The 288358-nt window shown below is 41.5% G+C and overlaps 1 protein-coding gene across 3 annotated transcripts; it reads left to right on the top strand.

The window, feature by feature from the left end:
* The first annotated feature begins 100350 nt into the window (after positions 1-100350).
* On the top strand, positions 100351-254096 carry LOC148028263 (SH3 domain-containing protein 3-like). 3 transcript variants are annotated; one of them, XM_087690050.1, is made up of 11 exons: positions 100351-100369; positions 100484-100681; positions 100763-100894; positions 100985-101054; positions 101140-101288; positions 174897-174998; positions 251505-251693; positions 251783-251845; positions 251924-252103; positions 252286-252360; positions 253567-254096. In XM_087690050.1, the coding sequence occupies exons 2-11, from the start codon at positions 100622-100624 to the stop codon at positions 253681-253683; spliced, it is 1137 nt and encodes a 378-aa protein (XP_087546176.1). In that variant the 5' UTR covers positions 100351-100369; positions 100484-100621; the 3' UTR covers positions 253684-254096. The 3 variants fall into 3 exon arrangements, with proteins under 3 accessions (XP_087546176.1, XP_087546177.1, XP_087546175.1); XM_087690049.1 differs by lacking the exon at positions 100351-100369 and having other exon boundaries at positions 100434-100681; XM_087690051.1 differs by lacking the exons at positions 100351-100369; positions 252286-252360 and having other exon boundaries at positions 100433-100681.
* Positions 254097-288358: the final 34262 nt, after the last annotated feature.

Here is a 288358-nt window from a genome sequence, read left to right as displayed (position 1 = left end):
GACTAGATGCAATTTGAATGCAATGTATACATGTTTTGTGGTGTAGCCTTTTGGCCCTTGTTGGCTAGATTGGCCCATTGAGGTTCTGGGGTCTATGTTTGTCTTTGTTTGGGTATGGGCATTTGGTTTTGTTGTTTTGCAAGTGAGAATCTATGCTTGTTCAGAGCCATTACTACACTATGATCTAATTTGGAGGACCTGTCTCACAGCGTGTGTTTTCTCTCCAGCCTACTTGGGGAAGGTGCGAAGGGGGCCGTTATGCTAAATACCATACATAATTTGAAAGACTGTTTGTAGCCAAGTTTTGAACTGCTTGCTCTAGATTTCAGCCCAATGATAGATCTATGATGTGCTTTCGGCTTTATACAGTCTCTAGGTCAGTTTTTCAGGGGTTAGATGTGTCAAATTTGTATTCTGTTCACCTATCCAATTTTGAGAGCCGATTCTTAGGAGTCCCATTATCAAAATCGGATGTCCCACTTTGGGTTGGTCCAATCGGCCAATCAGACGGTTTGAGTCCGAGTGGTCCGATTTTTGTGCATCCAATTATCTGAGCATCTGAATTAGACAAGTCCCATGTGTCAAATTGAATGAGTTTTTAGGTTATCGGAGTCCACAAATCAAATCATCCGATTCTAGGAATTGGACTATCTGAGTCCAATTCTGGGAATTGGACTCTAGTAACAATGTTTGATTCCTACGAGTGAGTTTCCAAGGATGTTGAAAATACTCTCGATTCTAATGATTTTGATTATGAGGGGTCACACAAACCTCCAAAATGTAAGAATAGACCCTAATGAAGGATTTTATATGCTTGGAATAGCAAATAAACTCCAAAATACAAATCAACAAACAAATCAAACCTCTTGTCCTATTATGACAGCAAAAACCCTAATGCATGATTTCATTTTTTTCTTTGTTTTTTCCTACCATAATGCACCCAAATCACAAAGCAAAACACCTACACTACTCCAACCTACTTTTCCAAATCCAAAAAAACAAAAAACTTACCTCCTAAGGAGATTGAACACCTCTTCAAGCTCCCTTACTTCCTACCTATCTACCTCAAGCACCGGTTCAGGGAAAACCCTACTTCAATGCTCTATTCGAAGTATGCAAGCATTCAAGGCTTGAATCTGTTGATCCCAATCGTAATATAAGGGTGAAGAATTGTATATCTGATCTAATATTCACATCATCTAGTTTCTTTAGCTAAAGCTAGAGGAGTCCATTGTCCTGACATAAACATAACTTGGAAAATCAACACTGCCCTTGCTGAAAGCCATGACTATCTGTACATTGTCGATAGCAAGATGAACAAGCTGTGAGTCGTACTTGATTATGTTGCAAAGTGTCTGCTTTTTAAACGCACATCCTAAGATTGATTCTATACTTGCATCCTTTGCATTCGGCAATACATAAAACATCATTGGCCTGCTTTCACACTCGATAAAGACTGCAATCTTACACTTTCCCAGGAGTACATATGATCGACCCCCAAATGGGCTGAGTTTAGCATTAGTGGGCTGTAATTGTGGTTTGCCGATTTGAGTCCAATGATCATGAGTCAAGATATTAAATTCAGCACCCTCATCAGTCAATGCATCAATGGCATGTGTTTACTTGGCAGTGATAGTCATGCACAGGTAAGCAAGAGCTACAACTTCCTCATCTTTATCTTCAATTTCCATGATAGTGGCCACTTGAGGGTTAGGTTGTCTATGCAAGCTCCTAGCCATCATGCAGACTGGTACTAAGGGGATGTCACTAGGATTACCAATTGCTTTAGTGGCTTGCTCGTACTCCTCATCATCTGAGAAAGGAAGATCAATCATGGCTAAAGCACATGCATCCAATCTCACTCATCCTCAAGACGAGGGATATAGCTGGTCATCAGTGGCTCGTAAGATTTCCTAATCTGTGTCTCGCCCTTCAACATGGTGGAGATGGAATTTAGGTTGACTAGTGTGGTCTTCCATGTATCCATCTCTACTCTTACTGCCTCTATTTGATTTCCTAAGAAGATCAACCTGTTGCCCTAGTTTTATATGATTCATACATGATCCGTACATTGTGCATCTAGGGCCGGCCTAATAGGATGTCATAGTCTGCTCCCTTCATGACTATAAAGTCAACAGAGAATTGGATTCATGCAATCTTCAAGGGCCAGTTCTTTAACGCTCCAAATGGCCGCACTTTCATTCAATTGGTGGCCAGGGTGACATTGAACCTAGCATTCTCAATAGGAGGGTTACCCCAATCCTGGAGTGCTATATGGCACAGCACACTAACTCTTGCTCCCATCTACGATTCTCTTTCTCATGGTGTCTCCCAAAGATAGGACTGGTAAGCTTACATGCCTTTCGATGCCTTCCCAAAAAGCATTGGTGTGCAAGGACTTGGGCATCGAGTGCAGCATCACACTGGGTATCTGAGTTAGCCCATCATGATCATGTAGATCAGTTGCCCCTTGCTCCATTGGTCCTTCAACCCATTGCTTCAGTTCTTGTCACATCATTAGATGCTACCTAAGCAAATATCCTAGGCCTAGAGTCATCGGGGTGGTCACTAGCATGGTGAGGAGGTCGTTGACTGCTTGCCTCTCTCCTAATTTTACATTTCTCGGCCAACGCCCCTGATTGGTTTGGAAGCCTATAGTGTGTAGGCTCTATATAAGTGGCACTACTTGTGGTATAGCCACATCCCTCAACTTTGATCATAGAGGCGAGGCTAGTGTGCTGATGCTTGAGAGATCATCGATCTCACCCTCCAATAATGGGTTCAGCATCCTTCAAGTGCTCTTGGGCTTCACCCACTCAATCTTTTCCATGGCCTCAAGTTGGTGCTTTGGGTTGGGGTACTCCCTGACCTTTGCACTCCCCTTTTTGGCCATATTTGGAGCTTACATTTCTACCTCTGCATCTGTCACCTTTTTTCTGGCACGCAACATCGTGGTACTCTCAGTTTTTAGTGTGACCTTTGCATCATCTTTCTTTCTCCTTCGCCTACGACTTTTCTTTTCAATTGAGGTTGCATCTAAGTTGCTAGGTCTAGACAATGATATATCGACCTGCTTTGTCTGAGCGCGGGTCATGACATGCAAGGTGATGGGTGTGTCCTCTCCGTTAAATGTCTCAACTCCAAATAACCCGAATGATATTGATGGCTTGTTTGCCACACTAGAGGGTGGCCTTTGTCTAGGGCATTCAGCAAACATGTGAGTGATTCCACACTCTCGGCATCTAAGATTGACCTTTTCTTGATTAGTCTATTCCCGTTGGGGCAATGTGAGGAGATATGTCGCGGGTGTCCATAAGTCCAAGACTAGTTCTTGGGTCTACCCTCCAAAATCCTGTGCCTCTACCTCTACCTAATGCCATCACCAGTACATGTCGATAATCCATAAGGACTGCATTGCCCTCTTCGTCATACGATACATAGGGGTGCACATAAGGCTCTTCATTATTCGACTCCTCCACATAGTGGACTGGAGCGTCGCTCGGTGGATGGGTTATGTAGGCTCTAGGTGATTGAGGTATGCCTATGGGATTTATCTCCATTTTAGTAATGGTCGGTTTGACGTCATTAGAATGTTTTGTGGCCTATTCGCTAGGTAAGGCTATAAGTATGGATGTGAGTACGGAAGTCTCCTCAGTAGTCTCTGCAATGCACGACATCATGATCGAACCTTTCATAATTGGCATGCAAGGTCGGGACCTCAGGTCCTAACACTCAGCTGGTAGGTGGTTTCCACCACAATACACGCATTTGACATGAGGACGTGTTGGTCATCTTATCATTTCTTGTATTTTGGCTAGCTTTGTCTTCATCTCTACTAGCTCTGACTTTGTCCATGCCCTTTCCTTTATCCTAAGTGCTTGGGCCTCTAATCTTTCACTTGACATTGAAATTCTCTTAGGGTTTCTAACATTTGTCTCCTCTCGAGTCAAGCTCTTGGAGCTTCTCTCTTTGAGATGGTCGTCCACTCTGATTGCCTTGTCAAAGACCCTAGCTAGCGCAGCTCACTGCAAGCTTGAATTGTCTACCAAGCCCTTGTAGAGTTCCTCACTCCTTATCCCATTGATGAAGACTATGGAGACCGCTCTTTCAATGGGTCACTCACCAATGGGGATCCTCTTGAAGAGACTCTACATGTGGGTGACTTATGTCCTCCTGGTCTTTCTGCTTGATGTTCATCAACCGCATTAGAAGGTTGTTAGAGTACCTAGGCTCAGAGAATCTCTTAATGAAGAGACTCTTGAGGTTGTTGAGGTCAGTCCGCTCGGTAGTATCTAGACTCATGTACCAAGTCCTACCCTTATCTCATAAGCATACACTGAAAGCTTGCAAGCACTGATCAGTAAGATCAATGAGGCCATTGGCCTCATAAACTTGCTCAAATTGCTCTACAAAGCTATATGGATCATCGTTTGGCTAGTACTTGTCTAGTTGCTTAGCCACAATAGGGATTCTTGATTAGCTCTTATAGCCCTGGTTGCCGTCGCAGTGGCACACTGCTCTGCTGACAAGTTATCTAGCAATCGCTTCGTAAGAAGCTTGCTCAATGTGAGGTCACCTTCTAGCGCTCTTTTCCTCTCTGTGTCTTGTCCTATCCTATTTCTGCTTGCTAGGGCTAGCAAATCTCACACATTTCCATATTCTGTCGCAAGCTTCTAGCTTGTTGTTCTTGATTGTAGGCCGTTATGCCTTGTAAAGCTTCTCGTGCTTGTCTCCTCTTCTCTTCGAGGGCTGTCACACAAGGAAAGTGTAGGTGCAATGTAATTCATTTTATGAGAGTACCAAGCACCATCCTGAGTAAATTAAATTCTAACAGCCACAGGTGAAGGGATAAGGCAACTTGAAGGAAATAGGCAAAGAGAGTCTTGGCAAGATGCCCAGTCATGTAAAAAAGGTGATTGGTGTCCAAGGGATTTAGGGATCCATCCAACACAATATTCAATTTCAAGGACAGATCTGCCCATCCCCATTCTCCAAGCAGGATCCGTCCAACATCATCATCAATTTCAAAGGATAGATCCCCTTACTGTCAATGTCAACAAAGGACCATGCCCAACACCATCTTCAATTTCAAGGGTCAATCCATCCGACACCAGGGCTTATATATAAACTCAAAAAGCCATTTTGCTACACCCATCCCACCTTCCAACTACTACCCATCAATGCCATGGGACTGGCATTAGGCTAGGAGGAGAGTAATGTTAATTGCAACATAAGAAAAAGCAGAAAAAGTAAAAAAGTGTATGTTGGGATGACCTAAAAGAGATGTCCCAAAAGGAAATCAGACACAACGGAAGAAGCAGTAAGGGAAATGGTTGAAAGCCCAAGGGTGGTCTTAAAAGCTAAGTCAAAGGCAAAAGCGCATTTTTAAATGTAAGGCACCCCTAAAACTGTTTGTAAAAGAATGCTAGGCTCCCTCCTGTGCAAATTGTAAAGGTCAATGGGTGGTAGGAAGGAAGCTAGGAAGATAGGAGGACAATGGGAAAAAGGGCATAGGCCGGCCATGTAAAAAGGGGATGACCACCCAAGGGGGATTTTGGGTCTTTCCTTCTTCCAGCTTGCTCTCCACTTGTTGAGGAGCTTCCCAAGGCTTAGTTGAGCCTTATTGAGTACTTATTGAGCTAAGGAGCAACCATTTTTTCCATTTTTGAGTGGATATAGAGCATGTTGTATAAGTCATGGGGAGTTATGATAGCTTGATAGCACTGCCATATCTTGGCCATAACTTTTGCATAGGGTATTAGGTTTAGGCGTTCTATAGCTAGAAATGAAGAGCATAACAAGAGCTATAACTTTGGGCTTTAATAGAGTTGATTCTATGTAGTTTTTTGTCCTCTATTTCATATAGAACAAAACTATTCTGGTTTGGACAACAAACAATAAATTTCATAATGCATATTTGATGCTTCGACGATACTATTTTGATACCCGAATGGTATGGTTATGCTTCTAGAACTGATTTTAGCTTGAAATAGCTCAGATTTCATTGTCATTTCAATGTTGTAATAATAAGAAAATAAGAATTTATCAGTGAAAAGCTTATGCCTAATGCTTATTGATGCTTTTCTGCAATCATTTTATCACTCTCTAAGCAGGTTCACTACAATGTTGTAAGTGGAAATCAGACTACATATGAGCTTTGGACACAAATTAAGAATCTTTATGACAAGCAAAGTCCTACATCTCAAATATATTGGCTGAAAAATTGCTGGACCTTCGCATGAAGAAAGGGGCTTCCATGTTTGCACACTTGAATGAGTCTCACTCCATCATCAATCATTTAACTTCACAGGAGATTGAGCTCAAGGATACTTTGAACTTTATTTCTACTTGATACTCTACTTGAATAATGGGATACTTCCTATACGGCTCTTTGTGCTAAGGATGGGCTAAAATTGTAGGATGTTGAGGTATCCTTTTGATAGAAGAGGTGAACAAAAAGAATGTGGATGCTTCTTTATGTCCCATGCACTAGCTGTGAGAGGCCAGTAGGATGGAAATGGTTGTGGTAGAGACTCTAATAGGTCTCAATCTAGGATACATGGATAGTCTCACGGTAAGTCTCATGGCTGTAAGTCTAGTGTCACTTGTCATTATTGTGAAAATAGAGGTCATACTCGGCTATGGTGCCATAAAATGTGCGAAGACAAGCACAAGGAAAAGGGAAAGGGTAAAGTGCAAGACAAAAATGATGATCCCAACATCATGCCTAGCAAGTCTAGTGTCAAGGTTGAGGAGATTAATGTGGTGCAGAGCCTGATGTATTTGATTATCTTCTCTTGGTAGATGCTTCATAGCTGAATAATGCTTTGTCAGGATATACTTAGTGATGGTTGATAGATTCAGGGGGTTTTCTTTCATGTGACTCCTCATCATAGAGAATGGTTTCACTCCTATCGCAATATGATTAGATCTATCTATTTGGGTAATGACCTAGCATTAGTGATTGTTGGTATTGGTGATGTCCAACTACTTTTTGTTTTAGGTAGCATATTCACTCTTCATGATGTACATCATGTACCAACTCTCACGAAGAGCCTTATCTCTACTGGTACCTTGGATGATATAGGTTATGTTGTCTCTTTTGGTGATTCCTCATGGAATATTTTCCAAGGGAATCTTGTTATTGCATGTGATGCTAAGTCGACTATCTTGGAGACTCCCATACCCACAGCCTTACGGTCAACTCTACCTTGTGAACAAGCCATCGAACTTCTTTGGAAGGGGAGCCCCATAGATTCATGGGGATGGTAGAGATGCAGATGCTCATATCTTGATTGCATTATGTGTGAAAGTTACCATGATCCCACATATTCACTCATGTAGAGAGCTAAAGAGCCTTGGGATTACACTTGTACATTTCCATCCAAGAAGAAATGAGGCTTGGGTTCACTTACTTACATAAGCAATTGGAGAGTGAACATATGGATGAAGGTGACTTTATGGAAAATTTTATCGCTTTTGCAAATTATTCTCAATGGTCTTCTTAATTCTTATAAAAATTTTATATCTACTTTGCATATGATGATGGTCATTTGATATGTTAACTTTTGTTTTACTATAAGGATAACAAATTTGGGAAAATAGGCCCATTTTACATGGTGCAGATCAAGCTTTTGTGGCTAGTCAATTTTTTTTTAAAAAAAGCTACCTTTTCTTCTAGTAAGAAAAAATCTATGAGTATTATTCAAACAAAAAAAGTTGATAGGGAGAGAAAAAAAAGAAATAAAAATCTATTGCAAGTATTGTAAGGCAAGAGATCATGTTATTAAGGACTATCCTAAAATGACTGCAAAAGAGGCTAGTATGATTGTTGCATGTATCTCTCCTTTGAATTAAAAATGTGAAAATGTTGCGTCGGACAAAGAGTGGGCATTTAGTGCACAATGTAGTCATAACCCTTTTTAACATGGTTCTTGTATGTCTATTTTAAATTCAAATCTGTGGTACTTTAATAGAGGTGACACTAAACATATCATTTCACAATGTAGATTGTTCAATTTGCTTTATTCTGCCTCTTGGATAGTGTTGCTACGTGTTTCAATAACTCCTCTTATCTTGTTAAAGCAGTTGGAAAATTTATGTTGATTACTACTAATGGGAATACTTTCACACTTTTAGATTCGTTGTATATACCAATGATAAGAAAGAATTTACTATCAATTTTTGCACCTGTCGAGATTGGCATGGTTATCAAATCTATGAATGACATATGTATTGTTTGCGATCTCTCATATGATGATACTATTTTTGCATTTGGCTCACTATGTCATGGACTATACAAGCTCAATAATTATGGTAAAAGTGTGGAATATATGGCATATGTAGATGTAGATTCGTGGCTTGTTTAAATGCAAAACTTTGGCATATATGTTTTGACCATCTTATTTTTGCTACTTCATTGCACTTTTGTAGAAATATGATATGATGTATTCATTAGTTTACTCTTGAGGCACCTATGAAACACATTTGTCAGGGATGCATATTTGGTAATATACAGTGTGTATCCTTTTCAAAAGATAGTTCAATGAGAGCTATTTGCAAGCTGCACCTTGTATACAATAATGTTTATGGTCTCTTACAAGCACAGTCTTTTGGCAATTACTTATACTTTGTAACTTTTATTAATGGGTACTCCATGCATGCACCAGTGCATCTCTTGAAAGCTAAGTCTAAAGTGTTTTGTGCTTCAAACAAGTTGTGTGCATGATTGCTATTTTTTAAGGATCTAAAGTGGGCACTCTTCATTTTCAATGAGGGAGAGAGTACACATGAAAAGAGTTTTATGCATTAATGGATAAACATGGGATAAAACACCAATATATAGTGTCATATACACCATAAAAGAATGGTATAGTTGGGAGAAAGAATAGATCTCTCGTGGAGATAGTAGGATGTATGATAAAAAAGTCAAGCTTTGACATAGCTTCTAGTCAAGGTTGCTATGTATGCAACTTATGTACTAAATAGGTGTCCCACCAAAGCATTGTAGTTTGTCACTCCATATGAGGCTTAACATGGCAAAAATCCATCTATTTCTCATTTGCATGTTTTTGGTTGCCTAGCTTATGAATTAGTACTAGTACAACAAAAATTTGGATGACAAGGCTATGTATCCTTGTTGGTTATAGTAGTAAAAGCAACAGTTGCAGGTTATATCACCCAAAAACTAAGTGTATTTGGTCACTCGTGATATTGTCTTTGTGAAACTTGTTGTGTACTACTTTTGATGCATATACGAATGATGTGATTGTTGATGAGAGACTAAATATTAAGAAGTTGACTATGTTAAAATGATTTGTGTAAACATTGCAAATAGTAAATTGGATGCACCTTTGTCTAGTCATACTCATTCTGGATCTCATAGTTTCTCTTATGCATCATATTGTATGCATTCATTTTTTTAAGTATGTGTGTTGAGGATGCACTGATTTCTAATGAAGAGGCCCAAAATTCAAAATTGGATGTGTGGTATGCAATTTAATAATGCTATTGTTAAACATGGAAAATTAGTTATGAGCTAACTTGACTTCTAGCTAAAAGCCCATTGGTACTAAGTGGTTTTAGAAGTTGCCAAACCTATGCTCCAACTTGTAGGAACAGGTTATGCTCAATGAAAGGGCATTGCCTTCAATGAAACCTTTCCTCCCACTTGCCATATGACAACAATTCATAACATTTGTGCATTAGCTACTCCTAATGGTTGGTATATACATTAGTTGGATATTAAAAGTGAACTTTTTAATGGTGATTTTCATGAGGGTTTGTGTTTTTCTATCTCATGGTTTTGTTCAAAAGGTATAGGAACTCTCCCGCTCTATCCACATAACTATGGTCAAATGAACTTACAGCTATCATCCTTCTCTATTCACCTCCTTTGCAAACCATATAATACTCCATATTCTTCATGATTATTGCACTATTCATTCTTCCTACCTCTCATGAAATCCTAAACCCACACATCTCTTACCTCACCCTCATGGAAACCTATATGTAGTATCTCTCTCTCTAAAAAATTTAAATTAGATTTCATATATATATATATATATATATATATATATATATATATATATATATATATATATATATATATATATATGCACTACTCTAGCATCTCCCACATTCGCCATCACTGCTGAATGCAACGGCCTGGTCTATTTGTTACCTCCATCACATGATTAGTGGCCTATTGTGCTCCTAATCGGACCCATTGTTGGCCCAGTCAACCACACACTGATGTGCACACACACACACACACACACACACACACACACACACACACACACACACACACACACACACACACACACACACACACACACACACACACACACACACACACACACACACACACACACACACACACACACACACACACACACACACACACACACACACACACACACAGAGGGAGAGAGAGGGAGAGAGAGAGAGAGAGAGAGAGAGAGAGAGAGAGAGAGAGAGAGAGAGAGAGAGAGAGAGAGGCATTTGGTGTCACCTATTCCATTAGATGCCTCCTCCTAGTGCCAACACTACTGCCTCCCACTGCCCAATGCTACACCTCTATTACTTAAAGGGGTAGCAACTCGCCTCTCAAGGATGGAGATTAGGGGGGGGGAGAGAGAGATATACATACATACATACATACATATATATATATATATATATATATATATATATATATAGAGAGAGAGAGAGAGAGAGAGAGAGAGAGAGGGGACGCCTCATGCCTAGAAAGAGTGGCATGTGGAGAGGAACACATGGCAAAGGAGAAGAGAGGTTTGGGGGGACTTGACTACTCCATACCATGTGTCCTCCTCCCCAAACCTTCTCTTAATAATAGTAAAGAAGTGTCGAGTCTCCTCCCGGTGCTTTGCATTGGGGTTGGTACACACTAGCTTATGTTTGGCACTTCACACCAAACTTTGAAGTACCACTGTTGTTCTCTTTGTGATTTGCACTGAAGCTGAAAGCACTTCTCTATAAATATAGTAATATATTTAAATATTTTTTCATTATGATTTTAGCATGCATCTAAAATTAAACTAAGAATGCTGTTCAAATTCTTCCTTATATAAATATGAAGCACCTAGATTATGTACCAATTCAAATTCTTAAATTCTTTTAACAAATTATATTATTCAAAGTCTTAAATTATTTTCATTCCAAAGGCATGTAAGTGCCTAGATCATGTTGTTCAAATTACTCATCCTCCGCACTTAGATTCTTGACACGCTTCGCACCAGTGTTTAAAAGCATGTTGTGGGAGCTTTCACTCAACTGTTGAGACCCTCATACCGCTTATTATTCAAGCGTTCCAAGCTGAGCACTAATGGCTACCTCTCACATAGCCGACGCGCAATGCCTACCTTACGGGTGTAGTGAACTTACCTTGATGCCGTTCGAGTGACCTCCTCTCCCGCGCACTCCGGTAGCTCCACGATCCAAGTGCAAGCTTCAAGCAAGCTCCATCCTCAAGCTCCACACTCCAAGCTCCATGTCCGCAAGCAAGAGAAGAGAATAGAAGAAAAGAGAAGAAGAGAGGAGAAGATGGAGAGCTTCTCCTCCTCGGTCCCTCACCCTCACACACTCACTCCCTCACACTCTCACACTCCCTCTCTCAAGCACAAGCTCAAGCAAGCAAGAAGAAGAAGAAGAAGAAGAAGAGGAGAGCTACTTTTTGCCACACACAAGAATGAGCTTCTCATTCACTTTTCAACTTTATATACAAAACCCTAAATCCCTTTTGGGCGGTCATCCCCTTTTCCCTTTTTTACATGGCTGACCGTAGCCTAGGCCCTTTTTCCCATTGTCCTTCTATCTTCCTAGCTTTCTTTCCACCGCCCATCTACATTTACAAATTGCACGGGTGAGAGCCCGGCGCTCCTTGGATTAAACCATGATGCGCTTGCGCTCTTTTACAAAAGTTTTGACTTGCGTTTTTCCTTGTGCGCCTTTTCTCCCTCATTTAGGACTCTTCTCCTTGTGCGTCTTTGTCTTCCGTTTCTCTTTCCCTTGGCCTTTGTCTTTGTCTTCTGCTTTAGCTTTTCCGGATTTTTCACCTTCGTTCGTTTGAGGGTTAACATTACCCCCCTCCTAGACGAGTGCCAGTCCCATGGCACTCACCGTTGTAGGTAGCAGGCTGTAGCATGCACCGAAGACGTGGGTGACAAGGACGCCTGTGGTTTCCGTGGAGAAGTGTTAGTGGTGGTGTGGAAGAGGGTCCTGGGGGCATGTTGGTGGCCAAGGTGGCTGGGGGAAGGTTGTTGGAGTTGGTGGTAGGGCTATTCTGTGTTGGGGATTGCATTGATGGCCAGCACAAGTGTTGGTTTGTTGGGGATTCTGTACATGACAATTATTTGCGAGCTTGTCGGATGGTAAGAGATAAGCATTCGGAGTTGGGTGTTGATGGAGAGTGAACGACGCCTTCGTTGAAGTCTTTAACACCTGCAATTGAAAACCTCGCATGTGGTCTCTCCCCAAGGGGTAGTACTAGTCTTCTTATCGTGCACAAGCCATATTTTGATTAGTTTGGGAGACAGGTCAAACTCTAAGCAAGCTGAGAGTATTGTCCTGCACTCGAGGACCCAAACTGTGTATATACTTTGGTGCAGTATTATGTGAGTGCGCGTGCATACTTAGATATTACATAGTTAGAAGACCGTGGGCTAGTTTCTCGTAACAATGTGTGGATGTAGCAAAGTTGTCCATGTTGAGAAGAAGTACACGTGAAGGTATATGAGACATCCTTTGCATTGTGACTGCACGACGTAGCATAATTGAATACATGGACACCGCACTTTCGGTATAGCTAGAAGCTATTGGACTTGCATGATGAGGACGGTGTACATGTCATGGCCAATCGTGCGGTGCTTACCACCATTGATTGCAATGGTATTAAGGCAGAGTGCAAGAGAGAATTATGCAAGTGGGTCAGGGTGACAGGTCTAACCATAGGCGAGACAAGCTCCCTAGGTATGTCCTGCCCTTAATGTGCCCTGAAAAATTGTGAGTGATGCTAAAGGGCTAGGGGACTAGGGACGGAGCTAGTCGATCAAGGTCACTGGACGTACCTAATTTGAGGACCCCTAGGTGCTGTGCTGTGATCGTGGGTGCTTGTTATCTTTTCATTCGTTTCTTTTCTATCTTTCTTTCTTTCTTTCTTTTCTTTTCTTTTCTTTGCCTTTTTTTTTTTGACATGCCTGAGTACAACCATTACAATATGTTGAGGCTATCAGCCTTTCAATGGGTTGGAAAATGTTAAGCTTCGAAGGCTCAGAAAATGGATAGTACAATGATGATTGTGCCCTAGCCTCGTTGTTAGTGAAAGGGGGAGATACACTTGAGATATTGCAAACCTCCTTGTGGCGCATGCGATGTTGGTACAATTAAGGTAACGACTGCCGTGAGCCAACTATAGAGCTTGACCCAGAAAGGGGGCATGACCCAGGAATGCATTTTGGGCCATGCAATGTGGGTGGTTGGCAAGGGTGATTTGTGATTTCGGCAGCGTGGCTTTGCCGCAGCTCCTTGGAGGGTCGATGGTCTTGCGGTGATCGGGCATTGAACACTTTCGCCCAAAGATTTTTCTCATCTTGTATCCACTTGTCGCATCATGAGAGTACATGCATGGCATATGCCGCAACTATAATAAACCGGTGCAATGCAAGGAGACATCACTGATCTGAATTCTATGGTGTTGACTCAGACAGTTATCACTCGCGCTTGATTAGCTTTTTCTTTTGCTAAAGGCGTGAAATATATTAAACGCAAATATGAAAAGTTCATACAAGTCGGGAACACGTCAACACTTAACAAGTCGAGAACACTTAACCATTTAAAAACAAAAAGTTATGGCCAGTTATCATTTGATAAGCCCTTTATGCATCTTGGGCTACTCGATTTGTACGAGGCGGGGCGAGTCTGGGTGGTCGGGTGATTGGGGCTCTGCTGGTGTGGGGCTCCTGTGGGGTTGAGCAAGGAACATGTCGGCCGAGACATGAATGGTGTAGTCCCGGGCCGCTACCGTTTCCAGAATGTCTTTAAACAATTCATTGAATTCTTCCCTTTCTCGAGCTACCCTTTCTGCCCTTGAGCATCTGGGGCCCGGGCATGAGCTGGGGGTTCGTGCCACTAGTGCTGCCACCTGTTGCGTGTTTTGAGTCTTGGCTTTCTTGACTGGAGGATTCTTCGGCCTTCGCCCTGGACAGTGGCGCTTAGGGCCTCGCTTCTTGGCGTACCTCTTGATGGTGGGCACATAGCGTTCCGGTGGAGGGGCGCGTGCCACGTGCTCCCGTCATCTGTGAAGAGCGTCTTTGCATGCCAGATGTCCATGGTTCTCCATGTGTTCCGTCTGGAAGCTTGCAAGATGCAATCCAAGGGTTAGACCTTGATACATGATACAACTGTTCGCATGGAAGGGATTTTAGTGTGGTTTATCAAGCGCATATGACAAGAAGGGGAGGGGTGAGGCATGCAGTGTTTTGTCGTAAAGGGATGGCCCCCATGATGATGTTTGTTTTGCCATTAGCCAATATTGGCTTATGCTAAGTTGTGTGGGCTGGTTGTCATGGAGTGGGATAGGGTACATCCTCAGAAGGATAGACCAAAAAGGGAAGAAGGTGTATAGAAAGGGGCTGCACCCTGTCTACACCATCAGTGTTGTTGGTCAAGGCTTCCTATGGCAATAATGTGGGTTGCATGCCCTTCACTTGGAGGTGGGGATGGTCACACGGCTTTTAAATGGGTGATGAGAGGAGGACTTGAGGAGCTTAGCCTGTCAGACCCAACTCTTCTCCCTACGCTTGACTATCATTACTTGTGTGTGTTGATATTGTTTATACACGGTGACACAAAAATCAGTGTTTACTTATATACATACTTATGAATGTCACTTCATGAGGATAAGAACCAATTGTAGAACTCGGGGTTGTACTGGAGCATGGCACATGCATCCAGCACTCATGGCAGCTTACTTAGTACCAATAGATATTTTTCCACATCAAGCAGCATGGACCCTTGTCCGAGTCTACTGGCAACATGTAACTCCTCCTCTGTGAGAACCTTATCAAACAGAGGGTTTTCTTGTCTAGGTGGTTCAGCCAAGCCCCTACCCCGAATGGCAGTCAGCACTCGTAGGGAAGTTGGTGCCACATAGATTGGGTCTCTTTGAGACCGCCATTTGGCTAACCGCTCCTTAGAGACTGTCATGATCTGAGCCCCTAGTTCGGCCATTGCAACGTGGCGTTCACACCAACGCTGTTCAAATTGACTTCGGCCCTCTGTTAATCACTTTAGTTGCTCTATGTCTATGAGATTCAGTCGGCAGAGCACTTCAGTGAACGTGACGGTAAAGCGCAGTTTGTTAGCCTCCTCGTCAAGGATGAGTTACATCCATTCATGTAAAAGCCTGTTATAGTGCTAGTCAAGATGTTCTTGCTCTTCCCAAGATAAGGGGAATGGCAAGTATTCTTCAAGCTGCTCCTTAGGGCATGCGCCCATGTCCGCAAGGACGTAGATACGTGTGAACACTTTGAGCTTAGCATCCAACTCAGTTAAGCATTCCGCGACACTTCTATGTTCAGCGAGGGCTTGCTCGGTTGCCATCTCATGCAAGATTCTAGGAGTTTGTCTAGGCTTTAGCATAGCTGGGGTTCAGGCCTGTACGAGCAAGATTGGTCGATGCTAGGATTGCTCATGCTCTTGGGGTTTCCATGTTTCTCTAGAGGCTTCGTTGTTGCGTTATGGTTCTTCTTGGATGAGACTAGTGTGAGTTCGTCACCTTGTTGTGACCGTGTTGTATCCAATCTTGATTGGTCGATGTGGGTTGTATTGTCAATGGATTGAGCGTTGGAAGCAACTGTTGATGGCAACCGTTGCTTTAAGTTTTTAGAGCACACAGATGTGTCTGAGGTTTCACCACTATTAGGGGAGACATTTATGGGTTCATTGGTGGACAGACTCGATGCTTCATTCATGAGCTTTCCAGCATTCTTCGTCCCAATGTTCTTGGGGTCCGCAACTACCTGCAACAGTTGTTGTTTTCGCTGTTTTCTCCTCTTTTTCTTGGTCAGCGCAGGTGCATCCAATGGCCCAAGACCCTGGGCTAGGTCGACTGCTGATGTGCTTGGTTGGGCCTCAGCATTCTCCTTCTCTAGAGTATCCTTACGGGACATAGTTGCGGCCTGCAGAACAACCTCGCTAGGTTGTGAGAGCACAATTGCCTCCCTTTTCGGAGAGTCTAGCTCTTCAGCCAACTCCCTTGAGTTTAACTCCTCCAGCCTAGGCTTTAGGTACTTTGAAAGTGTTGAAGTTGCCGAGGGGGTTGGTTGCGACACCTCCTCTATAGGTAGACTACTAAGGACACGTTATGCGAGGGGCATTGTCACGACCAAGGGCTGTGACTGCTGTGATCCTTGATTAGAAGTAGGAGCGGCTAGTCCAGTGGGCTAGTAGTACTTGGTGGATTGTGGTGTCAAGTCCTTAGGTCGATTGGAAGTGGTCATGCCTTTTGTTGCCCTTAGAGCATTCACTTGAGTATCAGTTGAGCTAGTCACGGTGGGTTGCACAGGCATGTCCTTGGGCCGAGAGCTACAGATGGCGTCATGTCCCATCTCTTGGATATTTGGAAGCTTAGATGGAGATGGAGATTGGGATTGAGCAGCCGCCCTTGACGACTCCTGTTGTGCTTCTTGTGTCCGTTTGGCAACAGAGGGTGTAGGAGATCTAGGACTCTTAGGTGGACTTGGCACTGGCTGAATGATTTGCTCGAGGCTATTAGACGATTGTGCCATTTGCTTTGTTGAGCGATCAGCCTTGCCTTGAGCAATGTTGTGCCTATGATGCTTGCTCTCCCCTTAGGAAATCAAAGGCTCCTTGGGCACTAATGATTTTTGTGCATGCTCAATGGCTACATCTGATGTCCCTTGTCAAACACACTAGGCTGAGGATCTACTTTTTGATAGGCCATGTTTGGTTTCTTGATTTCAGTAGTGAGGGGCTCGATCACTCCAATATTTTTGGTTCGAAACTTGGCCTTTCATTTAGTTTTCCTCCTATGCCTCTTTGCTTTGGACATAATTTGGGCTTCTGATAGAGGTGGCTTAGCAGGGAGTTTGGGTGCCCAAATCCAATGATTGCCTGCATAATACCCTTGAGCACGAAGCAACGCCTTGGATATCCATCGCGGTATTGTATTGGCCTTCCATCGTTGCCTGCGTCTATAAGGCTTGGGCTTCTTTTGGGGTCTTCTACGATATTTGTAAGTCCAGAGCCCATCTTTGGCATTGTCTCTTGACCTCTTTTCACGTTTGGCCTCACTCACTGGTTCTTGTTGTTCGACCTGTGCTTGTATCAGTTTTTCCAGCAAGTCCTTGCTCTCGTTCGTAGGCTTGACTTTTACGTCAGCACCTTGGTTGCCTTTCCCACGAGGTTTGATGAGGTCACCCTTGCTAAAGGTTGTGACTATCCTCACACCCGGTAGTGTCAGGTGTATCCTCTGTGCTACATAGTCAGCCTCACACTTGGTCGCCCTTTTGAAGGGTCTACCTAGGAGGGTTTCTTTCCCGCAGCTAGCACTATTTGGAGGAGGAACATGAAATAGGATAAGCAAGCTTTCCATTTCAATTGTCAAAAGGATTTTGCACTTCCCTATGAGTGCTTGTGGGTGTCCCCCATAAGGGCTAAGAGTTGCACTAGTCGGAGTGAGCTCTGGTTGGCCTAGTAGGGTCCATGATTCATAGGTCAAGATGTTAAAATCTGCTCCTTCATCAATCAGAGCATCAATAGTATGCTCTCTTTTCGCGGTGAGTTTGACCCTAAGATAAGCAGGTGGTACTATGTCTTCATCTTCCGGGTCTTGGCTCATAAACTTAAGCCTTCTGTGACATATGCCCTTGAGTCCCCACTTGCATGACCAGACGTGGATTCTCCACCAATGTCTTGGGTTTTCTATGCAGTGTTGCTCAAGGTACATCTCTCGTCAAGAGTGTCATGTCTAGACATCTTGGCATTTGTAGCTTGCTGATGTTGCATTTCGCCCTGACTAGACGTGGTCTGAACATAATGTCTTTGTGTTCTCGTGGTGTGGCTTTTTTGCCCTTGATGGCTAGATTGGCCCATTGATGTTCCAGGGTCTCTGTTTCTCTCTGTTTGGGTATGGGCTTTTGGTTGCTCTTTTGCAAGTGAGGATCCATGCTCATATAGAGCCCTTACTACACTAGGGTCCAATTTGGAGGACTTATCACGGCGCGTGTTTTCTCTCCAACCTACTTGGGGGAGGTGCGGAGGGGGCAGAGCCCCCTCTGCGGGGGTCCGAGGGGGCAGTACCCCCCGGCCCACAGGGCCGTTATGGTAGACGCCATATGCAATTTGGAGGACCGTTTATAGCCAAATTTTGAACTACGTGCTCTAAATTTTAGCCCAGTGAGGGTCTGTGATGTGCCTTTAGCTCTATGCGGTCTTTGGGGTCAATCTTGGGGTCAGAATTCGTGTTCTAGATCCCTGTCCGATTTTGATAGTTTTCTGTCCGATTCTCAGATGTTCAATTTTTAGGAGTTCGATTTTGGGTTGGTCTGATCGGCCTAGTAGTCCAATTTTGGTTAGGCCTGATTTTGGAAATCGGATCGGACAACGTGGTCCGATTGTAGCTGGTTCGATTTCGGACTGTTCCGAGTGTCCAAGTGTCCGAGTCGAACGGGTTGGTCCGAATGTGAGTGGTCCGAGTGCCACGTGGCACGTCCGATCAGGCTGGTCCGATTCTGGGAATCGGACCAGACTGGTTCGACTCACTCTCAATCGGACGGTCCGATTCTGGAAGTCGAACGGTTCGACTCCAGAACTCGCGTGGTCCGATTCTGGGAATGGGACCACTGCGAGTTTGTCCGACTGCGTCGGCGGCGGGCTCGATTTCCACGCGTTTGAGCCGCGATTCTGGCCGGTTTGACCCCTCCTTACTGTCTGCTGCACACAATCACCACAGACTTCTTAGATCTGATTAGAGCACTTATTGGAAAACACCAGACTTACCTGGAGTAGCACGAATCACTGGCGCCTAGAAATCGGGGTAGCGCTTCCTCGTCCTGTGAACCAAAAGCTCTCTCTCACACACACACACACACACACACACACACACACACACACACACACACACAAGGCCAACCGAGGAAATGTGGTCTGTCCTGGTTTCCCAGGCCTCTTAAGGTCCTTTCCTAGCGTTGCAGAACCTCACAGCTAGTTCCCTGTCCCTATCTCACCCAGAAACTTGAATCTGGTCCCCTGTTTTCCTGTTTTAGCATGTTATACAGCAACAGAAAACCCTACTATTTGCTTGTTTTTTTCTTTGTTTTTTCCTATCCTAAATGCATCCAAATCACAAAATAAATACCTACACTACTCCATTCCACAACATAAATCTCAAGAAAGCAAAAAACCTACTTGCCAAGGAGATCGAATACCCTCTTCAACCCCCTCACTTCCTACCTATCTACCTTAAGCACCGGTTCGGGGAAAACCCTACTCCAATGCTCGATTCGAAGCGCGCAAGTGCTCAAGGCTTGAATCCGTTTGTCCCGGCAACGGAACCAAAATGTGGGATCTTTCACTCAACCGCCGAGACCCTCGAACCACTTATTGTTTCAAGTGTTCCAAGCCGAGCACTAATGGCTACCTCTCACATAGCCGACGCGCAATGCCTACCTTGCGGGTGTAGTGAGCTTACCTTGATGCCGTTCGAGTTACCTCCTCTCCCACGCACTCCGGTAGCTCCACGATCCAAGTGCAAGCTTCAAGCAAGCTCCATCCTCAAGCTCCACACTCCAAGCTCCATGTCCGCGAGCAAGACAAGAGAAGAGAAGAAGAGAGGAGAAGATGGAGAGCTTCTCCTCCTCGGTCCCTCATCCTCACACACTCACTTCCTCACACTCTCACACTCCCTCTCTCAAGCATAAGATCAAGCAAGCAAGAACAAGAAGAAGAAGAAGAGGAGAGCTACTTTTTGCCACACACAAGAATGAGCTTCTCATTCACTTTTCAACTTTATATACAAAACACTAAATCCCTTTTGGGCAGTCATTCCCTTTTCCCCTTTTTACATGGCCGGCCGTAGCCTAGGCCCTTTTTCCCATTGTCCTTCTATCTTCCTAGCTTCCTTTCCACTGCCCATCTACATTTACAAATTACACGGGTGAGAGCCCGGCGCTCCTTGAATTAAACCATGATGCGCTTGCGCTCTTTTACAAAAGTTTTGACTTGCGCTTTTCCTTGTGCGCATTTTCTCCCTCATTTAGGACGATTCTCCTTGTGCGTCTTTGTCTTCCATTTCTCTTTGCCTTGGCCTTTGTCTTTGTCTTCTGCTTTAGCTTTTTCGGATTTTCCACCTTCGTTTGTTTGAGGGTTAACACATGTTTCATGTGGCAAGAGGGTCCATGGGAGGTTAATATAAGGACCATAATTTTAAATACATTAGGAGCAACCACATTAAAGATTACTTGAAGGATAAACTAAGTTTTTGTGTTCACAACTCTCCTAACGAAGAGATTTCATGCACAAACACTTCTCTCTATTTGTGTTTATAGATACATGTTTATTGCGTGCTTATTAATCTACATGCTTCATGCTTAGATTCTCTCAATGTTGCATGCTAATATTCTCCCAATGTTTCACACTAAGGTTCGAAGCACTAGTGTCAATAATAGTCAAGGCACTTCACATCCTAATGCATATAAAATAGTTGATAACTCAAACCTAAATTTGTAAGTGTTATTATGCTTATTTAGCTATGTAGCAATATGGCATTTTTTCAAACTTCCATGGTGAAGAAGTCTTCGTGATTTAATGGAAATGTATAGTAGTTCATAGACCAAGCTATATTCATTGACTTAGGACTCTATAGTGTGCCATAAGGTTTCAAGGTGGACAAAAGAGTTCTAGATAGGTTCTAAGTAGTTTTTGCTTCTAGCAAATGCATGAAAGAATCATATACTTGCATTTTGCTAACATTTCAGGGGTTATGATATTTGTAGAGGGAGTAATCAAGGCTTCAATTGGGAGAAAGAGTTATTGGTTGGGGGCATTAAGTCTAGGTGGGAATGAAAAGATTAGTGTGTTGGGGAAAGAGTGTGAAATTAGATTGTTTGGGGTGGCACATCAGTTAGGGTTTTGGGCACCAGGGTATAAATTGGTGAGAAGCAACTTATATATATATATATATATATATATCTCTCTCTCTCTCTCTCTCTCTCTCTCTCTCTCTTAAGGGGTTGTAGGAAAGTAACGTTTGTTTAAGCATGGCATATGCCATGTGAATGTAGTTGTGCATGCATATGCATGTGGTATGTGTCTATCCTTTGAGGGGATATGCATATGCATTTTTTGATGCACATGTGTTGTTAGGTATGTATAGGTAGGTGCGTACATTCAAAGTGTAAATTTAGACCAAAACTATATTAATTTCTTAGGCGTATATTCATGCTTTATGCACATAATTTTTCTTTCTTTGAGTGCACTTTTCTAGGTTTTTTGGGTCTTTCTTTTTGTGGGATTTTTGGGGTTTTCAAGAGGTCGCAAGTGTGGGGGTGGGGTGGAATGGTGTGGTGGTGGGTTTCAATGTTTGTATGCCTATCATGTCACTTTGGCTTGCCCACCTGGCCACCCTATTTGCCTACCCAGCTACTCAACCTCCTCGACTACTATGCCCATGCACACCTGCTACTTATGCTCTCTCCCTACCCAAATCTATAGCTAGAGCCCATTGTTGTTGCTCATGCTTGGTGGACTGCTTGAGAGAGAGAGAGAGAGAGAGAGAGAGAGAGAGAGAGAGAGAGAGAGAGAGAGAGAGAGAGAGAGAGAGAGAGAGAGAGAGAGAGAGAGAGCTTTTTGCCATGCTAATGATTATTTCAATTGAGAGATATTCCCGATCTCATTTTGGTGTGACCTAGGAACATCTCGAGGTTGACATTAGTATGGAAGTCTAGGGAGAGGTTGGCTGACCAGGCCATGGTGGGTTGGGTTGGTGAAGATAGGTGACATGCCTAGGCCAACGACCAATGTGAGGGGCTTTCTATGTGTGAGGATGGCCAAAAAACCACGATCCTCCAAGTGGGAATTGAAGAGGCCATCCGAGGCCATGTTGGATAGCTGGGCTCAAACACCAACATGTCATTGCCATTGATGGAAATGGTGTTGCCAGTTAGGTGCCACCTTGGTGAGAGTGAGAGAGAGAGAGAGAGAGAGAGAGAGAGAGAGAGAGAGAGAGAGAGAGAGAGAGAGAGAGAGAGAGAGAGAGAGAGAGAGAGAGAGAGAGAGAGAGAGAGAGAGAGAGAGAGAGAGAGAGAGAGAGAGAGAGAGAGAGAGAGAGAGAGAGAGAGAGAGAGATTCATGGCCACGCGAAGAGAGAGATACACTCAATCTCTTCTTTTGCTGGAGAGATTCATGGCCATGCGAAGAGAGAGATACACTTGATCTCTTCTTTTGCTGGACATGTATTTATAGAGAGAGAGAGTGTGTGTGTGTCTGTGTGCATGTTCTGAGAGAAGATGCATGCTGTGAAGAGGAGAGATGGAGCGCATGGCTCGTAAGCATTCCCCTAAACCTTGACAGATAGATTTGAGAAGCAATAGTCCTGTAGTACTGACCTTTAATAAACATCATGACAATCTTGAGTTTTAGCAAACCTATAGTTGTGACCACACCAGAGCTTGTGACTTGAACTAATATGCAATCAGGTATTCAAATAGAGACCTATGACAAAGATTGCAAATCGAACACCCTTGTGATTATGACTTTGGAAAGACACCTATGATGACTTGTACCCATTAGAGAGAGAAAGTGATGCCTTGTTATACTTGATTGAGGACTTGTAGCTGCTTTTTGCAGACATGAACTAATAACTTGGCTAATGGAGGCTCTCGAGGGGAGAGAGAGAGAGACAGGGTAAAGAAGGATGGGATGCTTTGGGCCATTATTAGTAGTCCTTGCCTACAAACTCTCCAACCCCACCTCCACTAGGACTCCTTGCCCCTCCCTAGGCCAAGAGACTAGAGGTGGAGGCATATCTCTCTTTCTCTCTCTTCCTCACCCCCCCACCAAGAAGGCCAATGGGCAAGCCAAGCCTGAGAGGCTACCCATTACAACATGCCAATGTGAGGCATGATGGGAAGGCTAGATCCATTTGAGCATTAGGCAACAACACAACAATGGGTGTCATGTGATGTATGAGGGGAGGGTTTGTAGGAAAGGGAGAGGAGGCCAATCGGCCCAAGGCAGAGGCATCTCTCTCTCTCTCTCTCTCTCTCTCTCTCTCTCTCTCTCTCTCTCTCTCTCTCTCTCTCTCTGCTAGACAAGTAGGCTGGCATGCAAGCTAGGCCTAGAAGGCTATAGGTCCTAGGTGATGTACGGGGGTGGCATAAAATGCTAGGAAGGTGCCAACAAGTGCACACAAAATGTGTGTGTGTGTGTGTGTGAGGAAAAAGGAAAAGAGAGAGAGAGGAGAGAAAACATGAAGAGAAAGAGGGAGAAGAAGAGAGAGGAAAAAGAAATTGATTTTAATTTTATATTCACATTACATTTTTATTATTGATACTGAATGAGAGCATGATGCAAGGTGTGTTAGTAGTATGTGATTTTGGCTAGAGGTGGTAATGGCAATTGGATGACTGAGACACTCTCAAATGACAATGATGGACTGGGTTAAGATAACAACTCTCTCTTCCCAAGGCATGAGAGCGACTTTCCATGAGGTTGTCTAATGGGTAGGTTGGATATTTTTTTCTGCACCACTCGAGGAGGGTGAGGGAGGGGCAGGAGGTGGGGAGGTAGGACGGGAAGCCCGCTGGGTCCGACAGGACGTTCTTGCTGAGGTCGAGGTACTGGAGGTGCGAGCAGTTGGTGAGGGACGAGGGGATCCACACGGAGAGGTTGTTGAGGCTGAGGTCGAGGTGGGTGAGGGGCCGAAGGTCCCCCACGGCCATCGGGATGCCCCCCGAGAGGCTGTTGTTGGAGTGGTTGAGGAAGGTTAGGAAGGGCAGGGCCGTCAGCTCCGGCGCCACCATCCCCTGCAACTGCTTCGTGTTCAGGTCCAGCCTCGTCAAGTTTTGCGTCCCCTTCGCGCATGTCACCCCCGGCCACCCGCAGTAGCTATTGCTCTCCTCCTCCGATGATGACGCGTTCCGGCGATGACGCGTTCCACCCCGCAGGAACCCTGTAGGATCCGCCATTATCCCCCCCTTGAATGCTAGTAGCGCGGCCAGTGTGCTCTTGTCAAGCGTGGCTGCTTGACAAAACGTTGAAGCGCCGAAGGAGAAGAAGAAGAAGAAGAAGAATGTCAGGATGTAGCTCAAGGAGACGGGGTTGTAGGTCGACTCGGGAGACTGTCAGGACGGCGCCCTTTTCGCGGCGAGGGGGTGCCGGACGCGTGGCACCCCCGCGATAAAGTCTAAGGGGAGGTTGGGGGCTGCCACGTGGTAACAGCCCCCGACCTCCTCTTAACTAATAGTAGAGATCCATTATCACACAATGCTTATGTAAATAGTGGATCACATGTTGAACTTATGTAACAAAGTATATAAATTTGGGCTAAACTTTATTTAACAATGAACTCTCTTGAAACAAATTCAAACCTCTTAAAATAGTAGTTTGTCTTCGTGGATGTCCTTTAGGAACTTGAACGGTTTCATATTTTTTGGAAAGATTATGTATATTATTTGTATATATAGAACATAAAGAGGCTAGAAGAACTAGGAATAGTATGAAGGGCCAGGGCTATATAGAGATAAAAGAGAAAGTCATGAGAAACATGAGAGAGAGAGAGAGAGGACAAATTGTGAGTGTAGCCACGCATGGACTAACAAAACATCCAGTTCGTCATACTGCGTAAAGTTTGTACGCGCGGCATGAGGTCTAACGTGACATCTTGCACTGTACCGATTACCTCAGAGGCCGCCAGTTAGAGGTTTTTCACAATTGGCTTCCTCTTTCCAAACAGTGGAGGAGGTATTTCGCACCCTACGGGCCTGCGTCAGTACATGCAATCTCTCTCTCTCTCTCTCTCTGCCTGCGTTTCTCTGTGCAGCCTGTGCAGGTAAAGCAAGGGCTCGTCAAGCTGTGTTTCTCTCTCTCCTCTGCTGATCTTCAAGCTTCGTCTCGGTTGCGACCTGTTCTTCTTCCTCTTCTCCTTGTCGTCATAGCCACTGCTATGGTGTGACCAGCAAACCCTGTTGCTTCTGTGTCTTCTACTCACTGTTGTTACCTCTGTGATTTCAGGTTGCATGTGGAACATCATACCTGATACCTTGTGACAAAGCTATTCTAAACACCACACACACAGTTTGTGTGTGTGTTTTCCGAACTTGGAAGCTCACGCAAGTAAAGAAAATGCCACCACACTTTGAAAAGGGCTACTATCTTCTTATGGGCCCCCTAATGATGATGAAAGATCCATACAGATGGGCAGCCTGTCAAAGCATCACGCTCGCCAGACATCTTCTTAAGCGTCACGCTCGCCAGACATCTTCTTTTAAAGGGATGCAGGCTGCCCAAAGTATACGGCCTTGCAATCATCATAGGTTCATACTTGTCCGGTCAAGGAAGGGGGCCCTTGAAGCTGGTAAGATAGTACTTCTTACAGCGCTGCAGATCCAGGAAGGATCTCCATTTCCCACGTACATCCATACCTTCGCCTTTGAGGATACTGTAGCTCAAGTCTTCCTTATGTGTTCCTTTATATCCTTTGTAGGTTTCTTTGAAATACAGTGCATCATTGGAGATAAAAAAAGCTTGAATGGCTGCCGCATGAAATGCACCATTCAGGACTACATGGTTTGCAGGTTATGCTGATGATATGTTTTAACGTCCTTTTGTTGAATAATTACATTTGATAACAAGATGTCTCCTTGGGCAATACATTGATAGATATATCACAAGCATGTGATATGTGGCTCGGTCGTAGAAGAACAAATGGTGTTTCATTTGGTACCACTACGGCAGCATGCTGTCGTGGTAGGCTATGCTGAACGGAGGTTCGCTAAGCAGGTGCTAAACTCCTTCCAACAGATGCAAGGAAACATGATACGTACCCCTGATGAAGAATCGCGCAAACAGTCACTGCAATCGTTTTCTAATAAATATTTGATTGGAAGAAAGTTTTCATTTTAAGTACTTGGCCTTTTGACAATAACAAATATGCATTGACCTTTATAGATGCTCCTGATGATTGCAGTTCGTTTTTCTTCATCCCATCTACCGCTCGGCGCCGCTTCCATTCTATTCCTCCAACTCCTATTTATCAGAGAAGGACATGGGTGCAGGCACAGGTGGACCTGAATGCCCAGTTGGAGGAGGATGATGTGGATATTGTTCCTAGCTCTCAACATAACACATCCGGATTGGACAACAATCATACCATGATCGCTCTTCCCAAAGCAATATTCCTATTTTGCATCCATCCCAACTCTCAGGATTATATGATTGATGCCAGCCAGAAACATTCAGCCCAAGCGATATCAATCTCGATGATGTGCCCCTTCCTGTCTCTCTACTCCGCCTAGACAAATAATTGGCCCTTCCCAAGCAACTGGTGCTCAGTCTGAACAAATGTCAATGCATCCTTCCCTTGTGCATGAGACGGTTAATCCACCAGCTCCATTGAGACAAAGGAGAAATGATGCAAGCAGTCGTGTTTCTCATCATGGCTGTACACAAGTTGATGAGAACTAGCCTCCCATGAATCATCCGTCAAACACAAATGCTAGTGACCCTCCGGTCCACGATGGAATCGCACATGATGCCAATAATGCTACCTCAAATGCCTCATCAGCAGAGAGAATCACTGGGACCTTCGATCCATTGGCATATTGGCTGAATGTAAGAAGCTTATGATGAGGGAAGGTTGGATTGCGGATTAATGACGTCTATCAAAACTAGAGGGGAGCAGTGGAAATACGTTGCGAAAATGTGGGCCACTAGACACCTTTTGGTCACAGTAGAGCAAGCTTGCTTGGAATGGACAAGAATGTGGCCTAATTATCACAAATTAGTGACTGGAGTGGCACATACCTAGTGGGAAATCGAGTTAGTTCACCATGACTACCACAGAGTAAAAGCAAGTGAGCTTAGGTCTCTTACTTTTGAACATGTTGGCATCAGCATTTTGGGAGAGCGATGGATGAATCCCATTGTGGAGATGGTGTATTCATGCAACCTGATGGCCTTAGGTGCTTTAGTAGTTCTTATTACAACTCATCTATCCATTTTCTTTTCGAATATGTATGGACAGCTACTGATAGCAATCGATGTTAGTACTAGAAATGTTAGGGGGATCTTATTTCTTGTAGTTGTGAAAGAAGTTCTGTGCAAATTGCTTGCAATCCATGTGCGGAAAATATAGTGTAGCAAAACATACTTTGGGCCACTCATTGTTAATACTTGCCATTGCTTGGTGGTGGGGAATTGCAGGCTTGAATGTCAAAAACAAAAGATTGCAAGTTGCTAATATCTGTTGCAGAATCTTATAAATTGTGTGGTTCTACAGATCTCTGTTTCCCTGGTTTTTGAATGATCGTGTTTAGTGTTTGGGTTTTTGCAAAATACTTGTAGAATTGGCACTCACAAGTGGCATTGCAATGTGTCAAATAAGCTTTACAATCTTGTATTTGAGTCAAGGTTTAGACTTATAGCTGATACTATCTGAATGTTTGCAGCTTCATTCCACAATGTGGACCTGATAGGAACATGATTAATTGAGCATCTCTTTAGAGCTTTGTTTTGTACAGGAAACATATTCACATAGATGGTGTCTACGTCGCCGTGGGAGGAGTAGACATTTGTATGTGCTGTGAGGTAATGTTGTAACGATCATGCAAGTAGCATTTGTCTTTTTTGTGTTTCAGTACTGTGTTGGATTGCAACACATGTGGACTACAATGTGTTTCTCGTATGCATGATCATGATAGCGTTACTGAAAGCAATGTATATAATTTGCAGGGTACTCGTACGAGTTTATGCACATGAAGGGACAACTAGTTGTGTGGTTCTCAAGGGCAAGATGCAAAATCTAGATTTCATGGGTTCTTGGATCATGTGATTTTTTGATACAAATTCATGATAGCCTTGCTAAAACAGATGTTCTTAATTTGCAAAGATACTTCTATGAGACTAGCTATATTTGTGATCCCCTTTTCTTTCATTTTGGAGGGTTGGATTAAAGTATTTTCAAAATGAATAGTGGGTTCATTTGGTGTAGAAGATATGGGTTGAGTCTTCAAATCCTTGATAGCTGCTACTACATCCTTAAATCTACTCTTCATGAACTTGATCAGTTGTTGAAGTCCTTCATCCACTTTGTTCGATGTATTCTCAATCTTCCCCAAGGATTTGAAAAGTTGCTCATATTGATCATGCATCCCAATGTTCAACATATGCATCTCTCTTGAAAGCATATGCTCTTCAAAAGGTTCGTGAGACAAGGGATTTCCATCATTACCCAATCGTGCACTATGAGCATTACCAACGCTTACATCATCATCTTGTTAGTCATGATTGAGAGCTTCATTAGTGTTTTTTTAATCATTGATGTATTCTCTGATATCTTCTTGAATGGTCTCCATGACTTGATCTTTTCTCTTGTGTTTGGCCATTAAGGATAGGTGCTATCAAAATGATTGTGGAGAAGAAAATTGTCAATAACCTACTTAGTATTGTACCAATGCCAATGTTTTATTGATCCAAACAAAGCTTATATATCAGGGATACTCTAGATTTAGTAATATCTTAGCTTTCAAAAGGGTATATGGGTAGAATGAACTCAAACAGTGTACCCATGTCATTCTATCTAGGTGTAGTCCACTAGACCCCCTATAAGTAAATTGGCCATAACTTTTGCTCCCGATGTCCGATTACTAAAATTTTTTATTCAAATGAAAGCTTAACATTCCCTCTTCAAATCAAGCTATTAAGATCCCAAATCAGATCATGACAAAATAATAATAATAATAATAATAATAGGAACTGTGTACCTGTCTAGCGAATTCCTACAACTTGTTAATACCTTATAGGAGCCCTGTTTCACCCTGAAACGAATCTTGTATTACTTGTAGACCTTCAAAGCAATTAATAGACATGTGATTTACTGTAGGGCATCTGTAAGTATCCAATAAACACTTGCAACTAATAGGTACCTATTGGAAAGACCTGTAGATCTGCCCAAGGATGTCACAAACTGTCCTGTTCGGTACCCCTAGTCTTCAAATCCTCATCCACTCTTTCCCAAGTGGTCTTTCGCAATCCACCACCTTTGGTGAGGGATAAAATGGTAGGATGGGCACCTAAATAGACTCTAAAACTCCAGAAGGTGTACAAAGTTCCTTCCAGACCAGGTTGTGCACCCCTACGAAGTCTTAAATAGCAAAGGGAGGGTCACCTCTCTTTTGTCTTGCTATATCGTCTGGCTTCGACCTTTTTCCTCGAGCAGAATATACTTAGCAGATCTAGTATTCTATCAATCAAAGTATGATATGCATGGCGGAATCAAGATCTTGCCATTTCATGATATGCAAGAACAAAATAAAATAGGACTGAATTGAAATGGATATGGGTAAGCAATACCTATAGTAGTGACTCATTGCTATACAATTCTATTCCACTTACCCATTGATTCTTATTTTCAGCCATATTGCATTCAATCACATCAAGCAATTCAAGGTTAGGATTAACACAATTTTTCCAACAAATGGAAGGAACTAGCAATAATTGGTTATTGATTTTTATTAGGTAAGATGAAAAGAATTCGGCATGACATCATTCAGCCCTAAGTTGGTCTACATGCAATCAAATAGTAATTCTTAAATGAGATTACTCTTAACTATCCCTTTTCAACAAATGGATGGCCTAAGCAATTGGATTTTAAAGGGATTAAGAGCAAAATTAAGAAATACCTATTGTATTGTTGAAGTAGATGATTATGGAAGCTCCAATACCCGTATGAGACTTGAAATTCTTGAAGTCCCGCTTGATGTAGCCAAGAATATTCTCAAAGTACAATCCCCATGATAAATATGTAGCTCATAGTCTCCAATTTTTCTTCAAGGAAGCTCCAATATCCAAAAGCTTGATCCTTGTAGCCCAAATGTGGCTAGAAATTTGTAAGAGAGTCAATGATAAGTATCAAAAGGGGTGGATGACTTCAATCCTTGATAGAGAACTCTTCCATTGTAGCCTATAGGCTTGCATATGCTGCCCATACACTTGCAATGCCAAGAAGAAGCCCTATTCTTGCAATATTGATGCAATACCATGAATTCTTGATATAATTCCGTGCATAGAAGCTTTAGGATGCATAAAGAACCAAAAGCCATATGATAACATGGTTCAAAGATAAAAAATTCTGAGAATTCAAGTGGCTGCCTTGTTTTGACTCATTTCAAGAGTAGAAATGCTCTAATCTTGCAAGAAATCTTCAATGTAAGTTCAATGAGTGTTGAAGAAACTCAAGGATGCTTGTTAGAATAAAAGCCCTTTGATATTTTGAAGAAATTTCGGAAAAAACTCATTGCTATCCTGAATCTGCCATATCTAGGGTTTTGAAATGTCAAGAATGATCAAGGATGATCAAGGAAGTCTGAAGAAACCATGTATGCTTGCTGAAGACCTTCAATAATGATTGCTTAAGCTTGTTATGCATTGGCTTCAGCCTCACATGGCTGATTTCGTGAAGGAAGAGAGGCCGGGATTCAACACAAATTGCGTCAGCTGCTCCTGTTGTCCTGGAAGATCAAGTTCACCAAGGCTAAGTAATAGGCTACTCTACATTAAGCTCATAGCACAAGGAGTCAAGCTCTAATGTCTCCTTAGTGGGAAATGGTCATTGGAAGAATATTGAAGCAGTAGAAGCCATGGATTCTTGGAGAAAAGCTTGAGAGGAAGAAGAGAGAGAAACTGGTCCCAAAAAGTAATCAAAGTTTAACTTCTGTAACCCCAATTAGACTTCAGTTAGGGTCAAGAACCTTCAAAATGGACCTCTATTTGACCACCTCATGCTATTTCGGCCAAGAACCTCCATCTTCCTCAAGATCTTCTTGAAGAAACCTCCAAAATTAGTCCCGACTTATTGCAGAGAACTCTGATTAGTCACGGTTTGAACTGTACCAAACCCTGTGACCAAATCTTGGTACTCCAATTAACCGGTTCATGTCCCTGTGATTAAATTCTCCAAGAAAATGACTCTTCCCATGGATCAAAGTCCATGCTCTAATACTAATGTAATAAACCAGTTCTCACAGTAAATCAAATAATTAAAAATTCATGAAATACACCATTCTTACAAAGAAATATAAGAAATACACTATGTTTGCAAGGTAGCCATAGCCAAGGTAGCTAGGCTTGAAATAATATTGCCATGGAAGGTTAATAATCATAGATGTAAGATGCAACATGAATACTCACCTCATGTCAAGGTGGGACATGGTATGCATCCCATATCTTGGTGGCTAAGAACATGCACCCTCTTAGTTGGTGGGAGGAAGGAACTTCAAAGCATGTATTGCTTGAAATGGCAAAAAGATCCCTCACAAGTTACATCTCCACCTTTTATACTTAACCCTAGCCTACTCTAGACTAAGGTGACTTATGCTTTATTACATTATTATTGCATTCCAAATGTGCCACCCTCCAAAACAACTTTGAAAGCTTTGAATTCCTACTTTGGATGAGAACTAATTTTTTCCCATGTTCTTCTTCTTTGTACACAATCATGTTGCTTTTATAAAGAGAACTAGGAAAGCTTTCTAAAAATGGATCACATAAGAAATTATCAAAGCATTTTATAAAGAAAGCATATTTTTAGTTAAAATTATTAGTACTCAAGCTTAAACTTTACAAATAAAGTAAAAATTTTAATAATACACAATATCATCTATATATTTTACAATATCATATAAATGCATACTACACATTACACTTACTATATAGATCCACCAAAATTTATACTTGATAATTTTTTAAAATATTAATTCACCTAATAATCAACTCACCTTAACATAAAACACATTAGTTCTTTGCTATCTATCTATAAGCACAATGCGACAAGTATTGCATGCAAGGTTTACATATAACAAGCCACACTTATTTCACAAATAGATAATGAAAATCTATAAATAAATAACTTAAAAACCATCTTACTTTCATAGTAATTTCTAAATAGAATAGGAGCAATACACATGTGTCAACTTTGAAATACATGAAAATGATTAACTCTCAATTTTTAATAAGTTGAAAAAAAACATATTGTCTTGCATATACGAGAGAGTTTAGTTGGGATTCATTTTTATCAAATGGCATTGTAATGGAATGCAAAAGCATCAGCATAATGGGTTACGCTCATAATATCTCACATGAATTATGAACATTGTATTACACAAGAAAGAAAAGTGTGAGGTAGGTCCAAGAGAATATTAGAAAGATAAGAGTGTAAGAATATGTATGATTAAGGTTGGGAAGCACTATAAGTAAAATACAATGTGTGCAACTACATCTCGATTCGTGTGAGAGCAAAGGATTAGTGGAACCGAGAGAGAGAGAGAGAGAGAGAGAACTCGTGTATGATGTTCACCTTGAATGAAAGTTGTGTTAGGGTCATTTTCTTCGTATTTAGCAAAGCAACATAAAAGCAAGGTAGGGGAAAAATTTTTAAAAAGCAAGTCCTTATCATCAACATCATTATCATCGTCTTTCTCTGTGCCGACTGTCCTATTCTGGTCTCGTCTGCTACCATTGTCATCTTCCCACACCTACTACAACATGCACCATTGCCTCCTGTTGCCGTCCTCTATCTGACAACACCACTGGTCATCATCACCATTGTTGACTACAACGGTGTTCTTCCAGCCATCATCTAAGCTGTCTCATGGGCACCATCGTTGGCACCTCTTGCCTGGACAACACGTTGGTCTATGCGTTGTCTGTTGTTGTCTCTCGTCAGCAAGTCCTAATCATTATCATCTCATCATCACGGGCTGCTGTTGGTGACTTCATCCTGTGTCAACACGCTGGCCTGCCCCACAATAATCGACAATAGCAACATCGACCTAGGAATCGGCAACATCATCGTGGTTGCGTCCTCTCCATCGTCATGCCCCCTGTTGGCCGTTTTAATCCGCAGCAACCCACACCATCATCACGCCTCATATTGCTCGCTTTTTATCTACAGAAGCATGCTTCGCTTGCAGCAGGTATCATATCGATTTGTAGCATCATCTCTTTGTTGCAGACTTCGTGAACAACAATATCATTGTCTTCATCAACATGCTTCCGAAGTTTCCTGCATCATCGTCACCTTCATCAACATCCTTACTTCCTACAATCACCGTCCTCTCACCTACTCTGCTATAAGGATCTTTACCATTGGCTGCAGCAGTAACATTCTACAATGGCTACGACCATGATTGCACATAGAGAAGGAAGAAAGCAAAGTTACCCCCAATCCTAACCCTTTCCGTTGTGCCAGAAGGCTTTGATCTACTCAGGCAAATCCTGGCATAGCCATCACGTCCCCTCTACCTCTAGTGTAGCCTCTTTTCATCTTCTAGTCCCACATCTTCTCTTCTTCTTGCCAATAACCCTTTGCGCCTCCATCCTTATTCCAATCTCACCTTTCTCCACAACCATCTCCACCATCACCTTCCACCACATATTCACAAGAGAACGTGTTGCAATAAGAGGAGCAGCCACCACAAGAAAAAGAGTCACAAGGAAGGAGGCATAACCATTGGAAGAGAGGGAGGAAGTCATCAAGAAGGAGAAGGAGCCACTGGGCAAGAGCCAACAACTAATAGGGACACAAAAGTGCAATTTATTTTTGCCAATCTTCCTTCATTAAGTTTTTATTATTGACATCGTAATTGGGACAAGGATTGATGCATTAAAAGAGAGAGAGTGTGAAGATTTTAACAAGAGGGAGTGGCCTTAGATACATTTGGCTATCTCATATCCCTTAATGTTAAATATTTTTGGTTGGTTATTAAGGGCATTAAATTTTGGATGTTTGTGATCATCCATCAATGCATTGTGCATATGCATGTGTGCACAATGCATATGCACATGTATACAACACACAGCACACACATGCACAACATGTACACATTGCACACCACACACATGCACACTACCATGCATTGACACTGCCCTAGTGCACACACTTTGTACTCACATGTGCATGCATTTTCACAATAATGTACTTGAACACCTATTGGATCCCTCTTTCCTCTCTCCATCTCTCTCTCTCTCTCTCTCTCTCTCTCTCTCTCTCCTAACACCTACCTTATTCACAAGGTAGGGACCAAGGGGAAGAAGTAAAGAAGGAAGCTGGTACCTTACTATTTCCCTACACTGGTATACTATACTTGTGCACAATATACATGTACACTACTTCCTAATGTTTGCACCTAGGTTCACATCCCATTGTTAGAACAGTCCCACCATAGTACATAATGCACTAGTATAGCCCACTAGTACATGTGCACTACACACCCACCATGCACTAGTTTACACTAGTACATATACATGCATTCACACCACCTCCATGCATAGAAAAGGGACATATGCTAAGTATCTACACACACACACACACACACTCTCTCTCTCTCTCTCTCTCTCTCTCTCTCTCTCTCTCTCTCTCCACCCTGTATGCAAGGGGGGGTCAAGGGGAGCAAGGAAGAAGGAAGTTAACACCTTGCCATGAACCAACATATAAACCCACAACTCATTCTAGGACCACCACATAGTTAGAGACCTTGCATTAGAGCACATTGCACATGCTTCTCCATTGCATTTAGTACACCTCACTAACTTGCATAAGGCCACTATTGCACTGCACCTAACCATTCACCTAGTGCGCTACACTATGTGCTAGTACACCCATTAGTGCATAGTGCATAGTGCACATGCACTAGTGTACATGCTTTAGCATACATGTGCACCTACCTTTGGTCCATCTCTAGTACACCTGCCTAGCAGCACTCGGGCCATTCATCTTTCACTACACCATTAATTTAGCTCACTAGTTCATTATCCTTGTTTGCATTACAATTTTAGCCTCATCCTAATGCACAAGAGTGCACACAATGCACTATGCACATGCATAGAATACATGTACACACATGCACAATGCATATTCCCACAAGGCACTTGCACTTGCTCTAGTTACCGAACCTAGTACACCCTCACATACTAAATCCTATATAGTATCCCATTTAGCACCTTATCTATAACCTCACAAACCACCTAGTGCATGCATTAGCATGTACAATGCACAATATACATGTGTACAGTACATGTGTGAATGGCACACTAGCACCAACCCTTGCATTAGCCCAAACAATCAACTCACCTTGCACATATTGCACTTGCACCATCCCAATACACTACATATTGCACTAATGCACAGTGCACAATGTATAGTATATAGCACATGGCACACCATGCACAGATACACATGAGCACATGTCCATTGCACCCTTGACACGCCAAATACATACACCTAAACCTTCACCCATCCACACTCACCTCATTGCACCCCTAACCCACTAAATACATATGCCTAAACCTTCACCCATCCACACTCACCTCATTGCACCCTAGTGCACTACATTGTGCACTAACTCATCACCTTATTGCATAATGTATGATTCACATGTGCACAAAGAATGGTGTAAAATGCATGTCTACAATACACCATACCATCACATCATAGTGCACGTGCACTAGACCAGAATATTAGTGTAGTAGTGCATGATTCAAGTGCACTAACCCACTACACAATGACACCCCCACACACTTAGCTTAGAGCACTTTCCCACACCTTATGATAGCCCTTGCACACTATCTATTGCATTTAGACTAATCCATATAGACCCATTCATGTGTGCACTTTCATCCATGCACTTTCTCATCCATGTAAAAGGTACATGATCCATAAAAAGCAACACTATCCATTGCATTTAGACTAATGCATATAGACCAATTCATGTGTGCACTTACACCCATGCACTTTCTCATCCACGCAAAAGGTACATGATCCATAAAAAGCAACACTATCCATTGCATTTAGACTATTGCATATAGACCCATTCATGTGTGCACTTACACCCATGCACTTTTGCATCCACATAAAAGGTACATGATCCATAAAAAGCAACATAAACATTCACCTCAAGGGTGCACATACAACCTCATCTAGATAAGAAAATCAAAGAAATCGCAAATAACAATGAAAAGGGAGAAATCACAAAATTAAGCAACTGACTGAGGAAGACAACACAAATGAGAAAACCCAACTATCTATTCACTCCATTCAAACTTGAACGCTTAACTTATTGAATAAATCATCATAAGCCAACTGAATGAAGCAAACAACACAAATGAGAAAACCCAACTAGAGATCTACTCAATCCATTCAAACTCGAATGCTTAACTTATTGAATAAATCATCATAAGGAGTTGCAAATTGAAGTGTTGGACATTACATGTAGATTGATTAAAAAAGAAAAGCATGTTTGTGAATAGTGCACACAATACACTAAAACACAAGCTAAATTCTCAATCAGTCTCGTGAACCTTTTCTTTGTGGAATAATTGATAAACTATAAATGGAAACTTTCAAAAAACAAGGTAGGACAAAAAAACAACAAATACTAAAAGCAATAGAATCACAAAAGTTTGACCCAATAGCAGGAATGCTAGGGCTTAAATCCATGGTGTAGGTGCTTGCACTTGCAAAGTGGACATGATCTTTCAACTCCCACCACCAACCGAGATCCTAATTCTACTTGATCCCTTGATATAGAGAACATCGCTCTCCATGACCTGGTTGAAAGGTGAGAAAGATCGAAGCTTGCACGTGAGAGCTATGGCGGGAGAGCAAGAGCAAGAAAAGAGAGAGACAATAAATGGGAACTCCAACAATCACAATGTGTGACCAGGCCTTCCTTTATTCAAACTATCACTAAAAGAATGAAGAATAAAGTGACGATGACGGGCGCCCGCCACCTGCAGTGTGCAGTGGCGGTGACTGTCAATGTAGTAATACACGGGCGGCTAGGCGGCTAGGCGGAGGCGCCTTTACCCCCAACAACCTCCCACTTAAAGGCGAATCTGCCCTAGTGAGGAGTGAAAAGAAAAAAGAAAAATACAATACAACATATACACATATACAATAGGATGAGGAAAGACGTCATCTCATCTCACGCCCATCAACCTCCTGAGGAAGGCAAAGCGCTCTGTAGAGAGTCTTTTTGTGAGCAGATCTGCAGGATTCTGGTCAGTCGAGATCTTGACAAGATCAACAGACTTGTCCTCAATGACCCCACGTATGAAGTGATACCTCACCTCAATGTGTTTCTTCTTCGCATGGAAGACCGGATTCTTGGCTAACTGAATAGCACTTATAGAATCCGAATGCAGTGTAGGGGTAGCATCAATACCAAGGTCAACAACCAAACGACCCAACCAAATGGCCTCCTTCAAGCCTCAGCGGCTGCAACATATTTGGCCTCTATAGTAGAAATGGCCGTGCATTTTTGCACCCTGGACATCTAAGAAACAGCACCTCCAGCATAGGTGAATACATAGCCGGAAGTGGACTTCCTACTATCTACATGTCCTGCATAATTAGAGTCAGTGTACCCCACAACTCCTGTATCCTAGCTACCATAGCATATGCACATATCTGCAATGCCCTTCAAGTACCTCATGATACCCTTCACGGCATCCCAACGCCTCTTGCCAGGTGTAGCCATATAGTGTGCCACAACACCAACTGCAAAGGAAATATCTGGATGAGTGGCAAATATGGCATACATAAGACTGCCCACTGCGGATGCATAGGGAATCTTGGCCATCTCGGCCCTCTACTCATCTGTCTACGTACAATCAACCTGTGATACCTTCACATAAGAAGGCAATGGACAGCCAATAGGCTTTGCGTCCTACATGCGGAAGCGCTCAAGGACTTTATGAATGTACTCCCTCTGTGACAAGTAGAGGAGTCCTTGATGCTTGTCGCGTCTAATACGCATACCAAGTATGTGAGCGGCCTGTCCCAGATCTTTCATCTCAAAGCTCTTCTTGAGCTGAGCCTTAAGAGCATCTAGCTCATCATGAGCTTTCCTTGCTATCGGCATATCATCCACATAGAGTACCAAAATCAATAAAGAACCATCACGGGATTTCTTCGTGTAAAGGCATGAATCCATAGCACTCCTGTCGTAGCCCTGTGACTGCATAAAAGCATCAAACTTATGATACCAATCCCTAGGTGCCTGCTTCAAGCCATAAAGACTTTTCTTCAAATTGCACACTAGCTGCTCCCTGCCAGGTTCTGCAATGCCCTTAGGCTGCTCCATATAAATCTCATCATGCAAGTCCCCATGTAAGAAAGCCGTCTTGACATCCATCTGGCATAAATCCAAGTCAAGTTGAGCAACTAAAGCCAAGACTAAGCACAGGGTGGTCATCTTAACCACAAGAGAAAAGACCTCATCAAAGTCCACACCATGCTCCTACTTAAAACCCTTTGCTACCAATCTAGCCTTGTATGCCGGCTTAGGGTATCCAGGGGTACTTTTCAACTTATACATCCACCTACATGGCAAAGCCTTCTTGCCCTCATGCAAGGAAATGGAGCCCTGAGAGGAACACCAAGGAAAAGGGAATTCTCTTGCAAGAAAATCTATCTTGTAACATCAACAAGCTTGTTTATCATGTTTCATATGATCCCAATGAAGAAAAGAACACTAGGCACAACAAATCTTCATGCAGCATCATGTAAATCTCCCACGGTTTTTAATAGAATCAACCATATTCTTCAACATCTTCACAAAATCCATCAATAGAACAAAGAAAGCAAAGAAGTACACCATCTTTGAATGGAAATACATCACATAATATTCATCTTCAATATCTTCATAGTCTTCTCTCTCAATCTCTCATATACAATCACTCTGTTTTAGTAGAATTGGCTATCTCTGACTCTCTCTATCTCACTCCATCAATAATACATCATATCCTCACTACAATCTCTCAAAAATCACTCTCAATAATCACTCTTAGGTCATGGATACCCCTCCCAAGAGGTATGTCTGATATGAAGAGTCACCAGAGCCACTACAGTGTCTCTTCATAGCTCACTACTGTCATTTCACTCTAGTCTTCTCTTGAGTCTTCAACAGCTACTTCTTCCACTTCCTTCAGCTCTTTTGCACTTGTATTCACCTCTTTCCAAGGCTAGAAAACTTTCCCAAGCTACACTCTCATCCACCAGAACACATACAGAAGCATACAGAATAGTCTACAGAACAGTACCAGAACAGAGACAGAACAGAACAGAAGCAGAAGCTCTACAGAAGACCTACAGAAGGTTACAGAAGGTCATCAAAACCACATCACTCATTCTCAAACCATTCCAAACTCTCACAAACCATTCAATAAACTTTCACAATATCTCAATCTTCATTAATCAATACTTCATCCCTCCTTACAGAAGACAATCAGAACAAAATAGAAGGTATACAGAACCATTCAGAACCTTATCAGAACATCACAGAACCACCAACAAACATCATGAACTTCCAAAACACAATCAATATCATCCAAAACACTCTCAATCCACTTCCTAATCAACCAATCATCCCATAAAATCAACCATTCAGCTCTCAAAACAACAAAAATCAGCCAAAAAACAAGTCATTTCAACACTCAACATATCCCCACACTTAATAAGGAAGCGTCCTCGCGACCCAAGAAAAAGGGAATACAAGTTCATAGAAAAGCTCAACTTTGATCGTCAATATCTTTTCAAAAAGAATCCATCCACCACGACCCCAACTTATAACCTGTTTCTGATATAAAAATGCAAAGAAAGGAAAACTCGTTTTACATTAACACCTCTTATCAAACTAAAAATCACCACAAATTTGTAAAGGATATAAGAATTTCTTCTTCTTCATCTGCATCAGCTTCAATTCTCCATCCACGACCCCATCTCTACAAATCTCCAAAACATAGCTCGTACACGAAATCCAATAGGAAACCACCACGTTCGTTTGACATAAATGAACTCACAACACAAACACTAATACACAACACAACCATCTGAATGACTTCTTCAAAAAGAGAGTTGTTCATTAAAAGCTTTCACCATACATTGGAAAGGTATCAATGAAGATGATCCCTCTTAAAAGATTGATGTTGTCGGAATCGATCCATAGATAAGGATTCATCTACAAAGTTTTTAGGAGGATTTTGGAAAAATTGGAGACAGCACGTCCTTTCCAACAGGACCAAGTATCTGCTAGGCAAACAGAGGGCATGAAAATACAGTATCTCCAGCTGTTGGGAATCAATGCTAACATTGACATTCATGCACAACTTTGGAATAGGCTTTGAATCAGTATGAGGGTGCCTATGCATATACGCCAGGTACCAAGCAAAGTGAGCAGTTAATCTCACTGAGGGATCTGCAGACTGTGAATATTGTTGGGCAAAATGAACATAGTTTTGATAAGCTTGACTAGAAGCTGTCCATTCTCCTGGAATTACTGGCCAATTAATTTGCGGTCCTGTAAGGCAATCATCCGAACTCCATCCCCTTCTTCTGGAAATCTGATTATCAAAACCGTCACAGTCACTAACCAACTGAGGTGGTTGAGATATGGAAGTGTTAGGAGAGGGTAATGGAATAAGGGAAAGTGGATGTAGGGAAGGATAGGAAAAATCATAAAAGGAAGAAAAGGTTAAAGAAGGAGTGGCAGAAATTTGTAAGGAATCACTAAGGAACGGTGTTAACTGATAAATAGGAAATGTGGAGGGTACGTTTATGAGGGGTGAAGGACAGGGTGGAGAAGGGGAAAATACCCTATCCTCAATAAAGGAACAGTAAGTGAAAATAGGAATTTGAGGGAAAGATGAAGGTTGGAAAAGAAGTGGTAAAATAGTGGAATTAGATTGACAAAGGGAAATATATATAGCATAGCGGTGAGCCAATTGTTGGTAATAGAGGAGGGTAGGAACAGAAGGTCCCAAGAGAGATCGTCTATGATAGGCATCAAAGAAGGTAGCATCAAATGGATTATGTTTGGAAAGATAGGTTAAGAGATCCATCCTCAGTTGGTTAGTACTCTGTACAAAGGTAGGAGCTGTGTTTTGTCTTTGATTGAGGACCACCGAATCAATCATGGGCTGCCACAAACTATCCTGACAATCAGCTACTTTGGAGGAATAACTCTGGAACATATCAGCTATGCGCAACTCCAAATGATTGACATATAGAACAGCCTGTAAGACCACATCCCCCACATACCATGCCATATCTACTTCATCTGGGATTAACAAATCTCCTTGGAGATACATGTATGACATCAACATGGTGTCTGGCGTGACAGAATCTTCAAACACCATTCTGACTACCTCTATCAACAACTCAGCAGACCAAGCCCCACTCCAGCCATCCTCTGGAAAAGGTAAATCCATAGTGGAAAGCTTCATATAGAAGACCAACTTCTGTAAGTGGTAGTGGACAAAGAAAGAATGGTCTGGTAAGACATATTCCTGAAACTGTTCAAAGGTAGACCATAACAAGTCCATTCTGGACTGCAATCTTTCCACTTTATCTTGGAATAGAGGGCACAAAGTAGCCTGTCTCTGTAGGGGGGCCAAATCCTGCGGTGAAAGAGAAGGAATTAATGGAACAGGAGGGCTTGGAGGAACAGAGCGGGACTTTGCAAGCTGATCTTGCAACTGCTGAATTTGGGAGGCTTGGTTGGCCACTGTGTCATTAGCCATCTGTAAAGCTGAAAGCTTGTCATCTAAAATAGCTTGGAATTCTTTCACTTCACTGGACATCCTCTCCTTCTCTGCTGAAAGGCTAGTAACCTGTGACTGAGCCTCGAATAACTGGGTCTTCAATGAAGAAATCTCATCACTTTGAATGGCAACCAGTTGGGTTTGCTGTTCCATTTGCTTAAATAGATCTGCTAGGGTATCCTTAGCAGAAGCTAACTCAGATGTTGCCTTATGCAACTGGTCTTGAGACTGCATGAGCTCTTCATAGAAAGATGCGTACATCTGCTGAACACAGGCTGTCACGGACAACTCAATGGAACTTTGAATATCCTTGCAGAGGAAAGGAATGGCATCTCCTGAAACGAGACTGTTCAGGGAAGGAACTGGGATCTCCAAGGATCCTTCTCGATGTGCTCGGAATACGTTATTGCAAGTGAGATACACAGGGAGTTCACTGCCAGAAGTAGCAGGGATAGGTACTGAGGGAAGTACAGCAGGGGCTTTATCCGCTACCCTCTTCAAGCGTTTGCGCTGTATGACCAGGGGAGGCGGAGAATCATCATCCTCAATGTCAATCGGTGCTGACTCTTTTGAAGGTGGAGGAGGAGGTACTGGATCTGATGGAGGAGGTGGAGGCACAGTCTTCTGTAAACCTGAATAGGTCAAGAAGGCAGACAAATATGATCCATAGGTAACATTGGTAACATTACCCCTCGTGACTTTAACAAAATGCTGATCCATTTTAGTAAGGAGGTATGTGCTCCAATCAATAGCAACGCCTTTCAACACCATCCTGGAAGCTGTGAAAAGCTCTTTGGACAAATAGTGGGATGGCGTTTTGGCAGGCATGAACCTGTCCTGAAGGAACTGACACATCGTCTTCCATACGGGATCAGTAATCATAGAAAACGAAACTCCTGAAGAATTTATCACCTTCTTAACATCAAGGACTTCCCTTGTCTGCTTCTGCAACAGCTTGAGAATCTCTTCATTAGAGAAGAGCTGACGAGTGGTCACAAAAGGTTCTCCTTTGAAGGGTAAAGACAGAGCCTTCCCTAAGCCTCGAGACGTCAATGTCATAGACATTCCGTGGACTACGCCTGTCTTCTTGCTGTAAGAGGCCAGGAACTCATCACATACGGACGGATCCTCTGGAAGTAATGGAAAAGGAGTGGCCACAAAAGCAGCAAGTCCCGCCTTCGTGAGGGGCTCAAAAGTAAGTAGGGAAGAGTAATCCCTACTAACTAATGGGACGTACTGGATAGGGGGAGGAGCATGAGAAGGCGCCATTCAGATGGTTACATACACACCACAATCACAGACAATCAAAGAGAATGCCTGCAAAGCAACAGACAAAAACCAAGGATAAGAGAATTACCAATAAAACGTGACACGACCTACTAACCCCAAGCAAACCACATCCTAGAAAAAATTTGACATGACCTTGAGACAAATGCGACCGAAAGCTTCATGCGATGCATCAGACAAACACCCTGAACCCCGTATCAGGCAATTAAAAAAAAAAACTGCATACCGTACCCTTAACCGTAACTAAGACAGGAAACCAAAACCATACCATATCCGACATAAATCAAAACTAAATCTGTGATAGAACCAAGACTGGACCATGGAAAATAACACTAATGACTGCGTATACCCATCCCACGAAACGCGTCATTAAAAAGGGGAATTAAGTGCAGTGAGGGGGGAAGTAATTTAATGAAGGGTTGATTTGAATCAATGATTAAAAATGGGTGAATTTTTATTAGGTGATAAACCTTAGCAAGAAAACGGCGGTTCCTTATTATAAATTTATTTACCAATTATTAGGTTAAGCGGTACAGTTATTCGATTCCCGGACTTCGATTCCCGACTGGGTCTCTAAATGCAATTCATTGATTATAATTTAAGGTGATGTGGAGCGCTTTTTTGCCAGCGCGTGCTCATGTGACGGCTGGTTCTTTTTAATTAAAAAATTAAAGTGCCTCTTTAGCGCACGTAGCGCGTGCTAAGTAAATGGCTGGTTCATTTTAATTTTAAAAAAATGTGTATTTAGCGCGAATGCGCGTGGAAACGGTGGGTGAATTAAAGGGTTCATTTTAACAATTAATTTGTGATTAAGGGGGAAAATAAAAATAAATAAAGCACATAAAATAAATACCTGGAAGGGGTGTGTATGTAATGCAGGAATGCGCACGAAAGAGTTCCAGTAAAGGAAAAGTAAAGAGCACTGATGAAACAACAATAACAACACCTTAGCAGATGTGTTAATTTGGTTTGTGTTGGTTTTTTTTATTTTTATTGATTTTTTTTATTTTTAGTTGTGATTATTTATGTTTGAATAAAGGAAAAATGATGAAGGGAGGTGAGGGGAATTTTTTAGAATGTTTTTAGAAATTTTTAGATTTTTTTTGCAAATTTTTAAATGAATTTTCTACATTTTTTGGCAATTTAGGGGTAAATTTAGGAAATGTGGAATTTTCAGAAATTATAGGGTAGACAATTTCCAGCAGAAAAATTCCCAAAAATTGGCAAATGGCAAAAGGAATTTTTAGAAATTTTTTTGAAATTTTATTAATGGAAAATTAATGTAGTAATTAATTAAGTCACCTAAATCACATTAATCAAATAAGTCAGTTAAACATAAGTCAATTAAGTCAGGTTAGTGGGATAAGTCAGGTTAGTCTACCTAAGTCTAGTCAGGTAAGTCAGTCAGCTAGGTTAGTTAGGGTAGGTTAGTTAACCTAACTAAGGTTAGGTTAGGGTTAATGGGTGGGATTAGGTTAGTTAACCTAACTAAGGTTAGGTTAGGGTTAATGGGTGGGATTAGGGTAGTTAACCTAACTAAGGTTAGGTTAGGGTTAATGGGTGGGATTAGGGTAGTTAACCTAACTAAGGTTAGGTTAGGGTTAATGGGTGGGATTAGGGTAGTTAACCTAACTAAGGTTAAGTTAGCCTAGTTAGGTTAGTCAATTAACTAGGTAGGTTAGTGTTAACCTAGTAAGGTTAGTTAAGTAACTAGGAAGGTTAGTTTTAACCTGAGGGAGGAGGTGGAAGAGGAAGAGGAGGAGGAAGGGGAGGTGCGTCGGCGGCAGTGGCGGCTGACGGCGCTCCATGCGGCGGCAACGGCGGCGACGGCGGCACCACGCGGCGGCAACGACGGCGACACCATGCGGCGGGCAAGAGGGAGGGAGGAGGCGCTGCGGGCGGGGGGTAGCAGGTGCCGGGGGAGGAGGAGGAGATGCTGGGGGGCGGGGGAGGAGAAGGGAGTTGCTGGGGGGAGGGGTAGAAGACGAGGGAGGAGGAGGAGATGCTGGGGGGCGAGGGAGGAGACGGGAGTCGCTGGGGGGAGGGGTAGAAGACGAGGGAGGAGGAGGAGATGATGGGGGGCGGTGGAGAAGGGCAGCGCTGGGGGAGCGGGCAGAAGGGCAGCGCTGGGGGCGAGGGAGGAGGAGCAGACGCTGGGGGGGCGGTGGAGAAGGGCAGGGTAGGAGTGGCACTGGGAGGGAAGAGAAGGTGCTGGCGGGGGGGAAGATAGAACACAGGAGGAGAGAGAAAGAAAGAAAGAGAGAGAGAGAGAGAGATTCACGGGCGGTTGGGGAAGGGGTGGCAGTTGGGGGGGGAAGGGGTGGGTGCCCATGGGGGGAAGGGGTGGGGGGAAAGGGTGGGGTTATGGGCGGGGTAGGGATCCCAGGAGGATAGGGAGTGCCCGAAGGAAGGGGAAGGGTGGTAAGGGATGGGTGCGTACCCCCGTCCCGCACACGTCCGCGGGGCGGGGTAAAAAAATTTGCTGACGGGATTGAAATGGCACGGGGAAGACGGTACGGGTTACGCGGACACGACCGAGGCGCGTGGAGATTCGTAAAATCGAAAAAGGGCCCGTCCACGCGCAAAACGAGTGCGAGAAAAAACGTAAAAAGAAAGAAAAATTAATAACTCCCAATCCGGACGTCAAAACGAAATAGCGTAAAAACAAAAAGTGGGCAGGACGACAGGGGGAAAACAAGGAAAATACGGGACGGGGGTTCCGGGAGGGGTAAAGGGCGGTCACGTGCAAAAAACACAAAAAACGAACCAAAAACGCAATTTAAAAATTAATATCGAAAGATCCGTGCATCGGAATGAGGTGCAGAAAAAAGGAAAACTGTGCAGAAAGATGTGCCCGACAATCCTATCATGTCAAAACATAATCCCGACTGAGAGAAGACGCGTTTACATGGGAAAAACCCAAAAAATAAACCCAAAAATGGGATCGGAAATTAATATCGAACAAACCATTCACCAGAATGACATGCAATAAGAAGGAAAAATGTCCGCAAGGAGGAGTGGCACAGGGTGATCACGTTAAAATGCAGTTCCGGCGGAAATAGGAGGGGTTCACATGTGAAAAACTCCAAAAATACGCCCGAAAACTCATTTAAAAATTAATAAGTAAAAATCCGGAAGTCGAAAAAGGGTGGAGGAAAAAGGAAAAAGGTAGGGGAAGGCACAGGGGACACGATTGTCAAATCAAATTGGAATTCCGATGCAAACAGGGTAGGTTCACATGGAAAAATGTCAAAAATACACACGAAAAAGTCGTGAAAACCCGGAAAATTAATAACGGACAAACCATGTATCGAAATGATGCGAAATAAAAAGGAAAAATGTCAGGGGAAAAGCGCTAGTCAGGGCTATGACATCAGAGCATGATTCGGAAGCAAGAAAAGCGCGTTCACATGGAAAATCGTCTAAATTGCGTAAAATGCTTCAAAAATTAATAACTCAAAAACCGTGCACCGGAACAGGGGTAGGTAAAAAGGAAAAATGATTAGTTCAATGGAAGGAACAGGGCTATAAGGTTGGATGGGGACTTTGGTGAACATAGGATGCATTCACATGAAAAAACCTCAAAATCAGGAAATGAAGAGAAACTGGAAGGGAACAGCCCCAAGGGTGGGTGGAACATAACCGGATGGGTGGGAAGGAATCCCATTAGGGTAAAAGCAAGGCAAGGCATTCATGCATGAACAGGTTAAGGCATATGTAGAGGGGTATGCAACATAGACGCGCAGGGACACGTCCCCACACTTAAGACCTTAACGGATAGGGTTAACCGAGCAACAGGGACCTAGGACCACGCCATAGACCATCCACTAACGTTCCCACACTTAAAACATGACCATCACTAAGAAACAGAAGTTTGTAGGGTTAGAAAAACTTGGCCCGTTTCGTCAAGAATCAAGGTTGAGTGTCGATGGCACGTCCAGTGTTGTTGTCGGTGCTGGAGGGACCAAGGCATCTTCTCGGCACACGTCCGTCATGGAAGGGACCACGCCGCAGCACCCAGGGAGGTAGCTGATGGAAGGAATCGCAGGAAATTCGTCGATGATGAGGGATATTGCACTCAACTCACAGTCACTCAATTGGAATGAAAGATCAATCACTCGCCCCATGACTAATATCACTCGAGGGAAAAGGATTGAAACCCATATCTCATAGCCGGTTGAGGAATCATCAAAGGGGAATTGGTGCAAAAAGAGTATGCTAGGGTGCACGGTTGATGGTGCATTAGTGCGTCCAACCCGTCTGGCATAAGTGCAAGGAGGAAGGCAAGGGAGCCGTACAGTGCAGTGTACAGAACAGGGTGATGTGTCTTGTGATGACGGCAAAGACCCATCCCGTAGGTGCACAGGGAAACTGGAACATACCTGACTCCAAGTGTCGTAACGTCCCTCAATCTCACCTCTCGGTATTTGATTGAAGAAACTCCAGTCACACTCAACCCACCCTTTGTCTGACGCTCTGTGGATAGATACAGGAGGGCAGCCTTTTCCTGAAACCCATTGATGTCATCCTCACAGTCGCTTGTGCAAAGGTTGTATGCCTTGTGCGCATTTGTATGCCTTGTGCGCATTTGATGGTGCAATTGTGCATCCCGCCCTGTGCCGGCATACAGTGCAAGAATGAAGGCCAGGGAGCCTTATAGTGGAGTGCACAGAAATAAATTGTGCTTTGTGCATTGAGAGGCCCATCCCGTGTGTGCAACACTTCATTCACACTTCTCACCTCGCATTTGATTTGAAGGGAAAAGACTGGTCTCTCGACCCACCCTCTGTCTCACTCTCTGTTGATAATTACAGAGGGCAACCATACTCACTTCCCCATCCGGTTAGGATGAAAGCTCACATCACTCAAGGGGTTGTCGATGAAGATCGCGTCATCAGTTGTTAAAGAGGCGTACCCAGGGAGGTAGCCATCAAATCGAACATTGTGTTGGATAGGAACATGTCGTCTGCTAGAGGACAGTTGGTCACTTTGCAGAGAGACCCATGACACAGCGTACCAAGGGAGGCAGCGTCGGAATTGGATCCTAGGGATATCAATTAATGAATCCACTTTCTGGACTGCTGGGTGTTACCACCTTTTCCACATCCAGCTTCTCGCCCAAGGGTGTTTACCACCTTTTCTTGGAACGAGGCCTGATATGACAGGGAATTGCTTCCTTTTCTCTCATAACAGATTTGTTTATTTGTTTTTTTTCCTTTTTTTTGTTTTTATTTTTTTTTTCCCCCCCCTATTCCCGAGGATATTTCCACCTTTTCTCGAAGAAGAGGTCGGCATGACAGGGACCTTAGTCCTTTTCTCCCATGACCGATAGGTTTTTTTTTTTTTTGGTTGTTCTCTTTTTTTTTTCTCTCTTCCAGTTGAGCAAGGGAATGGTAGAAAAACCATGTCTCAAGACCAACCTCTGTACTGTCGCTGGTGAAAAATAAAGGATAAGAGATCAAGGCTGAAAGGGGGTTTTGAGGGGACAGAGGGTTGCATCCACTTCAGCAGGAGTGATTGAAGAACGGCTATCAGAAGTAGCATCATAAGAAGTACAGTGCCGTGCCAACGAGGGGAAGGATCAAGTGTCCGTAATTGTCAAGATCCCCAAGGAGGGAAGTACTTCTTCAGGCGATATCCATTGATCAGAAAGGGATCATCAGAGGCATCAACGTTCTGCACTTGAACAGAACCATTAGGGTTGATTGCAAGTACCTTATAGGGGCCCATCCACCGCTGCTGGAGCTTGCCAGGAAACTTGCCAAAGCGTGAATCATAAACTAGGACCAAATCACCTTCTTTGAACTCTTTGTGCTTGATGAAACTGTCATGGTAAGCCTTGCGTCGAGCTTGCGTGGCTTCCATGCACTGTAGAGCCATCCGACGAATTTCGTCCAAACATTCCAAGTGCAGGAGACGGCGTTGCAGTAAATCATCATCCCCCAAACGCTCTTTGATAGCTACTCTCAAATAGGGTAGTTCCAGTTCAACAGGAAAAACAGCTTCTGTACCATACACCAGCTGGAATGGTGTCTGTCCCGTTGCTGCTTTATGGGAGGTTCTGTACGCCCAGAGGGCCTCTGTAAGTCGATCATCCCAATCACGACGATGTGCAGCAATTGTTCTTGTCAGAACCGAGCAGAGGATGCGATTGGTGACTTCGACTTGGCCATTGGTTCTAGGGTAATAAGGAGTGGACTTGCGATGGCGGATCTTATACAACTCTGTCAACTCTTCCATGACTTTGTTAAGGAAATGAGTGTCTCTGTCACTTACCAGCTCTAAGGGACTGCCAAAACGGGTGATGATATTCTCGTACATGAACAGGGCCACGCTGTTACCATCGTCCCGCTTTAGGGCTTTAGCTTCACACCACTTTGTAACATAATCCGTACATACGAGGATGTATCGGTTCTGTTTCCTTCTGGTGGGAGGGTCGATCGGACCTACGAAGTCAATGCCCCACTTCTCAAACGGCTTCAACGGAAGGATAGGTTGCAATGACATGGCACTTGTCTTCGTGGGTTTCCCCATTCTTTGACAAGCATCACATCTTTTACAATAATCATAGGAATCTTTGTGGATGGTAGGCCACCAATATCCCGCTAGCAGAGCCTTCCTGGCTGTAGCTTCTCCTGCAAAGTGACCTCCACATGGCTCGTCGTGGCAAGCCTTCAGAACAATCCCAATCTCATCTCCTGCAACACATCTTCTGAGCACTTCATCTTTGCCTTTCTTGTACAGTGCACCACCGAGCAGGGTGTAGGGGGCTGATTCTAGCATGAGCTTCTTCCTTTCCCGACTAGAGATGCCAGGAGGGTACTGTTGGGTTGCCAGCAGATTGGCAATGTCTGCATACCAGGGAGTTACAGTTTCTACCAAGAATAGGGAAGCATCAGGAAGGTCTGGATCATCCTGCTCCTCGTCTGCAGTTTGTGGGATACGCGACAGATGATCAGCCAGAACATGGGAACGATCGGGCTTAGTAATCACCTCAAAGTCGAACTCCTGGAATAAAAGGAGCCATCTCATCAATCGTCCTTTCACATCTGCTTTGTTCATCAAGAAGGACAGGGCCTCATGATCCACATAAAATTTAAAGTGGGTGGATAGGAGGTAATGGCGAAACTTCTCCAAGGCAAACACCATTGCCAAGCACTTCAGCTCGGTCACTGTATAGTTCCGTTCCCTATCAGTGACTTATCGGCTTGCATAATAGATCGGTTGATCCAACTTTGAGGAGCCCTTTTGGCAGAGGACAGCACCTAAACCTTCAATTGATGCATCAGTGTGTACATGGAACTCTTTTGTCCAATCAGGAGGTTGCAGAATGGGTGCCTCTATCAGGCACTGCTTCAGAGTGTGGAAGGCTTTGTCACATTCTTCCGTCCAAGTAAACTTTGCATCTTTCCTCAGAAGCTTGTGCAAAGAAGTTGCCTTTGTCGCAAAATGGGCTATAAACCTTCTGTAGTAACCTACATGGCCTAGGAATCCCCTCAACTGTTTGAGGTTGGTGGGTGCTGTCAGAGCTGCAATCTTTTCAATCTTTGCAGGGTCTGTTGATATCCCTTGTGCTGAGATAATGTGGCCCAACAGGACTCCAGAAGAGACCCCAAAGATGCATTTGTCGGGGTTAAGGGAAATCCCATACTCCCGGCATCGGTCAAAGCATTGTTCCAAATGTCCCCAATGTTCACTAATCAAACTATAGACACAGAAGTCATCCAAATATACCTCAATAAAGTCATGCAGATGATTTTGAAATGCAGCCATCATGACTCGTTGGAAAGTAGCAGGGGCATTGCAGAGCCCAAATGGCATCACTCGGTAAGCATAGGTCCCCCATTCTGTGGTGAAGGTTGTTTTGGATTGGTCTTCTTCTGCGATTTGGACTTGGTTGTATCCACTGAATCCATCCAAAAGAGAATAAAGTTCACGTCCTGCCACTGTGTCCAACAGTTGGTCTGTGAAAGGGATAGGAAAATGATCCTTCTTCGTCTTGGAATTAAGCTTTCGGAAATCCACACATATTCGCAATTCGCCATTCTTCTTGGGTACAACCACGATGGGTGAAACCCATTCACTATTTGCCACTGGATAAATGAACTCGGCTTCCAGAAGCTTCAGCAGCTCCGCTTTCACCAATGTGGAATAATTCGGGTTCATTCGCCTCTGTCGTTGCCGTACTGGCTTGGCATCAGGCTCCAAGTCAATATGATGTTGACATATTGTGGGATCAATCCCCTTTAGGTCTTTGTAAGACCATGCAAACACGTCCAAATTCTCTTTCAACAAGTTGTACAAAGTTGACAACTCCTCTTCTGGGAGACTGCTACCCACCTTCAAGTGGCGTTCAGTGCCTTCTGAATCCACAAAGGTTAACTGCCTTTCACCTTCTACTTCACGAATGAAGGTCCCGCGGACTGCTTCTGGGTACAGATCCGACTCCTTCAAGGGAGTGGTGTCCTCTTCTGATGTCCCACTAGAACCAACTTCTTCTTTTGGTGGAGACTTAGGTTGCTCCTTAAGATGTTGGAATGGGATAAGAGCCGTTTCGGGTTTGGTTTCAAAATTAATTACCTCTTGGCTTGAGGACTCATCTTCTGAAGACACATCCAGGAACGTCACATAACAGGGACCCTCTGATGCCTATTGGGTTGGTGGGACTGGTGCTTGTTGGCACGGTGCATCATCATCATCTTTCTTTGGCAAGGATGGGTTAGGACGGCAGGAGCCATACGTAAAAGACGGCTTATTCTTCTTAATCCATTTCTTATAAAGGTTTTGCATATGAGAAGATCCATTTACCAGACCAAATGGTACCATCGCCATTCTGTCCCATAGCATGAGCTCATCGGCTTCTGATACTTTTGGAACTTCTTCCTCAAATGTATCCTCTTCAGGTGGGATAGACTCTTCTGGCTCACTTTCATAATCTTCTTCGTCCATATCATATCCATCCTCCTCTGTCTCTGTCTCTGCTTCTGCTTCTGCTTCTGCTTCTGTCTCTGTAGGAGCTCTGTAACAGAAGAACAGATTCTCTGGTTCCTCTCCTGCCTCTGTCTCTGCTTCAGCTTCTGCTGTGACCATGTAACAGGGAGAGCAGTACATCCATGCTTCTATCTCACTGTAATAAGTGATTTCAGAAGGCATTCCTGATTCAGGCAGGAAATATTCACCCATTGATAATGGCTTTGCATCTTTTGGAGGTCGGCTTACAGTATCCACTGTTAAGGAATGTGCCATTATTTTCTTGGGAAGGATCTGTTTGACAGCATCTTCGTCTGCTGATGTTCCATCTGTAGCCTCATTAGGGGAATCAGAAGATAATTCCAAGGAGGTGGATCCATGTCCTTTTTGAGAACCATACAGTTTCAGCACCATACACTTTATTGGGTCCTCTGCCCAAGGTCAGGTTCCTTTGAACCAATCCGTCCTTGCTCAGGCTTCAAAAAGCCATGGTCTGCCCAGTAACAGGGGATAGGATGTACCATAAGAGTTTGGCTTCACCACCAAATAGGTCAGCCAATAATCTTTTCCAGCCACTGTAGTCTTCACATATGGAAGAATGCCCAAAGGCTTGATTCTACTCTGATCCGCCAGTCTGATGAGCCATTGGGTTGGTTGCACACCTTGTAGGCCTAGATCCTTCATTGTCACATCCGTCATAATGTTCACTGATGAACCACCATCAATCAGTGCATTTGCAATGAAGCAGCCTTCTATCCACACACCAGTCTCTGGAGTACCCGGATCTAGAAAAGCATTAGCCACATCCACTTCTTTTACAGGCTCTAGAGCCTTGTTGGACTTTGTTGCTGTTGAGGGAGCAATCCTTAAGCCACGTCTTCTTGTCAGTATACTTTTGAACCTTTTCCGGCAACTGGGAGACAACATCAATAATTGTCGAAATGTGAGGTTTGGTCTAAAGGTATCTAGATCTCTGACCAGATCGTATTCCTTAATAGGATCCACTGGCTTCTCTAATCGGTTAGGGAATGGGGCAACACCCATTTTCATTTTCCCTCTTTCTTCCATCAGAGGAATTACAGGAACTTCTTCTGCCACTTATGGCACTTCCTCCTCTTCTGTCTCCTGGACCTCTGGTCCTGCCTCTGTAACTGTCTCTGTAACTCTCTGTGGCACTATAGGGCTCTGTACGGCACTATTAGGCTCTGTTCTGTTCTGTTCTTCTGGTGGAAGACTGAACTTCACTGTTCTGGCAGGAGGGTTATTTTCTTTCTGGGTAGGTGGTTCCTTCTACTTTGCACGCGTGATGGCAGCAACTTCCAATTCTACCAAATTGGAGGTAGGCTCTTGGGCCTTGACCAGACTATCAGTAGCACTGTTTTTCACTGGGGCTGGGCTTGGACAGTCTTTTGCAGTGTGGCCTTCTCCTTTGCAACGACTGCATAAGGGCTTGTAATCCACTGACCTTCGAGGATTTGGACAATTTGGTGAGATGTGTCCCTTTTCTCCACATCTGTAACATTCCACTTCTGATCTCTGACCACCGCCAGACTGTCTTCCTCTGTAACTTTGAGAGGGAAATCTTCTGGGTCCGAAATTAGGACCAAACTCTCTAGGCTTAGGTCCAATATCTTGTGTTGTCATTTTGGATTCCAACAAGTTAAATCTTGCGTCTTCTTCCTTTCTTCTCCTATCATGCATCTCCTTCAGGGAGCAAATGTCCTCTGTATGATTCTTCCACAAACAGTAGGAACAGAAGGCTCCAGGGATGGTTGGTTTCCGTGTGCATTCAGTGGCTAAATGGCCTACTTGATGACACTTACCACACCAAGTATTTGACCGCATCACATCTCGTCCTGCTCCTGCAACATTGGATATGCTAGCGGTATTCACTTTCAGCGTCTGTAGTTGCTCTATAATCACATCCATCAACTCCTTCTTAATGTTTCCAACTGAGTTGGATAAATAATCCTTCAAGCTTTCTCCTCCGGACGTACTAGCAGGAGGGTTTTGAGGAGTCTCTGTAATTATTGCATAAACGGGTTGGGCTGGTACAGAGGGGTCTCTGTTCTGGTTCTGATTCAGAGCTCCTGTTTGAACTGTTGGCTGTTGACTCCAGTTGGTAGGGTTCCACTGTTGCTGCTGATTTGGCATTGAGGAAATTGATTGAGACCATGGTTGTTGTGGTGGAACCACCATTTGAGGCATGGATTGTGGCCACTGTGGATTTGGTGCACTGTACTGTGATACTGAGGGCATCTGTTGGTAGGGATAGGGAACAGTCCCTAGAACTGCATTTGGTGGATACATCATTCCTGGCATCAGAGGAGGTAGGACTCCTCTTCCTGTATTCATCGCCAATCTAGCTTCCACTTCATCGTACAGTCTTGCACCTTCTGTTGCAGCTTGCAGGGTGGCTGGTCTTTGTAGCTCCACAAACTTACGAACTTCTGGTTGTAATCATCTGAGAAACACTCCCTTCTGAATGCCATCATCTAGATTATGGTTAGTCCATCTCTTCAGGATGGATTCCATTTGTGAGACATAGGCTTCCACTCTTTCTCCAGAGGACTAACTTAGGTTCATAAATTCCTCTCTCATCCGCTCTTCAAAACCTTCACGCCTGAATTTAGTGAGGAAGGCCAACTTCAGGTCGTCCCATGTGCCAAAAGTTCCTGCTGCTTGTCTCTCATACCACTGAAACGCCGCGCCCTTGAAAGTGGCGGGGAATATTGCTAACCAATGCTCAAGGGTTCTGGCATTGTTAGCCACACATGCTACCATAAACTCTGCTACATGAAGATCGGGGTCTTCATTGTACTCTCCCTTAAAAACTGGCAATGGGACTACATTCGCTGGTCTGTCATCAATATTTCCAGGATGGATCTGGCTTGGAAGTGGACCTCCAACAGGAGGAGGAAGGGCTTGATGTGCCATTGGGACTTCTGTAAAGAGTTCCGCAAGGGCGTCAAAGGCAGCTTCTGCTGCGAGCTCGCTCTCGGCTCTGATTCTTGCTTTCTCTCTTCTCACGTACCTCTGGACTCGTTCCAACGCTTGCCTTTTTATTGCGTCATTCATCAGGGGGTTGACTCCACTATGTTGTTAGTGCTCCACAGAGGGTTAACAGAAGGCTTCAGTCTCTAGAGGACTCTCTTGCCAACATTTCTTCTACTTCTTTCCTCTCAATGTCCCTGAATTCTGCTTTCATGCCACTACACAGAGGAAGGTATTTGGTTCTGAAGGTGTCAAAATGCATACGTCTGAGCATTGTGGTGGTGCCATCATTATAGTAATGCCAGCTTCTAATGGTTTCAATAGTGTATGTTGTGAAAAACACTCTGTCTACCAACTTCCAGTGGGTTGCTAATTGAACAAACAGAAGATTATCAGTACACCAAGCATCCCATGTATCTTGCTGTTGAGCATCCACGAACAAATTCCAACTCTTTTCCTTCTTGTCTTTGTGAACCTCTACAGACCAAGACTCCTGAAGCTTCTTCACAATCTCCCACTTGATGTTGTCTGGAAACTTCTCAATGAATGCCAAATCTTCCATGGATGTTCATTCTCTCTGTTTCTGCTCTTCAGTTTGTTCCCAAACAGTTTGCCACCAAGATGCAAGTTTCTGCTACTTCAATAGGAAGAGGAAACTGTCCACCACATAGAGCATGCATCATGATGGTGATATGTTTCCACCATTGTGGGATGAACTTCTTGTGGAAAGTGGCTTTGATTATGAGGAATTCCAACTCTTCAATGGAAGAAGGAACTTTACAAACATCCATTGAATTCTTCTCTTCTTGGCAATGCCATTTCCTTCATTTTCAGCCTCTTCTGGTGCTTGTTGATGGCAAGTTTCCCCGGCTGCGCACCAAAAACATGGAGCCCCGAGAGGAACACCAAGGAAAAGGGAATTCTCTTACAAGAAAATCTATATTGTAACATCAACAAGCTTGTTTATCATGTTTCATATGATCCCAATGAAGAAAATAACACTAGGCACAACAAATCTTCATGCAACATCATGTAAATCTCCCACGGTTTTTAATAGAATCAACCATATTCTTCAACATCTTCACAAAATCCATCAATAGAACAAAGAAAGCAAAGAAGTACACCATCTTTGAATGGAAATACATCACATAGTATTCATCTTCAATATCTTCATAGTCTTCTCTCTCAATCTCTCATATACAATCACTCTGTTTTAGTAGAATTGGCTATCTCTGACTCTCTCTATCTCACTCCATCAATAATACATCATATCCTCACTACAATCTCTCAAAAATCACTCTCAATAATCACTCTTAGGTCGTGGATACCCCTCCCAAGAGGTATGTCTGATATGAAGAGTCACCAGAGCCACTACAGTGTCTCTTCATAGCTCACTACTGTCATTTCACTCTAGTCTTCTCTTGAGTCTTCAACAGCTACTTCTTCCACTTCCTTCAGCTCTTTTGCACTTGTATTCACCTCTTTCCAAGGCTAGAAAACTTTCCCAAGCTACACTCTCATCCACCAGAACACATACAGAAGCATATAGAATAGTCTACAGAACAGTACCAGAACAAAGACAGAACAGAACAGAAGCAGAAGCTCTACAGAAGACCTACAGAAGGTTACAGAAGGTCATCAAAACCACATCACTCATTCTCAAACCATTCCAAACTCTCACAAACCATTCAATAAACTTTCACAATATCTCAATCTTCATTAATCAATACTTCATCCCTCCTTACAGAAGACAATCAGAACAAAACAGAACAAAACAGAAGGTATACAGAACCATTCAGAACCTTATCAGAACATCACAAAACCACCAACAAACATCATGAACTTCCAAAACACAATCAATATCATCCAAAACACTCTCAATCCACCTTCCTAATCAACCAATCATCCCATAAAATCAACCATTCAGCTCTCAAAAACAACAAAAATCAGCCAAAAAACAAGTCATTTCAACACTCAACAGGAAAACAAATCCCAAGTCTCATTTTTATGCAAGGAGTCTATCTCAGACTGCATAGCCCTCTCCTAGGAGTGACTGTCACCCCTATGCATAGCCTCATCATAGGTAAAAGGCTCTCCTGCCCCAAGACATAATGCATCGAGGGCTGAAATCTATCAGGTGGACGTTTGTCTCTAGTAGACCATCTCACGGGAGGCTCTACTACTTGCCCAACTGCATGTCTAACACCCTGACCATGAGCATCTGTTGCAGCTGTAAGCTATCCAACTGGCTGTGCATGAGCTCTCAGCTCCTCTTGAAATATGACCCTGTGGATCTCAACAACTCTCTCAGGCTGCCGATACATCTTGTCTTCATGGAAGACTACATCATGACTGCAGATGAGTTTCCACGCCTGCGGATCCCAGAGACGGTAATCCATCTCGCCTGCATCCCCATAACCAAGGAAAATGCATTTGATACTCTTAGGATCCAGCTTACTTCTCTTGTCCTTGGGCACATAGCAAAATGCCTCACATCCAAAGACACAGAGATGCGCATAAGAGGGAGGTTTTCTAATCCATACCTCCTCTATAACCTGGAAATCCAAACCACTAGAGGGTAATCTATTTATGACATGCACAGATATACTGACTGCCTCAACCCAAAAGCTCTATGGTAAGCCTGCATGGCTAAGCATACTGCGTACACGCTCCTAGATGATTCTATTCATCCCCTCAACCCGGTCAACTGACGCTTAATACCCCTCTCATCACATAACTACTCAAAAGCACATGAGACATACTCATCCCCATTATCTGTCCTTAGGCATTTTAGCCTATACCCAAACTGGTTCTCAACCAATGCAAGCCATCTCTGAAACACAGCCAAGACATCGGATTTCAACTTAAAGAGATAAGCCCAAACTTTTCGTGAAAATTTATCTACGAAAGTAACAAAACACTTTACACCACTCATAGACTGACAAGGCATGGGCCCACAGACATCCGAATGTACCAATGCCAAGGGCTCACTAATGCGTGGCCTACCAAACTTCTTATGCGTAGACCTAGTCTACCTGCCATAAAGACAATGCTCACATGAATCAAAACATGCATAATCAAGGGGCGGTCAGTACTGCAAACCAGAAAGCATTTTCATTCCCTTCAAAGACATATGGCCCAAACAGGCATGCCAAAGAGATACATGTGGGATAGAACCCACAGACAAAACATGATCAAAGAAAGAAGCGGATACAATCAAGGGATAGAGACTGCCAGTCTTGGCACCTCTCGCAATCACAAGTTTGCCATGAGTGATCTTTAATGCAGAGTCTCCAAAAGATACATGATAACATGCGTCATCAAGCTATCCAGCTGACATGAGACTACGTGTCAAAGTCTACCACGAGTGATCTTCCATGCAGAGTCTCCAAAAGATACATGATAACCTGCATCATCAAGCTATCCAGCTGACATGAGACTGCGTGTCAAAGCAAGTACATGACGTACATCCTACATAACAAAACTGCAGCCTAACATCACCAATCCCCACAATATCAAGAGAGCTGTCATCACCCAAGTGCACAGAACCCGAAACAATACGGTATGAAAGGAAGCACTCTTGGCAAGGTGTCACATGAAAGGATGCACTTGAGCCCAAGAGCCAACACTGTGCATACATAGAGTATATCTCTGTCATCTGCGAAGCACTAGAAGACGCTGCAAGGATATAATCATCATCAACATCCTCAGGTTGCATAACATTGATCTCTTCAATTTTACACTGGACTTTGCATGCACTATGCTGCGATCATAAGACTTATCTTGCACTTTGTCTTTCCCCTTATCTTTGCGCCTTTCATTACGAGGTTCATGGCATTGTGGCCTAATATGGCCCTTTTTCCCACAATGGTGACAAGTAACATCTGCATTCTTGCCACGGGATTTGCTACGTGACTTCCCACAAGACTTGGACTGAGATTTTTCAGAATCCCATCCATGACCACTGCCACTCCCATGCTTTCCATATCCATCATTCCTACCTCTAACTGTCATAGCATGCAACACATGAGAGGCATCCAAATTTTTACGATTAACCTCTTCCTGTAGAAGAGCACTCCCAACATCAGATAATTTCAATGTAGCAGTAGAGGCACATAATGCAGTGTGGAATACATCCCATGACTCATTAAGAGTACCAAGCAAGAAAAGAGGAGTGACATCCTCTACGAAAGTGATGTCCTGCGAAGTCAAGTTCTTGAGTATAGCATGGAACTGGCTCAAGCGAGCAGACATAGTCACGTTCTCCTTCATGCGCAAATCCATAAGCTGCTTCAGCCAATACATTTGACTCGCTGGACTTTTCTTGTCATAGAGATTCTTGATTTTATCCCACAACTACCATGCACTCTGTTCTTCCTCAAATACATTGTAATGAACATGTTCTGTGAGAGATAATACAATAGTGGACTTGCATAACTCATCAATCTCAAGCCATTCCTCATCTGGCATAGTTGCATGTGGATGTCCGCTCAACCTCAAAGGTTTCATCTGTGATTTCTGCACCAACACTTGCCAAATCTGGCTCTTCCAATAAGAGTAATTCATACCATCAAGCTTAGTGATGTTGAAAATAGCATGATCAATGGACGAACTCGCCATAATGCAGGCTAGAAGACTACAAACAGGTTAAAACTGCTTGCTGTTTACTGCAGAAAATGATCAAAAAATCACCAAAATCAAGAGAAAAATGGTGAGAAAAGTGTAATCAAAGCTGTTGCCCACCAAGTACTAGTGAAAGTACATCATTTCATAATATTTTAGCATGAAAAATCCATGTCAGTCCAGAGTTATATGCTTGTTGTAATAAATAATAGCAAGGTACTATGAGAGTCAATTGCTGACCAAATCACTGCACCAAGTCAATAAATGACAGCCAAGACATGACCAGCCATAAATGGGCATAAATCAGCACCAAACAATCATCAAGACCCTGAGCAAATACCCAAACATGTCACCAAGGAATCCGTCAGTGAGTAGGTATACCCCTTGGGCAGTAGGGCAAAGTATACATAACACTGGCAAGACCTGACACCAATAGGTGTATGCTCACAAGAGTGTGAAGCCCAAGCTCAAGTCAAAAGCAACTCCAAGATATCAGTGCATGAACCATGCAACACGTAAGTGTAAGAGATTCCAAAGTCTCAAGTATCTGCAAAATGCTCAAATAGCATAAATCTCCTCCTCAATGTCGGTCAAGCATACAAGATGCTCCCACTGGCTCAAAAGGTGGATAAACGATCTCAACAGCTCAAGCAAACCAAGTCAAAGTACCAAAGACAGGTAACCAAAACAATGCCTCAATAGCATCCAAGGTCGTAATGGAAAAAGCCAAGTCATAACGGAAAAATCCAAGTCAATGTCCAACTGCTCAAGGGAATACTCAAATGAATGTCGAGACGAGCTCAAACAACTGCCATCCAAAGCCAAAGCATAAAGCATTCACCAAGACATCATAACCCGTACTGGGTAGCCTAGATATAAACCATGTCATAAATGAAATGCCAGTTGCAAAGAAGTGACAGTCAAACCCAAATCGAGCTCTAATCTCAGCTCAAAAGCATTCTGGAGCATAAACAAGACATGTGGCATAGTCCAAATACATCATGACATCATACCGAGTAGCCGGAAGCACCTTGTGACCAATAGGCATAACCCAATTGTAGCATAAATAGCTTCAACCCTGATGTTTCCAGCAGTATATAACCTCTATAAACTGAGCAAATTAGTGCTCAATCCAAGCTCAAATCCATAGGTAAACCATAGGCATACATTCCCGTATGTATAGGCACCAACCGGGCATAATTGGGCATCAAATGCCAAGACCTATAAGCATAAAATTAAAGTAACAGGTGGCTGCCATATTTTGAATAGATCTAGGATTGTTCAAAATAGTCAATGGCTGAGCTAAATCAGCTCCAAATGCGTCTCACATAAGAGGTATAACATCCACAAGTGATCCAATATCAATAGACATCAATAGAAGCATCATATAAGCCATAGGCATACAAATACATGCTTTCTCAGACCTGAAATCTATTGCAGAATATTCTTTCATTAGAATTTGACAAATCCAACATCACCATCACGTTCGGAGCGTGCCAAAACCCCAACTTAGACTCTTACCTTGCCTGAATCGGGTTCCGAATGCCCGAGATATGAAACAAAGAGTGATTTTTGGGTTAGATTTTGAAACATGCGCAAAAAAAACGTGAGCTAGTTGGGGGGTCTGTTGTCCCACGTGTCATCAATGGGGCCCAAAGGGGGCACAAATGGGGCCCAAAGGGGGCACAAATGGGGGCCAAAGAAATCCTACACCAAGCCTCAGCAAGCCTTGATAGGCTGGAAGCAAGATCCAGGTAAAGGAAGCTCCAAGAGGTGTGAGCTATGGCTACCCACAACCTGTGAAAACCCTATTTACCTAGACTTGTGGACTGAGATAAATCTCTGAAATAATGAATCAATACCCCAATGTCAATGCCGTGATGGTGCCTCAATAGGCCGAGAAGAAGCTCGAGAAGCCATGGAGTGACGAGAGCTCAAGAGAATGAGCTCTGGCAACCGGGAAGGAGACCCAATGCGAGTGGGGAGTCGATGGGAAGCTGAGAATGCCACGAGCCAAGCTCAAGAGTCGGAAGCCATGCACTGGTACCATTTGAAAGGTGAGAAGGATCAAAGATTACACGCAAGAGCTATGGCGGGAGAGCAAGAGCAAGAAAAAAAAGAGACAAGAAATGGGAACTCCAACAGTCACAATGTGTGATCGAGCCTTCCTTTATTCAAACTGTCACTAAAAGAATAAAGAATAAAGTGAGGATTGATGGGCGCCCGCCACCTGCAGTGTGCAGTGGCGGTGACTGTCAGTGTGGTTATGCACGGGCGGCTAGGCGGAGGCGCCTTTACCCCCAACACTGATCAAACAAGTCATCCAACTAGTAACATGATTCTAAAAGTACAATGAAAAGAGCTAAGACTTCAAGGGGAGCCTCCCATGACTTCTAGGGCACCATAAATAGCTTTCAGTAGGCTATCAACTTTGATGTCTCAACTGCGATCCCCAAAGCCATGGGAGAAAATCTTTTAGAGCTACAATGGAAACGAACAAACACTCTCAACCAGTTGTTGGGCATCGACAATAGCTTGTAATCATGCAAGTGGGGATGGATAGCATCCCCAGGATACTATTGAATGCCATAGCTCTAGGATCCTTGCAAGATTCTTATTAGATCTCATGTAGCAATGCCTCTCTGACAGCACATACATGTTATAAGTAGGCATGCACATTGCTCAAACCCTCTTAACTAAAATGGGGAATACACTAGGATTAGGCAAAAATCGCATTATTTGCTAAGTAGGTTATGTTAGAAATCAATGGGTCCCTAAAGACTATCTAAACTAACTCCTTCTTTAAAAAAACTTATAGCAATCATCACCTCTATAAAACTCATACCAACCATCATTGTCCCTAAAGTCCTATTGCATGCTCAAGCCTATTATGCTAGAAATCAATGGGTCCCTAAATTGTCTAAACTAACTCCTACAAAAAAGCTCATACTAACCATCACCTCTATAAAACTAAAGAGGCAAAGAGTTAAATCTACACTTGAATTGAGAACATTGACTAAGCCATGTCAAGAATAAAAGATGCCAAAACCAATTAGGCTACTGACTAAGACACTTGTGGCCATCTATAGAAAATGACAGAAAAAAGGCCGCCACACCAATAGAAAATGGAATGGTATCATCCTTGCCATTGCTCAACCTAAGAAACCAAATCCTTAAGGAAAAATGGCAAAATCATCTACAAACTAATGACAATAGTCTCAAACAATTGTTAATCTCATATTCAAGTCTTCCCAATAACCTGTTACTTCCAATAACCCACTACATTTGAGACTCCCCAATAACCTACTACTTCCAATCCATCTGCGAATATGAGTAAGCATTCATCCTAGACTCCTAACCCTCCTAAATCCATCCCTTTTGAATTCGTGATTGGTAGTTAGTACTTCCTAATCAAGGGTGCAATTAGATAGTCAAATCCCTTAGTTGCAACTACTCCCACCAACTCAACGAATGGACAATCTTTTAGTGCTTTAACAATAATGGACACAAATCTATGGTGAAATAACTCAACTAATGCACCAATTCTAAAAGTACATTATGTGTTCTTGTCTCAACCAACATCTTCATTGATCTTGAAGCCCAAGTTGATCAAAACATTGTTTTCAAAAATGGCAAAAGAAATGGTGCAAAAGCAAAATTTATCTTTGATTAAATGCTTCAAGAAACTTGATGATACAATGACTATAGTTGTTTGTGTCTTCAATTAGGAAAATATTAGAGTGTTTCCAAAAAAAATTAAATATCCAAGTAGTACCATTGACATGAGAGAAATAAAAACACATCCGTACTCATCACCTAATTATTGTTTGAGGATCTCTTGAAGCTCGTCTCTGATGACACAATCAAAAGTCTCGTGTTGATTTCATCCTACCATACGAAACTCTGACTAAGACATTGATGTGTAAGAGCTAGAATAAAAAGCACAATGATGAGGCCCATTTAAATAGGAATGGTATATCATTTGATCTTTGATCACCAAATCCAAAAATCATCTAATAACTAGCATTGGAATAAAGAAGAGTAATTGTAATGAATGAGGCTGAGAGGAGAGAGAGAATGAGCAAAAAAGAGAGAAAGAAAAAGAAAAACAGAGACAAAGACAAGAAGAAGAGAGAGAATTCCAAGAAGAGGAGAGAGAAGGTAGGGGAAGCCATGAAAGTTAAAGGAGAAGAAGATGAAGATGAAAGGATATTTGTATTAACTGTTGATCCAAAATGGAAACCCCATACATCTTATATACTTGGTTAGTGTAGTTGGTATTTTTCCCTATTTTCCTCGAGTATTTATATCTTCCCTTCTTTATAGTAATAAAGAATTATGCATGCGACCCAATACATGTGGCCACCACTTCACTACAAGTGGTGGAAAGCGTGTGCAACTTCCTATTAAATAAGAAACTTCAATGAAATCCTTTGCTTCATAAAGCCATGATGAAGGAAGAATTAAATACTACTAATAGGTTAGGCCAAGTGGGCATGATCTCTAGCATAATTGTCTACCTTACACTCTTGGCTTGTACTCTTTACATTCTCGGCATATATGTGTATCTTCAATACAATCTAAACTTTTACATGTGGTTTATTCCAAGGCTGAGTAAACCTATACTATAGGAATACCATTCACTTGTATGAAAAATGAATAACCAAATTTTACACACACGCACACATTTATATAGACCATTTTCTCTTATATGAATAGGACCTAAATCTAAAACTTTATCACACACCAGGATTACAAGTAACAATGAGGATTTGCAAAATGACCTTTATGCATGTTAATTTGTGATTCATATCTATAGGCTACAATTATGATTTTATCCAGTGATTAAAGATACCAAGAATAGGTGGCAAATTTGTGGCAAGCAAAGATTAAGACATCCAAAGGACAAGGAAGAAAATGCATATTTATTATTCAAACCCTAACCATAGCAAGGAGAGGGAAAAACCCCCTACGATTTACCATCATGATGATCAGCATGGAATCCATCAAGGCCTATTCACTCCAAGCAACCTATTTTCAAGCAAAAAGTGCATTGACCATCCACCTCCTCGTACATAGTGATCTCTTCTCTTAAATACAAAAATATCCCCTATCCCTCCACTATGGAGATTGCCCTTTGCCACTATAATAACCTTCAATAATAAGATTATTAACCCCAGTGCAAAGAAAGCAAAAATAAAAAAATAAAAAGACACGTGGAAAAGTAGAAAAAGGCGGCCCCGGCATAAGAAATAGGAGGGGAAAAGGCCAAAAGCACAACGACAACCTTAAAAGTTCAAGGCAAGCGCAAAAGAGAAAAGTCACATTTTAAATGTAAAAGGGCACTTCAAATCCTTGTAAAAGAGTACCAAGCTCCCTCCTATGCAATTTGTAAATGTAGACAGGCATGGGTGAAGGCACAATGCAACTAGAAAGGGAATTGAAAAGAGGACCTAGGCTAAAATGGTCAAGCATGTAAAAAAGGGATGGGTGACCAAAGGGGATTGGGGTTTTGTATAAAAGGTAAAAAATGAATGAAGAAGCTCATTTTTGTGTGTGGCCAAAACTATCTCTCCTCTTCTTCTTCTTCTTCTTATTCTTGCTTGCTTGACCTTGTGCTTGAGAGAGGAAGTGTGAGGGAGTGAGTGTGTGAGGGTGAGGGACTGTGGTGGAGAAGCTCTCCAGCTTCTCCTCCTTCTTCTTCTCTTCTCTTGTCTTGTGCGCAGCAATGAAGCATGGAGCTTGGAGCTTGGGGATCGAGCTTGCTTGAGCTTGCACCTTGGATCGTGGAGCTACCGAAGTGCTTGAGGGAGGAGTCAACTCAATCGATCATGGAGGTAAGCTCATTACACTCGAAGATGTGAGAGCATGTGCGGCTATGTGAGAGGTAGCCATTACACTTGGCTTGAAACTCTTGAAATAATAAGTGGTCTGTGGGTCTTAGGGGTTAAGAAAGAAGCTCCCACATTTTGATTCCATTGTCGGGACCAAGAATTCAAGCTTTGAGTGGTTGTGCACTCAAAATTGAGCATTAAAGTAAGGTTTACCCCAAACCGATGCTTGAGATAGGTAGGAAGCAAGGGAGTTGAAGAGATATTCAATCTCCTTTCCAAGTTATTTTTTCCAATTTTTTGGATTTAGGGAAGTAGATTGCTTTAGTGTAAGTGGTTGCTTGTTGTGATTTGGATACATTTAGGTAAGAAAAAAACAAGGAAAACATAGAAATACATAGTAGGGTTTTTCCTGTAATAGCAAGCCCAAAACAAGAAAAAGAGAGCTTTAACGCATTAGGACAGCAAAGAGAGAGAAGGAAAAAGTAATAGGGCAGGAGAGAAAGGGTTTAAGAAGCCAAGAGGGCAAAGAGAGAGCTCCTTTTTGTGCACTCAATTAAGAGAGAGAGAGAGAGAGATAGAGAGAGAGAGAGAGAGAGAGAGACACACACACACACACACACACACGCACAGCTATAGAGGGCAAGAGTACAGATTTCTTCATCGATTCGCATTTGCACATCCCCGGCCCTACAAGTATGCTATGAGTGTCAACTGATGCTTGTGATCCTAGTCAGGACCTTGCTTGCAATGTTAGATAGATGCCATGAGTATTTAAGTGATTTTTCATCATTCTGGACCCTCGGCCACCACATTCAAACTAATTCCACAATCAGCCGAGTCCCACTACCACTCGGACAATTTGAGTCACAAGTCCACTCCGACAACCACAAAACCATCCAAGTCCTAGACTCGAACTTGCACAATGTCATTTAGACTCTGACAGTCCATTTGAACTCAAACATTCAAGTCTACAACTCGAAGAGTTGACCTCGGCCTCAGACAGCCAAATTTGGACACCCCAAAATAGTCCACTCAGACCCTGGATCTAATTCGACAGGCATTCACACGGACTTGAATGGCTGAGTCTGATACTCGGACACTGTCACCCAGAAAAACTACACAAAAGTGAGATTCTGGCAAATTGGACCCACCCAAGGTAAACCCAATCTAGACAACACCCCGTAGACCTCCAAATGCATGGAACAACTTAGAGGGCCATCGAACTCACGAATCGCGATCTAATGGCCCAGGAAACAACCACGGCACTGACCCTCAACCCCATGTCCCAATAGAGACCCAGACTAATTGACCAAATCTGCTATCCCTCTCAGACCACACATCTAGGATGCCATAAAGACGAGAACTAATTAGTTAGAGTGACCGTTAAACGCACAAAAGGATCAGGAAAAACCTATGTTGCATTGCGTTATTTCCATTGAATTTGCACACTGCATCAATTGAACATTTGACGTGCACTAGAAAAGTTAAAGGCCTAATTTCACACAATGCACTTTGAGGAGCACACCACTAGCATTTGAGTTCCGATAACATTCAGAATTGTTTTAAATAACAAGGAACTCACCCAAGATGATATAAGCTAAACAAACCCACTAGTAGGAGGAGACCCCCAAACATTGAACAGTGGCCAAGGACCCTAATCATCGAATACTACAAGACTTGAATCGTCAAGCCGCATAGCAACAGTGACATGCACGATTAGGGATGTAGCTCTACCCGACTTGGTCAGTTTGATCGATGCCCTAGTTGCTCAAGAAGTTAGCAATATGTTAGGAGCCAGTACCAACCCGCAAAATGACGAGCTTGACTTGGGAGAATTCCCAGTCAACATCTGGCAAGTGATGACCCGATATGACCTGCAAACTAAAATGAAGTATCGTAGTAGACTAAGCCAAGGACATCATAGCCAATTTGAGGAAGACTAGAGGTTGGTAATGAAAGCAGTGCAGGGTATGGCCAGCCGCCTACAACCAAGAGCAGCGAGCTCAAAAGCTAAGGATACACATAGAAATGTATGAGGTCCAACTTGTCTTCGCTCTCACCAATAGAACTAGGACAAGACCAAATGTTGAGAGGGAGAGAGCCTTAGAGGCTGATCTTATGCTAAACAAGCTTCTCACGAAGTAACTCTTAAACAACACAACTGTAGAGCAGAGTGAAGTAGCTCTAGCAACTACATTGGTAGTAGGACTAGGAATCACCCCAAATTCTAGAAGCCAGACCAAGATACATGTGGTTGCTAAGCAACTCGATAAGTAATAGCCTGACAATGACCCATATAGATTTATGGAGTAGTTTGAGCAAGTATGTGAAGCTAATTTCCTCTCAGACCTTGCTCAACATGCACAAGCTTTTGGACTTTGCCTAGGAGACAAAGGATGGATTTGGTACACTAGACTAGACAATGTCGAATGCAATGACTTCAATAACCTCAAGAGTCTCTTCGTCAAGATATTCTTTGAGGCGGGATACTTTGACAACCTTATTGTCAGGTTGATGAGTGTCAATCAAAAGGACAAGGAGGATATCCGAGTGACTACGTCACCCATGTGCGGAGTCTCTTTAAGAGAATCCCAACCGCTGTAGAGTAACCTAGTAAACGAGCGGTCTCCACTATTTTCGTAAGCGAGATCTGAAGTGAAGAGATTTACAAGGCCTTGGTGAGAAACTCAACCCTGCAAAGGGATGTGCTAGCCAGGGTGTTTGAATAAGCCATATGAGTGGATGACCTACTCAAGGAGAGGAGCTCGAGACCCACAACTCGAGACAACATTGTCTCTAGAACCTCAAAAAGGGCTTCGACCATTGGTGAAAGATCTAACCAGAGCACCCAAGATAAGGGAAAGAGTTTTGACTAGAGCCAGGAGTTAGCAGATGTAAAGCTAGAGTTGGCTAGGCTTCAAGAGATGATGAGAAGTCACGCATGACCTTGTATGTAATGCATGCATTGCAAAGGAAACAACCTTCCAAGCGAGTGCATGGATCTTAGATCTAGACCCTATGCCAATTCACATAGGTTTGTTCATGATGCAATGCATTGTCGATTACCGAGACGATTGCCATACTCCCAGCCATACAATCACTCTTACTATGTAGGGAATAGACCGCTACATTACGAAAGGGGAGCTCACTAGCTCTCCCAACACCCAATGATTCAAAGCTAGATGTCCCTAGGATGAATATCAACCCCACAAAGATACCTAGACCCATCATGACCCATCCACCGAGTGACGTTCCTATACATTACGTAGAGAAGTCGAATGAGAACGAAGCATATGTAAACCCATCTCATTGAACGAAGAGGGAAATCCCATCTTGATAGGTTCTTGATGCCCTGAAAGGGAGCAAGTCAATCAAGATAAGGTGGACCTGAGATGCCCTAAGTGTGGGATCACACACTTCTACGTCGAGTGTCCTAAGAAAAAATCTTACACTACTTCAGCTATCATGCCATGTGTACCATTGGGACTATTTGGAGTTGAGACACTTGATGGCAAAGCATGCTTCGAATTCCGTTGAATGTCATGACCCGAAATCAAGCCAGTATTTCATTACCCAAACCCAGCAACCTCAACGTAGCTTCAATAGGGAAGAAAAGTCGTAGAAGAAGGAATAAGAGGGTTGAGACAAAGGTTATGCTAAGATAGATAGTGCCACCACATTACCAAAGGGAAAGCAAGTCATGAACACAGAAGCAGAAACATTTGCTCCTAAGACAGCAAAAAAGGAAAGTGCCAAGGTTGGAGAATATCCCGATTCGAGGAAGCAATTAGAAGTGGTTGATAAGGTCAAGGAGTAGGTGAGAGAAGACCAAGTGCACCTAAAGGATGTGAATCATGGAAGACGAGATCGATGAGCTCTCTATTGTGAGGACACCAGTCTCACCTACTCAGTTCAAATCAGGAGACACGTCCGCACCCCACGTACCACCACATAGACAAAGCCTAGACACCACAAATCAGCAAACTACCCAAGATCATTGGCAAAAGAGTGTAAAGCCTAACAAAAAGCAGGCAGTTGGCAACTTACTCATGACATTGATATCGGCCCCTGTGACTCTACCTTTGGCAAAGCTTTGCTCAGGAAAAACCCGATGCTATGGCAAGGGTTGAAGCAGTGGGTAGAACAAGGTAACGAGGTTGGAGTGACTGACTTACCTTACCACAATGCACTAATGCACATACCAAGCTTAACCTTGAACTCAGTGCCTAAGTCTTTGCACATAAATGCCTTTTGGGAAGATATAGAGATGCATGCAGTCTTGTCTATCAACACATTAGAAAATGCTACAAGGGAATTGTAGATACGGGAGTTGGAGTCGGTGTGCTTAGCCATGCAGTCTTGCAAGCTTGGGGTAACCCACCTGTGGAGACCATAAGGTTTAATGTCATGCTGGCTAACAGGATGAAGGTCATACAATTTGGAATGCTAAAATACTAGCCCTTGAAGATAGCAAGAGTCCAATTCTCTGTGAACTTCATAGTCATGAAGGGAGTGGACTACGACATCCTGCTAGGGCAAACTCGAATGCAAATGCACAAAAGTGATAGAAGACTGGGGCAATGGTCTAATGTTCTTAGGTAACAGACTAAAAGCTGTGAGAGTCGAGATGGATACTTGGAAGACCACTCTAGTTGACCTAGATGCCATCTCTGCTATGTTGAAAGGAAACTCACAAGTCAGCAATTTCTATGGGCCACTAAGAAAGTATATTCCTTACCCCGAGGATGAGCAAAATTGGATGCATATGCTAGCCATCATCAATCTACCATTCTTAGAGGAAGAGGATGATTATAAGCAAGCTGCTAGGGCAACCAATGAGTCCCAAAAAGTCACATCATGTCAGCTGCCATTGAAGAGTAGGGTTTCACGATCAATACCACTTTGTATGATGGCCAAGAGCTTTAGCAATCAACCAACACCAATTCATTCACTACACGAGCCTCCAATGCTAGAACCCCATGTAAATGTAAGAGTAGCCACCATCACTGGGATAGAGAATGAAGATGAGGAAATGGTGGAACCTGCCTACCTACACATATCCGTGACTACCTAGAAGACACACGTCTTTGACATGCTTATTGACAAGGGAGCTGACTGTAATATCCTTACACACAACCATTGGATCCTCATTTGTCAATCCCAACTACAGCCTACTAGCGCTAAACTCAACCCATTTGAAGGGAAGTCCTACTCATCACTACTGGGAAAGTGCAAAATAACGATCTCTATCAAGATTGAAAGCCTTCCTATGATCTTCTAAGTGATGTCTAATACCAAGGCCGTTGGTAAGGAATCACTGCTAGGATGCGCATTCAAGAAACAAGCACATTGCAATGTCAACTATGAATCACAATGCATTCACCTTGCCATTGGCAATGTTCGAATAGTGACAGCTTTCAGCAAGGGCAGCATAGCTCCATCGCAGCCTATAGTGCCTGTTGAGATATCGAGCTCCACTCGTGATACGCCAGGGTGACCGTTGTGTATTTATGTCATCGACTCGTCAGTTGCAGATGCGGTTGGTACACCGCCCCTGAATAATAGCTACATGATAGCTATCCTTATCTACTCTAGTACGTGGCTCAGTTAGTATGCCACCTTAGTTAGTTGAGTTTGGTTTGAGACCCATATCTAGGGTTCTTCTATTTCTTTGTACTAGAGTTCTTTTGGCTTCCACAACTAAGAAGAGGAAAACTGTTTTCAGCCTCCACCCTTGTGTGTATTCCCCCATTGTGCAAGCAAGAAAGCTACAAGTGAGACTCCTTCCTTCTCTCCCACAATCTTGACATGGTATCAGAGCCTTGTTCGTGGTAAGGAGCTCAAGAAAGCAAGCCAAGCTCGCGGTGTTCTGGTAAGAGGAGCAGTGTTGCTTTCATTTTCTGTTTTGGGAGCAGATCTCTGCAGGTAGCACAGCCGAAAAGTGCAGGAGTGCATTGTCTCAGGTTGAGACGCCCTTCGCGGTGAAGCAAGAGGGCAGTATATGCTGCGGGGAAAGGGCTTTAGCCCTTGGCGACCTTGTTTTTTTTATTTGAGGCCATTTCGGGGTCTGTTTTGGAGGCGGAAGTTTTCTACACGCACTCAGGAAAAGGCCCAGTTTTATGCTGTGTAGCCACTGTTCTACAGGTCGGTGAATAGTTACTGTAAAAATTGGATTGTATGCTTGTGCGAAGAGACATTGGGAGTTACAGAATCATCCCTGTTGCCTGTTGATGCAAAATCGTCACTAGGAAGTGACTGTGTGGTCAAATACCACTTTCGCCAGTTTTGCAGATTTTCCCTTGTGAGGGTGAAGCTGTGATTTTTGCAGTGACAGAATTTTTTACAGTCTTCTGTAATGGCATCTGATTCTCTTTCACAGATTGTCACTGAAAAGCTTGACAAGAACAACTTCCAAGCATGGAAGTTTAGAATGACGAATTTCCTTATGGGAAAAGGATATTGGGAATTTGTTGCAGGAAATGAAGAAGAACCAGTTCTTCCTGATGTTCCCAATCAACAGCAAATGCAGGCATTTAAAGCATGGCATGAGAGAGCCAGGAAAGTTATGTATTGGCTGTCTATCAGCATTTCAGACTCTATGATTGTGCATATTCAGGATGCAAGTACACCAAAGGAGGCATGGGATACTTTGTCAAAAATGTATAGCACAAATACGCAAGCCAGGAAAATGCAGCTCAAGCAAGAGTTGCACAATGTGCAAAGAGAAAATATGAGCATCAACGACTACCACATGAAGGTGAAGAAGATTGCAGATGCACTTGCTTCCATTGGGTCACCAGTGGAAGATGATGATTTAGTTTCTGTGACCTTGAATGGTCTAGGAAAGGATTATGCACAGTTTTGGACATCCATTTCAGTTCGTGAAAGATTTCCTGATTTTGAGGAGTTGATTGCTCTTCTAATTTCTGAGGAACAGAGAAATGGTGGTGCATCTTCTTCAGGAGAAACTTCAAAAGAAGCTGTCTTCTACTCAAATGCTGGAAGAGGTAGAGGCAGAGGTAGAGGAGGCCGATTTGGAGGCCGTGGTAGAAATCAGAATATGCAGCAAACTCAAGAAAACCAGTCCTATGGAGGAGGACGTGGTAACTCTAGAGGTAGGGGGAGCCAAAGAGGTCGTGGTGGATGGCAAAGAGGTCAAAATGCAAACAGTAATGTTGAATGCTACTACTGTGGTAAAATGGGTCATATGGCTAAAGACTGCTATAAAAAGCAGAATGACATCATGAATGGAAAACTGCAACAAGGGAATTATGCATCTTCTAGCAGACAGGGTGATGACAGAAATGAGCATTTGTTCATGGTGCAGCACATGAACAATTCTGTGACAAGTGCAGAAGAAAGCAATGATGTATGGTATGTTGACTCAGGTGCATCAAACCACATGACAGGTCATGCAGAATGGATGGAGGAAGCAAGGAAAATGGAAAAACCAGGATTTGTGGAGACTGGTGATGATACTGCACATCCTATTGTGCAGATTGGAAAAATTCCCTTATCTATGCAGGATGGGAAAAAGAAATACATGTCCGATGTATTTCATGTCCCGAATATCACCAAGAATCTGGTTTCTGTCGGTCAAATGGTTGAGCAGGGCTTGCAGGTCAGATTTAATCCTCATGGATGCTTTGTTGAGGATATGAAAAATAAAGGTCGCTTGGTAGCAAAAGGAAAGAAGAAGGGCAGAATGTTTACGTTGGATGCAGACATGTCTGAATTGAGTGCAGCAATGTTTGCACATGGGACCGGTGTAGTTGCAGATATTGATATCTGGCATAAACGCATTGGTCATGTTAATGTACAGCGACTTAAATCAATGCAGGCCCAAAATATTATTGCAGGATTGCCAAAATTCAAGGTTGCAGAAATGCATAAGGTATGTGAAGCCTGTCAGTTTGGAAAACAGGCAAGGAAACCATTTCCTAGACATGTTCAAGAGAGTGAGAAGCCATTGGAATTAATCCACTCTGATGTGTGGACTACTAAAGCTGCATCTCTTGGAGGCTGTCATTATTTTGTCACTTTTATTGATGACTATAGCAGAAAAGTTTGGGTGTATTTTATGAAAAAGAAAAGTGAAGTTTTTGGGCATTTCAAAACCCTTAAAGCTATGGCTGAAAAAGAAACAAGTCTGCAAATAAAATGCCTAAGGTCAGATGGAGGGGGAGAGTACCTCTCAAATGAGTTTGCAAAGTTCTTGCAGGAGCATGGCATAAAGCAGCAATATTCATGCAGTTATACCCCACAACAAAATGGAATTGCAGAAAGGAAAAACATGCATATTGGAGAGGTATCTCGTGCCATGCTCAATGAAAAAGACTTGCTAGATTTTTATTGGGCTGAAGCAGTTGCTACAGCAGTCTACATAATGAACAGGACTCCCACTGCAGCAATACATGGAATGACTCCAGAGGAGAGGTATACTGGTAGGAAACCAGATATTTCTCATTTGAAAATTTTTTGTTGCATTGCCTATGTACATGTGCCAGATGAGCTGAGATCCAAGTTGGATCCAAAAGCTGAGAAGTGCATCTTTATTGGTTACTCTCTGCAGCAAAAAGGGTATAGATGCTATAACCCTTCTACTCGTAAGTTTACAGTGAGCAGAGATGTTGTTTTTGATGAGATGAGTAGCTGGTATAAACCAGTAAATGTGATTGATGATGTAGATGCACAAAATGGTAATGCTGCACAGAATTCACAGCAGCAGTCACAAAATATTAGTGGACCTGGAGCGTCCTCTAGCAGTGGTTCACATTCTTCACCATGGACAGGCAGATTGAGATCAGGAGAATCTTCTCAAAGCAATGCAGATAGTGGTATGCAGGTATCACGAAAAGGAAAAGAGAAGGTTGATCAGCCCATGTTTGATGTGAATGCAGGTCACTCTTATGTGGATGGTGAATCCAGTGGCTCAGAACAGAGCATTGATGATGAGTTGGGTATTCCTTCTATTGTTACACCTGGAGTAAGGAAGACCAGGGATGTTTTGAGAGCACTTGGGAGTGAACCTACTTTGCGCAGGTCTACGAGAGCTAGGTATCCTGTGGATAGGCTGAAATATGATGGATTTACAGCCATTCACTATGCATATATGGTCAAAGTGATACAGGAACCAGAACCCACATCTTTTGAGCAAGCCATGGGAAAAGAAAAATGGGAGAAAGTCATGGATGAAGAAATGGATGCCTTGGAAGCAAATGCTACATGGGAATTGGTACCTTTGCCTAAAGGTAAAAATGCAATTGGCTGTAAGTGGGTTTATAAGGTGAAGCACAATGCAGATGGTTCTGTGAACAGATACAAGGCAAGATTAGTAGTCAAGGGGTATGCACAAACATATGGCATTGACTATGAAGAAACATTCAGTCCGGTTGCAAGGATGTCAACCGTAAGAGTAGTCATTGCTATGGCTGCATCAAAGGGATGGTCTTTACATCAAATGGATGTAAAGAATGCCTTCTTGCATGGTGATTTGCAAGAAGAGGTATATATGGAGTAGCCACCAGGTTATGTGCATGCTGTTCATCCTGAGTTTGTTTGCAGGTTGAAGAAAGCCTTGTATGGCTTGAAGCAAGCACCTAGAGCATGGTCTGACAAGATAGGACAATATCTTGTCACTATTGGCTTTCAGATTTCCAAGGCAGATTTCTCACTTTATGTGAGGAAAACAGAGAAAGGTATTATGCTACTCGTCATTTATGTTGATGATTTGATTATGACAGGTGACAGTGATGAAGATATCCTTCATGTGAAAATGCTATTGAAGCAGAAGTTTGAGATGAAGGATTTGGGAGAGCTGCGTTATTTCTTGGGCATTGAGGTGATTAGATCACCAAGTGGGATACAGCTCTTGCAGAGGCAGTATGGATTGGACATGCTGTCCAAATATGGGATGACAGGCTGTAAGCCTATTTCAGTTCCTTTGGAGCAGAATGTGAAGCTGAGCACAGATGCAGGTGAGCTTCTAGAAGACCCTACTATGTACAGACGCATAGTAGGAAGTTTGATTTATATGACTATTACCAGGCCAGATTTGAGCTATGCTATTGGATTGGTAAGTCAGTTTATGTAGGCTCCAAGGAAACCACATTTGGATGCGGCTAGACGCATACTCAGGTATGTGAAGTCCACATTGCAGTATGGACTATTTTATGAGACTGGGGTTCAGATACAGTTGCATGGATACACTGATGCTGATTGGGCTGGTAGTATTTCTGATAGACGATCTACCAATGGATATGTGTTCTCTTTTGGGAGTGCTGCAGTCACTTGGAGCAGCAAGAAACAGCCTACAGTTGCCTTGTCGAGCACAGAGGCTGAGTACAGGGGTACAGCAATGGCTGCATGTGAGGTAGCTTGGTTGCATAAGCTACTTTATGATATGCATCAGTCTACAGATGGGCCAGTTGTCATTTATTGTGACAACATGAGTAGTATACACTTGGCAAATAACCCAGTCTATCATGCTAGAACAAAGCACATTGAGGTGCATTATCACTATGTGCGAGAGAGGGTTTTACTAGGTCTTATTGATCTAGTTTATGTCAGCACAGAGGATCAGGTAGCTGACATATTCACGAAGGCATTGGGCGCAGAGAAGCTGCGCAAGTTCAAAGACCTGCTTGGTGTGCAGGAATTGGGATTGAGCTCGAGGGGGAGTGTTGAGATATCGAGCTCCACTCGTGATATGCCAGGGTGACCGTTGTGTATTTATGTCACCGACTTGTCAGTTGCAGATGCGGTTGGTACACCGCCCCTGAATAATAGCTACATGATAGCTATCCTTATCTACTCTAGTTCGTGGCTTAGTTAGTATGCCACCTTAGTTAGTTGAGTTTGGTTTGAGACCCATATCTAGGGTTCTTCTATTTCTTTGTACTAGAGTTCTTTTGGCTTCCACAACTAAGAAGAGGAAAACTGTTTTCAGCCTCCACCCTTGTGTGTATTCCCCCATTGTGAAAGCAAGAAAGCTACAAGTGAGACTCCTTCCTTCTCTCCCACAATCTTGACAGTGCCACCGGAGAGGAACTAAGTACAAGGTCTAAGGAGGGGGGTCGTAGCTTGTCCCACCCTATCAAGACAAAATGGCCACAACCTAAGGAGACACACCCAACACCATTGAGAAATAGCTCAAATGGGTGCCTAAACACCAACCACAGCTACCTAGAAGCCAAACTGCATGAACTTGTAACCACAAAACATCATGCCCTGGGCCTAGGAAGCAAAGCTGGCACTATAGAAGTAGACAAACAATTAAGCTATGATGGGTGCCTAGAGACCTATTGCACACCCCCAAGGCTACTACGAAGGCAACAACTCGATTTGGTTGCCCAAAACTACGAGGGGCACACATGCCCCTCAATCCAGGCCCTCCATCCCATCTCCACAAAGCGGTGAGGGAACTAGGAATGAGAAATCCATGGACTCCAAAAGCACCAAACCCATAGAACCTCAATGAGTCTATCGACAAAGCGGCAACCAGATGGCCCTATGCCAACTCAACCTAATACTTCTAGTGTCCCAATTGCTCCACGTGTAGAAGGCAACACATCATCTAAACCACAAGACCAATACAATCCATCACACAAATGGTTGACAAACACCCCACAAAACAGCCCAAGAGGCATGCATCAAGTAGTGGAGTTATCCAACTCAACCAAAACCCAACCTCCCTGCAAAGCCATTAGACCCTCCCATAAGCAAAGATCCATCCTTACGTTGGCCTTGGTTCTAGCCGCAAATACGGGGAACGACCTCGTCGCCTGTATCTCAGATGCTTGGATACCACATTCACCACGCTAGCTAGGAGCTATGAACGAATGGACTTCGGCCTCAACTTAGGTCTCCTTAACAAGACATTAGCAATAGTAGTGCACTCCTTGCCATGCACTTGGGAGGAATATGAGTTCATGTTTGTCAAGATTCTCGAGGTAGCCGACATTAACATGATCTCTCAAGAGCAAGCTCACAAACAACAACTAATCACATCATATAACAGGAGCAAAGTCTCTACAACAAGCCAGGACTAGAAGAGCTGACAAAGCTAGTCGACTCTGACTCTTCATTTCTGCAAAAATGCTATGCTTTGCATCTCCAATGGAAACAAGAGGGTTGCCAAATCATGACCAATGCTGAGCAGAGATGGGCAATCAAAGATGTTGAGTATGACCCTACCTATGTGGCTCCTACCTTATTCAGAGTCTTGGTCATCACGTGCAAACGACCTTTAGAGGAATATGTCATAGCCCACCCCTATTTTGATCGAATCTGATCCATATTTCTAGCACGGTGAACTCCGATGACTTCCTCATCATTAATGTCGTGACCTACATTACACACGTAGGCATTAGACCTCATGGCATGGACCATCATGCCCACTTGGAGTACAACCCAAATTTCTATGATTGACTCATGACAAAGTAAAGCATAGCACACATGCACTTCATGCCTTTCACCCTTCATCCTCCAATCCTAGGAAGAATTTTCATCACTTCCCCGTGGGGGAAGGGGGTAAGCCAGAAAAGAAGACACGACGTGAACGTTAAATTGAACTTTAAAAAAGTTAAAATGACTTATAAAAGTCAATTTGTACTTCAAGAAATTTTTCATGAAATGTTGGGTGCAATTATGTGGACTGATTGAAGCAAAAATTTTCATTCTCTACTTGAGACTCCATCTTTCCATAGCATATATTCATAACCCCCTCATATTTTCACAAAAAAGTCATTTTAAGTAAACTAATAGTGAGATGTTGCATCATAGCATGAACTCACTCAAGATGGCAGTCCAACTCCCGTTCTCAAAGGGAAGAGCACAACAAGTACTAATTGGCCACTAAAATGCAAGCCTACAACTAGCTAAAGTACCACATTGTCAGCAATCTGAGAGAGCTGGTGAACAAGGAAGATGCGGTGAGACTAATAACTGACCAGTGCAATCTCCACAGATACATGGAGAAGGTTGGCTAGAAAATCGACCACGGAAGATGCACAGAATTCCTAAGAACTTTCAACGTGAGAAGAAATATTGGCACAGTGACCATCAAGCACCCCACCATTCACCTACAAAGCTAAAATAGTCCGCACCCTTTTCTCAAGCTAGAGATATAATGCTCTCATAAACAAAATAGGCATACCATTGTTGGAGAGTCTTCCAGCCAAGGCCTTGGATGAGGTAAATTGGAATGCTTACATCTTGAAGACAATGTAGGCATCGGCAAAGGTATTAGCCATAGCACCAAGGGTGGCAAAAGGGGAGTCTCTGACTACCACAGCAAAGGTACTAGCCATAGCACCAAGGGTGGCAAAGGTACTAGCCATAGCACCAAGGGTGGCAAAAGGGGAGTCTCTAACTATCACAACAAAGTCCGAGAGAAAACAACTTGCCTCCAAGGCTTCGACTATAGCCTTTGGAGGAGTGTTAACTACCATCATTCATGAAGTTTTGGAGGGAGGCACAAATAGAAGTAGCAAAGGAGACCTTGAAGTCACCACCAATCCAAGAGGAGCATTGCTCTTTCACCCCAGCCAACCCAACCATCTCACTTTCAACAAGAGAACAGGGGGAAGACGAAGTCCACAAGGAATAGCAGGACAACATGGAGAGTTGCTAATGAAAAGGAGAATGACCAACCATCTCAACAACAAGAAGCCTTGAGTAAGAGGATAGTCAGTGAGCAACAAGGCTCAAAATTGTCAAGCCAATGGGAGAGGAAAAATATCACTCTTTCTCAAAATCCCCATAAGAGGAGCTCAATTCACCTCCAAATAAAACAGAGAGATACAAAGGGTGGAGGAGGAATCGAAGAGACTAGAAGAAGAGCATAGGAAAAGGCGAGAAGAGGAGGAAGAACGATGAAGGCAGTAGGAGGAGAATGAGATTGCTCTAGTGAAAATAGAATCAAAGATTTAGCCCACAAGCTGGCCCATTTCGAGAGTGAACACCTCCGTTGTTGAAAAGCAAAGCTGCGACTGTCGAGATAGGAATGTTGGAGCAACAACATGCATTCTTGAGTACAACATTGAATGTCACACTGCCGAGTGGAGAAGAGACATTGGAACAACTACAAAGAAAACTAGAGCTAACAAGGAGGGCACCATAACATGGACTCCATACCATGGCACCCAAGTCTAGCACCGGTTTGGGAGTAGAGGAGCAACATGCTCACCTAATCTCAACTAGCTTAACCACACAGGAACTCTCCTTGTTAGGGCTTAGCCAGAACAGCAATGCAACGACCTCAACAGGAGCCACTGGAGCTGGTCCATGAAGAAGGGCTTGATTCTGAATCAAATCAACAAGAGAAAGAATGAGTGCAGGAACTAAGTCCCCCCCTTTGTGGCCATAAGTATAGTCAAAAGAGAAAAGGGCTACATGCCAAGCCATGCATTCCTTGGCAAATCTCTTAGGCTCCCTCGAAATGTAACAATTGAAGAGCATCAAGATGATGTATAGCGTGCTCCCTCCTAATGTATCTCCCAAAAAAAAAAACAAAAACAAAGAAAAGACCTACACAAAGAAAAAGGGAAGGAACAATGAGCTTTCCCATGTAATATCAAAGTACCACAAACACTACACCTAGAGGTTCTCAAGTTAGATGCATCTAGTGGCCTTGGTCGACTAGGCCGGCTCCATGCCTAATTCCCTAGCCCTTCCTATCCCCCTACTTCACACTTAGGACACATCAAGGACAGGACATACCTAGGGAGTTTGTGCTCTCACCTATGGTTAGACCTGTCTTCCTAAGTCACACCCACAACACCTCCCTTATACACAAACTAGGTCCTCAAGTGTGGGATAACACACTGTAAGCTTCCTTGAGGTCTTCTCAACCCAACTCCCACTTTCACTGGCACAGACACCCTACACTATACGGTGAGGTAGACACACCTCCAGATAATGCACTTCCTTTGTCTTTTTTAAGTACACTCAACAAATGTGATCAACCACTGATATCGGAGGCCCCCATTGCCCACTTAAATCTATCCTCGACCTCCGCAATCTCTCGTCTAATTTGTGATGCTGCTTCTCCCTACCCAATCTCCACAGAGCCCCATCATCGATCCACATGGCAACCCTTCGACCACTTGAGCCCTCATCAACAAGTGCCCGCAAGTGCCATGGGACTGGCACTCGGCTAGCAGTGGATAATGTTAACCCCAATGCAAAGAAAGCAAAAAGAAAATTAAAAAGATGTAAGGCAAAGCAAAAAAAGGTGGCCCACCTGACTGAAGAAATAGAAGGAAAAAATGCCAAAAGCGCAAGGACAACCGTAAAAGTTCAGAGGGCAAGCACAAAAGAGAAAATGTGCATTTTAAATATAAAGGCACACTCTAAATCCTTATAAAAGAGCACTAGGCTCCCTCTTGTGCAATTTATAAATGTAGATGAGCATGGGCGAAGGCAAATAGAAAGGAAATAGGAAAAGATGATCTATGCTAAAATGGTCGGGCATGTAAAAAAGGGATGGATACTCAAAGGGGATTAGGGTTAAAAGGCAAAAAGTAAATGAAGAAGCTCATTCTTTTGTGTGGCCAAAACTAGCTCTCCTCTTCTTTTTCTTCTTCTTCTTCTTGCTTGCTTGAGCTTGTGCTTGAGAGAGGGAGTGTGAGGGAGTGAGGGAGTGAGTGTGTAAGGATGAGGAACTATGGTTGAGAAGCTCTCCATCTTCTCCTCTCTTCTTCATTTCTTCTCTTCTCTTCTATTCTCTTCTCTTCTCTCACACGTGGTAATGGAGCATGGAGCTTGGAGCTTAAGGATCGAGCTTGCTTGACCTTGTACCTTGGATTGTGAAGCTATTGTGAAGCTATCAAAGTGCTTGAGGGAGGAGGCAACTTGATCGAGCATGGAAGTAAGCTCACTACATTCGTAGGTGTGAGAGCGCATGTACGATTATATGAGAGGTAGCCATTGCATTTAGCTTAAAATGCTTGAAACAATAAGCAGTCTGTGGCTCTTGGCAGTCGAGCGAGAAGCTCCCACTAATATAATAGAGAGGCTATCTTTTACTTATGTAGTAGCCTACATAAACGTGTGCATCCAATATTGATTATACGATCATTTATACATGAATTAGATTCTCAACAATGGAATATTCCTAGGAAATTATACCTTGCCTAGTTTTAAACCCACCTCCCAATCCAACAATATGAGTCATGTCACAAGACCACTAGCACTCCCCATAGGAAGTGACTATTGTGATGTTTTTAATTGCAAGTACCAAAGCTATAAAGAACATTGGATCTTTATCTCCATATCCAACTCCATTTCTTCATTTATCTATATCGAGAAACTCCTTCATCCCAACATTTCAATTCATAACCTTGTCATCTAATAGCATGGCCTGAATCATCATCTACCTGCGAAGGCTAAATGCATTTCTCACCTTCAATCACATGAGCTACACATCCATTACTCAAGTCCCTACGTTTATGTATGTGATGAGTGTGCAACATGCTACCCTCGACTACGAGTGCTAAGGGACTAAAACTAATCTAGGAGAGGATAAATGTTAACTAAATTTTAAAAGTACTAAATAGAGTAACTACTAAGAATAGTACCAAATATTAAAGACAAAAGTGTGAACAATGCTATCAAGGGTACCAAAACCTACTCAAACCATCATTTTGAAAGCTCCCACAAATAGTAGCTACCATACATATTAATTGCTCATAAAATAGTAAGTGACAATTGGCAACTAAAAATAACAAGAAGAAACTCGAGTGTGGCCCCAAAAATTTAAAATTAGTTCTTGGATATATTTAAGGTCTCTATGTCTCTTTAAATTGTATTTATTTTCATTTTTCCATTGTTGAGACTCATTCAATGTATCTTGGAGTTAGTTGCAAAATACTTGCATCACATGGAGAATGAATATTGTAAAATCCTAAGCAGTAGTAAGCTTACTTTTGTACCTACGAGCTAAACAAAAATATCCATCACACATACACATACTAAATATTCCATAAGATAGCTAGAAATTTCTTGTACATGCATTTCAGTATCTTACAAGTAGATTACAGAGGTCTAGCCACAAGATTGGATATTGTCAGTGGACTTGAGATAGGATAAGCGTGGATGCCACCCATCCAAGCAACCTATGCATATAATGTATTAAATTGAGAGCCATTTTTTTGTGTGCAAAATTTTGAGCTCTTGCTTTCATCTTCTTTCTTCTTGGTTCCAACCCAAACCCAAAGCTTGTAAGAGTGAGGAAGAGAGAGTGTGTGTAAGGGACCAAGAAGGTGTTGGGGGTGAAAGGCCACCTATGTTTAGTCGCCTACACTTACTTGTATACTATACCTGCACACTTGTACACTGTAAGTGGTGGGCGCCTATCACTGTCACTTTATTCTTTATTCTTTTAGTGGCAATAGAAAAGGGAAGACATGTCACACATTATAACTATTGAAATCCCACATACCGATCTCTCTCTTATTGCTTGAACCTCCATAGCTCTTAATCTCTTCTTGCCTGAATCTCCATAGCTCCTACTTCTGCTTATGCTTTCACTTTCAATCCACCTTTCAATCAGTATTAGAGCAAGCATTCAAGAAGCTTCATCAATCATTTTATTTAGCCCATGAAGAAGCTTCATTCCCTATTTTCATGGCAACCATTGCTTCAGTATGGCACGTAGACTCTTAACTCGCATAAGAAGTCTAGTTATCTACATGTGAGTGAGCCTTTGGCTCTTATGCATTCATATGTTTGTGACCCCATGCCCTATTAGTCATTGGTGGGCGGCCTGAAGTACTTTGTTACATTCATAGATGATTATTCACATAAGTTTTAGGCCTATCCTATCAAGCAAAAATTGGATGTTTTATGTATGTTCTAGCGCTTTCTTGCCATGGTTGAGAACCAATCTAGGTATAGAGTGAAATACCTACAATTTGACAATGGGGGTGATGTATCTAAGGCTTTTGAGTAGCTTTGTAATGAGAGGGGTAGTAAGCATGAGTTGAGCACTCCATACACCCTACCCCAAAATGGTGCTGTAGAGTACATGAACGTGACCATTCAAGAAAGAGCTCGTAGTATCCTTAGTTAGATACACTTATCGTAGCACTTTTGAGGTAAGGTAGTCACTTCTGATGTGCATCTTATTAATATATCCCCATGTATTTCTCTTGGTAGCGGGATTATAGAGAAGGTATGGTTTGGTAAACCTCCCTCATATACACACTTGTGAGTCTTTAAATGTGAGGCTTTTTGCCATATTCCCAAAAACAAGCACAATAAACTGGATCCAAAGTCTATCAAATTCATCTTTCTTGGTTATGGTGATGCATGTGAGATGTGCTATGGTCTTTGGGACCCACAAGCTCGAAAGGTTATCCATAGCCATGATATTATTTTCCATGAGAAAAAGACACATATGAGACCAAAGTAGGTGATTGAGATACACAAGATGATCTTTCAAGAGGAGCATAGCCAACCCTAGTGAGACAAGCTATTGTAATTGTTTATGTGTAATGGCCTAGTATCTACCTATTGTGTAGGATCATGATGTTGGATATAGAGAGGACATGCCATACAAGACCCCCAACCAATTTTGAGATACTCCTCTAGATTTTCGCATCCTTCTGATTCCTATGAGCCCTCTATGGATTATGTCATAGGATAGACATTGTTGAGCCACTTACCCATGAGGAGGCTATGTGTAGAGCTGGTTCTTATTCTTGGGAGAGGGCTATGCAGTCTAAGTTTGATTTTCTATAGAAGAATCATACATGGGACTTAGTTTCCTTGTTTGATGGAAAGTATGCATTGCCATGCAAGTAGGTGTACAAGTTGAAGAGTACCCATGGTCACTGTTATAGAATCTGAGATACACGCTCAACTTTCTTATATACTTAAAATATATATGGCGAATATTATGTTGGTACAAAGGGATAATAGATGAGAGAAAAGAAAGATGTAGAGAGAGAGGTAGAGAAATTGGCAACACATTAGGGACTAGAAGATGGGCCAGTCCCCCCTTGTGGAGCTATATTATTGACAAGGAGCAAGCTCCTCCATTAAACATAAGCCAGTTCTTACTTGTAGATCTTGGAAACAAGATCACGGTTCCTTGCACGATATACAACCGGCTAACACTTGCACAACTTGGAAGTTGATACCTTTTGATCCTTCTTGAGTCTCCTTCTTTCCTACACAATATGTGTAGGGCTCTCCTCTTGGCGCTTGATTTCAGCAGAGCTTCTGCAGCACATGTACCTTCTCTTCTCCTCTTGGAACTTGATTTCGGTAGAGCTTCCGCAGTACTTGCACCTTCTCTTCTCCTCTTGGAACTTGATTTCGGCAGAGCTTCTGCAGTACTTGATCCTTCTTGAGTCTCCTTCTCTCCTACACAATATGTGTAGGGCCCTCCTCTTGGCGCTTGATTTCAGCAGAGCTTTTGCAGCACATGTACCTTCTCTTCTCCTCTTGGAACTTGATTTCGGCAGAGCTTCCGCAGTACTTGCACCTTCTCTTCTCCTCTTAGAACTTGATTTCAACAAAGCTTCCACAGTACTTGATTTCAGCAGGGCTTTTGCAACACTTGCACCTTCTCTTCTCCTCTTGGATACATGCAAAGTGATGCTTCCTTCACATATCCCTTACACCCAAGGAGAGCCTCCTCTTTTATAGGCTTTCAAGAGCTTCTCTTCTTAGAGAGAGAGTTGAGTTGATCTTCATGCAAGATGTGGTTGTTCCACTCTGTAGAATTAATTTAGAGATATCTCTTTGTGCATTGTTTGGATGAAAAAACGTCCAACACGAAAGTTGTAGATCTCGCTATTTTCGATAACCCATGTGATCCATTTTTAGACATCATTTTTCTATTGCGATATATTTTAAAAATAGTTTTTCCAAAAAACAGCTTTTTAAACTATACTCTTAACTTGTGGTCCATGCAACCACCTTGAGTCATAGATAAGGAGAGTTTATTAGATTGCCTTGGGCCTCAATCTTAAGATTGAATTCCACACAAAAGCTTGTGTCATTTTAGACCTTAGAAAGAGAAAATCACTTCTCTCCTCACTTCCAGAGGATCACGTCTCTTGTCTTTCTTAGTGAGAGAATTCCCTCTCTCATCTTTCTTAATGAAAGAAAAGACCCTAAACCTTGACTTGTAGGGGAGAGGATGACCCCAAATGAATGCAATGCTCATTACACACAAGTAAACATTCCCAAGCATCCCTAGATGAACACATAAATATATATACACATTGTTAATGCACTTCCTCTTCTTAGAACTCAATCCATCTTCATTTATATGTAACTCCTTGGTTCTTGTGTACACTCTTACACTTGGAAGACACTTCTTTCCCCCCTTCATAACTTGTACTTCTTATACCAGATATCCCCGTCACAGTGCTCTCATCACCCCATTAAGTGATACACTAGGAATATCGGTCTCTAAATGGTCTCATGGCCATGCTAGATCATCATCAACACTTAAAGAAAAGTGAATCATTAATTTATTGACATGAATTTATTAAATAGAGAATGCATAATAAGCAATCAATTTAGTGACATCCCTCTGGCTTCTAAATAGTTGACCTCAATTGTAGAGGGGATACATAGTCCTTAAGAAGACCTAGAAAGTCTTGTAGTTCTCTCTCAGTCATAAACTGAGTGTCCAAAGGGGGATAATTCTTAAACTTAACTAGATACTTCCATAATACCTTACCTGACCTTAGAGTATTGTCTTGATGGTGTAAAATTCTTTCAGGCACAAGGAACTCTTACATTTCTTCCATGTCACGTAAATCTTCCTTGATTGGTTCCATTGGAGGTTTTCCAATATGGGGACGTAGCAAACTTATATGGAAAGCATTATGAATGTTCCAATGACTTGGTAGATCCAAACAAAAAGTCACATCGTTTATCTTATGTGTGATCTTGAAAGGGCCATAATAGCAATTAGAAAGCTTAACCACTTTACCCTTTTGACCTTTCTGCTTCTTCAAGCGAGCCTTCTCAAACTTAAGAAGAACATATTGTCCCAACTTGAGATCTAACTTACGACAATGCTTATCTGCTTCTTGTTTATGCTTCTCTTGTGTCCTTTGGATAGCAGCTTTTACTTGAGTGAAAGTTGTATCAATGTCTCTAACAAACGCATCTGCTACAAAGATCTTATCCTTCATAAGAAGAATGGGTGGTAAATGAGGCTTACCATAGATGATCTCAAAGGGTGCCTTACCAGTACTAGAGTGCACCGTATTATTGTATGCAAACTCTACTAAAAGCAAATACTTTTCCCATTCTCTTTGATTATCAGAGACATAGGATTTCAAAAGGTCCAAAACAATAGAATTAGCACTTTCACTCTGCCCATCCGTTTGAGGATGATAAGAGGATGAAAATTTTAACTTTGTCCCAAGGTTCTCAAAGAGAGCTTGCCAAAAAAGGCTGGTCATTCGAGGATCTCGATCACTTATAATGGACTTAGGCATGCCATGATGCTTGAAAATATGAGCAATGAATAGCTTAGCCATCTCTCTCTCTCTCTCTCTCTCTCTCTCTCTCTCTCTCTCTCTCTCTCTCTCTCTCTCTCTCTCATTCCACCATAGCTCTTGCTTCCACTCCATGCTTCCACTTTAGGGCTCACTTCAACTTAAATCAAAGCCATTGCATTGGCATTGAGAAGCTCTTCCTCTTTAGCTTACTTCAACCCAGCTTTGAAAAGCTTCAACTCTTCATTCATGGTAGCCATGGTTTCAGCCCATCAAGGTAACCATTGATGATAAGTTTTCTTCAGGCCACCTCTTGTCGGAGACCTTCCGATGGATACTTCAAGCACCATCAACAACCTTTCAACCCTTTTAGTAGCACCAGCATTGTGGTCAATAAAGGCATTAGCAAAACATGCACAAAATTTAAGTGTGAATTCCTCTTGTCTACTCTTCCTGACTCAGCCCTCGCTTCTAGTCATCTCTTGCAGCCCCCCTAAACACTATTGGGCATTAGGCAAAGGCCTAACATAAGATCCCCACATTGATATTGAGCATGTGTCATTAAATTTGAGCTTCCATACTTTAGTTCCTAATTGTCATATAGGGCAATTTGCTATAGTAACATCTCGAATAGTGTACTCTCAAAGTTTGGAGGCTCAATTTTACAAAGGTTTTTCATTGCTATTTATATCATGGATGAATGCTATTTTATTAGTGAAAGAATATGCCTATCGCTCCTTCCAGGTGCTTATCGATTATTCTGGGTGATATATCGATGCTTATGGTTCATGTTACATGCTCGGTTATGCTTTCAGATTGCCTTTGAGCTGATCTTGGAGCCTTTGAATCTTGACATTGGCTATCATTCGCTGTTATATATGGTCATTTGATGCTCTAGTGAGAGCTTTGCAAGATACTTGGGTCAAATGCTCCTAGAGCTATACTACTTGGATGTTGCATGTATGGATGCCTTTCACATTATGTTTTTTTAGCTTTGTTTGCTCATCTGGCATTCGACTATCATTCTAGTAGGAGCCACTTCTTGACATTTAGAGATTACATTAAGCTTTTGGTTACACAGTTGAGCTTGAGGGTCTTACAGTGAGACTGTTGAACTTGGTGACATGTACATGCTCTTGTCATGCTTTATGTACACAGTTGATGCTTAGTGGGCTGATCTGACATTCCTTTTGGGTCGGCACCTATCTCTGTCATGATGTTGTCAGTGTTGTATGCATCTTGGTTGGTTATTTATTGAGCTTCTATTACATTACTCAATCCAATATTGTGCCTCTAGTTGGTCTCTTTTGTTACATTGAGACCTATTCTATGCATGATGGTTATACTTATGGGATGTATCTCAATTTGATACACTAATTCTTTGACAATTCTCAGTGCCAGTCACATATTCACTCATTGCTAATTAGAGTTATTCTCTGGCAGTTGTAATTTGTCTCATATTAGTGATTGCCCCTCTTTTACATTGATCACTTATACTAATGTACTTCATCTTTAGCATGCTGTAATTGCAATTTACTGCACTGTTTATGTGAACAGTCACCTTCATTTGACACTTTTTTGCATTGAGTTTGTGGAGATTTCATTGCTTGCTCAAATCTCTTTTTTTTAGCATGATCTGGTAGTGGTTTTAGGGCTATTTGCAGTACTTTATATCACCCTCTTTTGATAGTTTGCGCACTTGTTTGCCTTCATTATGGCTGGTGGCTCGACTGATAGTACTATCTTTACTATTAACAAGTTGAATGGCACTAACTACTGCTACTAGAAGGCCCAAATTTGGTAAGTTTTAGTGTAGAAAATGTAGGTTAGGCCCTTGAAACATAAGGGTGTCATGCTCAACCTTATTGATGCAGATGATTGGGCTAAATTAGATGGGCTATATAAGTCCACCATCATATTATCCCTCTCTAAGTAGATATTCTATAGTGTTGTCTCTGATGGGCAGTTTGCATGGGAATTATGGGAAAAGATTCACAATGTCTATGACAAGCAAACCCTCGCTTCTCAAATGTATTCGTTGAAGCAACTCATGGGCCTTCACATGAAGGGGGTACTTCTATGTCAGCCCACTTAAATGAGTTTGATTCCATTATCAGTCATTTGTCTTCACATGGGATTGAATTTAAGGGTACTCTTCTTCCCTTGTTTCTCTTAATTACACTCCTTGAATCATGGGATACCTTTCACATTGCTATGTGTGCCAATATACGTAATGGGTTACAATTGCAAGATGTAGAGGGTGCACTCTTAACTAAAGAGGTTAACAAGAAGAATGTCGATGCTTTCCATACCTTTTATGCTTTGATAGAAGTTAGACAATAATGGTAGGTCGGTAATGATCATCATGGTAGAGACTCTTTGTAGTCACGCTCTCAGTCACATGGATAGTCTCACAATAACTCCCATGGCCATAAGTCATCATTGACTTGTCATTACTGTGGAAAAGCGGGGCACATTCAGCCCAATACCATAAAATGTGTGAGGGGACAAGCACAAAGAAAAGAGCAAGGGTAAAGCACATGACAAAAATGATGATCTCAGCATTATTCCTAACAAGTACAGTGTTAAGATTGAAGAGATTAATGTTGTGCAAGTTGATTTTGATGATGATTTTATAATTGCAAAGTTTTCTCTTTATAATTCATAGATGACTGATGCTTTGTCAAGATATATGCAATGGTGTTGGTTTTGATAGATTCAGATGCTTCTTTTCATGTGACTCCCTATAGAGAGCGGTTTTACTCCTCTCGAAATTTGACTAGATTTGTCTGTTTGGGTAATAACATGGCATTAGAGATAGTTGGTATTGGTGATGTCTACAGTTTGGTTCAAGTGTTGCATGTTTACTCATCATGATGTAAGTCATGTGTACTGGCTCTTACAAAGAGCCTTATCTCTACTGGCACTTTGGATGATACATATTGCCTAGTTTCTTTTGGTAATTCATCATGGCAAATTACCGTGGCAATTTTATCATTATATGTGATGCTAAGTCCAATATTCTCTATCCCTTGTTGCTTGTATCTGGGTCAATTAACCATGTTTTGGCTTTGGATGCAATTCCACACGTATCTCTCTAGCATTGTCACCTTGGGCACATGTCCTTTGAAAGGAATAAAGATGCTTACTTGTTTTTGCAGTATCTTTCATCTCTTGACTATAAGTGCTTTGAGTCTTATGATCATTGTTTATATGACAAGTAGGTATGTAATATGCATAAAAAGTCTGTTATGGCATGTATGGGTGAGCCATTGGCTCTTGTTCATCCAAATGTATGTGGTTTCATGCCTTGCAAGTCGTTAGGTGGTGTGAAGCATTTGGTTACTTTCATTGATAACTATACGCATAAGGCCTAGGCATATCCTATTAAGCAAAATTGGAAGTCTTGGCTATATTTCAGTGTTGCCTTGCTTTGGTTGAGAACCAGTCTAAGTATAGGCTAAAATGCTTAAGGTCACATAATGGGGGTGAGTATATCTCTAAAGCCTTTGAGTAGTTTTCTGATGAGAGAGGCATTAAGCATCAATTGATTGCCCCCCCATACACCCCACCCGCGAATGGTATGGGGCTGAGCGCATGAATAGGACAATTCAGGAGCGAGTCTACAGTATGCTTAGCCAAGTAGGCTTACCACAACATTTTTGGACTGAGACAGTTACTACTATCGTACACTTGATAAATTAGTCCCCATGGCACTGCTCTCAACTATCACGTTGCATAGGAGGTATGGTTTGGAAAACCTCCCTCATATGCTCATCTACATGTCTTTGGTTGTGAGGCTTTCTGCCATGTACCCATGGACAAGCGCAATAAGTTGGATCCTAAGTCTAGAAAATGTATATTTTTTGGTTATGGGAATGCATGTGAGATGGACTATTGTCTATGGGATCCGGGATCCACAAGCTCATAAGGTTATTCATTGCAGCAATTACATTGTTTTTCATGAGGAGAAAAGACATAAGCAGCCTGAGCATGTTGTTGAAATACGCAATGTGATATTTCAAGAGAAGCCTCTTATTACTATGGAGCTTGCTAAATAGCCTATAGTAGATGTCCTAGTGGTGCAGGTCCTTGATGCTCCACAAGATGTACAGGCCCCACAGCAGGAGAGGGCTATGCAATCAAAGTATGACTCAATGCAAAAAAAGTATATGTGGGATTTGGGTCCTTTGCCTAATGTCAAGTGTGTTATGCCATGCAAGTGGGTATACAAGTTGAAAAGTACCCCTTCATGCCCCAAGCTGGGATACAATGCCGAATTGGTTGCTAAGGGTTTCAAGTGGGAACATGGTGTGGAATTTAATGAAGTCTTTTCTCTTATAGTGAAGATGACTACCCTACACCTTGGTACTGGCATTGGTTGGTCAGCTTGACTTGAATCTTTATCAAATGGATATCAAGATGGATTTTCTTCATAGGGACTTGCATGATGAGATTTACATGGAGCAGCCTAAGGGCTTTGCCCGAACATGGCAGGGAACAACTAGTGTGCAGATTAAGGAAGAGCCTTTATGGCCTTAAGCAAGCACCTAGGGAATGGTATCACAAGTTTGATGCCTTCATGCATTCACAGGGACATTCTCGTAGTGATATGGTTCCATGTTTACATAGAAGAAGACTTATAATGGCAACCTTATGATTTTGATCCTCTATATGGATGATATGTTAATTGTTGGGAGTGCTCATGATGAGCCGGATGCTTTCAAAGGTGAGCTCAAGAAGAGCTTTGAGATGAAGGACATGGGATAGGCCTCACATATTCTTGGTAGGTTCATTCATGCAATCACTCTAAGGGGAGCCTCCACTTATAAAAAAGGAGTATATCCAGAAGGTCCTTGAGCAATTTCATCTACATGATGTTAAGCCTATTGGTTTTCCTTTACCTTCTCACGTGAAGGTTAGTCAGGTTGATTATCTGTATTCTAATGAGCAGAAGACCGAGATGTCCAAGATACCCTATGCATCCTCAGTCCCATGACTTGATGTATGCCATGATAGCAACTCGTCCTGACATACCATTTGTACTGGGAGTTGTGGCATGCTATATGGCTACAATTGGCTAACGACATTGGGATATTGTCAAGGGTATCACGAGATACCTAAAGGACACAACAACTATGTGCATCTATTATGGTGGCCAGGATACATGAGTCATGGAATACACATACTCTAATTATGGAGGACATGCCAACAATAGGAAGTCAACCTCTAGCTATGTCTTCACCTTTGCTAGAGGTGTTGTTTCTTGGGTATCCAAGGTGCAGAAATGTGTGGTCCTCTGTACTACTACAGAGGCACAGTATGTTGCAACCACCACCACCACTAAGGCTTACAAGGAGGCTCTCTAGCTAGATTGTCTAATGTGGTAAACCTTGTTATTACTGATGTGGTTCCTACACTGCATTTGGATTCTATGAAGGCTATCTAGTTGGCCAAGAATCTAGACTTCCATGCGAAGACAAAACACATTGAGGTGCATTATCACTTTATTTGAGAGGCCATTGAGGACAAGTCTATTGAGCTTATTAAGATCTCAACTGACCAAAATCCTACAAATCCGCTCAATAAAAGTCTCTCAACAAAGTGTTTTCCCTTCCTTAGGAAGCTGATGCACATTGGGTAAGATTACATCTTTTCTCATCCTATTGTACTTATGTACATTTGTACTTTGTCACTTATTTCTTGTTCTCTCCTAACTAGGGGCATATTCACCTTTAAGTGGGAGGTTGTTGGGGGTGAAGGCGCATGTGCCTCTAACCACCTATATATTAGTTACACTAATAGTTTTCACATACCCGTACACTTGTACATTGCTAATGGCGGGCGCCCATCATTGTCACTTCATTCTTTATTCTTTCAATGACATTTGAATAAAGGGAAGACTGCTCACACATTATGACTATTGGAGTTTCCACATCTTCTCTCTCTCTCTCTCTCTCTCTCTCTCTCTCTCTCTCTTCTTGCTCTTGCTCTTGCTCCTTCCACCATAGCTCTTGCTTCTGCTTTCCGCATCCACTTTAGGGCTCACTCCCTTTAGTTTTTCCCAATGAGAGCTTTTCATTATGGCATTAAGAGTCTTTGCATAGGTAGGATGTCCTAAGAATGGGTAGTCATGAGCTTCCTAAAGTATCTTCTTCTTGAGTTCTTAACTTGATGGTATGCACAGCCTTGTCTTGAGTTTAGGATCTACTTCTTTAGCTAAGATCTCTCTTAACACATGTTGGTACTTTAGGTCCTTAATCGCTTCATCTTTGGCCATCTCTATTATCAAATTACTCAATAGCAATTAGAGATCTTAATTTAGAGGGTTCTTCTTAGATGATAGTATTAAGAAATGCTTTGCAACTCAAGTTATTTGCTACAGCATTCTCTTTGCCCAGCTTGTACTTGATTTCAAAATTATATTCTTGCAAACCTTTTATCCACCAATGTTGCCTCATGTTTAGATCTACTTGAGTGAAGATCCATTTGAGATTTTATGGTCATATGAGTAGAGAGAATTTGTTTCCAAGCAAATAGTGTCTCCACGACTTAAGTACATGAATCATAGCAAGTAGCTCTAGATCATAAGTAGCATAATTCTTTTTTATGAGTATTCAATTTTCTTGATGAATAGGCTTCTAGACAACCTTCTTGTATGAGTACACAACCTAACACAAGAGAGCTTGCATCTATCATAACTTTAAATTCTTGATTTAGGTCAGATAGTTTCAGGATAGGAGATATCACTAAGCTTTGCTTAAGCCTCTCAAAACTAGATTCCTCAATGGGAGTCCATACAATAGCAACATGTTTCTTCAGTAAATTGATAAGGGTTGTAGAGATCAAGGCATCATCCTTGATAAATATGCTATACCATTTGTTTAGACCCATAAAACTACACACTTCTTTAACCCTTGTTGGAGGTGCCCATTCTTGCATATCCCTGACTTTGGCAAGATCCAATACGATTCCCTCATTGGATATTATGTATCCAAGATACTCAATCACTTGAAGAAAGGTCATTTCTTCTTCTTGGCATAGATTTAATGTGTCCTCATTGTTTTAATGATGACAAAGAGTTGCGGCTCATGGTCTTCATCTCTCTTAGAGTATAGGTTAGGATGTTTTCAAAGAAGACCAACACAAAGTCGTCGAGATAGGGCCAAAAGGTAACCCACATAAAGCACACCTCCTTTTCAACCAATGATACTAACTCTCCCCCCTCTTTAATACTTGTGTAAGATAGTGTTGAGGCCTAGAGGCTGCATAGAACAATTGTTAGGAGGACGAGGAAAGATCCTACAACTCCATTGTATAATTCGAGGAAACAATGCAAACACCAAGCCACATCCACATGCAAGCAAGACGGTTGAAAGGCGTGTAGGTATGACCCGTCAAAATAGGGTGGGTGGGTTGACAGTCAAAAACTGTACAAGCAAGACAACAAATGCATGGATGAGATTCATTGAAATGGAATGGGTGTGATAGTTGGGATGATCCAAAAGGTGAGCTAAGCAATGAGAATATTTTGTAGAGGGTAGAACAAAACGACATGCGGTGCCCCCTACAAAATGCTTTGCTTAATAATAATAATAGAGGTAAACAGTAGATATCCCCCCTTCAAACCTTGAATAATTAAACATTAGGGGCCATATGTGAGCATGAATATTATGAGAGAGAGAGAGAGAGAGAGAGAGAGAGAGAGAGAGAGAGAGAGAGAGAGAGAGAGAGAGAGAGAGAGAGAGAGAGATGGCTTTTGCTAGTGTGACTTATACCTTTGACGACCTACACTAAGGATCTGATGACCTCTACTATGAGCTTGTAGTTACATTACTTGTACCTTTGACAACTTGCAATGTAGACCTGCAATTGATGACCTATTGTATCCACCCACTTGTTGCATAGTAGAAATACGAGGAGGCTAAGGATGTAGCATGTCAAATAGGCACATATCCTACACAGGCAAGGAAGCATGTGAATAATTAAGCCAGCAAGTCCTAAACTAGAGATAAACTATATAGAACTTTCATGCAGACAAGGGCAAGATACAAATATAGATGACAAACAAGGCTTCACAAAGATTTGTAGACCTAAAATGTAGCAATTTTTTGCAAATTTGTAGCATTAAAGAGAGAGGGTGTGTGGGCACATGCATGCATGCAGTCCAGGTCACGTTGAGGGTGAGTTACATCTTGGCTATTAGGAATAACCATTTAAGGATACTTATTGGGCGACTCCGGTTAAATGCCATGCTCATCTCAAGAATCCTATTCAACTCCTATGCATCCAAATTATGTCACTCAAAAATCTCAACATAGGGGTAAGGGATTTGATTCTAAACCTCAATTGTCTTGGGTACTTGTTGCTAGAGTAGTTAATAAAGGTGCTTCTAATTCTGGATTGAGGTTTGATGCTCATAGGAAATTCTTGCCCTCTCATGATCCTTTCATAATCAACAACAAAAAATTTCTTCACGTGCATCCATTGCACACTCTATAGAGGGTTAACCTTATGGATATAATCCATAGTGAAATGGAGAGATTCTTGGCTGCTAAATCTATGTATGTAAAAGGGAAAGCAATGATTTAATAGTTCTTCGCCTCTTTGTCCATCAATGAGAATTGCTTTAAGGCATGTTAAAGGGGTTTTGTCGAGTAGTAAGCAATTGTGGAGGATAGTCTTTATGAGTAATTTGGATGTTTTCTATGTGGTGGAGCATAAGCAAACACTCAATGTCTAGTTCCACCTATGCCTATAATGATTTTATGATGTTTTTTAGTGGTTGGGTCCCTCATAAACTCGATGTTATGCTGGTTGTTTGATCTTTGTTGTAGCCATCATTAGTTTATTAGGATGTTCTAGGCATGTTCATGGTTGTGGAGATTAATGTATGAGGAGGAGGCTCTACGGTTGGTAGATGTATATGCACATGAGATATACTCTAGGATTGTTGTCAACTTTGAGGTGGAAAGTAGGGACAAATAATCCTCAGTACAATTAGCTAATAACGGAACTAACACTTAACTTAGTGGGGTTGAAACTTTGAGTTAGACAACAAATTTATGTTCATAAAATCATTGAAGGTTGGTGTTAAGTTCTTGGGTCAATGAACTTGTTTTTGACTTGTGATGTTTGTAGGTAAATTGCTCGAAAATTTATCAAAAAGTGTGAACAATTAGTTGTTACAAAAGGTACATTGTATTTGATCACATTGTTCGAAAAGAAAAAAATGAAAGACTAGTTGTGCACTATGTAGTGGCACTTGCACTTGGTGGAAAAGATTGTTTGTTGTCAAAAAGGAATACATACAATATACCTCTATGTCCCGTTAAGGGTTTACTATGGGTGCCTTTAATGTTTGTGTGTCTATGGACCAAGGGACTTCACCTCACTTTGTTATGGATGGTCCTAAGCATCACGCATGGGATGTGCTTGCAACCTTGTCATTGAAACACAACATGTGGTCTTGGATCCATCCTTCTTAGACTTGTTTTACATACCAATCTCTTCAACATTTGGGCACTTAGGCTAGACTAGACATAATGTACATTTTCCAAAGTGATTTCTTTCTTTCGGTAGTGAGAGTGGCATATGGTAGATAGACAACAAGTTCTTTCTTATTATTATTCATTGGTTTTGGAAATTACTCATTAGCCAATGCATGCTTTCAAGGCTCTACTTTCTTATTTGCCTCTATGTTTTTATCATCATCCATTTTCAGGTGGATATAACAATTGATTGCTTCATTTGAGGGGTAGGTTATATCTAGGGATATAGATGCATGGCCCATTTTTAAAGATAATACATATGCTTTGTCCTAAGAATATGGTGTCTAGCATGCATTTTAATTTGAGTTGAAGTATGGCATTTACAATCCTTATTGGAGCATTCAATGTCTATGCAATAGGCAGGGGATACCTCTAATGTATTGATCACATGTTTTGAATGCTTGAAATGTAGAGTCCAAGCTCTTCAAGATAAGGAATATGACTAGTATAAATTTGTAGTCATCTAGGTGTCTTACATGATAGTAACTATCACTCTCATAATTTCTTTGCTCATCTTAACCAAAAATATTATGGGAAGCATATTATGTTTCTGATGAAGAAGCGATGTCACATGCTTACTAAGCCTATATCTTATTATTCAAATGTGCCTTGAGCGGTTCAAATCATTGTTGGATTTGCATGAAGTTCTTTTAGATGTTGTTCATTCTACATGTCGATACTTTTGTGACATGGTCCGATATAATATGAAGCCCAAATGGGTAGATTTAATGGAGGAAAATACTATTGAGGTTGGAATACATGTGATTAAGTCTCTCATCTACAATGTTGAAGAGTGATATATTAGAATCCAGATGGCAAACGCTGACATGATCAATCTTATATGCAAAGATATGAAATGTGATTGAAAGAAGAGATCCCTCACCAATTCATGCACAAGATGCGAATTCCACACATGATTCTTAGTTTACAAGTGCAAAGCTCAATCAATGGGAGAATTTTATCATTGATGATGGGCACATGCTTCACAAGGGTCAAATATGTGTATTGTAGGACTTAGACACATAGCACCAGAATTTTTATGTGTTATGAGTTGAGGTCATCCAATAATAATAAAGAATTATTCACATGTATATCGATACTTTTATTGGTTTGGAATGCATAAGGATATAAAATGATATATTATTAAATACCAAAAGTGTCAAGCTAACAAAGTTAAGTTCCTGAAGGCAAGTGGGCTTTTGCATTCCTTATGTATTTCTAATAGCAAATGGAAAAGTGTCTATATGGATTTAATTATTGGACTCTCTATTATTGATTTGCGATCATGATGCCATTTTGAAGGTAGTTGATAGACTCATTAAGTTGTATAGTTTATTCCAACAAAGACAGCTATTAAAACTCCCAAATTAGCATGACTATCTATGGAGAACATTTATTGGATATATGGGCTACCAAACAATATCACGAGTGATTGTGATAAAAAAAGGTTTAATCATAGTTTTTAGAGAGTTCTATCCAAATAGTTATATACAATGCTCAATTTAATACTACCAACCACCTTCAAATAGATGGGTAGATTGAGTGGGTAAACCAAGTTTTAGAAGATACACTATAAGCACATGTAAGCAAAAGACAACCTAATTGGGATATTTATTTACCGTTATCAGAGTTTACTAAAAATGGTGCTAAGTGAGTGATTTCAAGGTTTATCTCATATGTTTCTATGTATGGATTTCATCCCCTTTACAAGGAGATTGGCTAACGAGAAAATCCATGTAAAGGACTTTCTTTGAGATTAATTTGATATCTTGAAGGTAATAGTTTGAGTGTTAAGCATAGAAGTATGGTCACTTTTAAAGATGAAGACAAAGTTTACTTATGAGTTTTGAAACATTCAAAAAGTTCAAAGTAGTGTGGATTAGATTCTAAGTTGTCTTCAAGGTATTGATTGTGACCCATTCACAATCCTTAAACACATTGGCAATGTTACCCACAAATTAAGCCTGCCATCCTTAAGTAGAATCCATCTAATCTTTCATGTTAGTCAACTAGGAAAGCAACTTGGTAATAAATGATAATAGCCTAGTGGACCAAGGATTGTTAGTAGATATTATTGAACCATCTGTTCAACCTTGCGAGCCAAAATAGATCTTAGATTTCATGAGCATAATGCCATCATGTTTGTAAATAAGTTTTGATCAACTAGAAGGCTAGATCTAATGAAGATTCTACTAGGGAAAACATTAATGTACTCAATAAGAGAATTTCCACTTTTTTTTTCCAAAATAAAAACTCTTCCAAGGTAATTTGTGGATGGACTCACCAAGATCAATCTAAGATAGAGTCCATAAGTTTACCTAAAGTTTATGATGTGGCTCTAAAATGAGCTATTCTCTTGAGTGGTTGGGAGGGCAATAGAGCTTTCCTAACTTTCTTTATTCATTAGGGGCCATATTGGCTACACATGAAGACAAGGCATACGCGTGCATGGCACTTATTGTGTATGACACCCAACATAGTGGGTGTTGTCCCATCTCTAATGATGTTTAGCTAACTTGTCTCTCATGCCTAGCATAATGAAAGCCACCCCAATGATGTTCAATTGCCTTGTCTATGATGCTATTCGATTGTCTTTTCCTTGGATTGTATTAAAGGAAGGGGTTCCTTTACCATTTGGTAGTTAATTGGAGCTCCCAGCTAATGGCAATAATATATTCAATGGCGATCTCAAATATGATTATTGAGGTAGTGTCTACATGGTCTATGACCCCTTGCATGCATGCACACACACAGAGAGAGAGAGAGAGAGAGAGAGAGAGAGAGAGAGAGAGAGAGAGAGAGAGAGAGAGAGAGAGAGTGTGTGTGTGTGTGTGTGTGTGTTTACATGTGTGTTTTCTCAAAGGGGAGAGAGGGATTTGAGAAGTGATGGAGTTCGTAGTTTCACACACACACACACACACACACACACACACACACACACACACACATGTAAATGCAATGGTAGTACACTTGAATTTTGAGGTTCGATAAGCCATTTAGATTTGAGAGGGCCTATTGGTAATCTTGACTTGTACATCAAATGAGGTTTATGTGACTTGATGGCAAAAAGGTGACCTTCATGGGTCTAGCCTTAACCAAGAGGTGCAATGGACCAACAAACCGGGACACCTAATGAAATTTTTTTAAATGCAAACCTCAATGTTCATAGTAAAAAATTTAAGTTGACATGTTACTATTGTGATTATCTTGACCATCTATAGAGTAGACTGTTGGGTTAAATTGCCAAATAATAACAACCATAACAAGAGTACCACCAACAATATCACTACTCAATTGCATAATATAGAAGAAGTGCTAGATTATGCTCTTGATTGACGATCAACTCCCTACAACAAGAGGCAATAATGGAAGGCCAGCAAGGTACACATGTCTCTCTTCATGCTTTATTAAAGATGCAAGAAACTGTGCAACATTCGGATGTGTTTATTTTGCATGATTATAGTAACTCACATGATATCATTTCTAAGAAACTGATTAGAAGATTGCACTTGGAAATCACTTAATCATTGTATAAGGTAAAATCTACTTTTCAAAGAATAAGAAATAATAGAATCTATGAAACTAAAGGTCTAAAAATAACTCTGAGTTCGTTTAAAAAAAAACATAATTTTCTTGTGGTGTCTTTACGATCATCTAATATTATACTAGGTATGCATTTTCACCACCACTACAACCTTGATGTTGACTATCACATTCATGAGAGAGAGAGAGAGAGAGAGCGAGAGAGATGAATGCGTTGGCAGCACATTTGAATTTCAAGGTTCGATAAGCCATTTAGATTTGAGAGGGCCTACGAAGGTTATCAAATTCACAAATAGTACATAGAGGTTAAAAATTTTCTTTGCAAGATTATCAATCTTTCCTCGTCTCTCAGGTGAACAAGTTCGTCTCACAGTTTCGCCACGTGCAGTCCAGTGCTTCCTTCGCATTCTCACTCCCTCGAGAGTTGTTTGCTTCCGACCATACTCACTTATCATGACACAGATTCAGAAATACGCGAACTGATGCGATCATGGATTCTTTCAAGAGACGCGCCAACAGGTTGAAGGAGCAGGTGGCCAAGCAACAACAGGTTCGCTGGGTGTTATCCGTATCTCTTCGGATCAATCTGAAGCTCCACTTCTGTTACAAAGTCTTCTTTCTGTGTTGCCAGGCAGTCGTAAGACAATTTGCGTCTCATGGCTATGCGAGTTCCCAAGGCAGCGATTCTGTCGTGACCGATGAGGCAGAGCGTCAACGGCATCTCCAACTGGAGAAACTTTATAGCTCTACTAGAGCGGGCAAGGTTCACTGACGTGCATTTTCATGTGGTCAAAGTTTTCTTATGTTAACATTCGGGCTTGATCTGAGCGACTAATCCTTGGAGTTATGGCAGTATTTTCAACGTGACATTGTCAAGGGAGTTGAAGGCATCATCCTTACTGGATCTAGGCAGATTGAAGTCGGTAAGAGAATCAAGGATTATGTTTTTGTCAATATTTCAAATCTCAGCTTACTTTTCTAAGCATGGAATTGTGTGTTACTGTATAGTGAACAGGATCTGTGAAAATTGCTGCAAATATGCTTCAGAGTCTCTTGGTACGCAGGTGCTGCTAGGGAAAGCACTTAACCATTATGGTATAAATTGCACACGAGTTGAGAGAGAGAAAGAAATTCTTTACAATACGCTTAGTACACAGGTTTGCAAGCTCTATCACCATGATAACTAAAGCATGAGAAAGACGTTTTCAATCTGGATTCTGGTCTTATGCTTTCTGCAGCCAGTGTACATTTTTTCATTTGTGAACTGCTTGAAACTGTGAATGAAGCGTGTTACCTGCACCTTTTTTATTACTTCAAGATCTTTGTGGACTGAACCTGGTATAGGTTGTTTGCTTCTTGAGAAAGGTATAACCATGGCATTGGGTGTTTGGCTTTTAGCAGAAAGGGACAAACCTACAAAGATTGGATTCTTGTTATTACAGTAGACAATGACAATTGGATTGCCAACATAATGCTAGATGGTCATTGAGTGAACTTGGGCATGCATGTGTGTCTGTTATCCAGAGATGGGAAAAGAGTACAATTCCTTGCTGCTACAAAGCTCATCAGAGGCTGCTAGAGCTGCTTTTTGAACACAAAAGCTCATGTTCCACACTCTCTTCCCAGAATGAAGAGTGTGGTTGCAGAGCATGGTGTTTTGTGCGCAGCGGTTTCAGGCCTGCCTGACTGCTGTAGTTTAGTCAGCTTTGCAGACCCACATAAACACCCTTCCAATGTCATTGCTCCTCCATGATGAGAGAGAGAGAGAGAGAGAGAGAGAGAGAGAGAGAGAGAGAGAGAGAGAGAGAAACTTCCACTCTAGTGATGGACAGCTCATGTATATGGTGAACCTCGGATGTATTCAACATATGAGATTCACCATATCCGTGGTTGGTGTGTGTGAGCGAGAGCGAGAGAGAGAGAGAGAGAGAGAGAGAGAGAGAGAGAGAGAGAGAACTTCCATTCCTCTAGTGACAGACAGCTCATGTATATGTATATGGTGAATCTTGAATGTATTCAACATGCATCCAAGGTATTGTTTGTTGATAAGATATTTGCCATGAGGTCACTATTCAATGTGCTAGTCACTATAGTTAGTATGTGGATGGATATAGGTTTTGGTGAAGAACAATTGAAGAAATTGCTATTGAAATCCTAATTTACAGCAACCATTAGGATTTCCATAGCCACCTTCGGATTTGTGCTCAAATATTGAAGACCTATGTACTTGGTGTAACAACTGAAGGCATGAATTTGCAGCTGATCTGAGGGAGGGTCCATTCTCAAATTATTGTGGCATGCATGCAAGAGTTTGAAGACAATCAAGGGGCAAATTGTGCCAAAATAGCCATTTGTATTGAAGATTGAAGATCAGCCTATATCTAAGTGTACTTCACCCTTACAACAATACCAGATTTAAAAAATACTGCAGGGGGCGACAATTCTTGGGGTTAGGTGGTTGTTCAAGATTAAATGGTGAAGTGTGTATTTCTCAATTTCTGCATCTAATACTTCTTGTAATTTGAGTTAAATTAGGTTATTAAGATTCTTGCTAAGGAAGGCTGGTTTGAGAGAGACATCGTAGATATCATGACTTATGGGGCTCAATTTTGATGGTATTGCAGAATAGGCAGCCCTTTCCCACCCTTGATTCTGATCGTCCTTGGTAGGATTGGGATCTTGTAGGCTGGCTCAATCTTGAAAAGGCTTTGGCTAGATTTAGTTTTCATTCTATTGAGTGATATGTGCTCCTAGGAAAGAATAAAAGTGATGGTTAGATCCAACACATGATAAAACCGACGAGCTATTTTGACCACCCATGTGTGTCGATGAAGAAGGAAGCTATGGAGGGATATGCAGTGAAAAACGAAGGGAAAGTGCCCTAGGAGGCTGCAATGGGAGTTGTTGCGAATATGGTGTATCTAGAGTAAAGCACTTTGTGATTGAAAAGGGACAAATGCACAAACAGATGCATGTTTACAAGAACAGAATGCCAATGAATGGGGTAATGCAAAATGTCATGCTCATGCAAAATGCTATGTAACAATGCCACTTGGATAGTGCCGTCACAAGGGAATTGTTTACTTATCTAAGTGCCCTTTTACAATTAGGGTTATCTTGATGATATGGATGATGATGCAATATATAAAAAATAATAATATCAATGAAGAAATCTATAATTAGAATTGTGTCATGACCAAGAAATAAGGTTGCCTTGTCTCAAAGTGGAAGGAAAAGCCTTTGGTGCCCTTTTACAATTAGGGTCATCTTGATGATATGGATGATGGTGCAATATATAAAAAATAATAATATCAATGAAAAAATCTATAATTAGAATCGTGTCATGACCAAGAAACAAGGTTGCCTTGTCTCAAAGTGGAAGGAAAAGCTAGCGAGAATCCCCTCTTTCCATCAATTTGAAGAAGGGGAGGGAGCACCCACACGGATCAATGGTAGTAGCAAGTACTCTAGAATCTATCTATTGATTGGCTTGGTCAAAATGTTTGCAAAGTTATTTGATGATGGCACAAACGCTAGGCGGATAGCACTTTGGCTGTTGTAGATGATGATAGTTAGTGTCACATATGCAAAAATGAAGTGCCGCTAGGAAGCTCCTCAAGTACACAGCCTCTGTGATGCCATTGAAGAGTGCATGATACTTTGCCTCAAGACGGTAGAAGCAGCCTTCCTCTCTTGCTTATGGCTTGACCCAAAAATTGGAGCATGTCCAAAGAGTAGATGTAGCCACCATGGGAATGTTGAGTGTTGGGATCTCTTGGCTAGTTAGAATCGGTATAACCTTGCAAATCCAAACCATGACCATAGGTGAGTCCATAAGAAAAGATACACCAAACATATCTCAATACATGCAAGCAACCAATCCAATGTGACATTTTAGGTCCATTGAAACATTGACTAAGCAAAGATAGTGAGTAAGCCAATATTGGCCTGGTGTGAATCACCCAAAGTAATTTCCCTATAATAGATCTATACGTGTGCTCATCGAAGGGTTGGCCATAGGAATCCTTAGCTAGTTTGATAGTGAGATCTAGGGGCATGACCACATGCTGTATTTAATAGGTGCAAAATTGTTCCACTAGCTAAAGTGGATACTTTTGTTGAGAGATAAAAATGGAATCCCCAAATGTAACTATCTTCATTCCTGAAAAGCAAGACATTTGATCGAGGTTAGTTATCCCAAATGAAAAATTAAGTTGGACCTTAATATTTGCATTGGTAGGAGAAGCCAAGCCTGTGATGAGTAAGTCATCAGTGTACAATAAGATATAGCTGAGTCCTCTCAAGTAGATCTGACATATGAGTTTGGGTCATAAGTGCTAGAACAAAAACCATGAGTTCGAAAGAACTCGTTCTTGCTATGGGATCATGATCGTGGTGCTTGCTTTAGTCCATAAAGAGCATTTTGCAAACGAAATATCCTATCTTTATGGTTCGTAAGACAAAATTTGAGAGGTTACTTCACATAGACTTCCTCCTCTAGATAAGTGTTTAGAAAGGCACTTTTTGATGTCTATCTGATAAATCAGCCAGCCATGGTGAGTAGCTAGTGCGACTATCAAACGGCATGAGGTCAACTATGTTGTGGCGCAAAGGTGTCCTCAAAATCTATGCCATGCTTTTGTCGAAAACCTTGCACTACAAGGCGAGCCTTGTGTTTATTTGAAGTCCCATCAACTTTCATTTTGGTCCTAAAGATCCACTTAGTTCCAATGACCTTCTTGTGGCCCGAACAATCCACTAAGATCTAGGTTTCATTCTAGTCAATGCTATGAAGCTCCTTTTCGATGACCTCATGCCATTTGAATGTTTTAGAGCCTCCTGTCAACTCTACGACTTAGAATGCGCTACATATTCTATTGTAAAGATAGACATGAATGAGGTAATAGGTACAAGCCGAGCAAATCTTCTCGGGCCCTTTGGAATGGAGTTTGGTGTAAGGGTCCTCGAATCCCACATGGTCTGTTGGTACCAGTGAGGTAATGGGTCCCATGGAATCGTCCTAGGTGCGGAAGATGTTGGGTTTTCACTTATGCCTCACTTATGCCTACGCTCACATAGGAGTGTCGGTGATCAGTAGGACATTGGGGCACTTTTTACTCTCGGTATGAGAGGTTTTTTCCCTGAGACTTAAGTCTTATTTCGTATGTGCTTATGTCACACACTTACATGCACTTATCATGTTTAGGTGTGAACACCCCTTACAACCCTAAGGTTTAAGGATTGTACTTTGTACTTTTAGATTACACTCTTTCAATCTATTGCATTGTGTCGTGCTTCACTCTCTACACTATCTACTGCACTCTGAGTTGAGCTTCGATCCTCTCTCCATCTCACATTTGGTATCAAAGCAGAGCTTTGCTCAGTTTAACTTTGTTTAGCATTCAGGAGTGCGCGCAAGCTCCAGAGGTTTGCAGCTCTACCTGCTCTGCTCTCAGCACCTGTAGAGTGCCGCCTAGTGGTGCTGTTTCTGGAGGCTTCCAGCCAGCACCAGTAGACCTGCCCACTCCGCCCACTCTACCTGCTCTGCTCTCAACACCTGTAGAGTGCCGCCTAGTGGTGCTATTTCTGGAGCCTTCCAGCCAGCGCCATTAGACCTGCCCACTCCGCCCACCCAGACTTCCTGCTCCACCAGCGACAGCCAGTGCCAGCAGCATCGTTGCCTACAACGCCCCTGCGCCAGCTTGGGAGCTCGCTCGCCAATTTGCCTGTACCTGCTGTGAGCCCACCCGGTGGCCCTCTTTTAGCAGTGCTGCCCCTATGGCCACGCCTGCCCCCTAGCCTTGTCTCTGTGCCTTGCTGCGCCATGAGGTACCAGCTGCACCGCCCGTCAGTACCTTGTGCAGCTTTGCTAGGAGCGATGCCCCTGCAGCTTCCTCCCCTATGCCATGCCCGCCTTCTTCAAACAGCCACCAACGTGCACCTGCTGCCCCGCCTGCAGCTTCTCTTTTGCACTTTGGCCCTGGTTCGCCAGCCGCCTGGCCTAGCTCGCCTAGCAATTGCTTAGTCCATCACGCGTGCTGCCATCTCGGCTTAGAGCTGGAGGTACAACAAAATTTTTTAAATTTATTTTTTCTATTCCAAATTCATCTCTAGAACAGGAGATTACAAGGGTAGGCACAGAAATTAGAATACGTATCTGAGACATGGTTGATGCAAATTTCTTGTGAAATTTATCATAAATTTTGGGGCTTTTAAGGTTTTTGAAGACATTGACACATGTATTGCAATCTCAGCCAATAATAGATTGCTTTGGACAATTTTGGGGCAATCAATTTTGGGGATTGTGCTCATACAGTGTTGCTGAATACTGAATGCACCTTGGATTGCATGCAAGCATGCATTAGACAGTTTTGACAGAGTGCACGTGAATGTACAAATTGCGGCAAGTTATTTGCTGTAATTTCTGGAAATTTTGAGATTTCCAGTTTGGTCCAGCTTGGATATTACTCTTTTGCTTCTTTTGGTAATTGATTATCATGGCAAATCAGGGAGGAGATGCCTTTACCAATGTATCCAAGGAGGACAGATTGGATGGTAACAACTACTCACTTTGGTCCTTCATGATGAAGAATGTGCTTGTGATGAAAAATCTTTGGGATTATGTCAGTGGAGAAGAAGTTAGGCTTGGAGTTGTGGCTCCTGCTACTCCTCCTCCAGGAGCACGTGGACAATGGGTACCTCAGCCTGCTCCACTTCAGCCACTTCTTCAAAGATCAGCAACTCAAAAAGCACGGGATACACGGGATGCACAGGTTTTGTCACTAATTGCATTGGCAGTTCAGCGGTCCATCATCCCCTACATTTGTTTAGCAGCTTTTTCACGAGAAGCTTGGCTAACTTTAGAGTAGGTGTTTGCTGGTAAGAATGAGACTCGTATCTCTTTCTTAAAGAAAGAGCTAGAGACATTGAAGATGGATGAGGGTGATTCTACGCAGGATCACCTGAACAAAATTCAGGACTTACATGAGCAACTTATGAATGTCGATGAGTACTATTTAGATGCACAGATGATATCTACTACCTTGAACTCATTACCTCATTTGTACTTGGCTTTTCATACGGCCTTAAACCTCACCATGAGAATTGCCGCACAGCCAATTACTTTTCTTCGGTTAGTTAGTTTGCTTCTAGAAGAGGAGCAAACAAGAAGAAACAATGGTGTGGATATCATAGCCTCTGAGCAAGCTTTTATGGCTAGACAGAAAGGCAAAGGCAGCCAAGTAAAGAATGCTCCGCAGAGCTCTAGGACTTCAGGCACCTCACAGGGAAGTAAAAAACAAGGGGGCATGCAAGCTGAAAAGGGCAAATGCCATTATTGCAAAAAGCCAAGCCACTACATCACTGAGTGTAGAAAGTGCATCGCCAAGGTGAAAAAGGAGTCAAGAATGTCTGTTTTTGATGCTCCTTCCACTGCTACTAAGCCCACGTCCTTTGTTGCAGACAAGGACTATTGCTTTTACACATGCAGTTATAACACTTCTTGGGATGATCGAGCATTTAGCTCTACTGAAGATGTAGACACTTGGTTTTTTGACAGTGGTGCTTCTAGGCACATCACATCTCGTAGAGATTTATTTGCTTCTGTTGGTGCAACTCCAGTTGGCAAGTTTGTACAGTGTGCCAACAATGCATCATGCCTTGTTAGAGGTATTGGGGAGATTGTGCGCATAGCCATTGATGGCTCTATTCTCCGCCTACAGGATGCTTTGTTTGTGCCCGGTATAAAGAAGAATCGGCTCTCATTTCTTCTTTGGCATGTTGTGAATTGTAGGTCACATGACAGATGCATGGTGAGAGACAAAGAACACGACTTTGGTCCTGACTGGCACTTTATGTTATGGGTTATATGAGTTGGATGCTCTTTCAGTTGATCAGTCAGCGTACTTGGTATCCACTCGTACTCTTGCAATGACACAGGTAGAATTATGGCATGCTCGGATGGGGCATGTAAACTTTGGTAGCTTGATGCTCTTACAGTGTACACAGATGCTAGATGGATTACCTCTTCTGGAGAGACCTCTTGAGCACTTGTGCGAAGGATGTATTTAGGGAAAAATGCATCGGTTTTCGTTTCCCCGTGATGTTGCTTTCAGAGCCACATCCAGGTTATAGTTAGTGCATTCAGATGTATGTGGGCCTATGCAGACAAAGTCATTGGGAGGATGTTACTATTTTGTGACTTTTATTGATGACTTTACTCGATTCTACCGGGTCTATTCTTTGGTAAAAAAGTTAGAAGTGTATGATGCATTCTTGGCTTTTGTTGCACTTGTTGAGGACCAATTTGGCTATAGAATAAAGACTTTCCGTTCGGACTGAGGGGGGGAATATATTTCCTCTATGCTGAATTCTTTTTTGAAGCAAAAGGGCATGATCCATTAGTTCACTACTGCTTATACTCCACAGCAGAATCGGGTGCAAAGAGGAAGAATCGGTCGCTCATGGAGATGGCTAGATGTATGCTGAAAGCAAAGAGCTTGCCACATACTTTTTGGATGGAAGCCGTTATGTGTGCTTGCCATGTTTTGAACAGATCCCCCACCAAAGCATTAAAGAAAATTACACCTTTTGAGGCTTGGAACAGCCGGAAACCTTCTGTTGGACACTTTCGTACCTTTGGGTGTCTTGCATATGCACACATTCCCCAGGTACTCAGAAAAAAGTTGGATAACAAGGCTGTCAGATGCATTTTTGTGGATTATAGTAGTGAAAGCAAAGGCTATAGACTCTATGATCTTGTCTCTAAAAAGGTGTTTGTCAGTAGGGATGTACTATTTGACGAAAAATCAGAATTGTCCAATGTTGGTTTAGACACATATCAGGCTGCCCATGATGTATTTGAAGGGCTGTTGCCCATTACATTTGGTGATTCAGGTGGAGTTTCAACAAGTGAACTCAATGTTCAGCCAGCTGCTCCAATGGAAAATGCAGAAAATCAGCCATTGGCTGATCTGAATAATTAGCAAAGTGTTGAAATTGAAATTTAGCAAGAGCTTATGCATAGTCAGGAGGCAAGACAAATGCTTAGATGGTATTTACAGACTATGAAAGATAGTCATCTAGATGCACCCATGGCTGGTCGTAGTAGAAGGCAAGCTCGTATGCATGATACTGCACATACTGTAATGTGTCCACTAGTATCATCTAGGACACGTCTTAGCAGTCCATCGGAAAGGATGTCTAGAAAGCTCCGCTTGGCACTCCCATGGAATGTTACGGGGTTTTCGATCTAGGGCTTTCTGCGTCTGCCACGTAGCGGAAGTATTCCGGCCGTTCCTATTTAGGATCGACCTGAATTAGGGTTTTCCTGATTTGGATATTTCCTAACAGCAACTAGCGTTGGATCCAAGCGAACTACTTTACGCACAAACACCAGGTCCGAAGTGGATTCACGCTGCACTTGGTTCAAGGAGAATGGGAAACGAGAGGGATGCAAAGCTCAACCTCTCTGCCATAAGGCATAGTCCCATTCCGTTCCCCTAAAACAGCTTAAATCGGGTTTAATCATAACTCTAGGTTAACACTTTTGTTGTTCGTGTCCTTTGACGATCATCCCGTTGTTCCTCGTGATTTGAGAAAAGTTCCCGGCCAACCGAGACCACCCATCCGTAGGACGGACCTATGGCTCATCCTCCGCACTTTCCTCGGGTTGTTTTAGTTATTTAATTACCTAATACATTAGTTGGACATATATCAACCAGCTTCTTTAATTAACCCGTTAGGCATTGGTTCCTTCACGTAATCTTATCACTTGACATAGAAAAACAATGTCAGACAAGTTTCTTATTAACAGGTTATTATATTTATCTTTGAAATACAAAGAGTCCAGCCCGTAGGCTTATCCACAATCCGCGCGAAGGCTATCCAGCAATCCACAGGGATTACTATTCCAAGTTTCCGCCCGTAGACTAGTATGCGGGTCTCGAGATCCAATCTCGAGTCACGTTAGCCTCTTGTGCAAGACCCGGAAGGCGAGGGATTTACGGCCAGAGCTCAACGGAGAGACCTCTCGCGGCGGGTTCGGTTCACTTTCCCGGCGCGGTCAACAGTCCCCTTGGTTAGGGTCAGGCAGGCAGTCGGGGGTAACTGAAGCTGCCTCTCCCTTCAGGACTTCAACCTGAAGTATAGATATCCATTTATCTTTTAATTTATTGATCAAACAAAGTCAAACAGTGCTCTAGAATCTGTAGCAAGCACAAACATTTCCATTGATCGTTTTTGTTGGCAAACTGCTAAGGAATGCATTCTTTCTTTCGAATGCGTCCAGCACTCGATCCGGGATAACTTGCAACTTGGCAAAATCCCCTATATCCTGGGTTAGGGCGTACCCTATTAACCCGACTTGGTCAAACCTTAAGTTTATTGGTTGGTCTTTAGTTTCCAAACAATCTTTCTTACTCAAGAAGGTTGCTAAATTAGGATGATTATTCATCCTCTTGCAAGGTAACTTGTGTAAGGACATGCCAACTTTATTGCGAGAACTTGGCCATTCCCTTGTGATCCAATCACAAGATCATATAGGTCCGCACTTGTTGCGCAAGTGTTGGATCGAACTATGAGACTATGGAGTCACGAAACAATCTGTTTCAGGTTCTTTACGTTGACATCGTTAGACCTAGGGTTTCCAAGCTTCATCTTTGTAAGGTTCTCAGGGACAAATCCTAGTTCCTTTTACGATTTATAATTCATTGTCCCTACATTCAGTGAATATGGGCAAGTATTTAAGGTATAGGCATTTCTTGGAATTTAACTCATTTCCAACGAGTATTTCGCAGCTTAGGTGTTTTAAGTTTATGTCAATCTGATTAACTCTAGAAGATAATTTCGAGATTACTTCCACATGATTCGTAGTCTATGCGTAAATTGATTTTTCAATCCTAAACTTTATCGATTTGAGGTTAGGTTACTTCCAAATAATCTTCCTACACTTTGCGAACAAAATTCATGCTAAACAAGCAACCTTTTACTTCATAACTTATGCTGTTGACAAATGATATTTTCCTAGAGTTTATACATCGTAAGAATCATTTCATGCTTGCACTTTCCATGATGATTTATTGCAAAGAGGATATGGATTAATAGCACAAGATGCAGTTTATACTTCTAGGCTTAATCGAAGTATACTATTTCAATGGATAATAATCTAATCTTATAATTCATTTCAATGCATAAGCTATTTGCTAGAAATGCTTTTATGCTTTCTTTATTTTGCATGTTTCATTAAAAGTATTAATGACTAAGTTTCTTCGTCGTGAGCATCCAGGACAAAAATATATCCTATTTCTAACAATATCAAATAATAATTAGGAAGGAAAACCTGGGCTTGGGGTGAGATATCCACATGGATGCCCGGAGATGACCCTCCCGTGGCTACGCCTTGGACTTTCTTAGGAGGCATCGCAATTGTAGTTTTTCGGACGTGGAAGCAGCTTTACAACTCCTCCTTGGAATTCCACCGTCGCTCCCTTGCATTGCCCGTCGAAAGTAGTTTTTGGAAGGCTCCCTCCTTGAAGTCGAGGATTCGAAAGGGTGTTTCAGAATCTTTTACGACTAAGACCCATTGAAGCCATGGGGAAGGCTTAATGGCCTTTTAATGACTCGTTCAAACGAGAAATGAAAAGGGATGGAAAAGACACAAGGTGCGGGAGAGAACTCCAAGGGAATATAGTAACCGTAAAGGTTATAAGTAAGGTCAAAGGACCCTTAGGTCAAACTTGGAGAAAAGGGGTTTCAATACGCCACAAGGGGATGGGCTAGGGAAGGTTTAAACACGGAGGAAAGAGGGGTGGTTCCAAAGCGAAGGGATAGGGTTTTAAGGGATTAACACGGGGGGTGTGGTTCCAAGGAAAAGGGGGCTTAAGGATTTATAAAAACACGGAGGGGGGGTGATCCCGAATCCACGGAAAATGGGGCTAAGTAAGCATTAAAGCACGGGGGTAATAAAAAGGGTTTCAAGCCCATAAGGAAGGGGCTTAAGGGAATTCTAAAACCCGGGGGGGGGGGGGGGGAAGTTGTGGTTCCAAAAGGCATAAGAAGGGGGTCTTGGGGGGATTTTAGGACACAGGGGGGGGGGGGGGGTAAATAAAAAGGTTTTTTCTTAGAAGGCACAAGAAGGGGGGCTTAAGAAGGCCCCCCCTTGGAAGCTTTTGAGCTTCCAGAAGCCTTCCACGTGGAGGGGGGGTGTGAAATTCCGCCCATCGACGGCGGATGAAGGTGGCAGCGGTTCCTCCCTGCTTCCTTTCGAGCTCGATGGCGTCGCGTCCCTCTGCCCATGCGGCTAGCGTAGCGAGTCCGTCCCCCTCTCCGTCCTTCAAGTGGCACAGGCGAAATTCCTCTCACTCATGGCGGCGGAAAAAAGAAAAGGCATAAGAAGGGGGTCTTGGGGGGATTTTAGGATTGGGGGGGGGGGGGGGGGTAAATAAAAAGGTTTTTTCTTAGAAGGCACAAGAAGGGGGGCTTAAGAAGGCCCCCCCTTGGAAGCTTCTAAGCTTCCAGAAGCCTTCCACGTGGAGGGGGGGCGTGAAAATCCGCCCGTCGACGGTGGATAAAGGTGGCAGTGGCTCCTCCGTCCTTCCTTTCGAGCTCGACGGTGTTGCGTCCCTCTGCCCATGCGGCGAGCGCAGCGAGTCCGTCCCCCTCTCCGTCCTTCAAGTGGCACATGCGAAATTCCTCTCACTCATGGCGGCGGCCCAAAAAAAAGGCATAAGAAGGGGGTCTTGGGGGGATTTTAGGACACCGGGGGGGGGGGGGGGGGGGGGTAATAAAAAGGTTTTTTCTTAGAAGGCACAAGAAGGGGGGCTTAAGAAGGCCCCCCCTTGGAAGCTTCTGAGCTTCTAGAAGCCTTCCACGTGGAGGGGGGGCGTGAAAATCCGCCCGTCGACGGCGGATGAAGGTGGCAGCGGCTCCTCCCTCCTTCCTTTCGAGCTCGACGGCGTCGCGTCCCTCTTCCCATGCGGCTAGCGCAGCGAGTCCGTCCCCCTCTCCGTCCTTCAAGTGGCACAGGCGAAATTCCTCTCACTCATGGCGGCGGCTTGCCCCTCAGTCCTCACGTATATCAGCCCTCCCTCCTTCAGCCTGCTCCTCCACCCAACAACAACCCCCCCCCCTCCCCCCCCCCCCCGCCCCCCCCCTCCAATTATATAGGGGAGGGGATAAGGTCCTCCTCACCCTTGCGTGTCTATTGGCATGGCCTTGAGGCCGAGCAAGCTCCAGCGAGGAGCTTGCTGGCCTTCTATTTCCCTCTCCCCTTCCAGCATGACCGTCGCCGACGGTGAGAAGAATAAATAAAATTTTCCCATGAGTTTTCAATGTTTGATATATTACACATACCATGGAGTTTATTATGGCAGCAAGCATAATTGACGATGAGGAGCTTGAATGTTTTGAGGATGCACAACAAAGTGTGCATTGGATGGTAGTAATGCAAGTTAATTGGATTTTATCACTAAGAATCAAACATGGGATTTAGTGTCTTTGCCCTTTGGGAAGAAAGCCATTGGAACAAAATAGGTCTACAAGCTGAAACGGAATGCACATGGATCCATTGTCAAATGTAAGGCAAGACTTGTAGCTAAAGACTATGCACAGAAGAAAGGCATTGACTATGAGGAGACATTTGCTCCTACCTCCCGAATGACGACCATCAGGTCTATGGTTGCTTTGGCTGCCCATTATGTATGGACTGTGCATCAGTTGGATATTAAAACTGCATTTTTACATGGGGGACTTCATGAGGAAGTATATGTACAACAGCCCATTGGTTTTGCAGTTGAGGGATCCGAACACTTGGTTTGCAAGCTGAAAAAGGCTTTATATGGTTTGAAACAAGCTCCTGGAGCTTGGTATGCAAAGATAGATGCTTTTTTGCTTGGCCAAGGGTTCATAAACAGCTCATCTGAGTCTACCCTTTACATATGTAAAGAGGGGGAATCCATGCTGATCATTTGTCTATATGTCGATGATCTCTTGCTTACAGGGACACATGCTGATCAGATTTCAGCATTTAAACAAAATTTGCAGTAAACTTTTGACATATCAGACTTGGGGTGGTCTTTGCATTATTACTTGGGCATTCAGTTCATACATGATGCTAGAGGTATTGGTTTATCACAATCAAGATACATTAGTAAACTTCTTGAGAAGTTTGGCTTATAGGATTGCAAGCCAGTCTGTACACCAATGGAACCTGGAATAAAGCTGTCATTACATGTTGACAATGATTTGTTTGATATACACACATATGCTCCAACAGTTGGATGTCTTATTTACCTATGTAACACTAGGCCGGACATACAGTTTGCAGTTTCAGCCTTGAGCAGATGTATGCATCATGCATGCATGCCACATTGGCAAGCTGTTAAGTGTGTCTTTCGTTACTTGCAGGGTACTAGATCTCTTGGATTGCTTTATGCCAAGGGGAGACCACTGCAGTTGCATGCTTATAGTGATTCTGATTGGGCTGGTAATTATGATTCACGTCACTCCACTAGTAGCAATTGTTTCTTTCTTGGCTCATCTTCTGTATCTTGGCTTAGTAAGAAACAATCCATTGTTGTCACATTGTGATGTGAAGCTGAATACAAGGTAGCTTTCACTACCACAGTTGAATGCGTATGGATTAGACGCTTGCTAGCTGATCTGGATGTATCTGCTACGGAGCCTACTCCTTTGTTCACTAACAGTCTGTGTCATTGTAGTGACACGGAACCCATTGTTTCATGCACGCACGAAACACATTGAGATACATTACCACTTTGTCAGAGAGAGTCTACATGCAAGTGATATCAGCCTCGTCTATTGTTCTACCATTAGTAATGTGGCAGACATCTTCACCAAAGCTCTTCCTCATGACAAATTTGAAGCATTTCGCAATGCTTTAAATTTGATCTCCTTTGGTGGCGGATGATCCTTGTACTCTTGCTCTCTCTTCACTCCAGGGGGGTTTGTTGGGTTTTCACTTACGTCTCACTTATGCCTACACTCACAGAGGAGTATCGGTGATCAATAGGACACCAGGGCACTTTTTACTCTCGGTATGAGAGGTTTTTCCCCCCAGACGTACTGTCTTATTTTGTATGTGCTTATGTGACACACATATGGGCACTTATTGTGTTTGGGTGTAAACACCCTTTACAACCCTAAGGTTTAAGGGTTGTACTTTGTACTTTCAGGTTACACTCTTTCACCGTCTATTGCACTCTTGAGTTGAGCTTTGATCCTCTCTCTATCTAACAGAAGACTCTATAAATGGGTCAAAAGTGGGTAGCAAACTCGACTCAGACGGCACTCTCTTTGATGAAGTAGATTGGGGAATTGGCTGGAGGCCAGTGTAGTGGGTTGCATTGTATTCCTCTTATTAAAAACTATGTCTCTCTAGGTAATCACCTTGTTCATTTGAGGATTGAACAAGTGATAGACTTTCGTATTGGAGGACTATCTTATAAAAATCAAGAGATTAGCTTAGGGATCAAGCTTTTCTATCTTATCATTAGGAGTGTGCATGTAGGTTCGACAATTAAGACTCTGAAGTGGAAGACAAGAGGCTTAATGCCAAAAGATGATGAGAGGCTGAATGCCAAAAGATGCCTCGAAGGGAGTCTTTTGAGAGATTGCCGTAGTTGGGTACTGATTGAGGATGTACACTGATGTGTTAACAGGCTCAGCCCATAGGCATTTGAGGAGTCTGCTATTGCAAACAATATAGAGCGTGCCATGTTCATCTGAGTCCGGTTCTTATGATCTAGGACTTCATTCGGAGAGTGAGAGCAACCAACATATAGAGATAAAGAGAAGATGGGGAGCTCATAGGTATGAGCTAATGAGAGATGCCATGCACGTGTAAGAACTCAGAAAACTTGTCGGAGGTAAACTCACCATTGCTATCACTGCTCATGGTCTTGATACAATGACCGATTTGATTTTGCACAAGAGGCACCCATGTATAGAAAGTATGTAAAGGCATCGGATATACACTCTAAGAAATACACCTACGTATGTTTTGAATAGTCATCCATGATAAAAAAGAAGTACAAAGCACCACTAAGGGTAGTTGTGTATGTTGGCGACAAAGATCAACGTGGATAAATCTATTGGGCTCCTTAGCTCTATGTGTGGCTTGTTGAGGGAATGACGTGTGATGCTGCTTTCCAAGGTGACAAACTCCATAGACATTGTGCGATAGTTCAAGGTGTGGAAGGCCCTTAACCATATGATGGTGTGACAACTTGTAGAGTGAGTCATACCCAAGGTGTTTAAAGCGGAAATGGCAGAGACACTGATCATTCATAGGCTCCCATGTGGTGGCTAAACCCAGAAACAATGGAAGTTTTTCTCGGCAATTGGTTGGGAAAGAAATTGAGTTATTATATAGAGGCCACTAGGTTGTGTCTTGGCATGAGTGATCACTAAACTAGTTTGAGAGTCTATGACCTCAACTGTGATTGCACTAAAGAAAATTGCTTGCTCCAATTGGCAAAATTGCTAAACGGATAAAAGGTTCACCCCAAGATGGGGGACATAATACATATCGTGCAGCGAAGCAAGATCATGACCGTATCAAACTTGACATGATTTAGACCATGGATCTTGATTGAGGAGTTGTTCCCATATTGGAAATTCCTAGTTGCAAGGGCTTGAGAGACAAAAATGTTTTGAATGGGGGCCATGTGATGGGTGGCTCTACTATCCACAATTCAAATAGGAGAAAATGTGCTCGGTCAGGTAGAATGGGCCTCTATGGTTCCCTCATTAGGAGGTAACTTGCGAATATGGTCTACTCTTGCATCCTCTAATGTCTCTACAAAGATGAGGTGGGCCCATGGTCTAGTAGATCAATGAGATATGCCTTGTGGAGTTGAGAAAGAAACTAGCTAATTGGTGGCAGTGTAGGTCTAGTCCTCCACTACCCTTGATTTTGGTTGCCACCACCTTGTCTCCCCTCTTGGGGGTTACCTGATTGAGAGGTAGGGAGCTGATCCTTGCATTTTGGCCTCTTGCCTCTTGCCTTTGATCAACACTTGTAATCAAAATGGTCAGCCTTTTAACACTTTGGAAATACCTATTTTTCTTTGGTACATTTTGCCAGTCAGGTCTAAGAGCAAACGAGGTGTTTCCTTGTGTTTCACTTGATTGGTTTTTGTTTTTGGCTTTGGTTTTGATTTTGATTTTGGTTTTGTTTTTTTCCTTCTTGCCTTGCCCTTGCTGTCCCCTTTGAGAGGTGGTAACAAGAACCCCCTCTAAGGAGGACGTACTATGGAATTGATCAAATAGTGGAGCGTAATGCAATAGTTGACACTCCAACTCATAGAATGTGGGCATAGTTGGCTGTGAAATTACTTGCTGTATGAAACTAAAATATTTCTTAAGGAGCTTGTTTAGAAACAATGTGACGAGGTCATCAGGGGACTAAGGAGCCCTTGAGATGGAGAATCTCAATGAGTAGTCACTGATATTCAGCCAACTTGAACTTAAGGTTATCCCAGTTTGTGATTCTAAATTCTTGGAGCGCACAGTTGAGATTTATATAATGGGTCCTATTCCTAATTGTATTGCGGTTAGCTAGTGTTTCCGCAGCTCCGATGTAAGGTTTGTGTAAGAAATGCTCGACTACAGAATACAAACACAATCATACAATAAACCACAAATTGATAAAGAAACATAGTTAGGGTTAGGGTAACACAAAGACCGATGCAATGAGTATGAGCTGAAGGGTATATTGTACTTTGATAGATCTTGAAAAACAACAGATAGCCTCCATAGATATCAAGTAGTAGTGAATGCAGGGCAGGAAAGCTGGATCAATGTTTGATGGAGTAGTTGGAGCAAGAAAACAGCAAATGCAGCTGAATTCAGTAATTGGCAGTTGGATAACATGCAGCAGCAGCAAAACACAGCTTATCTGTAAACGTAGCAGGCTGTATACAAGGCATTGGACAAAGGATGCTCATTAGCTGCCCAGTGGCGTGCCAAGACCCACAAAGGTGAATGCAACCATAGTTCATCCTATTGAGTAATTTGTGCCCCTAAGGAAGATTAAAAGGGATAGTTAGCTTCACAAACAAACAAGCTATCCCAACAACCACAAGGTGTCGGTGATGAGAGAAAAAGCTATGAAGAAGGTATGGGGTGTATGTGGAGAAACCAAAAAGAAAGATGGAGGAAGCAAAGGAAGATTGCTCTAGGAGATTGTCATATGAGTTATTGCGAATATGGTGGATCCAAAGTTGACTACTCTTTGACCGAAAAAGATAAATATACACAGATGCATGTTTATAAGGATAGAATGCCAATGCATTGGGTAATGCAAAAGGGCAATGCAAATCATCGTGCTCATGCAAAATGCTTTGCAACAGTGCCACTTGGACAATGCCCTTATAGGAGAATTGTTCACTTGCCCAAGTGTCCTTTTATAATCAGTCATTTAGAGGATATGCCAAAGTGTCCTCATACAATCATTGTCATTTAGAGGATATGGATGATGATACAATGTAGAAGAAAAAATAGTTTGTGAAGCAAAAAATGAATCGAAATTTTGTCACCCTCAAGAGAAGAAAGTTGCTCTCTCTCCAAGTGGAAGGGAAAGTCGGAGGAAATTGCGGTCTCCATCAATTTGAAGTGATAGGGGAGGGTGTACCTATGTCGATCCTAGGTAGAAGATACTAGAGAATCGGATGGTTGATTGGCTTGGTCAAGATGTTTGCAAAATTATCTGATGAAGTCACAAACTCTAGGCACGTGGTGTTTAGCTCAACTTGCTGTGTGGTGATGTGGTAGTGTATACCAATGTGTTGGGTCTTTGGACTAATGATGTTATTACTAGCTAGTGCAAAAGCACTTTGGTTGTCGCAATAACACCCCCCGAAGTAGACAACCTTTGTGGTACCATAAAAGAGGGCTCGATACTTTGTCTCAGTTGTGGAAGCAATCACCGTCTCTTACTTACGGCTTGACTAAGAAGTGGGACAGATAGCCTTTGTGGGAATGTCGGGAGTGGGGATCTCCAGCCTGAATCGATGTATCCCTGCAAAAGCAAACTATGATTGTAAGTGAGTTCATATGAATAAGTAGAACGAACATATCTCAATGCATGTAAACAAGCAATCCATTGTGACATCTTAGGTGTATTGAAATACTGGTTGAATAAAGAAATTGAATATGGCCTAGTATGAATTAAAATTTTCCTACAACTAACATGTAAGTGTCCTCATTGAAGGGATGACCTAGGGAATCCTTGGAAAGCTTCGCAGTGGAATCAAGAGGTGTGGCCATAGGCTGTGTTTGATAAGTGCAATACTGCTAAACTTAATTGAAGGATATATTTCTACTGTGAGACAAAAGTACTATCCAAAATTTGAATTGTCTCCATTTCCAAGAAATAGGACAACTGACTAAGATCAGCCATTTCAAAGGTGGAATAAAGCTAGGCCTTTATCTCTACTATGATAGCAGAATTTGAGCCAATGATAAATAAATCATCAACAGATAAAAGGATGCTGTTGAACTCATTTGTGGTGCATTTAACATATAAGTTCGGGTCATAAGTGGTAAAATGATAACCATGAGCTCTAAGGAACTCATCCATCCTATGGAACCAAGAGCACAATGCTTGCTTCAGCCCATAAAGAGCTTTCCGCAAATAAAAGATCTTATCTTTATGGTCCGTAAAAGGAAATCTAGGAGGTTGCTCTAGGTAGACTTCCTCCTCTAAGTAACCATTTAGGAAGGCACTTTTGACATCCATCTGATGGAGCAGCAAACCGTGGTGAGCAACTTGTGCAACCAACAGATAGAATGATGTCAACCGTGCAATGGATGCAAAGGTCTTTTCATAATCTATGCCATGTTTTTGGTGAAAACCTTACTCAATGCGAGTCTTGTATTTATCCAATGTTCCATCAGCTTTCAATTTGGTCCTAAAGTCCATTTGGTTGCGATGAATTTCTTGTGACTCCAACAATCCAGTCTCATTTGGGTCAATGCTCTCAAACTCCTTTATCATGGCTTCACGCCACTGGGAATACCTTAGATCCTCCTGCTAACTCTCCAACTCAGAATGCGCTCTGTAATTTGTTGTAAAGATAGACACAAATGAGACACTTGGTGCAAGCTGGGTAGATCCTTGAGGGCCCTCCTAAGTGGAAACCAGCAGAAGGATCCTTGAATCTCACACGTTTTGCTTGTACCAATGAGATAATGGGTCTTGTGAGGAGGGGGAGCTAGGTGCTAATTTTTTTGTAGATGGATGGGAAGTGGGTAGCAGACATGGGTTAGACGACACTATCTTCATTACTGTATGTAGAGAAATTGGCTTAGAGGCCAGTGCAGTGGGCTATACGTTATCCCTCTCATAAAAAATGACATGTCTTCAAATAATCACTTTGTTTGTTTGAGGATCAAACAAGCGATAGGCTTTTGCTTGGGAGGAATATCCAACAAAAACCAAGCGATCAACTCGGGGAGTGAGCCTTCCTATCTTATCATAAGGAATGTGTGGACTCTAAAGTGGGAAATCACAAGCCGAGTGTCAAAAAATGCCTCAAAGGTTGTCTTTTTAGAGACCACAGCAGTTGGGCGGCGTGCGAGGATGTACGTTGAAGTGTTAATAGCCTCGACCCAAAGGCACATTGGGAGCTTTGCTACGAACAACATAGAGCATGCCATATTCATTGTAGTCTAGTTTCTACACTCTACGACTTCATTTTGAGAGGGGGAGTTGGTAGAGGTGAGCTTATGAGAAATGTCATGCTCCTGTAGAAAGTCGGTAACTTGTAGGAGCTAAACTCACCACCATTATCACTTCTCATATAACCTACATGATGACTTGTTAGGTTATGCACTGGAAATACCTAGGATGAGAAGTAGGTGAATGTGTCGGATTTTTGCTTTAGAAAATACACCCTCATTTATCATGAAAAATCATCCACCATCCAAAAGTATAGTGCGCTGTGCCATTAAGGGTGGCAACGGATGTTAGCCTACAAAGATCAACATGAATCAATCACAGGGGCACCTTAGCTCTATATGTGGTTTGTGGAGGGAATGGAGTGTGGTTCTGTCTCCCGAGTTGATAGGCTTGACAAACATCTCTAGATAGTTTCACTCTAGGAAGGCCCTCAACCATTTGATGGCCTGACAACTCATAAAGAGAATCATACCGAGATGTATGAAGTAGTAATGCCAAATATACTTTTTGTTCATAGGTTTCCATGTGGTAGCTAAAGCCTAGAAGTGTTGGAACTTTGAGCCCTTAGGTATTGGCTGGGAAAGAAACTGAGTTATCATGAAAGTTGTTACCTACAGCTTAGGAGCACTAGAAAAACTACTGCCCTCTCTTCTATGCTGTCATTTGCATAAGAAGGATCTTGGGCTATTGTCGCCTGCTCCTAGAGGGCTCCAAACTACTTTCACAAGTTGTAGAACTAATCCCTGGTGGTTGCAAATCACATCAGCAGTCTCTCCTTACTCTCTAACAATCTTATTTTGTTTGACAATGGTTAGAATAGACTTCCATCAGCCCCTGAAAACGTTTCTCTCACTTGCATGGGTAAGTTTTGCCACGTGGTAGCCTTCTAATTCCATTTTTCAGCATGATCCAACTTATTAAATTAATTTTTAGAATATTAAATTTGAAGTTTAATTTAATAATTATTCTAGTGCTAAAAAAAGTAATTCCACTAGCCAATAATTAAATTGGCTTGGCCAATTTGTCTTTCAAGTATTTTTGAGCAGTTATTGATCCTTAGATTGGCATTAATTAATTATTTAATGCCTAGTCTTTAATGTCACCACTGACATTAGTGGCCAATAAATTGGTCTAGGCCCAAATTTGACATTGGTTACCACCTAGTACATGTCAAGCTTAACTTATTACAACTTTTGCCTTTGACATCCATTGCATCCTTGGGGTCCTTGGCTTGTTACCATGAAGTAATTGCCGTGTGCATCACATGTGCTAAATAACCTTGCACATTTAATTAATAACTTAATCAAATGTTATTAGCAAAATTAAAGCATCTTAAAATTTCATGTCCCCATGATAGACCTTTCCCTTGAAAACCTTGCAATCATCCTCGATTGCACTGCATTGTGCCGAAGGAAAAGCATATTGCACTGGAAGTTTCATAAGGTATCATAGTCACAACATTAGTTACGGTTGTTCAACCATGTCACATGTTCCAAACCTCGTTGAAAATTTTCAGCCAGCATAAACATGATATAAATCTGAAATAGAGTCCATAACTGTTGCTAGAAACCCATTGGATGCATCCATAACTCATGTTTCTCAACTATTTTGACTTAACGACCATAGTAAAGCTTAAATTCAGCATAAACCATGGTGGAAATGGTCAATTGCATTTTCTAACATGCTGCTGTCCATGGAACCAGCTGTAAACCATTGAAAACTAAGCATAATCTGATCATGAACTGATCACTTGCTAATTTGAGAATTGATCACAAACTTTTGTAAATGCGATCTCAAATTGATCACAAATTGATTGCAAAAACTGATCAATAACTAATGCAAAAGCTGATGCAAAATTGATCCCAAAAGTGGCCATAAACGGTTCTCAAATTGATAAAAAATTGAGCTAAAATTGATCAAAATTTGATCTCTAAACCGAGGCAAAAACTCTTGCCTAACTGATCATGAGCTAATCCCTAACCGATGCAAAAGTATAGTCTCAGAGCCGTGGTAGCAACCATACTCATTTGCATATATCTCATAGTGACTAGTACACTGAGTAGTAACCCCATGGTAGACATACCATTAGTACAATATCTTGGATGCATGCTGAATAGATCCAAGATCCACTACACACAGGAGCTATCCATAATTGCAGGAGTGGAACTGCTATCCTCCTTGAGCATTAAGCAATGCTTTGGACTCCTGCTCTATTGAACTTGATTGAGTCCAAAACCAAAGTCAGCTCTAACTGAAAGGCATCTTGATAAAGTTGCAACAACTAAGGATGGTCTGTCAAGTCATCCTCTTCCATCCACTTTGCATTTATTGGTGAATTAATGCTGAAGCTTCACCAAGAAGCATATGGAAACTTTACCTCTAACTTTAGTTGCCTTAAACCTCCACTAGGCTATATGCCTTTCTTCCCCTTAAGCATTGTGATGCGTTATACATTTACATTGTTGCAATTCCAACATAACCAATATATAACATTGCATCTAGTTGACTAGCCCCTCATGTGTATCTGACATGCTACGAGCACCGGATGCATTAGGCACCATTCTTATTTGAATACTTTGCACCATTGCAATGTGAATGTGTCAGAGTGCAGGGATGCGAAAGTGTAGAACAAAGATTGAGAGAGAGTGAACACAGAGAGAATAGAGAGAGAGAAAAGGAGACAGTGTAAACGCAGAAAATCTGTGGTATTGTATGTTGTATAAGAGTGCAGAAATACACAAGGAGGCAGAGGAAATATTTGCGTATGTCTCCGACTTGATGAATGCTGAAGTGTGTCACAAGATTGACTATAAATAGCTGAAAAATAGGAGATAACTGTAGCAGGTCGGCAGCTGACTGTAGTAAAAAACTGTCCGACTATAGTAACCTGTCCGACTGCAGGTGTTGACGTGGCACTTGCTGATGTGGCACTGACGTCCGCATTGTCCAAAAAATGATTGGCTAACACTCCCTCTCAGATCATGGATGGGTCAAAAGATTGAGGGATCTGGAATGCTGCCGAAGAAGAGCCTGGGGAAGCGCCTTCGTAAACAAATCTGCAAGATTATCCTCTGTCTTGCAATACTCCACATCAATGGTCACATCCAGAAGCTTCTTCCGAATGAAGTGATATTGGATCTCAATGTGCTTCATCTGGGCATGGAATACAGGATTCTGTACCAAGGCAATGCAACTCTCATTGTCGCACCGCAGAAGAGTAGGACAAGGTTGGGGGCAGCCAAGCTCCTCCAACAATCTCCGAAGCCACACAATCTCACATGTGGTGGAAGTTGCAGCCCGATACTCCGCCTCAGTAGAAGAAAGGGCGACCGTGGGCTTCTTCTTGCCACTCCAAGAGATAACACCTGTACCCAAGATAAAATAGTAGCTTGTAGTAGACCGTCGATGGTCCACATCGCTAGCCCAATCCGAGTCACTCCAACCTGCAAGAACTAGATCTGAAGCATGTGTACCTGCGGGATAAGAAATCCCTAAGTCAGAAGTCCCCCTCAAATACCGAAGAATCCTCAGGGCAGCCTGCCAATGCGCCTACTTGGGTTCCGTCATAAACCCTGCCAAAAGACCCACAGCAAAACAAAGATCAACACGAGTGTTGAGAAGCCAAATCAAGGATCCAATCAACTAACGGTAGCGTAACACATCCATCACCGGAGAATCTGAGTGAGAAGTGGCCTTCCAATTCGGATCCATAGGAGTAGTAATGGGCCGAGAAGTCTCCATCTCAAAAGTCATCAAGAGCTCCTGAATGTACCTTTGTTGAGAGATGAAAATCCCCCTCTGACATTGATAGATCTCGTAACCCAAGAAGAAATGAAGAAGTCCCAAATCCGTCATCTCGAATGCCTGATGTAAAGTTGTCTTGGTCCCTCGGACCTTTTGTGCATGATCCCCTGTTAGAATCAAATCATCAACATATAACACAAATAACACACGACCAATCTCGGAAGTGTGCACATAAATCTGCGGATCGGCCTTGGAGCGCCGATATTTCAACTTCGACTAAAGAAACGAGTCAATCTTCTCGTTCCATGCAGGTGGAGCCTGCTTGAGGCCATACAAGGCCTTGTTCAACCGGTAAACTTTCCCATCCAAGGATCCAAAGCTAGGAGGCTGCTCAACATAGATCTCCTCCTGCAAGTCACCATTAAGAAAGGCCGACTTCACATCCAATTGATAAACAAGCCATGTCCTATGGCCGGCCAAGGCAAGAACAACTCAAATAGTTGCCATACGAGCAGTGGGGGGAAAGTATCGTGGAAATCAATGTCGGGGCGCTGAGCAAAATCTTTAGCAACAAGGCGAGCGTTGTACTTGTCCAAAGAACCATCGCTAAGGTACTTGGTCTTGAAGACCCACTTGACACCAATCACCTTCTTGTGAGAGGGACAAGGCACAAGAGACCAAGTGCTATTCCTCTATAGCCTCTGACTTGGCTTCCATGGCCTTCCGCCAATGATCGGACTGCAAAGCCTCCTTCACTGAAGTGGACTCTTGATCCTGCATAACACGGGTCAGCAAACAATAGTTGGAGCAAACAAGCTCCGAAGAATGTGCTTGGTTCCTCCATGACCTCCGCGGTCCATCTTGCAGTTTCCACTCCTAAGGGACCCCCTCGATCCGTGAATCTCGGAGTGTGTCACGGGCCCAACAAAGGAGGAGGACGAACCTCTCCCTGCTGTCGCTCTCCATCTGCTGAAGACTCAAGAACATCCACTGGCGGAAGCTCCTCGGGGGTTGCCGGTGGAGGAGAAAAGTTTGAATCAGAAGAAGAATCTCCATCAAGAGGCTCTGGCTCCAAAGGAATTGTCTCAGGAGCCCAACTCTCCCGTGGATCTCCAAGCACAGGGTACTCCTCACCCCTCTTTGTGGCCGAAACTTCCACGAACCACACCTTTCGGCTTGTATAGACATCCCGATTGACGGGATCAAACAAATGATAACCTTGGCACTGGGAGCTATAGCCAACAAAAAACTGTCGTCGGGAATCCGCCTTGACTTTATCACGTTGCGTCTTCGGAATATGCACATAACTGTCACACCCAAAGATCCTGAAATAAGAGACATCAGGCTTAGTCCTGAAGTAAGCCTCAAAAGGTGTCATCTTATCAATGGCCGAAGTGGGAGATCGATTGAGGATGTAAACTGCGGTAGCCACTGCCTCGGTCCACAGAAATTGAGGTGTTTGTCGGTGCTCCATCATGGTGTGTGCCATCTCGATCACACTTCGGTTCTTCCGCTCCAAAATGCCATTCTCTTGGGGAGTGTTGGTGTTAGCAAACTCCTGGTGAATGCCCCTATCTGCACAAAAACGAGCAAACCCATTGGATATAAATTCACCTTCCTTGTCTGAACGCAAGGTCTTTAGTCGCCGGCCAGAACGGTTCTCCTCAAAGAGAAGCCAATCCTTGGAATGAGAGAAAGCCGCTGACTTCAAAGTCAAGAAATAGGCCCAAGTCATCCTGCTTTAGTCATCTACGATCAACATAAACTACAAGCTCCCCTTCAGGGACCTGGTCCTCATCGGGCCACAAAGATCCGTAGATACAAGCTGCATGGGTGAAGTAGACCGCCTAGAAGCTTTGTTGGGAATCGCATCCTGATGCAGTTTCCCATGAATACAGGAGACACATGGCTGATGGCTCACCACTATGTCCGGCAAGCCTTGGACAAACAACCCTCGCGATGCCTTCCGAAGGTACTCGTAGTTCAGGTGGCCAAACCGAGCATGCCATACCTCGGACTGTGTCTGAGAAGTAAGAAAAAGAGAAGTAAGAGCTGAAGACGGCTTCAATTTGTAGACTCCATTCTCCTCATACCTTGCAGAGAGAACCTTCCTCGATCCGTGATCAAGGACTCGAACAATATCACTATCAAATTCCACCAAGAGGCCAAGAGCACAAATCTTATGAACCTGAAAGTAAATGATACCCCAATCCTAGCACATGCAACACCTGAGAGGTGTGGGTACCACCATGTCCATCTGGAATAAGTTGCATCTCACCCCGCGCAACAATAGACACAGAAGAGCTGTCTCCAATGAGAGTCTGCCCATGCGAAGGTCGCAAATGGGCAACACCAACGGAAGGAGTTATGTGCCGTAAGGCACCACTGTCCACAAGCCACTCTCGAGCATGGGGAGCTGTCATCGCAGCATTAGAAGTCTTCGGTGTAGAGCCCTCAATGACTGCTAAGTGTAGAAAAGCAGTTAATGAGGGTGCAGCCACCGCTCCTGAATCCTTCGTGTCCTTTTTCTTGGTATCCTTCTTGTCTTTGTCGGAGCAATGCTTCTTCCAGTGACCGGTGTTTTCACAAATATGGCAAGTCGATTCCTTCTCTTTATCCTTCTTGGATTTGTTGTCCTCCTTCTTCTTTTGGTCCTTCCCCTTCTTCTGAGAGGCTTGATCAACCAATGTCTACAATTTGGAAGCATTGTGTCCCTTCAATTGCTCCTCGTGGTCCAAGACCATAGGAACCGGCTCTTCCCACTGAAGAGTCGACTGCCGCCCTGATGCAATAAGAGCGGAATAAAAAGTACCGAATTGTGGCGGCAACTGGGATAGTAAAGTGATCGCCATGTCTTCGGAGGAAATAGGCTTCCCCGCATTTTGAACCTGCATCTGAAGCTGCCGAAGCTTATTGATGTGTTCCCTAAGCGAAGAAGGCTCATTCACCGACAAAGTCCGCATCTGCATCTCCAAAGAAACCCTCTTCATCAGGGCCATGCAGTTGTACAGTTGATCGAGCTCCAGCCATATCTCACAAGCCACCGTCAAGTGCTCGATGTGAGCTATCACGGCTGTGGTGCAAGACAGAAACAGAAAAGATCGAATCATGGCATTTAGTTTGTCCCAATGAGACTGGGCCTTGGTCAACTCTGCATGAGCATTGGAAGAGAGTTTGGACTCTTTCCTCACAGAGGGCCTGTTAATCTCCTCCATCACTAGTTCTGCCAAATCATAAGACTCCAAAATTGCCAACATTATCACCCGCCAGATGCGGTAATTGTCACCATCAAGCTTTTGATCCGATGGAAGAGCTGGTAGTACAGGCACCTTCCTGTCAATGATTGCCTGAAACTCCAAATCAGTCTCTGTAGACATGTTAACCTGCAATACTTACACAAATGCAAAAGCAGCCCCCTCTGATTGTGAAAAGGCAGCCTTCTAGGGCTGATTCCTCCTCTGCCCAAACCTTCTTAACCCGCTGGAGGCGATGAAAAGGTAAAATCTGCAATGGAAGGCCTCAAACGGAGCCTTCCTCCCCTTTGAACATCAATAAACTGCAGCAAATTCACTGATTAGACTCCTTTCCTGCACGCCCACGCTCGCTTCAGCCTTGATCCGATGCACAACCCTCCCGCTCGCCTTGGAATCCTAGAAACGCAGCCTTGTGTTGCGCTGAAATATCCTCTTCAGATAGGTTCAGCCATCCATCTTCACTGTTCTAATACCATGTCAGAGTGCAGCGATGTGGAAGCGTAGGACAAAGATTGGGAGAGAGTGAATACAGAGAGAAGAAAGAGAGAGAAAAGGAGACCGTGTAAACGCAGAAAATCTGCGGTGTAGTATGCTGTATAAGAGTGCAGAAATACACAAGGGGATAGAGGAAATATCTGTGTATGTCTCGGACTTGATGACCTTGATCTTTGTCAGCCGGAGCACAGTTTGTCTCAGCCAACAGATCTCAAGATTAGAATCTGAAAAGATGAATGCTGAAGTGTGCCACAAAACCGACTATAAATAGCCGAGAAATAGGAAATAACTGCAGCAGGTCGGATGCATTAAATGCAGCCGACTGCAGTAAAAAATTGTTTGATTGCAGTAACCTGTCCGATTGCAGGTGTTGACGTGGCACTTGCTGACGTGGCACTGACGTCCGCACTGTCTAGGAAATGACTGGCTAACAGAATGTGCATGGGAATTTCCATACTACCAGCCAATACCAAGATATATTTTTCCATACGTTGCATGTATTACTAGTTGCATTTTTCCTCATGGCCAACACTCTACGGAGCATTTGCATAATCAACATTAATACCATGACTCCCAAACATAGTGGGCTGCATATATGTATTGCTAAACTTTTCACTTTGTGCCCTAACATAATGTCAATATTGCTACACATGGGGTTATGCATATTACCAGCCATACTAGGATACATTGGGCCTTGCACGCCACACATTGGTTGCTGCATACCATAAGGAGTTGTGGCATACATCTCCTTATGCGGTCCCTAACCCACCATAGCATGAAAACTAGTATCACCACAAACGTAACCTGGCTGCCCCATAATTGCATGCATGCCCTATTGTTCAAAAGACATTGGATTGGCAATTTCAAGTTGGCCTTGTATATGCATCAATAACCCCACTAGTATCATTTGCTTATGCTCACTACCTATGTTTGGAACATCATGCTGCTATATTGGCTCTTCCTTTGGTGCATCTTGTTGTTCCAAAGCCCTTAAAGACGGTTTTCTTTTCTTGCCTTTGCTGTCCTCCTTTAAGGGGTTCAAAAAGTGTGTGAACTTAGGATCATTTGCCAATTGCATAAACATTTCAGCTGTTGTCCTTAGGTGATCTTTACATTGCTCATTAAATTCCTTTTTCTCTTGCTCATCATTAACTTCTAAAGGTTGAGGAGGAGCCACATTTTGCTCTAAACCAACATTGTCAGCTTGTTGTCCATGCTGCATGGCTTGTCCAAGATCAGACATTGCATTTTTCCCAACACTTTGTGAATTTCTAGATCGAGAGGCATCATCCCTGCTTCATTCCATCTCACTATTTAAAGACATTCTTGTTGCAATGCTCAGCCTAATATAATTTTAGTACTAGAGCAAAGCTTTTGATCTTCAAGCACGTGCCTCGGGCCTAGCAAGTTAAGGGAATCGATAGTATCTTGGCAATGGAACCATGAAACCCACCTTCGCTCTTGGATAGGGTGGTAAATAACATGGTTAAGTAATAAGCACTAATTACAACAAGCATAAAATTCATGAAAACTGAAGATGTACACTTTACCACTTTAAGCTTGGGCATTGGACATCCTGTTGGCCGTAGAACTAGTGCTCTTTGCGGTATTTCCTTATCTTATATGGCAAATGGAAGGAGTACAACTGTGATGCTTTGATCTCCTCTGCTAATCCAAGTGCCTCTTGTTGTCAAAATTGACCAGTTAGCCTCCAAACCAATTTGTCCCTTGATTTGCTTGGGATTGGCCTTCACCCTGCTCCTTGAAAGACAAATTCAGCTTTGAAGCCGATATTGGTTTTAGGTGGCCTCTTGAGTCTTCTTGAAATTTCTCAATTTAGCTCTTCGAATTCAATTCCTAGGCCCTCATTTCTAAGCATGCAACTCGAGCTGGCTATCGAACCCAGTTTTTGCTATAAATTAGGGTTTATAGCTGAGATTGATTGGAATCTCTTTCTCAAATGGCTCAAACTACTGGAAAATGTTGAGATAACTTGAGAGATGGCCGGGGATGAGATAGAGTACTGTAGAGAGAGAACTTTTAGAGTTTCATCGCAAGAAATGCTGAAAAACTACTGTTGCTTTGCTCATACAGCCATGGAAGCTGTCATCTACAGCTTAGGACCACTAGAAAAACTGCTGACCTCTCTTGTATGCCGTCATCTGCACCAAAAGGACCTTGGACTACTGTCATCTGCTCCTAAAGGGCTCCAAATTGCTGTCACATGCTGTAGGACAGATCCTTGGTGACTACAATTAGCAGTCTCTCCTTGCTCTCTAACAGCTTGCTTCTCTCTCACAATGGCTGGAATAGATTTCCACCAACCCCTAAAAAAGTTTTTGCCACTTGTATGGGCAAGTTTTACCAAGTGGCAACCTTCTAATCCCATTTTTCAGCATTATCTAGGTAATTAAATTAATTTTTAGAATATTAATTTTGAAATTTAATTTAATAATTATTCTAGTGCTCAGAATATTAATTCCGCTAGCCCAATTTGTTTGTGGAAACCATTATGGACATATTCTACAGAAGGTTGGATGATTGCATGTATCAAAGGGGTTTTATATGATCCCGTTCTAAATGCACAAAATCATTTAAAATAAACGATTGGTCATATTCAAGAACTTAGCATTTTCTTTGTGTGTTTCAAAACTTTTGCAAATTAGCAAAAGTTATGGATGTTTTGTTGCTTATTTCGTGGCTTATTACTGGTAGCTAGTATCAACAAACAACAATCTTAGACCCACTTCATTTTTTGGGCTTGTAAGTACAACTATAAGTGATAGATGGCACATGCATGGGAATGTAATTTTACAAGCTATGTTGTTGTTTGCTAATTATTTCAAACTCATTGTATGAAAGTGGTCTTTTTTCCGGTGCTTTTAATGCTCAACTAGATGAGTAGTAGATATGGGTTCCAAAGCACATCACAGCCAAATGATGATCCACTCAAAAATCAAAGCCAAGCATCCAAGTTTCATGTCAAGAGTCCAAAACAAAATGTAGATTCAAATCAGTGTGAAAACCCAAACTAGTTGCCCCATAACTTTCAACTCCATTGGTTAAATCCAAAGCAAAATTTAGAAGGGTGTGGAAGCCAAAAGAAGCTACAAAGGATCTTTTGTCCTAATATGCTAATACAAAAGCCAAATGTTAGTGACTCTCACAACCTATCATCTAACTTCATGTAATTTGTTGCCTTCCATTCTAGCGTATACATGAAGTCTTTGTTTGGAGCACCTCTCACCTCCCTATTCAATCATTGGTGTTGGTTGAAGTGCGTATCCCTGAGCTGTTAGTGACCCTTAGACTGATATTAATTAATTATTTAATACCTAGTTTCTAATGTTACCATTGACATTAGTGGCCAATAAATTGGTCTAGGCCTAAATCTGACACAAGGTACCACCTAGTACATGTCAGGTATAACTTATTAGAACTTTTGCCTTTGACACCCACTGTATCATTGGGGTCCTTGGCCTATTACCATGAAATAATTGCCATGTGCATCACATGTGCTAAACAACCTTGCACATTTGATTAATAACTTAATCAAATGTTATCGACAAGATTAAAGCATATTGAAATTTCATGTCCTCGTGACATTTGTCCTCATGACTAGCACTATATGGAGCAATTGCACGACCAACATTAATACCATGAGTCCCAAACATAGTGGGCTGCATATATGCATGGCCAAGCTTGCCACTTTGTGTTGCAACAGCATGCGAACATTGCTGTACATGGGGTTATGCATATTACTAGCCATATCCGGATCCTTTGGGCCTTGCGCATCATGTGTTTGTTGCTGTTTACTATAAAGAGTTGTGCAATACATTCCCGTATGCGGTTGTTGATCCACCATAGCATTGAAACTAGTACCACCACCAAAGTACCTTGGCTGTCTTATTGTTGCACGCATGCCCTATTTTCCAACTTCCAAGTTGGCCTTGCATAATGCATCAATTTCCCCACTGGCATCACTTGCTTATGCTCACTATCCACATTTGGAACATCATGCTGCTGTATTGGCTCTTTCTTCAGTGTATCTGTTGACTTGAAGCTCTTGAAGACGATTTTCTTTTCTTGCCTTTGCTGCCCTCCTTTAAGGGGTACAAAAACTGCATCAATTGAGGATCTTTTGTTAATCGCACAAGCATTTTAGTTGCTATCTCCAGTTGATTTCTAAACTAGTCAACGGATTTCTGTCCCTCTTCCAAGTCATCAACTTCTAAAGGCCTAGAAGGGCCTACATTTTTGTCTAAAGCAACATTATTGAAATGATACTTTGCCACATCCAAGAAAATACAAGAAAACTAACAAGAAATGCTAGAAACAAACCATAGCTTGCCATTCATATTCAATGAGAATGAGAAATACAAATGTTGAAGCCATGGCTGCTTGTTGAGAATACTATGATGATAGCTGCTGCAAGGTACACACCCTTTGCAATGGTGGGAAGGAAGAAACCTTCTAGCTCCAAGAAGTGGAGTTTCAAGAAATGAATTGACAAAGATATGTTACATTGGCACTCTCTTGCCTTTTATACTCTAGCCTAAAATAGACTAATTGGCCTAATTAAAGTAGCATGAAACTTTGCCACATCCAAGAAAATACAAGAAAACTAACAAGAAATGCTTCCAAGAAATGCTAGAAACAAACCAAAGCTTGCCATTCATATTCAATGAGAAGGAGAAATACAAATGTTGAAGCCATGGCTGCTTGTTGAGAATACTATGATGATAGCTGCTGCAAGGTACACACCCTTTGCAATGGTGGGAAGGAAGAAACCTTCTAGCTCCAAGAAGTGGAGTTTCAAGAAATGAATTGACAAAGATATGTTACATTGGCACTCTCTTGCCTTTTATACTCTAGCCTAAAATCGACTAATTGGCCTAATTAAAGTAGCATGAAAATTGCTTTATTACAATCCATCCCTGCCCAAAAGTTTTGTGCTCAAAACTTTGAAGACTGAAATGACAAGTGGATGGTAAATGTAAAGAAACGAGAGACCAATGCTGAATATCCTTGTTGAAGTTGTCCTTTGAAGAAGATACTCTTCCATGAAAAGAATCTTGAAAATAAACTCAAAACAGTGGAAATCTGGAATGCTGTCCTGAACAGGGTAGTGATAGTAAATGACCCATAACTTTGGATAGAAATGTCGGAATGACGCATATGAGGTATAGAAATGAAGTTTACTTCATAAGGTATCCATCCATGTCATCAAAATCCAAATTTGATGTCGATAGGTCAATTATTTTCATGACAAAAATTTATAACAGCAAGCTGTCCACTGTGTAATGAGCTAAGTATCTTCTTGAAAAAGCCATGGATATTGATCCAAATATGAAGCATGCTGCCAAGATGATTCTTCCATAGGCAATCCTTTCCATTTGACAAGGTATTCCATAACAATATGGTTCCTTAGAACCTTCTCCCTCTTGCCAATAATCCTTTCAGGCTCATAGATGATTAAGCCATCTTCATCAAGAGGAGGTAGTTCTTCAAGAAGTTGTATGTCAGGGACAATATACTTCTTAAGTTGAGACACATGAAAAACATTATGAATGCGTGTGGATGAAGGCAAATCAAGTTGGTAAGCAAGATCTCCAACTTTTCTTGTGATTTGATATGGACCATAATAGCGATGAGCAAGCTTATTATGTCCGCTCTTGAGAGAAGCATAACGAGACTTAGGTACTTTAAAAAATACCCATTCTCCTTCTTCAAAATCCACATGCCTTCTCTTATCATCCGCATATAATTTCATTGTCTCTTGTGCCTTCCTGATGTTTTCTTTGCATTGCTTCATTAAGGCTTTCATCTTTTCCAACTCTTCTCGAGCAAGAGGATTCACTTCATCATGAAACAATGCTGAAGGTACTTGGACTTTGTATCCATACAATGCCTCGAATGGTGACATACCAATACTCATATGATGAGTATTATTATAACAGAACTCCGCAAGATGAATCCAATGATCCCATGCATTTTGCTTATCATGGCAAAAATGTCTCAAATAGACCTGTAACCATTTATTGACCCTTTCAGTTTGGCCATCTGTTTGTGGATGATAGGCAGTACTTGGAGTGAATTTGGTACCCATGGAAGTAAAGAGACTTTTCCAGAAATTTCCCATGAACTTGGAATCCCTGTCAGAAACAAAAGTCTGAAAATTCCTTCCATGAACTGATCTGCCACCTGTTTGGCTGAATATTGGACTTTGGTAGGTAAGAAGTGGGCTGATTTGGTAAGACGATCAACCACAACAAAAATGCTATTCCAGCCTTGCTTAGTGGTAGGAAGTCCTGTAATGAAATCCATACTGATATCAGTTCATTTACCATGAGGAATAGGCAAAGGCTGAAGTAAACCACTAGGCAATAAATTGGAATCTTTATTCTGCTGGCATGGTAAGCACTGCATCACATACTCCTTGACATCTTTCCAAAGTCCCTTCCAATAGAAACATTTATGGATCTTATCAAAGATTTTAAACAAGCCAATATGTCCTTCCAAAGGAGAAGAATGCATCTCCTGCAAATACGTGGCCTAAATGATGACTGAGGGGTCAAATAGACTCTTCCTTTGAACCAAAGAAGTCTATTTTGCCACTTGAAATTGGGAAATTCAGATCCATTGTCTTGCTGTAATTTCTTCATAATGTTGGCAGTGTGTTCATCCAAAAGATATTCTTCTTGATTGTCCTGAATCCAATCTTTATGTATGGTAGAGATAGTAGAAACGGAACATGCCCACATCCTGGATAAGGCATCGGCCACTACATTATCCTTGCCTGCCATATAGGTGTCAGAAGTGGTGTAGCAATGGAAGCGTAAAGAATATGCTGAAATAAATGCTGAAACACAAGACAGAAGAAAGAATGAACACAGTAGACAGATGAGAACTCAGATGTATGCTCGGGAAATGGAATCCATATCGAACACGAGACAACAGCATACAACGGTGAGTCACTGGCTGCGTGGGCTCCTCAGCACCGGCGCCTCTCTCCCAGAAGGATCTCCATTGATGGCTGAAGTACCAAAAGACTGTGGAGGAGGAGCCCTATAAATAGCCACAAAAGTGGGGAGCATAAAATGCAGGTCGGCCAGCAACAAATGCTAAATAATACATCATAAATGGCCACAAAAATGTGCCATAAAATACTGCATAAAATGCTACATAAAATGCCCAGCCTCTGCACACAGACTCACACCATGAGCTGACTAATATCTGCTAAGACCCTCTCTCAGATCATGTGTGATCTGATACAATAAAATAGTACAATGATGGAGAATCAGAAACTACACAACAAAGAAACACCAGAAGGACCATGGATGTCCAAGCGGTGAGTGGCCAGCCCACCACCAAGATGCCTCGGAGAGTATCTGATGTCGATGTCGATCGTACCAACAACACCTGAAAATAGAGAAGACTCATAGCAGCTCTCTGTGTAATGTCACCTATGTCACTCAGGACATACAAAGCCAATCTGCCAAACATGTCTCTGAACATGTGACCATGGATTCCCCGCCTTTGGCCAAACCACCAAAGTGTCCCCTCATGTGAGCTCCAGACAAAAGCCTCTCGCTCTCTGTCAAGAAGAACAGCTCATCATGAACCCAGAAATCAACTCCAGTCTCTAGGATTTCACTGCCAGATACCGTCGATGCGTCAGGGACATCCCTCTCTGGATCCTGTGCATCTATATCAAAATATAGATGAGGCACTGCAGCCCCACCAACACACCCTCTCACATTCCCTCTCTGGCACCGAGGAGTCGTGAGGGATGACATCATGCCATCATTAGAAAGCAGCTGTGGAAGGGGCCATCAATCCCTTCCTACGATCTGTCGAAGACGATCCCTTCCGCGTCTTGGCCGTGGCCGAGGCTGGAGGATCGGAGTCAGAATCAGAGGCAGATGATGACTCATCGGAGGAGTCCGCATCCCGCTTCGACTTCTTCTCCTTCTTCTTGGACGCCGCTAACTTTATACAATCCTTCAGTAGATGACCTTTCTTCCCACAATGGTAACATTGTGGCTGCGACTTCTTCTTCTTCGAACCCCTCTCTGAAGCTCCAGGAGCCTCACCTGACCCTCCATACTGTGACGGAAGCCGTCCCTGTAGCTTATCTTCACTTGATGTGCACGGAGGGGCCATCTGGAGGAGGTAGAAAAGAGAAGTAGAAGAAAAGAAGGTCGTTTGGAGAGTGAGCACAGCCAAAACGCAACCAAAAACACCAAAAATAGTGAGTTCACATGCAATATAACCCAAAGGCTGACCAAAATAAGCCAAAAGCTGCTGCACAAAGTGAAAAAATCAGACAAAAACTGTCAAAAACAGCAAAAACGGCCTGAATAATCAGAAAAACAGGCAAAAATAATGCTGTAAACAGCAAAACGCAGGCTGCAAACTGAATACACAGGGGCTAAAGACTGTTGCCAGCAGTGTGATGAAGGAAACACGGGCAGCAAAGAGTGGAACAGCAGTAAACGCAAATCTGTCCAGAAAAACGCAAAACGTAAATGCTGAAACACTGTCGCCAGCAGCAAATCAGCAGTCGCCAGCAGGAAGGACAGCTGGCTGATCAGCAAGAAGGGCGTAAATCCTGAAATCAGCAAGAAAACACAGCACAAATAGGTTGCAGCCTGAAATCTGATACCATTTCAGAAGTGGTGCAGCAATGGAAGCGTAAAGAATATGGTGAAATAAATGCTGAAACACAAGACAGAAGAAAGAATGAACACAGTAGACAGATGAGAACTCAGATGTATGCTCGGGAAATGGAATCCATATCGAACACGAGACAACAGCATACAACGGTGAGTCACTGGCTGCGGGAGGACGGGCGGGCGGGCGGCGGGGGCGGGCGGGCGGCCGAGCGGGCGGGGCGCGGGCGGGCGCGGGGCGGGCGGCGGCGGGCGCGGGCGCGGCGAGCGAGCGGGCGGGCGGGCGAAGGAAGGAAAGGAAGGAAGGAAGGAAGGAAGGAAAGAAAGAAGGAGGTCGGTGGAATGGAATGGAATGGAAAATCATGGTGGTGATGACGTAGCATCTCTGCACACAGACTCACACCATGAGCTGACTAATATCTGCTAACAATAGGATATCTCAAAATCATATCCTTGAAGAGTAGCTAACCACCGTCTTTGTTTGGGAGAGAGATTTGGCTGAGAAAGAAAATACTTCAGCACTTGATGGTCACTCTTCACCTTAAAATGGCTGCCATAGATGTAGTGATGCCACTTCTTAATAGCATGAAGAATGGCTAACATTTCCTGCTCATAGACATGGAGTTCCCTTTCTTTATCATCTAACTTCCTGCTTTCATAAGCAATAACACCATGGTCTTGGCATAAAACTGCCCCAATACCTCTGCCACTAGCATTTGCATAGATGGTAAATTCCTTGGAAAAGTCTGGGCACACTAAGATAGGTGCTGAAATAAGAATACTTTTCAGCTCATTAAAGCTCACAGTGGCTGTAGCATCCCAGAAGAAAGCTTCTTTCTTCAATCTGTCAGTAAGAGGAGCTGCTACATGGGCATAATTATTGATGAATCTCCTATAGAAGAAAGATAATCCAAGAAATCCTCGCAATGAAGTAGAATTTTGTGGTATGGGCCAATCTTTGATGCACTGTACTTTCTTTGGATCAACTATGATTCCTTTCTCACCAACTATATGACCCAAATATTCCACTTCATCAGCCATAAAAGTACACTTGCTTTCCTTTGCAAAAAGCTTGTGTCTTCTCAAAGTAAGGAGAACTTCTCTGACATGTTCCAAATGTTCCTCTCTATTTTTGCTATAGATGAGAATATCATCAAAGAATACCAAGACTAATTTATACAAGAATGGCTGCAAAATCTTGTTCATAAGTGCTTGGAAGGTTGCAGGTGCGTTGGAAAGTTCGAATGGCATGACTAGGAAGTGGTAGAGACCTCTTTCTGTCCTAAAGGTTGTCTTGTACTCATCCCCTGCTTTCATTCTGGTTTGATGATACCTTGATCTTAAGTCGATCTTGGTGAAAACCTTTGCATCCTTGAGTTCATCCAACAAATTATCTATGCAGGGAATTGGGTACCTGTTCTTCACAATGCTCTTATTTAGATCTCTATAGTCAATACATATCCTAAATGACCTATCTTTCTTCTTGACAAGTAGTATGGGAGAAGCAAAAGGTGACTGACTAGGCTGAATAAGTCCCATTTCCAGCAAGTCTTTAACTTGCTTCTCTACTTCTTCTCTCACACACTTGGATAATCTGTAAGGAGGTTTGTTGATGGGTTTAGTGTCAGGCATTAAATCAATAGGATGATCCACTTCTCGCCGAGGAGGCAACGATGTAGGTGGCTGAAATATGTCCTTAAACTCGTTCAAAAGTTTACATAGACATGGATCTTGCTCCTTAGGTGAAGTAGATTGCTGATTTTCATTTGCCTTTGATAGAAGAAGTGTGAAAATGCAAGACATAGCATTGATTTCCCTCTTTATCTTCTTCTTACTGATTATTTCCACTTGTTTTCTCTCAATGCCATTAAGTTTTACTTGCTGCCTATTCCAAGTAAACTCCATAAACATCTGGTTAAGATCCAAGGAAAATTTTCCAAGCTGTTTAAGCCAATCGCAGCCAATGATGATGTCAATAGGACCCATATCTAGGACAATCAAGTTTATCATAATAGTGCAAGACTGTGATAGTTCAATAGGAGTCTGCCTACATCTCTCTTTACTCAACTCTTGAGCTCCATTTGCCACTTGTACCTTCAATAGGGAATCCATTTTTTGTGGAAATAACTTCAGCTCATACAATGACTTAGCATTGACAAAACTGTGTGTGCTGCCCGTATCAATGAGAATATGAGCAACCTTTGAATTTATAGTACCTTTGAGCCGAAGTGTATTTTCACCCTTACAATCCATCCATGCATCCTGAGATATGGAACATAACATGGGTTGATAAGAAACTATAGAACCTCCTGGATCATAGGGAAAGCTATTGACCGGCTTTAAATCCTCCTGCACATCTTGGTCCTCTTGATCATGCATGTCTTCATATGTGGGGGCTGCATCCACTTACAAAAGACCATCTTCATTTGCTTCTTCATCCTCAAATTCTTCTATATTCAGCATGTTTGACTTTGCTATGTATCCCTTGCACTTCTGTTTATGTTTAGGAGACCACTTCTCCCCACACTTGTAACATAGACCCTTGGTTTTGTCATTGGGAAGTGCTTTATTGTTGTTGGCAATGGGATATGGTTTGGCTGCAGCTTCAGTCCTCTTGAAATCCCCTTTTGAATCAGCATTACTCCTAAAATTAGTGCCCTGCCTTGAAGCATAAGCTGTAGGATATACAGGCACCTTGTTGAAATTATTTGAGAGCCTATTTTCAGCTCTATTTCCTTCTCTTTGTTGGCTGAATTGCTGTCCAAATCTCATGGGCTGATTTGCTTGATAATGTGTCCCTGTTTTGGGCTGAAATGCAGTCAACTCTTTTCTATACTTTTGGCTATACCTTTCAGCATATTGTATGGCTGCATGTACACTAGTTGGCTTGGCTACTCCAACTTCGGCTGAAAGGTTAGGATCAAGACCAAAGATGTACTTATTTAACTTGGCTGCATCGGAGATACCTTCGACATACATGGAAAGATTTAAGAATTGGCTGGAATAATCCCTTACGGAAGATCCCCTTTGCCTAAGATTGTACCATCTTCGTTCAAGTCTTTCCTTTTCCATGGGTGACACAAATACTTGAGTCATGGCTGATTTAAACTCATCCCAAGATTGAAAATTTTCCCCTATCTTGCACATGTATCTCCACCAAGTATGTGCATACCCTTCTAGGTGTAGGGTTGCATAACAAATCTTTGCTTGTTCGTTGCGAGGGTATAGAGTGAAGTACATTTCCAATTTATTGATCCACTCCTCAAGCTCGGTCGGTGAAGGGTTATCTCCTTTGAAATTTGCTATATTGATCTTATCCTTGTATTCTTTATCATAGTGATATTGCTGCCCACCATGATTGTTGAAGCCAAAAGATTGTTGTCTATGAAAAGAGTCACTCCTTGCTTGCTGCCCATGATTGTTTGTATATGATTGCTGCCCATTGCGATGGTTTCTATGAGATTGATGGCCAAGCAATGAATTTTCATGTGATTGGGTATGATTAGAAACACCATGTGGCATTCTATCCTCATGAACATTAACATGCTGAAAACTGTCATGAGCATTAACATGCTGAAAACTGTCTCCATGTACATGTTGTCCATGATCTTCTCTCACATTAGGTTCTCTTATATTAGGAGTTTGAGCATGATGAGTATCAAACTCTTTATAAAAGGGGTGACATCCATGAATAAACTCTTCTTCATCTTCATGCAGTGAATGACCTTGCTCTCCATGTTCTCTTGAGATAGAAAATTTAGGCCTGACTCTACTCTATGAATTAGTACGTGGCTGAGCGGTTTCATTGACTCTAGAAGGATCTCCATGTTCATAAGTCGATGGTATATGTTGATGAGCTGTAGTAGATCTCACATTCCCATGAGTAAGTGGCACTTCTTCAACATGGGGTGGTGGTTTACTTTGGAATCTATCTCCCAAATTGCTGAATATAGTGATCAGCTGATCAAACTTGGTATCCAATCTACTACTTTGTTGCTCCATATGAGAAATCATCTTGCTAAATTTGTCATCCATGGAGTGGGTAAGCTGATGTAAACCTTCATTCATGTTGCCAAGTTGCTTAGACATTTGTTGGAAGTTGTTAGAATCACGTGAGATGTTTACTTCATTCCCATGATCTATGACATGAGGGTTCTTTGGCCATTGTACTTCGTCATTGGTGGTACTAACTCCCATGAATTCTTGCCTCTGATTTGTGGCTCTATTATTGTCATTTGTCTCAGCATGATACTTCTCCAAGCCTTCCTCAATGTGGTCTAACATTTGCTCTTTCTTCTTGTTCCTTGCCATGTTGTAATTTCAACACTATCAGTCAAAGATTGGTCTATATCTTGAGCTATGCTTCCCCGATCCAAGTGCTTTATAGCTCCAAACGGAGCTTACAATATGTATATATACCAGATTTACTGAAATAAGCACTTTGGAAAATGTATATAATGGTTCCAGACCAAAACAGTGTGTCTCTGCCTGCTTGTCTAAGTGTAGTTTCCAGTGACCACCTGTCACAAAATGGGCTATCACTTGAGCTCCGCTACTCCAAATGAGGCGTGCTATAGCTAGGATTGAAGAGGACTTCGAGCCCTACTGAGCACAAGAACCCTTATTGCAGAATTAAAAATGTCTTTCTTGTAATAGGTTCTTAAAGACTGTCCAGATTGGGACTGCACCCTGTAAAACCCTGTAAAAGCATTGTTTGAGCATTGTTTCATCCCATATGCATATAGACCATGGTAAAACTCATGTGGGCACTGAAGGGCAACCTGTAGGCTATAATCACCACTTGGAATCAAATCTGTAGCACCTGTAGACTTGTCAAACTATTCAAAACTGTGACCAAACTGACCTGTTTTTTCCCGTTTGTACCAAGTGTCTTCAAATCTTTTCCACTCTCATCTTGAGTGGTCTTCCGTGGTCCACCACCTGTGGTGAGGGATAAAATGGCGGTCAGGCACCTAAATGGGCTCTGAAACTCCGGAAGGTGTGCAAAGTTCCTTCTGGGCCAGGTTGTGCACCCTTACAGAGTCATCAATAGCAAGGGAGGGTCACCTCACTATCTTCTTGCTATCTCGTCCGACTTCGACCTTTTCGTCAGTTGGCATTGAACATGGCAGAGTTAGTATTCAAACAAACAAGGTATGATATGTAAGACCGAATCAAGACATTGGTCCTTTCATGATATGCATGAATTGGAAAGGTATCATGAATGAAAATGGGCTGAGATAGGCTTGCCAATAGTATCAGTGACTCACTGCATATTATTCTCAGCTTTATAAATTTATTTTGAAAAATTCTCAAAGATTGGGTCAACACAAACTCATGGGTTAGGGTTAGGTAAATCTCAATGAAAATATGAAGGATTATATGATGAATTTTGAACTCTTCAATCAATCAAATGCAATAGATCAATGGGATGATCAAAACTCAATCAATGAATGGCTGAATGACTGAGTAGATACTCAATCAATGCTTGACAATCCAAATTGAAGGCTCATTGTATGAAATTTGATGATTCATTATTAATCAATGCTGAAGGTAAAGTCTATGAAGTAAGTCATTGCTTAGATTACTCTCTTAATCTCTCCTTCAACAATAGGAGATGCAGTCAACAAGTGGATTAATGATTGGAGAGATTAAAAAGAGTATTAGAAGTACCTCTTTCAATGCTTGGAGAAGAAGATGTTGCTTGTCTCAAACGTCAGCCATAAAGAGTGATAGCCCATCTTCATAAGTCCTCCAATTGATCAAGAGAGAGTAATACTCCATAATTCCATACAATAGCTCCAAGTATGATCCAAGGATGATGCCTTGAGTGAGTCTTCAACTCCAAGAAGCCAAATGAATGGAAGATCCTTTCTAATTGGAGCCTCTTTGACTGAGATTTCGAAGAAATTCTTCAATCCCTGTCATGCTTAAAGTCCAAGAGAAGATCAATCTTGAATCCATTGCTTAAAGCCTTCAAAATCTTGAGTATTTGGAGTAGTAGGAAGGTCCCTGAAGTCATTTAAGACCAAAGCCCCATGAAAAAGAAGAGAATAGACCAAAAATTTGAAGCCTATAGCTTGCTGCCCTGTTTTGACTCCATAGCCAACTCTCTTTGAAGCTTCAAGTCCAAGAACGCTTCAATGTTGGTCCCTTGAGTGTTGAGGAAGCTCCAGGAAGTAAAATGGAGTAAAAGCCCCTTGATCTCTTCAAGAAATTCCAAAACTTTTGAGTGCTGTCCTGAAATCTGCCATAGCTAGGGTTTGGGAGAGGGAAAAGATTACAAACGCTTGAGATCTTGCCAAGGAGTTGAAAGGGACCATCTGCCACACGAGAGGAGTAATCTCAAAGCTCTATGGGAGCTATCTAGCCCCAATTTTTTTGTATCATACGTGAGTATGTTCTTGAGTGCCATGGCGGCAGCACACACACTCCGAGATGCGCAAGAAAAACGAGATGAAACTAGCCATAAGGCTACTCCTCATGAATCTCATGCTGAAGAGGCAAGATTTGAAGTCTTTGGATAGTGTAGAAGCCATAGATTGAAGATATGAGCAAGGATCCACCATGAAAGCTTGAGATACCTAAAGGACACAACAACTATGTGCATCTATTATGGTGGCCAGGATACATGAGTCATGGAATACACATACTCTAATTATGGAGGACATGCCAACAATAGGAAGTCAACCTCTAGCTATGTCTTCACCTTTGCTAGAGGTGTTGTTTCTTGGGTATCCAAGGTGCAGAAATGTGTGGTCCTCTGTACTACTACAGAGGCACAGTATGTTGCAACCACCACCACCACTAAGGCTTACAAGGAGGCTCTCTAGCTAGATTGTCTAATGTGGTAAACCTTGTTATTACTGATGTGGTTCCTACACTGCATTTGGATTCTATGAAGGCTATCTAGTTGGCCAAGAATCTAGACTTCCATGCGAAGACAAAACACATTGAGGTGCATTATCACTTTATTTGAGAGGCCATTGAGGACAAGTCTATTGAGCTTATTAAGATCTCAACTGACCAAAATCCTACAAATCCGCTCAATAAAAGTCTCTCAACAAAGTGTTTTCCCTTCCTTAGGAAGCTGATGCACATTGGGTAAGATTACATATTTTCTCATCCTATTGTACTTATGTACATTTGTACTTTGTCACTTATTTCTTGTTCTCTCCTCACTAGGGGCATATTCACCTTTAAGTGGGAGGTTGTTGGGGGTGAAGGCGCATGTGCCTCTAACCACCTATATATTAGTTACACTAATAGTTTTCACATACCCGTACACTTGTACATTGCTAATGGCGGGCGCCCATCATTGTCACTTCATTCTTTATTCTTTCAATGACATTTGAATAAAGGGAAGACTGCTCACACATTATGACTATTGGAGTTTCCACATCTTCTCTCTCTCTCTCTCTCTCTCTCTCTCTCTCTTCTTGCTCTTGCTCTTGCTCCTTCCACCATAGCTCTTGCTTCTGCTTTCCGCATCCACTTTAGGGCTCACTCCCTTTAGTTTTTCCCAATGAGAGCTTTTCATTATAGCATTAAGAGTCTTTGCATAGGTAGGATGTCCTAAGAATGGGTAGTCATGAGCTTCCTAAAGTATCTTCTTCTTGAGTTCTTAACTTGATGGTATGCATAGCCTTGTCTTGAGTTTAGGATCTACTTCTTTAGCTAAGATCTCTCTTAACACATGTTGGTACTTTAGGTCCTTAATCGCTTCATCTTTGGCCATCTCTATTATCAAATTACTCAATAGCAATTAGAGATCTTAATTTAGAGGGTTTTTCTTAGATGATAGTATTAAGAAATGCTTTGCAACTCAAGATATTTGCTACAGCATTCTCTTTGCCCAGCTTGTACTTGATTTCAAAATTATATTCTTGCAAACCTTTTATCCACCAATGTTGCCTCATGTTTAGATCTACTTGAGTGAAGATCCATTTGAGATTTTATGGTCATATGAGTAGAGAGAATTTGTTTCCAAGCAAATAGTGTCTCCACGACTTAAGTACATGAATCATAGCAAGTAGCTCTAGATCATAAGTAGCATAATTCTTTTTTATGAGTATTCAATTTTCTTGATGAATAGGCTTCTAGACAACCTTCTTGTATGAGTACACAACCTAACACAAGAGAGCTTGCATCTATCATAACTTCAAATTCTTGATTTAGGTCAGATAGTTTCAGGATAGGAGATATCACTAAGCTTTGCTTAAGCCTCTCAAAACTAGATTCCTCAATGGGAGTCCATACAATAGCAACATGTTTCTTCAGTAAATTGATAAGGGTTGTAGAGATCAAGGCATCATCCTTGATAAATATGCTATACCATTTGTTTAGACCCATAAAACTACACACTTCTTTAACCCTTGTTGGAGGTGCCCATTCTTGCATATCCCTGACTTTGGCAAGATCCAATACGATTCCCTCATTGGATATTATGTATCCAAGATACTCAATCACTTGAAGAAAGGTCATTTCTTCTTCTTGGCATAGATTTAATGTGTCCTCATTGTTTTAATGATGACAAAGAGTTGCGGCTCATGGTCTTCATCTCTCTTAGAGTATAGGTTAGGATGTTTTCAAAGAAGACCAACACAAAGTCGTCGAGATAGGGCCAAAAGGTAACCCACATAAAGCACACCTCCTTTTCAACCAATGATACTAACTCTCCCCCCTCTTTAATACTTGTGTAAGATAGTGTTGAGGCCTAGAGGCTGCATAGAACAATTGTTAGGAGGACGAGGAAAGATCCTACAACTCCATTGTATAATTCGAGGAAACAATGCAAACACCAAGCCACATCCACATGCAAGCAAGACGGTTGAAAGGCGTGTAGGTATGACCCGTCAAAATAGGGTGGGTGGGTTGACAGTCAAAAACTGTACAAGCAAGACAACAAATGCATGGATGAGATTCATTGAAATGGAATGGGTGTGATAGTTGGGATGATCCAAAAGGTGAGCTAAGCAATGAGAATATTTTGTAGAGGGTAGAACAAAACGACATGCGGTGCCCCCTACAAAATGCTTTGCTTAATAATAATAATAGAGGTAAACAGTAGATATCCCCCCTTCAAACCTTGAATAATTAAACATTAGGGGCCATATGTGAACATGAATATTATGAGAGAGAGAGAGAGAGAGAGAGAGAGAGAGAGAGAGAGAGAGAGAGAGAGAGAGAGAGAGAGAGAGAGTAACCAAGGTTTAACTCCTGTAATCCCTGTTTAGACTCTAGTTAGGGCCAAGAACCTTCAAAATGGGCCTCCATTTGACCACGACCTGCTATCTTGGCCAAGAACCTCCATCTTCCTCAAGATCTCTCCAAGAAACCTCCAAAATTAATCCTGACTTGCTGCAGAGAACCCTGACTAGTCGCGGTTTGAACTGTACCAAACCCTGTGACCAAATCTTGATGCTTCAGTTACTTGCTGCTTGTCCTTGTGACTAAATTCTCCATGACATTGACTCTTCCCATGGATCAAAGTTACAACTTTGATACCAATTGAAATGATACTTTGCCACATCCAAGAAAATACAAAAAAACTAACAAGAAATGCTAGAAACAAACCATAGCTTGCCATTCATATTCAATGAGAAGGACAAATACAAATGTTGAAGCCATGGCTGCTTGTTGAGAATACTATGATGATAGCTGCTGCAAGGTACATACCCTTTGCAATGGTGGGAAGGAAGAAACCTTCTAGCTCCAAGAAGTGGAGTTTCAAGAAATGAATTGACAAAGATATGTTACATTGGCACTCTCTTGCCTTTTATACTCTAGCCTAAAATAGACTAATTGGCCTAATTAAAGCAGCATGAAAATTGCTTTATTACAATTATCAGCTCGGTGTCCATGGTGCGTGTCTTGTGCAAAATCAAACATTGCATTTCCCCTAACACTTTGTGAATTTTCAGATTGAGAGGCATTATCCTTGCTCAATTCTATCTCACTATCTAGAGACATTCTTGCTATAATGCTCAGATCAATATAATTTCAGTACAGAGGATTGAGAGGCATCATCTCTGCTTGATCTCATTTGACTATTTGAAGACATTCTTACTGCAATGCTTAGTTGAATACAATTTCAGTACTAGAGCAAAGCTTCTAACTTGCAGTTAGGTGCCTTGGGGCCACCAATTCAAAGGATTCGATGCTATCCCGCTATGGAACCATGGAATCAGCTGTCCTTCCGTGAAGAAGGTGGTAATGAGCTTCTTCGCTAATCCAGGTGCCAGTTGCTATCAAAATTGACGAGCAAGCCTTCAAATCAATTTGCCCCTTGGTTTGCTTGGGGAATTGATCTTCACCTTGCTCTTTCCGAGATAAATTTATCCCGAAATTGACATTGGTTGGTTGGCCTTTTGAATCTCCTTGAAATTATTTAATTTTAGTTGTTGGAATTCAAGTCCTTGATTCTCAATTTTGAGCACCTATCCGAAGATGGTTGTGAAACCCTAATTTTTGTTGTAAATTAGGGTTTAGAGCATAGAGTTTTCAATATCTCCACCTCTGATGCAAAACGGAGTTGAGTAATGAATGTAGGATGAGAGAGAATGTCAAAGAGAAATTTCAGATATGATTAAATGTTCATATTTCTATTTAAGGGTGATCAATGGTCAGAACGCCCTATATTTATACTTAGTTCGCTATTGATGAGATGTCCAAGAGAAACTAAAAGTTTAGTCGAGCGGTGAGATTGACCAAAAAGCTCAGATGATTAAGACTTTTACACTTCGATAGTCACATTGACTAGAAGCTTGTATAATGAGTGGTTTTAGAAAGTGAAACCAGATGCTCATGATCAAAGAATCAAACTATGAATTGGTGAATCTATATAAGGAAGCTCTCTAGAAGCTAAATTTTACAACTTCTATAAATTAAAAGGAATAATTTTGTCTTTATTAGCTATCTTAAATTCTTAACCATTCGAGAGATTTTTAGAGTAGAAGGTTTGGAAGCTTCTTTCTCTAGAAAAGTGATATGTGACATCTAGAATAGGATGTGTTATTTTGAAGAGGCAAGTGTCCCTACACTTGTCGTTTTCAGCAAACACTTGTCATTTGTAACCTCTACTATTCACTTTTGAGCACCCAAGCCCCACACCTATATATTGGAGGTCTCTCTCTTTATTTGGAATAAGCTCTCATGTTGAAATTTTAGCCACATACTTTATACTCTCCTATCTATCTTTCATCCAAGAAGCACTTTCTACTTAGCTTGATCTAATCCAAGTAGTAAAGAAGAAAATCAGCTTGTTACTCGGGGTTTTGCAGAAATTAGGGTTTCAAAACCTTAATTTTCAGAATTGTAGCAAATTAGCCCTTTTGTATATGGTGTAGGTACTTGGTGCCCGTGGTTTCAATAAGTTCTTGTAAAGGGGGAGGAAATGGTTCCACTCTTATTGTGGTATCAAGTTTCTCTCTCTCTCTCTATCTTCTAATTTTCTTGGCAGATATCCTTCATAGATATATCTCTATCATTTCTTTCATTAGCAAGTAAACTACACTTCTTAACTCCCTCCCATCCAACTACTGTCTTCTCTTTGGATTACATTCTATTTCCACTCAAAGCATTCTAGGGGTTGGATCATGTGAGAGAGGACGGCAAGATCGAAGCTCAGCACAGAAAATAGTAGATAGTAGAGAGTGAAGCACGACACCCAATGCAATAGATTGAAAGAGTGTGAACTCAAAGTACAAGGTACAACCCTTAAACCTTAGGGTTGTAGGGGGGTGTTTACACCCGAAGACTGTAAGTGCCCATAAGTGTGTCATAGGCACATACAAAATAATACCATAAGTTTGGGGGAAAAAACCTCTCCTACCGAGAGTAAAAAGTGCCTTAGTATCCTACTGATCACCGATACTCCAATGTGACGTAGGCGTAAGTGAGGCGTGAGTGAAATACCCAACAAACCCCCTTGGAGTGAAGAGTGATCTAGAGTACAAGGATCATCCACCACCAAAGGAGATCAAATTTAAAGCATGGCGAAATGCTTCAAATTTCTCACGAGGAAGAGCTTTGGTGAAGATGTCTGCCACATTATTGGTGGTAGGACAATAGACAAGGCTGATATCACCTGCATGTAGCCTCTCTCTGACAAAGTGATAATGTATCTCAATGTGTTTCGTCGGTGCATGAAACACTGGGTTCCGTGCCACTGCAATGGCACTCTGATTGTCAGTGAACAAAGGAGTAGGCTCCGTGACATACATCCAGATCAGCAAGCAAGCGTCTAATCCATACGCATTCAATTGTGGTAGTGAAAGCTGCCTTGTATTCAGCTTCACACGACGATGTGGCAACAGTGGACTGTTTCTTGCTAAGCCAAGATATGCAAGACAAGCCAAGAAAGAAACAATTGCCACTAGTGGAGTGACGTGAACCATAATTACCAGCCCAATCAAAATCACTGTAAGCATGGAATTGCAGTGGTCGCTCCTTGGCATAAAGCAATCCAAGAGATCTAGTACCCTGCAAGTAACGGAAGACACGCTTAACAGCTTGCCAATGTGACATACGTGGCTGATGCATATATCTGCTCAGGGCTGAAATTGCAAACTATATGTCTGGCCTAGTGTTGCATAAGTAAATAAGACATCCAACTGCTGGAGCATATGTGTGTATATCAAACAAATCACTGTCATCATGTAATGACAGTTTAAGTCCGGGTTCCATTGGTGTACAAACTAGCTTGCAATCCTATAAGCCAAACTTCTCAAGAAGTTTACCAATGTATCTTGACTATGATAACCCAATACCTCTAGCATCATGTATGAACTGAATGCCCAAGTAATAATGCAAAGACCCCAAGTCTGACATGTCAAAAGTTGGCTGCAAATTTTGTTTAAATGCTGAAATTTGATCAGCATGTGTAGCAAGAGATCATCAACATAAAGACAAATGATCAGCATGGATCCCCCCTCTTTACATACGTAAAGGGTAGACTCAGATGAGTCGTTTATGAACCCTTGGCTAAGCAAGAAAGCATCTATCTTTGCATACCAGGTTCTAGGAGCTTGTTTCAAACCATACAAAGCTTTTTTCAGCTTGCATACCAAGTGTTCCAAGCCCTCAACTGCAAAACCAATGGGCAGTTGTACATATACTTCCTCATGAAGTTTCCCATGTAAAAATGCAGTTTTAATATCCAACTGATGCATAGTCCATCCATAATGAGCAGCCAAAGCAACCATAGACCTGATGGTCGTCATACGGGAGGTAGGAGCAAATGTCTCCTCATAGTCAATGCCTTTTTTCTGTGCATATCCTTTGGCTACAAGCCTTGCCCTTTTTTTGTCAATGGATCCATCTGCATTCTGTTTTAGCTTGTAGACCCATTTTGTTCCAATAGCTTTCTTCCCAAATGGCAAAGACACCAAATCCCATGTTTGATTTTTAGTGATAGAATTGAATTCAGCTTTCATTGCTGCCATCCAATGTACACTCTGTTGCGCATCCTGAAAACATTCAAGCTTCTCTTCATCAAGGGTGCGTTTTTCCATAACAAATTCCATGGTATGTGCAGTATCACGCATACGAGCGTGCCTTCTAGTACGACCAGCCATGGGTGCATCTAGATGACTATCTTTCATAGTCTGTAAATACCATCTAGGCATTTGTCTTGCCTCTTGACTGTGCATAAGCTCTTGTTGAATTTCAATTTCAGCACTTTGCTGAATATTCAGATCAGCCAATGGCTGATTTTCTGCATTTTCCAAAGGAGTAGCTGGCTGAACATTGAGTTCACTTGTTGAAACTCCAGCTGAATCATCAAATGTAATGGGTAGCAGCCCTTCAAATACATCACGGGCAGCCTGATATGTATCTAAACCAGTCAGGGACAATTTTGATTTTTCATCAAATAGTACATCCCTACTGACAAACACCTTTTTAGAAACAGGATCATAAAGTTTGTAGCCTTTGCTCTCACTGCTATATCCCATAAAAATGCATTTAACAGCCTTGTTATCCAACTTTTTCGTGAGTACCTTTGGAATATGTGCATATGCAGGGCGCCCAAAGGTACGAAAGTGTCCAATAGAAGGTTTCCGGCTGTTCCAAGCCTCAAAAGGTGTAATTTTCTTCAATACTTTGGTGGGGCATCTGTTCAAAACATGGCAAGCACACATGACGGGTTCTATCCAGAAACTGTGAGGCAAGCTCTTTGCCTTCAGCATACATCTGGCCATCTCCATGAGTGACCGATGCTTTCTCTCTGCAACCCCATTCTGCTGTGGAGTATAAGCAGTAGTGTATTGATGGATAATGCCCTTCTGCTTCAAAATAGAATTCAGCATAGAGGACATGTATTTCCCCCCTTGGTCCAAACGGAGAGTCTTAATTTTACAACTAGACTGGTTTTCAACAAGTGCAAGAAAAGCCAAGAATGCATCATACTTTTTTAACTTTTTGACCAACAAGTAGACCCAGTAGAATCGAGTAAAGTCATTAATAAAAGTCACAAAATAGTAATATCCTCCCAATGACTTTTTTTGCATAGGTCCACATACATCTGAATGCACTAACTGCAACCTGGCTGTTGCTCTTAAAGCAACATCACAGGGAAATGAAAAACGATGTATTTTCCTTAAAATACATTCTTCGCATAAGTGCTCAGGAGGTCTCTCCAGTAGAGGTAATCCATCTAGCATCTCCATACTCTATAAGAGCATCAAGATGCCAAAGTTCACATGCCCCATCCTAGCATGCCATAACTCTGCCTGTATCATAGCAGGAGTAAGAGTGGATGTCAAATACACTGACCGATCAAGTGAAAGAGCATCCAACTCGTATAGCCCATGACATAAAGTGCTTGTCAAGACCAAAGTCATGTATTCTTTGTCTCTCACCATGCATCGGTCATTATCAAATGTGACCTACAATCCACAATGTGCCAAAGAAGAGATAGAGAGCAAATTCTTCTTTATGCCTGGCACAAATAAAGCATCCTGTAGGCGGAGAATAGAGCCATCAATGGCTGTGAGCACAATTTTCCCAATACCTCTAACAGGGTACGATGCATTGTTGGCACACTGTACAGACTTGCCAATTAGAGCTGCATGAACAGATGCAAATAAATCTCTGCGAGATGTAATATGCCTAGAAGCACCACTATAAAAAAACCAAGTGCCTGCATCCTCAGTAGAGCTAAATGCTCGAGCTGCCCAAGAGGTGTCATAACTGCATTTGTAAAAACAATAGTCCCTGTCTGCAACAAAGGACGCGGACTCAGTAGCAGTGGAAGGAGCATCAGAAACAGACATTTCTCACTCTTTTTTCTTCTCTTTGGCAATGCGCTTTCTGCACTCAGTGATGTAGTGGCCTGGCTTCTTGCAATAATGGCATTTTCCCTTTTTGGCTTGTGTGTCCCCTTGTTTTTTGTTTGTGTGGGATGTGTCAGAAGTTCCAGAACTCTGCGGAGCATTCTTCACTTGGCTGCCTTTGCCCTTATGTCTAGCCATAAAAGCCTGCTCAGAGGCTATAGCATCCACACCACTATTCCTCCGTGTTTGCTCCTTCTCTAGAAGCAAAGTGACTAACTGAAGAAAAGTGATTGGCTGCGTGGTAATCCTCATGGTGAGGTTTAAGACCGTATGAAAAGCCAAGTACGAAGGAGGTGATGAGTTCAAAGTGGTGGATATCATCTGTGTATGCGAATAGTACTCATGAACATTCATGAGTTGCTCTTGCAAGTCCTGAATTTTGTTCAAGTCATCCTGAATAGAACCACCTTCATCCATTTTCAATGTCTCTAGCTCTTTCTTTAAGAAAGAGATACGAGTCTTATTCTTGCTTGCAAACAAATGCTCCAAAGTTAGCCAAGCTTCTCATAAAGAAGCTGTTGAACGAATATGGGGGATAATTGACCGCTGAACTGCCAATGCAATCAGCGACAAAGCCTGTGCATCCCGTGTATCCCATGCCTTTTGAGCTGCTGTTCTTTGGGGAAGTGGCTGAAGTGGAGCAGGCTGAGGTGCCCGTGGTGCACGTCCTCCTGGAGGAGGAGTAGTTGGAGCCACAACTCTAGATCGAGCTTATTCTCCACTGACATAATCCCAAAGATTTTTGGCCACAAGTACATTCTTCATCATGAAGGACCAAAGTAAATAGTTATTTCCATCCAATCTGTCCTCCTTGGATACATAGGTGAAAACATCTCCTCCCTGATTTGCCATGATTTTCAATTACAAAAAAAAATGCAAAAGAGCAATGGCGAAGTAGGACTACATTGGAAATCTGAAAATTTCCAGAAATTGCAGGAAATAACTTTCTGCAAGTAGTGTATAGAGGTGCACTCTGTCAAAACTATATGTTATGCACGCAGTCCAACGTGCAATCAGTGTTCAACAACACTATACTAGCAAAATCTCCAAATTTTTTTGCCTCAGATTTGTTTAAAACAGTCTATCAATGACTTAGTGATGATGGGCTGTCGCTAACGATAGGCGGGTTGTGAGGGGGGTGATGTGGTTGACGTGAAGATAGTCAGGCGGGCTGGATGTCGCAGGTAAGCGAGCGTCTGAGCTGCTGCGAGGTGGCGTAGAGGACCAGTCTATAGAGGCGTCGCTGTTGACGGGAAATTGTTGACGGATGTGATGATTGCAGGCAGGCAACGTTGGCAACTATTGACGGGCAGCATTGGTGAGCTGGATACTGGCGGGCCTGATGTCTGGCGTGTGGCGTGGTAGATTGGACTGACGAGGCAACAGCTGACATCTGGCGCTTCAGACTGTGATTGACGGGCGTGTTGTCAAGATTTGGCCAGTACAACAGATTGGTGTGTGGCACAAGAAGCAATCGAGCTGCTGCAGGTTGTGGCGAATCTGACAGGCAGAGTTGAGCAGAGCCAGAAGCTCCTAAACATTGAGTGGAGCTGAGGAGAACCTGAGCTTCAGTTGAACAGAGCCAATACTGCTCTGATTACAAATGTGAGAGAGGATGGCATGATCGAAGCTCAGCACAGAAAACAGTAGACAGTAGAGAGTAAAGCACAACACCCACTGATATAGACTGAAAGAGTGTGAACTCAAAGTACAAGGTACAACCCTTAAACCTTAGGGTTGTAGGGGGGTGTTCACACCCAAACATGGTAAGTGCCCGTAAGTGTGTGTCATAAGCACATACAAAATAATACCATAAGTCTGGGGGAAAAAACCTCTCCTACCGAGAGTAAAAAGTGTCCCAGTGTCCTACTGATCACCGACACTCCGATGTTAGCGTAGGCGTAAGTGAGGCGTGAATGAAATACCCAAGAGATCTTTCATCTCTGCTACTAGCACTTTTTCATTGCCCATCCCCACATCTACCTACCGTTCATTCGCTCCATCTCTTGGTATATCATTAGGGGGAATACCACCCTTTAATACAGCACCTTTCACCTACTCCCACTTTACCACATCCTTACACTCTGGGATTGGTGTCATGGGCATCCCCCTCACTATCCTTAGAGACTCACAACCCCTCCATATGACCTTTTAGACACAGGAATATCCATCTGTTGCTTATGGATTGTTGTCATACATCCCTTGGGTCATTCCTATGCAGGGATTTCCATCCTTTGCTACTTGTGTGGCTATCCCTCCACCTTGGGCTCCTGATGTGATTACCATGCCTATGTCTGGTTTGCCCATTTCCACATTTAAAACGAGGATGCACACTTGTCGTATGCATGGTGGACATTTTGGGATTCCTTCCCAAGTCTACTATACTTCCCCACCCTACCTTCCCTATTCCCCCTACCCACATTACATGTTTTCTATCTCCTAGCACTACCACTCCTGTTCCAATGGCCAAGAATGCCTTCAGAATAAGACTTGTTTTAACATGTTGAATTTCGCCACTTGGTCAAACTTTATGCAACAAGTGCTTGAATCTCAGGGACTTTGGGACCTCGTCGTTGGTACTGAGCAGACCTTCAATTAGCTCACCCTGATCACATCCGCCAATGGAAAGCTTGCAATGCCATAGCCAATGTTGAGTTAATGTAGGGGTTGCTTCTTGAGTTCCACTTTGAGTTACAACATTTTCCCCTTGCATCTGAGCGTCTCATTGACCGATATGTAGCACAAGATCACACTCCACATATCAATATTGATTTTGAGTCCCAAGAGTTTGCCATTAAGGGGGCATGATTTGAAAGTCAAGTTGGCTGAATATCAATGGTTACTCATTGAGTTTGCCACTATTGGCTCCCTAAAGTTAGATAACGATGACATCACTCTTTTCTTCAATAAGTTGCTGAAGAAATACTACCATTTTGTCTAGCACATTATCTCACTAGCTAGATTGCTGACCTTCTATGAGTTTGGGTGCCAGTTCTTGCGTTATGTGAGGCTACTCGATCAAGTACACAAGAGGTTCTCCACACATCCATTTTGAGGGGCGAGGGTTGTTTGCCTCTTCTTTGGAAGGAAAAACCAACAATAGCAAGAACTCACAAGATGCAAAGGCAAGACAAACCAAGGAGGACACCCCTTCCTCCATTGGAACCAAAGAAACACGACCCCTTTGGCAACAAATTTCTAAGAAAATTAGGTTTTGCACACATTGCTAGAGGTCGGGTTATGTTGACGAGGAGTGTCGTACCAAGGCTCATGGTCTTCCACCTAGAAAACCATAGCAAATCCCTGTGATTGCCTCTACTCTATCTAGCCACTCCAGTGGGGCTGCGCCTCCCATTGCTGCACCATCTGCTCCATCTACCCCAGTGGCTTCTGGACATGGCACACGGATTGCCTCAACAATCTTTATCTTTCACTACTCCTGAAGGCTTAGCTGATTGGTCTACTAGTGGCTCACCTATTGCACTTTACGCATCCATTCCTAGGGTATCCATTACACCTTCTAGGATCAGTGCACCCGCTCCTTAGGTGTTTCATTGGTAGAGCCTTGGTGTGGGCATCCACGATGGTGGCTATATACTTAGCCTTTCCCTTTCTAGACTTCCAGTGCATAGTTACATCCTTATTGCATTGCACTTAGCTTCCTTTCTTTCAGTTTTTTTTGGAGTGTCTCAGTACTCACCTTCATACTTGTAGATTATGATCTCTTTTGTAAGGTTTTTTTATTTCAGTGTAGGGCTCACATGTAGGTTTTCACCAGTACTTGTTGGTGAGTTGGAGACAGGAGTTGTGTGCCATTCTTTTCATGTTTCCATCTACTTGGAGTGTTGCTTTACTAGTATGGAGGCTTCCTCTCCCGTAGCAGATTGTGCTGCATCTCTCTTGATGTGATCATGGGGGTGTCTTCTATCCTTGCTCTTCCAGTAGGGATGCTTGATCATCTTCATCCACTTGGCTTTTGGTACCACATGAAGACCGATATCATCAGGCTTGTCTTTTTTCTTTGACATAGACATCCATGTTGAGAGGGGATTCCTATCCTTCTTGGTATTCTATAGGTTTTGGCACTTGTTTTTGACATTGGCTTTTTTCCCTTGTTGTACCGTCTGCTATGCGTTGCATGATTTTATCATCCTTGTACTAGGGCGCCTGGGCAAGTGAACAATTTTCCCATGAGGGACACTATCCAAGTGGCACTTGTCGCATGAGCATTTTTCAACATGTGGTACTCTGCATTCCATTGTGTAGGATACCATTGGACAGATTCTAAGTTATTTCCACCGACGGATTACATTACCATCCTTCACATGATACTTCATTACCTTTCCACATCATCGACATCCTTGAGTGGTTGGGCTAGCTTGTATTGTTTGGTGATGTGTTGGGTGTACCATCTATACTAGTCTTCTGGGTCACTCTTATTGAATTGCTTGACACCCTCAAATTAACTTTCCAACCGAAACAATAACCCAAAAAAAAAATAAAATCAATGTGGTTTCATCTGCCTTTGTATGGCTTAATAGGGCACATGCGAGCATCCTTTGTTCGATACGTTGTCCTTTGTATGGCTTGATAGGGCACATGCGAGCATCCTTTGTTCAATACGTTGTCCTCTCTAGGGTGACTACTTAGACTCCCTTGGTAAGATAACCATCGTCTCTCTAGTCTTGGTAGGCCATTGGGCAGCCGCCGTGCACCCTTTGTTTGATGCCCTGGTTGCGTTGGGGTGGGATGCTTTGGGGTAAACATTTAAAGCCTTTCCTTTTAGGCTTAGTTTTAGGCCCGAGAGGGGGTGTTGAGCTACAACACGCTTTACAGTTGATTATCGTCTTTAAATAGTCCCAAAGCACACTTAATTAATGAAAAACACAAATTTAGTGTGTGGTTTGAGAGAGTTACAATGGTCACTCAAAACCCTAATTTTTTGGGGCACCCTTCAACATCTATAAATAGACAGGCTGCCCACCATTCAACCTCATCCCACTTGCGTAGGTTCTCACTCCTTTGATGCGTTTTGTCCATGTGCCATCACCAGCCCACAAATTGCCTCCTCCTTCCTGCGTTCGACTCTCCATCAGCTAAGTGACAAGTGGCAGCTCTCCCTCTTCACCAGGTGTTAGTATTGTAGACTGCGTTTAGCCTTTTCACCCCAAGGCGGCAGTTGACAACCATCTTCTAGTTGCTCGTGACCATCTCCTCCTTGTTGAGACAACCATCCTACAATTGCATTTGAAGCTTCCTATTGCTATTGTATTCTGCTCAAGTCATCATCTTTGCTATCGCCTTTGTCTTCAAACTCCCTGGTGATCAACATTTCGTGTTTCCTGCTTCCAATACTTCGATTGGTGGTCACAAAACTTGGGATCCATCTTTGGTGGACATCACTCTACGACTCTCCATTACTCTGCCCTTGGGAATTTCGTAGATTTTTACATTCATTTACAACATTCATTCACTTTAGAGTTTCTTGAATGTGTGTTTGAGTTTTGAGTTTTGCATTTAGGGCTTGAGTTTTGTTTGTCATTGTCTGAGTCTTTGTGTTTCAGTCTTGGTCGTACATGCTATGTTTTCAGTGCAAACCCTAGCATATCTTCACATATATTGTCTATGAGAAATTTGGTATGAAAATCTTGCTCACAAGCTGCCCAAATATAAGATAAGCATGACACCCCTAGTATATCCTTATACCCACAAGTTGGCCCTTTGTCATCAGTGACCCATGCAAGTGTCCCCTAAGTAGCAATCATAGAATCATGAAATACCATCCTAAGAGCTCTCCTCCAAACTGGCTGAGCCTATGGGAAATCCCATATGCAATGTCTTTGAGTCTCGTCATGCTTCCCAGATCTAGCGCAAGAAATAGCATCTCTACCATAGCCAAGCCATGTACCAATTGCTAAACTCCTATGTGCTAGTAACCAAAGAAAGAGTGAAATCTTTCTTGGTCTAAAGTTGTCCTCCAATCTGCTCGAAAAGTTTGCAAGGAAAGGTTGTGATATATTCTAGATAGGCCAATGTTCAGGTGCTGTTGGCACCGTCTGATCGTTCTTATTTGATCCATCTTCCATACAAGTCTGAGGGTTTGGGTCTAAGTACCAAGTCCCATCACAATGAGCCACAACTCTAATCCTTTGTCAAGAGTATCATGTGAACTCTAATAGCTCGAGATTCTCTTGCCTAAGTTTGCCATCCATCTCTACTGAAAAAGTAAACACACTATCTCCATTGGTGGCTACCACTACAAGAAGGATCTCTCCTCTTGTAAAGAGCCCTATCCATGGTTAATCTGTCACTATGTCATTCCTCCATTCAAGGGTACCACCTCCCTGATGCTCTCAATTATGACTTTGGTTCCCGTGATACCTTGAAGTCTTTGTCTTTGTATATGGGCTGACAGCTCTACCTTGAGTAGCTGATTAAAAAGAAATGGCTGCCTCAACTTCTCTTCAAGACTTGTTGGGTCAATTTGATGAAGTTGTGTAAATATTGATATCCATGCCCGTATAATAGATGCAGCAAATCTAACCTCAATACTTTTCCCAAGCCTTGTAGCTTGGATATGTCGAAATAGCCAATCTGTGCTTTACAATGAGCTTTACCATCAGTGCTCTACTCTAACTATTTGGGTCAATAACCCTTAAACCACCCTTGGATCTAGCCCGAGAAATAACATCCCAAGCTATCATAGCCCGTGCAAGACTACATTATCTACCTGACCAAATGAAATACTTGATGAGTCGCTTCACTTGGCCAATGCATGGCCTAGAGAAGGCCCAACAAGAAGTTATGTACTACATGGTGGCTAAAACTAATCTGCAATGACCACCCTACTTGCTCATGATAGTCTTGCTGTGCTCCAATATAGTAGCTTTTGTCTTATGCTAAGTAATAAGGGTGCCAATTACTTGGAGAAATATCAATGCCTACATGGCGAGCTAGGTATCTCCATAGAAGTGCCACGAGGGACCCAAGTGAAATTCTCATGTGGTTTCCACTCTATCTATCGAGTATCACAAACCCAAAATCCATAGGATTTGTGCTAATTGATAAAGCTCTTGAAGCTCTACAGAAGACCTATATCGCAACTACAAAGGCCCTAAAATTCTCCTCATCCCCATCGAAGTAAATAGATGTGTCACGTGCAAACTCTACATCTAACAACTCCTCAACCTCTAAAATGGAAAGTTTGGTGCCTCGAATACCTGCATTCCTATCCCTCAGGAAGGAGCTCATAGCCTTTGCAAAAATAAGAAAAGAAGAGGTGCAAGGGAGCATCCCTGTCAGAGTGACCTGTGAATACTGAATGTGGCACCTTTTCTCCCATCAATGAGGACTTGGTTGTGAGCTGATGAATATAGAGCTGATACACCTTTGATTAATTGCTCTGGGAAAACCATCCATGGTGCCCTCTAAAAACTCCCAATCAACTCTATCATAGGCCTTCTCGAAATCAAGAAGCAAAACAATGAGATTTTGTCCCTTGGATCGTGCAAGAGTTGTGGATTCCCAAAAGGTGAAATTATTGTCAAGGACGCTACACTCCTGAACAAAACGAGTCTGGGTAGGGTGAATGAGGTTTGTCATCAAGAGAGATAGTCTGAGGCTGATCATTTCGGCTAGGATTTTATATACTATTCCGAGAAAAGTGATTAGTCTCCATTGGGTGAAGTGTCTCTACTGGCCTTTGGGATGAGGTGAATCAATCCGTGTAACACCCTTTCCGACATATCTCCAAATGCCATGATCTCTTGAAATGCTGCTAAAAGTCAAGTGTGATCATATTGCAATAGTTGAGGAAGAAAGCCTTGTCCAATCCATCATCCCTTGGGCAATTCCTTGATGGTAGTGCTAGCAAGGCCTTGGCAATCTCCTCCTTTGAGAATGGGGCCATCAAATATGTCTTCATGCTCTTTGTGACCACTCTCTTGGTACTCTGCGGCACAATCTCTCTATCGCTCTCCAATTTTGGAGACCTCATCGTTGTGCTGAACAAAGCAGTGTAATAATTTGTGGCCACCTAACCAACCTCTTGTGTCCCTTGGGCAAGGGATCCATTTGCTCTTCTAAGTCTCCTACTAGTGTCCAGAAAGAGGCCTTGGCATGATACTTATACTTTGATCTGATCTCCTTCATAGCATCTTTTTTTGCTTTGGTTGCATACATTCTCTTTGCCACCCACCTACATCCTGGTTGTCTTTCCTTCTCCCTTTGAGCTGTTGCGAATGAGGCTCTAGCAGCCCTCTCTTTCTCTATGAGACCTTTCCTCTTGCTCCTAACCTTCTTCTTAAGAAAGTAGCTTACCTCTTGCAAACGCTCGTCCGAGTCTCTAGCTGCCTTGCTTGCTGAAAATGACTTGGTCCTCCAAATCTTGGTAATATCCTCCTTCAATTTCTCATCATAATAGAAGTGTAAAGGAATTTTGATGTTGGTAGTGTCTCTTGTGGCTCCCTCTGTAAGAACCAACTATACCAGTGCATGATCTGATAAAGTGGTTCCTAGAGGCTAGAACAATACCGATTGGACCCCCTTTGTCACAAGCCCAGTCATCTATATAAAATCGGTCCAATCGGTAGAAGATCCTAGCATCAATTGTACTATCTCATTTAGAGAACCAGAAAGAACTTGTAAATTTGCTAAACTTGGGGTCCCATCGTTTGGTATGGAAGATACAATCCTCCCAAGCTGCATGCTCTCCTCCTTTGATAGTGCCTATGCATCTGTCCCTTCTATCCTCTAAGGCCTTGACCATATTAAAATCGCCACCTACAATCCAGTGGTCAACATGAGGTAGAGACCGAGTAAGTGTAGTCCAAAAAAGTCCTTTGTGGCTATTAGGGGCGTATATGACGAGTAAGCCTATTAACACCTCCTCCACTCTTATAGATACCTAGAGTGCTCTCCGTGCTGTAAGAATGCCCCAATCTTGTATTGCATGAAGCCAATGCTCACCAACACAAAGACATACTCGTGCCTATATCTGTGAAGCTCGTACTGTAGGTGCCCAATATGTGAAACTTTGCCTAGGCAAAAACTTTCCATTGCATTGGGAAATCCTCTCTTTTGAGAAGTGATGCTCTTGTACATAAGAAAATCCACTGATCCTCCAACCAGTGATCTATGGAGATCCTATCTCATGAGGCTCCATCCTTGTAGAAACATCTTCCACCAAAGCCTTGAACGTTCCATGAGAGGATCCTCATGGAGATTATCCAAGTCTCTCAGATTGCCGTTGCTCTATGGACCATGCCTATCTCTTCTAAGTTCTACCGCCTAGTGAAGAGATGGACATTGGATGGAATCCAAAGAATCATCTAAATTTGTCCTGTCTCATTGCTGCAATTTCTACAGCTTCGTGAAGAGATGGACATTGGATGGAATCCAAAGAATCATCTAAATCTGTGTCAAACTCCTTGTTACCTCCCTACCTCTGGTGGGTAACTAGATTCACCTCTCTCTCCTTGGGAAGCTCTCCCTATTCCTGAGTATCAAGAACCTAAGAAATAGACCACTCGATGGTGTTGGGTGTAAAGGCCCGTTACGCTCTCTCGTATATCTCCCGTGTATATATCACTTCACACATGTGAACTCACCCTAGTGGGTGTATGTACTGTCAAAAGATGACGTACCAGCGAGATAGTAGGGTTGGTAGGGAGAAACATGGAGTGAACTCGGCAAACATGGAGAAGAGAAGAGAAGAGAGAAGAAACTCAGATGAATGGAATGATGAAGTTCCGAATCATGAAGTGAATGTGATACAAGGGACTAAGGGTGCCATAGCACAAGGAAGATGATGAAGACGGCCACAAACCACAAACCGCAATGTCCTCTTGAAGGGGTGTGAGGGTAGTGGAGAGGTTGGAGAGAAGAGGTGACGGACTTAATGAATCAGCTGGTAAGGAATGAATGAGAGAGTGGCCTATAAATAAGCACAGTCAGTCTAGGATGGTGCCCCTTGTAGGGGCTGCAAACGCTAAACACAAAACGCAAAGACGCAAAAACGCGAACTGTGGGTGAAGGGTTTCTCAACACCCCCTCTCAGGCCCAAAAAGGGGAACAAGAGAAGAGTGAGGTGGAGATGCAATGCTACATGCAGCAGGTGCCACTTGGAGAATGTCCCTCGTGGGAAAATTGTTCACTTACCCAAGCGCCCTAGTACAAAGATGATGAAAACATGCCATGCATAGGAGGAATGTCGGACTTTGTGTGGTGCCGAGAACCATAAGGATATGCCCATACTTGATCTCGGGAGGTGGCTCCATGCTAACTAAGTGGCGAAGGCAAGAAGAAGAGGACCCCTAAGATCCAAGATTTCCACTGGAAAGGGAACCTACGGTAAAGACTAGTAGACAGAGTGAACTGGAGAACCCGAAACACAACCTCAGGAGAGAAGCCACTAGCTCCATGCATCCATGTTGGAAGGAATATAAAGGCCTCATCACCAAGTCGCGGTTGAACCTTCGAGGTCCCGATCTAGGTGGTACCTGAAGCTCATACGTATTAGTAGAAGAGATGATTGGTCGAAGACAGCCACCCCAAGAAAGTTGAGGATGGGTGAAGAACTTCATGTGGAGTAGGTTCCCCCTCTGAGGTGGGAGGTGGAGGGGCCCCCGCTGAAGTCGAAGAAGGAGATGCCCCCTCTGAGGGCAAAGAAATAACATCCCCCTCTAAAGTAGAAAGGGAATCCAAAAACTTATGGATTACGAACTCCGAAATGTTTGATGATGAAGGAAGTGCCATCGATCGTGCTGAAGAAGGTATCTGGGGTGTTGAAGAGCTTCCAAAGGTAGCCTCTCGAGCCTGAGTAGTTGAGGGTGGGGAAAGGTGGGGCTCAGAATGAGCAAGAGGTGGGCAACAGTCGTTGTCTCTCAATGGAGCGGACTGGGTAGCCGAAGAAGAGGAAGGAGTCGAGCAGCCATTGTCTCTCGAAGGAGCAGACTGACGAGGAGATGGTATCAAACAATCACTGTCTCTTGATGGAGTGGATTGTAGAACGGCAGGCCGTGGTAGCCACTATACCCGAAAATAGGTGGGAGAAGATTGCCACTGGCATTGCGACGATTTCCAGGAGGTCGTAGCACCAATCAATCCTCTATGTGCTGGAAAGGACTTAGTGCACATCGGATGCGTCTTATTTCCTTGAGCATAGTACTCTGATAGCCGATGTAGAACGATCTATGTGGCCCAGAAAGGATCTCTCTGCTTTTGTTTGTACTCGTCAAATTGGTATTAGAGCATGACAGTGCAAGCCGGCAGTCACTGTAGTCGTCATCATTGGGACTAACAGGCGACAGCTGTGATAACGCCTGCTGCAGGCGTAATAGACTGGCGGGCTGTGGGGAGCAGGTAATAGGTGCAATCGACAAGTGTAGTCTATAGTCTCAAGCAACTGACCAGGCGACATGTGACCAAACAACCGATAGGTGAGCGGACAGGCGACAGGCGATCGGACAGGCCCAGACGATAGGTTAGATGGGTGACAGGAGCAGGTCAATGGGACAAGCAGCACACGCGACCAGGACCAGCACGCAGCCAGCCCACGGTGGGTGGCCAGTCAGATGAGATATGCACGTGGCGACTGCCCACGACATGTCGAGCGTCAGATTGAGGACGTCACTAGGCGGCAGACGAGACGGGCTGGTCAAGTCAATGTTTTGTTAAGAACATCTGAATTTTTTTTTTTCCTTTCCCTGCTCTACTGGACGTTTGGGGGTGCAAGCACATAACACAAATTTGTGCAAATTTGCTCTTGGAAATTTGGGGCTTTTCTCAAATTTGGTGCTTGACACATATTTTAGTGACTCCTGACCTATAAATTGCAGACATTAGGTGCACATGCGTCGAAAATTTTGGGGCTTTCATGTTAAGTGAAATTTTTCATCGGTTGAGCCAATTTCTTTGAGATTTGTGCACTCTTGGACCCTGAAATTTGGTGCTTTTGCCGAATTCGTGAAAATTCTGCAACATTTGCCCAGAATTGATGCTTGGGAACATGAATTAATGCAATTGGGACGGTTTAGCTATAATAATTTTGGGCCTTTTCACAATGGGGATGTGTTTTGAGTTGATTTGAGACTGGACAATGAAATTTACAGCAGATTCACTGCTGAGTGGGAGATTTTTGAGCTTTAGATGCTTCAAATGTTGATAAAGGGCAGCTTCTCTTGGTATATGTATTGCTGAATACTCACTATGCAGTGAAACTGTAGTAAATACAACATTTGGGTCATTGCATTTGGGCATTATGGTGATGAACTACTGAAGTTGGAGCTGTCATTAATGCAAATGTATTAGATTTGATTTGTATATATGCTGTAATCAGTACTAGAGACTAAAATTGCAGCTAAACATCTGCTTCTTGGACACCTTGAAAGCACAAGAGTGTGTACTTGCTGTTGCATTCAGCAACCTTGCTATTGGCTGAAAGCATTCAGCCCTTTATTGCAGTTGTTTATTGTTGAAGATGGTTGGCACTGCATCTACATCTGACACAAAGAATCTCTTTGAGATTTGTAAATTCGATGGCAATGGTTTTGATCTTTGAAAAGATCGTATGTAGGGTATATTCTTTCTAAAGGATTGTGATGATGCTTTAGCAGAACATAAGCCTGTTGCTTTGTCAGATGAGGATTGGGCTAAAATGAATAAAAGGCTATTACTTACATTAAAATGGCAATCCACAGATGATATCTTGGTTGATATAAAGGGGCTTGATAGTGTCTATGTAGTTTGGGAGAGAAACTCAAGGCTACTTATGAGAATACAACTCTTATCAATCAGGTAGATCTCATGCGAAAGTTAGTCAACTTGAAGCTTAATTAGTCTTAAGCCTGCTTCAAAGCATTATTATGCTTTCATTGGTATTCTGAGTCAGTTACAGGATGCAGGCTTGCCAACTTTTGATCCTAAATTGAGGGCTATCTTATGGCTCATGACCTTGCCCAATTCATGGGAAGCATTGGTTGTGTCATTGAGCATAACCCCAACTTGACATTTGATGGTGTGCCTGGTTCTATTCTCAATGAAGAGATTAGAAGCAAGGCAAGTGGGGAAAACAATGGATCAACCTACAATGTAAGAGGAAGAACTGAAAAAAGATCTAATGTTGCAAATAAGAATAAAAATCGCAGCAAAAGCAAGGAAAAACTGCAAAATGTAACTTGTTATCAATGTGGTCGCAAAGGGCATAAAAAGCTTGATTGTAGGTACTTTAAAAGGAAACAAGAACGCAAGAAGCAAGCTAATGCAAAAGGCAAGAAGAATGAAAAGGATTGCAGCTCTACCCCTAAAGAGACAGAAAAAGCAAATGTGGTATCTAGTGTTGTTATTGAGGAAATAGAAGAGGATAAAGATATTGATTTGCTGGTTGCATTTTGAGATGCACATGCTATGACAGTGGAGGATATGTATATCACTAAAACGGATGTGATATATGCTTTGTTGTCAGCTCATGATGGTTTGTCACAATCGTGGATTGTTGATAGCAGTGTTTCATTTCATGTAAGTCCATCTTTGGAGTGTTTTTCTTCCTATGCAGAAAGTAACCTTGAAAAAGTATATCTTGGTAACGATCATGCATGTGATATTGAAGGAATGGGCACCATACACTCGGCCCTTGAAAATGGTCAGGATTGATTCTTCATGATGTTAGGTATGTACTTGGTATCGAGAAGGGCTTGCTTTCAGTTTGGCAGCTAGACAATAAAGGTTACTTCATACTTTCGGTGGTGGAATGTGGAAGATACAAAAAGGGTCTATGCTAGTCACTAGGTGGTAAAAAGGGGACTCTATATTTTCTCTATTGCAAGGTACTTCTTGGAAAGTTTATTGCAGTTACTAAAGTGTAGTCACACATGGAGTTATGGCACAAGCGTCTTGGACACATGAGCCAAAAGGGTTTGTAGGCACTTTTTTCACTTGGAAGAGTTGATGTGAAAAACTCAAAGCTTGACTTTTGTGATGACTGTGTTCTGGGTAAACATGTGAAGAGTCCATACTCTCATGGAGCCCCTCTAGGAAGGCATGCATCTTGGATTTAGTCCACTTTGATATATGCACCATGCCAATAAAAACTCATAGTGGTTTGTGTTATTTTGTATCTTTTATCGATGACCATTCTAGAAAGCTATGGGTTTACTTGCTTGAGTAGAAAAGTGAGGCATTAGATGCCTTTAAAAAGTTTTATGCATTGGTTAGTACTAATCTCTTGCAATTGTTTTGGGGAAAGGCACTTAAAATTGCGGTACATATATACAACCGATCTCCACACTGTGCACTTGAAAGTGGCATCCCTGAAGAAGTTTGGTCCAACAAACTTGCTTCATATGACCACTTAAGGGTCTTTGGCTGTAAATACTATGTACATGTACCTGTTGATAGCAGATCCAAACTTGATATGAATTCTCATAGAGGCATTTTCATGGGGTATGGAGATGAAGTTCAAATGGGCTATAGAGCTTGGGTTCCAAGCATGAAAAAGGTGCTACGTTGTTGGGATGTGGTATTTAATGAGCCAAAGTTGCTGAAAAATGTCATATCTAATGACTTAGACAAAAAGAAAGTTAAATTTCAGCATGATTAGTCACTTGAGCAGCCATCAGCCAGTGAAAATTCAGCTCCTTTTGATGCCGATTGTGACAATCAGTATATCATTATTGAGCTAGATGAAAATGGGCAGCAAGGAGATGTTGAACATCAGCTAGAGTACCAAAATCAACATGCTGAGAATGAATTACAGCAGCCTGACATTGTATTACAGCAACTTGAACATGCAGTTTAGCAGCTAAACAATGAGGTCATTGACATTCCCTTGGATGCGAATCCATTATCTAATAATATAGATCATTGGGTAAGAAGGTTTACACGAGTCAAAAGACCTATACAAAGATTGATCCTTCTTTAGATTGCATTTTGCTCACAGATGAAGGTGAGGCTCTTACGTACAAAGAGGCTTTATCATGTGAATTAAAGAAAAAGTGGGAGCTAGCTATGCTGGAAAAAATGAAGTCATTGTATGAGAATGATACTTGGGATTTGGTTACATTGCCCAAGGATAGGAAAGCCATTCCTAACAAATGTGTCTATAAAATCAAATGTGTGGATGGCAAATCCAAATACAAAGCCAGACTTGTGGCTAAGGGCTATACACAAAAGGAGGCCATTGATTTTCAGGAAGTGTTTTCTCCTGTTGTCAAAATGGCCACTCTTAGAGTGTTATTTGCCAATGTAGCATCTATGGATCTTGAACTTAATCAGATGGATGTTAGAACTGCATTCTTGCATGGTGATCTAGAAGAAGAGCTGTACATGAAACAGCCCGAAGGTTTTGTTATACAAGGAAAGGAGCATTTGGTATGTAAGCTTAAAAGAAGCTTGTATGATTTGAAATAGGCTCCTAGACAATGGCATAAAAAGTTTGATGCCTTCATGCTCTCACATGGATTTAAAAGAAGTAGTGCATATCACTGTTTATATATTAAGAATGCTGACGATGGAAGCCTTATTATACTTGTACTTTCTGTGGATGATATGCTTATTGTTGGTAAGCATAAAAGCGAGATCAATGCATTTAAAAGACAGATGAATTCATCATTTTCCATGAAGGATTTGGGTGCCGTTGAACATATTTTGGGCATGCGTGTGATACGAAATAGAGAGTAGCAGTTCTTATTTCTCTCACAAGAAAAGTACACCGGCAAAGTACTTGATTGTTTTTCTATGGCTGATGCTAAGCCTCTTGGTGTACCTTTTCCACCTTATCTTAAGCTTATCAAGGTAGATTGTCCAGAAGATGATAAGGCAACCAACTCTATAAAGGGGATTCCTTATGCTTCAGCTTGTGGCTCACTCATGTATGCTATGGTTGCCACTAGACCTGACATTGCTTATGCAGTGGGAGTTGTGAGCATGTTTATGTCAAATCCTAGCAAAGCACATTGGGAAGCAGTGAAATGTATCTTACAGTATCTTAAAGGCACACAAAGAAAATGTATTTGCTATGGCAAGGGTATGTTAGATCTGTAGGGCTATTGTGATGCAGACGTAGCTAGTGACTTGGATACTCGCAAGTCTACTAGCGGGTACATCTTTACCTGGATTGGTGGGGTGGTCTGTGACATTAATGTAACATTAAAAGTGACATTTAATGTAACGTTAAGGTCACAAATATTGAATGTGACATTAAAGTGACATTTAATGTGACATTAAGGTAAATCTAGGGGAACATGCACGAGAATGACCGTTCGGGCCCTTGGGCGCCCGAACGGGGTTAAGGGGAGCCTAGAGTAAGAGAGTCCAAGAATAGTAGGACTCACCAAAAGTGGACGGCTTGCAGAGGAAATGGAGAGAGAGGTGCCAGCACTTATCTAGGCGTGGTTGGGAGGAGAATACTCACTCGTGCTCACCGATTGGGATTGTTAATTTTCTCTTCGGGCTTCATCGTTTTCTGTCTTGGCCAGAGTCATCTTTCATTGGTATCAGAGCCTATGGTTCAATGGACAGATCCGTTATCCGCCAGGTCGTCAGTCATTTGCCAAGTCGTCAGTTATTCGCAAGGTCGCGCGCCACCCGTCATAGATGAGTATTGGCCGAAAAGAGACGGAAAGCGTGACGGGCCGTGAAGGAAAGAAAAGGTGAGACGTGCCACGTCACGTAAATGTGACACGTTACGGGCAGAAGAAAGGTTCAGGCGAAATGACCAGGCGTGTGGTCGTGAGGTGAAACGTGACACCACTGTTGTCACGACTGCTTTGAGACGGAGGTAAAACGTGAAACATGACATGACTGTTATCACGACTGCTGTGAGACGGACAGAAAAGGAAATTGAATTTCTAGTATGACTGCTTCGCTGCTCTAATCCGGGAAGATAAAATTTGTTCCTTACTCTTCGGGTTTCTTTCCAAACTAGCAACCACTGCTTGCCATTAAAACCAGGGAAGTACTTTACTTTGTATGCAAATTTCTTATCTTTGCTTTCCAATTCCAGTGTATTAATGGCAGAAAAAGGTAAAGAGAAAGTAATGGAAGGTTCTAGTTCTGGGGACCACCCTATGGTAGATCCCCAGGAACCAGAAATGCAAGAAGAACAGTGGGAAGAATTTTTTGCTACATGAGAGCAATTTGATGATCTTACTACTCGTGTGCAAGCTCAGGGGGTTCAAATGGAATTTTTAACTCAAACACTTACTGAAATAAAATCTCAATTAACTTTATTGTTGGAAAGAGATAAAAATAAGATAGAAACCTCGAATGTCCCATCTTCATCGAAAGATTTAGATGTGACTATGCGAGATCCTAAGGAACTCCAACCTTACCATAAATTGAGGAATAATCCAGTTCTAAAGGATATGAAACCACCTCAATTTTACGGGGAGGAAAAAGATAGGAATAAAGATACAATCTTTAATTTCCTCCAAAAACGGAAAGATTTACATAAACTAAAAAATACCCCACCACATCTCCAAGCACTGGAGGCTAGTTTAACTTTGGGGCCCAAAGCATATAAGTGGTGGCGAACTTTAAAGGAGGTGAATAAAATACCTTAAACCTGGGCTCAATTTGAATCCGTCTTTTTGAAAGAATTTCTTCCTGAAAATAAAATGGAAAAAAATTGGGAAGATTGGGATTATGTCAGACAAAAGGGAAGACCCCTGCTGATATATCTGGAGGAATATCGTGAGATAATCCTCAAATTGGAAGGAATAGATGAATTCCAAAAAACAAGAGGATTCATTAGGAGACTAGATAAAGCCTGTAAAAAGGAAGTAAAATAGAGTTTACCTAAGACGCTGGAAGAGGCAATTAAATTTGCATTAATTCATGAAGATAGTATGCGTCCAGGTACACTCACTAGTCTCATTGATACGGAGCCCAAGTCTAAGGAATTGGAAACCTCAAAATTTGTGGGCAAATTTAAAAGGAAAATGAAGGAAAATGCCATTCTTTAAGGATAAAAAACAACCTTTTGAAAAGAAACCATATATGAGACCAAAGTTAAGTCCTGATGACTTTGATAAGGCCAAAAAAGAAAAGTTGTGTTTCAATTGCCTATCCCCTAACCATGCTGCTTGGAATTGCCCTCAAAAGAAAAAGGGGGAAGACAAAGGAAAGGATAAGGACAAGGGTAAGGGAAAAGAAAAACTGGATGTATTTTACTACCAGCAGGTAGTTGGAGCTTGTAAGCCAATTCTCACACCTTTTTAAGTATTATGAAAGGACCACAATACCTTGGTGAAAGCTTTGGACATTGTCCCTTTTTCATAGTTTTAGTTTGTTCAGGCACCTTAAGATAGACCAATTCTCCTGGCTTACAAGCTCCAACTACCTGCTGGTAGTAAAATGCATCCAGTTTTTCATGTAAGTAAATTAAGGAAGAAGCTGGGTGATTTGGATAATCTAATCTTAAATGATGATATTGAGGAGCTATTCAATGACCAATCTAATCCACATGAACCAGAAATAATATTAAATGTTCGTAATAGACGAACAAGGAATACTATTTATAAAAAATGTTTGGTTAAGTGGAAAGATTGTTCAGAAGAAAGCTCAACATGGGAGCGAGTAAGTACTTTAAAGAAAAGGTTTCCCGATTTACAGTTAGACCTTCCAAGTATCGTTTTCGAGGACAAAACCGATTCTTAAGGGGAAGGAAATGTGACATTAATGTGACATTAAAAGTGATATTTAATGTAACGTTAAGGTCACAAATATTGAATGTGACATTAAAGTGACATTTAATGTGACATTAAGGTAAATCTAGGGGAACATGCACGAGAATGACCGTCCGGGCTCTTGGGCGTCCGAACGGGGTTAAGGGGAGCCTAGAGAGTAAGAGAGTCCAAGAATAGTAGGACTCACCAAAAGTGGACGGCTGGTAGAGGAAACGGAGAGAGAGGTGCCAGCACTTATCTAGGCGTGGTTGGGAGGAGAATACTCACTCGTGCTCACCGATTGGGACTGTTAATTTTCTCTTCTGGCTTCATCGTTTTCTGTCTTGGCCTGAGTCATCTTTCATGGTCTCTTGGTGCTTTAGATTGCAAAAGATAGTAGCACTCTCCACCACTGAGGTTGAATATATTTCAGCCGCTGAAGCTTCGAAAGATGCAGTTTGGCTTGGTCGTTTGGTCAAGGATTTTGGGCTGCCTACCAAAACACCTGTACTTGGATGTGATAGCCAGAGTGCTGTATGCTTTGCTAAGAATGCCATATTGATGTTGTGTATCATTTTATCAAACAGGTTTTGGATGATGGTCTAGTCACACTGACTAAGATCAAATCACAGGATAACCCTACAGAGGTTCTTACTAAAAGTCTTGCAAAGGCTCAACATGAGCATTGCATTAGACTTTTGGGAGTCGTTTAAAGGTTCGCTTAGGACCTTTAAGTGGGAGGTTGTCGGGTGTAAAGGCCCATTGCGCTCTCCAATGTATATATTTCTTCACACATGTGGACTCACCCTAGCGGGTGTAAGTGTACCGTACCCTAAGTATGAATGCATTCTTTTATTCTTTGTGTGTACCACATTGATACACACCTGTCGGTCAACTCTCACTCTCACACTCTGTCACTATTCAGCACCTCGATTCATGTGCATGCTCTCTTTGCTTCTGCTCGTACTCGTCAAATGGAGGCCTAAGTTAGGGATCCATCTCAAGTGGTCCAGGTACATCCATCACTATCCCATAGGGTTAGGGGTGTGAGCTAGTTGCTCGATCCCACATGGGGGAGTCACTACCATTCTAGCTACTAGTGATACCGCATGAGTCCTCTATGTTGCCTCAAGTGGGCCAATCAAATCCCTTTGTGCAACAGGTTTGAAATCCGTAACAACTATTCATTCTCTCTTGGCCTGTTGCTGTGGTCCTTGTCTCTCTCCCTATCTTTGTCTTTGCCTCCTTTTTCTAGCCGCTCGTCTCCTTGGCCACTCCCTCTTACTCTTATGAGGCAAGGGCTCTCCCCCTTCATTCTGAAAGGAGCTTGGGTGTGTCAGCAAAGATTGATGAGCTGGGAGGCGCAAGCAGTGATGAGTTGCAAGCTACAACTTTGGCAGCTATGGTGTTCGCAACAAGTAGTGACGAGTTGGGAGGTAGCAAGTTGCTAGATGCTCAAGCGGGATTGCAACTCTGATTGACCTACAAGGTTTCACCTACTTCAAATAGACCTTGAAGGAAAAGTAGGAGAATGAAAACTTACAAAAGGGTTTAGATGTTTTTTGTTATAAGCACCTCTTCTTATGCTTACATAAAGAACGGAGTCCTCTTTGGGACTTGAATTGTTGTGAATTGATTGTACGATTCCTTCATCCTTGTGGGTATTGCCAAAATGTTCCGAAGAAGTAGAGATTTGAAAAGATGAACTATAAATAGGCAAAACTGACACTGGAGTAAATGGAGGGTTAGAGAGAATAAAGGCTTGTACTCTGTGTTGGTTTATTTAGTGGAGTGGCCCGTCCCACATGGAGTTTCCATCCTTCTTGCAAAATCAATAGATCTATGCACCGAATCTAAAGGAGATAGCAAAGGTTTACCTTCTAGCAGTTGTTAAGCTTGATGTATAAGAATGAGATCGCATGTGGCTCGTGTAATCTCATATGTTCTTTGGACTCCATGGTAGTCCAATGTCTCTCCCTCTATGTTGGATCCTTGTGGAGCAAGCTGTGCAGCCCACTCTTGCTTGGGTCTCTGCATGGAGGGCTTTAGAGACTAAGACAGTGAGGTGCTTGAAATGATGTTCCCTCTACGGACCTATTTCTGATCACGAGCTCTCCAATCAAAAGCCTAGATTTCTTGAGTGAGTACTTAGCTTTGATACTGTATAAAGAAATTCTTGTCTACGAATAACAAACACAAATTGCATGACAAAGCACACAGTTTGATGAAGAACATAATTAAGGCTAGGGTAACTTAGAGACAATGAACACTGAAGAAGATAATGAATGCTGAATATATGTACGATGCTTAATGCAAGAAAACACTATGCAAAGGTGAAATATTGACCCACTAACTCCCGTGTCTCAAGGACCAGGGTAGAGAGTATGAGTTGGAGAGTATGTTGTACTTTGAAGGACCCCAAAAGGCAGTAGGCAACTTGCAGAGATGTGTGGCAGCCACAAATGTAGCAGTATGGAGCTGGATCAGTGCTGACAGAGGAGCTAGGCAATAGTGAAAATCAGCAAACGCAGGCTGAAAGGATGACATGGCAGCATGATGATGATTGCAGTCAGCAAAATGCAGGCTGAATGGCCATGTGCCAGTGTAGTCGGCTGCTGTAGCAGCAAAATGCAGGCAAATTTGCCACGTGGCATGCTGACAGCAATCAAGGCTTGGAAGTAGGTGCTTGATGTTGGACAGCAGGAGACAACACCTTGAACTGAGATATCCTCCATGAATGGGGTGAGGATAGCTAAGATAGTCACCAGCAATCTGCAAAAAGGATTAAGGCTGTGTGCTGGGCAGCTGGTCTATCTATAGATTGATGGGTCCTCCCAAATAAGGGTTTGGCATATGAGACACAAATACTCTCTAGGATTGCATTTCTTTTTAATAAAAGTTTGGTAATTTTGAGTTTTGGTGCTGTTATTAAGAGTAATTAGGTTAAGAATGCATTTTTAGCTCAATACCCCTCCTTTCCTAGGGGGGGGAGGGGACCACATGCACCTATGGTACCCCCAAGATAATTACACAAGCACAAAGGAAAAATTGGTAAAGATCTATGTCAGTTTATTCATCTCATAATGTTGACTGCCGTACCTCATAGTTGTGATGTCCAGGAACCCAGCTCTGCTTCACTTTGACAGCATCCACTACAACTACCTGTAGATGGGAGAGCAAAAGTAGATTAATATACTAGGCAATTCATTGCAACTAACTATTGAACCTTTACCTGGAGAGCAAAAATATGATATGTGGGCAGGTTGCTGTTGGCAGAGTCTATTTGTACTTGATGGGTCTTTGTCTCACGAGCAAGCCTATTATTGCAAGTGTGGGGGCCCTATCTTGAATCCTTGTCTACATACTTTATTCATACCTGATGTAGACTGCCCTAATTCACAAGTATGATGTAAACTACATAAATGACCTCATATGTGGGAGAGGAAGAGTAAACTGTAGTGTCATGGGCCTGCAACAGTGTTGGTTGACTAGGATGTGGTGGTGAACTTTTAGTGTACCTCTTCATTTTGTTCATCCCATTTGGATCCACCCAAATTAGTTTAAAGAGCTGGCACAATTATGCTCTTATAAGGTGGACAACTTCTTTCCTTACGCTGGTGCATATTGTAGTACATTTGCACATAGTATGCATTAGTTACATATACTACTTTCCTCAACTTATTTTTAGTAAGTGGATAGGTTCATGTCGTCCGAGTCCACATGTCCTATGATGGATCTTTGTCTCACAAGCAAGCCTAGGCCCTATTTATCACGTGTGCAGTGTGGCAATGTTAGCTGAGAGGCAGCCTGAGGAATTTGCGATTTAAATAATTTCAGCTGTCATGAGCTCATAGTACACAAAAGAAAAAGGTTGTCATGTTTTGTTTTTTAACTTGCAGGTTATTGAGCCACTCAAGGCCATGGTCAATGGAGCCCCTCTTGAAGATGCACGGCATTTGGCTCAACGATATGATCGCATGAGGCAAGATGCAGAAGTGCAGGTTACACAATTTTTAATACCTTTCACTTTGTCTTGAAACGGTTTTGATTTCACTTATTTCACTTGCTGCTTCTTTTTGAGGATGACACAAGAAGATTCCTGCTCGTTTTTTGTGGCCTTTTTTGGTAAATCCTAATGCATGTACATCTAAGACATGGTAGTCTCGAAAGTATTTTCTAAGTTTTTGAGGGAGATAGATCATTGAACTTCAAGCTGCAACATTATTTGTAGAGCTGAATGAGGTTGCAGCTGAATGGGTGTGTGACAGTGTTGATTGACCAGGATGAACTTTTAAATACAACTACATTGTTTCCATTCCATTGGGATCCACCCACATCATTTAAGGCAGCTAGCATAGTTATGCTTTGATATAGTGGGCCACTTCTCTCCTTAGGCTGGTATTTATCCATGTGCATTTAGACATTATCCATCATTCACATATGCAAGTTTCCTCCACTTTTGTTGACTGTTTGTTGTTCATGTGACGGTTTGTGAGGGTCAGTGTTGCTACTTTTAGATTTGTTCATGCTACAGGATTCATAGATATCCATCCCTAGCTTTTCTTATAAGGTATGAATGTTCGGATTCAAACATCTCCAGTCTCTAGCTTCTCTTTCAAGCTCTGGATATTGCCATCCTTTCAATATGAGAATGCTGCAGTCTGGACCATAGCTAGGATACCCAGAAGTTTGTGCTATTAGTGCTTATTGTATGTTGCCTGTTGCCATCATGGGCATCAGGAGATTGGGTGTGTGTGAAAATGTTACACTGTTCATTTGGAGGTTGAAACCTGAGCTAATCGGAGGGTTTTATAAATCAGGTTGCATCTCATTTGCTCGAGGCAGCCCTGAAATAACTAATGAATGCTTAGTGAAATGAAAATGAAAATGGAAGAATAAACAGAATGGTAGGACCATTGCCAAGTGCCGGAGAAGGATGAAGGCTCAAAGTACAAGGCAGAGGTCATGGTCCATGACAGTTGGAGAAGTTGTCTTGGCCTGTAGAGGTGATGTAGCATTGAGGACCCCATAAACAACAGGGTAGAGTGTGTAATTCCTGAACATGAGCGGCTGGCTAGCACTTGATGCGGAATCGCCTTGATGGATGCTGAGGATGAAGAAAAATCTATGTTCTGGCTGTAGACTGCAGTTTGAGCATCACAAACTAGTTTGATGGCATAGAGGCTGCATGTGGCACAGCAAGTTCCTGCATTTTGGGGCAAGACAGCAGTGTGTCTGCCTCAAGGTTCCAGTTGATGATAATGGTAGGAGTCACCAGGCCAGAACAGGTTGCATTGCTGTAGATGGTAGCATTTTGGCAGCAGGGAGCAGACAATGATGTGGCACCCTGCATTGCGTGCAGGCTGGGCAGAATCGATGAACTCATGGATAGTAGAGGTTGGTTGCTGGGTGTGAGATGATGCCAGCAATGATCCATCTAAAGTTTTGAATGATTGGGATGATAGAGGATGAAGAATGGCTGTTCCACCCTGGCCCCTTTTTGAAGAGTTTGAGCAGGCATTTGTCCTATGCAAACTTGAAAGGACATTCATTGTATTTTCCCTTTTGGGATCATTTTAGAGCCAAATAAATAGGATTAATATTTTCTAATTAATCAGCAAAAATTTTTGATTCAAATTTTCATTGCTCAACATTGATTGCTCTTTGGACTGTAGCCAATAAAAATACATTATACAGCTTTGACATTGAGCTTCCACAAAGCTTTTCGGAACATGTGCATAGTTTATGCATCCAAACATGCGAAAGTAGTCAACTTTGGATTTATTGCCATGCCAAGTTTTGAACGGTGTCATTGTCTTTAGTGCCTCAGTGGATGCACGATTCAACACATGAGTTGAACATTGAAGGCCTTCTATCCAAAATTTTTGAGGCAGCCCCTTGCTTTTGAGCATATAACGAGTCATCTCCACAAGAGTCTGATTCTTCTTTCTACAACACCATTTTGTTGAGGGGTCATTCTAATAGTGGCTTGATGCATCATGCCACGATCAAGCAGATACGTCTCAAAAGCAGAAGACATGTACTTCTCCCCTCTATTTGTGCAAAGTGTTTGCATCTTCAAGCTAGTCTTGGCCTTAAGCTTTGCAATCAAATGTTTAGAATGCCTAAACATATCAAGTTTTGCTTTCAGCATACACCCATGTATGTATACCTTGAGTAGTCATCAATGAAAGTGACAAAATGACGATGATTCCCAAGTGCATGTGTCGGCATGGGACCACAAACATTGGAGTGTATTAGCTGCATTTTTTGGATAGCGTGCATTGCACCATCCTTATGCATCTACCATTTGACATCGGTGAAGGTTCATCAGATTGCCAAAACTCATATATCCATAGCAGGTGTGCCATAGCTCCACATTTTGCATTGTGGGCAAAGAGTACTGACTGTTGGAGCATCATGAGACTGCTTGTCATTCGTGTTTGACAAAAAGAGACCATCATACAAGGTGTCGAATAGCTTGAGGGTATAATCCATATCTTTTTCTTTGACAATGCATTTGTCTTCTTCAAAGATGAGCTGAAAGCTATGCTTATTGATAGTAGATTTAAACAACAAATTCTTTGTCATGCTAGACATAAACAAAATATCCAAAAGCACGAAATCTTAACCATTTGCAATAGTAATCATGACTGAAGTGTTGGGGGTAAATACGCTTGTGCCTATGCCGCTTGTGTATTACTACACTGAGAGTACTTGCATACCTGTACATTGCAGGGGACAAGTGCCCATCATTGTCACTTTATTCTTTATTTATCCAGTGACATTTGAATAAGGGAAGACGGGTCACATATTGTGATTGTTAGAGTTTCCACATCTTGACTCTCTCTCTCTCTTGCTTTCTTGCTCCATCTGCCATAGCTCACTCCTCCATTGCTTCTGCTTGCTCGTGCTCTCACTTGGGTTTCTCTCTTCAATTGGTATCAGAGCATTGGTTCAAGGAGTTTCTCTTCAATGTGCTTCAGCCCAGATTTGAAACCTACACCCCAAGGTTTAATGGCTGCCCCTCAAGAAGGTTTGCATGAGTCTTATGCTTTGTAGGCCTCTTCCTTGTTTGTGTGGGCTTTTTTTCGGCATCAAGTAGATATGACTTAGCTCTAGCAAGTGCTTTAGTGTGGCCAGCAATAGCATCAAATAGGTCGGCGTGGATAGCCCAAATTGTGCTTGTTTTCATGCCTCTTTTTCTTGGCATTGATAGCAGACCTACTACTTACTCGGTTGTAATGTGCCCGCCTATCGGTCTCGGCACGCTTTTAGTGGTCCATCGGGAGACGAGTCTAAGCGACACCGCCCGGCACTCCCATGGAATGTCACGAGGTTTGTTGCCTAGGGTTTCTCGAGTCTGCCTCGCAATGGAACGTTCGCGGCCCGAACCCACTAGGATCGACTTGAAATTTGGGCTCCTAGGGCCAAGGTCTCCTAACAACATTCTAGCGTCGGGTTTTGAACATCCTACTTAACGCAAGGATACCCAATCCGAAGTAGACCCATATCGCACTTGGTTCAAAGAGAATGGGAAATGAGAGGGATCCGCTACTCGACCTCTCTGCCCGTAGGGCATAGTCCCATTCCGGTCCCTTAAAACAGCATGAATGGGGTTCTAACTTAACAATATCTAAAGTCGAACGGTGATAAATCCTTGTGAGAAGCCTCCCAGTTCTCTAGGACCATCCAGCCATAGGACGGACCTGTTGGGTATTCTGTCCACTCTCTTTTCTTGATAGTTTTAGTTTTCTAATTAGGTCTTACCACATTTATATGCGACATTTAAAATCAGCTTCATTAATTAAGCCTTTTAGGAAACATGGTTCGTTCATGTAATTTACAGCACACAGACACGAAAACAAAACAAGCAGTCCTTTTGACAAACAAGTTTCTTAACTTATCTTTAAGTTAATCTTTGTCTCCTGCCTATACAGGAGAATTATGTATCCCTTCTGTCCAATAGAAGTACTCTGTCCAAATCACATGGCACCATAATTTCCATCCTTTATCTAGAATAGGATCTTCCAACGTCCCAAACGTTGGGCTCATAGGGATCTCCAACTCCATTTTGGACAGGCAAGGGGTGTCCAGAGCTCCACATGATCCACAAGCGCTCTAGGAGTGAGATGCCATTTCCGCGGTTGGCCTTTTCACCACTTAACCTTCGGCTCGTAAATCGAGCAGTACTCTCTCGGGGTAATCCGCGGTGCGATCTTGGAGATGATCCACCCGTGCAAATATCCTTCCTTAATTAACCAATCAAGAATCAAGCATAATCAACGCAATCAGCCTAATATCATCTTCTAGGAAAACATTCATTTATTCCCATGGTAACTTGTCATTACAAACCCTTGCCATGCATTTGCCATTAATACAAGCCTTGGAATATTTATCCAAATTACAATGCAACAATCAGTTGATTGAAAGAAAAACATTTAGGGCGTTGTTCAATCAACCAACAAAACTAATTGTATTTTTTCCAAACAATACAAGAATAGACGCGATAATAATTCCATCGCATATTCGCTCTCCCCCTTGGGATCAAGAGTAATTCTATGTAAAATTTTCTTAATATTTACATGTACAATTCTTGATGTTATTCTTTTTACGATTATGCTATTCATAACCCCTGACCGATTTCTGTATCAACGAATAAGCCATACGCAACTAGTGCAATTAACTTCCCTTGATACATGCACTTTGCAAACTCCATCTTTCGAATATGTGAGAAGAGGCCTATCTCTTTCCATGACCTATTCTCGTACATCATAGTATGGAGCCTAATGTATCTCATGTGAGAATCAAAGCAAGCATCTATCAATTTAGAAATACATTACTTATGACCAGAACCGTAGTTGGATTGGTAGTGATGCCTTTGCCTGAAGCTTTGTTACTGGTTGTAGGATTGCTATTCGCATGCGACATTCTTTGCTTGGAGGCCACTGTCCACAGGTAGACTCAAGAGATTAAGAAGGTGGAATAGATTCGAGAGATGGGAGAGTGTAAGAGAAGATGGCTAAGTCGAGGATCGAGATAGAGGGAATTGAGCTAACTCTCGGGGTAACTCTTCTCTCTCTCTCTCTCTCTCTCTCTCTCCTAATCTCTTGGAGGGGTATCCTCCTCTCTACCTCTCTCTCGCAGTCTCTCGGGGTCTCCTTATGCGGTCTTGTGCTTCCCCGTGCCTCATATTTATAGTGAATTAGAGAGGAGGGGATAAAACTGAGAACAAGAGTGGAGGGGCTCTTGGAAGAATCGGTGATTTGATGCTCAGATCACAATTGTGATGGTTGCATTGGCTTCAAAAGGAGGGGTAAAACCCCAAGAGACTTGGTTAGAAAGCTCTTAGTTCACTTCCTCTTCTTTTCTTTGTTCGAAGTGCTGTCTACTGCCTGTAGACTGCGATCGTGGTGCGCACGATTTTGCCAATCACTTTTCTTTATTTTTTTCTTTTTATAAAATCTCAAAAACTAACTAAAACATCACTTGTCTTTTTTTTAAAATGACATCCAGATTTATCTTTTTAGGATAATATCTAAAATATACTAGTTTTTTGCTAAAAAATCTAATATTTTTGGGCCATCCAAACTATACACATTAATACTAGTGATTAATATGGCTCATAAGTCTCGTTCACGTTGTAACTTCCGTGAAGGGTGGCTACGGTCCTTGTCAATCCGGGAAAAATATTGGATTTACGACTCTCGATTTTTCTAAATAAAATATTTTCAATTAAATAAAATTATTAGTTATTAATGTTAGTTTGTTTTTACCTTAGTCTTTAGTTAGTAATCTTACTAAGTTATTAATTGGACAACTAACTTTCGAACTAATCAACTAACTTTTATTGTGTGGAAATATTACATCGTGCTCCCCTTAGAGAAATCGAGATGTCCTCATCTCAAGAGAAACTGGGGGTATCATTTTGGAACCTGTGGGTTATAGGCCTACCACACTTTTGCTGCGCTACTCTTAATGTTTCAAGTAGTGCAACTTATATTATTCCAATTAACCATAGGTACAAGCGTAGGATTTATTCTCAATTGTGTTACATGTCAATTAAGCTCCTAGCATTTTTTTGTCATCCTGATAAAGTGTAGTGGGTTCTAGGTCTTCTTTTTCATCTGATTCCTTTATAGACTGCACCTGTGGAGCTTTGTTTTCTTGGAGGCTCAATGTTTTTTGGACTTAGATCTGGGCAGTCTGCTTAGATGTGTCCTAGCTCATAACAATGGAAGCATTGATGGTAGGGACATCTCCTACGAATGTGCCCTATCTCTCTGCACGTATGGCATCTTTTACCTTGATCTCGGGAGTCATATTTGCTACAATTTTTCGATTTAAGTTTTTGGACGATTGGATTCGCTCAGAGTAATGCATCTTGCAAGTTCGTTGGACGCATTGCTTCAAGACGGTGGTTCAAAGGAGTGTTTAGGCCATAGCAAAACTTGGGTACTTGCTGTACAATATCCATAGGTGACGCATATTTTAGTAGGGTTAGAAACTTTGGGTAGTAAGCTTCTAGGGTTAATTCCAGCTGCTTGAGCTTGAAGAATTCATTCATCTTCAAAGTCTCGTAGGTTGGCGGTAGGTACATCGGTACAGGACAGACCTGCTGTCAGAGTGCAGCGATGCGGAAGCGTAGGACAAAGACTGAGAGAGAGTGAACATAGAGAGAGAGATAGAAAAGGAGATAGTGTAAACGTAGAAAATCTGCAGTGTAGTATGCTGCATAAGAGTGCAAAAATACAAGGGGGCAGAGGAAATATCTGCGTGTGTCTTCAACTTGATGACCTTGATCTCCGTAAGCCCGAGCACAGTCTGTCTCTGCCAACAAATCTGAAGATCAGAATCCAAAATGAATGACTGCTGGAGTGTGCCACAAACTAGCTATAAATAGCCAAAAAGAAAAGGCATAAAAATGATTAGGTCGGCTACATTAAATACAGCCTACTATAATAAAATAATGCCCAAATAATTGTCTGCCTGCACTGTCCGACTGCAAGCTGACGTGGCACCCTGTGCTGATCTGCTGTCCATCGTCTGTCTAGGAAATGACTGTCTAATACCCCCTCTTAGATCCTGGACAAGTCAAAAGATTGAGGGATCTGGAATGCTGCCGAAGAAGAGCCTGGGGAAGCGCCTTCGTAAACAAATTTGCAAGATTATCCTCTGTCTTGCAATACTCCACATCAATGGTCCCATCCAGAAGCTTCTTCGAAATGAAGTGATACTGGATCTCAATGTGCTTCGTCCGGGCATGGAATACAGGATTCTGTAAAAGGGCAATGTAACTCTCATTGTCGCACTGCAAAAGAGTAGGACGAGTTTGGGAGCAGCCAAGCTCCTCCAACAATCTCCGAAGCCACATAACCTCACATGTGGTGGAAGACGCACTCCGATACTCTGCCTCAGTAGAAGAAAGGGCTACCGTGGGCTGTTGCTTGCTACTCCAAGAGATAACACCTGTACCTAAGGTAAAACAATAGCCTGTAGTAGACCGTCGGTGGCCCACATCTCCAGCCCAATCCAAGTTACTCCAACTTGCAAGAACCAGATCTCAAGTATTTGAACCTGCGGGATAAGAAATCTCTAAGTCAGAGGTCCCCCTCAAATACCGAAGAATCCTCAGGGCAGCCTACCAATGCACCTGTTTGGGTTCAGTCATGAACCGTGCCAAAAGACCCACAGCAAAACAAAGATCAACACGAGTGTTGAGAAGCCAAATCAAGGATCCAATCAACTGACGGTAGCGTAAAGCATCCATCATGGGAGAATCTGAGTGTGTGAAGTGGCCTTCCAGTTCGGATCCATAGGAGTAGTAATGGGCCAAGAAGTCTCTGTCTCAAAAGTCACCAAGAGCGCCTGAATGTACCTTTGTTGAGAGATGAAAATCCCCCTCTGAGACTGATAAATCTCGTGACCCAAGAAGAAATGAAGAGGCCTCAAATCCGTCATCTCGAATGCATGATGTAAAGTTGTGCATGATCCCCTGTTAGAATCAAATCATCAACATATAACACAAATAACACACGACCAATCTCGAAAGTGTGTACATAAAGCTGCGGATCGGCCTTGGAGCGCTGATATTTCAACTTCGACTGAAGAAACAAGTCAATCTTCTCGTTCCATGCATGTGGAGCTTGCTTGAGGCCATGCAAGGCCTTGTTCAACCGGTAAACTTTCCCATCCAAGGATCCAAAGCCACGAGGCTGCTCAACATAGATCTCCTCCTGCAAGTCAACATTTAGAAAGGCTGACTTTACATCCAACTGATAGACAGACTATCTCCTATGGTGAGGCAAGGCAAGAACAACTTGAATAGTCGCCATACGAGCAGTGGGAGAAAAAGTATCATGGAAATCAATGCTTGGGCACTGAGCAAAACCTTTAGCAACAAGGCGAGCGTTGTGCTTATCCAAAGAACCATCGCTAAGGTACTTGGTCTTGAAGACCCACTTGACACTAATTAGCTTCTTGTGGGAGGGACGAGGCACAAGAGACTAACCTTCTTGCGGAAGGGATGAGGCACAAGAGACTAAGTGCCATTCCTCTCAATAGCCTCCAACCCGGCTTCCATGGCCTTCCGCCAATGATCAGATTGCAAAGCCTCCTTCATTGAAGTGGGCTCTTGATCCTGTATAACACGGGTGAGTAAACAATAGTTGAAACAAACAAGCTTCGAAGAATGTGCCTGGTTCCTTCGTGACCTCCGCGGTCCATCCTGCAGTTCCCACTCCTCAGGGACCCCCTCGATCCTTGAATCTCAACGTGTGCCATGGGCCCAACGAGGAGGAGGACGAACCTTTGAATCTCTCACCGTCACTCTCCAGTTGCTGAAGATTCAGGAACATCCACCGGTGAAAGCTCTTCGGGGGTGGCTGGTGGAAGGGAAGAGTCTAAATTAGAAGAAGAATCTCCATCAGGAGGTTCTGGCTCCAAAGGAACTGTCTCGGGAGCCCAACTCTCTCGTGGATTTCCAAGGATGGGGTGCTCCTCACCGCTCTCTGTGGCCGGAACTTCCATGAACCGCACATCTTGGCTTGTGTAGACATCCTGCTCGACGGGATCAAACAAACTATAACCTTGGGACTAGCCAACAAAACCTCGTTGTCGGGGAGCCGCCTCGAACTTATTACGCTGCGTGTTTGGATTGTGCACATAAGCGTCACACCCAAAGATCCTAAAATAAGAGACATCGGGCTTAGTCCTGAAGTAAGCCTCAAAAGGTGTCATCCTGTCAATGACCGAAGTGGGAGATCGATTGAGGATGTGAACTGCGGTAGCCACTGCCTCAGCCCACAGAAACTGAGGTGTTTGTTGGTGTTACATCATGGTGCGCGCCATCTTGATCACACTTCGGTTCTTTCGCTTCAAAATGGTTTTCTCTTGGGGAGTGTTGGCGTTAGCAAACTCCTAGTGAATGCCCCTATTTGCACAAAAACGAGCAAACTCATTAGACATAAATTCACCTCCCTTGTTTGAATGCAATGTCTTTAGTCGCCAGTCAGAACGGTTCTCTTTAAAGAGAATCCAATCCTTGAAGTGAGAGAAAGCCTCCGACTTCAAAGTTAAGAAATGGGCCCAAGTCATCCTGCTGTAGTCATCTACGATTAACATAAAGTACAAGCTTCCCTTCAGGGACTTGATCCTCATCGGGCCACAAAGATCCGTAGATAGAAGCTCCATGGGTGAAGTAGACCGCCTAGAAGCTTTGTTGGGAATTGCATCCCGATGTAGATTCCCACGAATGCACGAGACACATGGCTAATGGCTCACCACTATGTTTGGCAATCCTCCGACAAACGACTCTCGCGACGCCTTCCGAAGGTACTCGTAGTTCAGGTGGCCAAACCGAGCATGCCATAGCTCGGACTGTGGCTGAGAAGTAAGAAGAAGGGAAGTGAGAGCTGAAGAAGACTTCAATTTGTAGACGCCATTCTCCTTATACCTTGCAGAGAGAGTCTTCCTTGATCCACGATCCACGACTCGAACAGTATCACTGTGAAATTCCACCAAGAGGCCAAGAGCACAAATCTTATGGACGAAAAGTAAATGATATCCCAAACCTGGCATATGAAACACCTCAGAAGTGTGGGTACCACCATGTCCATCTGGAATAAGTTGCATCTCACCCCGTGCAGCAATAGACATAGAAGAGTTGTCTCCAATGAGAATTTGCCCATGCGAAGGTCGCAAATGGGCAACACTAATGGAAGGAGTTGTGTGTCAGGAGGCACCGCTGTTCATGATCCACTTACGAGCCTGGGGATCTGCCATTGCAACATTAGAAGTTTTCGGTGTAGAGTCCTCAATGACTACTAAGTGTAGAAAAGCAACTAATGAGGGTGCAGCCACCAGTCCAGAATCCTTCGTGTCCTTCTTGTCTTTGTCGGAGCAATCCTCCTTCCAATGACCGGTCTTTCGACAAATATGGCAAGTCGATTTCTTCTCCTTGTCCTTCTTGGATTTGTTGTCCTCATTCTTCTTTTGGTCCTTTCCCTTCTTCTGAGAGGCTTGACCAACCAAAGCCTCCGATTTGGAAGCATTCTGTCCTTTCAACTGTTCCTCCTGGTCCAAGACCATAGGAACCGACTCTTCCCACCGAAGAGTCGATTCCCGCCCTGATGCAATAAGAGCGGAATAAAAAGTACCGAATCGTGGTGGCAACTAGGATAGTAAAGTGATCGCCATGTCTTTGGAGGAAATAGGCTTCCCCGCATTTTGAACCTGCATCTGAAGCTGCCGAAGCTTGTTGATGTGTTCCCGAAGCGAAGAAGGCTTATTCACGGACAAAGTCCGCATCTGCACCTCCAAAGAAACCCATTTCATCAAGGCCATGCGGTTGTACATCCGATCGAGCTCCAGCCATATCTCACGAGCCACCGTCAAGTGCTCGATGTGAGCTATCACGGCTGTGGTGCAAGACAGAAACAGAAAAGATCGAATCCTGGCATTCAGTTTGTCCCAATGAGACTGGGCCTTGGTCAATTCCGCACGAGCATTGGAAGAGAGTTTGGACTCATCCCTCACCGAGGGCCTTTTAATCTCCATCACCAGTTCCGCCAAATCATAAGACTCCAAAATTGCCAACATCATCACCCGCCAGATGCGGTAATTGTCACCATCAAGCTTTTGATCCGAGGGAAGAGCCGGTAGGACAGGCACCTTCCTGTCCATGATCACCTAGAACTCCAAATCAGTCTCTATAGACATGTTAGCTTGAAATACCTGCACAAACGCAAAAGCAGCCCCCTCTGACTGTGAAAACACAGCCTTCTAGGGCTGGTTTCTCCGCTGCCCAAACCTTCTTCACCCACCGAAGACGATTAAAAGTTAAAATCTGCAATGGAAGGCCTCAAACGTAGCCTTCCTCCCCTTCGAACAGCAATAACCTGCAGCAAATTCAGCGACTAGACTCTTTTCCCGCTCGCCCACGCTCGCTTCAGCCTTGATCCGATGCGCAGCCCACTTGCTCGCCCTCGAATCCAAGAAACGCAGCCTTGTGTCGCGCTGAAATCTCCTCTTCAGATAGGTTCAGCCCTCAGTCAGTCCATCTTCACCGCTTTGATACCATGTCAGAGTGCAGCGATGCGGAAGCGTAGGGCAAAGACTAAGAGAGAGTAAACACACACACACACACACACACACACACACACACACACATGACGGGGAGAGAGAGAGAGAGAGAGAGAGAGAGAGAGAGAGAGAGAGAGAGAGAGAGAGAGAGAGAGAGAGAGAGAGAGAGAGAGAGAGAGAGAGAGAGAGAGAGACGCGATGGAGATGCTGTCGCTTGTGCGTCGAGCCCTAACGCCGCCCGTCTGACTTCCGTGTTGCCTTCTTCCGTGTCGCGAGGAGCTCTGTTGATCCTCAGTTTGCACAGGGACTGGTGACGCCGTCCTCCTGCCCCTCGTCGCCTGACTGGGTTGCAGCAGCGCCCGCCAGCCATTCAGCAAGGGAACACATGGGCGACAGCTTGGCGCCCCCCACCTGAGCCGTTTCACAATTGCCCTGCCCTGGGTTCCACGCTTTTTGAACGAACAGCAGGATACCGAGCCAGAGGCGCCACTCTTTCTGCAGACCGGCACGTTCGTCAGCAAACCACTGTCAGGAAAATTAGGGCAGACCCGTGCAGAACAGGGGAGCAGACACGAGCCGCAGTGATGACTGCTCCTGCACAGTAGCTTTCGGACTGGTATTGGCATCCGCTAGGCTGCTGTGCACAGGCTGGAAAGAGAGAGACAGAGAGGGAGAGAGAGGGAGAGAGAGAGAGAGAGGCTTGTACCCCTGGGGGACTGCGACCTGTGAGCCACCCCTTCGCATTTTAGCTGCCTGCCGCCTGTTCCTGCAGCAATTGGCAGAGAGAGAGAGAGAGAGTTCTTGGCAGCGAGAGAGAGAGAGAGAGAGAGAGAGAGAGAGAGAGAGAGAGAGAGAGAGAGAGAGAGAGAGAGAGAGAGAGAGAGAGAGAGAGAGAGAGAGATGGCCGGTTTGGATCTGGATTTCCTAGACCAAACGGTGGCAGCACTTGGCCCGGATTCTGATGCTGAGGAACCGGAGGATATGGTTCCGTGCACTGAAGAATTGCCCCTGGGTCCTGACATCCAGCCTGCGGTTAAACGTACCAAGCATACCCCAGAAGAGATAGGTGTTACTCAGGATCGGTCCTATGCGCAGGCTGCTTCGGATTCTGTGGACTCTCAGGAGGTGGACTGGGAGCATCTGTTGGAATTTGCCAACACTTTGCTTGGTGAATATGTTCAACATAATCAGGAAGCCTTCTCTGACTCTGCTCCAGACGATGTTCTGGAAGCTACCGTCGACCCAAAAACTGTCCTACGCTCCTTTTCGGTATTTTATGATCGCGCGGTGATACTCTTCTTCACTGGTCGCATCCCGCTGCTTTCCCGTATTCGCCAATGGCTGCAGAGTCTGCTACAAGGGGAATGTGTTGAAGAGATTTTTGTTGGATCCCGCGGTTTTTTTGAGGTCCTCTTGAAAACAGAGACGCACCGTGCTGCTCTCCTGTCTAAACTGCCTTTGTTTTTTGATTGTCGGTTGGTTCATGTGGTTCCTTGGCGCCCGATGGCAGATTTCCAGCGCCTCCTGCAATGTGAATGCCCTGTGTGGGTGGAAGTGGAAAATTGTCCGGCTGTTTATTGGCCGCTATTGAAGGATGCTATGGCTGCTGTGGGCACGGTTCTGGTCCCTCCCAGTCTCAGGGCTGTGAATCGCAACCGATTGTGCATGTTATGGGATACTGCAAGGAAACGGCCTGCCTGGTTACGCCTCAACTGCTCTGGTATGCATCCGTTACACTTTCGTTTGAAATGGGCCAATTTTGCAGGCCATTGCTTTTCCTGTGGACAGTTGGGGCACTTTATGGCTGAATGCCCAGAGCAACAACACGTTTCAGATGCGGGTCGTGTTGCTCCGCCCATGGAAGATATGGTCTGTGATGCCCCGTCGTTGGATACTATCCCCCCGCCCCAAGTTCGGACCAAAGGCAAACAACAGGTTTCGGGTCTGGATTCCCGTGCCACTGATTGGGTTGAAGTTCGTCCGAAAAAAGGCAACAGGATTGGTGCTGGCATGGAAAGTACTGTGCCTACTACCTCACAAGATTCCATGTGAACCTATATACGCAGGAAGGAAATGATGTCTTCCGAGCGCTCTGCTCCTGCTATGGTTTATTCAGCTCCCCGTCATCAGCCCGCCAGGAAAATGTATTCGGATCGTCTCAAGGGTCCACCTGCCCAGCTGGCTTTTGATACCAGAGGCAACGTCATTACTCCGTGGGACCGTCGTTACCCACGTTCCAACCCCAAGCAAGCAGATATGCCGTCTACTTCCAAATCTGGTCCTCAGAACTCTTTTGCGGTATTGGCGGATTTCTTGGATGAGGGAGTCCTGGATATTCTCGCCGACAAAGTCAAATCGAGGCAAGCTGTGCCTCGTACCTGATTGTGTTTTGCATACACATGAAAATAGCCACGTGGAATGTGCGAGGAATTTGTTCTCGTCACAAGCAACATGCCATGTGGGCTGCATTGTACGAGAATCAGTGGGATGTCCTGTGCGTTGTTGAGCACAAGAGTCACGGTGAGGCCGGTAAAGTTGTGGATTGTCATGGCTTTCGTTTGTTCTATGCAGGAACACAGGCCATGCATTACTCGGGTGTGCTCATGATTGTACATGTCAAATATCAGCCTGTTCTTATTAAAAATGATGTTCATGGCCGCTTTTTGGTGATTGAAATCTTATTCGAAGGGGAAATCCTATGGTTACTTGGCCTCTATGGTCCGAATGATTCGTTATCTCGCCGGGAGCTTTGGCAGACTTTGCAGACTTCCTTGTCACTTGGCAGACGGGGCTTCTTCATGGGGGATTTCAATATGTGTGTTGATTCTTCCCAGTCTACATCGGAACACTCAGTCATGGATGCGCCGGAAAGTCGTATGTGGCAAGAGTTGGCTCTTGCTGTTCTTAAGCAAGATCTTTGGTCCTGGCTACACCCGTCTTCTCCAGGCTTTACTTTCCATCCGGCCCAGTATGCCACAACATGGTCGTGGTTGGATCGTATATATATCATGCAGAATGATGATTTTCTGCCTGAGATGCTCGAAATAAAAGTGTTGCAGCAATATGTCTTGTCGGACCATTTCCCTCTGCAGTTCGAGTTGCTTGCGCAACCCATTGCCCCTTTCAAGCAATTTCTGGAGAGACTCCCTTTGCGTTTCAACTCGTCCTACTTAAAGCATACAATTTTCCAGGGCTATATGCAGCAATTGCTTGACAGATTCTTCTTGGACTTTCCTCTCAGGGCACTGCGTCATTTGACAGATTGCTCTCTAATGTGCAGCGGGTTGCTCGGCAATATGGGATCTATCATGCCTCTCTTTGTCGGCGCTGTCGACAGGCAGCGGAGGACCTGCTGGTTTTGGTTCGATCCCTGCTGGTGGACACTCCGGATGATGCATTTCTGCTTGCACTGGCCATGCGGGTGGCCGATCTTATTAAAGAATTCATGTTAAAATCGTATCAACAAGCCAAATTGCAACATCTGACAGAGACTTTGCAGGATAGTGCATGTCAGACAGATAAGTTCTTTCGAGCTCTCCATGCCTCTCCCGCTCGAGAGAATATGACCAGACTCGAGGATGCACAAGGCCATCTTATCCTGGATCCACAGACTATTGTGCATATGTGCAGGAATTATTTTCGTGACCTTCTCGGTTCCGCTTCTTCACCTTCCACCCAAATTACTCAGGCCCGTTCGGTTTTTTATGACCTAGTCCGCAATCAGCTTCCGCAGGACATGCAAGCTACTCTGGAGTCAGATATTGGCGAGACAGAGGTTATGGATGTCTTGTTACACTTGCCCAAAGATAAAAGTCCGGGTTGGGATGGTCTCACCAATGAGTTCTTTGAAGCTTTCGCTACCCAACTGGCGAAACCATTGCAGGCCTTGTTTCAGCAGGTGTGGGAAACGGGGATCATGCCTCCCTCATGGAAACAAGGACTTATTAAACTGCTTCCAAAAGTTCCTTCGCCATCTAAGTTGACACAGTGGCGCCCCATTTCTTTGATGGGTTCAATGTACAAAATCTTTTCCAAAGTAATGGCGAATCGGCTCCATAAGCATCTCCCTGCCCTTGTGCACCCTCTCCAATCTGGTTTCATTAAGGGCCGAAATATTCTACACAATGTTTTGAATGCCCAATTGGCCATTGATTATGCCCGGCATTCTAATCAGGAGGTGGTACTGATTCAACTGGACCTGGAAAAAGCTTTTGACTATCTGGACTGGTCTTTCGTTGCTGACCTTATGTCTGCTATGGGCTTTGGTGCTCGGATGTCTCGTCTGATCTACACCATTAGTGTTGCGGCGTCTTCGCGAGTCATGCTGAACGGAGGTGTTACTGAGCCATTTGTACTTGCCCGTTCTGTTCGACAGGGGTGCCCTTTGAGCCCTTTATTCTTTGCCCTTGCGACACATCCAGTTCTTTCCATGTTATCACATATGGCCGCCTCCTCCCAGTTGGCAGGACTCTCGCTTCCTACAGGACAACACTTCATTGGCCAATCCTTGGCGGATGATACTTTTATGATTTTGCGTGCGGACAAGGATAACCTTCGAAAAGCATTGGATGTTTGGGGTCTCTTTGGTCTGGCGTCAGGCCTTCGTATCAATGCGCTCAAATCAGCCATTCTAAGCTGCACGGAGTCGGATTTGCAGTCCTTGGACTGGCAGGGTCAGGTTATTCCTCGAGGTTCCATTGTCAGGCATCTTGGATACCCTTTGGATGTTGATGTTCCCCCAAAGCAGCTTCTGCAGTGGATTTCTCAGAAAATGGTGGCCAAGTTTATGTATTGGAAGTCTCAGGCCTGGGCTTTTCATGTTCGCCTCAAAGTAGCCCAGATCATTATGGTGCCAATGCTCACATATTTTTTGCCATTGTTGCCCTGGACTCCTACGACTCTGAATGCTCTCACTAAGTCTATTCGCTTCATGCTATGGAAGAAGGACTCATTGCATGCAGGCATTTCCTGGATCTCCTGGTCGCATACGTGCACCCCCAAACGCATGGGTGGCGGAGCTATTTTAGATGCCCATACTCACATGCAGGCACTTCGTTGGTCCCTTTTCCGCGCCATGTGCTCGGATGATCATCATCCGTGGGTCGTTATCGCCCGGTATTTCCTCGAGGGCCAGGGGCTTCGGCATGGCAATACCCAACTCCGGAGTTCTTGGTGGCACGTTCTGAATGCGGATTCGCGGTTTTCCAGTTCTTCTTCCTCGCTGCTTACTCATTTGGTGTCTTCCTGGCAACACGTTCTTCAAAAGGCTCAGTGGCACCCTCCGGAGGATCGATTGGCTACTAACTCTTTTCAATTGGAATTACTGGCAGTCTCGCGTTTACTTTCGTGGGAAGGTAAACATGAGCTTAGACCACAATTCAACCGAATGGCACGTTTGGGCTTGTCTTCGGTTGCGGATGCCACCCTTTCCAGTCGCAATGTGCTTCTATCGTTTCGTACTGCTAGGCGGCTTTTCAGGATCCCTCGTGGATATAGGCCTTTATGGGAACAGCTACTAACGGTGATCCAGAGCAGACAACCCTTTCCCGCTCTTGTTTCGGATCATCCCTGGCAGGATTGGGACCTTCAAGGCCGGCTGCATTTGAGCAAAGCTTCTGCCAACCAAGTGTATCATCTTCTGATTAAAGATAATGAATGGCTAGTTACTAAAGCGAATGCTTTATGGGGATTGCGCAAATCCCGGTCATGGTGGAGGGCAACTGTGATGGAGGGCTGGGTCAACAAGACACCCTTTAAAGACAAAGTCTTTCTTTGGCGAGTGATGATTGGGGGTCTTCCGCTTGCTTCGCCTCTTTCCAAGCGACGAATCTCCAATGGCACTTGTTTCTTTTGTACCACTACTATGGAATCCGCCCGCCACCGATTTATTTCTTGCCCCGTCGCTAAGAAAGTCTGGTTATTTTTGTCGGCCGTTTGGCGAGGGGTGGTTGGTATCACACTGCGCCCCTTTGATTGGGTTTTGGGCCAGCCCAAATACCCTACTCCCGCACAGCCACATATGAAGCTCATGTATCACTTTCTTGGATACTGGGGCTGTTGGCATAACTGGACCATTCGGAATGCGTTTCTGTTTGACTCCGCCCATAATGTTCAGCGGCATATTGTAAGGCTTAAGGGCCTCTTGTATTGGCAGTTAGCTCTTCTTCATCGTTCTGATGTGCTCTCTACGGAGGACTTCCGTCCTTGGCATATGGCAATTTCCTCCGCATCCTTGCCATGAAATTGTAACTTGTAGTACTTAGCACCTCTTCGCATGATGGCTTGGATTGTCGTCATGTATCTTGTAATCAAGTAATCTTGTATTTTTTTCGTAATTAATACAATTACCTTTTACGAAAAAAAAGAGAGAGAGAGAAATGGAGATAGTGTAAACGCAGAAAATCTGCGGTGTAGTATGCTGTATAAGAGTGCAGAAATACGAGTGGACAGAGGAAATATTTGCGTGTGTCTCCAACTTGATGACCTCAATCTTCATCAGCTTGAGCACAGTCTATCTCAGCCAACAGATCTCAAGATCAGAATCTGAAATGAATGATTGCTGGAGTGTGCCACAAACTTTCTATAAATAGCAAAAAGAAAAGGCATAAGAATGACCAGGTCGACTGTAATAAAATAATGCCCAAATAACTGTCCGACTGCAGGCTGACGTGGCGCCCTGCTCTGATCTGCTGTCCACCGTTTGTCGAGGAAATGACTGTCTAACACCTGCTGTTTGCAGTGTAGGACAGACGTGTAGTTTACTTTGTGTAGGGTAGACCTGCTATTCAGTGTGTTGTAGGATGGACTTGCTACTCACTGGGTTGTAGACAAACCTGTTGTTTATTGTGTTTAAGACAACCTGCTATTAACTAGTAGTCATGACTTACCTACTATATCTTGTCACAACATGCTAATTGACTGTGAAAGTCTATGCGTATTGCCATTTGATGATATTTGGGTACTTTAGTGATAATCGTTGACATTACAGGCTTGAAGATTTTCTTCGGCTACTCCCGGCTAGTGAAATTAGTATGATATTTATCATTTTTGCAATTGAATGGCCTCATCAACATTAAGGAGTTGCTCATGCAATCTTGTATGTGTGTGAGGTGATTAGTCATGCTGTCATCCTCATCCATATTTACATTAGCGAGTTCTCTGCATAGATAATATATCTTGGCTTATTACGTGCTCTAAACTTATGTTCTATCCCAAGCTGTTTTTGAGGTCTTACAAGACCGAATATATGGAATAATAACTCTTTTTATTGACAAGGCAATCAAAGATAGTGCATGTACATTCTTGGGGTCCCAGCTCTGCTGATCCTTTGTAGAAGGGGGTGTAACAGCACCTGCTATACCAGCACTAGTAGCCTATCCTATACTCAAAAATCAACAACCAAATACTTAGTGCTGAAGTATAGAATGTAATCTGCCAAGTGCCGAAAATCCCCACACGCGATTTGTATGGAAGTATCAACTTGTCGCAGGTGGTCGTTGCGAGAGGCTAGAGGGGGCAGTACCAAATGGAGGTGTGATGGTAGGGCAAGTGGAACTATACCTAGGCATCGGGTAGACAGGCGCACACAACAAGGGAGGCGTAGGAGAAGGTGGAACAAGGGTGGAGTAGGTGGCAAGAGATGTGAAAGGTGGTGCTTTTGGCTCCTGTAGGAGGTGCATGAGATGGATGTAGCATTGTGCTTGGCGGATTGGCCTGATAGGCAGTAGCTTGGGTGGCCACGATTGTTGAAGGCGGGCAGTGTTGGAGGCACAAAAAGTGCAAGAGGCATGGGAGGCTGTGGTGGCACTGCCAAGTGGACAGCAGGTATAGCAGGGTAGGCGATGTTGCCAAGCAACGTGCGGGCAGTTGGCAGTGGAGCTGGCTGCTGTGGACATTACACAGGGCTGGGCTGGGCTGTGCAGAGCTTGTGGAAAGTTGCTAAATTTTCAACAGCAGCTCCTCTTCCTCGCACAATCGAAAGCCGGTAAAAGAAGTACCTCGGGTGGAATGGTATTGGTTGACAATGGCTGAATAGAACCCGCATGTAGAAGCTGCTCTAATACCAAATGTGGGAAAGGACACCAGCTATGGACGAGAGAGACATGAGAGAGTGACAGTGTGAGTTGAAGCAAGAGCGTGTACTTTATGAATTGAAAGATAGAGTGAAAGTACAACTCTTGTTTAGGTCAAGGATTGACCTAACCAAGCCTCCACCAACTAATTAGAGTTAGATCTTATTTACTCTCGAGCCTAGTGTCACTACTTTAACGTTCATATCACACAAATTATTTTGAGCATTGCCCAGAATTGGCAAATTCTGACAAAAGTGGGGTAGGGAGAGAGGGAGGGAAAGGGAAAGGAAAAGGGACAAGGAGAAGGTATAACAAACCTTTTGTACATCAATTGTTACCCAGATATATTGGCTTAATGATTCCAAATTATTTTGATGCTTATGTACTTTTAAAGGCGATTTGTATTATTTAAGTGCTTCAAAATATGACTAAATGTTCATCTTTCTATTTAAGGGTGGCCAATGGTTAGAACATCTTATAATTATGCTTGGGTTGTCATTCACGAGATGTTCAAAATAAATTAAAAGTTTAGTCGGGTGGTCATATTGACGAGAAAGCTCATATGACTAAGGCTTTTACACTCAAATAGTCACGTTGACTAGAAGCCTGTATAATGAGTGGTTTTAGAAAGTGAAACGAGATGCTCATGATGGAAGAAACAAACTATGAACTTGTGAATCTATATAATGAAGCTCTCCAAAAGTTAAATTTGGCAAGTCGTAAAATTTAGAAGATTTCTATTTTTTGGAAGTTGCTCAAATGGAAATTTTGTTTGTGTCAAAGGCTCTAGAATTTCGCAAGGAACAATTTTGTCTTGAGAGATTTTTAGAATAGAAAGTTTGGAAGCTTCTTTCTCTAGAAAAGTGTCATGTTACATCTAGAAAAGGACATGTGTCATTTTGAAGAGACAAGTGTCTCTACACTCGCCGTTTTCAGCAAATACTTGTCATTTATAGCCTTTACTTTCCACTTTTGAGCACCCGAATCCCACACCTATATATTGGAAGTCTCTCTCTTCATTTGGAACAAGCTCTTAAGCTGAAATTTCAGTTGGATGCTTTGTACTCTACTATCTATCTCTCAATCAAGAAACACTTTCTACTTAGCTTGATCTAATCTAAGCACTAAAGAAGAAAATCAACTTACTGCCCAGAGTTCTTAGAAATTAGAGTTTCAAAATCCTAGTTTTCAGAATTGCAGCAAATTAGCCATTTTGTATATGGTTCAGCTATTGGTGCCTGTGGTTTTGTTTCAATAAATTCATGCAAAGGGGGAGGGGCCGGTTCCCCTCTCCATGTGGTGTTGGTTTTTTTTTTTCCTCTCTCTCTCTCTCTTTTCTCTTTCTCTTTCTCTCTCTTTTTCTCTATTTTGATTTTCATGGTAATAATTGATCGAGTTGGTTAAGTTCAAAGTAATGTTATTCTCAAGTTCTTTCCCGTGTGAAGAAAACTACTAGGGTTTGCACTGAGGACACTCGGAGTGTATGACCGCGATAGAAACACAAAGAGACAGATGCAGACACAGAGAGCAAAACTCAAACTCTAAACGCAAAACTCAAAACTCAAACACAAACAGAAGAAGGGAGAGAGAGTGCAGAGATGAACCGGAAGCAGATAGAGAGTGAGAGCTGTGAGCTGAGAGCAGATATAGTGATCGAGAGGTTAAATGACTTAGAGCTGAAGAGTGTTTGACAGTGATAGAGTGAGAGTGAGTCATCGGATAGATGTGTACTAGTGTGGTACACACAAAGAATGAAAGAATGTATTTATACTTAGGGTATGGTACACTTACACCTGTTAGGGTGGGCTCACATGCGTGAAGTAATATATACACGGGAGAGCGCGTAAAGGGCCTTTACACCCAATAACCTCCCACTTAAAGGTCCTAAGCGAACCTTTAGCCAACTCCCACAAGTCTAATGCAATGCTTATGTGGAGCCTTCGCAAGACTTTTAGTGAGAACATCTGTAGGATTATCTTGTGATTTGATCTTAGTCAGGGTGACTAGACCATCATCCAGAACCTGTTTGATAAAATGATACCAAACATAAATATGTTTGGTATATGCATGAAACACGGCATTCTTAGCCAGGCATACAGTGCTCTGGCTATCACATCTAAGTACAGGTGTTTTGGTGGGCAGCCCAAAATCCTTGACCAAACGACCAAGCCAAACTGCTTCTTTTGAAGCCTCAGTGGCTGAAATATATTCAGCTTCAGTGGCAAAGAGAGCTACTATTTTTTGCAATCTAGAGCAGCAAGAAACCACCCCACCCGTCAAGGTAAAGATATACTTGCTAGTAGATTTGCGAGTATCCAAGTCACTTGCCATGTCTGCATCACAATACCCCTGTAGATCCAATGTACCCTTGCCATAGCAAATACATTTTCTTTGTGTGCCCTTAAGGTACCGTAAGATACAATTCACTGCTTCCCAATGTGCTTTGCCAGGATTTGACATGAACATGCTTGCAACTCCCATTGCATTAGCAATGTTAGGTCTAGTAGCAAGCATAGCATACATGAGTGAACCACAGGCTGAAGCATAAGGAACACCCTTCATGGTATTGACTGCCTTGTCATCTTTTGGGCAATCTGCTTTGCTAAGCTTAAGATAGGGTGGAAAAGGTACACCAAGAGGTTTAGCATCAGACATAGAAAAACAATCAAGTACCTTGTTGATATACTTTTCTTATGAGAGAAATAAGAGTTGTTGCTCTCTATCTTGTGTGACATGCATGTCCAAAATATTATCAGCTGCACCCAAATCCTTGATAGAAAAGGCTGAATTCAGCTGCCTTTTCAATCCACTAATTTGGCTTTTATGCGTACCAACAATAAGCATATCATACACATAAAGCACAAGTATAATAAGGCTTCCATCGTCAGCCGCCTTAATATATAAGCAATGATCTGCACTACTCCTTTTAAAACCGTGTGAGAGCATGAAGGCATCAAACTTTTTATACCATTGTCTAGGAGCCTGTTTTAAACCATACAAGCTTCTCTTGAGCTTACATACCAAATGCTCCTTTCCATGTATAACAAAGCCTTTGGGCTGTATCATATACAACTCTTCTTCCAGATCACCATGCAGAAATGTAGTTCTAACATCTATCTGATCAAGTTCAAGATCCATAGATGCTACAATGGCAAATAATACTCGAAGAGTGGTCATTTTGACAACAGGAGAAAATACTTCATGAAAATCAATGCCCTCCTTTTGTGTATAGCCCTTGGTCACAAGTTTGGCTTTGTATTTGGGTTTGCCATCCACACATTTGATTTTATAGACCCATTTGTTAAGAATGGCTTTTCTATCCTTGGGCAATGCAACCAAATCCCAAGTATCATTCTGATACAATGACTTCATTTCTTTATGCATAGCTAGCTTCCACTTTTTCTTTAACTCACATGATAAGGCCTCTTTATACATAAGAGGCTCACCTTCATATGTGAGCAAAATGCAATGCAAAGAAGGATCAAATCTTTCTATAGGTCTTCTAATACTTGTAGACCTTCTTACCCAATGATCTGTGTTATCAGGTAGTGGTTCCATATCCAAGGGAATGTCAATGACCTCATTGTTTGACTGCTGAATTGCATGTTCAGGTTGCTGTAATACAATTTCAGGCTGCTGTAATTTATTTTCAGGATGCTGATTTTGGTGGTCAAGCTGATGTTCAGCCTCCCCTTGCTGCCCATTTTTATCTGGCTCAATGATGATACACTGATTGTTATAATCAGCATCAAAAGGGGCCGAATTTTCAGTGGCTGATGGCCGCTCAAGTAACTGATCATGCTGAAATTTAACTTTTTTTTAATTTGATTCATTATATATGACATTTTTTAAGAGCTTTGACTTATTGAATATCACATCCCGGCTGTGTAGCATCTTTTTTATGCTTGGAACCCAAACTCGATAGCCCATTTCACCTTCATCTCCATAACCGATGGAGATGTCTCTATGAGATTTCATGTCAAGTTTGGTTCTACTATCAATAGATACATGTACATAGCATTCACCATTAGAAGATGGATTGTAAGGAGCTGTAAGTTCTCATTTAATCCTGTTGTCATCACAAAATTTATTGAATTCTTTAGATACATACTCTCCCCTATTATGTGTTCTTATGCATTTTAACTTTAGTTTTTTTTTAGTATTAACCAATGCATAAAACCTTTTGAAAGCATCCAATGCCTCACTTTTCTGCTTAAGCAAGTAGACCCATAGCTTCCTAGAGCCATCATCAATAAAAGACACAAAATAACGGAAACCACTATGAGTTTTTATTGGCATGGTGCAAACATTAGAATGAACTAAATCCAAGATACATGCCTTCCTGGAGACTCCATGAGAGTAGGGACTCTTTACATGTTTACCAAAAATACAATCATCACAAAAGTCAAGCTTTGAGCTTTTTACATCAACTCTTCCAAGTGAAGAGAGTGCCTGCAAACACTTTTGGCTCATATGTCCAAGACGCTTGTGCCATAACTCCACGTGTGACCGTACTTCAGCAGTGCAACAAACTTTCCAAGAAGTGCCTTGCAGTAGAGATAATACAGAGTATCTTTTTTACCACCTCATCAACATCTTTATCTTGTATCTCCTCAATATCAACACTAGATACCACATTTACTTTTTCTATCTCTTTAGGGGTAGAGCTGCCATCTTTGTCATTCTTTTTGCCTTTTGCATTAGCCTGCTTCTTACGTTCTTGTTCCTTTTTAAAGTACCTGCAATCGGGATTTTTATGCTTTTTGCGACCACATTGATAACAAGTTACATCTTGTTGTTTTTCCTTGCTTTTGCTGCGATTTTTGTTTTTATTTGTAGCATTATACATTTTTTCAGGTCTTCCTCTTATATTGTAGACTGATCCACTGTTTTCCTTACTTGCCTTGCGTCTAATCTCTTCATTCAGAATAGAACCATGCACACCATGAAATGTCAAGTTGGGGTTATTGCTCAATGACACAACCAATGCTTCCCATAAATCGGGCAAGGTCATGAGCAACAAGATAGCCCTCAATTTAGGATCGAAAGCTGGCAGACGTGCATCCTCTAACTGACTCAAAATACTAGTGAAAGCATTCAAATGCTCTGAGGCAGGTTTAGACTCATCAAGCTTTAAGTTGACCAACTTGTGCATGAGATGTACTTGATTGACACGAGTTGTATTCTCATAAGTAGCCTTCAACTTTTCCCAAACTACATAGGCAGTATCAAGTCCCTTTATATCAATCACGGTATCAGCTGTGACAGGCCATTTTAATGTAAGTAATGGCCTTTTTATTCATTTTAGCCCAATCGTCATCTGACAAATCAACAGGCTTATGTTCTTCTAAAGGATCATCACAATCCTTCAGAAAGAGTATACCTTGCATACGATCTTTCCAAAGATCAAAACCATTTCCGTCAAATTTACGAATCTCAAAGATATTCTTTTTGTCAGATGTAGATGCACTGCCAGCCATTTTCAGCAATACACAACTGCAATAAAGGGCTGAATGCTTTTAGCCAATAGCAAGGTTTGTGAATTGTAACAACAAGTACACACTCTTGTACTTCCAAAGTGTCCAAGAAGCAGATGTTTAGCTGCAAATTTCAGTCTCAAGTACTGATTACAGCATGTGCACGAATCAAATCTGATACATTTGCATTAAGGATAGCTCCCACTTCAATATTATATCACCGAAATTCCCAAATGCAATGACCCAAATGCTGTATTTACCATTGTTTCACTGCATAATGAGTATTCAGCAATGCATGTATCAAGAGAAGCTGCCCTTTTTCAACATTTGAAGCATCCAAAACTCTAAAAACTCCCACTCAGCAGTGAATTTGCTGCAAATCTCACTGTCCAGTCTCAACACGACTCAAAAATACATCACCAATGTGAAAAGCCCCAAAATTCCTGCAGTGAATCTGCTCCAATTGCATAAATACATCATCCCGAGCATCAAGTGTGGGCTAATGTTGCAGAAATTTCACGATCTCTGCAAAAGCCCCAAATTTTGGGGTCCAACAGTGCGCAATTTCCAAGAAATTGGCTCATCCAAGAAAAAATTTCACTTGCATTTGAGAATTCCCAAAAATTTTTAAGGCATGTGCACTCAATGTCTGCAATTTATGGTCCAGAGGGCACTACAATATGTATCAGGCACCAAATTTGGGAAAATGCCCAAATTTTAAGACACAGATTTGCACTTTGTGCTTGTAGGTGTGAACACTTGGTAGAGAGGGGAAATAAGGTGAAGAAAATTAGAGAGAAAAATGTGGCGTGACCTTCTGCGGCGTTTGTGTGATGGGATGACTTATCGCTTGTCACGTATAGGTCGTCGTGCAGCCCCGTCGATCGTCATGCAACTTGTCTGACGTCGCGTTCAGGTCTTGTTCGTCTAGCCGCATGCAGATCCTGTCGCGTTGGTCTTGACTGCGTGCTAGTCCTGAAACCTGCAAGTCGCCTGTCACGCATCACACAGTCCGTCTGAGGTGCCGTTAGTCTGCCTCGTCGACTGTTACGTATTCGTCTACTTGCCATGTGTCGCCTGCTTCTCAATAGTCCACGAGATTCTTATGCTTGTTGGTCTACCCCTCAACAGCTTGCGTGAACCTGACTCTGATACCAGTTTGCAGAGACGAAGTGGAAGCAGATAGAGAGTGAGAGCTGTGAGCTGAGAGCAGACATAGTGATCGAGAGGTTCAATGACTCAGAGCTGAAGAGTATTTGACAGTGATAGAGTGAGTGAGTCGTCGGATGGGTATATACTAGTGTGGTACACACAAAGAATGAAAGAATGTATTTATACTTAGGGTACGGTACACTTACACCCGTTAGGGTGGGTTCGCATGTGTGAAGTAATATATACACGGGAGAGCACGTAAAGGGCCTTTACACCCAACACAAAGAACACAACTTTGAAGTGAATGAATACTGTAAATGAATGTAAGAGTGTACACTGTGCTCAAGAGTAGAGCAATGTTGGAGAGTGGCATCCATCGGAGATGGATCCTGAGTCTGTGATCACCAGTCAGAGTGTGAAGAGAGTGGAAACTGCAAAACGCTGACACCAGGGGCTGCCAGAGACAAAGGCGACAACTGTAGAATGGAGAGATGATGGCACGTGGCTCTAGGAAGGTACAAACGCAAGCTGTAGGATGTTGCTTGATGGTGGAGATGCTGACAATGGCAGTTGGAGGCTAAACACAGCCTAGGAGATGGTGCCAAACAGTGGGGATAGCTCGAAGAAGGTGCTAGGGCATTGCGAGGCCTGAGGGAGAGGTGACACTGGAGGCTAAACACAGCCTAGGAGATGGTGCCAAACAGTGGGGATAACTCGAAGAAGATGCTAGGGCGTTGCGAGGCCTGAGGGAGAGGTGCCAGCAGTCGCGAAGGCTAGACAGTCACGTGGAGGTAGACTGATTGCTGCAATTTGCATTGGAGAGTGTGAAACTTGCATAGACGGAATAAGGTTTAATGCGGGCAGCTTGTCTATTTATAGATGTAGAGGGGTGCCTTTGATGGAGAGAAGGGCTAAAGCATGGGCTGAAGTGAAGGTCTTTGAAGATCTCCTTATCGAGAAGGCTCCTGAGACAGATGGTATTACGGCTGCAAAAGTCTATCTTAGTATGAAAGGTATCAATGTTATTGATGCAACTAAGTTTATGAAAGGTAACATATCACCTATCATTCGAGGATCTACCCAAGTGGTAACTTCAAAGTCTCATCATACACAAGCTACCTCCTCTTGTTCCAAGAATTCCTCCATGGAGAAGGGCATGGAGAAAGTTAAAGAACCAGCTATTTTCATGGTAGCTGAATCTCCAAAGATGCTTTTAGCAAAGGAAAACAATGCTAAAAGAGATTTCAAGCGAGGAGATAAGAGTATCAAGTTGGATGTTTTTTATGGTAAGAGAGATTCTCACCAAGTTGTGTCTTTTACTAGACAATTTGATGTTGCCTTTGGTTGTGACGATTATACAAAAAAATAAAAAATTAAGATGGTTAAAATGCATTTGAAGGATGCCTCTTTGAATTGGTGGCTCAAAGTTGTTCAAGATAGAAAGGAACCCAAGTCTTAGAAAGAGTTTAAGGAGATGTTTAACAAGAAGTTTCTGTCTTTATCCTTTGAAGCCAATGTGTAGCAAGAATGGGATAAGTTGAAGCAAAGCCACGGAGACAATGTTGAAATATATATCAACAGGTTTGCAGTTGTTTTTTTTAAATTTACATCTCTTAATGAAATTCCTTTCAATATGGAGATGAGAAAGTTTAACCATGGATTATATCTGATAGTATGGCGAGCTGTCAAGATAACAAAGCCGAATACTGTTGAAGCAGTCCAAGATGCGGCCTTAGAAGTTGAAGGACTGCATATGCCATGGATGCTTGGTAAAGCCTCAATAGAAGAACCACAAATTAAGAAGATCAAGATGTTTGACCAAAAGAAGTCAAATAAACAAGAACCAAAGCCTAAGGATAGAGGTAGATCACATTTTCCATAAAAAAAGAAGCTAACATACCAGAATTAGTAGAATATACAAGAGAAAGATGATGCTTCTCTTGTGGATAAAAAGGATGCATGGTTGGTCAATGTCCCAACAAGGCAAAGAAGGAAAACCGGCCTCAAAAGGTACTTCAAGAAAATGGTGTACCTAAGGAATCCTTACAATAGGATGAAACTTCGTCAGAATAAAGGAAGCTTTCTATGGCTTGGGATAAGATAACTAATCAACCTGTTCTCATTCATTGTGATACAAAGGCTCCATATCATTATATCCATCCTCGGATTGTTAAAGCTCTACATCTATCAAAGGAGAGGTTTGAAACACCAGAAATGTCAAGTGTTGCTTTTCAAGGAATGAAGTCTGAAGCTACTGCCATTCTTTGGAAACTACGAATTGAGATAGGAGATTATGTAGATCACGAGAGTTTTGTCATGGGAGATCTTGGTCATTGTGATGTTGTATTAGAAATGCCTTGGCATAGAAGAATAGATTCAACCATTGATTGGAATCAAAATAAGTTTAAATTTCCTTTCAAGGGTAAAAATATATCTTTTGATATGGAAGTAGAAGGAAACTCTATTTCCATCTTATCCCATATACAAATTTGTAAAGCAATGAAAAAGTCTATTTTCTCATACTTTATTTTTATCAAAGATTCTAACAAAGAGTCTAGAATTGAAGTGTCCATCTCGAACATGAACGAGGACTGAATGAGTTTCTTAAAGGAATATGAAGATTGTTTTGTAGACACTTTACGTGACGAGTTACTATCAGGGTGGCTATCATCAAATAAGGATTGCTCCTCAAGATATTTATAAAATAACATTTAGCACGACTTTTGGTTTGTATGAGTTTCTTGTGCTACCATTGGTCGCATCAATGCCCTTGCAACCTTTAATAGATTAATAGAAAGAATCTCTAGCGCACATTGGAAGGTTATACGTACTTTCTTTGATGGTATTTTGATTCATTCAAAAGATGAAGAAGAGCATAAGCAACACTTTAAAATATGTTTCAAGAACTTCGCAAACACGAACTTTATGTGAATGCGAAAAAGAGTGAATTTTCTTAAAACAAATTCACTACTTGGGCTATATTGTGTTTGAAGATGGGATTTTGATGGATCTTGAAAAAGTCAAGGCTATTGTAGAATGGCTAGAATTGACTAGTGTTCATGAAGTTTGAAGTTTCTTGCGATTATGCTCTTATTACAAGAGATTCATTAAATGGTTGCAGTGGTTGCTGGACCATTGTATGATTTAAAAAAGAAAGCAGTGGCAGTCCGATGGACCAAACTAGAAAAGGAAGCTTTTGACGCTCTAAAGTTCTATATCATCAAAAGACCTGTTTTGATTATATCTAATTTGTCGAAACCTTTCTTTGTGGAATGTGATGCTTCTGGAGATTGCATTGGTGCAGTCTTAAAATAGGAAGAGCATGCAATTGCTTATGCAACAGAAGGTTGAAAAATACAAAAAAGAATGCTACCACTTATGAAAAGAAGTTAATGGTGTTTTAATATTATAAATATGGCATGGAGGAGATGCTACTTCATGTACGGGAAGAAATTGCACCAAATAGTGTATCGCTCAATTTGCTTTGCTGTTCTTTTTAAGTCTATTTTGAGTTTTATGAGTCGTACTTTTCATCTTATAAAAGAGAGAGAGAGAGAGAGAGAGAGAGAGAGAGAGAGAGAGAGAGCTCTTGCTCGCTACGTGCAAGTCTTGCATCCGATTTGTGCAACGGTAGTATTAACGCTTAGGTTATATTTGAGGCTTCCAATTGCGTATCATCTTGCATAAAGGCGAGCTCTCGGGAGCAATTAGGCTCTACGGTCTGCCATCTCAACTCAAACCGACTTCACTGATAGATTCTTAGGCTTTCAAAACCCCAAACCCCTCCATCTCATCATTCAAGATTTAAAAGATTTGAGACACTATCTTTTAGGTGGAGAATTTCTCATGAGGGCGGACCATGACAATTTGAGACATTTTCTCAAGCAACCAAAAATATCTGAAAAGCATATTTAAATGGGCCAATTATTTAGCTCAATTTAACTTTCAAATATTGGATATTCTTGGGAAGCAAAACAAGATAGCTGATGCTTTGTCAAGAAAATCTCAAATTCATGCAGTGTCTGTGACTCATCATACATATTTCACTAGTATGAGAGACATGCATGTTTTTTATGAAGATTTTAAAATCATCTAGGAGAGTTTACAACTTGGTAAAAGGATAACCTTCTATGTTATCAAAGATAGATTTCTTTTGATGGAGAATAAGCTATGTGTTACTAAAGATTTTATGCCTAAAGTAATGGAAGAGTGTCTTATAGCTCCTTACATGGCTCATTATGGTATTTTGGCCACAAGCAAGACACTTGAAATGTATCTTTTTTGCGAAGTCTTCGACAAGCAATTAAACAATGTATCAAAGAATGTATTGTGTGTAGGGATGCATAGAGCATGATGATCGAGGCAGGCTGTCCTACACGCAGTGAGAGACAGAAAGAGAGCAAGAACAAGCAGAATAGAGAGGGAGCACGTTTTTGGTACAATGACGAGTGTACCACTTTAGGTTTTTAGATATATATATATATATATATATATATATATATATATATATATATATATGCAAGTACAATGTGCTAAGGGTGTGTTCACACTTGTGCACATATAAAAGGCACGATGGTCTTTTATTCCCAACAACCTCCCACCTAAAGGCAATGTGCCTTAAGAGGAGAAAAGAATCAGCTAAGTCTAGGTATGTACAAAGCTGAAATAAATATATCTATATCTATTCAACTCCCATCATTTGTCGGCAATGAGCAAACCGCTCTGTTGGAAGACCCTTCGTGAGAAGCTTTGCAGGATTATCATCTGTATGCACTTTGACAAGCTCAATGCTCTTGCTGTCAAGTACATCTCTAATGAAGTAGTACTTCACCTATATGTGCTTTGTCTTTGCATGAAAGACAGGATTCCATGCTAGCATGATAGCACTCTGACTATCACAATGAAGAACAGGTAACTCTGTGATGCCAAGCTCTCCCACTAGATGTGAAAGCCATAAAGTCTCCTTGCATGCCTTAGTGGCAGCCACATACTCTGCCTCTGTAGTAGACAATGCAACACACTTTTGTAGCCTGGAGATCCAAGAGACTGCTCCTCCTATGAAAGTAAACACATACTTAGAAGTGGACTTCCTACAGTCCGCATGACCATCATAGTCTGCATCCGTAAAGCCAAAAACATATGCATTTCACTTTCCAAAGTAGATGCACCAACTCCTTTGTGCCTTTGAGGTATCTCATAATACCTTTCACTGCATCCCAATGCTTCTTGCCAGGGGTTGTAATGAAAGCAATCAACCATGGAATGAAATCTAACTGAAATTGAAAATTAACTAAGCTACAACAAAGAATTAACAAATCTATTGCACCAAGACATCCTCATCATGTATTAATGGTTGGGGATTCAAGAATACATGACAGCCATGGCTGAGTGCTTCATAGGCTAAGAAGAAGCTAGCTCCAAGAAAATGGTAAAGCCAAGATTATTGAATGATCAAAAGATGTCTTGCCTTTGGCCTCTAGTCCCTTTTATTCTAATTCTCTTCCAAACTTAAGGGCTGTTCACACATGTACACATAGGCTAGGGCTAAATTTACAAAGGCTGGAATTAATCCAAGGTGCAAATATTAATGTTGTATTTTCCTTCATGACAAACCATCCCGTCCTGAAGATGGTTTTGTCCTTAAAACCAAGAAGTAATGGACTAAATCCAAGTCAAGGATGATAGTAATCATGCCCATTCATCTTCCCAATGATAAGAAAGCACTGTCCATGAAAAGAAGACCTTTTTGCATGCCAAACTGTGAGAAAAACTGGCTGTTGTCCAAACAGGGCTGATTCACTAAAACTGCCATAACTTTTGATATATTGGTCCGAATAAGGCGTATGAGGTGTAGAAACGAAGTATACACTCCCAAGCATCACCCCTTAACATCAGAATCAAATTTTGATGAAGTCAGGACAGTTTTATTATCTGCAGAAATTTCATACAGCAAGCTGTCTCTGCACAGTCACTGCATACTGCATCATATATCATCCTGTAATAACCAAGGAAAGTTACTGACATAAGTGGATGGTTGCGAAGAAGACTCTTCAATGGGCAAATTCTTCCACTTAACGAGATACTCAATGAGAGTACGATTTCTGAGAACTTTCTCTCTCTTTCCAATAATGCTTTCAGGTTCATATATGATCAGTCCTGCCTCATCCAATGGTGGTAACTCTTCTAATACTTGTACATCAGGCCCAACATACTTCTTCAGCTGTGAAATATGGAATACATCATGTATTCTAGTGGAAGATGGTAGCTGAAGTTTATAAGCAAGCTCTCCAATTTTGTCCAAAATCAAGTATGGCCCATAAAACCTATGAGGAAGCTTGTTGTTCCCACCCTTTAATGAAGCATAATGCGTCTTGGGCACTTTGAGAAATACCCAATCTCCAACCTTGAAGTCTAAATGTCTTCTTTTCTCATCAGCATAGACCTTCATTACATCTTGTGCTTTTCTTATGCTGTCCTTGCATTGCCTCATGAGCAACTCCATTCTTTCCAACTCTTCCTTTGCTTGTGGGTTGATGTCTTCATGGAATAAAACTGATGGAAGTTGGACTTTATACCCATAAAGAGCTTCAAACGGAGACATCCCAATGCTCATGTGATGCGTGTTATTATAGCAAAATTCAGCAAGGTGGATCCAACGATCCCATGAAGCTTGTGTGCCATGACAATAATGCCTAAGGTACACTTCCACCCAATAATTAACTCTCTCCGTTTGCCCATCAGTCTGAGGGTGATAGGCCATGCTAGGAGTGAGGAAAGTACCCATAGAAGAGAATAGACTTTTCCAGAAGTTGCCCATAAACTTCAAATCACGGTTTGATACTATTCTCATAGGCATACCATGTAGTTTGAACACACCTTCCATAAATTGCTCGGCGACTTGCCTTGCTGAATATTGGACTTTAGTTGGGATAAAGTGGGCTGATTTGGTCAATCTATCAACTACCACATAGATACTATTCCATCCATGACTGGTAGTAGGCAATCCCGTTATGAAATCCATGGAAATATCTGTCCATTTGCCCGTAGGTATGGGTAAAGGCTGAAGTAAGCCGGCTGGTAATAAAGTGGAATCCTTATTTTGCTGACACTCCAAGCACTGAGATACATACTCTTTAACATCTTTCCATAGACCTTTCCAATAGAAGCTTTGATGAACTCTATCAAACGTCTTGAAAAGGCCCAAGTGACCAGCCATTGGCGATGACTGCATCTCTTGAAGCACCTTTAGCTTGAATTTACTACTGGGAATCAAGTACACTTTACCCTTAAACCATAAGAGGCCATTATGCACTTTAAAATTAGGGAATTCAGCATCACACCCTTGCTGTAATTTCTGTAAAATATGGGCAGCATGCTCATCAAGCACATATTCCTCTTGAATGTCTTCAATCCAATCCTTATAGATGGTAGACACAGTAGATAGACTGCATGCCCACATTCTTGATAACGCATCAGCCACCACATTATCCTTGCCAGCCATGTATGATATTTCAAAATCATATGATTGCAAAGTGGCTAACCATCTCTTTTGCTTGGGAGAAAGATTGGGCTGCGAGAGAAAATATCTCAAGACCCTATGATCGCTTTTGACTTTGAAGTGTGTCCCATAGAGGTAGTGGTGCCATTTCTTGATTGCATGTAAGATAGCAAGCATCTCCTGCTCATAAACATGCATCTCTCTCTCTTTGTCATCAAATTTTCTGCTCTCAAATGCAATGACACCATGGCTCCCAAACCTCTACCACTGGCATCTGCATAAATGGTAAAAGTCTTGGAGAAGTTAGGGCAAACTAGTATGGGTGCTGAAACAAGCAATTCTTTCAGCTCATTAAAGCTCTTGTCAGCGATCTCATCCCAAAAGAAGGCCTCCTTTTTCAGCTGATCGGTAAGAGGAGCTGCAACATGAGCATAGTTCTTCATAAACCGTCGGTAAAAGGATGACAAACCAAGGAAACCTCTTAATGAAGTGGCATTGGTTGGTGTAGGCCATTCTTTGACGCACTGAACCTTCTTAGGATCCACTTTGATTCCATCTTCTCCCACTATATGACCCAAGTACTCCACTTCCTTTGTCATAAAAGAGCATTTAGTGGCCTTGGCAAACAGTTTGTGTATCCTCAATATGTCAAAGACCTCTTTTACATGCTGCAAATGGTCTTCTTTATTCTTGCTATAGATCAAAATGTCATCAAAGAATACCAAAACTGTTTTAAAGAGCAATGGTTGAAATATCTTTTTCATGAGAGACTGGAATGTGGCTGGAGCATTTGATAACCCAAAAGGCATAACCATAAACTGATAAAGACCCCTCTCCGTCCTGAAGGCTGTTTTGAATTCATCCCCTTCCTTCATGCGTATTTGATGATATCCTGATCTCAAGTCAATTTTGGAGAACACCTTGGCATCCTTCAATTCATCTAAGAGATCATCTATTCTAGGTATTGGATACCTATTTTTGATAGTGACCTTGTTGAGATCGCGGTAATCAATGCACATTCGAAAGGAGCCATCTTTCTTTTTCACAAGAAGGACTGGAGAAGCAAAAGGTGATTGGCTTGCCTTAATGAGACCCATTTCCAAAAGCTCTTTGACTTGGCGTTCTACCTCTTCTCTTTCCACTTTGGAGAGGCGATATGGTGGTTTGTTGATGGGCTTTGTATTGGGCAGCAAGTCAATGGGATGATCCACTTCTCTTTTGGGAGGAAGAGAGGTAGGTGGCTGAAAAATATCATCATATTCTTTCAGCAATTTACAAAGACATGGATCCATATTTTTGGTAGGAGAAGAGGGCTGATCCTCTTCAATCTTGGAAAGAAGAATGGTGAACATACATGCCTTTGCATTTATCTCTTTCTTAACCTTCTTGGGACTGATCATCTCCATTCTTTTCTTTTCAGCTCCATGTAGTGTTACTTGTTGTCCACACCATTTAAACTCCATTTCCATGTTGTTGAGATCCATGGTAAATCTGCCCAAAGATTTCAGCCAGTTGCAGCCAAGTATTATATCAATGGGATCCATTTCTAATGCAATTAGGCTCACTGATGTAGTGCACAATGGGGAAAGAGTGATATGTACATTTGGACAGCATTGATTGCTCATCTCAAAATTTCCATTTGTCACTTGGATTTTAAGTGATGTAGGCATTTCATGCGTATTCAATTTCAGCCCATTAAGTGACTTAGCATTAATGAAGCTATGTGTACTTCCCGTATCTATGAGTATATGAGCGGTCCTTCCCTTGATTTGACCTTTAAGGCGTAGGGTATTATCCCCTCTTGAACCACTCCATGCATCACTTGATATGGCACATAGCGATGGATGTAAATCAGTCCATGAATCATCCAAATAATGACCACCCGGGTCGAAAGGAAACCCATCCATCGGATCATAGAACTCATCATGGCCATTCTCTTCATTTTCATGCGCCTCTTCTTGAGTTGTTGTGACATTAAGCTGAGCCAAGCTTCCTTCAATAGATTCAACATCGGAATCATCCTCGATGATCATGCTAATCTTCATATTTTTGGCCTTGCATTTGGACTTATGATCGGGTGACCATTTCTCTCCACATTTGTAGCATAGACCTTTAGCATACATATCTTTGAGCTTGTCATTCGATACATGTTTGCCTTGAGTAGGGGCTGAAGTTTTGACATTTATATCAGTCCTCTTTCCATCAAATCTATTTTCAGCATTAGGTCTGAAATTACTGCTTTGTTTTGACCCAAACACAGTAGGAAAAGTGGGTATCTTGCTGTAGGTATTGCTGAAAGTATTTGATGGCTTCCCAATATGCTGAAAATCAGTTTTAGCATGCCCATAATGGCCTGATGTCCTTGGGAACTGTGTAGGCTGAAAAGAATGCCCTGTTTTTGACTGAAAATCCTTGTATTTCTGCCCATAACGTTCAGCCAATTGAATGGCAGCTTGTAGGGATGTAGGATTCATGGCTCCAACTTCAGAAGAAAGAATAGGTTTCAAACCAAATATGTATTTATTCAACTTGGCACTATCGGAAACCCCATGAACATACATTGAGAGGTTGAAAAACTGATTTGAGTACTCTCTAACCGAGAGACCATGTTGCTCAAGTGCATACCACTTTTTCTCTAACCGCTCTTTTTTAATAGGAGAAATAAAGACTTCAATCATAGCATTTTTCAATGCGTCCCAAGAGAAGAAGTCATGTCCCATCCTCGCCATATATCTCCACCAAGTGTGAGCGTAGCCTTCTAGATGAAGGGCTGTAAATTTTACTTTGGCATTCTCGGGCCTTGGGTAAAGGGAAAAATACATCTCTAACTTGTCAAACCACTCCTCCAACTCCGTGGGTGAAGGGTTCTCTCCCTTAAAGTTTGAGATAATTATTTTCTCCTTGTACTCTCTCTCGTATTGAGGAGGTTGTCCATTAGGGTGCTGCTGCCCACTATGGTATTGTGGCCCAAAAGAATTGCCAAAAGGTCCTTGCCTAGGATATTCATTATTTCCATGCCCTTGCGCATAAGGAGTTTGTTGTCCATAATGCATACCATGACTTTGTGGCTGGAAACAATGTCCTTGAGGCTGAAAGTATGTGTTGCTCACATTGGGGGGTTGTCCATGCATAGGTGAACTGAAAGGTGGTTGCTGCCCATTATTTCGCTGATTCTAACCATGATTTAACATGGGACTTGGCCTATTGGGCTGCACTTGAGTAGAGAAATTATGTTGTGGCTGTCCAAAAGCATTTGGGGCTGAATTCACATGTCCATGTGGCTGCCCATAAGAGTTTGGGGCTGAATTAACATGCCCTTGCTCATAGCCACCAACATTTGCTTGAGGGTAAAATTGCTTGTAGAAAGAGTTGCACCCATGGATGTCTTCATCATGCTTTGAGTTTGTTTGCACTTTCTCTTGAAGATCCTGCCTATGTGGCTGAAAGTGACCCTTTTGTTGATGGAATTGTGGCTGAAGTGAAGTGGGATGAACAAAATCCTTAGCTTTAGATGACTCTCGAACTTCAAATTGACCTACCACCTTAGGAGTAGGTGGTTTAGGTGATTCTTCGACCCTATGAGGATGTGGGATATTAAGACCAGCTGTAGGCAACATTTTCTCACCAAGAAGTGCTACAAGCTTGTCAATACCCAACCTCGTACCCTCGAAACCTGATTTCATATCCTTTATGTCATTTGACAATTGTTGAAAACTGTTTGAATTCATTGAGATATGAGACGTCTCTATGGGTTGATTGGTAGGGGAGTGGGTGGAACTTGCATCGACTTCATCGTTCTCATAATGCATTCGGTAAATGGCATCTTGAGAAGTGTCATGTTCACCCCTTTCCTGTTGATGTTCATCCCTTTTCTGTTGATATTCCTTCAATTCTTCATTGATAGTATCCAAAACAGGGTCTCTCTTCTTATTTCTAGCCATGGGTTGATTTCTGTCCTGAATTTCCTGCAGTAGAAAAACTTGATTATGTTCACTTCTAGAGCTCCAAATTACGAGGTCTTTGGCTCTGTTCAAAGCTTGAAGATCCCTCTATCCAAGGATCTATCAACTGCAGAAAATAGATGAGTACAGAAATTTCTGTAAGGGATTTTCTGTTGCTGTCTGAAAATTCCTGCAGGTAGTAAATACCCTGTTCTAGTCAATTAATGGCTTGTACCATCAATACCAAGGATGTACCAACTTCATAACCCTGTAGGAGAGTCTCATACATCTGCCCATACTGAAAAATGACCTCTGTAACCAGTAAAATGGCTGTCTAACTCAATGTAGACTGCAATCTCTAATGAGGGTATGCATACATACTCTGTTCCAAACTTTAATGCTGAACCATAGTGTCTTTTCAATAGGATGCATACATTTTACTGTAGCCATATATCTTCATACATTTGCTATACATTCATGAGTACCATACATTTGCCAATATCTCAAGAACTCACTGCCTATAACTCATGCTGTAGGCTGATTTCAAGTGCCTTTGAGATTTGTACCTGCACCTAAACTTGAAAATACGTGGGATCCGAGACTCGAGGGGTTTGCAAAGTTCCCTCTCGAGCCGGGTTGTGCTCCCCTTCAGGGTCCTCGTCGGTAGGGGAGGGTCACCTCTCTTTTGTCTTACCGACTCGCCCGGCATCCACTTTTCCTCGTGGGCAAGTACATGGCAAGTGAATTCTAGCTCTAAAAATCAGTATGATATGCATGGAATAGGAAGGAAATACAATTGCCTTTCATTTACCCTTTTCATGATATGCAAGATTGGAATTGAAAAGGCTGAAATGTAAATGAGAAATGGAGAGGTATTTACCTTAGCAGTGACTCACTGCTTACAAAGCTTTTCTCACTTACCAATTGGGTAATGATTTTCTTATGATCAAGAGGCAAAATAGGCAATCAATTTCATGTCAGGGTTAGGCAATAAAGATTGAGTAATGCAGCTCAAGAAATTACTGATTTCAGTGAATGAAAGTAGATGGGTAATGCTCATTCATTATGGAAGAGTTTGAGACATTTAGAGATGGCCATTTCAGTAAATTGAAAAGGTTTAGCAAAGACAATGACTGACATAACCTATAGGCTTCAAGTAATGCATTAGGCTATGAATGAAAGTTTCATTAATCCTCTTATTTCTCTTCAACAATTGGAAATGAAATCAGCAATTGGATGTAAAGAGAAATTAAGAGCGATTAGAGTATCTCATTTAATTGATTGGAGAAGAGCATTGTTGATGGAATGACCTTCAATCCATAATGCTTGACATAGGTGAGTTGAGCTTGATAATCCTTCTAAAATCAGTCCAAGAGATCTTCAATCTTCAAGAATAATCCCTTCCTTGATAAGCTTCAGCTTCATTAATCCCATGAAAGCTCCATTACTCCATGAATGCTCCAAATGAGGGTTGATGAAGACCGATTACCTTCTCTACTTGAAGTAGGTTGCAATTGGTAATAGAGAGGGCTTCAATGTGTCCAAGAGATCCCGAAATTTGAGAGGGAATGCCAAAATTTAATGGCATAAAAGCTTCATGCTGTCCATTGAACACCTAGACCTCCATTGGCTTCAATCTCCTTCAATGTCGGTCCAATGTTGATGGATTCTTGAGGGGAAATGGTTGAGGAAGCTTTAGAGATGCTTTGCCCACAAAAGCCCCATGAATTGCTTTAAAAATTTCAGGAATCTTTAATGCTGTCCCAAACTGTTATACATAGAGTTTGCAATCTCTATATCCAAGCTCTATCAAAGCTTCAAGCTTCAAGATCAATCAATGTTGGTACTAGGATGTATGTAGAAGCCTCAGAGAGTATAATAGAGCAAAAACCCTTTGATCTTGATGAAAAAATTTGAGAAATTTGAGTGCTGTCCAAAACTGTCATAAAACTCCATACCTAGGGTTTGAGAAAGCTCCCATCTTCCAAAAGGAGTGAAAGATCAAGTAGAAGATGATGTAGACTCATAGTTGCACTCCATTTGATCCTCCCATGAAGAGTACGAGCTCTGATTGCTTCACGTTTGCTGATCAAGAAGGGGGGGGGGGGGAGGGGGGGGAGGGGTGTAAAAACAGTGCAAACTGGTGCTGAACATCCTCTTACATCACGTGATGAAAACGTGGTAGATATGAAGCATGTAGGTACTCAATAGGTAGCTTAAGACCCATACTACAGTCTTACATAATCCATTTGAGCACTAGAGATCATGGGAAGAAGATCTGAGAAGAAATGTCCATGGCAGTTTGTATGGCAGCTTGAAGGAATGAGAAAGGGAAGAAGAAACCCTTCCTTCTCAAAAGTAACTACAGTTAAAATGTTCTGTAACCATTAGTTTGTACACTTACCCCAATTTTTGGCTCAAACCTTGATCACGTCCTGCTATTTTGGCTGGAGCCCTCCATTTCTTCCATTATTAATGCCAAGAATCACCATCTTTATCCCTGTTTGTAGCAGACTTTCACATGTAACTCCGGTTTGAAGCCTTCATGTCCTGTCAAGTCCTGTCACTCAAATTCCTAACTATGGTTTGCTCTCTCTAGCCTAGGAAACTGAATCTAGTACTTGAAAATGACTTCTGCAAGGATCTACTCTACAGCTCTGATACCAATGTAATGAAAGCAATCAACCATGGAATGAAATCTAACTGAAATTGAAAATTAACTAAGCTACAACAAAGAATTAACAAATCTATTGCACCAAGACATCCTCATCATGTATTAATGGTTGGGGATTCAAGAATACATGATGGCCATGGCTGAGTGCTTCATAGGCTAAGAAGAAGCTAGCTCCAAGAAAATGGTAAAGCCAAGATTATTGAATGATCAAAAGATGTCTTGCCTTTGGCCTCTAGTCCCTTTTATTCTAATCCTCTTCCAAACTTAAGGGCTGTTCACACATGTACACATAGGCTAGGGCTAAATTTACAAAGGCTGGAATTAATCCAAGGTGCAAATATTAATGTTGTATTTTTCTTCATGACAAGGGTTACCATGTATTTGCTAACCTTTCCAACTACAAAGGCAATGTCAGGACGTGTAGCAACCATAGCATACATCAAACTGCCAACAATTGAAGCATATGGTATCTTGGCCATTTTAGCCTTCTCATCATCAGATGTAGGGCTGTCCTCTGCACTAAGTTTCACATATGGAGGCAATGGAACCCCAATGGTTTTCCCCCCCTTCCATATTGAAACGCTGCAAAACTTTGGAGATATACTCCTGATGAGATAGATAGAGTAAGCCTTTTGATCTTTCTCTGAGTATTCACATGCCAAGAATGTGATTTGCATCACCAAGATCCTTCATGTCAAAGTTGCCATGAAGACTTTGCTTCAGTGAGTCCAAGGCATGAGTATCCCTGCCAGCAATCAGCATGTCATCAACATACAAAACCAAGATAATTAGGCTGCCATCTACTGCCTTCTTGGTGTGCAAGGAGTGATCCACTTGACTTCTTTGAAAGCCTTGGGACTGCATGAATGTACCAATTATGATACCATTCTCTTGGTGCTTGTTTCAGCCCATACAAACTCCTTTTGAGTTTACATACAAAATTTTCCTTCCCTTGTTCAACAAACCCTTCAAGCTATATGAGCTCCATATCTATCTATATGAGCTCCATATCCTCAACTGCAACCAAGCGCAAAATGGTTCTCAATGTAGTCATCTTGACTACAGGAGAGAAAATCTCATCAAAGTCAATTCCATGCTTTTACTTGTATCCTTTTTGCAACCAATCTTGCTTTGTACTTTGGTGAGGAACTAGGAGTGACCTTCATTTTCTAAACCCATTTGCATGGAAGGGTTTTCTACCCTTTAGACAACTGCACCAAGTTCCAAGTGCCGTTTTTTTCAAGAGATTCCATCTTTGACAACTTGGCTTTGTACCATTTCTTGCTGTCTTGTTTGTCGATTACTTCTTTGAAGCAAGACGGTTCATTACAGTTTGTCAACATGACATAATCAGCGACATTAATTGCACCAGGAACAAACCTGTCAGGTTGTCTAGTAGCCCTAGACGATCTCCTAACCCAATGGTCATTGTTTGCTGGCTGTTTTTGCAAATTTCCATTTTCAGCATGCTATCCCGGCATTTCAGCCTGCCAATCAACATTAACAGCTTGTTGTCCTGGCTGTTCCTACACATGTAATGGCTCATTTTCATGGGCAATAGCTGGCTGATCATTTCTGGCATCATTTCTTGCATTTACAGGCTCATTTACAGCAGGTATTTGCTGTTGTATAGCGGGCACATTTTGCTGTCCAAAAGGTATTTCTTCTCGGAATACAACCCTACGGACCTCCTCAGTCCTTTCGGCTTGTTTGTACATGCGATCTTCCCGGAAGATAATGTCATTGCTTCGTACTGCTTTCCTTTTCTCGGGATTCCACAATTTATACCCCATTTCACCCTCATCACTATATCCTAGGAAAATGCATTTACAGGACTTTGGCTCAAGTTTGCTGCGTTGCTCTTTACGAATGTGTACAAAAGTCTCACAGCCAAACACTTTTAGATGAGCATATGAAGGTGGCTTGCCCGACCACGCTTCTTGGGGAATTCCCCTCCCCCCCAAAGATCTGTTTGGTGACCGATTAATTAAGTGAACGGCTGTCATAACAGCCTCTGCCCAAAAACCATTGGGTAATGTAGCATGAGACAGCATGGTCCGATTCATACACTCTGCAACTCCATTTTGGGGCAGATTATGAGGGGTAGTGAGCTCCCTCTTTATCCCTTTGCTATCACAAAATGCCTGAAATGCCTTGGACACATATTCCCCACCATTGTCAAAGCGAAGACACTTAAGTGTCTTATCTGTCTGATTTTCAGCCAATGCCAAGAATTTTTTAAACTTGACAAGCACTTCATCCTTGCTACAAATAGGATAAACCCATACTTTCCGTGTAGAGTCATCGACAAAGGTGACAAAATATTTCTTTTCCCTAATGATATTTCTGGCATTTGACATACATCCGAATGTACTAAATCTAGAGGAGAAGATTTCAAAGAAAGAGACTTTTTGTGAGATGTCTGTGCATGTTTGCCATAAATGCAATGATCACAATGCTCAAAATCAGCATAACAAAGACAAGGCAAGTAACCCAAACGAGAAAGCACTTTCATTCCAGTTTGACTCGTGTCCCAACCGGCCATGCCACAAAGAAACTCTTGGTTGCTCGGTCACGGCAACAACATGGTCACACACACTAGATACATGAAGTGGATACAAAGTATCACTCTTGCAGCCTCTGGCAATAACCCTAGATCCCTTACAGATCTTTCATTTTCCATCACCAAAGGTGGTATGAAAACCATTATCATCTAGTTGCCCTGTGCTAGTCAAGCTCTTCTTTAGTTGAGGTACATGCCGTACATGTTGAAGTGTAAAGACAAGCCATGCTGAAACTGTAACTGGACAATACCATGTCGACTCCCTGTATAGGCGGAAAACCACTCATGATGAGGGGTGACATGAAAGGAAGCACCTGAATGTGATCTGCCCCTAGTATGCAAAGCATTGGAAGACTTACTGGATGCATTGTTCTACCCATTCATCTCTTCCATAAGTAGAGCACTCTCTACATCACCATACAAAAGGATCACATTAGAATTGCTCATAGCAGTCCTGAATGTATCCCAACTCTCTGGTAGAGTGCAAAGCAAGAAAGTAGCCTTAAATTCCTCATCAATCATGAACTTCAAGACAACCAGATAGCTGAAAATGGAGTTAAACTCATTGAAGTGAGTAGACATTGCTGTTCCTTCTTTCATACACAAATCCATAAGCTTTTTCAGCCAGCACACTTTGCTTGCAGCACTCTTTTGTGCATAGAGTTCTTCCAGTCTAGTCCAGATAGCATATGCAGAATCCAAACCTTCAATGTTGAAGAGCAAGGCATCAGAAATCGATAGCTCTATGGTTGAGCGTGCAAGCCCATTCAACTCATCGTGATCGTCCTGATCCATGTCCGCAGGCTTTGCCACTTTGGTTTTGATCGGCTTTGCCTGCTTCTTTTGTAGCAGGATATTGTAGGATTGCTTTTGCCACACTGCAAAATTATGTGCGCCTTCAAGCTTCTTTATATGCATCAAATTACTGCTGTCATTGCTGCCAGCCATGGTTTTCAGCCCAAATGTGACAAAAAAACCAGCAAATGTAGGCCCAAACTGTCACCCAAGTGACGAAGGTACAAATAAGTACCAATCAGCAATAAATGACCACGCAGAAGTAGAGATTTCAGATCTGTAATTAAGTTTTCAGAAGCACCAAACAGCATTATCCAACTGCTTACAGCTGTTCCAAGGGCATGTGTATCACATTACATGAGGAATCCCAAAGTTTCAGCTGCAATTTTTGTTGTACATGTACTCACAGGCATAAAATTTGACACGAACGGTCAAAAGCCCCAAAATTTTGTGCTCAAAGTGTCAAACACACATTTGCATTTCCTTTGTCATGCATAGGACAGTCCAATTTTGCCAAAATAAAGCAATTTCAGCAAAACCCCCAAATCTTACCAAGTGTTGATGTCCAAATTGCACGGAATTCAACCTGCATGTACATAAAATGACCAAATGCTGCAGAAATTTTGCCCAAACTGCAAAAGCTCCAAATTGCACGGGGTCCAATGTACCTCAATGTTGAGAAATTGGGTTAATTTCAGCTCAATTTGCTCATGTACATTAAAAGCCCCAAATCTCGGGGACAAAATGTCACAAATTCCTGCAGTTTCTGAGACAATTTTGTTTGTCTTGCATCACATTTCTCAAATTTGGGGAAAGTCCAAAATTTTGTGGGTCAAATGTCGAGAAATTTCACTCACATGAGCAAAATTTCAACAATTTTGGTGAAATCCCCAATTCAAATGCGCACAATGTCTGCAATTCTGACGCAGATGCCTCAATTTTTCACGAACGGTGCTCAGTGTAGCAAAGCCCCAACTTTTTGGGCCAAAATTGCACAAATTTGACCTTTTGTGCTTGCACGCGCGAACCTTGGTTAAAGCAAGCAATTTGAAAAAAGTTTTTTTTTTTGGAAAAAGAAAAGATTTTAGATGACGGGTCCGTTGACCCGTTAAGCTTATCTCCTGCGCTCCCTTTTGCGCGCTCACCCCGCTGGTCCCATCACCGTCGCGTGCTCGATTGGGCCCGTGACCAGATACGGCCCCCGACCAGCTACAACACGTTACCTGTCACTGCCCGCCTAGCAGTACATCAGTCGCCCACCACGCACGTCCGTCAGTCACGTGGCAGCTGTATCCTGTCCGCCTGGCAGCGCGTCAGCTGCTTGACCCATCGAGAAGGTCGCTCGTTCTCCAGCAGCAACTCTGGTAGTCACGACTCTTGCCCGCCAGTGATTCCTACTCGTACTGCACCTCTTAATAGCTTGAGTGAGCCATTGGCTCTGATGTCAGTTTGTAGGAATCGATAGAGCACGATGATCAAGGTAGACTGTCCTACGCGCAGTGAGAGATAGAAAGAGAGCAAGAACAAGCAAAGTAGAGAGTGAGCACGTTTTTTGTATACAAGTACAGTGTGCTAAGGGTGTGTTCACACACGTGCACATATAAAAGGCACGATGGCTCTTTATTCCCAACATTGTGTGCCAAAAGATTAAGCTTGATCGGCAAAAGCTTGTAGGGCTTTTGCAACCATTACCAATTCCGAGTCATTGCTATGGATTTTATTTTTGGCTTGCCAAATCAACAAATGGCAATGATGGCATATGGAGTATTATTGACAAGTTTAGCAAATATGCTCACTTTGTTCGAGTCGAGAAGACTATCAAGTCTCAATGTATGGCAATAATATTTCTCTAATAAATCTTTAAGTATCATGGGTTACCACAATCCATCGTGGCAGATAGAGATCCACAAACCACTAGTCTCTTTTTGTGATCTCTTTTTGAAAATTTAGGTCCAAAGTTTATCTTTTCTTTTTCTAATCATTCTTAAACAGATGGTCAAATTGAATAGCCAATCTCACAATATTCAATATGCTAAAGTGCTATTGCCATGAAGCCAACCTGCAATGGAAAAAATATTAGTCTTTGGTAGAATGTACCTATAACAACACATCTCATAATTCTATAAGTAAAGCACCATTTGAGATCATGTATGAAAAACCACTCTTATTACCTATTCTCAAAACTAAGAAGGAGATATTACATGTCGTTGAGTCCATATGTGATATGGATCCAACTTTCGCCCAAGTTAGACAAGCTATGCACAGAGATCAAGAAAAATTAAAAAAAGCAGCATATAAGCATTGAAGGAAATTGATTTAATATGAAGGAGATTGGATGTAGCTGAAATTTGACAAAGCTTATGTAAGAAGCTCTAAGAAGCCTTCATTCCAAGTCACTAAGCTCGTAATTAGAAATTATGGTCCATTTTAAGTCACTAAAAAGATTAATGATGTTTGTTATAGGTTACATCGTCCAGAGCATTGAAGAATTCATAATGCTTTTTATATCTATCTTTTGAAACTTGAAGAAAGGCCTCGACCATTGAAACTTGTAATAAAGGATCCACCTAAAGTAGATGAACATGAGGAGATACTTCAACAAGAGAAAATAGTCGTCCAGACGATCGGAAAACGAGCAAGAAACATTTCTAGAAAATTCTTCTTGAAATTTAAAAAGTACTCTCATTCAGATTTTAAATGGATGTGAGAAGAGTATTTTGAAGACTATATAGAAATACTTGCAGCTTATGAAGAAGCTGAAGGATCATAAATACTTCAAGAAATGTCGAGGATAAGATGAATTTTAAGAGGGAGGGATATAATAAATCTTTTGTATATCAATTGTTACTAAGAGATATTGGCTCGATGATTTTAAATTATTTTAATGCTCATGTACTTTGAAAGGCAATTTGTATTATTTAAGTGTTTTAAAATATGACTTAATGTTCATCTTTCTATTTAAGGGTTACCAGTGGCAAGAATTATACTTGTGTCGTTATTGACGAGATGTCCAAGAGAAATTAAAAGTTTAGTTGGGCGGTCAGATTGACTAGAAATCGCATATGACTAAGACTTTTACACTCAGATAGTCACATTGACTAGAAGTCCATATAATGAGTTGTTTACAAAAGGAAAAAAAGGCTATCATAAAACTTTTTTCATGTAGTTTACAAAATCAATCTTTGATTACAATTCTAAGAATTATGTGTAAATTTTGTGCATTTTAAAATTTTAGTTTACATATGCAACTTCTCATGGTTATTGGCATCTTATTATTATTATCATATATTGTGGCAATATTAGCCCATACTCCAAGTCATCAATCCTTTCCATGTATGACTATAGTCCTAATATACTTTAGCCACAAGCACATGATCATGTTAAGTGTGCACTATCTTTTTTCTCCTAGTACTAACGAATGGGCAATATTAATTTATTATTCCAGTAACCTTCTAATTCAAAGAGAAATCAATCAAACTAAAAAGCTATTTGGCATTTTTCTAGTTGTTCTCAGCTGAAAAGCATTTTCATATGGTCGAAGAATATGGGAACCTCTTCATGAATTTCTCATCTATGCACTTTGCATCAATTGTTGGTAGTTCTTTGAATTTGGACAAGAATTTCCATATCATAAAGCCATTTCTTATGGTTCCATCCTTGTGAAACAAATTCTATTTTGGTATACAAAGTTATGTTTCTTTCACTCCTTGTGGATCTTCAATAATGAATTCTTACTACCTTGGTTCCATATAATCCCTAATAAGCTCATAGAGAGAGTGCTTTGTATTTCCAACAAGTAGGAAATACAAGTTTATAGCAACTTTGTTTATTTTGCAAAATATTTTTAAGGTTCCAAACTATGTGAATTCCATTGTTCTGGTATGAATAATTGAACAAGCCAAACCTTCAAGAACATTCTCCATAATAAGCTATCCTCTATAGCCAACAACCACCAAGTTGAAGTTGCCCCTTGATTCAATGTGTATCTAGGCACAAATTGGGACTTGAATACTTACGTGCAAGTCTCGAATGATCAATTGCATCAAGCTCCAAATTGCCTTTGGATTACAAGCGCATGTGGGCACAAATTGAGTCTTGAACACTTGCATGTAGGTCCCCAATGACCAATATCTTGCTCCAAATTACCCCTTTGCTGTTGTATGCAAATCCACCCTCATATAGATCCAAAATCTCACCTATTCTGTTGTCCACTAACCAAAATTGCATTGGTAACCTTTCTCAATCATAGAGGCATACATGCACACATTCCAATGTTGCCATGCAAACCCTAATCCTTGTTGCCCACACATTCAAATCATCAAATCAATAATCACAATACAATCAGGTTCAAAATTGAGGCTCAAGTCTCAAATTTCCTTCATTGTATGGCACATGCATCAAGTCTAGGCGAGAGATGATATGCAGGAGAGAAAATTTTGCAATTTAAGTTGTCGAATACATCAATTTCTTATGTGAAAACATATCAAAATCTGGTCACTTATCTATCACCAAGTGAAACCGGTCTTTCTCCTCGGCTGATAGAATGGCAATGACTTGACTAATAAATAATTACATCAAGCATAAAATTCACATAAATTAAAAATGCACACTTTATCACTTTAATCTTGTATAATGGAGAACTTGTTGAACCCAAAATTGGAGCTCCTTGTGGTATTTCTTTAGCTTTTATTGCAAATGAATTGAGTACAATAGAGATTCTTTGATCCCCTTCACCAATCCAAGTGCCTCTTCTTGTCAAAACTGACCAACTCAAATCGATTTGCCCCTTCGTTTGATTGGGGATTGTCCTTCACCTTGCTTTTGAAAAGACAAGCTAAGCCCCAAATCTAATATTGGCTGGCTAACCTCTTGAATCTCCTGAAATTCTTTTATTTTAGTTGCTAGAATTGAAGTTCTAGACTCTTAATTTTGAGCACACATCTCAAGGTGTTTGTCAAACCCTATGTTTTTGCTATAAATTAGGGTTTACAAGAGAGATTTTCGAATATCTCCACCTCTGATTACTCAAATGGTTGGATTTTGCTTAGATAACTTGAGAGAGAGTTGTAGGATGAGAGAGAATGTTGTAGACAACTTTTAAAGTTTCATATTGAGAAAGATTGAATAATTGTTGCTACCCTACTTAGACAGCCATGGAAGCTGTTACCTATAACGTAGAACTACCAACAAGATTGTTGTTTCCTTCTATATGTAGTTATCTACACCAAAAGGATCTTGGACTACTGTCATGTGTATGTGGAGGGCTCCAAATTGCTGTTTCATGATGTAAGACTGGTCACTAGCCTATTTGTCCATGTTCGACAGACTCGTCCACTTGTAGGATCTATCCTATCTAGGATTTGTCTAGGATGACAGGTCAGACCACGTCCGATGGAAACTGTACGACTGTTTCAAGTGTCTGTTTGTGACCATTTGGGATTACTTTTGGAACAAATTGTAGGTGTTGTTTAGGCTTCCTCTCCACAATACACTCGTACATATCCCAAAAATCTCTCTCTCTCTCTCTCTCTCTCTCTCTCTCTCTCGTCTAGCAATATACTCGCTTCCTCTCTTTCTCTCTTTAAATTGAAATTCAAATTTGAAGCTCTCTATTCTCAAACTCTCTCTCCTTAAGCTCTCTAATCTCCTTCCCTCAAGCTCTACTTCGCCATATCTCCACCCTGCCTCCACTTTCAAGCTCTCCATTGACCATTCTCTCTATCGTCAAGCTCTGAATATGTAAACTTCTAGTATAAAATCTCTAAATGTTTAAAGTGTATTACTTTGAGTCTCAACATTTAGTATAAGTATTAAAATTATATGTATAATTTTTTCCATCGGACGTAGGTCCAAGATTTATTAGTTCGATTGCTACGATCCTAGTATCGGACATTACTAATTGGACATCATCAGACGTGACAACCCTAGTCCCTAGTGGCTGCAAATCACATTACTAGCATCTCCTTGCTCTCTAATAACCTCTTTCTCTCTCACAATGCTTGGAATACACTTCCATTAACCCTTAGAAACGTTTTTCCCTCTTGCATGGGAAAGTCTTGCCAAGTGGCAGCCTTTTAATTCTATGTTTTAGCATTATCCAATTTATTAAATTTATTTTGAAAATATTAATCCTAAAAGTTAATTTAATAATTATTTTAGTACCCAAAAAAATAATTCCACTAAATTGTCTAGATCAATTTGTCTTCCAAGTATCCTTGAACAGTTATTAGCCCTTAGCTTGGCATTGATTAATTAATTATTTGCCAGTCTCTAATGTCACCATTGATATTAGTGCCCAACAAATTGGTCTAGGGCAAAGTTTGATATTAAATACCACAAAGTATCTATCAAACATAACTTATTATAACTTTTGACTTTGGCATCAACTATTATTTCAGGGTATTAGGTCCCACACTGTGAAATAATTAACTTTCTTCTCACCTCTGTAAGTCACATTAGTAGATTTGATTAACTTTTAATCAAATGATATGCAAAGCAATACAATTTCATGATAGATTGCCCCCCTTGATTTCATTACAATCGTACTCGATTTCATTGCACTGTGCCAAAGCATTCATTGTCTCTACGAGAAATACATGTTGGCATCATAATCAAATAACATGTGCACCTATTGCTTAACCATGCTCATGCCTTCTCCATATTTGAAATTCTAGTCACTTAAACGAGTTACAATCCACATACATAAATAATAACCACTATTTGAACCATTAAGGATGCATCTATATGCCAAATGTCAACATTGCTCTAAGCACTAAGGCATTGTAATGCATAAACTAAGGATAACTAGTGTCTCAAAGCATTGATGTACCACTTGATACTCATGTAAAGCTTACATCAGCTGCAAACCATATGTAACTTATGCAAATATACTTCTTTTGCATCACTTGCAGATGTACATTGCATACCATCCATGTATTGCAAAAGATGGTATGGAATACATGGATGGTATGCAATGTACATCTGCAAGTGATGCAAAAGAAGTATATTTGCAAAAGAAGTCCATATAATGAGTCTTCAAAATACATGGAATACATGGATGGTATGCAATATACATTGCAGATGTACATGCCTTGCAAAAGATGACATAAAACTGTATATTCCATGTATTCCATACATATCAGCATAGTTGTCAGGTACGAAAGGTATGATAGAGTATGGTAGGATAAAATACGGTACTAAATGGTAGCTTATGATTTTATAAGGTACGGTACGATATTAGTACGAAAAAAAATTAAGATGATTTTTAAATAACAAAAACCATAAATCATTAAATGATAGATCATAGAATACATGTTTAAAGTGGAAATAGCCATTTCATTACAGAATAAGATGAATATATGAGGGTGACCATCGCGGTTGTATGGGTTGCGTAAAATATGCGATACAACTACAGTCTAGTATATTTGATAGAAAAAAAAGAGAGACCTATGAATCTATGGTGAGGCATCACTATCATCATCATCATCATCAGAACCATCTGAGTGTTCATTAAGAGAGTCTGAAGATGATTTCTCGGCATCCGATGATGAGACACTCATACTTATCCTCACTGATGAGGTTACCATCATCATCATCAAATGATGGCTCCCTAGGTAGCAACTGTGTAGGCAAGGGGGGGATGTCATCATGAGGCACAGGATGTGAGCTACTAGAGCTCCATCTTACATATGTCTACAAGTCGCTTCAACCACCCCTCCTCGATGATGGAGGGCGTTGAATGATCATGCCCCTGCTACCACCTACTCCAACTCCTCGCCCACAAGCATGCTGACTGCGAGTGCCACGAGTATCTGCTACTATAATCTCTCTATAGATCTCTGCAAAAATCATCTCTTGCTCCTTGTCCACCTTCTTATGTATACTCGGAAGAGTATCGCCCGTCAAGTTTAATGTATTAACATTCATCTACACAATGCAGTGATGCACATAAGATTGATCATTGTAAATACTAAAGTCTAAATTGTAAAGTATAAAGCTCAAAGTTCAAAGTTTAAAAGTTAAAACAACAAATTTTAAATGTTATGGTTAAGTGTTTAAACTTTACCTGCTTTAGACTACCCATGCTCATCATAGCCCTCATCATGCATAAGTTAGTGCGGCAATAGATTAGCCGTTGTAATTGTCTTGTGCTAAGCCGATTGCGAATCTTTATGTGAATGAGAGAATAGATACTCCAGTTTCTCTCCCATGCATCCGAAGAGCAATCTTGGGCAGGGACCCTCATGGCTAAGGGCTGAAGGGTCTCCAATGCGTATCCAAAGTTTTTTCACCCAAATAAAGGCTTCACAAGTGATTCTCTCCTCCAACAAGTGGGAGAAGCAAAAGTCACATGCCCTCTCTGATTTGTATAGCATCCTAGCTTCTCCAGCACTGCATTGTGGTCATCCACAGGGACCACATGAGTCAAATAAGCAAGCTGGTCCAAATGTAACTCTCTATTATCCATGACCATTAGTGACTTGTAGGCCGGATGTACCAATGTGGCAAAACCATGGATAGGCTTATGCATCCATGCCATCTCATCTCAGCTATCTCTAGAACATGTGCACGCTGTCTCTGTGATCATTGTACAAGCACGTGCCTCCACCAATGCCGCTCTAAAGAAGTGAACGAGAAGGCCCATGGTGGATCCCTCGCAAGCACTCATACATAACACCCTATAAAAGGGAGTCACAAAAATGACAATGGCCTAGACTTTTTGCCAAAACTGCTCATTAAGGGACAAGCTCTGCATGGCTTTGGCCTCCTCTGTCTCATGCTCATTCCACTCATTCCATAGAGTGAACAACACTGTCTAGCGCAAGGCGGATTGCACCTCATAAAGGCGCTCCAGCAATAACCACATGTAAGTAAAGCGAGTTGAAGAAGGTTGTGTCAACTCCAGTGCAAGAATGAAGAGAGATGGGGCCCAGGGATTGGGGACCTTGTGGCCTGGGGGAAAAGAGAGAATCGAGATAGATCACAGATACGAGAGAGAAATTAATTATTAGAATAGGGAGATAGATAGTTATGCATAAATCAAATTTTAACTATGAATCAAGATATTATAATAATGAAAGAAAGTGAAACAAATTTAAAAGGCAAATTGCAATGTATACCTCAATGATAGCTTGTCGAATGTGGCGGTAGATGAATGTGCCCATTGTTTTCATCCCCCTCTTGCCGGTATCTACGACTCGCAAAAAGTAAGTGCGGAGTTGACATGCGATGTGTATGTTGATGATGCCCCGTTTCTTACGATCACTCCATTCGTCGGTGAGAATTGAGCAACCATATTTTATCCATGTGGCCCGAATAGGATCAAGGGCTCTATCAATCCTCTTCTTCTCTTCATCAATATTTTTTGTCCTTATGCCATTGTATATAACACCGGTCCATCCCTCACATGGACCCACATTGGCAATGGCTTTTACCATCTCCTTCCATTGCTCTTGCTTTAGGACATTGAATGCAAGATTACACTCAATCACCGTGCGTGCAATTTCAATGTCCGCAAGTCGTTGCCAACTAATCCATCCACATGACTGGGAGCTAGAGAGAGAGAGAGAGGATTGTCTCTCCGGTACCGCATGAGCCTCTATTCTTTGTCTTTTACCGCAGCCGGATGCGGATGTGGAGCCCCCACCACCAATGGTAGAGGCCTCTTCGCATCGGTTGAAGATATGCCCACATTTGATGCTTCCTCGTTAGTAGGTATAGGAGTTGGTGCTGCTAAGCCACTTCTTGCTCCTCTTGTGGGTCCCCCTCTCATCTTGGCGAGAATCTCCTCTGCAATGTTTTGAGGGATCTCCTTGCATGGAGCAACTTGCCTCCCCGTCTTGGAAAGATGTTAGAGAAGCCGAGTTGCTCCACTTGTATAGTGCTTCCCACAATACTTGCATGTCCAATGGTGGGAGTTGGATTTCTTTGTGTCCCTCTCCACATGGATCGCATGCAAATTGAGGGCCTCGTGTTTCTCAGGAGTCATGGTGCCGATGACGGATAAAGAAGCCTGAGAGAGAGAGAGAGAGAGAGAGAGAGAGAGAGAGAGAGAGGGAGAGAGAGAGATGCTTGAGTCTTGACTCTTGAAACTTGAGTCTTGAAAGTTGAAAGGGAGGGAGACTCGAGAGGCCTAAGGGTTGGGGTAAAGTTGAAAGAGCAAGAGTGAGAGAGAGGGGATGGGAGATGAGAATGACAAATGCTTTGATAGGGTGCAGGATCGAGGGGATGGGAGATAAGATTTGAGAATGGCAAATGCTTCGATAGCGTGCGGGAAAGAGGGGATAGGAGCTGAGATTCGAGAATGACAAATCACAAGTCCATCCAAGAGAGGAAGATGAGAATGGTAAGTACTTGCTGAATTGGTGGGGAAGCATGGAGGAGAGGAGTACCTTTTGTAGATGAGAGAAGGGTCAAAGTTCAAATAGTCAAAGAGAGAGGGGCCAACGGTCAAAGAGAGGGCTGCCTGTTGAAAGGAATCTAAAGAGGGCTGGGGTTTTGGGTTGGGGGGGGAACCTTGGATACATTATCCCACCCCCTTTTCCAGCCACGCACTGCCCCCCCCCCCCCACCAAACAAAAGTGCAGGAATTGCGGGAAACACAGGACACGGAGGTGCAAGAAACACGGGACGCAGGATTGAGGACACGTAGGCCAGGTGGCCCAAATAGGCTTGTTTTAATGTACGAATTTGTACAGATACGTACTGTACATTGTACGGAGGCAACTATGCGTATTAGTAACCTTGCAAATGTATAGTTTCAAAGCCTAGGTGCAAACCATACACATCTGTATACAAACTCGCAGTGACTAGTACATTGAATATTGATCCCAATGGTAGAAATACCATCCGAGATCCTCTACATAATGGAGCCATCCATAATTAGGGGAGTGGAGATGCAACTTCCCCATCGAGCATTAGGCAATACTTTGAGCCTTCTATGCTCTTTTGAACTTGAATGAGCCCAATCCAAAATTGGCTCTAATTGAAACACATGAAGATAAATTGTATCACTGAGGATGATCTCCCTCGTCACCCTTCTTCATCTAGTTGCATTCTTTCATAGGTAAAACTATACTGAAGCTTCACCAAGAAGCACTTGGAAACTTTACCTCTAACTTTAGCTGCCTCGAAGCCTCCACTAGATTCTAGGCCTTTTTCCCTCTTAAGCATTGTGATGCTTCATACTTACAGATTCCTGCAATCCCAACTTATTTAATATGCAACATTGCATCTAGTTGACTAGCCCCTCATGTGTGCTTGACATGCTAGGAGCACCCAATGCATTAGGAAACGTTCTTGTTTGCATACTTTGGATCATTGCAATGTAACTCTGTATGGGAATTTGCATACTTCCAGCCATACTAAGATACATTTCCCATACATTGCATGAATTTATATCTGTATCTTCCTCATGGAGGCATTACTGGCTGCATTCTTCCTCATGACCAGCACTAAATGAAGCATTTGCATGATCAACATTAATACGTCGAGTCTCAAACAGAGTGGGCTGCACATATGCATAGCCAAACTTGCCACTTTGTTCCCAATATCATGCAAGTATTGCTATACATGGGATTATGCATATTGCCAGCCATATTCGGATACATTGGGCCTTTTACACCATGCATTGGTTGTTGCATACGATAAGGAGTTGTGGCGTGCAGCTCCATATGTGGTCCCTGACCCACCATAGCATGGAAACTAGTGCCACCACCAAAGTACCTTGGCTGCCCCATGTTTGCATGCAAGCCATGCTATCAAGAAAGTGTTGGATTAGTACTTCCAAGTTGGCCTTGCAAATGCATCAATTGCTTCATTGGCATCATTTGGTTATGCTCAATATCCAAATTTGGAACATCTTGTTGCTATATTGGCTCTTCCTTCAATGCATCTTCCTCTCCCGAAGCTTTTTGAAGACAATTTTCTCTTCTTGCCTTTGCTGCTGTCTTTTATGGGATACAAAGAGTGCATAGACCGAGGATCTTCTATCGATTGCACAAGCATTGTAGTTGCTATCCTTAGCTGATTTAAATTGGTCATAAAATTCTTCTCCCTCTTGTAAGTCATCAACTTCTAAAGGCCTAGAAGGACTCACATTTTGTTCTAAACTAACATTGTCATATTGTTGCCCATGCTAGCCTTGTCCAAGATTCGGTATTGCGTTTCCCTCAACACTTTGTGAATTTTGTAGATATAGAGGCATCATTCTTGCTTGATCCCATCTCACTATTTGAAGATAGTCTTGTTGGAATACTTGACTGAATGCATTTCAGTACTAGAGCTGAGCTTTTGACCTTCAAAGAAGTGCCTCGGGCCCACCAATTCAAGGGAGTTGATCATATCGCGGCTCTTTGGAAGATGAAACCAGCTATCCTCTTTGGATAGGGTGGTAATGGCGTGATTAATCAACAATTATAGTGAGGATAATATTTACATAAAGTGAAAATGTATACTTTACAACTTTAATCTTGGACAATGGATATCATGTTGGCCCCAAAAGTGGCATCCCTTGCAGTATTTATTTAGCTTTTATTGCAAATGGATAGAGTATATATGAGATTCTTTAATCTCCTTCACCAATCCAAGTGCCTCTTGCAAGGTGGTTTCATATGTTTAGTACAATACGATTCATACTTGAAGTAGTGTGGTACAGAACATACACAAAAACTTCAAGAATAAAATATTTTGTTTTGTATTTTAATTAAAAAATACATGTAAAATTATATGTATGTGATGGCAGATGTGCAAGGATCGAGAGAGAGTGCAGGTTAGATTGAGTGCAGAGTTCAAAGTAGGAAGAGTGAGCATAAGGAGTGAGAGTGTGACACACCAAAAGTGTTTGGTACAATGACAAGACGTACCACTTTACGTTCACACTCGAATACCATAAAAGGCATGGTGAGCTTTTATTTCCAACAATCTCCTACCTAAAGGCAACGTACTTGAAGGTAGAGAAAAGAATCAACTAAGTCTATGGATACAAAGCTGAAATACACATATACTATCCAACCGCCCATCATTTGGTGGCAATGAGCAAACTACTCTGTTGGAAGACCCTTCATAAGAAGGTCTGCAGGGTTATCATATGTATGTACTTTGATAAGTTCAATGCTCTTACTGTCAAGTACATCCCTGATAAAATGATACTTCACCTATATGTGCTTTGTCTTTGCGTGAAAGATAGGATTCCGTGGTAGCATGATAGCAGTTTGATTGTTACAATGGAGGATAGGAACCTTTGTAATACCAAGCTCTCTCACCAGACATGAAAGCCATAAAGCCTCTTTGCATGCCTCAGTGGCAGCCACATACTTTGCCTTTGTAGTTAACAATGCAACACACTTTTGCAGCTTGGATATCCAAGAGATTGCTCCTCGTGTGAATGTGAACGCATATCCTGAAGTAGACTTTTTGTAATTAGGATGACGAGCATGGTCTGTATCTGTGAAGCCAACAATAGATGACTTGTGCTTACCAAAGTAGATACACAAATCCTTTATGCCCTTAAGGTATCTCATGATATCCTTCATTGCTTCCCAATGCTTTTTGCCAAGATATTCCATGTATCTACTAACCACTCCCATCGGAAATGCAATATCAAGACGTGTAGCAACCATGGCGTACATCAAGCTACCAATAGCTGAAGTCTAAGGTATCTTGGCCATTTTAGCCTTTCTATCATCAGATGTAGGACTGTCATCTGTACTAAGTTTCATATATGGAGGTAATGGTACACCAATGGCTTTCCTCCCCTCCATATTGAAACGTTGCAAAACCTTAGTAACATACTCTTGCTGTGATAGATAAAGGTGACCCTTCGATCTGTCCCAAAGTATACGCATGCCAAGAATGTGATTGGCCTCACCAAGATTCTTCATATCAAAGCTATTGTGTAAACTCTGCTTCAAGGAGTCCAAGGCATGAATATCCGTGCTTACAATCAGCATGTCATCCACATAGAAAATCAAGAGAATAAGGCTGCCATCTTTTGCCTTCTTGGTGTATAAGCAGTGATCAACTTGAGAGCGATGGAATCTATGCGATTGCATAAATGTATCAAATTTATGATACCATTTGTGTGGTGTCTGTTTCAGCCTATACAAACTCTTGTTGAGTTTACATACCATGTGCTCTTTCCCCTTTGCAACAAAATCCTCAAGCTGCTGCATATAGATCTCCTCATGTAGATCACCATGTAATAAATTTGTTTTTATATCCATCTATATGAGTTCCATCTCTTCAAATGCAACCAAGCCCAAGATGGTTCGCAAAGTAGTCATTTTGACTACAGGAGAAAAGATTTTATCAAAATCAATTCCATTTGCATGGTAGTACTTTGGGAAAGAACTAGAAGTGACTTTCATTTTGTAAACCCATTTGCATGGTAGCACTTTTTGCCCTTTAGGGAAATGCACCAAATCCCCAATACCAATTTTCATGAGAGATTCCATCTTTAGCAGTATTGTCTTATGCCATTTCTTGCTGTCTTTTCAGTCCATTGCTTCTTGGAAGCATGATGGCTCACCACAATCTGCCAACATGACATAATCAACTACATAATTGACACCAAGAACTAACTTATTTGGTTGTCTTTGCACCTTGGTCAACCTACGGACCCAATGGTCAAGATTTTCTCGTTGTTCAATCTTTAAATTTGCATTAATAGCTTGTTGTTCTGCAGGTTCAGCATGCTATACGGTTGGTCTTGGTTGTTCCAAAGGCATCTGCTCTTATTGAATTTGGGGTACATCATGGGCAAGATCTTGCTGATCATTTTCAACATTATCCCCTGCATTAGTAAGGACATTTACAACAGGTATTTGCTACTGTGTAATGGGCATCGTTTGCTATCCAATCAGTATATCCTATCAGAATACAACCCTTTTGACCTCCTTTGTCTTTTCAAGCTGTTTGTGCATGCGATCTTCCCGTAAGATAACATCATTGCTGTGTATTGCTTTTCTTTTCTCGGGATTCCATAATTGACACCCCATTTCACCTTCATCACCATATCCTAGGAAAATACATCCTAGGCTCAAGTTTGCTGTGTTCTTTCTTGTGAATGCGCACAAATGCCTCACAGCTAAACACTCTAAAGTGAGTATACAAAGGTGGCTTACCCGACCACGCTTTTTGAGGATCCCTTCCCCTCCCCACCATCTGCGCCCCCCCCCCCCCCCCCAAAAAAAAAAGAAAAAAGACTTGTTTGGTGATGATTAATTAAGTGTATAGTTGTCATAACAACCTCTGCCCAAAATCCATGAGGTAAAGCAGCATGTGACAGCATTGTATGGACCTGGATGTTGAATGGTCTTGTTCATACGCTCTGCAATACCATTTTGGGGTGGATTGTGAGCGGCGGTGAGCTCCCTTTCAATCCTTTTGTTGTCATAAAAATCCTGAAATGCTTTGGGCACATATTTTCCACCATTTTCAAAACGAAGACGCTTTAATGTCTTGCAGGTCTGATTTTCAGTGAGTGTTAGGAATTTTTTAAATTATCCAAGGTCTCATCTTCGCATAAACCCATACTTTGCATGTGGCGTCATCAACAAAGGTAGTGAAATGCTTCTTTCCCCCTTGGAGATAACCCTAGCATTTGACATACATTTGAATGTATTAACTCTAAGGGTGAGGACTTCAAAGAAAGAGATTTCTTATGTGATGTTCGAGCATGCTTACCATAAATACAATGATCACACTGCTCAAAATCAACATACCTGAAAGACAGCACTTTCATTCTAATTTGACTCACGTGTGCGGACTGCTCATGCCACAAAGAAACACTTGGTTGCTCGGTTATGGCGACTACATGGTCACCCGCGCTAGATACGTATAAAGGATACAAGGTATCACTTTTGGAGCCTTTGGCAACAATGCCAGAGCCCTTACAAATTTTCCATTTGCTATTCCCAAAGGTGGTGCAATAGCCTTCATCATCTTGTTGCCTTGTGCTCATCAAGCTCTTCTTGAGCTGAGGTACATGCCTTACATAATGCAAAACAAACATGGAGCTATGCTGAATTTCGAGATTCACACTGCCAATGCTTGCAATTTTACATGCATAGTTATTCCCCAAGTGGACAACACCACGTGCACCACCATTGTAGTCAGAAAACCACTCATGATGTGGTGTAACATGAAAAGGCACACCTGAATCAAGTATCTGAGTGTGCATGTCATCCTCAAAATCTACAATCAATGCATGAAGAAGCAAGAAGTACATCTGAAACCAACCTTCCTCCTCAGATAGGGTGGTTAGTCCTTGATTACAACTTAATTACAGCAGCAAACAGTAAATGCAATTCTGAAAATACAAATTTACCTACTGATCTTGGACAATGCACACCCGATTGGTCCAAAATTGATGTCCCTTCCGGTATTTCTTTAGCTTTATTGAAGAAAAAGTTGGTTTACAATGGGATTCTCTCGATCCCTTTCGCAATCCAAACTCCCCTTGCTATCCAAAGTGATTAGCAAGTCTTCAATCTATTTTGCCCCTTAATTCGGGCACTTAGTTGGCCTTTACCCACTTCATAGACGATGGAAATGCCCCAAATTCAATGGCTGGCTAGTCCTCCACTTGAATTTAGCTGAAATTCACCTTCAGCCCCGTTGAATCCAAGTCTTGAAGCTTTCAATTTTTGACATGCTTCCCAAGGTTGTTGCTAAACTCTAATTTACAGTAGAGAAATTTGCAATTTCTTAGCCTTCAAGGGTCTAAATGCTAAGATCTTCCAAGCAAGTTTGTGAAATGGCTGGAAGATGAGAGAGAAAGTTGTAGAGAGATAAAATTCAGAGTCTTGTGTCTTGTGGTCTAAAACATAGCACCTCTAAAGATCTTACACATAAAATTTGCTTCTTGAGACTGACCATCTGTTTGCGGATGGAAGGATAATGAGAATTTCAATGTGGTACCCATATTCTCAAACACGCCCTTTCAAAATAAACTGGTCATCGGGGGGTCTCAATCACTAATGATCGACTCTGGCAGACCATGATACTTAAAGATGTGCTGCAAAAACAATCGTGCCATATGATCAGCCTTTATTTTCTTTCTCACTGGAATGAAATGGGCTTGTTTACTAAACCTGTAAATGATAGTCCATTTCCAATAAACCCAGCAACTTTTGCATATCGTGCTTTATCTTCTGGCATATGGTGCATGTCTTAATAAACTGTTCTACATCATGCCTCAAAGCTGGCCAATAAAAGAAATGCTTCATTGCCTTGACCGTGGCATCAATGTCTCTGTGTCCCGTATACGAAGGAACATGACTTTTAGTGATAACTCTAGGCTTTAACTGCTTTGTGACACATAGTCATCCATGTATCATCAGAAATCCATCTTTTAGCACAAAGTGTTCATGCCTTTGGCCATTACAAAGCTGATCATAAACGTTAGCAAAGTCTAAATCAGCAACATATTATTCTTTCATGGCATCCAACTCAATGTGATAAACCATGCTGACAGCTGAAATTTGTGGTTTAAGTGACAATGCATCAGCCACAACATTCTTTTTACCATCAATATGTACAATCTGAAAATGAAACATAGAGAGAAAATTTTTCTATCTCATATGCTTCTCTAATAACTTTGTCTGCGTCAGAAAGTATCTCAAAGTTTGATGGTCTGTCTACACTGTAAAATCAGCCCCCAACAAATAATGTTTCCACATAAACAGTGCATGAATTATAGCCAAGATCTCTTTCTCATAGACTTGCAAATTCTTTTTTGCATCGTGGAGAATTCGGCTCTCATAAGCCGCAACTAAGCGGTCCTGCATAAGAATAGCCCCAATGTTATTACCACATGCATCAGATTGAACTATGAATGACTTTCTTGGATCGGGCAACACAAGCACAGGATCTGAAGTTATATTTTCCTTCAACTTTTCAAATGGCGAAATTTCCACTGCTGTCCATCTAAATGGCACATCCTTCTTTTGCAAGGCATGCAATGGAGATGCAATTTCAGTAAACCCGTGTATATACTTCCTGTAGTACCTTTGCACGGTCCATACGAATACCATTAGCTGATACAATATGCCCCAAAAAGTGAATTTCATGCAAGAAGAATTCACTTTTCTTGTCATTAATAACCATCCTATGGTCATGCAGTTCATTGAACACCATATCCAAGAGTTTTCTATGCTCTGCCTCGTTCTTTGAATAGACAATCATGTCATCAAAGAAAGTACTCACAACTAGGTGGTAGCTGCCTTGGAAGTGACTAAGAGAAGCAATCAGCATACATTTTTAGAAATGACATGCGATCCTTCTCTAACTTAGACATGTTCCCAACATTCTCACTTTCATCTTTATCCTTAGTAAAAACCAAGTACGCTGAAAGATAATTTTTCATTACATTAGAAATGACTGCTGTATATACAACAGGGACAAATTCACCTTTCAACTTTACATCGAGTGTGAGTACCTTTCTCTTATGCTGAATAGTGATCTTTTTTTGCACGAGAGTCAATCACTACATGCATACGGTGACACCACGGCATACCAAACAATACATCACAACCCTCAAGTGGAGCAATGAAGAACTCTTCACTGTCCACATATCCTTGTATGTGCAACTAAAGCTTTCCAATGAGTGGTGTGACAGGCTCTTCATGGCCTTTACATGCCATTCCAACTTCCCCCATGGGTGCCATCTCATCCTCTCTGATGCCTAGACAAGCGGCCATGTCGACAGAGATGAAGTTGCCTTGTGCACCATTATCAAAGAAAATCAATGCATGTTGATTCCTAATTTTGCCCCATGCTTTGCACAACTCAGTAGCATCATCATTGGGCTAATCACTAACAACATCGGGCACCAATCCCATTGATGTTTTAGGGTTCTCTCCTTTAGAATCTCCCTGATTTTCTAATATTCCGGCTTGCTGCCTATTGGGACAGTCCCTTGCAATGTGATCCTCCTCTTCACAAATAAAACATTTATTTGCAGCTATCAATTTCCTACGTTGTGCCAATGTTTTCGAGCTCTTTCTTTGTTATTTTGGCCTCTTTTCAGGCTAATATTCAGATCTGTCCCTTTTCTCAGCCTTAAAACAACTTTTTGTTCGGCTTCTCCCCACTCTCTAGAAACCCAGAATCCTTCCCACGCAGCAAAGCGTCGGTTGTAGCAGCTGTCTCTATAAGCTGAGACGTGCTAGACATAGTGAATTTTAATATAAAAATCCCTAATTCCTTTGGGCAGCCCAGAAACATATTTTTCCACTTGCTCATGAATGGGGTACAGGGCGATAAGAAGTAATAGGCAGCAATGCATCCCAAAACTTCTTATTATATTGCTTCAAATTCTTACATTTCCTAGCATCCAACTTATTCCAAGCTACCATGATGTCCACCTCAAAGGTACTTGTCAACCAATTCAATGCAAACATTTGCTTGAAATGTATCCACGTTGACGGTGCTCTACCTTGCATCAAAAGAGTGGACCACCACTATAATGCATTCCCTTTCAAGAAAGTGGCTGCCTTTCGAATCTTTGAGGACTCCGTGAAGTTCCCCCTTGAATAGGTTTGCATCAAACTGCTGAATGAAAGTCAAAGCTTTCAGCCTATTTTGTACACCATTGAAGGACTCAAACTTCACTCCTTTTCCACCCTCATCAAAGTCTTTTGCTGCCCCTTTAGGTGTCAAGTTGTCATACACTGGCTGCTGCAAAAAGGGTGCATTTGTTGAATTCACATCAAAACCAACGTGAAATGGAGCATTTGCATGACCAACATTCATTCCTTGAGCCCCATAAGCATTCGGGGGTGCATATGCAGTACCAAACATGCTACTTCGTGCCCCAAGCATCAAGCCAATGCTGCCATACATAGGGTTTTCCATATTTCCAGCCATACCCGAATACATTAGGCCTTGCATTCCATGCATTTGTTGCTGCATACCATAGGGATTTGTGCCATACATTCCCATATGCGGTCCTTGTCCAACCATAGCATGAAAAATCGTGCTTCCACCAAAATATCTTGACTGCCCCATCATAGCATGCATGCCTGGCTGTCCAAGATCCATTGGATTGGCACTTCCGTGATGGCCTTGCATTTGCATTCCTTGCTCCGTAGGTACCAACTATTTTATTTCATTAGCATCTTTGGGAGCTTCAAATGAAGGGTTTGGCATTCTCTTCGGTGCATCTTGTTGTCCCAAAGGTGTAGAGGATGTCCTCTTCTTCTTGCCTTTGCTGTCCTTCTTTGGAGCATTCAAAAATCGGGTAAATTGAGGATCCTTTACCAATGCAGCAAAGAGATTTATTGCTGTCCTCATTCGATTCTTGAACTGGTCATCAAATTCCTCTTCACTTTGCTGGTCATCAGCCTCCTTATGCCCTGAAGGCTGTGCATCTTGCCCAACAGCAACATTTTCAGCTTGTTGTCCATGGTTTGAGCCTTGTCCAAGGTCAGACATTGCATTTCCTTCATTTCCATGTGAATGTTCATACTGAGAGGCATCATCATTGCTTGAGTCCATCTCACTGTATGAAGACATATTGTTAGGCACCTTGGGCCCACCAAATCAAGGGATTGAGTGGTATCCCGGCACTAGAACCATGAAACCAGCCCTCCTTCTCGAATAGGGTGGTAAGTCCCTGATTACAACTTAATTACAGCAGGAAACAATAAATGCAAATCTGAAAATACAAATTTACCTGTTGATCTTGGACAATGTACACCCAATTGGCCCAAAATTGACGCCCCTTCCGGTATTCCTTTAGGTTTATTGAAGAAAAAGTTGATTTACAATGGGATTCTCTCGATCGCCTTCGCAACCCAAACTCCCCTTGCTATCCAAAGTGACCAGCAAGTCTTCAATCTATTTTACCCCTTAATTTGGGCACTTAATTGCCCTTCACCCACTTCATAGACGATGGAAATGCCCCAAATTCAATGGCTGGTTAGTCTTCCACTTGAATTTAGATGAAATTCACCTTCAGCCTTGTTGAATCCAAATCTTGGAGCTTCCAATTTTTAGCATGCTTTCCAAGGTTGTTGCTAAACCCTAATTTCTGATGTAAGCCCTAGTTTATAGGAAAGAAATTTACAATTTCTCAGGCTGAAAGGGTCCAAATGTTGAGATCGTCCGAGCAAGGCTGTGAAATGGCTAGGAGATGAGAGGGAAAGCTGTAGAGAGAGAAAATTCAGAGTTTTGTCACGAAGAATGACTGAAAATCAGTTAAATGGAGTTGTTGCCCTACCACAACAGCTTGTAGATGCAAAGAATTGAAGAAAATCAGTCATTTACAGCTGCTGCCCTGTCTCAACAACCTATAGATGCTGCCTCCTACTGTTGATTGGTCTTCTCCTACCCTTGGCAATCTTAGAAGGTCCTCCAATGGCTGCAAATCGCTGCAAATCAGACCAACAGCCTCTCCTCCCTCTCCCTTACAGGCTGAATTAATAGAAATACTTCTCTCCAACCTCTAAAGACGTTCTTCAGTCTTGCATGGGCATTTTTGACAAGTGGTAGTCTTCCCAAATGGTTGGTCTAGCATTTTTCATAATTAAATATTAATTTTCAGTCTTTAAATACTGAAAATTAATCTAATAATTATTTTGGTGCCTTGAAAAATAATCTGACTGGCCAATAATTAAATTGGCTAGGCAACTTCCATTTTTTAGTGTCTCTGTGTTATCTTTGACCATTAGGTACGCGTTTGGTACCATTAAACGCCACTTCTTTAGTGTCACCAACTGACACTTATAGCCAAATGGATGACCTAGGCCAACAACTGGCATTAGATACTACCAAGTACCTGTGCGGCATAACTTATAGCAACTTTTGCCTTTGACATCTCGTGATTTCTTCGGGACTCGGACTTGTAAATTTACTTTAACCCCAGTTGCATCTTATATGTGCATCATTTACTTAATCATTTGATTAAAAATTAATCCACATGTTAAGTGAGGTTTCAAAAATACATGTCCTCATGAAAACGTCACTGTCACTGTTATTCTCATGAGTGACTACATTTATCTCTTCTATCTTCACATTGCTCTTCTTTGCAGGCTGGCTGTGCTTCTTCTCAACCTTGTTGTCGTTAATGTGTTTGTTTTTGCTCTTCTCTTTTAATAAAAAACAGTCTTGTTTGGAGTGTCTTTTCTTGCCACAATGATGACATTCCACATTTTTGCTTCAAGACCTGTTGCGTGCTCTATTTTCAAAACTGCCATTTTGCCGAAATCTACCTTTAGTGTGCAATGCATTAGAAGACCTTTTTGCTGAATTATTTTGCCTGTTGAGTTCTTTCATCACCAAAGAACTCCACATTAGAATATAATAGCTGACCATTTGAGTTACTCAAAGCTATCCTGAAAGTATCCCAACTTTAGGCAAAGCGCATAGCAAGAATATAGCTTTGAATTCATCATCAATATGGAAGTCGAAAGCAATCAGCTCATTGAAAATGGAATTGAACTTGTTCAAATGTACAGACATGGTTGCACTTTTTCAGCCAATAAACCTTGCTCGCTACACTTTTTTGAGCATACAATTCTTCAAGTCTTTGCCAAATTGTATATGTTGAATTTAGCTTCTCAATGTTAAAGAGCAAGTTGTCTGACACTGAGAGCTCAATGGTAGAGTGTGCAAGCTCACCCAAGTCACCCCACTCTTCTTATTTTATACCTGCTAGTTTTATTCCCCTCACTTTGATGGGCTTCACGTGTTTCTTCTGCATCAAGACATTGTAGCACTTTTTTTGCCATATTGCAAAATGATGTGCAGCCTCAAGCTTCTTGATGTGCAAAAGATTGTTGTTGTCAATGTTCCCGGCCATAATTTGTAACACTAAGTTGACTCATTAGTCATCAAATGCAAGCGCAAATGTCACACAAGTGACCACAATACACTGCAAGTACCAAGCAGCAGTGAAAATCGAGAGATTGCGGAAATTTCAGATCTGCAAATAGATTTTCAGAATTAGAGTGTCACTGACCTGTTGTCGCCTGGTGCTCCGTCTAGTCACTCACTAGCCCGCACGTCGCATGTTGACTGCGCATTGCGATTGTCAATAGCTGTCGCCTGCCCTATTAGCGTTGCAGCCCTGTCACCTACGCTGGCCTGTCTTCTGCTCCCAGCTCCCATTGACAGCTGACCAACTGTCAAGTTGCCTCTTGCTTGCTCTGATACTAGTTTGATGGCAGATGTGCAAGGATCAAGACGGAGTGTAGGTCAAACTAAGTGTAAGGATCAAGAAGAATCAAGACGGAGTGTAGGTCAGACTAAGTGTAGAGTGCAAGGATCAAGAAGGAGTGAGAGCACAACACACAAAAAGTGTTTGGTACAATGACAAGACGTACCTCTTTGCGTTTTGATAATATATATAAAGTACAACTGGAAGGGTGCATTCCCACCGAACACCATAAAAGGCACAGTGGGCCTTTATTCCCAACTATATATACATATATATATACATACATACAAAATGTGCAACTTAAAGATAAGTCAATCATCACAAAGTTTAATGGACTAGAGACTAGAGTTTAGAAAATAATTGCAATGCCATATAGGTCTAAAGAGTTGAAACTAGAGTCATGTATTTGTTAGATATGATCAATGCCCCACCCTCATTAGGTGCTACCAATGATCCATGGTGCTCAAAGTTATAAGGCCCCCATTATGAGGAGAAGCCAAATGTGAGCCTAGACATTGGTTGAGTCCTGACTTGTATATCAGATGACGTCTATGTGACCGGATGGCAAAAAGGTGACTGTTGTGGGTCTAATCTTTGGGTTAGACAGAGTGGTTAAGCTGGTAGCAACTCGAGGCGCATTGCATCGAGTTGCAGTGTAAGGGAGTTAAAAGGGGCCCCTATTGTGGGGTCCGGTTTAGGGTTTATTCCCTGGAATATTCCCTGGCCGACTAGTGGAGGCTCATATGGTAGGTCGGTCAGCACGCCGACCTAACGACCTTCGCGGGCTATAAAAGCTAAACCTCTTCGCAGCCATCTCTCACTCATCATTCACCCAGTCAGAGTTGTTGTTCCAGCTAGCCTTAAGCTCTTCACCTATCTTCTGTCTAGATCGCCATCTAAGCTTCACACAGTGGAAGCACACGGGTGGACAGAGCCATCTTTGTATCAGTTGTTTGGAGTTAAAGAATTTACTGATTCTCCTCTTATCTGTTGTGTACTCTCTATCTCTTTCTCAGATTCTGTTCGCTGCGCCGTGTAATATTTTACATGGTATCAGAGCCCAGGGGGCTCTAGAGATCGGAGAGCGTGCAAGAGGCAAAGGCTTCAACAGAAAAGAGAAAATATGTGGACTTCCGGAAGCGGTGCAGGAGGTGGTGTTGCTGTACCGGCTATTCAAACACTGAGGATTCGTCCACTAACCTTCAGTGAATGGACAGCAAGAGATATCATGATGACGATGGACAGCTCCAGCTGAGATATCCTCCGTGAATGGGGTGTGGACAATGAAGCTTCAGCACCTGCAAATTGCAAAAACAAGATTGGGCTAAATGGATGGCAGCCTGTGTATTTATAGGAAGTTTAGGGCCTTCCAAATTATGATTTGCATGTGGGACACAAGCATTCTCTAGCATCACGTTTCGTGTAATAAAGTTTAGTAATATTAATTAATTAAGCCTGTTTTGGGACTATGTTAAAAAAGTTAATGCAATTTTAGCTCAACACCTCCCTCTCTCACTTTCACCCACACCTTCTCGTCCTCTCCTCTCCTCCTTTCACTTTCAAGTTCATGACACTTAGTATTTTCCATAAACTATTTTAAGTTGCATATTTTTGTATCCTGATTTTATATATAATTTTATAGTATGTTTTAATGAACACATGGAACAATGCATTTCATTTTTAGAAATTTTGTGTATGTTCCATACTTTACATATTTGTGTATTGAATGTTGTGAGAAATAGACAAATAATGTATGCTCCAAGAAGAGCTGTCCTGAATCCCATATGCATAGTGAGAAGAGTGGAACAACCCAAAGTCTATAAAGCATTGTACTTGACTATGAAATGAATACATTGTCATGATGCTTTGTACTTTCAATTAAGTGTCGTGTCATTGTCGATCTTACAAAAGATTGTGTTTATGAGTCCAAGCTAATCTATCTTGGAACCTAATTCACTTGTGTAACAGTTTGTCTCTACTTGTTCATATCATTATGAGTTTAGTCTCCATCTTTCAACCATCATAGCTTGTGTTATGCTCTAGATCTGTAGGTTTTAATATGGTATCAGAGCCCAATCGGGCATGGCACTAATTTTCTAGCTTCATTTCACTCTTACCTAGCTCAACTTGAGCTCAGATCAACTTAGGACAAGTCTGGAACCCCATTTCCTACTCCTTCTCAATGCCCTGCTTGGCAGCCATAGCCAAACTGCACCTACTTTCAGTCGAGCATTCATATCTCACCATATAGGCTGTGTCAGCTCTTGCTTCCTTCATCAAAGTTACTCCTTAGCTTAAGGCGCTCCCTGCTATTACATCAGACGGTGACATTACCATCTACAGAAGGCAGCATTGCATGATCTTCAGAAACGGCGCAGTTTGCAATAGCGTGACGATTCGTACAGCTTTGCTCACGATACACATCGCAATTCTCACAGCCACCATAGGGCTTTTATAGCCCATGAGATCAACTTCATTGCCATGTAAAAAGTTTTAAGAATGATCAAGTGTGCAGACCACATAGAGCAAAATACCATGCTGCTACAGAAACCCTAGAACTAGAAGCCATAGCCATTTTCATCAAGCTCATAAATCTCTTCTCTCTCAGGTCACTCAAGTGTTTGATAGTTTGATCTAAGTCTTCAACCAATTCCCAGCATTTTAAATCAGTAAGAAGGGGAGAAATCAAGCACAACAAACTACAAATAAAGTATCTCTTGATACTATTCTTCACTACCAATGCTTGTGTTTGTTGACACATCAAATGAGCTCAATTTGGCTAGTTCTAAAAGTCCTTGGTACTGATTTACTGCTATACCTTCAGGGCAGTCCTTACTGAACGTCAAGGCAATACTCTTGAATTTTAGAATAGCATCTTGAAATTGGTTCCATTGCTTAGTGGTTCATCTACAAAAGCATTGTTAATCAAATTTCTTGTAAGAATCTTTACAAAAGGATAGACATTGCCCGAGTATTCTCGTGGTAAGATCTTCTTTCTTTAAAAAAAGATTGAGCTTGAGCAAATAGCTAAATTCAATGGTGAAGGATTTCATGCCTGAAAGGAGAATACTATGTATCACCTAATGCGAAAGGACTTATGGGACCTGTTTGAAGATGATGCAGATAGCAAGGGGGAAGATGATGAAGACGGATTCGTTGAAGAAGACCAGCTCAAAACCAAAGAATGGAAGAAAATGAATAACAAGGCACTAGGCATCATTGCCTGGGGACTAAGTAATGATGTACTACATCATATATCTGGCATTAGAAATGCTAGAACCGCTTGGGAGGAACTTGACAGAATGTTTGGTACCCAAGCAAAGAAGGTAAAACTACTCATGCAATTTTATAAACTAGATATCAAAGGCAGTGCTTCTATGACCACGAATATTAACAAGTTCAAGAGCCTAAAAACCCGGCTTGCAACTCTTAAGAAGAATATTAATGAAGATGAAGCAATAGCTGTACTGCTTGCAAGTATAAACAAGGATCCATATGAGAACTTTGTGTCCACTCTAAGTAATGTTCCGAGTCTCTCACTCAAAGTTATTGAGCACTCACTGCTTGATGGAGAAAGCAAATTTAAAAGCAAAGTTATAAAAGAGACTAGCTCAAGGGAAAACTGGCCATATTGTTAGTATTGTGGTAAAACATGAGTCAGATGAGATGTTAGTATCGTGGTAAAACTGGTCATATTGTCAGTGAATGCTTCCACAAGAAAAGAGCACAGCAAATGCAGAATGACCATCACCAAAGTCAATTTATGAATGAAGAAGAAGAAAAAGATATTTCCGCTACCATCAATAACTCTGACAGGTTACTCTAAGGAATTTGTTTCCATAGTGGATCTCTATGTTTCCCGTAATGGATTTGATTTGTAAAACCCTTGCCAAAGATGTAAAGTCTCAAGCTTTAACTTGACTAGATTGCCTATGAGCTAGTCTTTCGGGCTATGTTATCATGTAGGGGAGGCAAAAGCCAGCAAGTGTAGGGACTCATCATTTGAGGGGGTGTGTTGAGAAATAGACAAATGATGTATGCTCCAAGAAGAGCTGTCTTGAATCCCATATGCACAGTAAGGAGAGTGGAACAACTCAAAGTCTATAAAGCATTGTACTTGACTATGAAATGAATACAATGTCACGATGCTTTGTACTTTCAGTTAAGTGTAGTGTCATTGTCGATCTTACGCAAGATTGTGTTTATGAGTCCAAGCTAATCTATCTTCGAACTTAATTTACTTGTGTAACAGTTTGTATCTACTTGTCCATGTCATTATGAATTTGGTTTCCATCTTTCAACCACCATAGCTTGTGTCATGCTCTAAATCCATAGCTTTTAACAAATGTATCATACGAAATCACCCTACCTTGGATAGTTGAGTGTAGCTATGCCTCTTGCTACTGGCCTATCTGCTTCTTGTGGTACACATGCCATTGGACATTTGGCACATGGACAGCCTCATCCATCCCCACCTTATAGTACTCTTGAAGATTTGGGTAATCGGTCTACTAACACCACTCCATTGACACACTCTACATCCATTTCGGATTCTCCTCTTGTACTCCTACCTAAAACCATTTCCCTACCTCGGACCATTTTCCCGCCTTGACATGAGTTTCATTGGCAGAGACCTATTAATGGCTGTGCATGATTATGGCCATACACATATGCTAGCACTCTTACATTACACTACACTATTCTCACATTACGTAGACTTAGTTGCTTTGGCTACAAATTTGGGCATCTAGGCTAATCTATCCTTACGTCTCTTTTCCTTCTTATGCCTTCCGTTGCATTCACACACTCACTCATTCACACATTTCTTTTCTTCATTCATTTTACCTTTACTTTTTGTTTCATTTTGCTTTGAAGTATCTCTCTATGAAGCTCCTATTTTTGTAGATTCTAATCCCTTTTACAAGATTTTGTATTTCAATATAGGACTAACGTGTAGGTTTGCACCAGTCTCTCTAAGGCTGTAAACATAGGAAGTTGACAATTCCTTTGTGGTTTCATCTTCCTTGGAGGCTTGCTTTTCTACCAACATGGAGGCTTTCCCTCCGAATACAGGTCTTACAACATCTCTCAATGCTATCACAATGGTAGCTTCTCCAATTGATGTCCTTCATCCACATCCTTCTTTATGGTTCTCATTACCACCCAAAGATTGATATCAAGTTTCTCTTCCTCCTTTTCCATCGATATCAATGGTTGAGAGGAGGTTTCTACCCTTTCTTGGTACTCTACAAGTTTTGGCATTTGTCCTTGACCTCAACCTCTCTTCCGTGTTGTACCTACCCTTTGCATTGCATGATCATCATCATCTTTGTAAGAGGGTGCTTGGGCAAAGTAAACAATTTTTCCACGAACACTATCCAAGTGGCATTTGATGTGTGCGCATTCTCATCATGTAGCATTGCTCTTTGCATCTCATTGTGCAAAGTACCCCTAGGCAGATCTTGAGTTGGTTCCACTGGATGTTCTTTTACCACCTTACCACCACTCCTCTATATCCACAAGATTGGGATAGCTTGTTCATTTTGTGATACGGTGGATCTAACCATCCCTTCTTATTCTCCCCCTTGGAACATAGTTACTTTAAAGGACGAAAACCTATTCAAATCTACCCCCCCTCCCCCCCAAAAAATAAAAAGTTCAATTTGGTTCCATTCACCTTTGTAGGTCTTGGTAGGCCATTGGGCAATCGACGAGCACCCTTTGTCTGAGCTTGGCCTCTTTGGGGTGATCACTTGGGCTCCCTTGATACGATAGCCATTGCCTTTGTAGTCTTAGTAGGTTTCAGCTTGCAGCCCACATCCATTTGTTGTCCAGCGTCCATCAACTATAGGCCACACTTGGTACCTGCCCACTATTGCCTAGCAACTACTCTTGTTGCTAGTGATTGCTCCTACAGTCTCGGACTGCTGCATTTTCAGCTCCATCTAGCCACCCTGCTAATCTACTCCTTCGTTGACATTAGTTTGCTAGTGATTTTGTTAGTGCAAGCTTGTACAACATCTAACTCACCCTCCCCACCTGTCACCCTACTGTTTACAGCCTTGATGATCAATTGTTGCATTTGCTAGATTAAACCTCCAGACTACTATATTTTGGTTACCAGCTTGTTATTCTTCCACTTCAGCACTTTTTCAGCTAGGACCTATGGTTAGAGCACTCTAGATGTATCTTCGGTGGATGTCACTCTTCGAGTACTCCCATTTCTCCGTTTGAGCATCTTGTACATTCTTTCCATTATTTAGAGAATTGATTCATTCTCTTTCTTTTGCGTTTGTGTTTGCATTTTGCATTTTTGCATTCTTGTCCGAGTTATTGTGTTTTAGTCATGTTTTTGCATTTTGTGTTTTCTTAGTGCAAACCCTAGCATAGATTCATACATGATATGGCCTTGAGTCTTATGAATAGGACTCGTCCGTCTTAACTCGAAAGTGCACTTAGTGCATTTGCACTAGGTCATTGCATGACCACTTTAATCAATGCTTCTAGAGCCCATCTAGATGTCCAACCATGTGGCTCCTATACTTGCTGTCTAAGATTCAATGGTGGAAAACTGGAGAAAATATGTTTGAAAATGAGAAAATCAAATGGATCAAAAGCCTAAGCTCTGATACCACTTGCCATAAAGTGAACTGGGAGAGAGAAGGAGAGGAGACAAAAAGACTACTAAATGAGAGAGAGAGAGAGAAAGAATGAAGAGGTGTGAGAAATACTAGAAGAAGAGAGAAACACAAAAAAGGAAAGACGATGATAGCCAGGAAAGCTAGGAGGAGAGAGATGAAGTAAGAAAAGACTTGTACTATGTCAAAAACTGGTACAAAATGACTAGTATCTTCACCTTTTATACCTGCCCCTATGTACCCTATTTCTCATCTCTTATAGTGGAGGTTGGGCATGAATAGTAGCACAATGAGAAATAGGGACTCTGCTTGTTTCTACACAATCAAGCACGCAAGCCTAAACTCTCTTCCTAATACACAAAGTCATAATTTGTTTGGAAGCTAATACATGGAGCATCATGTGCGCTTGCATGGGATAATTATAGCCAGCACGTTCATCATTAGCACCAAACATTGCCAAAAGATCATTATGCCCTATCATGGTAACATAGTGCAATTTGTATGCAAACATGGTGCAACTTGAATGAGTCACAATGGTGCCAAAAATGAGGCTGTTTTCTGCTGCCTAAACACTCAAAAAAATGCACGAGAAACATGAAAAAGGACTTTAATAGCAAGATTTGCTCATGGAAGCACTGGATCAACAATTAGAACATCAAAATAGCTTGGTTGTCAAAAAACTGAGTCTTTGGGCATCAGCAGGCAGCAACACTAGTGGCAGTGGCAGGCTGCTTAGCTGGTGGTGATGTCAGGTTTTGGGGAAAATGTGGAGCAAATATCTACTTGATGTTTGGGAAGTTGTTACCCAGATTTGGAGTCAATTCAGTGAAGATTGAGTAGAAATTAAAGAGAAGACTTATGGCAGATTTTAATGCATGTGAAAGGGGAAATTTTTATAAAGTGAAGGAGATGTTGATGTGTCACAAGAGGGTTGATAAGAGATGAAAGATAAGCAAGAGTAATGGTCTGTGGACAGTGCCCACCGAAGAGAAAACTGCACATACATTGATGTGAAACAAAGAAGATGCATGCTATGTGACCACGAGCATCGAACTGCTGTATGCAATGACTCAAAGACTAACAGAAAACCTGCACATACGTTGATGTGAAACAAAGGAGATGCACGCTATGCGACCATGAGCATCGGACTGCTGTATGCAATGACTCGAAGACCAACACTTTGGGTTACATGTGCCTCTTTTTCTTGATGGTTGCACACCTTCAAAAAAAAGTCAAGTATGATATTATGTTCCATATGAATATGTTGCGCTCCGCCGCCGCCCCCCCACCCCCCCCAAAAAAAAAAAGAAAAAAGGAAAAGAAAAGAAAAAACTTGTCTAGTTCACCCAATCGTGTGTCCAAAAAAGTCAAAATATGGTATCATTTTCTATGAGTATAATATATATTTCTCCATACAGCTGGCTCAGCCATTCATACGCTTGAGACCCAGCTAGGATTATTTTTAAGCTTACATTTTTCAAGACTGGATGAATCTTATGATAATGAAGATAAGTTGAGAACCATATGGACCGAGTTATCTGCTCTAGTTGTGTTCAATTTGTCTTCTTTTAAAGCAACATGGTTGAAGAAACTCCATAGTTGCACACTAATCGAGGAGCTAGAATTTGACCAAAAATTCAAAAAAGGTAGCATAGCTTTCATTTGCTAAGCTACTGTAGTGGTTGTGTATGATAAATGCTGGCAACAAATGAACTTAGACATTCCAATCATGAATAGACTATTTATGAATGAGATACAATCATGATACAATGACCTCATGCCTCCATGCCGCTAGGACCAAGGTTGAGCGGAGCCAAGGAGTTGGTGATGTAGAGTGACTCAAGATGATTGCAGTATCCCAAAGCTTAGCTGTGGAGATGGGTGGCAGCACCTATAGGAGGAGAGAGAGGATGGCCACACTATCCGAACTGATGAAGGGAAGAAGCACCTCCAAAAGGGTGCTCCAGAAGGTCCAGCAAGCAGATGGCAGCCTTTAGAGCAAGGTCAGCATTCCTGCCACTGGGTGGGACAGTCTCTAGGGTTGGCAACACCAAAATGCAAATGTTTGTGGACCTCAAGGGCAGGTGGCAGCTCTCGGATAGTGAAGAAGGAAACACAGCAATGTCAGGGGCAGGCAGCTCTGCTGGTGTCGGCTGTAGCCTCCAAGGCAGTTGGAGAAGAGGAAAACACAATGCACAGAGCTGGCAACAGCCTGTAGAGGTAGGTGGCAGCAGCTCTAGTGGTGGGTGGCACCCTGTTGAGGTGGGCGCAGCTTGAGTGGTCTGGACAGCAGCCTGCTGAGGTGGGCATCAGCTTGAGTTGTGTGGGCAGCAGCCAGCTGAGATGGCTGAAGACGAGAGGGGAGAGGGAAGATTCAGGGAGGAGAGGAATGAATAGAGTAAGAAGTGATCCTGATGGACACCCACATGTCCTGATATAGGGGATTTTTGTGCATTTATTTTACTGCCAGAAATAAAAATGGCTGGTGGAATACTGGCAATGTACTTGTTATGCTAGTAACAAGCTCCTCCAATGCAAGCTTCAATAAGCCTGGAGGAATACTGCTAGAAACAGCTTTGAAGCCAGGTAAAAGCAGTGCAGTTTCTGTTGCATTCGGCTTTATGGCTGAGAAAACAGGAATTAAAGTAACAATGTTTCTTATTCCTGTCACTTTTTATTGATGCTTTGATGTCTAGACTAGCCTCTGAAATTGTGTAGAAATACAGAGAGCTGCAAATGAACTTTGTTTACAAAATAGAAAGCCACCACAGCTATGTTTGGAAAATCATAAAATCTAATCACAATCATCAGTTAAAATGGCAAGATATTGCTTCAAGGTGTCTGAAGCTAATACAACTATATGCCTCATGAATTGGTTTTCGTACAGCTTTTTGCCGATGCTTCTTATTCTACAATTCAGCTTATGTGGTCCTTAATTCTTCTATTTCTAGTAGGCTGCTGAAATAGGAAGGCGTCAAGCCCGGGGTGGTGGTGCTGAAAATGCAATGAAGCTGCAGATAGCGGAGGCTAAGTTGCAAGAGATTGCATCTTCAATGGCTGTTTTAGGAAAGGAGGCAGCAGCTGCAATGACTGCTGTCGAGACCCAGCAGCAGCGGCTTAGCCTTCAACGTCTCATTGCCATGGTAACTGTGCTTAAAACTCTTACTTGGGTGTTTTGCTAGTAAATTTCTATTTCTCTGAGCATGTATACTTTGGAGACCACTTATAATAGGTTGATGCTGAAAGGAAGTATCATCAACATGCTGCAGAGATCTTAGATCAGATCCAGGCTGAAGTAAGCTTGTGCTCTTTTTTTAAGAATCCCATCATTTATTTTATGAGCAAGTGGCTCACATGTGGTGGCATTTTCAAGGTCCTTCTGGAACGGCAACGTAGTGGTTCAATGCCGCCAATGTCGGTAAAAGCTCAAGTCATTGATACCATTGCAAATGCTCTTGGAAATAATGGTGTAAAGAGGGCAGAAGAACCTGCTGGTTCCCCAGAGTTCTCTGGTGGCTTAGACATAGAGAAGCCTACCATGTATTTGGCTGAGGTACGTTAGAGCATTTTTGCAGTTCTAAAAGAGAGAGAAAGTGGAGATGTTGTTGGATAAGGGTGCTGTTCCTGTTAATGTACCGAGCCCCTACTCTTAGGAGTTCATTCTTCATGCATTGTCTTCCAAAAGAAAAAAGGAAAAGAAAACAAGAGCGTTATCTGACACTTCAAGCTCTATAGGTGATGCATGCATTCAATGCAGAGTCAGAAGGTGAACTCAGTCTTGCTGTTGGTGACATGGTGGTTGTACGACAGGTATAAGCCCCTTACCTTCTATCACAGTCTTTGTGTATAGCAGCTATCAACTCAAGGCTTGTGAATGTTTAGGGAAGCATTAGCATCTTTCACGAATATGAACACCGTGGTAAATCTCGGTAACTTACACGTATTGTGTGTGAGCATGTACAGAGCAATGACTTCTCAACATTCCTTTATGGAAACATTTGGAGTAAGCATATGTCTATTACTCCAGCTGATATTTTAGTAGTGAGAGGTCTGGTGCAGGAAAATCATAGTGACAAAACTTGCATAATACCGAGCCTAGAAGGCATCCTTTATCTTGTGTAGTGGCAAGTAGGTCCATTTCAAATATCTGTTTTAGCATACCTCACTTTCATCGGACTAGAGAAACATCAACTGGGTAAACCAGCTTCTATCAAGCAGCAGGAAGCTTCGTGTATTGTTGAATGTGCAACTGCTCACCCATTATGGCAAATATGAATTAATTCTTCAGAATTGGGAGCATGATGTGTTTGTGAAGAAAGAATAATGGTGTACAGGAGTGAAGGATACAGTTGCTAATTGTGCATGTAACAGCCATGTAGAAACATGTTCCATATTTGTATCGTACAATGTGATTTGCTGTGAGCAGACACTTCTTAGGGCCTTCTGCTGCAGTGAAGGTGACGCTGTGGATGGACTATCTCTAGTTTGGTAATTGAGTAATCAAGCCGCTTATGTAGCTCAGAATACAATGGTTTTAGAATTTGATTGGACTTGGGGAGGGTGTTGGAAGTTGCAGTCCCTGCATATTGAAAGTACATTTTCTAAAATGCATCAAAATTGCAGTGTCAGAGGAATGGCTTCAAACCAAAGCAGATGGTTAGGGATTCAAATCCTCTGGTGCAAACACGAGGTGGTATGGGTGCTCACTCAAAAGGGACACTTCTAAAGTTTTTTCTCTTATAGGAATGGGTTGCGTATGTGCTCCAATACTAATCGTGAAAGTTTCAGTTTGCTAATAGTTGCATTTTGAAGAAAGTATCCTGTTTCTTGGGAATACGGGTATCAATCAGGATCTAGACACCCTAGTTAGCTGTCAATTTGGCCCCCATTTTTTTCAAATCTTATCTATTGGTGGTCACAGTTCCTCAGAATGCTTTTGGTTGAGGGGAAAAGGCAAGCCTCTGTTGTTTCATCTGCCGAGCACGGAAGGTCTAAATTTGAATTGAATGGTTTCAGGTTTCTCAATCTGGCTGGTCTGAAGGAGAATGCAAAGGTAAAGCTGGCTGGTTTCCATCAGCTTATGTTGAACATCGCCAGCATGTTCCCATTAGCAAAGTGACTGAGGCTTTTTGACCCTGATGTGGGAAAGTTATGAAGCTACTCACTGGCATCTGTCCACTATCAAACTCATGCACATAAACTACGGAATATATGTACCAGGGCTTGTTATTTCGTGAGATTAGTGTCTGCTCTTGCCTGATGATCTTCTGTATGCATGGCACCCAATATAACTTTTAGCAACTGGTTACTATTTACAAGTTGTGCCCTATCACCACTGGTTGATGGAGGGCTGGAGAAAGGCATTGCCAAGTCATTACATGGACTGCATTAGCATATTCTTGCTCATATCGGACAATGATTAATTTTAGAGTGTCTATCATCCAAGTCGCTTATACTTTGTATAGAAAACAATCACTTGTATGATTTTGCACCAGCAATGTTGTACCATTTCAAATTCAAGACTTTACATTCAGTCATTCCATTCATACTTGATTTCGCACCAATAATGTTGTACCATTTCATATTCTGAACTTTACATTCAGTCGTTCCAGGCATTCTTTTAGATCCTGATCTCCTAAAAATCTCCAAGATTCAGAAATCCCATCCTTGCTGTTGCTTTGAACCATCTGACCTAGATTTAAAGCCTTAATTCATACAGTGCTTTGGATGCAGTTCTTTTATGCACATTTCCCATCACTAGTTCAACTCTCAACGGCATTTGATAGATTATAGGCCTCAAGGTTCATGTATAGGTTATAAGGACTGATGAATGCATGATTCGGCAAACACGTCATTAGAAGAAGTTACAGTTTGCTCAGAACTAAGGAAGAAGCTAGAAGTAAATTGCATGAAGGAAGAAACTGGAAGCACGTAATCTTCCAAATAATGCTTATGTAGAAGTTAGTAGTAAGGTTATAATTGTAATAAGCCTTGTTGAATGTGAACTTGGAAACCAGAGTAGACCTTATACACACATGCTACCATCCTTGCACTTACCACAAACTGGCTTGCTAAGAACCCACCTTATTTTTATAGGATGTATTTTCTTTTGATGGTTGGTGACTTGCATCCACTGTAAATTTCAAAATGGTGTTTCGAAATTTTCATAGATAATTCTTTGGTATGTGCCCCAGAAAAATTGTGGTTTCAAGGATCCATGCTTGAGGAATTGTGAGGAGCATGCTATGGTACAAGGAAAGCAACAATTACCGTGTGAATTTGTAACTACTCTAGGTTTTTGGAAGCATGGAATGTAAGTTTTTCCCTCGGTTGCTGTGTTCATACTTTTCTGAAGTTAAATGTCCTAAGGAGGCTGGAGTGCAGGGCCAACCTTTTGTCGCTAGAGAGGGGTGTTCACGTTGACTCCATGCTTGAGTTGGGGCGACTAACTCGGATAGAAACAGTCGAGATGATTTTGGGCAGAGAGGGGTGGTTATCGTGAGTTGTACGCTGGAGTTGCGATTTGTTGATTAGTCTTGTGTGCTCGAGTACCAAGTTGGAGTTCGGTGGTGGTATGTAAGGAAGCACGCTTATGAGAGTGCGAGACAGTGCAGAGGAGGAAAGGTGGAGTGGAGTCCTTGGAATGCAAAGCTGTACTGACAGAGGTACATACCTCATTCGAGACGTGATTGATTAGGCTTTCACTGGAGCGAGAGTTAGTTGTCTCTGCCATGTGGCGGGCGTATCTTCCGAACTCTCGTGCAACTGCTACCTGGACCAGTGCTATGCCCTCGCACGGCGTGGTGAATGTATATGTTAGGGCGGCGGAACAATCAAGGTCCTTTGTAATAGCAGGCTTCATATAAACAGTCGCTACTAGGATAGAGTGCCGCCAAACTTTTGCCCAGTCGGAAAATCTCTCTGCTTGATCTTCCTGCTTTCTGCTGCTGCAACGAGGATCACTCGGACGAAAGGAAGGTGCAAAAATTATAGCACACACATGCTTTGCAATAAAAAGGAGTGACGGTGTCGAGCCAGGAGGACAAAAAATTGTGCTCCTTACAACCAATCACAAGCTGGCATTCAAATTTTCATCCAATCCGTTGTTGAGAAGCCTGGGGAAAACTGTCCATCTATTGGGGGTGAGCGCATGTTGCTTTGGAGGGCCGCTACTGTATTGGCCCCCGTACCCTAGTGATGGCAAGATTATACAATACATCACTAAGGACTCTCAACTAGAGTAACGGTCAAGACCATCATGGTTGTCAAAAACAAGCGGTTATAGCATCCTCGAGGGTAGGGGTTGTAGATTGTAGAGTGGTTATTTTGATTGCTATGGATTGAATTTAATTATTCCACCTTCTTCGTTAGTGTATGTTCATGCTCAAAGTACTTGTATCCTTCACACATTGAACCTTTCTTCTCCACTCAAGGATAGTCAAGTGTACAATGATCACACTGAACCTTCTCTCTGCTCCTCTCAAGATTTCTCTTGCTCCGTGGGCGGTTCAGCAATATGATCCAATTTCTTTTTCAAGCCCATGGATTACTGAGTTCTGTAACTAAGAATCATCACAGAATTTTATGATAGGGAACATCTTTTTCCTTTTTATACTTCTTTGGATTGCTTTGATTCTTATAAATTTAATCAAGCAAAACATAGATTTGATTCCTAGCCTAACCATACATATCTCCAAAACATGTATAGTATACACGCAAAAGCTCGATTCCTCATTGATACCTTTCAACAATATACACAAGCTTACTATTCTTATGTATGGCAAGAAAGCAAGCACCTTGGTTTATGCACACTCAACAATGGGACATGGGTGGATCTTTTATTGATTCAAGAGTTGGACCAACAATGGACTTTCACTCAAATTCAAAACCATTGCATGCTATTCTTACAAAAAACCATGCAAGAAAAAAGTTCAATAGTTTACGAGATTGTAGTACACACACTTCTTTGTCAGCTTCTTGTTGTAGTTCTTACTTGAAGTGAAGTGGCTAGTCTCACAATCCTCATGGGAGTCCTCCGCATATTAATCTCCTCATATCAATGCTCTTGAATCTTCCATACTTGGGGTAATGCATGAAGCAAGAGGAAGAAGGAGGAGGAGGAGAATAATGGATGTGATGGAATGCTTCATGCCCTTCTCTCTCTCTCTCTCTCTCTCTCTCTCTCTCTCTCTCTCTCTCTCTCAATTGCAATAGAGAAGCAAGAAGCTGAGAGCTTGAGCTCACAAAATAGCACACACTATAAAATGAGCTCTTTCTTTAACTTTTATACATAGGACCAAAATTAGGGTTTCTATTAAATGTTGGACACCCTATCGTCTTTTGAGGCTCCTTGGTTGTCCTTTCATGCATATCCTTAAGTTAATGAAGCCCAACCAATCTAGGGTGGATGGAATTACCTATTCTACCATCGATGAATTTTGCAATTGACATGAAAGAGAGTTGGCTCTCACATAAATATTTCCAACGATACTGTTCATTTCTTTTATAATAAAATTTTTGAATTGCACATAGTCAATGGATAGTGCCAAAGATGCCTCTTCACTTCGAATGTGAATTTGGGTGCTTGGCTTCTCTTTGGAGGGTCAATAGGTGGAGGGTAAATGTAACCTCCTACATCCCACTTGGCAACTTTCCATGGGGGATTTTCCCCCACCACACCCCCTATGTCTATGAGATGTCGTCTTATTAGACATCATTTTTCACACTTAACGAACACTAATCACAACTTTAAAAATCTAAATTACTAATGCATATACAAATGGGATGTATTAGGGAGTATTGACAAACGCATAGGATTGTATGTAGATATGTAATGAGTAGTACATTATCATTGTCAAGTTTTGAATTAACTAGTTACTTGTAAGTTGTCACTATAGTTTATAACTATTCACTACTTAATGTTGTAATTTGTATGGTTTGACTATAAAATTATATATCCTGAATCGATAAGATATTAATATATGGTTATTATTATGAATAATAAATAAAAATGTCATTTATTTATTGTAACATTAGCATATTTATCTTCAAATATAGAACCCTCTACTCCCTTGTTTCCAACAAGATAAGATTTCAATATAGTTTATCTCAAAAATTAAGTGAAAACCACATGAAATTAAAGCATAATGTTAGCTTGATGGAAAACCAATATTAAGCATGATGATCAATGGAGAGAGAGAGGTGTAATATGAACAAATAATAAGCTACCAACATTGTATTCTTTAATATAAGTTACATCCAGGGTATCAATTTTGTTAAACTTTACAATGCTATAAAACCAACTTTGGATTATATCATAGTCTTTGAGCATTTAATACACATGAGTGTAGGGGATGTATACATGGGATCGTATTGATGTACACATCTAATTGATCAAAAGAAACTCAATGATATGGACATTGCATGTTCAATAATGCTTCAAAACCATAGTATGCATGATCATGCATACGTGCATGTACTCTCTCTCTCTCTCTCTCTCTCTCTCTCTCTCTCTCTCTCTCTCTCTCTCTCTCTCTCTCTCTCTCTCTCTCTCTCTCTCTCTCTCTCTCTCTCTCTCCCCTAACCACAAACCACATCAAAGCCATATCTCTGTAGACTGGCATTATAATTGAAGTGATGGAGCAAATGTATTGGGCTATTGATATTGTGTTTACATAGCTCTATTGAGAACTTCAAAGCCTAGGGTTCAAAGGTCAATTAGAGATAATGCATGGTTCCTTGATGCATTTGTAATGCTCATGTTGTGATATATGCAGCATGGTGACTATTTAGGAAAACATTCTAAATTATGGATTTTTACAATCATATGTTTCTCATTAAAGTTATTCATGATTTATTTGCATATCCTTCTTTAGATCTTACATTTCATGAAGCACCTATTAAAAAGTGTGAATTACACACACATCCTTCCTCTTTTGTTGATCCATCTCAAGAATGCAATGAAAGAGTTCAAAATGTGGAACATGTCCTGCTCTACGCTCAAAGTTATGGTTAGGACATAAAGTTATGGTTACCCTCAAATATTTGTCTATGCACTGGTAATCTTTTTAGCCTTAAATTTGTTTGTGGATTTCTATTAAAGGACCCTAAAGAAAACCTAGATTAGAAGGAATGAAATGATTTTCCAAATGTTGTTTTAAAAAAGTAATACAATGAACAAATGTTTTCTCCCTTGAAGTAAAAGATGATACCAAAAAAAAACAAAAAAAAAAACCACAATGCATAGAACCAATTAGCAATCAAGAGTTTATACCACTTAACCATCCCTCTATGAATAAATCCTCTTGAAGCAACCAAGCCTACTATTGCACAAATAGTGGTCATCTTGGTCGTAGGTGCAAATGTCTCATTAAAAACTCACATGCATTTTGCCATTATAGCAACAATAGTTGAAAATAGTTGCATGCAATTTGCCATTATAGCAACTATGGCAAATTGGATTTTGTAAAAAGAAAGGAGGAAGAAAAAGACATTGATTTTGATTCATTCTTTGCAATTGGATCAAGCATGAGCCAATTTTTAATCAACCCAAATGGGTTGAGCCAATTTTTAATCAATCCTAAATTGATTAGTGATAGAATGCAAAGGTAATTTTTGCAATCGATAAATTAGTTCCAAAAGTGCTTACAAGGACCAAAATCATTCTGATGTTTAAAATCAGTGCCATTAGACCAATGTTGTCCTTTCCTTTACTTATTATCTAAAAGAGTAGGGTAAGGCACAAGAAGAGTACATAAGATTCTCAAATGTTCTTGAATTGCTTTACTTTCACTCTCTTTAGTAATCTTTCTTACCCATAGATATGAAATTGGATTTTTATTTAGTTCACAAGGGCTTATGAGACCATAACTTTATGAAATTGGATTGTATTTAGCAAATAAGGGCTTATGTGATCATATCGCTAGAGATGGATGAGATAAAAGTAAAGAATGGTTCTAATCTAAAAAGTTTAAGAAACCTTTCTAAATACATTACATTTGTAAGGAAAGCCCACATTGGACACAAACCACAACTATGTATAAGTGAATCATGTTGCCACTATAATTCTAGAAAAGTTTTATGGTTTCTACACCAAAGCTTGGCCAAAAAAATGCCATTCTAACGTATTCAAAAGCTCATAGAAACTAAACAATTGACTATTTAGAGTACAAATGAAGAGTTAATTTTGAAGATAAAAAGCTCTATGTGTTAAGAGTTCGGGTGCTAACACAAAACTTTCATTCTATCACTACTAGACATTAGATATAATATTTGATTTAGATAGTAGCATAAGGTTCGTCTTGGTCTACTAGGATTGTGAGAATTCCCCAAGTATGTTTCCTCACAACTAAATGAGAGATGTTACCCTTAGAGCTACATCTAATGAAAGTCAAGAACTGGAATAGAAATGTTATGATTATTGATTTATTTTGAATCCTTAGGCACAATCACAAGGTGGGACCAAGAGATGAGGAGGGGTGGCAATTCTATACAAGGAGGAGCTACAACACATCGTATAGGTCATGAGGAGAGATGAGAAGACTTGCTTCATGTGGATTGAGACGCATACAAATTACCCTCGTGACATATACAATGCAATATGTTACTTCACTCCCATTAGGCTTTGTACTATGCAAGGCAAGGATTCACCTTATATATCATTGTAGAAGGATATTATGCATTACTAGAGTACATGGGGTGTTCTACTAGTAGTTGGAGATTTGAATGCACAAATGTCATAAAGGCAAGTCCCATTCTTCCAAAAAGCAAGGATCTTTTTTGTATAAAGAGGAGAGATGGGATTTAGCAAGACATCACATGATACTGTAGAGTGCACTAGCTATGGAGACCATCTCTTGGCTCTAAGGGCTATACATGGACTAGCCTTTCTTAATGACTCGACTAGATAGCTAGCATGGATGCTCTTACATGCTTTCCACATAAGCATGCATCCAGATGACCAATAAGAGACCCCTGTACAAGACCTACATAAAGGCTTGGAGTGAACACATTGGATTACCTATTAGAATCCTTACCTCTCATCTTGTATATATAGTTTTTACTACCTCTCCACATCCCATTGCAATATCTATGGACCATGCCTACCTCCATTTCAACATTACTTTTTTTATATGATTCAACCCCATCATGGAGATTTTCCAAGTGGTTCCCCAAGTATCATTTTACCAAAGAGCCAATGAGTGCCTACTTCCACCACCTTCATTGGACCTTGCGAGACATGGATCTATACAGATCCTTGGAGGAGTTCATGACATAGCTCACTTCCACAATGCATACATTGGCTACCACATATTTTTCTTACACTCACCCTTTTCTCAACCCTTTGGCGAGAATGTCTCACAGAATATCTAGTACAATGAGGAATATCAATAAATTTGTGCTTGCCTTGAACAACAAGAGGCATAAGAGACTTGTATACATGGCCAGGCATGCATGATCTCTTGTTGTCTAGTGCAAAGAAAGAAGAGGGCATGCTTGGACAAGATAGAGCATGAGACCAAGGTTATGGTAATTGACACCTCCACCCAATGGATCAAAAAATCATTGCCTTAGTTTACATGAGTTGGGGATAGTGGAGTAGTTTTTATTTATGTGTGTTTAGGGATTACTTTCGCAAGGCAAAGATTCACTATGACATGAGCAACTAAGAATAGACTAAGCTAAGCCTATATGCATTACGATCCATGGTGGACCAATGTGTGTATATATAGTTCCAAGAACCCCGAACAAAGCTTTGGCTCATTGACACATTCATTACACCAAAACTTGTATATGAAGCTCATATTTGGAGATTGAGCCTCTATCATAGGACGACAACAATAACAGGCCATTGAGGGGAGGTTTGTGATGGATGGAATAGATGGAGAGGCCCCTAGTGATGATGATATCCTAGATGAACAAAAGCCCTCGATGCCACATGAGATAGTTAGAGTACAGATAAGAGTACCATCTATTGGGACAAGAGGCTCTTTTCCTAGTTGGCACATATCGAAGGATGTGCAATTTTAGAGGGGGTGGATATCGTCTTGCTACACAAACACAATGTGAATAATCCTCGAGTACATCATCATCAGGCTTTGTTATTAGTAGGCAACACAACTTCATTGGTTGTTTTAGAGATATGACTTCGATTGATCCCTCAAAGCATACACTAGACCAATGAGTTGTTCCACGACATGTAGTCACATTTGACAAAGCCATCAAGAGGCATAGAGCAACTCATCCATGGCCAGATGACCCACATCCCCATTTAAGAAACCATCAAAGGATACAAATGATAATGGCACTTCATTGAGAAGCTCTACTTCAACGGTTCACCCTATCCATGTTGAATAGGCCCATGAGAGAGATATTGGGATGACATGGATCCCCATATAAGTTTCACATTTCATTATATTCCTAGTTCTTTATTTAGTATTTTTAGCTATTTGTTGTTTCCTAGCTAGTTGTTTTGTAATGAAGCAAATAAGGCCAATGGCAAACAATGACAGCAGGCTAAATGCCTTTGTGATAAAATTAGAGGTCTAGGGCTTAGGGTTTGCTATAAATAGGCAGCCCTAGCCAAAGTTAGGGGCCTTTTGCCATTTGGACATGTTATTCATGTAAGTTTTCTTGGTAGTCACATTAGTTTTCTTGTCCTTCACCTACATGGAGGTGAGTTTCCATGGCACCAGCTTGGGGTGTGTTCCAAGAATCCTTTCTTGTATTCATGTTTTCACCATAGGTTAATGTAGTGATTTCTTCATTTTCCATTGTTCCATAGTTAGATTTTATGGTAGTCTAGGACCTTCATTACATTGGTATCAGAGCCTTGCTTTGATCCAAGGCAGGCTTTAATTCCATCATTTTCATGATTATGATCTGGTTGGGGAGGTCATTTTCATGGAAGATCTGGTTATAGACATAATTTCTGTGTAACTGGAGTTGAAGACACAGTTACATGGTTTGGTTTCTACTTGACAGTGACTAGGTAGTCATGTTGTTGTACTACTTCAAACTGTGTTAAAGATGGTGGATCTTGGCACTATCCAGTGGTAACTTGGGTTGAGGTTGAGTTTAGTGGGGTTTACTTTTGAGAGGGAAGGGTTTACTTTTCAGACACAGTCTTTCTCTCTCCCGTTTCAAGCTCTCTCCATCCTCCATAGCCAAAATCTCCATCCTCTCTCTCTCCCATGATTTCTACTGTCAAAATGGACCTGATAGCTTAAGCCTCCATGCTCTAAGCTTTCCATTGAGTACTCAAATGGCTTATTAGCCACCTCTAGATCTCATTGTACTTCAGCATGCACTCACGCTGCTTGTGCCAAAAATTCAAGGTGCTGTATTGCTTGTGATCATGAAGATTTTTGAGCTTTTGTACCTCATCTCAAGCTTCTTGTTGATCAACTACAATTCCTATTTCAACCTATGGAGAGAATGATCGCATCAAACTTCACATTGTCTGGTAGGAAAATTTCTGTATCATAGTCACGCCTGTCCACATCGGAAAAGACTCTGTAAGCTGCGCTTGGAGATCGACTACGATGGCTCTTCATCAGGAACACTATCCAAAGTGTCAAGGTCCACACAATCTGGTTGTCGACGGCATCTTGAATGTCATTTCCCCTAAAAGGGATGACGGCAACCCTGGTAGCGAACGAACGAGCATGGTATGTCTTCATCAAAGGAAGAAGAGAAAGTCTTCGAAAAGAGCCATCAGAATGATATCTGGATGAAGGTTTATTGAAGGTTTATCTGTGTTCTTTGTGTGGAGCCTTCGCCTCTCCTTGCGAGAAAAGATTGGACAACAATTGAAAAGGGCCATCAAGAAGCTCGTGAAAGTGTAGAAAGGGCCGCATACCATGGTTGAATACCACAATTGTCCATTATAGCTCCAGAACACCACAACCATCGTCATCCTTATCATTGCCATCAGTGGTTTCATTGCTGTCATCTCCTTTATCAGTTCCCTAGGCTTGCCATGCCCGTCAACAGCATCATTTGCTTTCATACCCTTGCCTCTCAGAAGTGGAACTAGAAGAAGACTTGTGAAGAAAAAGAAGTCACCAAAGTAGTAGAAGAAGATCCATTTATGCTTGACTTTGACAACTTTATCCTGAAGCTTCTGGAGGTTGAGGACAAGCTCTATCGCTATTGCTGTCCGACAAGATCCATTTCTAGTGCGCTTACCTTTCTCTTCTGCAGGGCATACGTTTTTGAAGTTCACTCACACTTTTTGAGCAACAGATGAGCCTCCCGGTTCTGTTGCACAACAGCAAAGTGTAGGAGAGGTGGCGTAAGAGAAGTCAAGGATTGTGTTCATCCAACACATCATATGGTGGTGCATACACTGCAGCCCCTTCACAGCTTGTATTCTCCGCAGTATCTCAAGCTTTGCGAAGGATTCCCATTGGTGGCCTTCATGTAGCAGCAGAGTGTGTAAATTGCTTCAAGATACTACTCCTTGCTAGAAGCTCAGGGCTTAGGGGTTATGAATTCCAGGAGGCGGCACTCTTATGGCATGACATTGGCATGATCAACCAGCTTTTACCAACGTGTATTCAGCCAACTAGCAAGCATGCTTTAAGCCTACAGTAACTACTCTAGTATGCTCCTTTCTAAAGAGTTCTCAAATTGCAACAATAGTGAAAGCTGATTACATCAGAATCATCTATCAGATAGACTAGATAAGTACAAAGTCAAGGAGAGAGCATTATCTGATCTCTTTGATGCTGGTTTGTTCCACCTACTGAAGGTAACAGAGAGCAATTCATAGCAAGTTGATAGAGACAGAACAAGCAGTTACAAGAGTTTTGCAGATCATCAGTGGATGAAGGCTGCGACTTGGAATTCTGTGTTTCAGGCCAACAAAGTCGTGAGGAAGAGGCGGGCTGATATTCTCATATTTCCTCATCTTGATAATGGGGCTTTTGGCCTTTGATGCTTCCTAAAAATTCCTCATATATATAACCAGCAACAAAAGTGTGATTTATGCAGCAGATTTCATGGACAAATGTATTTTGCTTTGGTGTACTGCTTGAGAATATGGCATGCATGCTAGTCAACTTCATATCAGGGAAAACCCTTGCATTCAAAAGGAGTTTGTAATTCACTGCTGCCCACATCAAAATATCCATGACCATTTCTTGAAGGTTGAAGAACTTGGACAGCATAGACCGATGGAGCATTCTCAAGGGTATGATGCTCAAGTATTTGGTTGTTTGATCAATGGAAATTGATCAATGAACATCTATGGACAAATGAAATGCAGGGATGAGTATGCAATGAATGTACAATACAATCTACTTCAGCCCTACACTTTGGAAGAGTTAGTACTTTGATGTATGTAGGGGTATGAATAGGGCATACATGTTCATTGGCTTTCCTATGGGCAAAAGAGAGTCTCTTTCAATGAATCTTGACTTGGATTCATATTGACCATTTCTTGGGTATTCTTAAGCAAGATTTGCTTCAGTTTTGGAATTGCAGAGGTTATTTTCATCTATTTCAATACCCTACAGCTCTTCCTTACTCCTTTGAGTGTTTTGGTGTTGGATATTTGCTCAAATTTTGATGAGAAGTACAAAAGACACTTGAAACAAGGCATTCACTCTTTACAGAGTGTGTCTGGCTGACAACAAAAAGCATTTCCAGAATTGTCTATACTTATCCATTTGCAGAGCTTGATAACTCATTTGAAAGAGTATTGTATAAGCTTCAAACAAAGCCATAAAGCACTCAATTTGGACAAATGGAGCTCAAGTTATTGAGGATTTTCCACTGCTGTATACTCAGACTGCATGTATAAAATGGGAGACATACATGGATATTTTGATGGAAGGGTGGATAATCATGCATATAATGATCCATATGAGCAGTATGAAGCTTGTGCATTATGCATGAATGGTGGCCAGCATCAATCTTATGCATATGAGCATGATATGGGTGCAAATAATGCCTATGGCACACACTATGCAGGGTACCAAGGATAGCCAACTTATGTCATGGATTATCATGAGGAAGAAGAAGTACTAACCCGTCCTTTCTCCTTCAATAATGTTCATGGTACCTACTTATCAAGCCATATGTTGGATGATCTCACTTCTAGAGGTCTATGCTACAAATGTGGAGAGAAGAATGTTATTGGTCATCCAAATGTATGCAGGGCACAGAATGTTAGAATTTCAGTTATCTTAGAACGGCCTACTCCTTTTGGCACCCGAAGAAAGCTTATACCTCATCAAGAGCTGATGGAAATGAAAAGACAACTCATATGCTATAAATGTGAGGGTCAATGGTCTCCTGATCATGAGAGTTACTACAGGAATAGTCACTTTGCTACAGCCCTTGTATTGCAGGATTCTAATGTAAATGTATCTCAAGTGGAAGTGCAAGGTTGTCATGGACAGCAAGAAGAGGATAAAGATGTTGATAATAAAGTTGAAAATGTAGTGGGAAAGCTTAGGGAAATGTCTCTTAATGCAATGCATGCAGAAATTTGTAAAGAGCAAGCATACTTGGAAGATCAAGAAGAAGAAGATGATTCAAATGACCAAGTTGAAGAGCAAGATGATGCAGCTGAAGATGAAGAGCAAGAGTATGCAGATTCAAATGAAGATAGTGCACAAGAAGAGTTTGTTGCAGATATGAACGACAATGTATATGTGCATGATGATGAGTTATCATGGGGTAATGATGAAGACATGTATCAGCCTATCCTTGATCATGATCAGCCCATAGATGATCATTGACTGCGACTACCTTATGATGGCATTTCGACTGAGTATGATTTTGGTTATGGGGCTGATATGACATATGACTTTGATGTGTCATTTCCTTATGATCTAGGGATTTATCTTGATGATTATGAAATTTTGGATGGATTTCCATATGACCCAAGAGGTTGTGACCATTATTTTGGAGGATTTCCATATGATCCCGGAGGTTATTATGGATGATTGGATGATGATTTAACATCCCTTGACCTGCAAATTTGATTGACAGCTTGTCTTCATTGATTTTTTACATGGTTTATGGAAAAAAAAAAAACAGTTGAAGAAGCATGAGCTCATTGTTTAATACAGCTTGCTGTATTAAATTACTGTCATAAAACTAAACGGTCTAACATCATCAAAGTCATCATTTGATGATTGGATATGATGCTTCTAGGTGTATTCTTCAAAATGACACCTCATTTGTTGGATTTGGAGCTATATTTAAGAAGTTATGACTCTTTTTCTATCACTGCCCTTCTATGGACAGCATGAGCAACAAGCAAGCAGTCATCAACTTCTTGGACCATGGAATCTTCTTCAAATTGTGCTTTCAGACATTCATGATATATCCATTGTAATATCTTCCCATTTACAGCTTTGCGGACAAAGCTAATTGAGGCAGGGAGGGTTTGTAATGAAGCAAATAAGGCCAATGGCAAACAATGACAGCAGGCTAAATGCCTTTGTGATAAAATTAGAGGTCTAGGGCTTAGGGTTTGCTATAAATAGGCAGCCCTAGCCAAAGTTAGGGGCCTTTTGCCATTTGGACATGTTATTCATGTAAGTTTTCTTGGTAGTCACATTAGTTTTCTTGTCCTTCACCTACATGGAGGTGAGTTTCCATGGCACCAGCTTGGGGTGTGTTCTAAGAATCCTTTCTTGTATTCATGTTTTCACCATAGGTTAATGTAGTGATTTCTTCATTTTCCATTGTTCCATAGTTAGATTTTATGGTAGTCTAGTACCTTCATTACATGTTTCCTCTTGTATTATTGTTTCTTTATTCTTCTTGGGAAACATGATAGTTTCTTTAAACTTCAGATGTATCTATTTTTGTCTCAATTGCCTCTCTCTCTCTCTCTCTCTCTCTCTCTCTCTCTCTCTCTCTCTCTCTCTCTCTCTCTCTCTCTCTCTCTCTCTCTCTCTCTCTCTCTCTCTCTCTCTCTCTCTCTCTCTCTCTCTCTCTCTCTCTCTCCACACGTAATCTATGCATAGGAAAAGGAAAAAGTCTCTTATTGTAATCCACAATATTGAAAGTCTCGAACCTACCTTAGGTTGGTTACATATCAAATGACAGATACCTACTTGCAAGTTGTTAACTAACAAAAGTGTTTATTTAGGGGTTGGATGCCCACTTGCCTTTACAAACTACAGTGAATAGGACCTACTATGTACTTGCTAATCAATAAACTCCCCACATACTTTTTTATGAGGAGTCAAGGAGTCTCCCTCAAACACTTTACAAAATAATGGAAAATGTTACACATTGTGCATGCATATCTTATTTAAAAATTATGTGTTAATTGTTTTCACTTTTTTCCAATGTATTTTGGTATGTAAAGTTATTGCATCCATGTTTATCCACTTTCAAAAAATCACACCCGCACTTTGAGCATGGATTGGGCATGCATCATTTAGTGTGTAACATATCTTATACACAATTTTTTCCCTGAAAAGTTTGAAATTGTGAAGAAAGCCAAACAAATATGTACATATAGTTAGTTTTGTGTGTGTGTGTGTGTGTGTGTGTGTGTGTGTGTGAAACCAACATTCATGATGATAGGTGCATGGAAATATCCCCAAAGGTACATGTTACCATAGCCATAGAGGTGTACCTTTGCCATTTTTTATGTTGTACTTTTGAGAGAAGACATGGTGGTGAGAAAAATTTCAAGCCTCACCATGCAAATTGTAGAGATCGAGAGAAATGGCCAAGTCACCTAGAAACATGGCTAAATATTAGTCATGCCACAAAAAAACCACGCTTTTGGATTTTATCAACTTGCGTCATAGCTCTGTGAAGTTTTTTTTCAAAATAAAACCATATCTAAACCTTTGAATGATTCACATAGTAGAAACTACTACTAATCGAGGAGAGGTTGAATTGGCAGAGAACTAGCCATTTGGCTAGGACATTTTCATTTACCTTTGTTGGCATGAATATCCTATTAGTTGCCATCACTTAATACCCCTATAGATATATCAGTACCTACTTTGAGTGACCAATCTTGCCCTCCTCCCCAGAGGGGAGCATCCATCATCACGGTCTTAGAAGATCTTGCAAGCTCCTTATGCATGTCATAGTGACATAATGCAACCAAGTTGAACCTTCTTTTTCAACAAGATGCCCCTAAGCTTGCAAATTCCATCAAAAAGGTCATATGTTCCTATCTTGAACAATCATTTAATGCACATCTTTTGTGCTCAAATAGCAACTACATTACTCTCAACTAGGGGTCATGCTTACAACAATACTAACGGAGCATGTTGGGGGCTAAACCTTGATCTACTTGCTGGGAACATTGGATATCAACATGTAAAATATGGAAGTTATATCTATGAGAGAAGGATAATCAGTTTGTCAAAGAAATCCTTCATAGATCAACTTGATAATGAGCCACGCTCTCTTCAATGCATTAAGTCAAAAAAGCAAAGAATCAGGTACGATCCCCATCGTTGTTCCCTTTTATAGTCTTAATGTTTGGACAATGTATAAAGGAATAGTTGTGATAGGCATCTTAAATTATGTAAGGCCACCCATTAAATATCTTAAAACCTAGATTAAATTTGAATTGTGAGAGCATTGGATGTAGAATTTGGTTCATGCAATAACTTTCCAGCAACTATTCCTTTTTTGTGTTTGAGACTAATGAAGTGGCACTCAACATATTGAGAGGAAGGGGCAATGGATATTGAGGAATTATCCTATCTCTACGTAAGTTGTATCAAGAATTCGATCCCAATTGTCCAAATCCCTTCAAGATCCTAGTTTGGGTCAAATTGCTCAACCTCCCCCATTGAATCTATATCCCTTTCTTAGATTATATCCCCATGGGCAAGCTTTTAGGACAAAGATCAACCAACATAGAAAATCCCGAGTGGCATCCTCAAGTTTTGACTAAAATGGATATTAACAAGAACCTACATAGTTTCTTGTTGATTTTAGAACTTTAAGGGATGTTATTAAAAGACAACCCATATCCTACAAAAAATCTACCAAATGCTTGCTTCAAATGCCAAGACTAGCAATGTTATTAAAGACTACCCTAACATGAAGAGGAAAGAAGCATCACCCCAACATCAAATAGGATAGTTTGACAATGGCTTGCAAATTGTAAATAAGAAGGGCAATATTATGCAAACAAACATAAAACCCACAAAAGAACAAAAGAAATAATAGTAATATAGACATGTCACCTCATCATGGAGCTCCTGAATGAATTTGGATGCTATGTAGATAAAGAAGAGCCCAATAATGGCCTCTATAATGTTAGCTCCTCAAAATCTAAGGATTCAAGAAGATGAGGTTATGGTTGAAAATACCCAATTCACTAATGATAATCATAGCACTGGATACAATGACCTTGACATTAATAAACAATTGCATAACTCAACGATGCTAAAGAATAAGAGCTCCTCAAGGCTTCTCAAAACCCCAATGGACTAAGAGAGAGATTCTTCTCCTACAACAACAAGGAGATGCTCAAAATTTGGAAATAGTAGTATAACCCCTTCAACTAGGGGGAGGAAGGGTAAAAGAGGAAACTCCAAAAAGAACTAGACCATGATTAATTCATCAACCCTAATTCCATATAGCACCAAGGGGTTGAAAAATCCCAAGAGGGGAAGAGTAATTAGAGATTGGTTGCATGATTCACAGCTAGTCCCATACATTATATGTCTATAGGAGGTCAAAACTAGTCATCACACCTTAATTCAAAGGCGCAACTCCATCTCAAAGGAATATGCATGGTACTGTATTAACCACAACCCAAGGGTGGTGAAGCCTCAATAGGACTACTAGGCCAATTTATAAAATCACCAAAGTTGATGGTAATAGATGGGTTGCTAGCCACTTTTAAATTAGAGGAAGATTTTGTTGTGGTATCATTTTATTTAGTCAATTAATCCAATAAATAGAATAAATTCTCCTTAATATTTAATGCCCATTACCGTTGCACATAACTTTAACATGGTAGAATGTATTGGCAATAGATTTCATAGAAGGGGTCAAATGATAAGTGGAAGAGGAAAAGACTATTAGTCAACATGCAAAAGCCAAGGTTGATGTAAGCCAAAATGTTAGATTCACATGGGTAACTAACCAAACAAGAACCAACTTAAGGAAAGCAATACTTGATAGCTATTATATTTTCTATAAGTTTTCCTCAAAACTTTTGTCAATAGCATCTATAAATCATTTGAGAACAAGAAGCCACTTAACCACTTCCAAATTCATCTAATATTTGTCTAATAGCATTCACAACATGAAAGCATATTGGTTTCACATAGACCCATGCCTATTCAAAAATCACAATGCTAGAAAAAACATGAATAAAATTTAGTGTGAATCCTTTGAGGAATGTAAATTGCTTGCCAAGGCATGTTCCTTAATAGTCAATATCACACGAGTTCTTGAAGCAAACAAAGTAGACTTCATTATTAAGAGAAGAAAAACTATTAGAACGCAAAGTAAGCTCGATGTGTTCAATTAGAGGTTGAAATTGGCAAAGGTAAAATAGACCTTTAAATGTGTGTGTGTGTGTGTGTGTGTGTGTGTGTGTGTGTGTGTGTGTGTGTGTGTGTGTGTGTGTGTGTGTGTGTGTGTGTGTGTGTGTGTGTGTGTGTGTGTGTGTGTGTGTGTGTGTGTGTGTGTGTGTGTGTGTGTGTGTGTGTGTGTGTGTGTGTGTGTGTGTGTGTGTGTGTGTGTGTGTGTGTGTGTGTGTGTGTGTGTGTGTGTGTGTGTGTGTGTGCTTAGAAATGTTGAAGAGGAAAGAATATATGTCACAAATTGGTGGGTAAGAAAATGGATAGACCCTTAAAATATATGTTTTGCATCATCTAGAAAAGAAAAGAGAGAGAAGTTATTCCCCTACCCACTAAAAGGGATGGCATTAATGCTAGAAACAATATTCAAACCCTACTTACTACAAAATATTTATTATTTAATATATTTTTCACATGTTCCTCTCCTCAACCATAAGTTACTACAATAACAACCTTGATACCTAAAGTAAGAAGGTATTCTCTTAATCTTTAGTTTGCATCCTAGACAATGACCTACCTGAGATAGAGATCCTTGACACCATAGACTTCCTTGGGAAAATGGGAAAATCTAGGCTTGTACACATTTCCCAATAGTTCTATAAGGAATTCAAATATATCCACGGGCATCAAAGAGGTGATAAAACTCATACATAAATGAGAAGAAATAAAATGGAATGATTTGGCCAATGGTCAGCCATAATAAACATTCTATTCCACCCATGCTTGGTGGTAGGTAGCCTTATGGTAAAATTCCTAATAATGTCAATCCACTTATCATGAGGAATGGGTAAGGGTTACAGTAAACCACCGAGCAAAAGAGAAGAACCTTAATCTTGTTGACAAGGTAAGCATTAAGAAACATAATCTTTCATATCCTTTCAAAGTCCTTTTTTAATAAAAAACTCTTGTGAATCATATCAAAAGTCTTGAAAAGTCCAAGATGAACCACCAAAGGAGAAGAATGCATCTTTTGAAATATTATTTACTTGAAAGTGGTTTGAGGTACCAAGTAGACTATACCTTTGAACGATGCAAGTCAATTATGCCACTTGAAGTGTGGAAACTCCTTCCCATTCCATTGCTATAATTTTTACATCATTGTGGTAGCATGTTCCTCCATCAAGTTCTCCTCTTGGATGTCTTGAATCCAATTCGTATGGATAGTAGAGATAGAAGTTCTTGAGCATGCCCATTTCCTAGAGTCTGCATCAATGACCATATTGTCCTTTCCAACCACGTATGATATTTCAAAATCATTACTTTGTAGAGCAGCCAATCACCACCTTTGCTTTAGAGAAGTTGGATTGTGAAAGAAAATATTTCAAAACTCTATGATCACTTTTGACCTTGAAGTGGCTACCATAAAGCTTGTGCCATTTCCTAATATTTCAAAATCATTACTTCGTAAAGTTGCCAACCACCACCTTTACTTTAGAGATAAGTTGGGTTGTGAAACAAAATATTTCGAAACTCTATGATCACTTTTGACCTCAAAGTGGCTACCATAAAACAAGTGTCATTTCTTAATAACATGAAGGATAGCAAGCATTTCTTGCTCATATACATCGAGTTCTCTTCCTTTCTCATCAACCATCCTACTTTTCAAAGAAATTTCACCATGATATTGGTATAAAGAATCCCCAATGTAGTGAGCACTAGCATCCATATCATATAGTAAATTCCTTTAGAAAATTAGGACATACCAAAATAGGTATTGAAATAACAAGTAGTTTCAATTCATTGAAGCTCTTTGTGGCTATACTATCCCAAAAGAAAGCCTCATACTTCAATCGATCAATCAGAGGAGTAGCTACATGAGTAGATTTCTTAACGAAACATCTATAGAATGAAGAGAAACCAATAAACCTCTCAATGATATAGAATTAATAGAAGTAGGTCAATCTTTAACACCATGGATATTCTCTGGATAGACAATGATCGCTCTTTCTCCAACTATACAACCCAAGTATTCCGCCTCATTGGCCATGAAAGTATACTTACTCTTTGTTGCAAAAAGTTTATGCTTCCTCAAAGTGTCAAAGACTTCTCTTTAAATTGACTTATTTGTTCTCGATGTATATAATCATATCATCAAAGAAAATGAGGACTATTATAAACAAAAATGGTTGTAATAACTTGTTCATCAATACTTGGAAGGCAGCCGATGCATTAAAAAGACCAAAAGTCATAACCAAGAAGTGATAGAGGCTCCTTTCAGTTCTAAATGTTGTTTTGTATTCATCTCCTTATTTTCATTTGCATTTGATGATATCCGATCTCAAATCAATCTTTGTGAAGACTTAGCACCCTTTAATTCATCCAAGAGATCATAAATGCACAAAATAGAGTACATATTCTTGTTTTTTCTTTGGTTTAGATATCTATAATCAATACTCATATGGAAAGAACCATGGTTCTCCACAAGCAACACGAGAGAAGCAAAAGGTGACTAACTTGGCTGTATCAAACCCATTTCCAACAACTCTCTCTCTCTGTTTTTCTCCACCCCTTCTCTCTCACACTTGGATAATCCATAGGTTGATTTGTTGAGGGGTTCAGTATTAGGAGGTAATTTGATAGGATGCTCCACTTCTCATTTTGGATTTAAAGAAGTAGGTGGCTAAAATGTATCATTGTATTCTTCCTAAAGTTTTCATAAGCAAAGATCCATCTCTTTTGAAGGTTTCATCAGTAAGAAGCCATATATTTTCAAGAAAAGGGTTGTTGATTCTTCCAAAAGTTTCATAAGCAAGGATCCATCTCTTTTGAAGAAGACTGCTATAGATTCTCATTAAGTTTGGAAAGAATGATAGTGAATACACATGACATAGCATTTATCTCCCTCTTGAGTTTCTTGGGGCTGATCAATTTTACTTGTTTCTTCTCAATGCCATTGAGAGTAACTCAATGTCTATTCTACATAAACTTTGATCAACCATAGTAGTACAAGATTGTATTAGAACAACAAGAGAGTATAGATATACCTCTTTTGTGCTTTCATATGCTTCATGGGCCACCTAAACTCTCAAAGGAAAGTCCATCTCTTGAGAATATATCTTTTGTTCATCAAGAGATTTAGTATTGACAAAATTTATTGTGCCACCCATATCAATAAGAATGTGAGTAATCTTGCCATTGATAGTTGCTTTGAGTCTTAATGTATTCTCCCCTTGTCATCCAATCATTCCATCATGAAAATTGAAGGGTGGATCTCTTTCAATGAACCATCTAAATAATAACAATGTATATCAAATGGAAATCCATACATCTAGTCATAATGCTTATCAAGAGTGCCATTTACAAGATCATGTGTCTCCTCACTAGTAGGTGTCGCTTCAACTTGAACAAGATTCCCCTCCCCTCATTCGGCTCTTCATCTAAATCCTCAATAATGAACATTCATGTCGTCCTAATGTTCTTCACTTTGCATTTGTCCTTATGATCCGTGACCATTTCTCACTACAATTGGAACATTTTCAACTGCATTTGAAACATAAGCCTTTAGAGTGCATATATTACTTAGCTTATCACTGCATGTGAAACATTTCTTGCCACATTTGGAACATACGAATTTAGAGTGTATATCCTTTAAGTGTATCACTTTGATAGGTGCTTGCTTTGAGAGTTGTTGGATGAAGCTTTGCCTATATAATCAATCCACTTGTAGCCATTCTTCATTTTAGCATTAGAACTAAAATTTTTGCTTTGTAGTCATTCTTTGTTTCAACATTAGATATGAAATTTTTGCTTTGTTTTAATGCATAAGAAGTAGGATTATTGGGTATCTTCAATTGAATGTGTAGTCGACTTTCCATCTTACTTACATCCATCTCTTTGTTGGTCGAAATAACTCATTGTTTTGAAGGACTAATTTGATTTCGAACTAAAAATTTTCAATCTCGCTCTTATATTGTTGGCTATATCTCTCAACCAATTGAATGTTTCATGTATGATAGCATGCTAGATAGCTCCTACATCTAAGAATAATGCCGAATCGAGCCCAAAAATGTACTTAAGTTTGGCTGATTCTAAAATTCCTTCAACATACAAGCACAAGTTTATGAAAATATTTGAATAATCCCTTGCACTAGAGTCTCTTTGTTGCAAGGCATATCACTTGCTTTCTAACTTCTCCTTCTCCATGGAGAGAGAAACACTTCAATCATTGTATACCTAAATCTCAATCATCACTCTACCTTGCATGGCAACAACCTCATCAACAATCACAAGTACTCTCTTCCAATTTTCTCTCAGTATCATCATGAAATGTTCTATCTCCTACCTTACCCAAATCATCATCTACTAATTGTATCCTTCTCAAATGGGCCAACTACCTTGGTCTTTCAAAGGGGGGGAAAGAAATGGATAAAGTATAAAGAAATACATGAGCACATTGGTACAAACTACTTTGTATGCATAAAGAAGCACACTGATATTAAGTGTGCTATTACTAAAGATGTTATGCCCAACTCTTGGAGTCCTCTCAAAGACAATATGGTTGAAATTCCTCATCAATCACTTGCTATTTTCACTTCCGTATTCATCAACCACCTTCCCATGTAGGGTTGCATAATATATCTTTGCTTCATCATTCTATGGATAGAGGATGAAATACATCTCTATTTGACAATCCAATTACCCAAACCCGTGGGTGATCAATTCTCTCCTTTGAAGATGGTAATAATGATCTTTTCTTTATATTCATGGTCATAATGGTGCTATCCACCATAATAGGACTATTCAAATGAGTGTTATCCATGAAAAGCATTCCCATAAGAATGTTGTTCATGCTATTCATAAGAATGCTTTCCAGAAGAATGATGACCACAAATGAAGGGTGCCCAAAAGAGGACTTATGTTCATGTCTTCTCTCTCTATGTCCATTATGAAAGAATGATGGCCAAACTTATTTGCCTTGTTATGCTTAGATTTTCCATAATTGGGAGGTCCCTCGCATGAATGGGTTGATCATGTGTCTCCACTCTATGAGGTCTATGAGTGGGCTATGAATAAATGTCTTCTAGAATGGATCAAGACCATGGGGGCTCGTCTTCTCTAGAAAGGGGATGAGAATATTCATGGTGCTCTTAACTATTGGATGAGAATCTTCATGGTGCTCTTAACTATTGGAAGGAAATTGTGGTCTACCCTTCGTAGTATACCTTGAATGTAGATGCATTTCTGGTTTTTATCTCTTGCTTTAGAAGGTTTCCCAACCTCATAAGTAGAAGAAATAGGTTAACTAAATTGCTTCCCATAATTAGAACCATTTGAAAGATAAATAACTTCCTACTAAAATTGTGGATGGATGTAATCATTTGGTCACAAACTTTTCATCCATTGTTTGATTGAGTTGATGAATACCATTATTCATATTCCTTACATCATGAGAGAGTTAGAGATAATCATGGTATCCATGAGACACCTCTTTCAAAGCGTTTATATTAGCCATATGATGTTATACAATAGGCCCATTATAGGAACCACCTTCACCATTTTACATGCTAATATGGTTGAACATCCTCATTGATGTGATTAAGCTCCTAATCTTTCCTCTTGTTGAAAATAGAATAGTGAAATTAAAATATCTCCCTTGGCACCAAACCAATGCAATTGCTTAATATCTCCAAATGAAGCTTGAGGTATGGAGAAGAAGCTTATCTAATAATCTCTAGAATTGGATATGGGTAGCTAAGTCAAATAGACAAAAATAGAGACCTCTATCATGTTGGTTTGGGTGTTGTCCATAATATTAGCAACAAAAGAAGCTTGATTATTTTCCAAAATATAGATACAAATAGAGCTCAAATTGGCTTCTTTCAAAGATGCCAATATAAACCTCAAACTATACCTTTGAACTTATAAAAGGCTCAATATGATTGGCCCAAAATACAATGACTAAATCTATCATGTTTTGACTTCTCTTCTCCCAAAGTCATTCCAAGATGAATCCAAATGATTACCCTTCACATGTACCGATGAATGATACATGCAATGGGTTTCAAATTACTTAGGGGTAGGCAAAGTACCTTGTTAGGTGAGGCAAGGTCACCTCTCTTTTGTCCCACTCTTTTACCTAGCATCCACATTTTTCCTCGATGGATATCATATCCAATGGGTCAAACAATGTTAGGTACTAAGAATACAAGAATCTGCTAAAATGGAAAGAGCATTTTTCAAAAAAAAAAGAAATTGGTGTACCTCAATGACTTCTTTCCTAGTGAGCTCACTAATTGTTCACTTACCTTGATTAAAGCATATATCATTCAAGAGGACACTCAATGGTAAGGATTAAATTAAGTCCATAGCGTTAACAATCAATTGGAAGGATATTTGAAGGATTGGAATAGAAATTGTAAAAGTTATTGCTAGAATAGAACTTTAACTGATGCATGAATTGATTCTAATGATCTAAGTGATGCTTGAATTGATTTTAACAATCAAGTTTTATGAAAATAAGGACAAATGATGGTTCTAAACCTCTCCAGAATAATTGTAAATGTCCTAACAATAGGATTTTAGAGACATTTAAAATATATTTATGAAAAATACCTCATATCATGGGGCTGATTGAAGCTTGAAGGCCATAACACCTGTATGGTTGATCCAAGGAGCATAAGACTTCAAAAATAGTTTTCTCCTTGTCTTTAGACATTTTACAATGAATGTGAGTACTCCAATAATAGAGAATAGGCTGAAATGGAGGTTTTCCCCAATTCTTGCTCTATGTAACAATCTTGGCCAAAAGAGTTTTCAAATCCTCCATTCTTGATACAATCTTCATTAATGCTTGCTATAGGGAAGAGTTGGGATCATACATTGAAGCATCATTGAAGAATCTTAAAGCTTTCTTGAGAATTCAATGGTTTCCCCCTACCATCTAGGGTTTCAAGAACGATAGAATGCCAAAAGAATGAAAAAATAGATCTCAAATATTGTCCAAGAATGATGCCACAAAGTAGATTGTTGCTAAAAGCAATGTATGAAGTTTCCTTGAAGAAAATAGATGTCCAAGGAAAGGTTCACTGACTATCATGCCTTCCTTTCGGCTTTCTCCAAGAGAGAAGATGTCAAAAGAAGTGAAGATAAGGCCAAATAATTCTCAATGGACTTGCAAAGCTAAAGAATATAATGCCAATGTGCTTTGCCAAGAATAGATGATGAAAACATAGGTTGTGATATATTGTACCAATGCAAACAGCATCAAAATCTATGATGAGTGAAATGATGGATTTCTTCAACTAACTATAGTTGAATGGTTATTAACTTGAAGCACCCCATATCTGAAACATTATTCCATGGTCCTTTATTGTCATAGAAGGTTGAGGAAGGAGATAGATAAACAAGAACTCTGAGAATCCTTGAAAACAAACCAAAGAATAAGCATGTGCTTGAAAAAGCAGGAGCAGTGGATTTCACTCTTCTCCAAGTCATCTAGACCTCTTTTTGGCAAGATATCCTCCAAAAATGCTTCAAAATGGATGATAAGCTACTAAATCTATATTTTTTCATCCATATTTGTTCGAATTTGCTCCAAATAACTCCATAATTATCTCTAACTATCTATCATAACCTTGCTAGTCATGGGAATGTACCTGTAACAAGTTTGTACATTATATACCTTGTCTAATGTGGATTTTTTGAGTATAAAATGAAATTGATGTGTCTAAATCGTAGGTTTTGATATCACTAAAATGAAGCTTTCCTATAAACTAAAAATGCACCTTAACTCCTAGCAAAAATATGAAACAATGAAACAAGAAGCCATAGCCATAGCCATAGCCAAGAAATATGCCAAGAAGCCACAGTCATACCTTGTATTGACATTAAGCTCATGGTATAAGGAATCTATGACTCAATAAAATAGCAAGACAAAGATCAAAACACTTTATGAGGCCAAGATTCATGCATGAGAACTCACTATCATACTAGGTGGACATGAACACACACCTTCATGCTCGATGGGAGGATCTAAGCTCCTCAAAAGATGAATCATACAAAACAAATAGCCAAAGATATGACCAACACCAAGTGTCTACCTCTTATCATAAAGGGGGTGTGGGGACCGGTGTAGGGGGAGAGCAAGAATCAGACAGGTGTTGGGGGTACTTTTTTCTTTTCGGGTTGTTGGGGCCCCCCCAAAAAATAAATCCTATCCTTTGTCTCATTTTTTGTCTTTTCACTTTTTTCTCTCTCTTTTTGTTTTGATGTGGGAAAAGGAAGTGATCACATGTAAGGGGTGGGAGGTGTAGGGGAGGGAGCATATTATAGAAGGAAGCAAGTTTTCTTAGTTGGATTGAAAGATTGTATAGCATGAACTTGAGGCATGTAGTGGAGATTGCAAGTTTCCTTACATAAGAAAGAACACTTATGGGAGGTCTACAACATGGGATTATCACTCTACACCACCATTTCGAAGCTTTAGCCTTTGGTTCCATATGATATCAAAGGAGGAGGAGGAGGAGGAGGAGGAGGAGGAGGAGGAGAGGACCTAGTCAATCTTCTTTATGGGGCACAAACAATAAAGTCAAAGATCCCTTGCCTCCTTCTAAACCTCTACCTGTTGCTAGGAAGGGCTTCGATCAATGGCCCTAGATTATTTCACAAATTGGATAGTCCCTAGTACACCAAGATGATGGAGAGTAAATACAAACTCTATAATAATAACCAATCATGTTAAAAATAATAGCAACCCTATTTACATCATGTTTGTTTAGTAATTTCTGCGTAAGCCCCTATACTCCTTTCTTTTGTGTTTAAAACCTATAATCATGTTTTCATGTGTATGGTTTTTATAAGAGCTAGAAGGTGCCTAGTCTAAACTTCATCTAAAAATAGTCAAGTCATGACAAAAGTTGTTGATTCTACCCTTATGTAGTAACACGAGTGGTATTGAGCATTTCTTCTTGGAGCGCTTCATGAAAACCCTAAAGGGCTTTATGTGGCAACAAGCTCATCCAAAGGGCAGTATGGTTTGCAAATGACTATGCTTATTAGTCCCCTCCTACGGAGGAAGTGACATTTAATTTGTTACATGATCAAATCGTTTTGTATGTCTATTTTGCTTCAAATTACTTATTTGGATGCCTTACATGGGTGTAAAGGCATGCAAATATGTTGAATATTGTTTTCTCTTGTGCAACACATTATGAAGAGGGCTTACTCCACTAGACAAGTTGTTGATGAGGATTTTCTCTAATTTGGCATGGTCTAAACATGATATACTCAAAGGAGGACATGTTAGATGCTATATGACATAGATCAAGGGCTTAACTAAGCATAGCACATTGGGCTAGGCTAGCATGTTGATCAATTAAGGTGTTTAGGATCATAGGCACATGTAGTGATGTTGACATTGAACCTATTCTCTAGAGAAGGTCACGTAATTCTAGCACATTTGACCCTCAATAATCTATACTTGACTAATTTTTCAACCTTTACTACTATCTTTAGCCTCAAAACACATAATTACTTAATGATAATGCAATTGCACTAGCTCACATGGATCAGTAAATTTTATGCATATGTTGAATAGGTTGAGCATTACGAGTAGGTTTTGACTTTCTAATTAATTGTGCTTGAGAACTTTGAAATGGTGGTATAGCTACATTGTGGCCAACATGTTCAACAAACCTTGAAAAGCTATGCATAAGGTTACATAAATCCATCATTGTTGCTAGAAATGAGCTACAAGAGAATGATAAAGAGCTTATTATAGGATAATCTTTCCATGGGGTAGCATAGGGTTGATGGGACCATGTAATATGCATATTTTATGAACTCTCCATGTATAGTCTCTCTCTCAAAATGCATCCTTACTCCAATTAATTTCTCCAACTCATTCTCCCATCAGAGCCACCTAATTGAGATAGGCAAGCATAACAGATTGTCAAACTCGACATGTCCACCTCTATGGTAGAGTTGCTAAATGGAAAGAGAGCTTCAAGTATTGATGGACCGAAGCGCAATGACGCCGAAAAAAGAATGCATGCTTTGACAATCGATGGTCACCTCACAACTCATGATGGCAATGATTCACAAAGTCCCATTAGAGACAAATAGGTGCGAGAAGATCCTTAATCATTCATATAAAGTGTAGATGTTTCTTCTTGGAGTTCAATCTAGTATTAGCAGAAGCCCTCAAGGGACACCAAATCATGTGCTCTTCTTTTTCACATGTAAGTGATTCAAGAGCTGCTATTGTCTTAAGACATCCTAAATAGAGGACCCATGATTGATTCCTAGAATGCTCATGCATGAAGAAGCTCCATAGAACTATGTGCATCATCCCATCAAGCAAGATGATCCTTAGAAAGAAAATGATCAATCTCATCTCAAAGGTGCTCGAGAAACAAAATCACTCATAAGAGAGAGATATGTGCTTGGCATTCATGCTCTATCACACAATACTATTTCTTAATTTTCCAAACACCAAAAATCCAAGAGAGAATGACTTCAAGACCCAAATGGCCTGAAGTTTTCTCCGATCACTCATACCGAGAGCACAAAGCATGTCATTTTACTAATGTTGGACTAAAAGAGGCTCAAACTCACTATATGTAAATCCTTAGTATCACATGCATTCAAAGCCTAATTTTTAAACCCCCTTGTTTATAAATTTATCACAAATAAAACACACCCTTTTTATATTCAACGTGTGAATTTCCTATTGAAAGATTTGCTTCTACAAACACACCCTTTTTTTATTCAACTTTTTATTCAACCTCTCGTTTCCATATTAAACGATACCCTTCTATATGCAAAGGGTCTTTCAAAAACTCTTTTGTTGAATGCATGTGATAGGCTTAGATCTTTATGCGTGAAACTTTCCCCCCACCCCCCTTTGAGCCTCTCCCCCCTCGAGATAGGAGACTAAAAAGAGCTTAGTTTCATTAGAGAAATCAATAGTGCTTAATGTACGTTCAACATACAAGCCAAGGTTATATAGTCTAGCCTTAGCTCCTTTTTGGAGCACATGACCCTTACAGTTTAATACCAATGCCCATATTCTACTCAAGTAATGACTTTATTTGTCTTTTTTTGTGTTTATGAATCCTTCACAAGCAAGAGTCTTTCATAGTAGTATTGATATTAGTATGCATATAAAGTAGACTGCTATGAGGAAATGAGATTGAGGAGAGAGAAAATAAGAGCCAAAATATAGAAAGTAGAGAGATAAATACTAAAATAAGAGAGAGAAAGAGAAATGAATCCATGAAATCTTGAAAAAGAAGGTGAAGTATGAAGAGATTGATCAATATATATTGTTGTGGTCCAATGAAAAACGAATCTCCCACATCTTTTATACTTGGGCCATTGTAGCGCCAAAGTATTTATTAAATATGTCTCAAAATTCTTAATAAGCACTTTATTACAATCCATCCTTAGCTCAATTCTTTTATCCTTAAAAAGAAAAGAGAGCATAGCACAAGGTAACTCCAAGTCATGGAGATGAGAACAAAGCATTGTATGTAGGCATTACAAAGAGGTTATAATCCTACAAAATCTTTATATGGAATGATGTTTTGGAGCTGAAGTAAAGTATCATATGTATACTTCAATTTGGAAGCATAAATGTGGTAGCTTCATGGATTTTCTTCAAGTATAGGCTCATCCAAAATTGGGTAACTATGCAATCAATTGTATACCTTGCTATACAAAAATGTCGTAACTTTTAATTGGCTAAACCAAACAAAGTGATTGATAGCTTTAAATAAATATCTTTTCATTTACTTTCAATCTATGTAAGTTTCTCATCTCTATAATGATTTTAGAATTTTCAATAACTCAAAGCAAAGTGCTAATAGAGAGTAGAGTGTAGTGAAGTAGAGCCCCTAACTTGCATAGTCCTCTTCAAAAATATCATTTTGAAGGTATGGAAACTCTTCAATGAGAGTGTCTTACAATGTTAATCTTCTCCATTGAATCAATTATTCCATCATAGGACACAATCTAAGCTTCTTTTCTCGTTCACGAATAATACCATCCAATGTGTATTGAATCAAGCTTTCTTCATGAATAAGTGGAAGCTTTACACAACATGAGAATCAATGAAAGGCTATAATTGACTCATACGAAAGACATTATGAATCTTTGTTGGGGAAGGAAGTTTCAAACATTATGTCAATTCACCAATCTTCTTGTGTGCATTATTGGGACCATAATAGCAATGTGCAAGCTTGTTCGCTTAAGCCATCCTTAAGAGATCCATATCTACATTTCGGTACTTTGAGAAGCACTAGATCGCCTTCTTACAACTCCAATTGTCTTCTCTTTTTCAGATGATCTTGAGCTTTCTTAAGGCTGATCTTGCATTATTGAAGAAGGATCTGCATTCTTTCCTATTCTTCTTTTGCATGAGGGTTAATCTTCTCATGAAACATAATGGTTTGGAAGGGGTATTTTATAATCATACATAGCCTCAAAAGAGAAGACTCAAATGCTAGCATAAGTAGTATTTTTGTAGGCAAAATCAACCAAATGAAGCGGCAAATCCCATTAACGCTAAACATCATAGCAATAGTACCTCAAGTAGATCTCTAACCATTTATAAGGTCTCTTCGATTGACCATCAAATTAAGGATGATAGGTCATTGAATGAGTGATTAGTATCCATAGAGCTAATTACTCCTTACTAAAAATTGCTCATAAACTTGTCATTCCTATCAAAAACTATGACATGAGACAAATCATTTAACTTGAAAACTTGATCCATGAATTTCTTACAGCTTGTGAGGTCATCTATCAAGTCTTTGTTGGGATAAAGCAAACTACGTTTGTAAGTTTCTCCACCACCACATGAATACCATTTCTTCCCCTCTTGGTAGTAGCTACCCCATAATAAAATCCATAGTGATATGTGTCTATTTGCCTCCACAAATAGGCAATGGTTGTGAGCATTGTCCTTATTTTGTTAACCTAAAAGACATTTGGAAACAAAGTCCTTTACATCTCTTCATAGTCCCTTCCAATAGAAGCTTTTAGAAATATTGTCATAAGTCTTGAAGACATCTAAGGTGGAGTGCATTTCTTCCATAAGCTTTTATTTGAACGATGTATGAGGTGTAATCACCTCGCCAAGTAGCCATATGAGGCCATTCTTAAGTTGATAATGGGAGTTACCTTTAAGAAAACCGTGTTGTAATTTTTGAAATATATATGCATATTTTTCATCCAAGAGATAGGCTCAATCCAATCACTATTTTGCCCCATGATGGGAGAAATTTTACATGCCTACATTCTTGAGAGAGAATTCACAACCACATTGTCTTTTCCTCTTAAATAAGATGTGTCAAAGTCATACTTATATAGCATAGACACCCATCTTCTTTGCTTTGGAGTAAGATATGTTTGGGAGAGGAAATACTTGAGGACTCTAATCACTTTTGACTCTAAAGTAGTTGCCATAAAGATAATAATGCCACTTTTTGATAGCATAAAGGATGACTAACCTTTCTTTATCATTCAGCATATGGCTCTCAAAGGCTATAGTCTTGTGTGAGATTGTACCATTACCTTTTCCACTTACATCACATTGGATAGTGAACTCCTTGGAGAAGTTGAGATAAACTAATATGGAGACTGAAGTAATTCATTGAGCTCATTGAAGCTTTTATCAAAAGAATGTTTCTTTCTTCAACCTATTGTGAGTGGTTAGATAGCCCAAGAAAACCTCTAAATTAAGTAGTATTGTTTGGTGTAAGCCATTCCTTGATACACTTTACCTTCTTTCAATCAACCTTGATTCCTTTTATACCTACTATAAATCCCAAGTATTCCACTTCCATTTGCATATAATAGCATTTGCTTTCCTTAGAACCGAGTTTATGCTTGCAAAATTATCAAATATGTGCCTTTATATTCAAGATAATCTCTTCCGTAGACTTACTATAAGTAAGACAATTATCAAAGAAAACCAACACAAACTTGAAAAGGAAAGCTTGTAATATTTTGCTCATGAGACTTTGGAATGTGGCAAGGGAAATTTTTGACCCAAAGGTCACAATCAATCCTAAAGGCCACAATCAATCCTAAAGGTTGTTTTAAGTTCATCACCCTCTCCCATTCTTATTTAATAGTAATCCAAACTCAAACCAATGTTTGTTAAGTACTTTTCTCCCCTAAGCTCGTCAAGCAAGTCATCAACTCCTAGTATGGGATTGTAATTTTTTATAATGATCTTGGTAAGATCATGGTAATCTATGCACATGTGAAAAGCACAATATTTCTTCTTCACTAATAATACTAATGAAGCATAGGGTGAAAAGCAAGGTTCAATGAATTCCATATCCAATAATTATCTAATTTCTCCCCTTTGACACTTGGAAAGATACTAGGAGACTTGTTGAATAGTTCAGAGTGAGGCTCCAACTCTATAGGCTGATCAACCACTCTCTTTGGAGATAAGGATTGTAAGAACTTGGAAAATGTCCTTATACTCTTCAAGAAGAGCTTTGAGGGTTGAATCTTTTATTGAATTAGTAGGTTGATCTAAAGTTTTCTTTATCCCAGCACAAACAATTAAGAATTCTTTTTGAACTATTTCTTCAATTACTTAGTATTCATAAGCTCAAAATGTCTTCTTTTGTATTCCATCAAGATGTATAAGAGTTCCATGTAGGGTTGAGAAAAATCCATGGTAATCTTACCCAATTTCTTTAACCAATCACATCCCAATATTATGTCAATGGGACCTATATCCAAAGCTATAAGATTTGCCAAAGTAGTATAAACTTCATGCAATTGACAAGGCATATTTGCACAAACTTGAGTGTTGATTTCTTATCTTTGTTCGCTACTTGAACCTTTATTGGCTGAGGTAAATCAATAGAAAACATTTAACTTGATCCATGGCTTATTTATTGATAAAACTATGGGTGCTCTCACTATCCACCAAGATGTAAACCATATTTTCATTAATGTTTCCTTGAATCCTCAAAGTGGTTGGACTTCTCAAACCCATCCATGCATCCATCCAAATAGAATAGGCTGAAGTAGAGCTATCCAATAGTGAATCACAAGCATGTCCAACCAAATCAAAATGAACATAACCACACATATTAAAAGGAATACCATCAAGCAAGTCATAAAACTGATCCACACCATGCACATGACTAGTCCTCAATGGAGAAGAACCCTTCATGAGTATGATGTATGTGCATTTGAAAGGTCCAAATAGTAGCAAGGTAGAGCCTAAAAAGGTTTGCAAATATGTGCATCCAATGGCAAGATATTTATCCCCAAGAGGACAAGATGTAGAGCTCAAGAAGGGTTGTATGGAGTGGTCGAATATATGCTAAAGAAAACAAGCTCTACTTGTATTTGAAAGGATTTCTTTCAATTGTCTTTATGTACATGCCAAAGAATGTTCGCGGAACCTTATGTAATGGGGTAATTAAAGAAGTTTTGATATGTACTCATAGTATGGAAAGACACGTTAAAAAACTAAAGATGGATTGGATGCATTGGATTGAAAGCAAGGGGATGGTGGTCATGATGACCTTATCCCAAGGACATATCGGGTAGACTTGATAAGTTGTGTGGCTTTCTACATGATTATTGAGGGCTAGAGTTGATGACGTGTTATTTTCTATGTGCTATCGAGTGGATCTGAGAAAGTCATATGGTTTTCTATGTGATTATTGAGGCCTGAAGTTGATGAAGTGTCACCATCTATGTGGTAGCTAGAACCTATGTTCTAGGGGGAATAGGTGTAGTAGAGTATTGGTCCTTGAGACCATGGAAGACTAAAACCTACCTCTCTCTCTCTCTATGAATCAAGTGTAGTGCTAGTTACTCTCATCCTTGAGGAACTGCAAAATGGTCTCTTTGAAATGAGCAAGAAATGTTGTTTCAAAAGATAGTAGAATTTTAGGATGTATGAGTCATTGGGTTACTTGCTTGAGAAGTATATCCTCCTAAAGAAACCCCAATTTAGATCAATTTTGTTGGAACACTTTGCTCTCCAAGAACTTAATGTGAATGGTAGGTTGCCTCTTATACTTCCTAGCAAACCTTTTTTAGAGCATACATTTCTTTTTTAATCAAATCTAGGAGTGTTCACACTAGTTAGTTATTTTCTAGCTCAATGCATTTCTTTTTCAATGGATCCGAACTCCATTCACACTGGCTAGGATGGGGCAACTAGCATTTATGATTGTGGTTAGCATTTTCCTTATTATTTCATTCATGATAATCAATCGACCTTATGTTTGGCCTACTAGAGCAAGTCGTCCAAATTTGGTTTTGGTTATTATAACCAACCTCTACACTTGGCAAATCATTCACATGTCTTCATTTGCAAATTTTAGCACACCCTTAGGACACTTATCTATCTTCAAGTATTGCCTTCTATCATCAACCTAATCCAATGCCCTCACTAATGCCTTGAGTTGCATGCAAGGACTAATCAGTCTTCCTTTGTATTAAGCTTTCATTTAATTTAGTGTAGATTTTATCCTTCCATTCCCTTCTTTCATTACAATCTTTCTCTTTCCTTCTCTCTCAATATTCATAATTCCTCTTCTTTTGCACAAACTCACATAGTATCATCCCTAAAGTGAGGACTCCAAAATTCTACGAAGAGAAAACCACACTTAGCTTGCTATTTGTAGCAAATTTGTCATGAAGAATGCAAATTTTCTACAAGCCTTTTATAGCGTGCAAGACATCTACAACTCCTTGCAAGCTATAGCAAATTTACCCTCCTTTTGGGCAACTCAATAGCAAAATGCAAATTTCCTAGCATGTTTGCAAGTTCTTTTGAAGAGTTATTGACTACCTATTTAACAAGTTTCATGATTTAAAAGTGAAGACATTCAATCTTCCATCAATAGGCAATCACATCAATTCACCCGTTGCGAAGAGCATCACAGAGATGTTGCAACATTCAGTGCCTCATTCTCACTTTGATAGGTCGAGAATATCAAAGCCCTCTTCTCCCCCACCGCTTCTCACATCTATCTCAGAGGGCCTATACTATAGGTCCTCACATAGCCATGATAACTCCCTCTATTCAAGTGTATGTGCTTCTTTCTCTCCCCAAAGAAGACTGATTTGATGGTACAAACTACTCCCTTTAGTCTTGCAAAGTGAAGTGTATCCTTGACACCTTCAACTTGTTGGAGTTTGTTACTATCCTGATCCCTCATCTAGTGGAGGATCCCCGCATTAGTTCTACCATGAACCAAGTAGCCCTTTGGTATTGGCTCAATTTTAGAGCACGGTCTTCTCTCTTTATCAAACTACAAGATTTTGTCCTTGTGCAT

Source organism: Lygodium microphyllum, chromosome 12, assembly GCF_053477565.2.
Source record: "Lygodium microphyllum isolate KBCC chromosome 12, Lygodium_microphyllum_v1.1.10, whole genome shotgun sequence".
Taxonomy (NCBI): domain Eukaryota; kingdom Viridiplantae; phylum Streptophyta; class Polypodiopsida; order Schizaeales; family Lygodiaceae; genus Lygodium; species Lygodium microphyllum.
This window is presented reverse-complemented; position numbering and strand designations above follow the sequence as displayed.

What these genes read in the sequence shown, in the direction of transcription:
- LOC148028263 (XM_087690050.1), top strand. Translation starts at nt 100,622, where the DNA reads ATGGATTCTTTCAAGAGACGCGCCAACAGGTTGAAGGAGCAGGTGGCC. An exon ending in ATCTAGGCAGATTGAAGTCG is followed by an intron (nt 101,055 to 101,139) that starts GTAAGAGAATCA and finishes GTTACTGTATAG; the next exon opens with TGAACAGGATCTGTGAAAAT. An exon ending in GGCAAGATGCAGAAGTGCAG is followed by an intron (nt 174,999 to 251,504) that starts GTTACACAATTT and finishes TATTTCTAGTAG; the next exon opens with GCTGCTGAAATAGGAAGGCG.